General features: G+C 39.7%; 5 protein-coding genes, 4 long non-coding RNA genes, 61 other non-coding genes and 1 pseudogene across 73 annotated transcripts; 19 read left to right on the top strand and 52 right to left on the bottom strand.

Annotated features, from left to right (window-relative positions):
* The first annotated feature begins 6,522 nt into the window (after nt 1-6,522).
* Nucleotides 6,523-8,435, top strand: LOC144014604 (uncharacterized). The gene is made up of 2 exons (XR_013282512.1): nt 6,523-7,344; nt 7,775-8,435. It is a non-coding gene; the product is annotated as an uncharacterized LOC144014604 (long non-coding RNA).
* Nucleotides 8,436-49,821: 41,386 nt separating this feature from the next.
* On the bottom strand, nt 49,822-62,762 carry plk3 (polo-like kinase 3 (Drosophila)). The gene is made up of 15 exons (XM_077514726.1): nt 62,407-62,762; nt 61,234-61,341; nt 61,016-61,132; nt 60,731-60,860; nt 60,449-60,536; nt 58,495-58,590; nt 56,258-56,456; nt 56,017-56,143; nt 55,729-55,844; nt 54,967-55,087; nt 54,780-54,863; nt 54,330-54,492; nt 54,115-54,244; nt 53,927-54,037; nt 49,822-51,528 (listed from the first exon to the last, which is right to left on the bottom strand). The coding sequence occupies exons 1-15, from the start codon at nt 62,623-62,625 to the stop codon at nt 51,331-51,333; spliced, it is 2,007 nt and encodes a 668-aa protein (XP_077370852.1). The 5' UTR covers nt 62,626-62,762; the 3' UTR covers nt 49,822-51,330.
* Nucleotides 62,763-63,684: 922 nt separating this feature from the next.
* On the bottom strand, nt 63,685-69,180 carry cacybp (calcyclin binding protein). Of its 2 annotated transcripts, none has more exons than XM_077514711.1 (6): nt 69,009-69,180; nt 67,788-67,998; nt 67,602-67,698; nt 66,015-66,114; nt 64,438-64,532; nt 63,685-64,347 (listed from the first exon to the last, which is right to left on the bottom strand). In XM_077514711.1, exons 1-6 carry the CDS (start codon nt 69,024-69,026, stop codon nt 64,182-64,184), a joined length of 687 nt encoding a protein of 228 aa, XP_077370837.1. In that variant the 5' UTR covers nt 69,027-69,180; the 3' UTR covers nt 63,685-64,181. The 2 variants fall into 2 exon arrangements, with proteins under 2 accessions (XP_077370837.1, XP_077370829.1); XM_077514703.1 differs by lacking the exon at nt 69,009-69,180 and adding an exon at nt 68,243-68,368.
* A 732-nt stretch (nt 69,181-69,912) lies between these two features.
* Nucleotides 69,913-70,990, bottom strand: mrps14 (mitochondrial ribosomal protein S14). Its single transcript, XM_077514594.1, has 3 exons — nt 70,833-70,990; nt 70,370-70,534; nt 69,913-70,249 (listed from the first exon to the last, which is right to left on the bottom strand). Exons 1-3 carry the CDS (start codon nt 70,899-70,901, stop codon nt 70,067-70,069), a joined length of 417 nt encoding a protein of 138 aa, XP_077370720.1. The 5' UTR covers nt 70,902-70,990; the 3' UTR covers nt 69,913-70,066.
* A 1,011-nt stretch (nt 70,991-72,001) lies between these two features.
* On the bottom strand, nt 72,002-72,192 carry LOC144008007 (U2 spliceosomal RNA). Its single transcript, XR_013280524.1, has one exon. It is a non-coding gene; the product is annotated as a U2 spliceosomal RNA (small nuclear RNA).
* A 765-nt stretch (nt 72,193-72,957) lies between these two features.
* On the bottom strand, nt 72,958-73,122 carry LOC144007964 (U1 spliceosomal RNA). Its single transcript, XR_013280487.1, has one exon. It is a non-coding gene; the product is annotated as a U1 spliceosomal RNA (small nuclear RNA).
* A 2,864-nt stretch (nt 73,123-75,986) lies between these two features.
* LOC144008014 (U2 spliceosomal RNA) lies at nt 75,987-76,177 on the top strand. Its single transcript, XR_013280529.1, has one exon. It is a non-coding gene; the product is annotated as a U2 spliceosomal RNA (small nuclear RNA).
* Nucleotides 76,178-77,239: 1,062 nt separating this feature from the next.
* LOC144008019 (U2 spliceosomal RNA) lies at nt 77,240-77,430 on the bottom strand. The gene has a single exon (XR_013280531.1). It is a non-coding gene; the product is annotated as a U2 spliceosomal RNA (small nuclear RNA).
* A 3,188-nt stretch (nt 77,431-80,618) lies between these two features.
* LOC144008071 (U2 spliceosomal RNA) lies at nt 80,619-80,809 on the bottom strand. Its single transcript, XR_013280599.1, has one exon. It is a non-coding gene; the product is annotated as a U2 spliceosomal RNA (small nuclear RNA).
* A 2,407-nt stretch (nt 80,810-83,216) lies between these two features.
* Nucleotides 83,217-83,298, top strand: trnas-gcu (transfer RNA serine (anticodon GCU)). Its single transcript has one exon. It is a non-coding gene; the product is annotated as a tRNA-Ser (tRNA).
* A 443-nt stretch (nt 83,299-83,741) lies between these two features.
* Nucleotides 83,742-83,823, bottom strand: trnas-gcu (transfer RNA serine (anticodon GCU)). The gene has a single exon. It is a non-coding gene; the product is annotated as a tRNA-Ser (tRNA).
* Nucleotides 83,824-84,618: 795 nt separating this feature from the next.
* On the top strand, nt 84,619-84,700 carry trnas-gcu (transfer RNA serine (anticodon GCU)). Its single transcript has one exon. It is a non-coding gene; the product is annotated as a tRNA-Ser (tRNA).
* A 1,345-nt stretch (nt 84,701-86,045) lies between these two features.
* Nucleotides 86,046-86,127, bottom strand: trnas-gcu (transfer RNA serine (anticodon GCU)). Its single transcript has one exon. It is a non-coding gene; the product is annotated as a tRNA-Ser (tRNA).
* A 218-nt stretch (nt 86,128-86,345) lies between these two features.
* Nucleotides 86,346-86,427, bottom strand: trnas-gcu (transfer RNA serine (anticodon GCU)). Its single transcript has one exon. It is a non-coding gene; the product is annotated as a tRNA-Ser (tRNA).
* A 415-nt stretch (nt 86,428-86,842) lies between these two features.
* trnas-gcu (transfer RNA serine (anticodon GCU)) lies at nt 86,843-86,924 on the top strand. The gene has a single exon. It is a non-coding gene; the product is annotated as a tRNA-Ser (tRNA).
* Nucleotides 86,925-87,365: 441 nt separating this feature from the next.
* Nucleotides 87,366-87,447, bottom strand: trnas-gcu (transfer RNA serine (anticodon GCU)). The gene has a single exon. It is a non-coding gene; the product is annotated as a tRNA-Ser (tRNA).
* Nucleotides 87,448-87,971: 524 nt separating this feature from the next.
* Nucleotides 87,972-88,053, top strand: trnas-gcu (transfer RNA serine (anticodon GCU)). Its single transcript has one exon. It is a non-coding gene; the product is annotated as a tRNA-Ser (tRNA).
* Nucleotides 88,054-88,298: 245 nt separating this feature from the next.
* On the top strand, nt 88,299-88,380 carry trnas-gcu (transfer RNA serine (anticodon GCU)). The gene has a single exon. It is a non-coding gene; the product is annotated as a tRNA-Ser (tRNA).
* Nucleotides 88,381-88,783: 403 nt separating this feature from the next.
* LOC144008088 (U2 spliceosomal RNA) lies at nt 88,784-88,985 on the bottom strand (annotated as a pseudogene).
* A 328-nt stretch (nt 88,986-89,313) lies between these two features.
* On the bottom strand, nt 89,314-89,478 carry LOC144007952 (U1 spliceosomal RNA). The gene has a single exon (XR_013280476.1). It is a non-coding gene; the product is annotated as a U1 spliceosomal RNA (small nuclear RNA).
* An 825-nt stretch (nt 89,479-90,303) lies between these two features.
* LOC144008027 (U2 spliceosomal RNA) lies at nt 90,304-90,494 on the bottom strand. Its single transcript, XR_013280533.1, has one exon. It is a non-coding gene; the product is annotated as a U2 spliceosomal RNA (small nuclear RNA).
* An 846-nt stretch (nt 90,495-91,340) lies between these two features.
* LOC144008023 (U2 spliceosomal RNA) lies at nt 91,341-91,531 on the bottom strand. Its single transcript, XR_013280532.1, has one exon. It is a non-coding gene; the product is annotated as a U2 spliceosomal RNA (small nuclear RNA).
* Nucleotides 91,532-93,039: 1,508 nt separating this feature from the next.
* On the bottom strand, nt 93,040-93,230 carry LOC144008047 (U2 spliceosomal RNA). Its single transcript, XR_013280561.1, has one exon. It is a non-coding gene; the product is annotated as a U2 spliceosomal RNA (small nuclear RNA).
* Nucleotides 93,231-93,237: 7 nt separating this feature from the next.
* On the top strand, nt 93,238-94,092 carry LOC144014511 (uncharacterized). Its single transcript, XR_013282485.1, has 2 exons — nt 93,238-93,592; nt 93,820-94,092. It is a non-coding gene; the product is annotated as an uncharacterized LOC144014511 (long non-coding RNA).
* Nucleotides 94,093-95,944: 1,852 nt separating this feature from the next.
* LOC144007978 (U1 spliceosomal RNA) lies at nt 95,945-96,102 on the bottom strand. The gene has a single exon (XR_013280494.1). It is a non-coding gene; the product is annotated as a U1 spliceosomal RNA (small nuclear RNA).
* A 4,509-nt stretch (nt 96,103-100,611) lies between these two features.
* Nucleotides 100,612-100,802, bottom strand: LOC144007996 (U2 spliceosomal RNA). The gene has a single exon (XR_013280518.1). It is a non-coding gene; the product is annotated as a U2 spliceosomal RNA (small nuclear RNA).
* Nucleotides 100,803-101,961: 1,159 nt separating this feature from the next.
* On the bottom strand, nt 101,962-102,126 carry LOC144007936 (U1 spliceosomal RNA). Its single transcript, XR_013280466.1, has one exon. It is a non-coding gene; the product is annotated as a U1 spliceosomal RNA (small nuclear RNA).
* Nucleotides 102,127-104,319: 2,193 nt separating this feature from the next.
* Nucleotides 104,320-104,510, bottom strand: LOC144008002 (U2 spliceosomal RNA). The gene has a single exon (XR_013280522.1). It is a non-coding gene; the product is annotated as a U2 spliceosomal RNA (small nuclear RNA).
* Nucleotides 104,511-105,273: 763 nt separating this feature from the next.
* On the bottom strand, nt 105,274-105,438 carry LOC144007976 (U1 spliceosomal RNA). The gene has a single exon (XR_013280492.1). It is a non-coding gene; the product is annotated as a U1 spliceosomal RNA (small nuclear RNA).
* A 3,599-nt stretch (nt 105,439-109,037) lies between these two features.
* LOC144008033 (U2 spliceosomal RNA) lies at nt 109,038-109,228 on the bottom strand. The gene has a single exon (XR_013280541.1). It is a non-coding gene; the product is annotated as a U2 spliceosomal RNA (small nuclear RNA).
* A 1,908-nt stretch (nt 109,229-111,136) lies between these two features.
* On the bottom strand, nt 111,137-111,327 carry LOC144007999 (U2 spliceosomal RNA). Its single transcript, XR_013280521.1, has one exon. It is a non-coding gene; the product is annotated as a U2 spliceosomal RNA (small nuclear RNA).
* An 885-nt stretch (nt 111,328-112,212) lies between these two features.
* Nucleotides 112,213-112,370, bottom strand: LOC144007993 (U1 spliceosomal RNA). The gene has a single exon (XR_013280503.1). It is a non-coding gene; the product is annotated as a U1 spliceosomal RNA (small nuclear RNA).
* Nucleotides 112,371-112,690: 320 nt separating this feature from the next.
* LOC144008077 (U2 spliceosomal RNA) lies at nt 112,691-112,881 on the bottom strand. The gene has a single exon (XR_013280602.1). It is a non-coding gene; the product is annotated as a U2 spliceosomal RNA (small nuclear RNA).
* A 482-nt stretch (nt 112,882-113,363) lies between these two features.
* LOC144014607 (uncharacterized) lies at nt 113,364-116,964 on the bottom strand. The gene is made up of 3 exons (XR_013282507.1): nt 116,476-116,964; nt 115,530-115,773; nt 113,364-115,429 (listed from the first exon to the last, which is right to left on the bottom strand). It is a non-coding gene; the product is annotated as an uncharacterized LOC144014607 (long non-coding RNA).
* A 372-nt stretch (nt 116,965-117,336) lies between these two features.
* Nucleotides 117,337-117,501, bottom strand: LOC144007946 (U1 spliceosomal RNA). The gene has a single exon (XR_013280471.1). It is a non-coding gene; the product is annotated as a U1 spliceosomal RNA (small nuclear RNA).
* A 3,050-nt stretch (nt 117,502-120,551) lies between these two features.
* LOC144007968 (U1 spliceosomal RNA) lies at nt 120,552-120,716 on the bottom strand. The gene has a single exon (XR_013280488.1). It is a non-coding gene; the product is annotated as a U1 spliceosomal RNA (small nuclear RNA).
* A 2,513-nt stretch (nt 120,717-123,229) lies between these two features.
* On the bottom strand, nt 123,230-123,420 carry LOC144008064 (U2 spliceosomal RNA). The gene has a single exon (XR_013280598.1). It is a non-coding gene; the product is annotated as a U2 spliceosomal RNA (small nuclear RNA).
* A 761-nt stretch (nt 123,421-124,181) lies between these two features.
* Nucleotides 124,182-124,346, bottom strand: LOC144007940 (U1 spliceosomal RNA). Its single transcript, XR_013280467.1, has one exon. It is a non-coding gene; the product is annotated as a U1 spliceosomal RNA (small nuclear RNA).
* A 1,172-nt stretch (nt 124,347-125,518) lies between these two features.
* Nucleotides 125,519-125,709, bottom strand: LOC144008049 (U2 spliceosomal RNA). Its single transcript, XR_013280565.1, has one exon. It is a non-coding gene; the product is annotated as a U2 spliceosomal RNA (small nuclear RNA).
* Nucleotides 125,710-128,667: 2,958 nt separating this feature from the next.
* trnas-gcu (transfer RNA serine (anticodon GCU)) lies at nt 128,668-128,749 on the top strand. Its single transcript has one exon. It is a non-coding gene; the product is annotated as a tRNA-Ser (tRNA).
* A 368-nt stretch (nt 128,750-129,117) lies between these two features.
* Nucleotides 129,118-129,199, bottom strand: trnas-gcu (transfer RNA serine (anticodon GCU)). The gene has a single exon. It is a non-coding gene; the product is annotated as a tRNA-Ser (tRNA).
* Nucleotides 129,200-129,663: 464 nt separating this feature from the next.
* Nucleotides 129,664-129,745, top strand: trnas-gcu (transfer RNA serine (anticodon GCU)). Its single transcript has one exon. It is a non-coding gene; the product is annotated as a tRNA-Ser (tRNA).
* Nucleotides 129,746-131,036: 1,291 nt separating this feature from the next.
* Nucleotides 131,037-131,227, bottom strand: LOC144007994 (U2 spliceosomal RNA). The gene has a single exon (XR_013280505.1). It is a non-coding gene; the product is annotated as a U2 spliceosomal RNA (small nuclear RNA).
* Nucleotides 131,228-131,973: 746 nt separating this feature from the next.
* Nucleotides 131,974-132,137, bottom strand: LOC144007960 (U1 spliceosomal RNA). The gene has a single exon (XR_013280486.1). It is a non-coding gene; the product is annotated as a U1 spliceosomal RNA (small nuclear RNA).
* A 1,569-nt stretch (nt 132,138-133,706) lies between these two features.
* Nucleotides 133,707-133,897, bottom strand: LOC144008044 (U2 spliceosomal RNA). The gene has a single exon (XR_013280559.1). It is a non-coding gene; the product is annotated as a U2 spliceosomal RNA (small nuclear RNA).
* An 871-nt stretch (nt 133,898-134,768) lies between these two features.
* Nucleotides 134,769-134,926, bottom strand: LOC144007992 (U1 spliceosomal RNA). The gene has a single exon (XR_013280500.1). It is a non-coding gene; the product is annotated as a U1 spliceosomal RNA (small nuclear RNA).
* Nucleotides 134,927-135,246: 320 nt separating this feature from the next.
* On the bottom strand, nt 135,247-135,437 carry LOC144008056 (U2 spliceosomal RNA). Its single transcript, XR_013280594.1, has one exon. It is a non-coding gene; the product is annotated as a U2 spliceosomal RNA (small nuclear RNA).
* Nucleotides 135,438-136,183: 746 nt separating this feature from the next.
* LOC144007957 (U1 spliceosomal RNA) lies at nt 136,184-136,347 on the bottom strand. The gene has a single exon (XR_013280484.1). It is a non-coding gene; the product is annotated as a U1 spliceosomal RNA (small nuclear RNA).
* A 1,570-nt stretch (nt 136,348-137,917) lies between these two features.
* LOC144008082 (U2 spliceosomal RNA) lies at nt 137,918-138,108 on the bottom strand. Its single transcript, XR_013280607.1, has one exon. It is a non-coding gene; the product is annotated as a U2 spliceosomal RNA (small nuclear RNA).
* An 871-nt stretch (nt 138,109-138,979) lies between these two features.
* LOC144007984 (U1 spliceosomal RNA) lies at nt 138,980-139,137 on the bottom strand. The gene has a single exon (XR_013280499.1). It is a non-coding gene; the product is annotated as a U1 spliceosomal RNA (small nuclear RNA).
* A 320-nt stretch (nt 139,138-139,457) lies between these two features.
* Nucleotides 139,458-139,648, bottom strand: LOC144008054 (U2 spliceosomal RNA). Its single transcript, XR_013280578.1, has one exon. It is a non-coding gene; the product is annotated as a U2 spliceosomal RNA (small nuclear RNA).
* Nucleotides 139,649-140,225: 577 nt separating this feature from the next.
* LOC144007906 (U1 spliceosomal RNA) lies at nt 140,226-140,390 on the bottom strand. The gene has a single exon (XR_013280456.1). It is a non-coding gene; the product is annotated as a U1 spliceosomal RNA (small nuclear RNA).
* Nucleotides 140,391-142,290: 1,900 nt separating this feature from the next.
* On the bottom strand, nt 142,291-142,481 carry LOC144008051 (U2 spliceosomal RNA). Its single transcript, XR_013280567.1, has one exon. It is a non-coding gene; the product is annotated as a U2 spliceosomal RNA (small nuclear RNA).
* A 33-nt stretch (nt 142,482-142,514) lies between these two features.
* Nucleotides 142,515-144,397, top strand: LOC144014468 (uncharacterized). The gene is made up of 3 exons (XR_013282477.1): nt 142,515-143,178; nt 143,881-144,124; nt 144,225-144,397. It is a non-coding gene; the product is annotated as an uncharacterized LOC144014468 (long non-coding RNA).
* A 4,018-nt stretch (nt 144,398-148,415) lies between these two features.
* On the top strand, nt 148,416-148,580 carry LOC144008103 (U1 spliceosomal RNA). Its single transcript, XR_013280615.1, has one exon. It is a non-coding gene; the product is annotated as a U1 spliceosomal RNA (small nuclear RNA).
* Nucleotides 148,581-148,907: 327 nt separating this feature from the next.
* Nucleotides 148,908-149,098, top strand: LOC144008040 (U2 spliceosomal RNA). Its single transcript, XR_013280549.1, has one exon. It is a non-coding gene; the product is annotated as a U2 spliceosomal RNA (small nuclear RNA).
* A 1,065-nt stretch (nt 149,099-150,163) lies between these two features.
* LOC144008074 (U2 spliceosomal RNA) lies at nt 150,164-150,354 on the bottom strand. The gene has a single exon (XR_013280601.1). It is a non-coding gene; the product is annotated as a U2 spliceosomal RNA (small nuclear RNA).
* Nucleotides 150,355-152,769: 2,415 nt separating this feature from the next.
* trnas-gcu (transfer RNA serine (anticodon GCU)) lies at nt 152,770-152,851 on the top strand. Its single transcript has one exon. It is a non-coding gene; the product is annotated as a tRNA-Ser (tRNA).
* Nucleotides 152,852-153,287: 436 nt separating this feature from the next.
* On the bottom strand, nt 153,288-153,369 carry trnas-gcu (transfer RNA serine (anticodon GCU)). The gene has a single exon. It is a non-coding gene; the product is annotated as a tRNA-Ser (tRNA).
* A 797-nt stretch (nt 153,370-154,166) lies between these two features.
* trnas-gcu (transfer RNA serine (anticodon GCU)) lies at nt 154,167-154,248 on the top strand. Its single transcript has one exon. It is a non-coding gene; the product is annotated as a tRNA-Ser (tRNA).
* A 1,345-nt stretch (nt 154,249-155,593) lies between these two features.
* trnas-gcu (transfer RNA serine (anticodon GCU)) lies at nt 155,594-155,675 on the bottom strand. The gene has a single exon. It is a non-coding gene; the product is annotated as a tRNA-Ser (tRNA).
* Nucleotides 155,676-156,199: 524 nt separating this feature from the next.
* On the top strand, nt 156,200-156,281 carry trnas-gcu (transfer RNA serine (anticodon GCU)). Its single transcript has one exon. It is a non-coding gene; the product is annotated as a tRNA-Ser (tRNA).
* A 372-nt stretch (nt 156,282-156,653) lies between these two features.
* On the bottom strand, nt 156,654-156,735 carry trnas-gcu (transfer RNA serine (anticodon GCU)). The gene has a single exon. It is a non-coding gene; the product is annotated as a tRNA-Ser (tRNA).
* A 415-nt stretch (nt 156,736-157,150) lies between these two features.
* Nucleotides 157,151-157,232, top strand: trnas-gcu (transfer RNA serine (anticodon GCU)). The gene has a single exon. It is a non-coding gene; the product is annotated as a tRNA-Ser (tRNA).
* A 446-nt stretch (nt 157,233-157,678) lies between these two features.
* On the bottom strand, nt 157,679-157,760 carry trnas-gcu (transfer RNA serine (anticodon GCU)). The gene has a single exon. It is a non-coding gene; the product is annotated as a tRNA-Ser (tRNA).
* Nucleotides 157,761-158,673: 913 nt separating this feature from the next.
* On the top strand, nt 158,674-158,755 carry trnas-gcu (transfer RNA serine (anticodon GCU)). Its single transcript has one exon. It is a non-coding gene; the product is annotated as a tRNA-Ser (tRNA).
* Nucleotides 158,756-160,773: 2,018 nt separating this feature from the next.
* On the bottom strand, nt 160,774-160,855 carry trnas-gcu (transfer RNA serine (anticodon GCU)). The gene has a single exon. It is a non-coding gene; the product is annotated as a tRNA-Ser (tRNA).
* Nucleotides 160,856-161,329: 474 nt separating this feature from the next.
* trnas-gcu (transfer RNA serine (anticodon GCU)) lies at nt 161,330-161,411 on the bottom strand. Its single transcript has one exon. It is a non-coding gene; the product is annotated as a tRNA-Ser (tRNA).
* Nucleotides 161,412-161,875: 464 nt separating this feature from the next.
* trnas-gcu (transfer RNA serine (anticodon GCU)) lies at nt 161,876-161,957 on the bottom strand. Its single transcript has one exon. It is a non-coding gene; the product is annotated as a tRNA-Ser (tRNA).
* An 11,717-nt stretch (nt 161,958-173,674) lies between these two features.
* Nucleotides 173,675-231,459, top strand: tnn (tenascin N). 3 transcript variants are annotated; one of them, XM_077514783.1, is made up of 20 exons: nt 173,675-173,809; nt 191,127-191,315; nt 191,400-191,600; nt 193,200-193,574; nt 200,748-200,881; nt 201,223-201,352; nt 203,652-203,834; nt 203,906-203,995; nt 211,939-212,202; nt 213,211-213,474; nt 213,550-213,813; nt 215,056-215,319; nt 217,584-217,847; nt 221,017-221,147; nt 223,211-223,349; nt 223,432-223,583; nt 225,224-225,320; nt 225,415-225,579; nt 227,004-227,167; nt 229,964-231,459. In XM_077514783.1, exons 2-20 carry the CDS (start codon nt 191,129-191,131, stop codon nt 230,090-230,092), a joined length of 3,597 nt encoding a protein of 1,198 aa, XP_077370909.1. In that variant the 5' UTR covers nt 173,675-173,809; nt 191,127-191,128; the 3' UTR covers nt 230,093-231,459. The 3 variants fall into 3 exon arrangements, with proteins under 3 accessions (XP_077370909.1, XP_077370914.1, XP_077370922.1); XM_077514788.1 differs by lacking the exons at nt 200,748-200,881; nt 201,223-201,352; XM_077514796.1 differs by lacking the exons at nt 213,211-213,474; nt 213,550-213,813.
* Nucleotides 231,460-239,315: 7,856 nt separating this feature from the next.
* kiaa0040 (KIAA0040 ortholog) lies at nt 239,316-250,167 on the bottom strand. The gene is made up of 2 exons (XM_077514298.1): nt 250,021-250,167; nt 239,316-242,112 (listed from the first exon to the last, which is right to left on the bottom strand). The coding sequence occupies exon 2, from the start codon at nt 241,818-241,820 to the stop codon at nt 241,476-241,478; it is 345 nt and encodes a 114-aa protein (XP_077370424.1). The 5' UTR covers nt 241,821-242,112; nt 250,021-250,167; the 3' UTR covers nt 239,316-241,475.
* Between the last annotated feature and the right edge of the window lie 10,338 nt (nt 250,168-260,505).

Below are 260,505 nucleotides of genomic sequence, written 5' to 3'. Positions count from 1 at the left end.
CACCACTCCTCCCTCCGTCCGACTTCTGTCCACCTTTCTCCCAAGTGCTTACTTTCTAACCATCCATTCATCCGTTGCCACATTTCCAGTCCGGCGTTCCCAGTGACTATTCACGCCGTCACTGACTGGAAAACCGAAACCCACGCTGCAATCAGGCAAGTGAATTGCTGCCTCCAAAGTAAATCCAAACATGACTCTCTCAGTTTATTGCACGGTTGCGGTAACGGACGATCAGATGACGAGCAGGAACTTTCTCGTCTGTCTGGGGGGCCTCATGAGTCATGTGCTGATCTACAGTATACTTGGGAAACCTTCCCCATGACGGGAGGAACGTCGAATTGGACTTTGGCATAAAAACGGAGAGAGAGTTAGGAGCTGTAAAATAAGAAAAAATAATAATAATAGGCAACGTAACATTCAAAAACAACAGTTGAAAGGGCACAAAGCTGAATTTAGACTATTTATGGTTGATGATAAAACCTTTTGTGATTTCAGTGACTCATGTTGTATCCTGTCTGTGAGGGGGGTACATTTTTTGGCTCTGTCACTGCATATTAGAGTCATATGTCATATTTACTTAGCTATCCACTTCCCTCAACAAGCCCCTTTTAGCTTAGGGGGTGAGGGGGGGGGGGGCTTTTTACGCTTGTTACAAATTTAGATGTAAAATATACGGTCAGGATTGAATCATTGGGCCACATTGGAATTCTTTCCTGTTTTCTTCACGATATGACCTTGAAAACCTGTTGGTACATGTTCTTCCAGTTTCTTCCACTAGATGTCAGCACAACTCAATTATCGAGGGAACTATGACATGCCGCAGTTATTTCATATTTATGAAACGTTTTGGGCACCAAGAGAGAACATACAAAATAAAAGCGAGGCATTTGTGTATGTCTTCGCTTTTTATTCTACTACTACTGTCCTTCAGGACTCATATAAACAAAAAGTCATCATCGTCGCCAGCATCATTCCAAGTTATTTTGGGTGTTGTTCCGAGGAAGGCCTTAAACAGTAATAATAATACCGATGGTAAACGGATTCCATCTTACTCTACTCGTATTAAGTCTGACGCATATGAGTCACTTCACGTCACTCACTTTAAGATTATTTCTCCCGGTAACAGTAGAACTGATAATTACGAATGTACATTAAATGTCATTTTGCAAGATATATATTTTTAAAGTATTGTACTTTTGCTAACAATTTCCTGATAGCTCATGGCTCTCACAAATAATATATATATTATTGGTGCCGATTTTGTACCTGGGTCATTATCCAGCAGACGAGACCAGAACCAGCAGATGGCGCTGTGGTTTTAAAAATTTACAAACCACTTTCTTGGTGTTCATTTAGATAAGATATGATGACGTTTCTTCTGTCCTTGCCACCTTGTCCTTTCTATTCCGTCTTAGTCAGTGGGGTTCTATACGCCTATATTGTGGTGGATGTGAGGCATTTTTAAAAATTATTATTATTATTGTTGTTCTTTGGGGCAAGTCATAATAGCCGGCTAACAAGGGGCTGTATAAAGAATGTGTAGAAAAAAAGACGACTAATACATATAGTAAAACAGTAATACAAACCTTAAGTGCATATTTCACCAAGCTCAATTACTTTAGGGAGAGAGATTAACTGACGCGCACACATACGCACTGGAAAATGAACTTTCACCTTTTATGCTGAGTTTTGGCTGACTGGATTATTAGACAGGCCTTGAATTTACTCGGCAGCAGCGCTATTTATTCTATGTTCGCTTCGTCCAAATGCATTTTACAGCTTTTAATCTCAGTCGTTCCCACGTGTGATGTAATCACTGATGTGCCGAGGCCGCCTCCAGCTCTTACCATTGTGGATTTGTGTGTCAATTTTGCATCGTTTTCTCCTTTAATCTATTTCTATCCCGTGTCAGTGTTCTACTTGTGCAGCATTCTATTTTGGTAAGACGCGCAGCACACATACAGTACTTGCAAACGAAACAGTCCGTCCTTCACACTAATGTATGGATTATTGACAGGAGAATAAAGGACGCATATGTTTACATCTTGTTAGGATTATTAGCTTCACAAATGGATATAAAATGCTGATATGGGGCAGCACACATGTGCAGTGACAGTTTGGAAGCAAGTTAGCAGCCAACATGAATCCACCAATACATAACACAAAGTACTCACAGTACCGTACTCGATTTGATGAAAGACAGTAGGTTGTTAGCTGCTAACTGCTAACAATATTTGTTGTTTCTTGCAGAGGATAAAGAATATATGCTTACCACCTGTGGTTACATATTCTTGGTACATCTACATGGATGCTACTTTTGTAAGATTAAACTGCTTAGCATTGTATGATAGCATTAAGCTAGTGTACTTTTGTAAGACAAGTTTATTGCGGTTTGGTTAAAGTCATAATGTGATTCTCTTAGTTTTACAATTATTTTTACAGTAAACGTCTTTTTTTGAAGGATCGTTCAGTCAGCCAAACTGCTGGAGACTGCTCATATCATTTAAACAACTCATAAGTCGAGTCACTTGTAAGTCAAGGTACCACTGTATTATCCTCCTGACTACGAGGAAAAAAAATATTGTCCAATCATGTTTATTTTGATACTCCCCAATCTTTGTGAAGTAACTGGAATACTGCAAAAGAAAACAAATATATACAATATATATTTAAGCTGTGACGTGTCCACTACAGAGGACATTTTTTAAAACTTAAATGCTAGGCTCAAATACGGTTAAAATAATTCAAACAATACTTTTAATTAACAGTCTTGTAGAAAACATGCGAACAACATTTAAAGCCTAAATTTGTTCAATAAAAAGTGTTATACACTTACCTTTCCTCTTCCCTAAAAAGTGCTTGCACTGAGGGAAGCCATTTTCTTTTATGATGCAATCAAAAGTGGCAAAGCCCCACCCATACACATTTGGTATCATTGGAAAGCTCTGAATGTCCTCTATAGAGCACAGAAGGAGTTATTCAATCGTATGCACTGGGTGGGAGATATTCAGGTTTAAAAAAGGTCCACTACAGAGGACGCTCTTTTAGTTTAGGATTCACAATTTTGAAGTATTTCCAAACCGGTGAAGTTTTGGTGAAAAACACAGACACGCTTGTGGGTTCATTTCTGTCAAAACAGGAAGTGATCCTCATGATTTGCCATGGTGTTAAACTGCTGCAGGCTAGCGCCATCTACAGGCAAGGAGGACTCACTTAACGTTTTCCCCCTCTGCCATCGGTCGCTTGTACTCGTCGGCGTCACGAGTACTCGAGTACTTGAAAAAAGGCGGGTATTGGTACTAGTTATTATATAGGAACAATTTGTTAGTATATACATATGATATGGACTAGGTAAGTATGTGCACTTCTTCCTACTCCTTGAACATGTAAATTATGAAATTTATTTTTGACAAATTTTTCTTTCTTCCTTTAAATTTGTATTTAATTTAATTTTCTTTTTTTTGTTACACTTGCAATGTGTTTATGTTTGTATGTTCAAAACCAATAAACCAACCAACCAAACAATATTGTCCAACAAAAATTTAATTTGCGTGATATTTTCACACAGTTTGACTGCAAATCTGTGCATCAACAGGAAGCAGAAGCTGCTGTCACATTGACACTTCAGAAACAAACAAACAGGATGTGTTTGACTTTTATCAGGAACTATGAGCAAATTATACAGCGTTGTGGTTTTCTGCAGTGTTTCGTCTAGATTTCCAAATCATGTCTTTTGATCTTGAGTGTTCATTTCTTTCCACCGAAAGCTCTTGTCAGCATTACGGCATATTGTATGTAATTAAAGTGAGTCTTTTCACTATGTTGCATCTCAAGGTAACAGTGAATGAGGTGTTTTATCCTGTAGAAGTGCTACATTAAATGTCTGAACGCACACAATTTTCCATTTGTTGAGTACTGAAAGGTTCGGATCCCAAATGCAGAAACAAATAAGATTTTCTCCATTTATTCACATCGAGAGGCAGAATCTCAGAGACGCTGTACACAGGACAGTTGGACAATAAACCGGCAAACCACACAATTCTCAGCCTGCACCCACAGACGTAAAGGACTAAAGAACGACCTCACATAGGTCCCCGACATCACCTAAAGGATTAAAAGTTGACATCACGAACATCATATGTTGAAAACAGATACTAGGGGTGTCCAAACTACGGCCGGGGGCGATTTGCGGCCCGCCGTCCATTTTTTAGTGGCCCGCGACATATTGTAAAATTGGCATTTGACTCAGTTCAAATCAAATAAAAACAAAAATGTTTGGAGATGGTCAAAGTAAGAAGGGAAGGTGTCGAAAAACACAGGCGCTATTAAAGGTTATTTTAGTGAACGAAAACTAACGAAAAAACTGAAATTCAAAAGAACAATTTCGTTAACGAAATAGAACAAAAATGAAGATGCTTTTTTTAAAAAGAAAACTAACTGAAACTACATTTTAGGTTTACAAAACTAACTAAAATAAAACTATAATTATAGCAAAAATGTCCTTCGTTTTAGTCTTTGGTAATTAATTTAATGCATGAGCCTTTGGGGATGAATTTAAATGTGATTTTTAGTAGATTTATTTTGATATAAACCGGAATAATGACGTCGCGCCCATGGTGTTTTTTTTAAATGTTACGCACGAGTAATACACATTTAAAAAAAAATAAAACTAATACTGAAACTAATAAACTAAAACTAAGCATTTATTAAAGAATAAAACTAATTAAAAAAAAGTAACAGAACCATCCTGAAAATTAATCAAAACTAACTAAATAAAAAAAAACAAAAAAACTCAAAACAAAATAAAAACTAAAGTGAAAAATTCCAAAACTATAATAACCCGACTGCCATATTACAAATAAATTGGTTTATATACTGTAGCATTTTTCTAAATATGCAAAAGCACAAATAAATTATTTGTACAATTTTTAGGACTAAACACAATTTCTCTTCATAACATTTATGTGGCCCTTGCGTACTTCTGATTTTCTGTATGTGGCCCTCAAATGAAAAAGTTTGGACACCCCTGACCTAAACAGACACATAACAGGTCATGAACTCTGGCGCACGTGACCCAGGCCATGACGCCATTGTGCTCTCAAATGTAGCGTGAATGCTAAACGGTATAATGTTAGTGTTGCCCTGCGTTTGGCTGGCAACCAGTTCAGGGTGTACTCCGCCTACTGCCCAAATCCAGCTGGGATAGGGTCCAGCACCCCCCGCGACCCTTGTGAGGAGCAAGCGGTTCAGAAAATGGATGGATGTTAGTTAGTGTAACACATACATTACAATGGGCAAACATAACACAAATTTTTTATTTTATCAAAGCCAACAAGCAGTCGGCAGGCTCTAAATGTAAATAACAGAATATATTTGTTCCAAATCCAAGGTCGGATTACGTGTGCTTGCAATATATTTTTTTTTAGTGGATTAAGTCCGAGAGGTTGCGACGCTCTCATGCTTATCTTAGCCTGCATCCTCTTCATGTGGACTGCTCTTTCCTCTAAACGGTGATTATATAACACAGCACACTGTAATTTTGTCAGATGCTTGTGTACAATAGCATTAAAGAGCTTTTACAGTCCCCCGGAGGGGGGTGGGTTAAGGCTGCCAGTGTGTAAGAAGTGTGTCAGTTCAAAAGTACTGCCCTTACAATCCAACCATCTGCTGTCATTTTCGCTTTCTGAATACATTTGTTTGGGTAGATAGTACGAGGTCTGATATTGGAGCAGTGTGGTCGAAAATGTCGTGTTGTAAAGCTGAGGCACACACATTCAAATGATATCCCTCCGTCAACTGTACTGTACTGTACAGTAATATAATTCATTTATCCATATCACCAACACAAGAGCCGCACCTAAGATAAGACTTTTGATTGTCACACTCAGACATGTACATGTATTATTTAAACTGTTTATTTTTGTGTTTTGTTTTGTTTTTAGTTACAGTGCTGTATATATGTTGTGTGAAAAATATTTAGTGGTTGTATGAGTTTACTGTGGTCTGTAAGAACACAGAACAAATGATTTAAGCATTAACATTATGCAGCTAGCATGTACACAACAACGGACCCATGTTAGATAAATAACTGTATTCAATAGTTAAATTATTATTTACATAAACAAATCTGCTACATGAGGCTTATTAGATAGCAAACTACGCGAAATAACATGTCAGCACAAACTGACTTGACGTAAAAAAAAAAAGGGGGGGGGGGCAAACAAATATGCGCGCTAGCACTTTACACAAATGGTATAAGTCAATACATTCAACTTACAGCATATTTGCTCAGAATAATAAATCTTAAGCGGCAAAGTACAATTAGCTATTAGTATCTACGCTTGTACAGAAGCAAAAACAAATGTTAAAGGTGGGCTTAGGGTTGCCAACTGTCCTGTCCTGTATTAGCCGAGACGCCCCAAATTTTGGGCTAAATTGTTATGTCCCGCACGGGACCTCAAAAGTCCTGTAAAATAATTCTCAATTCTTACACGAGATGTAGCAAACAGCATCTTTGCCGTTTTTGGATCACAGCTGCTCCCATAGTTTGACAAGTGACAAGGAAGTTGCTCATAGCCAATCAAATGAGTCTCTGGGTGTGACGCTATGTGGAGATATTGCAAGGTAAGAGAGGCAACTAGAGCGAGCGAGCGAGACACACTTCCTGGTTTCGTCACAATGTCGCCTACACTCTAAACGTCGATCTTAACACGTCCCGATCAGCGGGAGCAATACAAGATGTATTCTCGCACTATTTATGAACAAATTCTGCGAGAATTTAGCTTGCTGGCAAGTTTCGCAATCAGTGCTTAACACAGCAAACCACACTCGACAGGTCCTAGATCAGCTGAAAACGGCAATGTCACGAAGCACGGCACCTGTCAGCCAATCACAGGCATCAGGCATCGTCACGTGCATTTGTTGTAGCGGTTTATACTGCATAAGTGGCTAGAAAATAATAAGGAAGAGAGAATTGATAAACCTGTAAGAAAGAAAAGAAAGAATAGCCTCCATGTAAAAATTAAATTTGGTGAGTCACGCTCCTCTTTTGCAATTCAATCTGCGTAACGACGTCGTGCGTGCTCGTCCCCAGCCGCGCATGCGCACGTCGAGTGTTTGTAGCATGTAGCTAGCTTCGTGCAGTGAGCGTCGGATTCGGCCATTCATCGTTGCAGAGCTCCACCGAGCTGACCGCGCACTTTGAAAATATCTGAGAGCCGCAAGAGGACATCCGGAGAAAGCAAGGTCGGCCTCAGAGACTGATGAAGATGATGATGATGAAGATGAGCTCGGACGTTAGCGACATTTGAGAGGCGTTTCCCCCCGGATGAAGCAGGAGAGCTGGTAGGATGGTCTTCCGCATGCGCAGTTTTTTTAAATGTGACAAGCAGATGTTTGGCTTCCACTTTTCGAGAACATCACTGAATCCACTTTTAAATTTCACTTTGCTCATGCACAAGGTTTATTCAAGAACAACAAATAACTTACGGTAGATGTGATGTAGCCATTTTCAGGACCGAGTATTGTTCGTGCTCTGCTCTAATTTCCTCAAATAGCATTCAAAGAGATGTGAAAATTAATTAACTTGTCTCCTTATCTGCTTTTAAAACCCTCATTAGCTGATTTTTACCTTTTGGAATGTGCTATTGTACATAATCATGCCATTTTATTATACATCTGCACAGTACTGCATGTTTACAGGCTCACTATGTGGTGGATTCTCTTTGTATTCCTCCTCTGTCAGCCTCTGATCTTTTGACATTTTACATTCCAGCCATCCGGATTTCTCATTTGGCTTGGAGCAGCATCCCATCACTTCGAACAGAGTGCTGAAATCCTCAAGTAACATGTATTTTGCAAGCCTTATCGATGAGCATATTCCACCCAAGTATGATGATATTAATGTATGTGTGCTCTGATTTTGAGGTAGCTTACCCACACTGTGGCAACGGAAGCAGGATGTTTAAAGGTCAAGTAGTGAGTCTCTTTGACGTGCGCGGTATCTCTCTCTAAGTCTGCTTGTGCTTTTTTTTGTATTTTTTTTTTAATTTACTTTTTTCTCAGAATTTCACTCTCCTTGTTGCAACAGATTTTTTTTTCCAGTCAAGATTAATATGTAGTGTCTGACTTGTTGTCATTCAAAAATCAAATTGGTAAAAGCCTTCAATTTTTTGAAAAGCTGACCATCCGCCTTATAATCGAGTGCGCCTTATATATGGATCAATATTGAGCCGCAACAGGTCTCGCTGTCAAGACGCTATCGGTGACCCTGCACGATCGGTGACGCGCATGCGCAGAAAATCCCGCCATCTTGGATCGCTAGCTAATACTAATACTTTACCTCAGAGAAAATAATAAAACAGCTGTTTATTCATTTTGGAGTTGTCAGAAAGCTGCTTTGTAATCTATTAATAAAGTTTGATTGACCTATGTGACTGTTTTGTTGACATTCCCTTTAGCGCAGCACCATCTAATGGATGCATAACGTAACCCCAGCCTCTACTGTAGCGCCTTATATATGGAAAAAGTTTGAAAATATGTCATTCATTGGAGGTGCGCCTTATAATGCGGCGCGCCTTATAATCGTGAAAATACGGTGTGTGTGTGTGTGTGTGTGTGTGTATATATATATATATGTACACCGTATTTCATCATTTCATAATCCAAATGAGACATTTAGATGTGCAGTTATAGATTTGCAAATGGTGACATGTCAGAATATGCCTATAAGTGTAATATGTGAATAGTAATTTGGTTGATTGTGTAAAATATCTTAAGTGGGGTACACACAAACCGTTTTTTTAATATTTTAACCTTTTTTTTTTTTTTTTTTTATGTGAGAGACCCCACACATTGCGCAACTTTCCAAGTGCGTTTTTTACTGTTCTTATAGTATGTGGTGTACTCAATATGACCCAGACAGCTTACCACACATAAAAATGTCACAACCGACAATCGCGAGTCTCCTCCCCCAAACCAGATACCGGATCTGTCACAACAGCATCGCAAGTCAAGTCATCCAGACTGAAAAAGAGCAGCAGTTTGAGTAGAAGTGTCGTACTTAAAGAAGAAGCAGAAGGAGCGAGGCTAACTGTTCACTTAGTCGTGCTTGGGATTAGCGGTGGGAACCTCAAGATACGATATGTGATACAAGGCTCATGATAACGATTATCTCATGATATGACGATACAGCGATTATCGATATATTGGTTAGGAAATAAGTCCACGATATTCTAAGATAAAATTAATCAAGACATAAACTGATGTTTTTTGTCCCATCACTGAAACACAATATTAAAACTGGTGTCTTCATCACAGTGGGTACTTTAGTGTATTTTATTTATTTATTTATTTTAACAAATACAGATGTCTTCTTAATAGACACAACTTTCTGTGAACACATTTGTGTCTTTCTTAAACACTATTGTCATGCAACATTTCATTTTATAAACTGGGACACAATTTTTTTTTGTAACAAAATAAATATATAAAATTACTGAAATATTAAATCCAATTAAATCAATCTTAATATTCATCAGAAATCCAAAAGTCGACACATAAAATGTTTTAAAACTTTAAAATTGAAGATATAATACACATTTTTCATAGAAACGTATGCAAAACCGACTCAGATGCTGGACAAGCAAACGGAAGCTGATGAGTCTTCTTCGCCTGAAGACTTCCGTACATTTCCCCGCCACTCTTATGAGACGCTCCCACTAGTGGTCCGCCAAGTAATTGCTCAATAAGTAATGGACAATGGAGCCGTTATAGTGGCTATATATGAACTACAAATATCAATACTTGGCATAGGCGTATGGATTTATCGAGATATCGTCACACTCCTACTTGGGAGTACTCTTGTTCAACGCTTTCTAAGTACATGGAAATAAATGCCGGCCTAAGCTCCGGAGTTGGTATCAGTGTAGGGCAGTGCTTCTCAAATAGTGGGGCGCGAGGGTCCATTAAGGGGGGCGCGTTTGACCTCGGGGAACATGCTTATTTATTTTATTTTGATTTTTTTTTACTGTCCTAGAATAACATGACAGAAAATATCCCGTTTTACTGTGGCCAGCTAACTTTTACGAGCTGCACCGTGACTGTTGCGGCAAATGTTTTCCACACGGGGCCTGTCACGTTTGGCCTTTAACATCTTCTCCCTCATTGGATTGGCAACAATACTTTCTTCTTCTTCCATACCCATGAAAGCTCTTCCACCCTCATATCCAAAAGATGTCGCTTTTTATACCCTTTTTGGTGAACTACAAAGATCTCTTCAAGCTCCATCTTGTGGGAGTATTTACACAAAGTGGCATTCAACAGCCACATGCACTGAAAACGAGGCGCTGAGTGATCACACAGTGGCTACACCAGACCACAGTCGTGGCACACGGGATGTACTATGAGTGTTATGAGTTGCCCGCTAAATTTGAAGCGCACCTGTTGCATTTTATTTATTTATTTATTTATTTTTTGAGAGAGAGATGTGTTCATTTTTTCGACATTTAATGTTATGAGGACGTCTTCAAAAATTGATATCCACTGCACACGCTCATCCTGCTTTTTCTAATCAATTCATTATTTGCACAATTTAAAATGGGGAAAAAATGACCTACGGCATATGTCAACATTTATTAAATGCGTTACTTTAATGCATGTAGTTATGTTTATTGCTCAAACTCCAACAGCTACCTTTTAATGTAACCATCCACTGTCAGCTAAAAAAGATCATCTGCGGTCAAAATTAATAGTGCGATTAATCTGTAATAATCTGTGATACAATGATTAATGCGATAATTTTTTGTGATTAATTAATTAGTTAATGCTTTAACTTTGACAGCACAATTTTTTTTTTTTGCCTCACCAATCTGCAATCGAATCAAAACGAATGACGCAGGAAGATGAGACCATGCCGCTCAAGCATACTGTATATTATGTATTGCAATAACCCCAAAGCCTCCGGCAGCGTTTTGCAAACCGCCCACAGCAACTCTCAAAAGCCTTTTTGTGCCTCTCGCTCTCTCTCTGCCTTTGGAGTCTTTCGTAAGGTATGTTTTTGGTGTAACATCAAATTACATCTTGTAAAATAGTGGCTCCCAATTAATGGATATCATATAAGTCATCAGTGTGCAAATAAATGTCTCCGCCTAAAAATAGAAGCCTCAACCTTTTCCACAAAAATAAATAAATGTGTACTACTAACTGTAATTTTTGAAGTCAGTCGCATTCATTTACATAACATTAACTTCTGAGTCCTTCTGTTGCTAACTAAAACAGCAGCACCAAAGCACCTCTCTCTCTCTCTCTTTCTCATTATGTATTTTTAATAGGGATGGGCGAGTACCAATACCAGGTATCGGTATCGGGCCGATACCAGCCTTTTTTCAAGTACTCGAGTACTCGTGACGCAGACGAGTACAAGCGAGCGATGGCAGAGGGGGAAGACGTTAAGTGAATCCTCCTTGCCTGTAAGTGGCGCTAGCTTGCAGCAGTTTTTCACCAAAACTTCACCGGTTTGGAAATACTTCAAAATTGTGAATCTTAAACTAAAAGAGCATTTTTGTGTTTTATTTTGAGCGTTAAGACTATTGAAGAGTGACTGTGCTGTTTTTTGTTTTTTTTTCAAAATTAAAGGAAATATATTTGTTTAAAAATATCTTTTAGTGATTTTTTTTTTTTTGTCAAAATGTACTACTGGTATCAGCAGTTGATATCGGTATCGGTGAGTACTGAGGGTCTGAGTATCGGTCTGAAAAAAAGTGGTATGGAACATCCCTAATTTTTAATAAGGAAAATAGCATTCTGTAATTTTGTGCTTTATAATAGCATACATACATGATATATGACAAATAAAATGTAAATTGTCATTGTACTCCTCATTCTGGTTTGACTGCCTTGGCTACCTGGGGACAGTAGATATACCGATGGCCGCAGTCATTCTTTGCAGAGGATAAATAATGCATGCTTGTGGTATTGTTACGTCTACATGTTTGTGTTCAAATCTATTGCTTAAAGTCATTAGCCATTCTATGATGTTTTGCATTGGTTGTTAGCATTAGGCTAAATTAATTCATCTAAAGCAAAGCTACCATTCCATGACATGCTCCAGTGGGTACCTCTAATAGTGTATGTTAGCTGTGATGGGTCAAATTCCATGTACAAATATTATATGTACATGGGAAAAAAAAAAAAGAGTACCCTCATCTTTATATTCGCTCCATAGATGAGCAACTTCTGTGTTTCAAAGATACTGGTGAATGCACATCACTTTTAGTGGGAAATGGGGGGGGGGAGAATGCAAAACCAGACAGGAATCATCAAGACTGAGTGGAGAAAACTGGTCTTTAGCCAACATCCGCAATTCTGTTGTCTTGTCTGTGTGTGGTGAAACGTATTCACGATTACTTCCTTAACAGGTCCGATTGTTATCCCACAACTGCGATTGCAATGTCATGATTATGCATGAAAAAAAAAAAAAGAGTCTTGCATCACACCTCTGCCTGCTGCCTGATGTGTAACTTGAAATAAGGGCCAGTTTTGTAGGTTACGCATTTGCTTCTGAACCTCTTTATTCTCCGATTACGTCTTTGCCCCCCCTTGGCAATAAACCATTTACATAACAATCTACCCTGTATGCCCTCCTTTGTTACTTTCTACCCATTGAGTGCTTTCTTGCCAGTGTCAAATTTGGTCTCCGTCTGACATAACGCACCCTATTTGTTTGCTTTTTATACAGCGTACAGTACGGTGTTCTTCAAATAGTTGCGGTAAAATCGTTCAAATTCATCTCTTAACCAGATTTCTGATTGAGGACACCATAGTAATGTTTAAGCCAGTGCTTCTCAATTATTTTCTGTCATGCCCCCCCTAGGAAGAAGGAAACCCCCAACCCCCCAAAACGACTATAAATATAAATAAATAAATATAATTATCTCCGTCTCGCTCCGCCTGTCTTCTCATCCCTGTTAATTTTTTTTTTTTATGGTGTCACTTGAGGCTCTGATGCACTTCGTGCCTACGCTTCATACAAAAAAAACAACCTATACCACCGAGCGAATGCTCCCTGCGCACACTCTGCCAATGAGAGCGCCACTGCCCCCTAATGTAGTGGAGGTGCAATTGCACTTTAATCTAAGACATTAAAAAAATAAAATAAAAACAAATAAAAATAAAAAAGCATGTTCCCCGAGGTCAAACGCGCCCCCCTTAACGAAGCCTCGTGCCCCCCTGGCGGGGGCCCGCTCCACTATTTGAGAAGCACTGGTTTAAGCGGACCAGCAGGTGTACTCAAATCTCTTTTCAGGCTCACAAAACGAGTATGAGATCATCCAAAACATGTTGCACCACTCGAACACAAAATAAAAAGCCATCCTGTGTCCCCGTATTAATGTTCATACTTTTAAGCCATCCAAGTGTTGTGAAAACTTCAAATAAGGCGTTTTTACTCCTGGAGTAGCCTCATGAATAATTGATTCACCCAAAACCAAAATAGTGCGGCTTTGAAACGCGAGCCACCTTAATTAACGTGATCAAAGCCACAGGATGCAAACTCACATTTTTTTTCACGACCACAAAAGCCTTGCACGTGTGCTATTAAGTAACCAGCGGAATAGGCAAATAAGCGAAATAAACATCAGGAAAACAAATGAGGCGGCCTTGCGAGTACACAGTAACAGTCGAGATTAGCCATGTGAAAAGAAGCTTTCCAACTCACACGCCGGCACACGGGCTTGACCTTTGAAAGAAGGTGACAGATGGGCCTTTCTGTGTCCAGGTCTCTGCTGACAGCTGTCCAGGATACGAGGGGGGGGGGGGTCTCATAAGCGACCTTGGGGTCAGACATCCCCGTTCTTAGAAAGAACAGAAGATTTGCATGAACGTATACAAAAGCACACGCGCGTTGGCAGGCAGGCGCCAAATCGGACAGTAGACGTCATTTACATATGCATCAAGTTTTCTGTCTGCCGCAGATTTTGTTGGTCCAGCTGGCGCCCCCCATTGACCCTTCATCTGTTGTCTGCATTCACTCTTCTTTTTTTCTTATGCCAAATGAAACCACCACACGTCAACGCTATTTCATGGCAACCCTAACTGCTACATCAAACTGAGTCTACACTGATGCCACTTTTGTACTTACATTTGAGTATTTGCCAGTATTTGCCAGTACCAAGTACATACTGACAGTATCGGCACTACAACGGCATCGGTGCATCCCTTTATGAAACCCGGTGTGCCCTTGCGTACCCGATACATTGAAATAAGGCTGGGGCATCGGCTCAATACTAAGGATGAGTTTTAAAAATCCAATAATCGATATCGAATCGATTTTCCTTGTCCAGCCCGATATTGATTTATGAAACCACAAATCGATTATTTAAAAAAAAATATATATATATTGTCCATTCATGTTTATTTTGATATTCCCCAATCTTTGTAAAGTAACTGAAATACTGCAAAATATATATATATAAAAAAAAAAAAGGTTTTATGATGTGTCCACTACAGAGGACATTTTTTTAAACTTAAATGCTAGGCTCAAATACAGTTAAAATAATTCAAACAACACTTTAATGTGTTCTTAAGAGTCTAAAAAAACATACTAACAACATTTAAAGCCTAAATTTGTTCAATAAAAAGTGTTATACATGTACTTTTCCTCTCCCCGAAAAAGTGCTTGCACTGAGGGAAGACATTTTTTTTTATGATGCAATCAAAGGTAGCAAAGCCCCACCCATACACATTTGGTATCATTGGAAAGCTCTGATTTTTTTTTTTAAATCTTAGTTTTCTTGAAATTTAAATTGTTAATTTGCGGAATAATTTTGGTACTGAGCTGAGAAGATGCAAGTCACTTGCTGAGTTTAAAAAAATGTTTAAAAGCAAAGTTCAAGACCATTATTTAAATCAGACATGAGTTAGTACAATTGTAGAAATGATTTTTTTTCCCCTTTGATGTACCAATATGAGTGTAATGAAAATTGTGTATGTGAGTATGCTGATGTATTATTATTGTGTATTTCTATTGATTTTATTCATACGCTGTCTGAGTAGGATTATACATTTTCTTTTCTTTTTTTTAAATTTAATTTAATAGTTACATACTGTTCACATGAAGTGAAATATTTTCTTATATTTATAAAAGACCTGACTTATTACACGTTTAGACAAAATAATTTTTTTCATTTATAATCACAATTATTCACTTAGAATTATGAGGATATTTTTATCTCATCCTTGCATATTTCAGTATTTCTACGCTTAAAGGCAGGGTTCCTCAATTCCGGTCCTCAAGGGCCGGAGTCCTGCAGGTTTTCCATTTTTCCACCGACCAGCACACCTAATTACTAAAGATTAGGATCGTTATCAGGCACGCTGATGAGCTCATTATATGAATCAGGTGTGCGGCCTTTGAGCACCCGAATCGCGGAACCCTGCTTAAAGGGATTCTTGACTCATTGTGCCATTTTCAGCAGTAAAAAGTTAATATTTTGTCTAGATTTAATGTGGTAATTTCATTATTTTTCATGTCCAATTAATTAAAAAGTCATTTTTCTACTTGCTGTCGACTGATGATGACATCACCAGTGCTGATGAAGTAGGTAACGACCAATCATGACTCAGTTTACTGAACAAATCCAGAAAACAGGTGAGCCATGATTGGTCATACGTACTTCCTCAGCACAGGTGATGTCATCAATGTTCAATGAGTCAAGTATCTCTTTAAGTGATTATAACACGTGTTAATATTTACTTTGGAATTTAATATTTGTGGAGTTTTTATGGACCCCTTCATGGCCTACGTCACAATGACGTCACGGTGTTTACTGGACAGCAAAAACAACCGCTGGAGGCAACCAAGTGCAGCTAGAAGTAAACAATGCTGGTTGGCTGTTTATTAGATTCTATTTTTATCAGTTTACTCACATATTAACTCAAATGGCCGTTTTCCACGTCCTTTCCGACGTGAACTTTCTGTGAAAATATGCTGACCGGTGTTAGAACCACTGAAGTGTTTTTGCCTCCAGCTAAGCCCCGCCCTTTGAATTGCGTCACATTGTTTACAAACTTTGAAGGGGTCTATAATGACCTTGCCATTTAAGAAGAATTGACATTCTATAATTAACTCATTTGCTCCCAATAACGTGTAAATACGTCTTTTTTTATGTTTTAAGTGTCCCAAAGACGTATTTATACGTTTTTGTTTGTTTGTTTTTCATGCTAAAGCATGCAGAAGGCTTTAATGCAGCCTCTCAACTGCAAGGAACGGTTGCAGAAATGGTAGTTATTATACAAACGGCCAGCAGGTGGCAGCAGAGCAAAGGAGATCAACCAGGGCCATGTAGAAAAAAAGCTAAATTACTTACATTTTAAATAGACTTGTGAGAACTGATGAAACTTAGCTCTCTTCTAATGCTAATTGCTGCAAAACGGAAACCGATAGAAACATACTTTTTTTTCCTGATGAAAGAAGAGACTTTAATCTTTCTTCTGGTAGGTTCCGTGTTTTTATGGCAATAGAACACAATATTCTGTGGGCCTTGCAAAATCAGTCCAAATCCAGTAAAACAGCAGTGAAAATGGCTGGGAGTGAATGAGTTAATCAATATCGGATTGAAGTGAAGTGAATCGAATCGGGATAAAAAAAACTAAATCGAATCAAACTGAACTCTTGTGAATCGAAATTTAATCGATACAAAGTCCTACTCAATACTGATACCTGCTACTGGCGTTTCGCCCATCCATACCAAATATCCAACCCGAAGTTTTCCTGAAACACCAAACCCTTACCTGTCCCTATCTTGCCCTATCTTGAACCTCCATTTTGTGGAAACCTTAACCCCTAAACCTTGAAACTAAATCCAAACACCGTCTTTTGTGTCAACCCTACAGTTTCGTTAACTCTTATTCTGTAGCAAATCCAAATCCTGCATCTTTGGATAAAACAAAAACACATCTGTGAAGCTTTTCTGTGTCAACCCCAACCCGAAAACAAAACCCTTTGCTGCAAACCATCCCTATCAGTCCTAAAACTGCATCTGGTGGAACCAAACACGTATGTTAGAAACTCTTCTAAAAGTGCCATTTGGCGGAAATCCTAACATTGAATCCTGATATCAAACCAAAACAAATATGTTAACCTTTGAGGTCTTGAACTAGGTCGCAAACGCAAGACCTAGAGGCAAAATACAGTTCCAAAAATAACACAGAGTTAGTTAAATGGAGCCAGTCAACAAAGGCAACTCTATCCAAAACGTGAGGCAAAAAAAAAAAGACAAGGTCACTAATCAAACTGGTTCAACGCCTTTGAGTCAGCTGGCACGTGACAACAAATAAACTTGTTATTGAGACAGAATAAGACAGGAGATGAAAAGGCATGAGGCAATCGGGGATGGAGACACAGGTGAGAAACAGGAGCATGTGAGCACAAGACAGGAAGGAGGGGCATAACAAGACAGTCAAGACAGTCATAACAAAACCAAAGTAAACCTCATCTCTAGCATCCGTGCCAAACCCATCCAAAAACCCTATCATGCCAAACCCTTAAACCAAACACAAACATGATTTTTTAATGTCAACACTAACAATTAGACCAAACCCTATCATGTCTGTATCTAACACTAGACCCGAAACCACCCAAAAGTCCTATCTTACGTCAATCCGAAATCCCCAAACATTCAACTGAACGATAACACATCTGTGAACCTTCTTTAAAAAAAAAAAAAAAAAAAAAAAAAAATCTTCCCTAACTCCTCTTTGACCCCGTTTTCTTAAGCCCCAACAGATGATGCGTCTCAGGCTATAAAGCCCCCATGAATGATGACAACATAACAGTAGGATAAGAGTTCCCTTTATATGTGGTGGTGGTGGGGGGGATTTCCTCCTCTCCAGTCTGGACATGTCAGAACACATTTCCAAGGAAGAAAGTGAAATCTAGACCGATCATGAAATGAGGAATGTTGCTCATGCGGAGTTTCCCACGTACCGTTTTAGTTTCGTCCCGTTTGTTTTTGGTGCAGTGCATTCGTATGTCGATTCACAGTTGACAATTGATAACGACTAAAATGGCAAGTCAGCCTTGACCAGGTTGACTGTCCCACTCGATTCTATAGTATAGATTGCAGAGGTGGCAAAACCAGGTCCAGAAAGTTAAAAAAAAACGTGCCACAGTTTGGCTTTAGCCGCAGTTGCTCCGGTGTCAGTTTAGTAGAAGTAACTGTGGCAGGGTTTTAATTTCTGGGTCTAGATTCACCACCTCTGATAGGTTGGGAGATATGGACAAAAAATTAAATCTCGATTACCCCACTCCCCCACCCGAGAACGTATCACGAGACGCTAAGCTAACTTGGGCTGTGGAGGTGCACAGAGGAACAGAAGTAATAATCCGACAAAAACACACCCTCCTCAGACAGGCTTATATAGACAGCAAATCGATCTGATTGGGTGTGGCTTGACATGTGGGTATCAGGACTGACATGGAATTATCTGATTGGCTGTTGACCAGAGAAAGAGATTAAAGATTATTGACATCACATCACATAGCTTCTGACATCACATAACGTACATAACACCCCCACCCCCACCTTATTCACGACAATTACGATTTTAATATAATAAACCCAACAAACATTTATTTAAAGGTTTGTAACTTCTCATTTAGGCATATATAGACAGTGAATCGATCCGATTGGCTGTGGCTAGACATGTGGGTAACAGGACTGACATGGAATTATCTGATTGGCTGTTGACCAGATAGAGATGAAAGATTCTTGACATCACATACCTCCTGACATCACATAGCTGAAGACCGGTTGAAACTAGATGCCGGTTACATCAGTTCAAGACTCTCACGGCCATGACCCAAACTTAACCCTGGCATGACCCAGTCATGACAGCTACTGTATGACATAATCCTGTATTGTTTATATTCATCGATAACATCAATTCTAACCCCAAAGCTTATTTTGCAGTCTCCCGTACCAATCGACAAACCCTATTTTGTGGCTCGGTCCTTCCCTTGTTAGTCTTTGCTCACATAACTCTGTGCTTTCATTTAACGGGCACTAAGTAGCCATTCGATTGCAGTCATGGCTCAATTAAATGAAGATAGTCCTCGATTCCTTTGTGTGACATGTTTCACTGCCGGGCAATAAATATGGATTGGCCTTGATCCTGTGCGAACACTTGGAGACTGGTCCCGACCCACCAATCAATATCGCTCCCTCCCAATGCAGTGATAGCGGAGAGGAGTGTCATTCACATTTTCTTTGAAGAATACGCTAATGTCAACAGGGAGAAAAAATGGAACGATCCCCTTGGAGGACTTTTTTTTTATTATTATTATTTACATAGGTGTGTTATCATCTGCTGTGAAGATAAAGCCACTTTAAAGTTTGATAAGTGGGATCAGAATTCACAAAAACAGTATCACATATACATGAGCGGACGCTAATGAGTGAAGCAACAGATGGACTTTAGATTATGAAGGAACAGAGGAATGTGATAATTCACATATTCACCATGTACAAAACAAATCGGCAGGTATCGGCAAAATGTGCTGACTAGGGGTGTGCTAAAAATATCGATACGGCAATATATCGTTGCGGGCCTCATTACAATCCACGTATCGATACGCAGGCGTCAGAATCGATATTGCTCGTTAACTTTAATTAGGCAGTTAACGTTTGCCTTTGCAGCTTGCATTGTACCTAAAAAATAAAAACCAGCAGTGTCTTTGAAGTTAATTGCTTTCAATTAATGCAAAAAGAGCTCACCAGTGATTGGACACTGTGTCTTGGCAAAGAAAAATTAAAGCAGAGGAGGAATATCAATATTTATTTACTTATAAACTTAACATGGCGCGTGTCTCAATGTACCAGTTTTCCTATATTTTGTTTAAAAAAAACGAAATAAAATGTGTTACATGAAAAAAATGCTGTTTTTATTTCCCCAAATATTTCAAATAAGCACATTTTAGAGTTGTAATTTTAGTACTTTGATATTTTTGCTCATATCGACTCATGCCTATTAATAAATATTCCCGGTGTGTCTGTGAAAACTGATCCTAAATTCTGCAGTGCGTACACATTTAGAGCAGGCATGCCGCTTGGTGGTGAACCAGAAGAGCTACTAACAAAAACATTTTTGTCTCCAGCATAATAAACATATCCTTTAGGTATACATATGACTGTTGTTATAAAATGCAAGTAAATTAATGTAAAATATCGGGATACGTATCGCCTTGAAGATCATATATTGGAATACATATGTATCGCGATACGTATCGTATCGTGGGTTGGCGGCAATACCCAGCCCGAGTGCTGACCATGCAGACAGCTTTCCACATTTTGCAGGTATACGTGGAATAACTGGAATATTAAATCCAACAAACTCCAAAATCTCATAAGTCACAATTTGGTCAAATTCACTATTGGTGAGTGTTCTGTTTACACATTTTTGACCAATCAAACGTGTTGAAAATGGCTTGCTTGCTTTGATGATGTTAATGGGTGAAGTTTAGTGTCACAGTGATTTACAAATTGTGTATTTAAAACAAATACACACATTTACATGAATGATATCTCAATGCTAACCCACAATGCAAAACAACAGGCTAACAAATAGCATCATAAGTCACTGTATTATTATTATTATAAGCCTTGAAGCAACAAATATTTGAGCGTAAATGGTCGAACAATACCTTTAAGACAGACTATATAACAGTATTCTTTGTTGTCATTCATTCCATGTGTATTTTACGCACGCGATACGTCACGATGATCACGTGACTGTCCGAAACTGGAATCGATCAATGTCATTTTCACGGATTAATGTCATTTTCATTCATTTCTTTGGGGAATGGACTATTTGACATATGATTTGACTTCTCTTACTCGTGGATGCTTTCACGTTGCACTTTAAGATGAGTTTGACAATGAAAATTCCCTTTCAGTGCATTTTTACGGTCATTTGCTAAAAAAAATAAAAAAATAACAAATAATTCTTGGAAGTTAATTAGTTAGTTAAACTAGTTCCTTTTTTTTTGTTTTTAAATAATAAATTTCCTTTTCATTGTAGCCTTCCATGGTTTGTTTTGAAAGCAAAAGAATTGTCGTGAATCGTGTGACCATTTGAAAAAAAATGTGGAAAGTGCTGCTCTTGGTGGAAAAGCACCAAATATCTGCGGTAACAGCTGGCTTGGTCGTGCATCACCGCATTCCTGTGCCCCCCTTCCCCCCCACCCCCGCCCATTCTTCCGCTTCTATCTTGTCTTCCTCTGAGGCGGGCGTGCTACAGGGACAGGTGCGGGCCCACCTCCTCCCCACCACACTTGGACAGCCGCGGCATGCGATTTTCAATCATGCCATTCTGTGGGGCTGAATAGGAACCAGCAGGGACCCCCCCCCCCCTCTCTGTTTTTGCGCCTCAGCTTGACAGACGAGCAGCCGCGTCTTTGTGCCGAGCAGAGGGGCCCCGATTCATTTAGCAGCGGCGGTGGAGGTTGGGGGTCTGTTGGGCTTGTGTGGGGGCCTTGTCCCAAGTCAAGTGTCAAGACAGGACTTGCTGCTTTTGCTGGATTTCTTCTGATCTAAATATACCGTACTTAGCATTTTCATACTTTTTTCTAGGGATGCACGATAATATCAGTGGCCGATAATTATCGGCAATTATCGACCTATTTGACGTCAAACAGATAAACCAGATAACAGAGAAATTTGCCGAAAATTATCGGCAATTATCAACCAATTTGATTTCATAGAGATAAATCAGATAATAAAAAAATTTGCTGAAAATTATCGGCAATTATCGACCTATTTGACGTCATACAGATAAACCAGATAGTAAAGAAATTTGCCGAAAAGTATCGACAATTTTCGACCGATTTGATTTCATACAGATAAACCAGATAATAAAGAAATTTGCCAAAGATTATCGGCAATTATCGACCTATTTGACGTCATACAGATAAACCAGAAAATAAAGAAATTTGCCGAAAATTATCGACAATTATCAACCGATTTGATTTCATACAGATAAACCAGATAATAAAGACATTTTCCGAAAATTATCGACAATTATCGACCGATTTGATTTTATACAGATAAACCAGATAGTAGAGAAATTTGACAAAAATTATTGACAATTTGACCGATTTGATTTCATACAGATAAACCAGATAATAAAGAAATTTGTCGAAAGTTATCGACAATTATCGACCGATTTGATTTCATACAGATAAACCAGATAATAAAGAAATTTGCCGAAAATTATCGACAATTTTCGACCGATTTGATTTCATACAGATAAACCAGATAATAACGAAATTTGCCGAAAATTATCGACAATTATCAACCGATTTCATTTCATACAGATAAACCAGATAATAACGAAATTTGCCGAAAATTATCGACAATTATCGACCGATTTGATTTTATACAGAAAAACCAGATAGTAGAGAAATTTGACAAAAATTATTGACAATTTGACCGATTTGATTTCATACAGATAAACCAGATAATAAAGAAATTTGTCGAAAGTTATCGGCAATTATCTACCGATTTGATTTCATACAGATAAACCAGATAAAGAAATCCGGCAATATTAATAGACATGCCACGTTGGTCCATTTGTTGTGGCTCATATCAATAAAATTCAGCTTCATGGCTGCTTTGTATACATATTGAAACATTGCGTAAAGTTTACACAATGTTTCAATGTATTTGTACATGTCCGACTTATAGTAGGACTCCAAAGTATATTTGTATCCATAGCGTTATCATTATTATTTGCATTCATAGAATTATCATGCATCCCTACTTTTTTCCATTTTTTTTTTCCCTCAAGTGTGTCTGTCAGTAGGGGGCTTGAGGGGTTGATCCCCCAATACAAGGCCTTTCACACTTTTCCACACTTCCCCCAACATTATGAACAGAACTCTAAACGGATTTCTAAAACCTTAACTGCAGGCGCTCATATGAATATCAAAGTGCGACTCGTGCAACGTCTGCTCTCGCTGCAGCATGTCCCACAATGCAAATCTTCCTCTAAAGTCTCCGTCAACAAATTTGAACAAGTTTTGCTCAAAGTCTGGTCAAGATGTAGGTATGAATTAGTGAAAAAGTGAGGCTCATAGTAATATAATTCTCTTATTTGAGATGTGCTGTAATTGAACGCGATTCAACAGGATGATTGCGTATTTAAAACGACCACACAATTTTGCTTAGCTTCATGCTAACACAAAGCAGCAATGCATATTTGAATGCAAAGGGTGTTGACAAACATGTTGACAAACAGTATAAAAACACTCACTCAGGCGTATATTCTTTATCCTCTGCGAAAAACAACTCAGTGCGGCGTATACTGTGTCACTTACGGTTAGGGATGTTCGATACCACTTTTTTTCAGACGGATACCGATACCGATACTCAGACCCTCAGTACTCACCGATACCGATACCAGTAGTACATTTTGACAAATAAAAACCCCCCACAAACAAATATATTTCCTTTAATTTTGACAACAACAAAAAACAGCACAGTCACTCTTCAATAGTCTTAACGCTCAAAATAAAACACAAAAATGCTCTTTTAGTTTAAGATTCACAATTTTGAAGTATTTCCAAACCGGTGAAGTTTTGGTGAAAAACTGCTGCACGCTAGCGCCACTTACAGGCAAGGAGGACTCACTCAACGTCTTCCCCCTCTGCCATCGCTCGCTTGTACTCGTCTGCGTCACGAGTACTCGAGTACTTGAAAAAAGGCTGGTATCGGGTCCGATACCGATACCTGGTATCCGTACTCGCCCATCCCTACTTACAGTAGTTGTGAAACTCTTCTTCATTTGTGTGCATGACCATGGCCAAATCATGCACAAAATGAATTAATTACAATGCAAAAAGTGGTTCAATCTTTCTGTTGTATTTAAATGGATACTTTACTTATTTAGCCGTTTTTGGCAGTCAAACATTGATATTTTGTCTATAATTAATTTGATACTTTCATTATTTTTCATGTACAATTAGTTCCTTTCAAAACACATTTTGCCATTTGCTGTCGACTGAAAAATGACATCACAGGGGCTCAGGTAACCAATCACAGCTCAGCTTGTGACACAGGTGAGCTGTGATTGGTTACCTGAGCCCTTGTGATGTCATTTTCAGTCGACAGCAAGTTGCAAAATATGTTTTTAAAGGTACTAATTGTATGTGAAAAATAATACAAGTATCAAATTAATTATAGACAAAATCTTAACTTTTTATTGCTATAATGGGCTAAATAAGTGAAGTATACCTTTAATTATGATTTTCCTACACACTTTTAAAAAGTACAGTATTAAAAAAATAATAATTTTTAAATAGATTTTCTTTATTAAAAATCACATGGGATTTTTTTATGGGGGCTGGAAGGAATCAATAGTATTTCCATTCATTTCAATGGGACGAGATGATTTGAGATGAGTGTTTGGTGTTACAAACGTAATCACGGACCAAATTAAAAATGGATTCAACTGAACAGAATATCTCCCTATTCATATACAGTCGACGAACATCATCTAATGTTAGAAATGATCACAGCAGCACAGTTTCTGGCTCGTGCCAGCTGCGAGAGTTCCTCCTCGTGAAATATTGAAATTCTTGCGAGCGCTCAGGGACGTTCGCAGAGGAGTGGAGAGTCAAGTCCATTTATCCTTGAATAACTCTTCTCCCTTCTGTTTTCAACCACATTACCGAGTGTGCGAATCCTCCCACAAAGATACCGTAGGACTGGGGTGTCCAAACCACGGCCCGGGGGCCATTTGCGGCCCGCCGTCCATTTTTCAGCGGCCCGCGACATGTGCTAAAAATGGCATTTGACTCAGTTCAAAGAAATAAAAAACAAAAATGTTTGTAAACGGTCAAAGTAAGAAGGGAGGGTGTCAAAAAACACAAGTGCGATTAAAGGTTATTTTAGTTAACTAAACTAACGAAAAAACTACACTTCAAAAAACAATTTCGTTAAAATAAAATAAAAACAAAGATGCCTTTTTAAAAAAAAAGAAAACTGAAACTACATTTTATGTTTACAAAACTAACTAAAATAAAACTAACTATAATTATAGCAAATATGTGCTTTGTTTTAGTCTTTGCTAATTAATTTAACGCATGAGCCTTTGGGGATGATTTTAAATGTGATTTTTAGTAGATTTATTTTGATATCAACCGGAATAATGACGTCACGCCCATGGTGTTTTTCTAAATATTGTGCACAAGTAATACACATAAAAAAACAAAACTAATACTGAAACTAAGTAAACTATTAAGCATTTATTAAAAAACTAAAACTAATACGAAAACTAACAGAACCACCCTGAAAACTAATTAAAACTAACTAAATTTCAAAAAAGAAAACTCAAAACAAAATAAAAACTAAAATGAAAAATTCCAAAACTATAATAACCCTACTGCCATATTACAAATAAATTGGTTTATATACTGTAGCATTTTTCTAAATATGCAAAAGCACAAATAAATCATTTGTACAATTTTTAGGACGAAACACAATTTCTCTTCATAACATTATGTGGCCCTTGCGTCCTTCTGATTTTCTGTATGTGGCCCTCAAATGAAAAAGTTTGGACAACCCTGATGTAGGATTTGGTAGAGAAAAAAAAATATGTAATTGTAATGATTAGAAAGCAAATCTAATTAACTTTAGTTTCTTTTAAATGCTGCTCTTTTCATTTTATAAACCAGTCTTTCGGTTTTATTACGCAAGCAGTGACTTACAGCTGTTCACGGTGTGAACGTCATATGCTACCGAGGTTTTCAATATATTTGTGTGATCTTGTCCTCACTATTTATTCAAATACAATTTTTTTTTATTTTTTTTTTTTGCATGGCTGTTTTCCTCACAAAAGGAGTCAGACTCATTTTCAGGATTTGTGTCCTCTGGCACACTCGGCTTATTGGAGACAGTGATAATCCTCTTTGCCATTGTTTATTGTTATTTACAAGCAGTGGCGTTTTTGGCAGCCATCTTAGTTTTAGACATTTGGACAAAATGCTTATACGCTTTAGTCACATTTTAGTATGTGTGATAAGTTTGAGTTCTGTTTTTGTCTAAATAGTATTAAAAAAAATACACAGAAAATTCTTTAGAGTAAATTTGGCTCCATTTAGAGTGGGACCAAATAGACTCAGTTTTAGAGTAATATTTACAAATTGGAAGAGAGTACAATAAAGAATTGAAAAAAAGAAAAAAGATAGGAACGAACTCACGACCTTCAGCTTGGGAGACAGCCGAGCTATCCCCTGAGCCGCGCAGCTCCTGCTTTCTGCTCGTATGTCAGCTGCAGCTGATTCCATGATTGCATGGAATCTTCCTAACTCCAACAGACCAAAAACGATCTATGGTCCAATGGGGAAAAGCAAACAGTAGGAGGGGCATCGCTCAGGCGCGAGTGTGGCAGTCTCCCAAGCTGAAGGTTGTGAGTTCCTTCCTCAACCCTTGAGTGAGTTTTATTTATTTTATTTTATTTTTTTATTTTTTTTTTAATTTCACTCTCTACATAGTATAAATCTTACATTACTCTAAAACTGAGTCTATTTGGTCCCTATCTAAATAACGTCAAATTTACACTACAGAATTTACTGTGTATTAGAGTTTAAGCAAATTATCATCGTTTTGAACAGTTTGACTTTTGCATAATTTTGATAAAATACTAGCAAGTTAAGGAAACACATTGGCCTAAATTATCAAACAAGCAAAACAAAAATACAGTTTGATAGTTTATATTAACGTCATGAATGCATCCATAGTTAGGATTGTTTGCGCTTTTGTGCGTAACACCACCCCCAATCAATCACCACCAATCAATAAATAAAGTTATTACACCAGAGATTGAATTAATAATAATAGTAAAAAAAAAATTAAAAAAAAATAAAAATTCAATCAATAAATAAATAAGGTTATTACACCAGAGATTAAATTAATAATAATAATAATAATAATAATAATAATAATAATAAAATGAAAAATAAAAATGTAATCAATCAATAAATAAGGTTATTACACCAGAGATTAAATTAATAATAATAATAATAATAATAATAATAATAATAATAATAATAATAATAATAATAATAATAATAAATAAAAATTCAATCAATCAATAAATAAGGTTATTACACCAGAGATTAAATTAATAATAATAATAATAATAATAATAAAATGAAAAATAAAAATGTAATCAATCAATAAATAAGGTTATTACACCGGAGATTGAATTAAATAAATTAAAGTACAGTAAGCTGCCATCTAGTGGTAAATTTTGATATTACAATGTAAAACTACAGCGGACCCCTGCATATAGTCATTCAGCACCCGTGGATTTACATATTTACTGATTTTTTTTCTGTATTTTTTAAGATATATTTTGGATATTATCAATTTTTCTGTTGTTTTTTTTTTTTCATTTCCGTTTCTGTCAGTTGCCGATCCCTCATTTAGTCTATTTAATCTGGAGGCTTGATATGCCCTGTGATTGTCTGGTGTCCAGTCCAGAGGGTGTCCCCTCCTCCTCTTGCCTCAAGTCATCTGAGACTACAAGGGGCGATATCGAAAATGGATTTATGGATGGCCGTGGCATAGCTTTGCCCTCGACTTCCCATTCTAGTCTCACACGCAATCTATTACTGTGTTGAATGTGTGACGCGGCACTTTGATAGCATTAAGCAAAAGTGAGGATGAAGGATCACGGACGAGTGGCGTAACCTCGTTTCGCCGGCCGGTCTGGTCTGAGCTGTGACGTCAGCGCACCCCCCCCTCCTGCTTGAGTGTCTTGTCTCCACATCTGCTTGGTATTCTGCACTCGAAGGCCCGTCCGTCTTGAGTCAGATTTAGAAGCACGGCGGGGAAGGTGAACCTGAAGGAGGGAGGAACAAAATGCAAGACAGGTGATGTAAGTGAGGCAGACGGTAAAAAAAAACGGGGACCCCTGGGGAGATGCCTGGCTGTCTGCAAGCACTGCTTCTGGGAAAGAAAGCTATTATACCCCCCCCCACCACCACCACCACCCCTTCCACGCATTTCCTCCATTTCTGCCACTTGTCTTCTTCCCACTAACTGCAAGAGCCGAGAGAGGCACGCTACTACCATCCCGTCCTCCTCCATCATTCATGCATTGCTCTCCGTCCGTCTCCGTGCGTCCCGGCAAGCGTGCAAACAGACTGCAAGCTCTTCGGATGAAAACTTTCATTTTCATTGAGATTTTATTAACCTCGGTCAGGCAGCATAATATTGCACATACCGGCTGCAGTGTGCATTTAACTCATTTGCTCCCAATAACGTGTAAATACGTTTTTTTTTATGTTGTAAGTGTCCCAAAGACGTATTTATACGTTTGTTTGTTTGTTTTTTATGCTAGAGCATACAGAAGGCTTTGATGCAGCCTCTCAACTGCAAAGAACGGTTGCAGAAATGCTAGTTATTACACAAACGGCCAGCAGGTGGCAGCAGAGCAAAGGAGATCAACCAGGGCCATCTAGAAAAAAAAGCTCAATTACTTACAATTTTAAATAGATTTGTGAAAACTGATTAAACTTAGCTCTCTTCTAATGCTAACTGCTGCAAAACGGAAACAGATAGAAACATACTTTTTTTCCTGATGAAAGAAGAGACTTTAATCTTTCTTTTGGTAGATTCCATGCTTTTATAGCAATCGAACACAATATTCTGTGGGCCTTGCAAAATCAGTCAAAATCCAGTCAACCAGCCGGGAGCGAACAGGATTGCGAAACATGAAAATGGCGGCGAGTGAATGAGTTAAGGACACAAATCATCTCAGAGCAAAGAATAAAGAAAAAAATAAAATGTTGTGACCTTCATACATCCTAATTTTCCTCCGCATTGATCTGCCGTGCCTGCGAGGCGCGTGACGTTCTTCTTCTTGAGCGCGTTATCGATTACACGTCCGCTAATCGGACAGAGCATCGATCCAAGCGCCTTGTTTGGCTGGATTGACGCACATTTAATGAAGATTTCATTTTGGGTGGTTAGTGGAAGAAGGTGATGAATGCAAAGATGATCAATGTGTCACACTCAAGACATCGAGGAATGCAAAATAGTTTTGGATAGAGGAAAATTGTTATGCCAAGCCAAACTATTGATGTAATGCAGTGAGTGTGGTTACCTCACACAAAACAATGGAGCCTCCCATATTTAGCATTTGCAAATGATCACTCAGCCAATCACAAACCTAACAGCAGCCCTTAGTCATAAATGCAACTCCATTGGATCAACCATATATCAGAATGTGAATGGTGCATTTTACGACCACATTAATAAAACATACGATGTCTTGCCAGCAGTGAGTGCTAGCGTCTTCATTTATTATTTAGATTTTAAATGCAGAGTACATAGACGATATTTTAGTGCTACTGTTCTTTATGTATCACTCACACTGCATTCTTTGCAAACAAGACACACCGGTGTTGGATCATTTTCCACGTCCATCATTTGACCAGACAACTGCAGCTGCTGTCACAGCTGGAGATCCACTCTCCTGCGTTCGGAGCCAGCTGAGGAAATTACTCCTGTTGCGTAAGGAGCCGAGCCAGATAAAACATCCCCCCCCAGTTTTTGCACCTCCAGTGTCACGTTTTTGCCAGAGTTCACACCGGTCTACCTTTCATAAATTTGTCGTTAGCACCGCATGAGGTCCCTGAGTCACGACTCACCAGAGAGGCGTCAATTCAAATACGTCTGAGAAAAGAAAATAAATAAATAAATCCTACCACCTACTGTGGTTATAAACCGGTATGGGGTGCGGTCCACTGAGAATCCAGTCTCCTAAAAGTGGAAAAAAGAAAATGGCATTGTTTATTTAGTACAGAGGTGTCCAAACTGCAGCTCAGGCGCTATGCACGGCCCACCTTTTATTTTTAGCGGCCCACAACATATACTCAAATTAACATTTGGCACGCCCTACATCATTTTTATTTCTTTCTTTTTTAAGTGTTTATTAAAAAATTTTTTAAGTGGGACATGAAAATGCAAGTGTTGAAAAAGTTGGGGGGAGGGGGGGGGGGGTTGCTATGCTAACAACATACAAAAACACAAAGGCGCTAACATCTACTGTTAATTACCGATAATTGAAAACTAAAATAGAAACAACATTTCTCTTCATTAAAAGCAGGGTCTGCCGTTTTCATTCAGGAAAATGCACTTTTTAAATACAGGATGTACACACTTTAACTTTTTCTCAGTCTACACATCTGGGCTTACTTTAATGTTTGGTGGTGATTTTTTCTAACCCTTTTACTGTTTTTAAAGGGGAAGTCAACCCCCATTTTTTGGGGGGGACAAAAATATGTTCTATGCAGCCCTACTAGTCAGTACTTTGGTTAATATTGTGTTAGTGGAATATGAGTTAAGCAGCAAAATCCTGCATTTTTTTACAATCAGTATCAGAAGGCGGCCATTTTGCCACTTGCTGTCGCGTGAAAATTACATCACGGTTGCTCAGGTCTCGGGTAACAACCAATCACAGCTCAGCTGCAGAAAACAGGTGAGCTCTGATTGGCCATTCCCTGAGCCCTGAGCAACTGTGATGTCATCATCCGTCGACAGCAAGTGACAAAATGGCCGCCCCCTGAGATGGATAAAAACCGCTGGATTTTGCTGAATAACATATCATATTCTACAAATGTAACAATCAGAATGTCATGTTTAGACATATAACATATTATTGTCAAGAAATATTCCAGGTTGACTTCCTCTTTAATAAATGAAATGGAAAGAATTCCCTTGCTTCATTCTATTCTTCTGTATGTGGACCAGCCCTGATTGAGTAAATACTGCTGATGAAACATTATGATTTCTGGATTTGTCAGTGGCGAGAGGCAAAAGGTTGGCATTATCGCTTTGTTTAAGCACGAAAGATTCATAACACATCACCTGCTCATTTAAATGGGTCAAATGCAGAAGGACGAGCACCTTTTGTGCACAGCGGGATCTCAACAGTTGCATGTATTTATTCACCCGAAATTACGCCAGCAAGCAACGCGCACTCGGCGGCTGACTCACACCGCCGTGCGATTAGCATTGCCACGGTAACATATCCTGTCATGTGCTGAGGGATCACGCTCGTGGGTGGAAGGCGACGGTCACGTCACACTTGAAATCAATTTCCAGAGTCATTTGGCCCTGACGCTCGGGCTGTAATGTGGGGGGGGGGATGTGAGTGCTACTCATTTGTGACAAGAAAGGGAAAACAGTCATCTATTGTCATCAGGCATGAAGGCTAATAAAGAAGCTGCAGAAGACAGGCCTTGTAATATCGCCAATAATTGAGCTATTGAGAACTAGAGTGGCTACACAATTTTTGCCAAGTACAGAAATGAATAGACAAAGAGCATATTTCAGATAAATACTGGTCTAGATCAACATTTCGTTCCAATTTTGTTCCATTAGTTCAATGCCCTCACCATTATCCAACCTTTTATGCTCTGTCCCAGCGGCTATTGAACACTGGCTGTGCCATTTACCTCGTTCCGGTCACGCATTGATTGTAACACTGGAAGTATAACACGATGATTAGTAGGACTACATTTATGGAATTAGAATCATGCCAAAACCCCGTAAACACATAAAACATGATCTACGTGCACGAAATCTGATCTACTTACACAAAACATGTGATTGACGTACACAAAACGTGATCTACACACACACAAAGAAGCACATCTTCAATTACAAAAAAAAAAAATCTTTCAAGTGCAAAAAAAATGTTTTGCGTACGTAAAAGGCAATTCTACAACTACGGAAAAAAGTCACGTGACTTTTGGCAGTGATATTCTGCCGGGCAGTTCTACGTGCCGAAAACTCGTGATCCACACGCGCAAAGCCAGTAAACTTTACAGCAGGGGGCGCTGTTGACTCAGAGCCGTATTGAGAGAGCGTTTGGCCAGCTCGTTTAAGAACTACTACGCTGTGATTGGTCAACTGCTGGTCACATGACATATGGACACCTCGTCATTACCGTGCTGCTGCGATGGTATGGTATGATTCTAACAATACTACATTTCCCATGATTCTTAGATGCAAAAGTATGAAGTTAAATGAGTGTCAAAAGTTTTACTTGTACTTGGGGAAAAAAATAAACCTTAAACCTGAAAATTGTTGTGTTGATCTTGAATTTTGCAAAATATAAAAATGCATTCAAAATCAAAAAAATAAGTGTGAGAAACATTTTGTCGTGTCGAAATTAATTTTGATTCACTTTGGTCATTCTTTTGAATAAATTATTTGTTTTCACGTTTAACTTCTATATATATTTTGACGTTTGAGTCTTATTTTTTCCAGTTGCGTCTTTTTGCTTTTAAGATTCAGATCTTATTTTTTACAGTTTCAAAACTTATTTTTTCAGTTTAATTTTTTTTTTTTTTTGTTTGTTTGTTTATGTGGTCAAAATAACATTTCACAAATTCCGCCAGGAAACGAGACCCAAGACAGGACCGTCCCAGCCAAAACGGGACGTCTGGTCGCCCAGCGTAATTACCGGCCAAATATCATTCAAAGGTGGCCGCGGCCATGAAACCCGGCGGCGAAAACATCCCATAAAGTAAGGTTGAAAGATTGATAGACGACTCATAAAGTGAGCAGCGCTTTACCTTGAGTGCCAGTGCATCTGCATGGTAGTATAAGTGATGTTATTTATTATCGTTGGTGAAATATTTACATAGATTTGACAGATGTTTGGGCGCTTCCACAAAACTTTTAGGAGCAGCCGTAACATTTTAAATCACTCTTCTGCAAGATAACAAAAAAATGAAAACAAATTCACTAGCCCTTAAATTGATTTTATGTTTTTATTTATAAGTCAGTTTGTGGGTTGTGCACAACTCGCCGTACAAGAATCGAAACCACACACTGCACTTTGCTTACTTATCCTCCATTTGGATTCCCAGTCACTTTGTTTGCATTTTAACGTGCTTCTCCCACTTCATTCTTGATTGGTTGTTAAGTTTGTTCATGAATAACCGACTTGAGGCTTCACACAATTGCAACCTAGTAAAAAACTGAAATGCTTTGGAATGTCTACTCTGCTGTAAAATAACATATTACATCCTCCCACTTTGGTCAATTCATCAACAACTCCATTTTATTCTCAAACACGCCCCTCCTGATAAGCATGCCGAGTCACGTGAAGGAAACAAGGATGTTGTGATGCTCTTCCTAACAACTTATCTACGCTTCCTTCACTTTGCACGCCTGATGAGTTTATGTCAACACGCATTTATGTAACATGCTGTTACCTGCTCACGTTGTATAAATGATTACAATGTGTGCGAGTGCCACACGTGACGCTCAGGTGGGTTCAGCTTTGTTGACGCTATCATAAACTACATCCAAGTGATGTTTAACCGCAGTGCTAGTTAGTTGGAAAAAATGATCATTTCATAACAATCTTTTGTCAAAGTTCAGCGCATTCACAAGTTGGGAGTGCTTTATTTTCATGAGGACCATTTTTGATTTTCTAAGAACCAAGTAATCGATCAACAAACGATGATAGTAATGGAAATATTTTGCTTAACTCATTCACGCCCAGCCATTTTCACTAAAGCAAACAACCCCCTTCGCTCCTGGCTGTTTTCCTGGATTTTGACAGATTTTGAAAGGCCCACAGAATATTGTGTTCTATTGATATAAAAACATGGAACCTATCGAAAAAAAAGATTATAGTCTCTTCTTTCATCAGCAAAAAAAAGTAGATTTCTATCAGTTTCTGTTCTGCGGCAATTAGCATTAGAATATAGCTAAGTTTCATCATTATTCACAAATCTGTTTAAAACAGTGGGGAAAAGAGCTTGTTGCAACATGGCCCTGGTTGATCTCTTATAATCTCCTGCCACCTACTGGCCGTTTTTGTAATAACTATCAATGCTTGAAGCATTCTCTTCAATTCAGAGGCTGCATCAAAGCCTTCTGTATGATCTAGCATAAAAAAACATAAAAAAAAAAACAGATAAATACGTCTTTGGAAGTATGATAATGTTTAAACTAGAATGTATTTATACGTTTTTGGGAGAAAATGATTTAAATAGGCTATATTAAAAGAAGTGTATGTAATATATGTAATGGTAATGATTGCATTTTTGAAACAGCTATAGTAACAACAACAGTGCAGCTTATTTACATAACCGAGATTCTCCACACATGACTCGGAAGCTACGCTAGGTCAAAACCCCGCCATTTTCAAGTGACAGCTGGACTGCGCTGTCAGAAGCACTATGAGCTTGAATTACATGACCGGTAACCAAAGTAAATCCTGCGTGGAGGCAGGTTTAACCTAGTGTTGGTAATTTTGCAGATGACAACTGCGGCGCTGTGGGAGTGGTCACGGCGACTTCAATAACGGCCAATCAAAGCGGCTGTTTTTGTTTCATTAGTATGCAGCGCAGAGGTCACGCGCTAGCCTCATGACATGACAGAAGAAAATCTGCGCCGTGAAGTGGGCACTAGTACACCATCCTTGGTGATGAAGTGCTGCTTCCAGGAGGGAAAATATGCAGTCTGTATGGGCGCTCGCTTTTACTTTTTCACCTTCAAAACTCTACTTTACTCTTTATGAGAATAAGTAGTAAGCTAGCAAGCTAACAGGAAGCTAGGCCTAAATTGCACAATATGTTTCAAATCTGGCCCAATTGTCAGTATGTGTGTGGAATTTGGGATGAAGATAGATTAGCCAGGGGATACACAACTTACCACAGATAGGTCCAAGTCAAGATTCAAACCAAGCACTTCTTGACTGTGAGGCAGAAATGCCACCCACTAGTTCAACATTCAGCCCTAAAGCTATTTTTTACCTCTTTAATCAAAATAAAAATCTACAAAAAAAAATAGCAAACACAATAGACATACCTTATTTAACAGAATGTACTGCGCACAATCCCGCGACAGGTGTGGCTGAATATTAACGACGTGACACAAAAAAACAAACAAGTTCAGCGTCAAATAAAAATTGTGTGGAATTTGTGCAGCTTGTCAAAGTGGGAGTGTTGAGGGGAACGCAATGAAGACATATTTGAGCGCTCGCCACAGACTGATACCAACAACTCCTTTTGCCTGAACTTTGTCCAGACTCAAGGTTGCTGTAAAATTCTTTTTGAAGGATGAAAAGCGCTATCTCCTTGCTTTTACAGCAGCAACAGCTCTTCACCAGAGGGGTAACCATGACACTCACGGTGCTCGCTCAACAAGGCACCTTATGTAATCTATTGTGTTGGTGTGCGTTCGACAGAAAACATTTCATTCCACGGAACCGCAGCTATGTACTGTATTTGTGGTACCCACGTTTTGTGGTTCAATCATTGTGTAAAGTGTAAATGATGACTAATTTGCATGTTTTTTTTTTTGTTTTGTTTTTTTTAGCACAAGGTGGAGCACCTGCATATACTGTTAACCTCACAGGTAAAATAATGAATTTGGTGTCTCTACAAAGCCACATACAGGAAAATCGAAGGGAGGGCCGTTAAAAACATTCAAAAATATATATTCACTTTTTTATCGTTTAAAAAAACGCTCGACACTTAAATTGTAGCTTGATATCTTGTACAAAAAAATAATTATAATTTTATATAATCATTTTTTCTTTAAAAATAAATAAATAATAATAATAATTAATTAAAACAGTGTGGAGTTTGCTCTCCCGGTACGCCGGTTTCCCCCTGCACACCAAAACATTGCATGTTGGGTTTACTGAAACCTCTAAATTGTCTTTCATGGAATCTCAAATGCCAGTCACATGTTGACAGAATGCTAGCTAACTAATTACTAGCTATATGCGAGCTTTCTCCTTGTTGGCTTAATTTTAGCCACTAAATAGCCACATTCTAGTTACTTGCTTATCAAATGTACATTAAGTTGTATGTTTGCCACATCCTAAGCAACTTTTAGCTATTTACTAGCCATGTGCTAGGCAAATGTTTGCCACTCTCGCTACTTAGGCCACATGCTAGCCTAACTTTTGGCATGTTTGCTTCTTGCTGGTCAATTACTAGCCATATGCTAGTTAGCCACATGCTTGCCAAATGTTAGCTACTTACTAGCCATATGAGAGTCCAAAGTCAATCATATTTTCCTCATGTTAGCCAACCATTTAACCTACTAGCTAATGTGCTTGTCAAAAGGTAGTCACATTTATGGTGGCTACTTACTTTAAAAAGGTTGTCACGTTTTCTTCTTATGTTAGCGTTTAGTAGCCACATTCTAGTCAAATGGTAAGTCACATTTTCTGTACCTTATGCTAGCCATTGCTAGTCATTTACAAGCCACATGCTAGCCATAGCTTAGCCACATGCTAGTCGCTTGTATGCTACACGCTAGCCACAATAATCACAAAAATCCAAATATATGATTATTTTTACAGTTTCCCCAGAAATATTTTCCTTGATATTTACGATTTCAACAACGTCACATCATAACAGCTAGGTACTGAGTCATTTCACATTGCATTTTTTTCCCCCTGCAACCAAAACAAAGTGATGTGAGGTTATAATCGCTTTGGACAATACAGCCAGTAGATTCAAAATATAATTGCACTAAAATGATAAGAGCTATATTAGCCACATGTATTCATAACACATAAATACTTACTGTGAATGCGTATCTTATCTGTGAGCCATCATAAATTAGAGTCTGACATTCACGTGAGTGGCACCTTCCTCACCTTTTTCGATTATAAATTAATTGCCTTCACACGGAAGTCTGGTTGTTGCCAACTTTCGTTCCAGATACAGTACTGCCCCTAAAACATTTGGACTATGTAGGACCCAGGCTGTCCTGTATTCACCACACAAATGTTATTCAAGAATTAACTAAGGACAACAGCAACAAAGTGGAGACCGCGGGCCCAGTATAAATCCGCAGCAACAGGCTAAGCTAACATTAGCTGTGTGTTTATTTTTGTCGCATGTCGTTTCACCGAGACAAAACACACCTCCGCATGTTTGAACTGCTCGTATTTACGGGCAGCAGATTACGAATGCACGTTTGTTTTTGTAATAAAGGCGGCATCTGTGTGCAGTTTATGGACTCCCATAAAAAGATATGAAAATAAGTGGAATGAAAATGAGACAAGAAATATTATAGCCCTCCTCCTCCTCACTTGATATGACACCTGGCTACCATAAAATAGAAAATTCCCTGCTGTCAGCTTTTGATTGCACTACAGGGAAACGTTTTACAGTATTTAAAAACAAAAACAAAAAAGCTATAAATAGATAACGCGTGATCCTTTGTTTCTTTTGTGTCTCCACCCACCTTTTGACTTATATGGGCCACATTCAATCTCACATGATGGCAGATCCTTTAATTATGGTTAAAACACACCCTGAGGCCCTGTCCGCACAGGAATCAAAATGTTTCTTCTCTTTTCTGTCAATTTGGCGTTAAACAGTTAAACAGTATTAGAAAATATATTTTTTCAACACAAAACCAACCACCCAACCTGATGTAGTTCATATGAAGCGCTGTTGTGATTCCACATAAATGACCAAAACAACATTTTAATCAGCAAAATAGCACTTTCTAGTATTGTACAAATTAAACAGTTTGTGCATCACAATTCATTCATTGTGACTTTGCCACCAGGAGGCAGTATAACGCAGTCAAGACACAAACAAAGAAGACTTTCACAACGAGTGTTTAAGTGACCCAGTAAAAGGTTGTCATATTAGATGTTTGTTTGCAGAGGATAAAATTGTCCGTCTGTACCGTTTGTGTTCAAAAATGTGTTGCTTAAACGGTTATAACATGACGATTATCGATACATTAATTCCCTGTACCGTTTATCCTCACAAGGGTCATAGGAGCTGTCAGGGTTACCTGTTTGACATCTATTAAACGCGACACAAAAAGGAGAGAAGACACTCAGTTCAGAGCTCGCGAGGAGAGGAACTGACTGATACAATTCACTCCTGCACTCTCTGAAGATTCCTCTCCTCACCCTCTCTTTTTATTTGGTTTTCCACGCCCCTAGTTACATGGGTGTTCCAACTTTAAAAATGCAAATACAAGGTATAGTTGGAACAAAGTGTACTTGTTTGTCTATGTGTTGTGCATGTAAGGAGAATATTACGGAGTACATGTGTGGTCAAGTTTGCATGTATAACTTATTATTTACAATTATTCCTACAGGAGCATACCACAAAAATATGCCTGAAATAAATAAATATGAGTTTTCATGTGACCATGGCCTTTGTCTACAACTGGGAATGTAGCAGAATGAGCCGAGTCACACTGGTGCCTTTTCCCTACATTCATTCTTAATTAGATTAAACTTGAAGGTGCTTTCCACAGATGCGTGACATCATTGTTGAGCCGTCACGTGAGCGACATCAAAAGGACAAATAGGCAAAACCAAAAACAACCTTCCATTTCTTTCAACTCAAACTGGATTTGGACCACATTTTGGATTTTAGCAGAAGCTTTTGTCATGAAATCCTTATTGTCATTTTCATATGAATGAACAGCTATAATTACTGCCGTTTAAAAAAAACTTTAAAAAAAACAAACATAAAAGGGAAAGTAATGAGTTTGACTCTCATGCTTGTGTCTTTTTTACTGAAACGTTTTTAGGCACCATGTGTGTGTGTGTGCGTGTGTGGGAATTCCCCTGTTATCAGATGCTCTGGAATCTGTCCCAGGCTCTCAAAGTCTGTTTTGTTTTGGGAGAGGAAAGAGGAAATGCAGTCTAAATATACAACAGCAACAAAAAAGTAAAATAATGTCTTAACAGTTCCTTTACATTAATTAATGTATCTTCCCTATGATGTTTGTCTATCTAGACTGAAATCACTATTAATCATAGTAATCCTTTTCTTCCTGCTATTCAACCATTTGGTGCCTGTAATTTGTAACTCAAAACACTTAGTCCACATAACCCACAAAAAAATGCAACAACAATATGTTCTGTAATAACAAAATAGCACTCCATATTGTTATACTTAATAGAAACATACACAGTCAAACCCTGCTGTAAGGAATCGGGGCTGGTATTGTAAAAAGCATAAATATGCGTGTAATTGACACCCAATGAAATACAGTGAAAACCAAAAATAATAAATAAAAATAATTCTTCAAAAACACTGATAGACTTTCATTATATGTTTGACTTTATGGCCACGACGGTTAACGCTACACATTAGCTTGTCTATGGCGTTTTGCATTGCGTGTTAGCATTAAGCTACTGAAGGGCAATGTGTGGTTGTTTAAAAAAAAAAAACGTGCCACTGTAGTTTGGATTCCTACATTAATTAGTTAATAATGATTATGAACATGTAAGGTAGGTTTCAACTGACCTTACCGTGGCACACCCCTCCCCGTTCGAGGAGCAGCTCCCTCCTACATTGTTCGGGCAAGATTAGCCAAACGGCATACGCTGTAATGGCAAAGTTGTCATATCGTCCTTGTGATTTCTCAGTCAGGTATTTTCAGGATGCCGATATTTCTCTTCGAAGCAAGCAAAATTTACATATTTTTTTTTTAGCAAAGAGTATTTTCCCTCCCTCACTATACAATTTTGCCCAAAAACAAAGGAAATACACGTTGCTGTCAGGTGCTGCAGAAGTCAAGACAAGAGTCGCCTCAGTCACTTCAACCGATTGTCGGCAAAACCAAAGTTTTTGGACATTTATTCCTGTCAAGCCGGGTAAGAATGAATTTATACGACCTCATAGTTTTAATGTTTTGTTGGCATTTATAGTAAATAATAAGTCAAAAAAAGCGTGGACGGTTAGCTACCCGGAGCTATCGTTAGCCTTTGGCTAAAAACAACAATGGAGAACATTAGCTTAGCGCAGACGTAGTGGTTTTTGCTCATTTTAGAGGGATTCAACTGGTCGTGTGTGCAAAGTTTGTTCTGTTGGCATTTATAGTAAATAGTAAGTCAACAAACGCATGGACGGTTAGCTACCCGGAGCTATCGTTAGCCTTTAGCTAAAAACAACAATGGAGAACATTATCTTAGCACAGACGTAGTAGTTTCTGGTCATTTTGGTGGGATTCGACTGGTCATATGTGTGGTCTCCCACAAAGTTTGATCCAGCAGAGACATTTTTCGTAGTTGTTTGAGTGTTTAGGGAAGGGAATAAACTCTTTTGTGTCTCTCTTACACAAGCCGTGACTACAGCAGGACGCTGGTTAGTCGATCGGGATAACGGCTATCACTCTTACACAAGCAGTGACTACAGGGTTTAACTATTTTATTGATTTTTTTTTTCTTGGCTTTGGATAACCACACAATGCACTCCCGGGAGTTGGATTGCTTTTGTTTGTCCGCAGCAAAACGCAATTTGCCGTCACAGACATGACGTTTTGCATCTTGATTGGTTCGCTAGGTCATGCGGGCGTGGTTTCCGGTAAGTTCGATTACTATCAAGTATTTCATTGCTTATTCGAAAGCTGGACCGAAATGTGACTTTGTGATCTCGTGAGTAAAAATGACGCCAGTTCATGCCCACAAATCCCGAAATTCCTCCAACTTTATGGACCTTCCTTTTAAAACACTTTCCCTTGTGACTGTAGCACATGATTGTGTTTGCAGGCAGCATTTTTGTCACGTGGAATTTTGAGACGGCGGGCGAAATCTGCACGGTGACGCGAAAGGTTTTGGATGAAGGCTCGTCATGGTGTGTCATGTGAGCGGAGGAGGAGGAGCGCTCCATGCTCAATGAGCTCATTCAGAGGAAATCACACAATCATGTGAGTGTTGCTTGGTCACACTGATGGTGATGATCAGTTGATGACCGAGGAAAAATCGAACACTCTGCAAGTGATACAACAGTTCAAGTTAGCGGCAGGCATATTTGGACAGTTGGACACAGTAGACTTTCATATTTAATTTGGTGCGGCGGCAGCTCGTCTGTTGGGCTTTTTCCCCTTGAGGGATTATATTGAATAATACATTCAAATGTGATTTATTTATTTATTTATTTTTAATTCAGAGATTTCACAAACGTTTACAAATTAGTATTAACAGATATTTTTGTGGTGCCTTAGACTAGTGCTGTCACTATTGAATATTTTTAGAATCGATTAATCTATCGATTATTCAATCGATTATTCGACTAATCGGGTTGATTGTACTTTTACATTAAAGTGTTTTACAAAAGCATGTTTTCTCTGATTACTGTTTATTAACCAATGATTGGTTTTGATTTTGTAATTCGTATAAGTGTAGTGATAAAAAAAAAAAAAAGGGGGGGTGGGGCTAGATGCCGTATTATGTTATCGGTTTGGTCATTGTTTTCCAAAGTAAAAAAAGATGTTTGCAAATGTCTTTTTTTTTTTTCCTTTCTTTCTTGAAGGATTACCAAAATCATTGAACAATTACATGTTGATATGCTGAAGTCAGAGAATTTCAGCATATAAATTAAAAATAGCTCCAAATGATTACTCGATTATTAAAATAGTTGTTGATTAATTTGATAACTGATTGTCGATGAATCAATTATCTGTGACATCTCTAATTGAGATTATTTTATTCATTTTTTTTGCTTTAAGTTGCAATCAAAGATTTTGAGCTGCGAATGACTTGGCACGTCTGTCTGGTTTAAAATTTCAAAACAAAAGGTTTTCCCTAATCTGTGCATCCAAGACATGAACACTGCAAGCTCGAACAGCAAGATACACTCACCAATTTGTTTCATAGATGCTGTTCATCCTATTTCGTAGGCACTCTCAGCAATGATAAATCTGAACCCCCCCCCCCAAATGTGCAGATCTTTAGCTGCGTTACGTCACGTTAATCCGAGGCGTCCCCGCATGGCTGTCTTTTGGCCATCTGTTCTTCAAGCTGTGCATTATTTTGTCTTGTCAGCAGAGTCCTCCCAGTGGCCGAGACATTAATGGATTAACAGGCCCCCACCCCGCACTCAAGGTGCTCCGGCATACATTCAAGGGTGTGTGGACATGTTTCGCCTACTTAATGCTACATGAAAAAAAAAAAAGAAGACTCATGGATCTTGTGGAAACATATGATCAGAAACAGTGCAGCGACGTTCGTATCAGAAATCATCTGTTGCCATTGAAATGAATGCAAATGGCTTTAATCCGTTCTAGTGCACCCTAAAAAAACAAGCATTTTTGTGACTTTTTGTTTTTTATTAAATACTGTAGTTTCTGCATCATGATCAGTCAATGGGCATTGTGCTGCTCCAAACCAGCTTCACGCCTTGGCCACCATGGATGTCTCAGAGAAAGTGGGCGTGCGTTTAGTCCGCAGAGTGCGGGGGTGTGTCCGCACCTTATGACATCATAAAGTGAGCACTGGCTCATTTTCTCAGGTTGGGAGGGGCTGGTGCTTGGAGAGCAGAATGACCTTGAATTTCTCATAGAGGGTCGAATGGAGGAAAACGCCACTTCCGTTATGTTTTCGGTGAGGAGTTAGCATTTTGACACGGCTAAAAGCTCCAAAAAGTTGATTTTTCATGTTGCTGTCCCTTTAAGACACGAAAGCAGTACAAAATGATAGAGCTGGTTGTTAATTCTAATTTTGTCAATTGATTCGATTTCGATTCACAAGAGTTCAGTTTGATTCGATTTTCATTTTTCCCACTTCGAGTCGATTCACTTCAGTTCAGTCCAATATCTATTAATTATGGAACATTAATTCTTCTTAAATATCAAGGACATGATTAAAAAAAAAAAACTCCACAAATGTTAATTTCCAAAGTAAATTTTGTGGAGGCAGTAACTGGTCAAATGATGTAATTTATTAATGAAAGTAACGCATGTTAAAATCCTAAGTGTTACATAAACACTAGCAAGGATGAGATGAAAATATTTTCCTAATTCTAATTGTAAATATAAACTTTAAAGATTCTGAATTCAGGTCTTTCATAAATGTAAGAAAAAAACTTACATTCGTGTGAACAGGAAATTTCAAGAACAGTAAGATACAAAAAAAAATAAGCCTTTAAAATTGTGTTTTCTGAAGAATTTATGGGAAAAAGGCGATATTTAAATAATCGATTCATGAGTTTATGAATCAATATTGGGCTCAAAAACGAAAATATCGCTAACGATTATTAAACCCAGCCCTACAAAACCTGTTTTGAAAATAAGCTATGAATAAGCATTTTGTTTTTATCTATATTGTGGCAACAATCGAATTTTCTCCCCCCATGTCATCTCTGGGGCTCCGTTCTTCTAAAATAAGTCATCCAAAATATTCTGACAACACTGCTTTTCAAATCTTATGACTTATGAAGCAATTCCATAGCAACGTAAAACGTTTTTGTTTTTTTTGTTTTTTTATATTGTGTGGGCACTGCAACTTCCTCTGCAGCTGCCAAAAAAAACAAAAAAAAAACACGAGTAACCTTTCTGTGTATCTCTTAATGTATGTATGTGTGTGCGCATGTTTCAGGATGTGTGATAATCTCCGACGATCTTTCTACAAAGTCGCTTTAGCCCACCCTATAAATAGTTGGTGTGTTTCCACGTGCAAACACTTTGGGTGTGTGGTTCACCCACACACTCGCAAATCAACAGCAGGACGTCCGCACTTTTGACTCGTCTGTTTTTCAAACTTAAAAATAAATAAATAAATACAAAATAAAAAAGGATAAAAATGTCCTGAAAGCCATCTGGATTTGTAGTCGCAAGCAGCATGTAGCACATGTCAAAAGCTTGAAAGTAGACGGATGGAGATAATAATTCCAAATATCGCTTCAAAAAGATGAAGTGAAAATGTACATTCAAGTTAGTCACTTTAAAAGTGTACTGATGCTGAAAAGAAATCCATCTAATACCTTCTCTAAACTATCCAGAAGACAGAAAAGACCAGACAAATATATGGAAAAAAAAGAAAAGAAATATATATATATATATATATATATATATATTAGGGGTGTGAATTGCCTAGCACCTGGCGATTCGATCCGTATCACGATTCATAGGTCACGATTCGATTCGATACCGATTAATCCCGATATGAATTTCCAAGTCGATTGTTGCGATTTTTTAAATCAAATTTAGAAAATACCATTCAGTAAACTTGTACAATGTACACTGTAAGATTTGTATGAAAATGTATTATTTATTGATCTGAAACTTCAGTTTTATAACTGAGCCACTGTATTTAACAAACAGGTTGTGACCTTTTTCATGTTAGAACAGCATTGAAATAAAATATTAAGGCTTAATGTTCCATTCATATAACATTCTTCCATGCTTAAGGTGTGAAAGTTAGACGTTTTGTTGAATATTTTTCCATCAAAAATGGATGTTAAAAAAAAATCTATTCGGCTGCCTATTGAATCGATTCGAGAATTGCGCGATGTAGTATCGCGATATATTGCCGAATCGAGTTTTTTAACACCCCTAATATATATATATATATATATATATATATATATATATATATATATATATATATATATATATATATATATATATATATATGTATATGTATGTATGTATAAAAGGATAAAATATAAATAAAAACAAAAAACATCTGTAATAATCCCCCGTAATAAACAGGGGTTCCCTGTAGAGGAAAATAACTTTCTTATTGATTTGATTTTTATTTTTATTTTTTTGGTCACCCAGACTCACACGCACGCACCCACAGAGTGATGGGAAGGGAACGAGAGCTGATGAAACACACAGCAATGAGTGGAAAAAAAAGGTCTGCTTCCTGAGAGGAAATTCATGAAAAGAAAGCGGCCGCACACGCTCATCGCACGCCCCGGCTTGCGGCCTGGCCTGGAATTTGCAGGAAGCAAGAAGCATGATGACAGCGGCCTTTCACACACGCACACACATATGAGCAGTCGCGTCTGGGAAGAAGAGGGAAAGCTGGACAGGAAACACAAGTTACTAATTAGCTAAAATTGCCCCCCTGCACTTAGATGTCTGCTTGAATTCTTCCCCTTCATCGTCGTCGTCTCACCGCTTCCAGATGTTCCACTTCCTGGTCCGCTCACTCTTTGCTTTCGGCTGTTTTCAAGTCTAGTACCAATTTCCAGTTCCAGTCATAACGTCGGGTCGTTACAGCGCATGAATGACAAGGCCACAAGGAAGCTAAAAATAGTCGATAGGAAGCTAAAAATACATGGGAATTAATCATTTAAAGGAATTAAAATGAGTCAATTGCTGAATGAAGGTGGCGTGGTATACTGGTGGTTCGCCAGTCTGATTATTTCTTTCCTTTAGCACATGACCGGATGAAGGTCACGGTCGGTTCAACAGGCACGCCGACACTAACAAGACGTCATTATGTTGTCGCTAGCAAGCTTAGCAGCGCAAACTATAGCTAGTAGGGGTGTGAATTGCTTCGTACCTGACGATTCGATTCCTATCACGATTCATAGGTCACGATTCAATTCGATACCGATTAATCCCGATACGAATTTGTTAGTCGATTGTTACGATTTTTTTTTTTTTTTTTACTCAAATTTAGAAAATACTAACCAGTAAACTTGTACATGTGCACTGTAAGATTTGTATGAAAATCCATCCATCCATTTTCTTGACCGCTTATTCCTCACAAGGGTCGCGGGGGCTGCTGGCGCCTATCTCAGCTGGCTCTGGGCAGTAGGCAGGGGGTCACCCTGGACTGGTTGCCAGCCAATCGCAGGGCACACAGAGACGAACAACCATCCACACTCACACGCACACCTAGGGACAATTCGGAGCGCCCAATTAACCTGCCATGCATGTCTTTGGAATGTGGGAGGAGACCGGAGTACCCGGAGAAGACCCACGCGGGCACGGGGAGAACATGCAAACTCCACCCAGGAGGGTCCGAGCCTGGACTCGAACCGGAGACCTCAGAACTGGGAAGCGGACGTGCTAACCACTCGACTACCGTGCCGCCCATTTGTATGAAAATGTATTATTTATTTATCTGAAACTTCAGTCTTATAACTGTGAGCCACTGTATTTAACAGTTTGTAATCTGTTTCATATTTGAACAGCTTTGAAATAAAATATTAAGGCTTAATGTTCCATTAATTAACATAACATTTTTCCATGATTAAGGTGTGAACCCTAACCCTAAGTAAGACATTTTGTTGAATATTTTCCATCAAAAATGGACGTTTAAAAATCGATTCGGCCGCCTATTGAATCGATTCGAGAATTGTGCGATGTAATATCGTGATATATTGCCGAATCGATTTTTTTTAACACCCCTAATAGCTAGCTAGCTACATTATGCTTATTAGGGCTGGGAATCTTTGACTGTCTCACAATTCGATTAGATTAGGATTTTTGGGTCTACGATTCGATTCAGAATCGATTCTCGATTCAAACGATTTTCGATTCAAAATGATTTGATTGACAAATGAATTCTGCTTCAATTTACAGATATGCACAACATTGTCATGATCTACTCCAGTCTTCTTTGCAAGACAAAATGACAGATAGAGACATTAAAGTGTCTTTTTTTTTTGTTGCTTTTTTTGTTTAAACATTTATTAATTTTGTATTGTAAGTGCCTTTTTCCACAAAAACAGCATGTGGGCGACAACTGCCCTTTTCCCCTACTTCTTCATTTCTAATTTAAATAAAATCGATTTTTGGATATTAACTCTTTGACTGCCAGCCATTTTCGGAAAAGGTCACCCCGTAGTGCCAGCTGATTTACAGAATTTTACCGATCTTTCAAGCTCCACAGAAAATGTTGTGTTAGAACTATGGAAACCCGGATATTACCAAATGAAAGATTGAACTCTCATCTTTCATCTAAAAAAAAAAAAAAAAAAAAAAAAAAAAAGTTTGTTTCTACCTTATTCAGATTTTAAGTAATCAACAATAGAAAACAGCTTCGTTTCACCCAAATTCTCTATTTTCTTCCAAAATACGGAGAAATCAAGCTTTTTGTTAAACGATGTTATTTCATGCACTCTAGTGAATTTGACACTTTTTTTTTTTTTTTGCATGAGTGATTCTACAAACACCTAAACTTCTATAAAACACTACCCCAACAATAAAACATAGTTAACGTCAATTGATGTTTTTGGCGGCATACCCTAGGTTTATACTAAACGTCATATGACGTTTTTGGCGGCCAAAGAGTTTTAATATCGATTCGATTCGATTAATAAGTGAGAATCTCGATTCTTTTATGAATCGATTTTTGGCACACCCCTAGTTTGTAGTATTTAGCCAACAAGGACGTTCAAACGTACTTGTATGTCCAAACATTTAAATTTAAATATGTTGTGTTGCGCTGCTGTACTTTGCCCAGTGACTTTACTTCAAGTTCCTTTTTGCTCTTTTACTGTACTTCACGCTATTCTACATTTTTTTTTTTTTACTTTATTTCATGTCAGTTGTGTGTTACTTTAGCTGAAAGTTCACATTATGTTACGTGTCTTTGCCTCGGTTCACTTCCAATTACATTCCATTGAATTGTTTAACTTTACTTCCAGCTACTGATACTTTACATTGTTTTGCTTCTGTTACGGAAAGGGTCGCTGCCCCTTTAAACAAAACAAAAAAGCGTTACGATAAAGAGGCCACAACGTTGTCAGATAGCAGATTGCTCGTAGGGCAAAAGGGAGTGAAAGTATTTTGGCTGCGCAGGCGTTTGTGACATGCTTCTTTGTTCCACTAATGGGACACAGGAGGAGATCGGTAAAAGGAAACACACGTTTCCTGGAGGGCGGTGGCGTGACGCGCGTGAAAGCGTTTCGTGATGCGCTCGCTGCAGCACTTGTGACATCAGCGCGGCGCTGCGGCCAACACAAACACACACGCAGAGGGGGTCGCAGAAGGAAGGACATCCCTTCCTTCCTCTTGACTAAACCCCCACTCGCTTCTGTGCTTTCTTGAGCTGGACGTGAATGCTTCCAACAGGCTTCTGCTGCTGCCGCTGGATTGTTTCCACTCAATGTCAACGTCACACTTGTACTCACATCAACTCTTCCCGAAACTACCGTCGTCTTTTAACATCTTCAAGGGGATTGTAAGGATGCAGATGACACAAGGTGCAATGCGTGATTGGTTTGGGCCGAATGCTTTACTTTCAGTTGCTATTAGTGCTGTCATGATCAAATATTTTTTCGATTGATTGTTTAATCAATTAATCGACTAATTGGATTCATTTTAATTTTGCATTAAAGTGTATTACAAAAGCATTTTTTCCTGTGATTACTGTTTATTGGTTATTTTGAATCATGTAGTGATTCAAAAAAAAAAGTGGCAGTGATGTCGTACTATATTACCGGTTCGGTCATTGTTTTCCAAAGTAAAAGCGGATGTTTGCAAATGTCTTATTTTGATTAAACACATAAGAATACTCGATTATTTAAATAGTTGTCCATTAATTTAGTAATTGTTTACTTGTCGATTAATCAATTAACTTTGACAGCTCTAATTGCTATAGGTCAAGGTACTCCACTTAACATTTTGCTTTGTTTAACTTCATTGGACTCTGATTCTTTTCTTCATTACAGTACTTCACATTGCATGACGATATGTTGTTTTACTTTGTTACTTTTCGTCAAATTTCAAAACTTAAAATTCGATTGCGTTGTACTAGATTGCTTTGTTTCGCTTTATTCCAAGTAACGTGACTATATTTTTACTTTGTCAAGTTACTTCATATCACCGCTTTATGTCAAGTTTCTTAATGTTACTTCTGTTTATGTTGTGTTTCTACACTTCCCGCTATTATGCTCAATAATATGCAAAAAAATATGTTCTATTACATCAACGTAGCCTACATTTATGTATATATATTGTTTTTAATACATAATCGCAGGCTAATTATATTACATTGGTCGCCCCGATCCTTACAGGAGGTTGCCATGTTTCGCCGCCATTTTCCTGCTACGGTGCCCAAAGGACAACTTCGCGAACGCACAAAAAAAATAAAAAAATAAAATAAAAAACTTCGCGAACGCACGGTAGTTAAACCTGGTGATCGACCGCCGCTTACCTTCCACAGCTGGGGCCTGCAGGTGGTCGTCGCTGAGTCCTGTGATTCGGTTGTCTCTCTCTGTTCTGCTCTCGCTATCATTTGCTAGCTTCTCCCGATAGCCACTCTTGTTAACTGCTCCAGCGAGTTCTTGCTAGCAGCCACTCTCCCTCGCCCCTCCCACTGCTTCTACTTTATTTTGCTTTATGCTGAGTTACTTTCTGTGACTTTACATTGTTTTGCATTACCTAGTTTAGTTCATCTTACGTCATTTTTTTTAAAGACATGTTTGTTTGTACCTTCCCCCGCCACCCTATTAGCTAATTTTGCGGATTTGGGATGCCATTTTGACGCACAAACAGTACTTCACAACACAAACGAGTGACCAAATGTGTATTATTTAGTATCACATCTAAAAAAAAAAAAAAAAAAAAAAATCCAGCAACATGAGCTTTCATAATCTGAAAATGTTCTATTAATACATAAACACTACTATATAATCAACTTTAAATGCTGGAGTTCACACGGGTAAAGAGAATGTGACAGGAGAGTATGCAGTGACGCGAGCACGTCATTTGGCAGCATTTGAAGGTGTCAAATCAGCACGTTAGTGCTACGTGCTCAAAGCAAAGCAGGTTGCAGAGCTCGTTGGCCCACTTTCAGGCCTCTCCTTGACTTCTGGTGACAAGTGGGTGCTGGCATTTACACAAGTAGTTATGAAACAAATTATATCTGCTTGTCTATTAGTGTTTTGGGAAAATATAATTAGGTTTTATACAAAAAGTTGAGACAGTGGAGCATGAACTATAAAAATGCTGCAAATGAGGTCAGCAAAAATTGAGACAAAGCAAATAAGTGGAATATTGTGCCCATGAGTCATTTATTTTTTTAATAAATGACTGACGCATAACATTTTCTTTTCAATAAACTTTATTTTTGTCCCATATACCCCCCCATACAATACATACAAAAGGTGAGTAGAATTGAACATTTCCTTGTGTCAAGACCATACATATACGCAATAAATTAAAAAAAATAATAAAGTAACCCAAATAAATAAAAAATAAATTAACAGGACATTATGTGCCAGAAAAAAAGAAAAGAAAAAAAAAATCAAAACTTCTCTGAATTGGCAGACTCGCTTTCACAATGTTTCTGAAAACACGACACTTTGAACGAGACACTTTTGCATTCCGGATCACAGCTTTGAGGTTACAAACTCTGGTGGAGAAAGCAAATGTAAACCGACGAGGGTCACAGTACGACGAGCACGTTTTTCTTCTTGCTGGGGGATTATACGTGGATGAGAGCGGGTTCATTTTCAAAGCTTATACCAGGTTAAGTGACAGTGTAGCGCCGTCGGACGCGCCTTCGAACGCAAAAGCGCGCGCAAACTATTGACAAAGCCGTCAGCTTGACATTCACAAAAAGAGGCTTGTTATTGCACTATACAGACATCCCTCAGAAAGGCACTTTTCACCCCCTCCCTTCCTCGTCTCCTCTCCTCCGTTTATTTCCCGGACCGGCCGTCTGTTTTGCCAGAACATGTGGGCAGACGCGTTCACCTCCGTGTCAATTTAAAACTCATTTCTAAAAATCTGACGTAAGAAAACAGGCATTTTGGTAATGAGTTAAAATCAAATAAAACTGGTGAGAGTAAAAAAAAAAAAACTAAAAAAAAAACTGTGCACTATGTCACTCCCATAAAGTACTCCGTGTCAGTGAACAAAAACGGGCAACAATGAGGCAGAAGCAGCAAAGGCTCGCTTTAAACCTCAGCGTCCAAATATGGCCAGGAATGTCAAGTGTGCGCGTGAGGTAAATAAAGATCATAGCGTGATCTGCTGCTGGCTCATATCTATTTTTTTTTTTTTTTTTTTTTTTTTTTTTTTGCAAAAAACTGAAACAAATGAGTGCACCAGTCGGTTTCCACAGGTCAAGAATCGGCAGAGAGAAGAAAGAAGAGGGTCCACCACCATGTGTTTAACCATTACGAGTTGCAATTTTAAGTGTTGCGTTTCCATGGAGACACCACACCCGGCACTAACTTCATCTATAAGAAAGCGGCAGGCTCCACTGGCACCATGCAACCAAGAAGGAGAATTGGTGGTTGGGTTATAGATATACGTATATAGATATAGATTTTTTTTTTTTTTAGGCATCTATCATGGAGTGTCCAATCATTCAACATCGCCAAAAATAAACTTTGGACAGGCACAAAACCTTGAGGCCAACGCGTCATCTGATCAAATGGGCAGGAATATTATATCATAGCTCATCAGCTGCCTCGGCACCAGTTCACGAGAGGCCCGTTACGGCGCTGCAAAAACTGTCAAGCAATCAAGCAGAAACCGGTCATTGAGCCTCCTCGAAAGTCACAGTTAGTCAGTCTGTTTTTTTGTTTTTGTTTTCCTTTTCCTCTCAGGCGTCGGCGTGGTGCTGCAGGAGATGAAGCACGTATCTGAGGCGGTGGCGCAGCTCGGCCGTGCAGCCCATCTCGCTCAGCACGCTGAGGGGGTACGCGTAGGAGACGCGCTCGCGGCTGATGTAGGTCAGCAGGTACGAGTCCGACGACGACTTGGACAGGATGATCTTGGTGTGGTCCGTGTAGAAGTTCACCTAAAAACGCAAAAGGAGAGAGGATGAAGAAAGGCATCTAGGATTCATACACAAAATGATATTCATTTTCAGAGCAAGTTTTATTATTTATTTAATGCTTCATTTTAACTTTTAGTATGTTTTAGTTTAAAGGGATAACTTGACTCATTGAGACATTTTCACCAGTGAAAAGTTTATATTTTGTCTATAATTAATGTGGTAACGTCATTTTTCATGTGCAATTAATACCTTTAAAAAGTCATTTTTCTACTTTCTGTCAACTGATGACGACATCACCTGTGCTGAGGAAGTAGGTAACGACCAATCATGGGTCAGTTTACTAACCAAACCCTGAAGACAGGTGGGCCATGATTGGCCGTTACCTACTTCCTCAGCACAGGTGATGTCATCATCAGTTGGCAGAAAGTAGAAAAAATACTTTTTAAAGAGGTATTAAATGTAATATGAAAAATAATGAAGTTATCAAATTTATTCTGGACAAAATATTAACTTTTCACTGCTGAAAATTGTTCAATGAGTCAAGTATTCCTTTACAATTTTTTTTTGAATTTCTTGTGTGCAAGATTTTAAATGTATAAATATATATTTTTTTCATATTTGAAGCAAAATAATTAAATTAAAAAAATTACAAAATTAAAAAAAAAAGGAGAACACTTGTTGCATAGTGTCACATTTCAGGAGCCATCCGAGCTATAACGAACACAAACATGGTAGTTAGTTGCCAAGCAGTGATGTCATCCGGTGGGGCTTTTTTTTATTGGCTGCCGCTAGATGATGTCACTACAAGGCGACAAAGTTAAAGGACAACAATTCCCAGATGACAGTTCGACCTTCATTCCTCCAGTTAACAGCCGTGCTGCTGTTAACGATTAAAAATAAAAATACATCTTTATAAAAATCAATCAATCTGAGACTCGCATTAAATTAGTTGGTAAACTAATATGTACTTTTTTTTTTTTTTAAGCATTTTTGTTTTTATTTCATTAACGAAAACAGTTGCTGATTCCAGGCTGCGCATTGATAGATTAATGACAAGAATTCCAACACATCCCCTTGTGGAATATTTCTACAAATACATGATTTTGCACTAAAAAAAAAAAATCATATTAATTTTAACTTTATCTTTTGTTTTAATATGAGGCTAAGAAAGTACTAAGAAAGTCTCCCTGATATTCTGAGACAAGATGGCTACTTTCTCTACTCATTGAGGTCCCAACCACAGTGGTACTAAAAACACTGTGGTGGAAGGTTCATAAATTTTTTTTTAAAATAAATTACAAAAAAAAACTGTGTTGAACTAAGTGGAAGATTGTGTTATGTCATGATGGAATGATGTCACTATTTATTTACATAATTGATGCCGCTGTCATTCTGTCCTCTGATGACAAGTCTAATTAAGGTTTACTTAACGTTACAAACTATACTGCTGTTATGGCAATTTGATTTTTCAATAGCTTGTATGCAAACAGTTGTGCCTCGGGACTGCCAGCACACCCAATCCAGGGAGAAATTCAAAATGGAAATCCTAAAGTAAATTTGCCTATTTTGCAAAATTTGGGTGAAATGAGCCAGTGGTGACTTGAAAAGTGACTTCCATTCGCAGGCTGTCACATTGGGGGTGGTGAACACCGACGGCTCTGCAGGGCGGCACAGCCACCACGAGTCTCCAATAGCACCACAAAAAAATAAAAATAAAAAAATTAAGTAGCTAAATTTAGCCACAGTCACCAAGTTGGCAACACTGAGTGTAGCTGCTCGTTTCATTCCGGTCGTCATAACGAAAGCCGTACTTAGCATTTGCATCAGACAGGACTGCCCCCTCCCCCAAAATGGAACGATTCCAACCAGAGTCTGACAAGTACATGGTGTGCATTTCGACTGAAGAAATAAATGTCAGACACCTTTAGTTGAAAACAGCTCTTCAATTGTGGGGAGGTGAAGAAGAAAAAAATTAATAAAAAAATAAATAATAATAATAATAATAATCAGAATAAAAATATAATTAAAAAAAATAAGTAAAAAAATATAATAAAAAAACAACAACAATAATAATAGCCATAATAATAATAATAATAATAGGCAGGTCTAAAGAAAAAAAATAAATGGGGAAAATAAATAAAAATAAATAATAATAATAATAATAATAATAATAATAATAAATAAAAATATAATTACAAAAAATAAAATAAGTAAAAAATAATATAATAAAAAAATAATAACAATAATAATAATAATAATAATAGCCATAATAATAATAGGCAGGTCTAAAGGAAAAAAATAAATGGGAAAAAATAAAAAATAAAAAAAATAAAAAAGGTCAGCCAAGCTATAATTTACTAGTTATTTTCCAGTTGCCATTTTCAAAGTGGTAAAGCAAACGTGCCAGTCTTGTACCAACCTGTAGCGTCCCGTTGTTGAAGAGCATGACGAGCGCGTGGTCCGTCTTCACCCACTGCAGCAGCAGAGGAGGAGGACCAGCAACTTGTTCATGACAGTGAATATCGCCACCCTGTTGGTCAACAAAATGCGTCAGAACCGACAAATATGCACTTGATTTTGCTTTATTTTATTCTCTCATCATCATACCTCCATGAGATTTTGTTCCATGTAGTTGGCCATGAGCTCCACAATTTGTTTCTGGCTCCGAAGCTGCTCGGGTAGCGAGCTGGCGGGGAAGCTAAAGTGCTTGTTGTTGGTCAAGCAGTAGTGGACCGTCCTGGGGGTGGAAGCGCAGCCACAAAAAACATCGACGTTTGTATTTGTTGACATTCAAGAGAGGTTGTCGAGGGCGTTGCACTCACTTGCGTTGGTCACAGAGGCTGAGGTGCGTCCCCTCGTTGAAGAGCACGCCGATGCTTTGGTCTGACAGCTGGTAGCCAAAACCGTATTTGTTGGAGTAGTCCACCCATTTGGTGACCCACAAGAAGGACTGCGGCCTGAACAGGCACGGGGGGTTTCGTGTGGCTGCACAAAAAAAAAAAAAAAAAAAAAAAGTCAAGACAAGCAGAAGGCAAGATGACCAAAAAAAAATAAAAAATCCACATCTGAGTTTTACACAAAAGCTACAAGGCATCAAGTCCCTTAAATCCACACAAGTCAGCAGAAAATGAAGCTTTAAAGCTCTTAGGCTAGCAAAAGGAATCCGTCTGATTAAAGTGTAACCGCTCCACTTCCTTCCATGTGACGCAACACCGAGTAAGACCCCCCCCCCTCCCCCAAGTGATTTACTGCACATGTGGAATGAAGCTTACCTGCAGGCATGACGGCCAAGCAGCCATTGAGAACCTTCATGGCGGATTCAGCCACGGCGGAGGGAGTGATGACATCCTCACACGCTAGAGACAAAAAAAAAAATAAAAAAAAAATAAAAAAATAAAAAAAAAAAAATAGTGTGTTACAACTCATTGGAGTGATTAAAAAAAATAAAAATGTTCCTACGTTCAGAGCTGCTGGCCATGGTGCCCTTGAAGGAGCGCGAGATCGACTTCCTGGATTCCTCCTCAGCGGGGGTCTGCTCGAGTGGCACCGAGCTGACCAGCTGACCGGTTGGTGTGGGCACCTGTGGCCGGGTTAGGAGAATTAAAGACCAAGTCAACCCAAAATAAATTCCAAGACAAAAAATATGTTCTTTGCATCCCCAGTCGCTTAATATGGTATTCTGGTTAATAATGGATTGTGAGTTAAGCAGCAAAATACAGCCATTTTTAATCCATCTCAGCGGCAGCCATTTTGCCACTTTGCTGTCGCGTGAAGATGACATCACAGTTGCTCAGGTAACAACCAATCACAGCTCGTCTGTTTTATCAACGCTGCACACGATGTTGCGATGCCCATTGAGAAAAACAAAACAAAACGTAATACACAAATTAACGTTTATGGCAGCATTCATTAGGATTTTAGAATACGTCATAAAACGTTTTTGGCGGTCAAAGAGTTAAATAGGGCCTTAACATCCTACATTTAGAGGCGTGTCCATTAAATAATTGCCAACGGAGGTCAACTAAATGTTATACAATATTTACATTTGTATTGTATAATACAAATTGTTCACTTCTGTGTCTCATCAAGTGTAAAAACAGCCATACTGAATGTGCATCAGATTAAAAAGTTGACAAAAATAGACAGTCAAAAATATCAGATGTGAAATGGTGAGGATAATAAATAAATAAATAAATAAATAAATAAATAAATAGGCCTCACCTCATTTGGGCCAACAGTTTTGTAGCTGATCTGGCGGTTGATGGAGCACTTGACGATGCCGGACACCAGCTTGGAAATATCTTTGTCCTCTTTCTCCTCACAAGGCGCCTTCTCCACTGCAACATGAGTCACACCCGTAAAATTAAAACTTGCAAATCAAAGCCGCGCAACTTGAGCAGAGTCCCTTTTGAAGCAAAAACGTTCCCACGAGACGGAACCGGCCTCTCAAGACGACAAGTGCCGTATAATTACCGGGCAGACAAGCAAATGCCGTCGACGCGTGCTTACCTTTGGCTTTTTTCTTGCTAAAGAGGCTCTTGGCCACTTTGGTGAAGAATTTCTTGGCCGGGGTGGGAGGATGGAGCTCGGGCACCATTACACAGCTGTTGGGGGGAAGCTTGTCTGGAGTGAAACCCTGCAGGGGGAAACGACAGACAATGACCGTTAAAACGACGCCGGCAGTTTAGAGTTGGGCTCCGTTCCCTTTCCCCACACGGGGGATCAATCAAGTTCTGTGAACGTGAATTACTTTGGTGAAGAATTCATGGTTGAGAATTTGATCCAGGGTGAGTCTGTCACTGGGGTTTTTCTGCAGGATGCTCGAGATGAGTTTCTGCGCGGCGGGCGACAGCCCAGAGGGCAGGTTGTACCGAACTTCCTTGATGCATTTGTACGTCTCTTTCAGGTCAAGAGTCTCAAAGGGGGGGTTGCCACACATCAGCGTGTACCTGAAAGCGAACGCCGCACACAAAAACCGGGTCATGACTCACCACAAACATGCTGAGTGATTAGACAGGGGCGGGGGCTGTCCAAATTACAGAAAAGTCTAAGGATGCAACTTGTTCAATTAGTTATTGTTTAATCAGCTTTTTGTTTTAAGACAAAAAAAAACAAACAAAAAAAAAAAAAACCCATTAAGGCAAATAACTTCAGATTTTTCTTAAATTTTTGGGTGGTCCACAGCCCTCGAGAATAGATCCACGCCTCAGCACTTGGTCGCAACCAATCTCTCCTAATTCAGAATCAAAATAAAAACTACCATCTGTAATAAGATGGCAATTTTAAAGGTGTTATTTGAGGATCAGTAAAGTGATACGTTCCATAAATTGCAACCTTGACAGAGCAGAAAATGGAGCAATTTTATTTTTATTTTTTTTGCTTCTGAACTGTTAGAAAGAGAAATGAGACTATTTTAGTTACAAATATAGTGGTGCCTTGACTTACGAGTTTGTGACCACACTTATTTCAAATCATGTTTCCCCATTAAAATGAATGGAAATGCCATTAATCTGTTCCAGTGTTGCCCCCACAAAACATTTAGTGTTTGTTTATTTAACTACTGTAAATGAAGCAATTTCTGGATAAATTGTGTGAATGCTAAAATGGGGAATGAAAAAAAAACACAAAAAAACAAACACAAATGAGGAATCACTGAATTCGGTAAATGGGGATGTTGGGGGGAAAAAAAAAAATTACGTTAAATGGTATTGAATGATTTGGCCTGATATTGAATGGTAGTGATGAAAAATGCATACAGTGAATGATGTGGAACCCTATTAAATGACAATTTTGTGGAAACAGGTGAAATGATACTGATGAAAATGTGCAAAATGAGAATTGAAAATCACTCAAGGTGAATTGAATGAGGAACATTTTGAATGTTGAAAGAGAAAGAATTGTTCAATGTGACTTGTCATTGGAAATGAATGGGGATTTTTCTTAAGGGGTGAAAAATGTTGAATTGTGGCAAACGTGTAAAAGTTAGGAATGAGAAAAATAACGGCCAGCGAAACATGAATTTTTGGAACATGTTGAATTTGGAAAGGTTTGAATCGGTTGAAAAATATACAAGTACTTGAAGGACAAAATACGGCGGAATAAAAAAAATATATATATAATAAGGGTCAAATAATAAGGAAACTAGACTAAGTGCAATTTCTGGAGAAATTGCATGAGAATGCTGAAAGCACATTGAGAGATAAATTATGAAATTATAACCTCCTGGTTACTGGACAATGCACTTTACCAACTGTGCCACTGAGCAGTATCAGACACCTGGTAATAAGATATATATATGGAAGTGGGCGTGGAAAGAGATACTTGGAAAAAGTTAGATGACTGTCCCATTGAAAATGAATGGGGAAAAGTTGTTATTAAATTGTAAATTGTGCAAATACTGTAAGTAATGTGGAATCAGACGATATATACCATGTGAATTTTTTAAGCTAGTTGAGATTTGAACAATGTAAATTGGAATTATGTGGGAGTTGTTGGGCGGCAAACAAAAGTGTGGAGAGTAAAAATCACAACATATGTGGGAATGCTTCAGCATTGTCTGCATATGCGCTGCTACCACTTGTGTTCAAGTTGTTTATAATTACTGCAAGTAATCAAAAATAGTTCATGGTGTTTTTGCATTGCGTATTAGCATTAAGCTAGCTGACTTTGATGAGACAAAAAGTGAACACGGTTTGGTTAAACGAGTGTAACTCTCTGTATTGAGTTTTAAAGTAAGGAATAGCAATAAGCAGTTTAGCCAAGTTCGATTATCTGCCCAAATACTGCTATCAAATTGGAAACAGACCGTATAAGACGTTTTGACATCACTGTATTCGGCACATTTTGTCCTCATTTCACAATTGACTGTCATTCATGTTCCGGCTTGCTCAAGACGACGCCAGTAGAACGACTTCAAGGCACACAAAGCTTCAAAAGGCCGACACAAAGGTGCGAGGTTACACATGACTGCCAAGTCTGTTGACTTACATGACGCATCCAAGCGACCAAACGTCAGACTCGGTGCCGTGGCCCTGCCGGTTGAGAACCTCGGGGGCCAAGTAGTTGGGCGTTCCGCAGATGGTTCTAAAGAGGGACGCACAGGAGAAGTCAATTAGACATCTTCAAACATTCAAAGCATGCCGACGCCATCTTGAAGGGGGCCACGCTAAAAACTATTTTGACTCTGGTATTCCACGGCAACGTGTCAAACCTGCACTGAAACTTGAGCTTTCAGCGCTACATTCAACCGCCGCCGTTTGGAAACCGGTTGAGGTGGGTGATCGAGAAAGGCTGCATGATTACACAAGCGCAGAAAAATTATGCCAAGTGTGCAATCACAGTTGGAAAACGGAACACCTTGAACTACAAATGCAAGGTTAATGCAATACATCCCAGTAGACAGGATTTTGCATTCATTCTGATCCACGTTATGACCAAAAAAAAAAAAAAAAAAACGCACTCGAGTGTTGTTTGGCCAACCTTGTGCTTCATCACCTTAGGCCAGGGGTCACCAACCGGGTGCCAAAAAGCACCCCAAGAAGAGTACAATCGTGAGTAGAGCCTGCAGGCCTATGTAAAAAATAGTTCAGAGAAGGGACATTGTGATTTCCTAGGACTCAAGAAGTGATCGTTTGACAATGAACACCAGGCAAAGATTGCTTGAAATACAGTATTGCAGTATTTTATGTTTCTAATCATTGTGATAAATAATAAACATTTACAATGTCTTCACATAAATTAACATTAGGGTCAATAATATAGGTTATTAAGTAGTCAAGCTAACACCGATAACCAGTTATTTGCAACTTTCACTAAAAGGGAAAATATTAAGGTCAAATTAAAAAAAAAAAAAAGAAAAAGAAAGAAAAAAGAAAAGAAAAAAAGAAAAGAAAAGAAAAAAAAGACACCAACTCTTAACTTTATTGATCATTTTTAAGCATGTTTATTGAACGCCTTTTCTGATTTTTGAATTATTCATTCATTTAAATCTTAGACATGAGATTTTTTTTTTTTTTTTATAAAATTCTAAAAGTTCTTGAAGCTTCCAGGTCATGAGCATATCTTTAAAAAAAAAAATAATAATTCTACATGAAAATTTTACAAAATTTGAAAATTCCTGAAACGTTAAATTTTTTACTTAGTTTTTACAAACAAAAACAATGTCTGAGATTTCCCAAGGTCATGAGCATCTTCTATAAAGTTAACTAAAAATTTGCAGTTACTGTAAGTTAACAGTTTTAAATTGATCTCATATTGGCCGTCAAATTTTTAAATAAAAGGCCAATAATGTCATCAAAATGCTCAATAATTAGCAATAATTACTCCATCCCAAAAAAACAAAAAAAAACAAAAGATATACAGGGTGTTCAAAAATGGTTGACCCCATCTCGTAGGCCAATAATTTTGACAGTTTTCATTGGAATGACCTCAGATTTTCACAGCGTGTATAGAAAAAGTTTCAAGTTTTTTGTGTGTAACGTTTGACATTTCGATCTTTTCAGGTTAAGAAATGCCGTTCACTTCAAAAGAAAAGGCATTTTGCGTGTTAGAGTATGCTCGGACTCAGTCACCGAAGACAGTGCAGCTTGCCTTCTTCACAAATTTTGCAAAGAAGGCACCAACTACAAAACAAATTAGGACTTGGCACCAAAACTTTCAAGAAAAGGGCCCTTTTTGGCACGAGCTTGAATACCGACTCGACGTGTGCAGAGTCACAGGCAGCGCTCATATTGAACATTAATGAAAATATGTCATAGAACCAACAAATATTTGTACTTTTCTTTGTAAATTTAACCAATAAAACTTACGACCTTCAAAAATGTGTATTTAGTTTCATTAAGATCCATCAAGTAGTTTCCGAGATATGAGCATTTAGAATGGGGTCAACCATTTTGGAACACCCTGTAAATCTGTGAGTTTGTAGCCCTGCAAAGAAACGTACTTTTTCCTCTGCTCGACCGTCTCCAGCTTGGCGGCGAGGCCAAAGTCTCCCAGTCGCAGTTCCATGTTTTCATTCACAAAGAAGTTGCCTGAAAAAAAAAAAAAAAAGAGACAAAAGCCTTTTTTTTCCTTTTCTATTTTTCACCCACCACCAAAGTCAGCATTCCGCAGCCTGGTCAAAGTCACAGCAGATACTTCGGATGCTTTCACGCTCGTTCGCAACATTCCCATCATAACAGAACATGCCACCCATCCCCCCCCCCCCCCCCTCCCACTGTCATACCTAGTTTAAGATCTCTGTGCAGGATGCCTCTGCTGTGGAGGTACTTGAGGCCCGATATGATCTGCCTGAGGTAATATCGCACTTCGGGCTCCGTCAGCGTGTGTCTCGCCTTCCAAATGTGCGCCAGTGACTGCATGTGGAGGGAAGGAAGAAGGGGAGAGGGCGCAATGAGCCAACCCCTGTAACCTTCAGCAAGACGTCAGCGGATGCACAAGGCTGCCATGGACTGACGTCAGCCGTCAGATTGCATTTGTTGCGCCCGTCGTGTTCCGGACAAGTCCTCACCTTGCGACTGCAGAGCTCCAGAAATATGTAAATGTTATCCTGGTCCTCGAAATGGTGCGAGAACTTCACCACGTGCTTGTGCGACAGAGTTTTGTGCAACTCGATCTCATTGGTGATCTGCGATAAGGAGACGGACATTTCATTTGTGATGGGGACACAAAAATAAAAATAAAAAATAAAAAAAATCACAACACTGTGTGCCGCAGTCATATGAATACCTTCTCCCTCTGGTGCGGTTTGGACACCCTGCTCTGTGGAATCACCTTGACGGCGAACATTTTGTTGTTCGACAGGTCTGTCATCTCGTAGCATCGCGCAAAACCACCCTTGGGGAGAAGAAGGGAAGTCAATAACCCGAGTAACTTTAATGCAAGGGTGGGGAATCCACACACAGATTCTCATTCACACAAATGACTCAAGACGCCACTAAGCACACTTTCTACAGTGGCAAAAACACTCTCTGAAACGGTTTTCATATCTTAAACAAGTCTATAAATATCAGCAGCTTGCAAGAGATGTCAAATTTTTATTTCATCATGAGAACATAATCGTCAATATCATCCACCGCCTAATATTTTGATTTAGGACTTTAACGGCCACCTCTAGCTCACATTAAGAGGCCATTTAAAACCACATTTTAATCAAGTCTCCTCCAAAAGCCCCCTTGGGAAGGAAAATGGAGTTGATCACATTTGAACTGGTCAAAATAGATTTCATAACTCGATTGCAGGGGTGGGGGAGAAAATCTACATTCGCAGGCCCATTTAACCTTTCATTTTCCATAGTACACATTGATTGGTGCACCACACGGGACCTTGAAATGGCCACCCTTGATTATATCAATTGAGTCCAAAACACATTCTTAATCTTAGAAAGCTGATAGTTTTTTTGTTTTTTTTCCCCAGTCTCGGTCGTTGTGCCTGAAACATCAATGGCGTCATTTGAATGAGTTTGATGCATTAAAAAAATAAATAAATAATAAATAAAAAAAAAAGGCTCGGATGGACGATAGCAGGCAGGCTGGGAGGGAGGCCGGGTTGCTGCATTCTCATTAACCGTGAAACTGATGTGGTCGGCGGCTCTGCGGCATCTCACAACTGCAGGCATGACTTGGCAGCAAGTGAGCGATGACGTGCAACATGTTGACCCAAACGATTGGCTGGCAATTTAGAAATAATAACACTACTAATAATAATAATTTAAAATAATAATATATCTTTATAGGCGCGGCGCGTCTTGTGACAAAAATAAGAAGCTTCGAGTCGTTTTCCGTCAAAAATTGACACACCTTGTACTGATTACACGCACACCTGCAACACCGCCGCGTGTAATTTTAGCCACACATGCAACATGCTAACGACACACGCACATGGAATCGCATCTTCAAGTACCTTTCCCAAAAGCTTCCCTTTACTGTACGAGCGTCCCGTCCTGGCGTCGACCACCACCTGCGCCAGCTCCGGTTTAGCCGACTCGGATTTCGAGCGGCCGGCTTTGGCCCCCGGAGCGCCGGCTTGTTGGGCTCCTTCGGCGGCAGGCTTCTTGGTTAAATCCGCATTCATGGCGTGGCACGACAGACGCTGCGCCGCCGTGAAACATCCGATATCCATTTGAAGGCGGCGGCGGCGTCACGCGAAACACACAAAAAGAATCTCGTTATATTCCTTTTTTTTTTTGGGAGGAGAAACGTCGTGTGTTTTTAGGGAGAACGTCCGTCTCAGTCCACTGAATCCATCTGGCATGTCCGGACAGAATGCCCCACGATGACTATATATAGGCGGTGGGACGTCACCAACTGGGCGTGGTTAGGCGGAGATGGTCCAGACATGCTCATCAAAATGGAAGAAAATGTGAATGAGTGGAAAGAAACACTTGATGCGGCCTTATGATGCGATTCCCCAAATGTGTCGCCTTGTAAGCTTTTATTGGGTATCTGGTGCCACACTCAGAACTCAAACCAGTCGGAACGTAAATCATCTTTTCGCAATGAAATGAATGGAAATGCTATTTATCGCCCCAACACAACCTACTGCAAGCAGTAGAACGCAAACGGCATCCGACGGTACCAGATGAAGAGCAAAGACTGTTGGGAATCAAATATACAGTAATTTATTTATCATTTAAATTATAACTGTATCAGCACTTCCGATTATGTTTAGGCCAGCAGACACAATGTTGTTGGCCTGTCAGCACACCACTGATATTTGTCGTATGCTGGATCAAATTTACATTATCTTACAACACTGATCTAGACTACGTCTCCCACAATGCCCCTCTCCTCTCACAATCTATTTCCAACGTTTACATACGTCCTCACGTGTGTGCGTCTTTAGCACTGATCGGTATGTTTAGACTGCCATCTGGTGGACAAAAGCTTCATAGCATGCATACGTTTTGAGGGTGCGAACCTTTTTGAGTTGACCACTACTTGTGGTCTTCATTTGTTTTATATTGATGGACAAGTGATTTTCGTACAAATAAATAGTTTTAACTTAGGTTAGTGAGACTACGATGTGTCCCGACGTACGTATTAGCAAATGCAGCGTAAACCGAGGACTCGTGTTTGTGCTCTGGAAACATGACTCAACAGTGCCACCTGTCGGTAGCATATTATGAGTGCATTCTGTTTGTTTGTCATCAAATAGAATCAAACTAAAACGAACAAAAAATGTGTTTTAGAATTGTATTTATGAGAACTGCACGAATAACTGGAATGGTGTGGGCTAACAATCCTTCAATTACATAAAAGCAACAAAAAAAGTGACTAAAAACAAAAAAGAATCACAAATGACATGGTGTATAAAAAAAAGCAACCTATTTTTGGAAACTTAACATCTCTGAGCTACCATTGTGTATTTATGGAATGTCAATTAAATAAAGGCTGATGGTGGTAAGCACTCATGTCAATATATATATTTTTTTAATATCAGGTCTAATTGCACGTTGCATATCTTGTACAGGACACAAATACAATTTTCTGAACGTGTAGATTTGCTCAAAGTTAAACCAGAACATCCTAGCAGTAGTGGGTTGTACACTCTTTTAAAACAACGCACATCATGACACAAGTCATCCAAGATTTCCACAAAGCGACGGAAGTAATCTCATTTGTGTATTGGTCACAGCTGGAAACAATCAACTCTCGTGTTAGTTCCTGCTACGGAGTTCAAAAATCCATCATGCCTTCTTCTCCTCTTATCTTCTTCTCCTGGGATTCCGACCAAGCTTTGTTGATGGTTCGCTTCATCTCGTCGTCGCCGTCCGTGTAGATTTTCTTCAACATGTTCATCAGGCCGTCGCTGGGGTCGGCGTTGTCATCCATGTTGGGCTTGCTGCGGGCAGGGAGAAACGGACGTAGGAGAAATGGGGATGAGATGGTTGCGTTCGAAAAATCATCCCAATCGAATGAGGCAACGTCTTACTCTTTCTCCTTGGACTGCTTTTCCAATGTGGTGAGGCACTCCCACTTCATGGCGGCCTGCTTCTTGCACATGATCACCACCATGTCTGTTTTTATCTGTGGGGAGCAGAACGGGGCTTTTAAAAAGACATTGCGAAACAAAATGGGAGCGAAGAAAGTGGATATGGAATAGAAATGTGCAAACGTGACATTTAATATTATTCTAATAAAGCGTTAATTTTGTAAATAATTGTAATTTACTGAATAGGAGCTTCTATGGCGCGAGTCCACTGTAAAAGTAAATGAAAATCCTGAGCAGGCATTTGAGGAAAAAAAATTATCATCACAATTATTTTGACTAATGTTGAGATCATGATTCACAAACTATTATTCATTGATTTTCAAATTTAGCATTCATTCAACTACCACAAATCAATTTTAAATATAACTTAAAAGAACCAGAAAATTATGAAGTAAAACGTTGAATAATCATGTATTTTAAAAAGCAGCAAAAACACACAAACTAATAAATAGATGTAAACATCAATGAAAAGTTACGCTTACTTTGGCCTCTCAGGGGCAGTGTGGTGCACACATGGAGATACACTTGCACGAAAACCAAAAGAATAGAAGAAGACAATGGTGGACTTTCTTAACTCATTCACTCCCAGCCATTTTCACATTTCGCAATCCCGTTCGCTCCCGGCTGTTTTACTGGATTTTGACTGATTTTGCAAGGCCCGCAGAATATTGTGTTCAATTGCTATAAAAGCATCAAAAGAACGATTAAAGTCTCTTCTTTCATCAGGAAAAAAAAAGTATGTTTCTATCTGTTTCCATTTTGCAGCAATTAGCATTAGAAGAGAGCTAAGTTTCATCAGTTTTCACAAATCTATTTAAAATTTTAAGTAATTGAAAAAGCTTTTTTTTCTACATGGCTCTGGTTGATCTCCTTTGCTCTGCTGCCACCTGCTGGCCGTTTGTGTAATAACTACCATTTCTGCAACCGCTCTTTGCAGTTGAGAGGCTGAATCAAAGCCTTCTATATGCTCTCGCATAAAAGAAACAAAAAAAAACAACGTATAAATACGTCTTTGGGACACTTAGAACATTAAAAAAAACGTATTTACACGTTATTGGGAGCAAATGAGTTAATGTAACTCATCACAGTTTAAAAAGATATGAGCTTGTGAGTATTTTTATATTACCTGACTGTAATATGTTCGTACAGTGTTTGTGTGTCACGTTTTCTTAGTTGAAGGTTAAAATTGAAGGTCTCTATTGATGTCTAATGCTAATTTTTGATGGCAGTTTTGCATTGAGTGCAAGCATTAAGCTGGCAAAGTAGCGAAAACAAACTATTTATTGTGTTTAGATAAACAATGTGTGTAATTATTTTTCTGCACAACCAATATGCTGCATTTAGAGCACTTGCAAACACACTGCGTCATTCGGCACATTTATCCTTTTTTCTTGAGTTACAATTTTTTTTTCTTTTTTTTGATCATGAGCATCCAAAATTGAAATCGCATCCCTACAAAATATGTCAACATGATTTGCTAAACAATTTGACGTTCGAGAGCTCAAAGTGTTTGTTACCTTGGTGCTGCTGTTCTGCACATCAATCGGATGCAACAGATTGAGAACGGTCATTTGGTGATTCTTCCCGTCGAGCTCCTTCACCAACACGGAAAATGACCTGCAGCAGTGGCAGGTACAACATCCACATGATTTGATGTCAAAGAATTATTTCCTAATGTGAGATTGTTCTCCCACTGTTGAAGGCAATTATTATTGAATTAAAGGATGGATCTTCCTCTTTTTTTTTTTTTTTTTTTTTACATTTTGAATGAATTTATTACAGCTAAAGTGCACATGTTAACCAAGTGTGCCAGTATGTCTGTAGTTTGCTGCTGCCTCTCCCTGCAACAAACTAAGGGACCAACTCCCCAGCTAGCTAGCGAGTTTAGCATGCGGCATCCACCACCACAAAGATTTACTATTTTACAACACCAAAAGGTGCAATAACCAACCAGGATTCCACCTTTGGCCACAATGTGATGTGTGTGGGATATTTTACTTATTTAGCCATTTTTGGCAGTCAAACATTAATATTTTGACTATAATAAATTTGATATTTTCAATATTTTTCTTGTACAATTAGTACATTTAAAAACACATTTTGCAACTTGCTGTCGACTGAAAATAACATCACAAGGGGTCGGGTAACCAATCACAGCGCAGCTTGTGAATGTCACATGACCAAACCTAGAAAGCAGGTGAGCTTTGATTGGTTACCTGAGCCCTTGTGATGTCATTTTCAGTCGACAGCGAGTTGCAAAATGTGTTTTTAAAGATACTAATTTGTATGTGAAAAATAATAAAAGTATCAAATTAATTACAGAGAAAATATGAACTTTTAGAGCTATAATGGGCAAAATAAGTGAAATACCTAGTTAAGGTAAGCCATTTTAAACTAAAAATAACTATTTTTCTTACAAGTGGAAGTTTCAAAACTAACCGGAACTTGTTCACTGTAGTCAACACAATTAGGGAATGGGGATTTTGGATTAGAGTCCGAGCTATAATTTTATTATGTACAAGTACCACCTGAGTATAAGTTGCAGGAACAGTGACTTAGAGTACAAAAATAAATAAATTGGTACAGTATATCTGAATTTATCACAATATGGTAGGGAAGTTGGCGGGGGAAAAAAAAGAAGAAAGAATTAGCTAATACAAAAAAAGAAAAACACACTATTATGATTTTGCACATTAAAGAAATGAAAATAGTATAAATATATATAAAAATATATAAATATAATACATATATTGAGGCACATAGTTGATAATGCAAGCACACATCGAGTTCCTCCACATATTGACTCGATTCACAAGCAAATTACGTTCCCCTTCATCTAACCATTAACGTGGATTTTAAACATAGAAGGGCCCAAACATGCCTTGTCAAAATTAAACTGCACTTAAAAAAGTAGCCACCAGAGGGTGCGAGAACTGCACAAATGGAAATCAACCTGACTCTTTGAACAGATGTGCTTCTTTTAATATCGTGACATGACGACAACGATATATTGCGGCAGTTTTAATATCGCAATATCACAACATTGCCAGGATCGTTACATCCCTACCCTGGACCAACTTGTGCTTTTCCCGAGTGCCACATACCTTTCTGAAAATTTGCATTCCACGTTCTCAGATGGAATCTTGTGCACATTTTTCAACGTGAGGTAAATTTTCACAAACTTCTCCGACTGGTCCCACGCTGTATTGGATTGAAACACGCATCGCACGCATATTGTATTAGATTGTAATCGACGGGAAATATCACAAGCATTGTGTTGCAGGCCCTACCATAATTGGTGATCTTGACCGTGTACACCGCCTTGGTGGACGCCACCGGGTCGGCCTGCCTCCGGGCTTGTTGCTCTTTCTGTTGACGCTTGGCGGCGAGCTCTTTCTCAACATTCTTCTGCTCTTGCTTGAGCAGCTCCTGCACCCTCTTCCTCTCCGCCTTCTCAATGAGCGAACGCAGCTCCTGCAAGTCTGCCTCCAACTGGTTGATCTGTTTTCAGGGAGAGTTCAAGTGTCTTTAAAGTTTTGTGAAAACTCAGAAATTCACATTTGAGCTCATTCTCATCTTTTAGTAAGGTTGGTGTTTACATTCAACTAGCAACCAACCAACTAAAGCAGAGTTTTCCCAACTTTATGTGAGAAGCTGCAGCTATTGAACATTTTTAGATTCTCATTAAATGTCAATCTAATCAAAGCTTTTACAACAAGTATCACCTAAAAAAAAAAATACTGACTGCTTCGAACGTAGACACCATCATGATCAACATCAAAACAGGAGTGTTGATGAAAATAATGTAAATTACAGTAGTAACGTTATAGACATCAGTAAGCTACCTGCTACTTGACATCATGGAAGAAAAATACGTAATATCTCCTTTAAAGGCAGTTTCGCAACTGATTGTTGTTCACGTGCTCAACCTAATGACGTCATGACTGATAGAAAACGGTTAGATGCATTAGGTTTATCAACGGTTTTAAATTCCGTCTTGATACATTTTGGTTTTCATGTCAAATGTCAAAATGATTAATGAAAATGTAAAAAAAACAAATTAATAATAAATAAATATATGCGTACAAGCTGCTCGTACTATGACGTCATTTCACATACATACAAGCTGTTCTCGAATGTTCTACAAGCAGAATGCCCCCGCCAAGTCCGAACAAGTTCGTTGGCAAAAAGTGGCTGCTTTTAGGTGACTACTTTAACTTTAGTCATCCTGTACAGCGTGAATATTCACCCAATCACTTGTATTGATTAAGTAGTCCAAACGACGAAGTACAAGCAAATAAAAGAACAGCACTGAAAAACAAATTCAAATAGAATATAAAGAAGAAAAATAGAAAGACATTTTATTATGATAAGTAATCTAGCTAGCTAGCATGTGTAGCATTACTTTCATTTTAACCGTAAAAAGCATGCTGGCCAAGTAAATAATTACAAATGCGTCTATGTAACCTCATACATAGATTAACTAAATAAGTTGAAAACATATTACGTACCTGCTCTGTTAGATCCATTTTGGGTTTGGATGCTGTAATTTTTTTGATTTACTTTAAAACGCAATCTTGTACCTAGCAGGTCCGCTAGTCATGTGCGTCCATTCAGTCGAACCACCTTCTTCCTCGCCGCCAAATTCAGCTGCCTCTCCACGAGACTGAGTGCGCTACCGCCACCCAGTGCTCAAAGATGGCATTACAGATAGGAGGGTAACTTCCTGGAAACGGTTCAATCATGTTGAACATTTACGTTATGTATATTCTACCTCTAAATTCGCACTAATTGCTCAACTTGGATAGATAATGTGACTATATTAGCACATTTACATTAAATTATTTTAGCGTCTTTTTAATTTATCTCACGTTTCAATGTATTGTGCACTCAAGTCTCAGACTACAAGTTGTATTAAAACCGATGTCACACACTGCACATATCAAACGAATTATAATTCATCATTCTGTTAAAACTGTAATTACATTTCCTACTGTACCATAGACGAGTCAACACATTACCTGTGGAAATGGCAGTTTTTTTTTCGTTTTTTTTTTGGGGGGGAATATAAAATTTAAGCCCAAGGTGAAACATTTCAAAACTTATCATAAATGTGACCTACAACTTATATAACTCAATTTAAAAAACAACAACAACAGCAACATATATTTTTAGATCAAGTAAAAATGAGCTAATGCGGTTACACAAGTGTGCCCAGTGCACCTTAACTGGGGATGTGACTTGGGTCGCAATTAACCAATCACATTCATGCTCATGTTAAACCATTTGAAATATCTCTTATTAACCCCAAATAATGTTCAGAAGTTGTAGGCTATATACAGTATATATTTGATATAGACAAAATGGCAATCACACATTATTTAAACATTTCTTGAAATAAACAATATAGAAACCTGAATGTACATTTGCATTTATTAACAAAATTATAGCGAGAATGTCAGTTTCTCCATTCAAACTTTAAATATGCAGTCATGTTCCCATAACTATAAGATGCCAAAAGGAGCTGCGCATCCACTGCCACTCAAAGCCACCGTCTGTCGCCAGCGGGTCACCACCTCGCTCTCAGGACGCCGGACAATTGGTTGTGGTCGGCCAGGTGCCGGAAGACGATCCGGCTGAGTCGCCACCTGCGCTTCAACCCCCGCGGCCGGGAGGTCATCACGCACCTGTTGCGTATCCGCACAGGACACGAGTCTCGTGGCAACGCTGCAATTTCTTTATCTGCCAACTCCTGGAATATGTTTAAAAAATATTTGAAGTATAAACTTTAAACAAAAAAAATTACAACTAGTTACGACTGTAGCGTTCTATTTTTATTTATTTTTTTATTAAATACTGCTGCATTGCGTACCTGGAGTTCTTTTGGCAAGATGGTGTTCTTCCTCAGCGAGTTGATCCGCAGCCGCTCGTCAGCGTAGTCAAAGGCCATCTGTCTTCTCTTGACATCTCTCAACATCTTCCAGTTAACATAGTAGGCCCTTGCTTGCTCCACAGCACTCCGGCAGACCCTCAGTGCCTGCACACATTGTTAAGCTGCTAATATCAACAACAACAAACAAATGGAGCGTAAAACAGATTCAAATCAATATTTCCTAATTGCATACAATAGGATAAATACCCTTAAAACATTTTAATCCAAAATATTCACGTTTTGTTTTCTTGTAGCATTATGACGTCATTCTTGAAAATAGCGTTAGAACGCCTGAATTTGTCATTCGTTTAACTCCTCCGTATCAGATCACGCTGGAAACATACCACAGTACAGCATAACGTTCAAACGTCAAAATCAAATGGTTACTTTTTTTGTACAATACCTGCTTGGGAGCGCACAAACTGTTATAAAGGACACCGATGCCCAGTCGTGCAACAACCGCCGCCGCCATGTTGAGTTAAATCGCTTGCTGCTACTGAAGCAGAGTCGAGACGGTTGAAGATCAATAGCGCCAACTATCGACCAGGAGGGCGAATGAACAACATTTTAATGTAAGTGTAACCGAATCGCAGATTGGTCAAGACTTTTGAGGCCGCGAGGCCGCCATATTGCTCCTCCCAAGAAACGTTTCTCGGCATATGATCCTATACAGTTACAGTATCGAAATTGGAGAACATTTGAGACAGTGCTTCGTTGAAGCAGCATGATTAATGGTGTTTTAAATTTGTTAAACATAAACAATTGGACTTCAGACATTTTACAACTTGCCTTAAATACATGTATAAATTATATGCTTAACGATGTTTAGAACCGAAGGAAACTTGTATGTTTTGTTTTTTTTATTTAAGAATGATAACTGTAATTCAACAAAAGATGCCTCTGCCAATGTAATATTGGGGTCTAAGGAACTGAGCGATAAAACAAAAGGTGGTCTTCAAAGCAGCGCATACATTCCACTTGATTTTTTTTTTACTTGTTCAAAAATAGTGACCACCCCGGCACAAACCCGCCTCCGGCCTTATACCAACTGCCTACGAGCTGTATATGTCTCATCTGCTCGCGAGGTGGGAGTAACAAGATGGCCGCCCTGTGACTTCAACGGCTTGCACTGGCGTGTATGGGTTATCGGCAATCCAGTCATATATACAGGTCAGTGGTTGGATGTTTAAAAAAAAAACTGTGCTGAATGTGCATCTAAAATGATACTGCCACCTAGTGATGGGCAGATGACGCTTTATGAAAAATTACAGAAAAACATTACAAACCGGTAATTTGAACTTGGCCTTTAGCCGTCTTATTATAATTTTTTTTATTTTTTCGCACATGTTACATGCGGAAAAAAAGTGCTGCCGTGTTGAAGCCATGTTTTATCAAAACCCGTCCCCCGAGGAATTTATTACGCTTATGAAAAAATGACGTAATGGGGATACCAATTATTGCAGATAAAGTGATGGGGAACGGGATTTATTGTTGTACTTAATACTAAGAAGTTAGAATAAAGACCTTATTGTAATAAATAATCCATAAATATTGTCTTACTTTGACCTTGTCAGGGGGTGCACCGTTCCTGGAAGTACTGCAATACCAGGTCGATGCGTGGAGTGGACGGAGCAAGCCCCTATTCCATCTCCATGTTCCAAAAATCAATTTAATATATGGTCCCCGGATAGGGAACGTATCAGATATTAAACTGATAAGAACAGATACTACACTTGATCTTAGCCAAAAGGCCGAGAAGCGATACCAACACAGTGAAAGGGGCCAGGTGTTAATTCCAGAGACTACAACTTTAAGTTACGGTTGCTCATATCGACTAATTATAATGTCACGTGTCCGAAATGTCAAACAATTATCCACCGTAACGCGCTGCGCCTTTAAGAGACTTCTCGGTTACATTCTTCCCGCACCAATTGACATGCGCATTCTGATCCCAGTGTTCAGTACGCGGAAGGAGCAGACAGAGTTAGACGACCGTATCAGACTTCCATGTTAACTCGCTTGTTGTGCGTAATTGACGCTGTAAGTATAATAACTAGTTCTTCATAGTTCTCTGTACCATTTGTCAATTCTAAGTCGAGCTAACCCATGTAGAACGCCCGAATTCTGCCTTTATTTACATTTGACCGTGGCCGCCATTATCCACGCTGTAGTTTGTAGTCTCTTATGTGGTCTTTGGCGCGCCCTTGTGGATATTTCGTGTAAACACACTGCACCACAAGCAATAGTGTTCTGCCTTATTTAAGTGTACATATAAGATTGTAAAATTCTTTGTGCCATTGATATATTTTGTTATTACTTGAAACAATTGATATTGTTTAGTGCGATGCCTCAATGGACCTCATTGTAATTGTTTACATTTATTTGTTTGTTATAGGAAACCACAACTCCATTGCAATTTATCACCATCACGACATCAAACTTTAATACCATCAACACTCTCATTGCAAGTGTCCGAAGTCCAGCACAAAAACAACCGCACTTTTGTATTTTTTTTTAAACAAGTTAATCAGGGGATAGCGCGAACGCAGTCCCCCACTACCACAAATTATGCAGTCGAGATTCCCACATTTGGGGAATTCGCAGGGGTCAGCACAACCGGAGTGCAATGGCTGAGCCTCACCCTGGGGGAACCACCTTCTTGATCATGATATCTCCCCCTGCCAGGTAAGTATGAGTTGGATACGACGCCAGCGCGATCGTCATTCACGCGCACACTATGTGAAGTGACGGTTTCCTAACACGTGAAATTGTGAACCATACAAGGACGTTTCTGAAGAATAAAGTAAGTCCTCATCACTGTCTGCTGGTCGTAACAATTTGCCCAGCTAACAGCAGAAAGTCCCATGTTATATTGTTTAATAATTACTCTACAATGCATGATGTGATTTTCCTGGCTGAGCGATGAAGCGGGTTTTTGGAGGGAACTTTATGCTTGAATTCACGCTAACGTAGGAGTTAAAAGATCATTCACTAATGGTTAATGGTTTCTTATGGGAAATAAATGTTCGGAAGAAGAACTTTTCGGCTTACACACACTCTCTGGGAACCAATTAAGTTCGTTAGCCGAGGTATCACTGTACCTGACTCTTTTGTCACCAGTTCTTCTACAAACCTTTACAGACAGACTTTCGGGGCGCAAGATAAGCAGGGAATCAGTGTGTTATCGTCACGTGACTATGCAACCAACTTGCGCATTTGTGTCTGTATTCACAATACAGGTGCTTGATTGGCTGCATAACTACGTGAGGAAGTGACACAGATTGGTGTTGGTTTACCCCCCACCCCCACCCCCCCTCCCCGAGTAGTTTGTTCCGATTAGGGAAAGGGGGAGGGGGGCGCGGTGCACTTTTGCTCCAACGAAGCAAACTACTAGGGAAAGGGGGAGGGGGGTGTGGTGCACTTTATGCGTCAATCGCAAATTTGGCAGAAGTTTATTCTTGGATATCTGGACATGTCATCAAAAAGGCATCAAGCAGGAAAAGAAAAAACAATGAGATGATGCTCGCGTGTCACTTGCAGGTATGACAATGACAATTTGTTTATTTTGTAGCAGCTACGTTTACATGACCACAGTTAGCAGAAAAGAGAAAAAAAAACACTCCAAACCGCCGCAGTGGAATGGTTGTGACCAGCACGTTCATTATACGGTATGTTAAATGGAATGTGACGAGACAATATTGTTTCATATGGAACGGCCAAGAGCGGCATGTACTGGTGAAAGTGTCATTTGAAAATAATAATAATAATCATCTTAAGGCTAAGTAGATTTCCTCATTTCATATTCATAGTTTTAACATTATGTCCAGAATTTTTACATAGTGCCCTATCAGTCCTTCTCTAAAAAGGTAGATTATTAAAATTTTCATGTACCTGTGTTTTAAATATAGGCCTGCACAATACCATAATCCTAATCAATTTAGAAAATGTTTGTACCATGGTTGGTTCAAAACCATATTTCATTGTAGAATCCCTGAATATTGTCTTGTATTTCTGAATACAGGATCAATGCTTCAATATGTTCAAGGAGCATTTCATACCCTAACATAAATGCGGAAATTGCACAAAATCTGTCATATGATGACCTGATAGCCGATTTTGCAGCCCAGAAATGGAGACATGTGCCTCTGTAGGGCCTCTACTAACTTGCTTGCACTTTGTTTATTTCTAGATGTTTATTTGTTAATAGTGGCATTGAATTTTATTTTAATTCATTTAGCTTTATTTATTTGAGTATTTGGTGTCATTGTTAGTTTTAGAAAGACTTATTATTTATCACTTATTTTTGTGAACATTTTTAAAACTTCAATATTGACACTTACAAGTAGGGCTGGGTATCTATTCAGATTTCCAGAATCGATTTAATTCGATTCACAAGGGCCCGATTCAATTCATGATTCACAAGGATTTTCGATTCAGTTGAGGAATTCATGCAGCACATATTTTAGACAGTCAAAAGTACCAATGCTGCAAAGAGTAGAAACTTCTTGCTCTAATTTAATGCATTATTAAGAATATGAATATTTACATTAGGAATTGAATCCATTGCAGTTGCATTAATCTGTTTCATTTAACATGGCCTGATAAAAAACAATAAATAATAATTTAAATAAATTACAACCACAGTACAGGCTGTGTAAATAAATTGACAAAAATGGGGGGGGTCGATATATTGATACATGGATTTATGTATCGATATTGGGATATGAAAAGGTGTATCGATATGATAGAGATATATCGATATTTCAAACCCAGCCCTACTTACAAGTTATTTTGTTTAATAAAGCAAAACTGACAAATACTCAGATCAGTTCACAGTTGAAAGTCCCCTTCAGTACTGGGAATCACAGAAATATACGCGTCCAATTCTATACAAACTTGCTATCTCATATCGATGCACCCCTGCTTCATCAGTACCATGTGAAAGAGTTTTTTTCCAAAGCAGGTGAAATTCTCTGCAAAAAAAAGAAACCGCCTGAGTCCAAAAACTTCGGAAAAAATAGTTTTTAAATAAGAATGAATAAGCACTTTATTTTACCTCCTTATTTCACATTTTCACTTGTTGCATAAGCACAAACATAGACAAAGTAACACAGAACAATTCATGTTAAAACACCCTTCAAATATATATTCTTTTGTATTTAGAGCATGATTTACACCCCACCATTTTATTGCATGCACCAAGCATGTTATAAATTTTTCTCCACATGATGGCGTAGTCGAGGAAATGAATCATCTGGAAGCCCCGACGTGTGTGTGAAGCATTTCACTGCAGGGCTTCACTGCTTTACGGGCCTTCATTTTGCCATCACTAGTTAACATGCAAGAAAATTTTTGACTTAACACCTTCAGAAATCACAATGTTCCAAAAGGTTCGATGCGCATGTTAAAAACAACGCAGTTGACGCATTATCATTCAAAACGGTGTATAGTTGTTGTTTGACGTTTCTGGCACGTGACATAATTAGTCGATATGAGCAACCGTAACTTAAAGTTGTAGTCTCTGGAATTAACACCTGGCCCCTTTCACTGTGTTGGTATCGCTTCTCGGCCTTTTGGCTAAGATCAAGTGTAGTATCTGTTCTTATCAGTTTAATATCTGATACGTCCCCTATTCGGGGACCATATATTAAATTGATTTTTGGAACATGGAGATGGAATCGGGGCTTGCTCCGTCCATTCCACGCATCGACCTGGTATTGCAGTATCTCCAGGAACGGTGCACCCCCTGACAAGGTCAAAGTAAAAACACAACAAAATGTGAATTTTATGTGTTGGCACATTTTATATTATTTTATTATTGGAATCTGTTAAAAACAGTACCGTAATTGCAGTGCATTACCTTCTGAGGTGAGATCTGCTCAAAGTGCTCCTAAACAAGGGAAAATCTCTTTCTTGTTGGTTCCATCGCAAAAATCGTCAAATCGAATGCCAAAAGCAAAAAAAGTAGCGCAATAAGGGACCCGAAAACACAAAAAGTGAAGGGGAATCCATAGCGTTTCTTTGCCGCTTTTACTTCGAACTACACTCAAACCTAGCGAATCATTTCCTGAATCAGTCACGTGGTACACCTGCTTCGTGGGGCTTCAAACGTCACCACCTACGTCATCAACACACGCATTGACACGCCGTTCATGAACCACTCATCTGCATTACTCGGCACACGCTTCAGGGATTCGACCCGAGAAGCACATCACTAATGTTAACCACCTCGACCCAATAAACGGTAATAAAGTGCCAGAAGTCCAGCACAAAAACTACCGCCATTAGCTTTAGTATTTTTTCTTTTAAACAAGTTTATCAGGGGATAGCGCGAACGCAGTCCCCCACCACCACAAATTATGCAGTCGAGATTCCCACATTTGGGGAATTCGCAGGGGTCAGCACAACAATAAAACAGACAAATTATCCGACTACATCAAAACAATAAACATAACTTTCTTGACCACGTATTCCACACAAGGGTCACGGGAGTGCTGGAGCCTATCTCAGCTGGCTGTGGGCAGTAGGCGGGGTAACACCCTGGACGAACAACCATGCACACTCACAAGCACACCTAGGGACAATTTGGAACGCCCAATTAACCTGCCATGCATGTCTTTAGAATGTGGGAGGAGACCGGAGTACCCGGAGAAGACCCACGCGGGCACGGAGAGAACATGCAAATTCCACCCAGGAAGGACATAGAAGTGGGCGCCGCATGCACAACATACATACAGACACTAAATTGACGGAGATACTTAGTGGTGTGGGTAATTTCTGTTGAACAAATGTTTTTACTTTCACCTGGTCAGTGGGTGCACCATTCCTGGAGATACTGCAATACCAGGTCGATGCGTGGAGTGGACGGAGCAAGCCCCTATTCCATCTCCATGTTCCAAAAATCAATTTAATATATGGTCCCCGGATAGGGGACGTATCAGATATTAAACTGATAAGAACAGATACTACACTTGATCTTAGCCAAAAGGCCGAGAAGCGATACCAACACACTGAAAGGGGCCAGGTGTTAATTCCAGAGACTACAACCTTAAGTTACGGTTGCACACATCGACTCATCATAATGGTCACATGCCAACACGCCAAACAACTATACTCAGATAATAATGAAGTTCCGTAAACTGTTTTTTTTCAACCTGCACATCAATCGAATGCTTTCAGATCTTCGTGTGTTGTATGTTTTGTGTCACGTGGTTCACGTGGGACCAATAGAATGCTGCGATAAACTTACCTCTTGATGTTGTACTTGATGCCTGAGGGAATTATTATTATTTTTTATTAACTATGAAAAAAATATCAATTTGCAATCGGTTGTTGGTTTAATGCTGTGGCCGACAGTAGAAGAGCTGTTTGATCAACATTTTCTCGAAAAGACAATCACGTGACCTGCCCACTGATCTATATATATGACTGGATAGCCGATAAGCCAAGAATTTTGAGGTCGCGAGGCCGAAGAAATGTTTCTCGGCATACGATACTATACATGTACAGTATCAAAATTGGAGAACATTTGAAACAGTACTAAGTAAGAAACAGCATGATTTATGGTGTGTTAAATGAATTAAACATAAAACAAGAGGACTTCAGACATTTTACAACTTGCCTTAATTACATGTATAAATTACATGATTAATCAAAGCAGCAGTACATACCTGTCCATTTTTTTTTTTTTTTTTTAACTTGTTATATATATTTTTTTTTAAACTTGTTAAAATATAGTGAGCACCCGGTACAAATCCCTCACCCCGCCTCCGGTCTCTACAAGCTGTATATATCTCATCTGTACGAATACCGTGTAGTTTACAGTTGTCTTCTCGCGAGATGGCAGTAACAAGATGGCCGCCCTGTGACTTCAACGGCTTGCATTGGCGTGGATGGGCTATCGGCTATCAAGTCATATATCCAGGTCAGTGGTGTAACTGTCTTGTATATAAGGCTGCAGAATATTTTATGGTTCTTTACCTGAGTGGGAAGAAATATACAAAAAATAAAAAATTAAAAAACAAAGGCTAATACCACGCTGTACTTGTATAGAGAATAAACATGTGGCTACACATTGGAATAAAATGAAAGATTCATTTTATTAAAATTGTAATCTCAAATATTAAAATGGACACTGTCAATGTAATGCCAAAATCGAATCCATCAAATAAGGCCTACAACGTGTCACTCATTATTTTAACTAAACTACTTGTCACGTCCATAGGGTGGCAGTATACACCTACCAAAATCAACATTGGCTTGGCTCCCCAAAAACATCTTGGGTAAACTTCAGAGCTCTAAAGTGTAATTGCTGCTTGGTGAGGGTGATGGAGTGCTGCCACCCGTGAAAATGCAATCAATGGCTCTACGGCGGAGGATATGGTTAACTTCAGTTTGCCAGTGCAAGCGCCACTCATTTGCAATCTGGACGTCGAGGTATGAATATGAGCACCTGCTGGGGAGGGAGCGTGAAAGTCTCCTGAAATTTCACTGAATTAAATAAACGCTAGGTTTTGAAAACGAACGGGTTTTTTTGTAGATTTTGTGACTCCGCCATACTTTGCCCACCTCAGCTGTAGACCATTTTAATTGAAAAAGAAGAAAAAGAAAAGGGAGTGACTAACTGTACCAAACACATATCTTTTATTAGTTGACTGAAAAATTTTAAACAACTTAAGGTCCTATTGAGCTTTCCATAATTATACTGGTGTTCTATGGTGGAAAAATAAATATTAACACATGACAAACAGCAGTTGGTGGCTTCCTCTTTAAACACTTATTAAATAACAAACCAAAAAAAAAAAAGAAACTTGAACTTCTCAAAACACACCCAAAAAATAAAACAAATAAATAAGACAAAGATAATTAATATTAATATTTAAACCGAATACATAACTTTCCCTTATAGGAACTGATAGCTTAAATAGCTTAATGCTAACACAATGAAAATCCCCTCGATGGGCTAATGAATAGCGTTGGTGCTGCGGTTACAACTACAACCCTTTAAGAAATGTCTATTTGAACACAAATAATGAAAATGAACACAACAGAACACGACTCAAAGGCATATTTTATTCATCCTCTATGAAAAAAAACAAGCTTACTGTGCAGCTGTGGCCATTTCCTTGGTGTACTGTATATCTGTTTGTATTATACTGCCCCCTGGTGGCCAGAACGCACACACCAGAAGGAGCCACACAATGAATTAATCGTAGTCTATCCAGTTCATACTGAAAAACATTACAAAATGTTTTTGTTGATGTTTTATGGGGGAGTGGAATGGATGAATTGGAAATTATATTAATCTGTTCAAGTCATCAAGTCAAATGATGATTTGTTTTGGTTTTTATATTCAATAAAATATGTTGTAAAAAGGCAAAAAACAAAAAGTTGACCTTGTTGGGTTCATCACTCCAGAAGGGACATGACAACTTCCATGGGTGCATTTCAACTTGTAACAACAAAGTAGTGACCCAGTGTTTTTTTTTTTCCTCATTATGTGCAACATGACCAGTGGATGAACATGTGGATCAAATAGAATGGTGACTTAAGTTGTAACATCAGCATTTATTCATATACTGGAGAAATGGTGCTTCCCTAAATGCAATCTGACCAAGGCCGAATACATCCAGGTGAGAAATATAAAGAAGAAAGAACCCGTTGAACAAATGATTTATTTCTGTTTCTATGGAGCCTTTGTGAGATGCACTCCAGATCCCGCTGAGAAGGAAAATGTGAACGGGAGACGTTTCCCGTATTTCTGTCACCAGGTAAAATAAATAGCTTTTTGCCCGCCTCGAGATCTTGTCGGCTGAACATTTGGAGCTGCACTTTTCAAGCCTTCAACTGGCTCTTTGTTCTCCACGACGGATGAATGTGACGGCACGGGCGAGGAAATAAGCACATTGCAGCATTTGGAAATAAATCATAGTCAAACCATTCATATTTGAATGAAAATGAAATGCTTAGAGGAGAAATAGTGTGCAATGACTGTAGGCAGGCACGGGGAGAACATGCAAACTCCACCCAGGAAGGCCATAGAGGTGCAAAACTTTCAATATTAGAGGTGCGCGTGCGCAAACGGGGACGACGTGCACATAAGATACTGAAACGACGGGGGTTCCACTTAGTGGAGTAGATACTACCTTTGAAAATAAAAATATATAAATGTTTTTACTTTTACCTTGTCAGGGCGTGTACCGAACCCGGAAGTACTGCAATACCAGGTCGATGCGTGGAGTGGACGAAGCAAGCCCCTATTCCACCTCCTTGTTCCAAAAATCAATTTAATATATGGTCCCCGGATAGGGGACGTATCAGATATTAAACTGATAAGAACAGATACTACACTTGATCTTAGCCAAAAGGCCGAGAAGCGATACCAGCATACTGAAAGGGGCAAGGTCTTAATTCGAGACACTACAACTTTAAGTTGCGGTTGCACACGTCGCTTCATCATATTGGCACGTGCCAACACGCCAAACAAGTATAGACAGATAATAATGAAGTTCCGTAAACGTTATTTTTCAACTTGCACATCAACCGAATGCTTTCAGATCTTCGTGTGTTTGTATATGTTTTGTGTCACGTGGTTCACGTGGGACCAATAGAATGCTGCGATAAATTTACCTCTTGATGTTGTACTTGATGGGCTTAGGGAATCGTTTTTTGTTTTTTGTTTTGTTTTTTTAAACTATGAAAAAAAATAGCAGTCGAAAAAACTGTTTGATCAACATTTTCTCGAAAAGACAATCACGTGACCTGCCCACTGATCTATATAAATGACTGGATAGCCGATAAGCCAAGACTTTTGAGGTCGCGAGGCCGCCATATTGCTCTTCCCAAGAAATGTTTCTCGGCATACGATCCTATACATGTACAGTATCGAAAGTGGAGAACATTTGAGACAGTTATTACACACCCGTCACCATGGGCGGGCCATAGGGGTCCGTGCCCGCCCACCAAGATGATTGTGCCCGCCCAGTTGAGGCATGGATCTCTAAAATGGTTCTCCTTTTATTATTATATTTTTCCATTCATTCGGTTTAGTACTCTTATATCCGAGTGTCAGTAAACGCAACACAGGTCTCGCGGTGTCGGAGGTATGTTACGTTTGTGTTAGCTGCTTCAGTTCATTGCTTCTAATGCTCGCCACTCGCCGAATTGTTCTTGTTTTTGGCGTCGGCTACGGCCAACGGTGGCCATTTGTACAAGTAACGTTTTCTGGCGGCATTCTTGCAAGATGTCACAATATGAAGAAATAGTGGTATGGTTTTGTTTGATTGATTTGTCTTATCTGTAACAGCCATCACAGTCTTACTGAAAATAATGCTAGGTATGCCTTACGCTGACTTATACGCATATGCGACAAATATGTCAATGTTGCGTTCAATGCAAGAGTCATGTACATTTTGTACAAGTGAAGCTGCATGTTTCTGAGGACGCTGGCGCACAAGACAAGTGAGGAGGGACATACTACAAACTTCTTTCGTGTCGGCAACTAAAGAGTCACTTGGAAAAAAAACAAACAAACTACGGGACCCACATATCGTTTTGGCATCTACAATGAGGTAGGATTTTGCTTTCCTTTTTTTCTTTTTAATTCTGCTGCAGACACCGTTCAAACAGGTGGCCCGTTCGAAGCAATATGTCAGCACATCCGCCCTATTAGATGTGGCAATTGTATTTGCCATTACATCGGCAAAAATAGTCAGATTGACTTTGAATGGGATAATATAATCAAAGGTAATAATAATAATTCCTTATTAATCCAATGAGCTGTGGCTTGATGATACATCTCCAAGGAGAAACAGAAGGGGGCATCTTTACAAATAGCTTCACTTTGCCTCATCCAATATGGCTGCAGCGTCAACGTACTCACGACGCCACTGCAGTCTACTTTATGTGTGTGTACTGTAAATGCGGTATATGATAATACTGTCAGCGGGCACCATTCAATGGATAGATGCACGACAGTGCGACATAAATTTATCCAAATATATTGAGCAAGTTAATGCTGTCAGTTTGGTATTCATAATAATTGGGCCCGCCCATGCATTTCATGTGCCCCCCTTAAGCCTGGGCTCTGGTGACGGGTCTGAGACAGTACTTGGTAGAAAGTTAGAAACAGCATGATTTATGGTGTTTTAAATGAATTAAACATAAACAAGAGGACTTCAGACATTTTACAACTTGCCTTAATTACAAGTATAATATGCTTAAGGATGTTTAGTACAGTAGGAAACTTGTTAAAAAAAACATATATATATATATATTAAGCTGATTTTCCTTTACTCATGTTTTGAATCAAAAATTGATATTCGTATATATTACCTGCATAATTAGTAGTAGTAATCCGATAGATTTGGATTTCTTGTGTTCAGAGTTCAGTTGTTTTTATGTTTTTTCCCCCCCGTCGCTTCCCATTGTGACAGTCCTCTCACGATTACACCTGATCTCACAAAACTGAACAGAAGAATGTCACAGTGTCACATCGTGGCATGGTTATGCAGACAATCGGATGCCTGTATTGTGAATACGGAACACCCGATAGACTGGGTATCACAAATCTGTGCATGCTTCAAGGTAACATTGCCAAACAAAATTACATTTTATACAGAATGGCTCATTACTTTGCAGCAAAAACAAGACCACGATGATAGCCAATTATCAATTTTTTTCATCAATGTCATCTGGCAGGTCAGATAAAATTGGCAGTTGGCCCGTAGCCTGCAGTCGAGGGTGTCAATATTAAGCCCAATGGACTCTCTTTGATAATAAAGAAACAGATGAGGTGACCGAGTGGTTAAGGTGATGGACTGCTAATCCATTGTGTTCTACACGCATGGGTTCGAATCCCATCCTCATCGTTGTTTTGCATCTTCGACACTCAGAACACTTTCAACCATGTCCCTCAGAGGATATGGATGGTGATTAAAAGTACAGCGTAACAGACTGTCTGTTCTTCTAATCACCACAGAAGAACTGGCTTCAATCAGCCATGAATCAGTGTCACATCGTCACATAGTCAATCAGCCAATCAAGTACCTTGATTGGGAATACAGACAGCCGATAGGCCGCATAACACAAATGTGCGAGTTGGTTGCATAGTCACGTGACAATGTGACACTGATTGCCTGCTGGATGAAGCCGCTTCTTCAGCGCCCAGAAAGTCTCCCTGTAAAGGTTAGTAGAAGAACTGGTGATAAAGGACAGTCCAGTACTTTGTATTTCTTGAGCGCCATCCACATCCTCTGAGGGGCGCAGTTGAAAGTGATCTCAGAGAAGCAGCAGTGTCGAAAATGCAATGCCACGATGAGGATGGGACTCGAACCCACGCGTGTAGAACACAATGTATTAGCAGTCCATCACCTTAACCACTCGGTCACCTCATCTTCTACTGTTGCGTCACAGGGAGTCCATTGGTCTTAAAATTAATTGGATCTAGCATCCAGCCCGTGGGCCAAAATTGGCGCATCAGCAATTATATCTGGCCTGTCAAATGGCAATGAAGAAAATCCTGATAGAGATCTCACAATAGTCGCGGTGTTTAAAGTTATATGCTATCATTGTGGTCTTGTTTTGCTGCGAAGTGATGAGCTGTTCTGCTTAAAATATAGTTTTGTTTGGCGTTGTCGCGTTGGGCACTGGTTCGCACGTCCGCCTCCCAGTTCTGAGGACTCGGGTTCGAGTCCGGGCTCCAGCCTTCCTGGGTGGAGTTTGCATGTTCTCCCCGTGCCCGCGTGGGTCTTCTCCGGGTACTCCGGTCTCCTCCCACATTCCAAAGACATGCATGGCAGGTTGATTGGGCGCTCTGAATTGTCCCTAGGTGTGCTTGTGAGTGTGGATGGTTGTTCGTCTCTGTGTGCCCTGCAGTTGGCTGGCAACCAGTTCAGGGTGTCCCCCGCCTACTGCCCAAAGCCAGCTGAGATAGGCTCCAGCACCCCCCAACCCTTGTGAGGGAGGAATAAGCGGTCAAGAAAATGGATGGATGGATGGATGAAGACCAAATTTCATGTGAGGACCAGCATAGAGTATCGTGAAATCTTTATCTCCTGGTAGCATGGAGTTGGATTGAAATACATTTCTGTTTGCAATAGCTGTGTGAAGAATGTACAGCAATGAGGTAATTTATCCGTTTTCTTGATTGTATTTTGCGCCAATTTACACTCAGCGGTCCAGCAGAAGCAGATGAGGTGACCGAGTGGTTAAGGTGATGGACTGCTAATCCATTGTGTTCTGCATGCATGGGTTAGAATCCCATCCTCATCGTTGCTTGGCATTTTTCAACACTGCTGCTACTGTGGCAACACTGAGAACTGCGTCCCTCAGAGGATGTGGATGGCGCTCAAGAAATACGAGGTACAGTGATACCTCGGCTGACGAACGCTTTAGCTCACGAACATTAAATTCGCGAGAATTTAGTCTCTGCTGACGAACTACTTTTCGGCGGACGAACCAAACCACGCGGTCGAACAGCACCACGGTGGCGGCCACGAGAAGCTAACGCACGCTCACGGCGTCCCAGTTCGTCACCCCCTTTCTTTTAGTGCGGACGCGGTTTGTGTTTGATCGACATTTTGGACCATATTGAGTGTACTTTTGCTATTATGGGACCGAAAAAGACCCCACCACAGGCTAGTGTTAAGCCTAATGCTTACCAGCGAGGGACGGCGATTCGGCGGCGCGTTTGCATTGTAGTCAATGGAGTTCGCGCCACTAAAAAAAGCGAAAGTGCCATCACGTACCTCAAAAAAGGAGAAAATCGTGCCACGGCTGTTTAGTCCCAGGAAAGAGGTGAAAGTAGTTGGCGGTGCTCACTTTTTGTTGACTCGCTAAAGTGCTCCACTTCCTTGTTCACCAAGGGACACGCCTCCTCCACTCCGGTGAGCACGAAAGTGCGAATGAGCGGCAACCGTTCCATAAACACTCTACGCGGTGAAACGCTCGCGAATGAAGTAAGTCTACCATTGCTACTATCCTTAAGAACTACCATCACAAAGTAAAATAAAACGACTTTATTATACAGTACAATTTATTTCTTTAATTACAATACAATAGCACATTTATTATACATAAAATAAGGTATATTTTTGTGTAGTTTTAAGGCTTATTTAGTAGAAAATTATGTTTTATAGGGACCTGGGAACGGATTATTCTCATTTTAATGGTTTCTTATAGGAAATAAATGTTCGGAAGAAGAACTTTTCGGCTTACACACACTCTCTGGGAACCAATTAAGTTCGTGAGCCGAGGTCTCACTGTACCTGACTCTTTTGTCACCAGTTCTTCTACAAACCTTTACAGACAGACTTTCGGGGCGCACGATAAGCAGTGAATCAGTGTGTTATCGTCACGTGACTATGCAACCAACTTGCGCATTTGTGTCTGTCATCACAATACAGGTGCTTGATTGGCTGCATAACTACGTGAGGAAGTGACACAGATTCATGGTTGAATGAAGCCAGTTCTTCTGTGCCGCAGCAATTCTGTCCGTATAGGTGATGAGAAGAACTGGTGAAGAAAGGACAGTCCATCAGGCTGTACTTCGGAAGCACCATCCACATCCTCTGAGGGACATGGTTGGAATGCTCTCAGTGTTGAAAATGCAAAGCAACGATGAGGATGGGATTCGAACCCATGCGTGTAGAACACAATGGATTAGCAGTCCATCACCTTAACCACTCGGTCACCTCACCTGCTTTTAGCACATCAAGGAGAGTCCATTGACCGGCAGCGCACAGGCCTCCAATTATATCTGATTATCGATGACATTGATAATTGGGCATGTCACAATAGTCACGGTATTGAACTGGTGAAAAAGGACAATCTGGTACACCATACTTCTAAAGGACCATGCACACCCGATGAGGGACATGGTTGAAATTGTTCCAGCAGTGTCAAAAATGCAAAGCAACAATGAGGTTGGGATTCGAACCCATGTGTGTAGAACACAATGGATTAGCAGTCCATCACCTTAACCACTCGGTCACCTCATCTGCTTCTCTCAGCGGTTAAGGTGATGGACTGGACTGTCAATCCGTTGTGTTTTACGGTTCGAATCCCATCATTGTAGATTGGTATTTTCGACTGTTGGGAAACTGAGAACACTTTCAATCATGTCCCACATATGAAGCTTTCAACCTTCAATTCATATTTTCATAACTCTGCTGTCGAAACATCGACTTACAGCTAGATTAATGGAACCTTCATCATGGCGTGATGGAGTTTGTATAATTTTTACTTGCACGAAGCAACTTAGAGGAGGATGGGAACACTGCCACACAAAAAAACTACAAAAGTTCAGACTGCGTTACGGCATATGTCACGTCCTTAATTTCCCCATTCGTTTCAGATGGGGTCAAATGTCTGCGCACAATTACTGTCATGGAGAAGCTGCAAAAACGACAAGTAGATGAGGTGACCGAGTGGTTAAGGTGAAGGACTGCTAATCCATTGTGTTCTACACGCATGGGTTTGAGTCCCATCCTCATCGTTGCTTTGCATTTTCGACACTCAGAAGATGTGGATGGTGCTTACGAAGTACAGCGCAACGGACTGTCCTTTCTTCACCAGTTCTTCTAATCACCAAAACGGACAGAATTTCTGCAGCACAGAAGAACTGGCTTCATTCAGCCATGAATCACTGCCACACCGTCACGTACTTATGCAGCCAATCAAGCACCTGTATTGTGAATACAGAGAGCCGATAGGCCACGTAACACAAATGTGCAAATTGGTTGCATACTCACGTGACAGTGATTGACTGCTGGATGAAGCCGCTTATTCTGGTCCCAGAAAGTCTGCCTGTAAAGGTTAATTGAAGAACTGGTGACAAAGGACAGTCCAGTAGCCCGTATTTCTTGAGGTCCATCCACATCCTCTGAGGGACGCAGTTTAAAGTGTTCTCAGAGGAGCAGCAGTGTCGAAAATGCAACGATGAGGATGGGATTCGAACCCATGCGTGTAGAACACAATGGATTAGCAGTCCTTCACCTTAACCACTCGGTCACCTCATCCACATGTTGCTTGTTAAGGAAAGTCCATTGGTCTTAAAATTGATTGGCGCTAGAACAGGACAGCAACATCTGGCCCGTGGGCCATAATTGTTGCACAGGCAATTATATCTGGCGTGCAAAATGATCATAAAAAATAAATAAATCCTGAATTAGGGACCTCGTAATAGTTGCGGTATTTCAAGTTATTTGCTAATATACTTTGAAAAGGCAGCATTCGCGGTCTGAAATTTTTGTAGTTTTTCTGTGTGGCAGTGTTCCCATCCTCAAAGTTGCTTCGTGCAAGTAAAAATGATACAAACTCCATCACGCCATGACCAAGGTTCCATTAATCTAGCTGTAAGTCGATGTTTCAACAGCAGTTATGAGAATATGAGTTGAAGGTTGAACGCTTCATATGTGGGACATGATAGAAACTGTTCTCAGTTTCCCAACAGTCGAAAATACCAATCTACGATGGGATTCAAACCGTAGAACACAATGTATTATAGCAGTCCAGTTCATCACCTTAACTACTGAGAGAAGAAGATGAGGTGACCGAGTGGTTAAGGTGATGGACTGCTAATCCATTGTGTTCTACACGCATGGGTTCGAATCCCATCCTCATCGTTGTTTGGTGTTTTAGACGCTCCTCAGAGGATGTGGATGGCGCTCAAGAATATGAGGTACCAAGCTGTCCTTTGTCACCAGTTCTTCTAGTAGCCTTTACAGGCAGAATTTCTATCCACGGAAGAGGCTCCATCTTCCAGCAGGTGCTCCGTGTCACATTGTGACTTTATACTATCCGTTGGCATCCAAAGCCGTAAGTGAAATCCTTCAAGACATTGGCAAACAACCTTGACGAACTCAAAGTGGATGAGGTGACCGTGTGGTTAAGGTGATGGACTGCTAATCCTTTGTGTTCTACACGCATGGGTTCGAGTCCCATCCTCATCGTTGCTTTGCATTTTCGACACTCAGAGGATGTGGATGGTGATTGAGAAGTACAGCAAAACGGACTGTCCTTTCTTCACCAGTTCTTCTAATCACCAAAACAGACAGAATTTCTGCGGCACAGAAGAACTGGCTTCATTCAGCCATTAATCAGTGTCACTTTGGCACGGAGTTATGCAGCCAATCAAGCACCTGTATTGTGAATACAGACAGCCAATAGGTCGTGTAACACAAATGTGCAAATTGGTTGCATACTCACGTGACAGTGATTGACTGCTGGATGAAGCCGCTTATTCTGGTCCCAGAAAGTCTGCCTGTAAAGGTTAGTTGAAGAACTGGTGACAAAGGACAGTCCAGTACCCCGTATTTCTTGAGCTCCATCCACATCCTCTGAGGGACGCAGTTTAAAGTGTTCTCAGAGGAGCAGCAGTGTCGAAAATGCAATGATGAGGATGGGACTCGAACCCATGGACGGAGCAAGCCCCTATTCCATCTCCATGTTCCAAAAATCAATTTAATATATGGTCCCCGGATAGGGAACGTATCAGATATTAAACTGATAAGAACAGATACTACACTTGATCTTAGCCAAAAGGCCGAGAAGCGATACCAACACAGTGAAAGGGGCGAGGTCTTAATTCAAGAGACTACAACCTTAAGTTACGGTTGCACACATCGACTAATTATGTCACGTGTCAGAAATGTCAAACAATTATCCGACTTTAATACCATCAACAATCAACAAATCAATGTTCTGCCATCATTGTGATTTATGAAGATGTTCAGTCAGATTGTTCTTGTATGTTTTGCGCACGTGATTCACGTCGACCCAATAGACGGTAATAACCTGAACTCACTCTCATTGAAAGTGCCAGAAGTCGAGCACAAAAACAACCGCTTAGCTTTGGTGTTTTTTTTTTTTTTAAACAAGTTTATCAGGGGATAGCGCGAACGCAGTCCCCCACTACCACAAATTATGCAGTCGAGATTCCCACATTTGGGGAATTCGCAGGGGTCAGCACAACCGGAGTGCAATGGCTGAGCCTCACCCTGGGGGAACCACCTTCTTGATCATGGTATCTCCCCCTGCCAGGTAAGTATGAGTTGGATACGACGCCAGCGCGATTGTCATTCACGCGCACACTATGTGAAGTGACGGTTTCCTAACACGTGAAATTGTGAACCATACAAGGACGTTTCTGAAGAATAAAGTAAGTCATCATCACTGTCTGCTGGTCGTAACAATTAGCCCAGCTAACAGCAGAAAGTCCCATGTTATATTGTCTAATAATTACTCTACAATGCATGATGTGATTTTCCTGGCTGAGCGATGAAGCGGGTTTTTGGAGGGAACTTTATGCTTGAATTCACGCTAACGTAGGAGTTAAAAGATCATTCACTTATGGTTGTCGTCAGTGGATGATGATTATTATCATCATCAACCTATGTAGGAAACGATGAGTAGCGAGAGTCTAAAAATCTTATAAAAGTCAATATGGATGTAATATTGGGAAGATGAAACATCTCAGTCAATGTGCATCATTTAAGACTAATTTAAACTGAGAGTAATGAACAGAAAGTGAAGATATTTACTGACAGAAATAACATTTCAAGTCTAATGATGACTTTAACTTTGACACAGTATTGTATTCCTTTTATATCTGTCCATCTGTGCATCTCCTTGGGTCTAAGCCTTGGGTCTAAATTGGAATAAAACAGACAAATTATCCGACTACATCAAAACAATGTATTCCACACAAGGGTCACGGAAGTGCTGGAGCCTATCTCAGCTGGCTATGGATATTGAGGTGCATCAAGTTTCAATTTTCGATGTGCGCGTGCACAAACGGGGCTGAAATGAAGGGGATCGTAATTGGTAGAATAGATAAGTAAGTAAATGATAAATACCTTTACTATCACCTTGTCATGGGGTGCACCGTTCCTGGAAGTACTGCAATACCAGGTCGATGCGTGGAGTGGACAGAGCAAGCCCTTATTCCATCTCCATGTTCCAAAAATCAATTTAATATATGGTCCCCGGATAGGGAACGTATCAGATATTAAACTGATAAGAACAGATACTACACTTGATCTTAGCCAAAAGGCCGAGAAGCGATACCAACCCACTGAAAGGGGCCAGGTGTTAATTCCGGAGACTACAACCTTAAGTTACGGTTGCTCATATCGACTAATTATAATGTCACGTGTCCGAAATGTCAAACAATAATGCGCCCTTTAAGAGACTTCTCGGTTACATTCTTCCCGCACCAATTGACATGCGCATTCTGATCCCAGTGTTCAGTACGCGGAAGGAGCAGCCAGAGTGAGACGACCGTATCAGACTTCCATGTTAACTCGCTTGTTGTGCGTAATTGACGCTGTAAGTATAATAACTAGTTCTTCATAGTTCTCTGTACCATTTGTCAATTTAAAGTAGAGCTAACCCATGTAGAACGCCCGAATTCTGCCTTTATTTACATTTGACCGTGGCCGCCATTATCCACGCTGTAGTTTGTAGTCTCTTATGTGGTCTTTGGCGCGCCCTTGTGGATATTTCGTGTAAACACACTGCACCACAAGCAATAGTCCATCCATCCATACATTTTCTTGACCGCTTATTCCTCACAAGGGTCGCGGGGGCTGCTGGCGCCTATCTCAGCTGGCTCTGGGCAGTAGGCGGGGGACACCCTGGACTGGTTGCCAACCAATCGCAGGGCACACAGAGACGAACAACCATCCACACTCACACGCACACCTAGGGACAATTCGGAGCGCCCAATTAACCTGCCATGCATGTCTTTGGAATGTGGGAGGAGACCGGAGTACCCGGAGAAGACCCACGCAGGCACGGGGAAGGCCATAGAAGTGGGCTCCGCGTGCACAACGTACATACAGACGCTAAAATGATGGAGATAAGACTGGTGGGTTAAACAAACGATAAATGTTCTTACTTTGACCTTGTCAGGGGGTGCACCGTTCCTGGAAGTACTGCAATACCAGGTCGATGCGTGGAGTGGACGGAGCAAGCCCCGATTCCATCTCCATGTTCCAAAAATCAATTTAATATATGGTCCCCGGATAGGGGACGTATCAGATATTAATCTGATAAGAACAGATACTACACTTGATCTTAGCCAAAAGGCCGAGAAGCGATACCAACACAGTCAAAGGGGCCAGGTGTTAATTCCAGAGACTACAACTTTAAGTTACGGTTGCTCATATCGACTAATTATAATGTCACGTGTCCGAAATGTCAAACAATGATCCACCGTAACGCGCTGCGCCTTTAAGAGACTTCTCGGTTACATTCTTCCCGCACCAATTGACATGCGCATTCTGATCCCAGTGTTCAGTACGCGGAAGGAGCAGCCAGAGTTAGACGACCGTATCAGACTTCCATCTCTTATGTGGTCTTTGGCGCGCCCTTGTGGATATTTCGTGTAAACACACTGCACCACAAGCAATAGTGTTCTGCCTTATTTAAGTGTACATATAAGATTGTAAAATTCTTTGTGCCATTGATATATTTTGTTATTACTTGAAACAATTGATATTGTTTAGTGCGATGCCTCATTGGACCTCATTGTAATTGTTTACATTTATTTGTTTGTTCTAGAAAACCACAACCACAACTTCATTACAATTTATCACCATCACGACATCAGACTTTAATACCATCAACCAGACACGGCGCTCCGCATACGCTTATCACGCACTGCGCGTAGGACACCAACTGCCTGGCACCAAAAAACAAATCAAGCCCGTAAAAATAATAATATTCGTAATTATAACCACAAAACATTCATGCTTAGGGCACCAAAATAGCTAGCGCCGGCCCTGCCATCAACAATCAACAAATCCATGTTCTGCCATCATTGTGGTGATTAAAGACACTCAACCCCATCTCTGGATTCGCTGCAATCTTTCTAACCGAAGATTTAGGCCAGACGAGTGTAGACCCAGCACACTTTCAATAATATTCCACAACCGTTGTTTTTAACATGCGCATCGAACGTTTTGGAGCATTGTGATTTATGAAGGTGTTCAAATTCACATTTTTCTGTTCACAGTTGAAAGTCCCCTTCAGTACTGGGAATCACAGAAATATACGCGTCCAATTCTATACAAACTTGCTATCTCATATCGATGCACCCCTGCTTCATCAGTACCATGTGAAAGAGTTTTTTTTCCAAAGCAGGTGAAATTCTCTGCAAAAAAAAGAAACCGCCTGAGTCCAAAAATATTGTTTTTAAATAAAAATGAATAAGCACTTTATTTTACCTCCTTATTTCACATTTTCACTTGTTGCATAAGCACAAACATAGACAAAGTAACACAGAACAATTCATGTTAAAACACCCTTCAAATATATATTCTTTTGTATTTAGAGCATGATTTACACCCCACCATTTTATTGCATGCACCAAGCATGTTATACATTTTTCTCCACATGATGGCGTAGTCGAGGAAATGAATCATCTTGAAGCCCCGACGTGTGTGTGAAGCATTTCACTGCAGGGCTTCACTGCTTTACGGGCCTTCATTTTGCCATCACTACTAAAATGCCAAAATGGCAAGCTACTGCCGAAATACTAAAATGACGGGGATCGTAATTGGTAGAATAAATAAGTAAATGATAAATACCTTTACTTTCACCTTGTCAGGGGGTGCACCATTCCTGGAGATACTGCAATACCAGGTCGATGCGTGGAGTGGACGGAGCAAGCCCCTCTTCCATCTCCTTGTTCCAAAAATCAATTTAATATATGGTCCCCGGATAGGGAACGTATCAGATATTAAACTGATAAGAACAGATACTACACTTGATCTTAGCCAAAAGGCCGAGAAGCGATACCAACACACTGACAGGGGCCAGGTGTTAATTCCAGAGACTACAACTTTAGGTTACGGTTGCTCATATCGACAATTATAATGTCACGTGTCCGAAATGTCAAACAATTATCCACCGTAACGCGCTGCGCCTTTAAGAGACTTCTCGGTTACATTCTTCCCGCACCAATTGACATGCGCATTCTGATCCCAGTGTTCAGTACGCGGAAGGAGCAGCCAGAGTTAGACGACCGTTGTTCTGACAAACCAGCATACCCGTCGAAGTAGCATACCTCACACATCTGCGCACGCGCTACGCATGCGCAGTAGGCAATTACATCATCACGCTGTCGAACTCGTCGGAGCAGCATACCTCGGCTGACAAGTAAGTAAAAGTATGCAATAACCGATTATTTAGAACTGCATTTTACTTCGTTTTGTATTTATTTTATATAGTGTAAGTATTTTATTCAGAGAGTAAGTTTTGTTCTGCAGTTAGCGTTGTGGATCACTGTGCGTTATTATTATGGCACAGTGGCAGTTAGATGCTTGTACTAATTCAAAAACAATTTTGGGGCTTCACTAATGTGTGTTTTTTCTTCTTATTTTAAGGTGCAATGTGAATTATGTCTGCGGTGGACACATGCTGAATGTGCAGAATAACGTTTTTAAGTGTAAAAAAAATGAAACTTAAATTGCTGACTTGCTACAACAGCCATCGTAGTTTGGAATCTTTTGAGACGTTGTGTAGTTTTTGTCACTTGATGTTTTTGTACTTTTAGCAAACTGGCAACGTGTATTGTAGTTTGTACATAAAATATGTTTCATAGTCCTCCTGCATCGGTTTTCATTTTGAATTCAACAATAAAGCTCTTTTTTTTTCGAGTCTTCTCAAATGTTTCTTTCAAAATTAAGCAATGGTGTTTCAACTGGCAAACTCTCTCACAGCCTGCAAAATCTGTTCAATTAAATCTAGACAATTTTCTGTCATGTAGACAACTATCATACATAATGGGTATCGCTGGAGCCAATATTTTGATGTTTGATTATAATGTTGCCTTTTACACTAATTAGAAATGACAATTGTGTCACCTAGTGGGCAGTTCGTGTGCAAGTCATTATAATGTGCATTCAGCCTCAGTTTGGTGAGGAAACTGTCATCCGCGCCTGCATATGGTTTTTGTTTGATTTATTGACAACAGTTTGTTTTGATATATAAAAATGTTTTCGTATGACGACCCTGTGCACATAAGCCTACACCTGAACGCAGCAGTCAGCAAAATGAACACAACGGAATGAGACGCGAAGACTTAAATCATCTAAAAATACAGAAATTCATGCAAATCGTTTGTGGGAGCGCGTTGGCATATTGTCCTCTGAAGTTTTAATGTGGCTCTATAGTTGGCCTTATTTTTTCTTGACTAGTAAACTAAGGCAACAATGTGCTGTGGGTGCCCATTTCAGCCATCAAAACAGCATACCGATGTTACAATCAGCCGTCAGAACAGCATGCTCGTGTTAAAACTAACTACATATGCTTCTTTGGTAGCTCTAGTGTTTTTAATATGCATCTGTGTTTAGCCTAATTGCAGTGTATTATTATCATTTATGGGATTGTCGTAACATAGGAATGCTATTCTGACTACGTATGCTAGCCCGATAGAGGCAGCTGTCAGATCAGCATATGGGTATGCTGATCCGACAGAACATCGTATCAGACTTCCATGTTAACTCGCTTGTTGTGCGTAATTGACGCTGTAAGTATAATAACTAGTTCTTCATAGTTCTCTGTACCATTTGTCAATTTAAAGTAGAGCTAACCCATGTAGAACGCCCGAATTCTGCCTTTATTTACATTTGACCGTGGCCGCCATTATCCACGCTGTCGTTTGTAGTCTCTTATGTGGTCTTTGGCGCGCCCTTGTGGATATTTCGTGTAAACAGACTGCACCGCAAGCAATAGTCCATCCATCCATCCATTTTCTTGACCGCTTATTCCTCACAAGGGTCGCGGGGGCTGCTGGCGCCTATCTCAGCTGGCTCTGGGCAGTAGGCGGGGGACACCCTGGACTGGTTGCCAACCAATCGCAGGGCACACAGAGACGAACAACCATCCACACCTAGGGACAATCCAGAGCGCTCAATTAACCTGCCATGCATGTCTTTGGAATGTGGGAGGAGACAGGAGTACCCGGAGAAGACCCACGCGGGCACGGGGAGAACATGCAAACTCCACCCAGGAAGGTCCGAGCCTGGACTCGAACCGGAGACCTCAGAACTGGGAAGCGGACGTGCTTAACTACTCGACTACCGTGCCGCCACAAGCAATAGTGTTCTGCCTTATTTAAGTGTACAAATAAGATTGTAAAATTTCTTTGTGCCATTGATATATTTTGTTATGACTTGAAACAATTGATATTGTTTAGTGCGATGCCTCATTGGACCTCATTGTAATTGTTTACATTTATTTGTTTGTTCTAGAAAACCACAACTCCACAACTTCATTACAATTTATCACCATCACGACATCAGACTTTAATACCATCAACAATCAACAAATCCATGTTCTGTCATCATTGTGATTTGTGAAGGTGTTCAGTCAGATTGTTCTTGTGTGTTTTGTGCACGTGGTTCACCTCGACCCAATAGACGGTAATAAACTGAACTCACTCTCATTGCAAGTGTCAGAAGTCCAGCACAAAAATTAGCTTTCCTATTTTTTTTTTAACAAGTTTATCAGGGGATAGCGCGAACGCAGTCCCCCACTACCACAAATTTTGCAGTCGAGATTCCCACATTTGAGGAATTCGCAGAAGTCAGCACAACCGGAGGCTGAGCCTCACCCTGGGGGAACCACCTTCTTGATCATGATATCTCCCCCTGCGAGGTAAGTATGAGTTGGATACGACGCCAGCGCGATTGTCATTCACGCGCACACTATGTGAAGTGACGGTTTCCTAACACGTGAAATTGTGAACCATACAAGGACGTTTCTGAAGAATAAAGTCCTCATCACTGTCTGCTGGTCGTAACAATTTGCCCAGCTAACAGCAGAAAGTCCCATGTTATATTGTTTAATAATTACTCTACAATGCATGATGTGATTTTCCTGGCTGGGCGATGAAGCGGGTTTTTGGAGGGAACTTTATGCTTCAATTCACGCTAACTGTACAAAAGGCTCCTAGAAATAGTGTATTATTGTTGAGTGTTTATTTACATGAATCAGAACTTTGTTTGTATTGTTGTGCCTCCCCATGGCATGTGACTACGCGATTACGTATGACGATGTGTCGGGCGTGCATGCGCAGTTCAGTTCAGTAGAGAGCAGGTGGCTACAGCGGTGCTGTAGCAGTCGGATTGATCACGTTGTACGTAGTTTCGTTTGACAGAGTTCATGACCACAAAGTAAGTCAGAAATGTTTATTGTTGCATTGTTTATGTGTATTTCCAACTTGTATGCTAGTTTCGATGGCTATATACGGAGTTTAGAAGTGAACCGCGGGACGCTACAGTTCTGTAACAGTCGCCATTACCAACTGGCTATTTTACTGTTCTTGGTGGCCACTAGAGGTCCCCATAGACCAGTAAAACATTTACGTGCATTCAAGTGAATTCTAAATGACTGTAGTAGGTCATTTTGAGCAGTATAAATATAATACCTATTGCGTGGGCAATGTTTTCTTTGTGCTTGTCCTTTATGGAGTTTCTAAGGCATATAAATACTTATTAGTCATGTCATTGTATAATTTGTGTGACATCTAAATATTGTGCATCCCCTTATTATTGTTATTCTGATATTTCAGACTCTGTTTCATCTGTTTCACCTGTTTCATCTACATCCATTTCACCTGTTGCTTCAACCCGCTTGTCTCGACCTCATTGTCTCCACCTGTACCCTCATCTCCTGAATAACCAGTAAAGAATCAACAAACCACCATAACGCATTCTCCTGTATTCTGATCGATACACCATCCTGTGTAGTGTATACACCTTCCATGAGCCAGCATAATAGCCTCCCCAATACTAACGTAGGAGTTAAAAGATCATTCACTTATGGTTGTCGTCAGTGGATGATGATAATATAATAAGCGAAGTGCGCATCTCGAATTCAAGGTGCATTATGGGTAGCGGCGTGGTGCATTGTGGGTAGGCTAAGCTACCAAACGGTCATTGAAAATGAATTGGATCCAATGGAATTGGCTCTGAAAGAAACGTTTCAACGGCTGGAAAGTTTCAGTTTTTTTATTAACACGCATAGCATGTGGTTTACTGACATCGGGGAAGTTGACTTGCAAGCTTAATAGTGTACAGTTAGGCAAAGATTGTCACCACTCTAATCTCCGCCATTCAAATTGATAGGGTAGTTGGTAGCCTCGTTTATTCCCTGGCGCATGCGCAAATTTAATGCGCACTTCGCTTATTGACATAATCATCCACCTGTGTAGGAAACAGCACGATGAGTAGCGAGAGCAAGTGTGGAGCGACACCTACTGGAGAAGTGAGTGTAAAAAAAAGATTTGTGAAGCAGACATTGACAGTCTAAAAATCTTATAAAACTCAATATGGATTTAAAGCTACTATATGGAGGGTTTCCCTAAAAAATATCTTAACAATAGCCTTTTTATTTGACCATTTATGACTACAACATATTCTAATTAGTAGATCAACATCTTCGCTGTTCACAATGGGTACTCCGACAAGCCTCTGGCCAATATTATTTCGGAAGCGTCCGGTCCGAATCCTTCGAATTTCCCGCCCTCTGTCTGCAGGATGTGACGTCATGCGCAGTCTCGTCAGTTGTTTCCTGTAGTCACGAAGACGGAACTAGTACAGATTTTCGCTGCCCCAGACACCCGCTGTTACTCCGCGGAAGGCTGCTTAAAAAAAGTGAAAACAATGTCAAGTGCCACGAAAAAAAATCTAAACTTGATAGTGACCGATGCCAGGCAAGAACGTGAGTGAACATCAGTTTGACTTTTCAGCGGTGGACAGAGTTGAGCTCGGACTTGGATTAGAAAAGTGATTCACAGCTGGCTTTCTTTCTACTCGAAAAGGTAAGAAGCGAGTATCTTGACATTTAGAAAAAAAAAGTGTTGTTCTCAAATAGCAGTAACCTCAAGCTAAATCACTTCTCGGTCGTAACGAGGGGTGAAAGTAAGTAGACGGCAACATTTAGCGTGAAAGGGGCGGCAAAGTTGAATGTAATAGAAAAGAATGACTTTATGAAGAACAGACGTTCCATTCCGCGGCGTTTCAATCAGGCTAAATGTCGCCTTATTTTCCTCCGTGACAACAACCTATTGTAGCTACATTATGCTAGCGGAGTGTGAACGGTACTACTGTATGATAATAACATTCACGGCCGTATCATACCAAGCAGTGAATGGGTCTATATTGTGTTTTTCACAATCGTCAATTTCCATAAATGACAGCCCACCTTTCGGCTCATGCACAATGACGCTAGCCTGGGGACGACATACACTAATAATGACTAGAATCAGGTAGACGTCCGTCGAGCGGGGTGACTACAATATGGAACTGCATATTGACGTTGGAATGAGGTCCAATTAATTAACGTAATTTGCACATCGTTTTGGAGTACAGTACAAAACTGGTCTTCGACCGACTAATGCAATATGATCTGCACGTCCCGTGGACATCAATTGTTTAGTGGGGAAAGAGAGTCTCATTCCGTGAAGTGGCCAGTTTTGTAAAACATTATAAAACTTCTTACCTCTGAAAACATAGTTTCATTGGATATGAAGAGCCCAGTCTTCAGTATTGAGGTCGTGCACGTACGAGTGCGCGCAGCGTGTACGGGCTTGTAGTTTGTTTTCGGCCACAGGTGGCAGTAGCCATTTGAAATTTTAAATCTTCCATATAGCTGCTTTAATATTAGGAAGATGAAACATCTCAGTCAATGCGCATCATTTAAGACTAATTTAAACTGAGAGTAATGAACAGAAAGTGAAGATATTTACTGACAGAAATAACATTTCAAGTCTAATGATGACTTGAACTTTTACACAGTATTGTATTCCTTTTATATCTGTCCATCTGTGCATCTCCTTGGGGTTAAGCTCCACCCCCTTTCCATGAAACCTAGAGATGCCTCTAACTGTTCGCCGCAGACTGGGATCGGAACGCCCACGGAACGGAACGCCCCTAAGCCCTATCCTTGCCGTAAAGCGCTATTCTGCCCTTTTGTCCTTTAAGACTACTGTAGCCTGGCGGGGGAGGAAGGTTCCGCTTAGGGGGCGGAGTGTTCCGTTGCCGGGGGAGGAGTGTCCCGTTCTGTGGTCTGCAATCAGATACAATTGCGCATTTTTTTTTTTTTTTAGAAAAAAAAAAAAAAAAAAAAGATACAATTGCGCAAAGACACTAACACATGAATTTCTATTTAAGTATTTTAAGTTTGAGTCGACAGTCAATTGTGTTCCCATAATGCATAGCGGCACTGACACATTACGGCATTTCGAGAGATAATAATTAACATAACAATAAACTGCACCCATTCGCACGGTAAAACATGCAACATTTCAAATTGGAATAAAACAGACAGATTACCCGACTATATCAAAACAATAAACATAACTTTCATAAATACATAAAAAAACATAAATACATGTATAAATTATATGCTTAATGATGTTTAGAACCGAAGGAAACTTGTATGTTTTGTTTTTTTATTAAAGAATGATAACTGTAATTCAACAAAAGATGCCTCTGCCAAATGTAATATTGGGGTCTAAGGAACTGAGCGATAAAACAAAAGGTGGTCTTCAAAGCAGCGCATACATTCCACTTGAATTTTTTTTTTTTACTTGTTCAAAAATAGTGACCACCCCGGCACAAACCCGCCTCCGGCCTTATACCAACTGCCTACGAGCTGTATATGTCTCATCTGCTCGCGAGGTGGGAGTAACAAGATGGCCGCCCTGTGACTTCAACGGCTTGCACTGGCGTGTATGGGTTATCGGCAATCCAGTCATATATACAGGTCAGTGGTTGGATGTTTAAAAAAAAAAAAAAAAAACTGTGCTGAATGTGCATCTAAAATGATACTGCCACCTAGTGATGGGCAGACACTTTATGAAAAATTACAAAAAACATTACAAACCGGTAATTTGAACTTGGCCTTTAGCCGTCTTATTATTATTTTTTTATTTTTTTCGCACGTTACATGCGGAAAAAAGAGGCTGCCGTGTTGAAGCCATGTTTTATCAAAACCCGTCCCCCGAGGAATTTATTACGCTTATGAAAAAATGACGTAATGGGGATACCAATTATTGCAGATAAAGTGATGGGGAACGGGATTTATTGTTGTACTTAATACTAAGAAGTTAGAATAAAGACCTTGTTGTAATAAATAATCCATAAATATTGTCTTACTTTTACCTCGTCAGGGGGTGCACCGTTCCTGGAAATACTGCAATACCAGGTCGATGCGTGGAGTGGACGGAGCAAGCCCCTATTCCATCTCCATGTTCCAAAAATCAATTTAATATATGGTCCCCGGATAGGGGACGTATCAGATATTAAACTGATAAGAACAGATACTACACTTGATCTTAGCCAAAAGGCCGAGAAGCGATACCAACACAGTGAAAGGGGCCAGGTCTTGATTCCAGAGACTACAACTTTAGGTTACGGTTGCACACATCGACTAATTATGTCACGTGTCAGAAATGTCAAACAATTATCCGACTTTAATACCATCAACAATCAACAAATCCATGTTCTGCCATCATTGTGATTTATGAAGATGTTCAGTCAGATTGTTCTTGTATGTTTTGCGCACGTGATTCACGTCGACCAAATAGTAAACTAAGGCAACAATGTGCTGTGGGTGCCCATTTCAGCCATCAAAACAGCATACCGATGTTACAATCAGCCGTCAGAACAGCATGCTCGTGTTAAAACTAACTACATATGCTTCTTTGGTAGCTCTAGTGTTTTTAATATGCATCTGTGTTTAGCCTAAATGCAGTGTATTATTATCATTTATGGGATTGTCGTAACGTAGGAATGCTATTCTGACTACGTATACTAGCCCGATAGAGTCAGATCAGCATATGGGTATGCTGATCGGACGAGGTATGCTGATCCGACAGAACACCGTATCAGACTTCCATGTTAACTTGCTTGTTGTGCGTAATTGACACTGTAAGTATAATAACTAGTTCTTCATAGTTCTCTGGACCATTTGTCAATTTAAAGTAGAGCGAACCCATGTAGAACGCCCGAATTCTGCCTTTATTTACATTTGACCGTGGCCGCCATTATCCACGCTGTAGTTTGTAGTCTCTTATGTGGTCTTTGGCGCGCCCTTGTGGATATTTCGTGTAAACAGACTGCACCACAAGGAATAGTGTTGTGCTTTATTTAAGTGTACAAATAAGATTGTAAAATTCTTTTGTGCCATTGATAGATTTTGTTATTACTTGAAACAATTGATATTGTTTAGTGCGATGCCTCAATGGACCTCATTGTAATTGTTTACATTTATTTGTTTGTTATAGAAAACCACAACTCCACAACTTCATTACAATTTATCACCATCACGACATCAGACTTTAATACCATCAACAATCAACAAATCCATGTTCTGCCATCATTGTGATTTATGAAGGTGTTCAATCAGATTGTTCTTGTATGTTTTGTGCACGTGGTTCACTCTCAGTGCAAGTGCCAAAAGTCCAGCACAAAAACAACCGCACTTACTTTCCTATTTTTTTTTTTAAACAAGTGTATAAGGGGATAGCGCGAACGCAGTCCCCCACTACCACAAATTATGCAGTCGAGATTCCCACATTTGGGGAATTCGCAGGGGTCAGCACAACCAGAGTGCAATGGCTGAGCCTCACCCTGGGGGAACCACCTTCTTGATCATGGTATCTCCCCCTGCCAGGTAAGTATGAGTTGGATACGACGCCAGCGCGATTGTCATTCACGCGCACACTATGTGAAGTGACGGTTTCCTAACACGTGAAATTGTGAACCATACAAGGACGTTTCTGAAATATAAAGTAAGTCCTCATCACTGTCTGCTGGTCGTAACAATTAGCCCAGCTAACAGCAGAAAGTCCCATGTTATATTGTCTAATAATTACTCTACAATGCATGATGTGATTTTCCTGGCTGAGCGATGAAGCGGGTTTTTGGAGGGAACTTTATGCTTGAATTCACGCTAACGTAGGAGTTAAAAGATCATTCACTTGTGGTTGTCGTCAGTGGATGATGATAATAATATAATTGACATAATCATCCACCTATGTAGGAAACGATGAGTAGCGAGAGCAAGTGTGCAGCGACACCTACTGGAGACGTGAGTGTAAAAAAAAAAAAAAAAAAAAAAATTGTGAAGCAGACATTGACAGTCTAAAAATCTTATAAAAGTCAATATGGATTTAATATTAGGAAGATGAAACATCTCAGTCATTGTGCATCATTTAAGACTAGTTTAAATTGAGAGTAATGAACAGAAAGTGGAGATATTTACAGGAAAATAAATTGAAGGCAGGCAGCTCCAACGCGTCGTCATCCATCCATCCATCCATTTTCTTGACCGCTTATTCCTCACAAGGGTCGCGGAGGGGGGGGGGGGGGGGGGGGGGTGGCGCCTATCTCAGCTGGCTCTGGGCAGTAGGCGGGGGACACCCTGGACTGGTTGCCAACCAATCGCAGGGCACACAGAGACGAACAACCATCCACACCTAGGGACAATCCAGAGCGCTCAATTAACCTGCCATGCATGTCTTTGGAATGTGGGAGGAGACTGGAGTACCCGGAGAAGACCCACGCGGGCACGGGGAGAACATGCAAACTCCACCCAGGAAGGTCCGAGCCTGGACTCGAACCGGACGCGTCGTCATACACAAGCAATTTTGGTCTGCTTTAGTACAATATTTTAAAGCAAAAACACACTCAAAAGAACTAAAGACACATGCAAAGTACGGAAATAAAAGTTTGAATTTTAGAGATTACTAAAGTTAGTAAATAAAACTCGGAGTGTAAGAAAAAATAATTTGGGGTTAAAAACTCAGAAAGATCTCAATAGGCATGGTAAAAACTTAAAGCATCAAATATTAAATTGATTTAGAAGTCACTGAGTAATATTTTCTTTCAACCAAGCTAGTCAAATGCACCAAAATGTAGGATGTGACTTCAGAAGTATTTGGGAGCAAACAGTGGTTTGAGCCAAATGCATGTAATTTGCCGAATAATTAATTCAATGTATCTTAATTGAAAATGACTCACTTTATGATAACACAGTTACCTTTTTTTTCCCATACAGTTTTATGTACAATGTAGACAATTACATAATCATATATATATATATATATATATATATATATATATATATATATATATATAACCATATTAAAATACTGACAGAAACTTTTACACAGTATTGTATTCCTTTTATATCTGTCCATCTGTACACCCCCCCCCCCTTACCATGAAACCTCGTGACGCCCCTGAGTGTATGCAAATTCACTAACTAACACATGAATTTCTATTTGAGTATTTTAAGTTTGAGTCGACAGTCAATTGCTTCCCATAATGCATAGCGGCATCGACACATTACGGCATTTCGAGAGATAATAATTAACATAACAATAAACTGCGCCCATTCACACGGTAAAACATGCAACGTTTCAAATTGGAATAAAACAGACAGATTACCCGACTATATCAAAACAATAAACATAACTTTCTTGACCGCGTATTCCTCACAAGGGTCACGGGAGTGCTGGAGCCTATCCCAGGTGGCTTCGAGCATTCGACGGGTTAGAGACACTGGGACTGATTGCCAGCCAATTGCAGAGACGAACAACCATCCACACTCACAAGCACACCTTCGGGACAATTCGGAGCGCCCAATTAACCTGCCATGCATGTCTTTGGAATGTGTAAGGAGACCGGAGTACCCAGAGAAGACCCACGCAGGCACGGGGAGAACATGCAAACTCCACCCAGGAAAGCCATAGAAGTGGGCGCCGCGTGCACAAACGGGGACTACGTACATACAGACACTAAAATGACGGAGATAATACTTGGTGGAATAGATACTTTGTGCTAAACAAATGTTTTTATTTTCACCTTGTCAGGGGGTGCACCGTTCCTGGAGATACTGCAATACCAGGTCGATGCGTGGAGTGGACGAAGCAAGCTCCTATTCCATCTCCATGTTCCAAAAATCAATTTAATATATGGTCCCCGGATAGGGGACGTATCAGATATTAAACTGATAAGAACAGATACTACACTTGATCTTAGCCAAAAGGCCGAGAAGCGATACCAACACAGTGAAAGGGGCCAGGTGTTAATTCCAGAGACTACAACCTTAAGTTACGGTTGCTCATATCGACTAATTATAATGTCACGTGTCCGAAATGTCAAACAATTATCCACCGTAACGCGCTGCGCCTTTAAGAGACTTCTCGGTTACATTCTTCCCGCACCAATTGACATGCGCATTCTGATCCCAGTGTTCAGTACGCGGAAGGAGCAGCCAGAGTTAGACGACCGTATCAGACTTCCATGTTAACTCGCTTGTTGTGCGTAATTGACGCGGTAAGTATAATAACTAGTTCTTCATAGTTCTCTGTACCATTTGTCAATTCTAAGTCGAGCTAACTAGAACGCCCGAATTCTGCCTTTATTTACATTTGACCGTGGCCGCCATTATCCACGCTGTCGTTTGTAGTCTCTTATGTGGTCTTTGGCGCGCCCTTGTGGATATTTCGTGTAAACACACTGCACCACAAGCAATAGTGTTCTGCCTTATTTAAGTGTACAAATAAGATTGTAAAATTCTTTGTGCCATAGATATATTTTGTTATTACTTGAAACAATTGATATTGTTTAGTGCGATGCCTCAATGGACCTCATTGTAATTGTTTACATTTATTTGTTTGTCATAGGAAACCACAACTCCACAACTTGATTACAATTTATTACCATCACGACATCAAACTTTAATACCATCAACACTCTCATTGCAAGTGACAGAAGTCCAGCACAAAAATTAGCTTCGTTTTTTTTTTAAAACAAGTTAATCAGGGGATAGCGCGAACGCAATCCCCCACTACCACAAATTATGCAGTCGAGATTCCCACATTTGGGGAATTCGCAGGGGTCAGCACAACTGGAGTGCAATGGCTGAGCCTCACCCTGGGGGAACCACCTTCTTGATCATGGTATCTCCCCCTGCCAGGTAAGTATGAGCTGGATACGACGCCAGCGCGATTGTCATTCACGCGCACACTATGTGAAGTGACGGTTTCTTAACACGTGAAATTGTGAACCATACAAGGACGTTTCTGAAGAATAAAGTAAGTCCTCATCACTGTCTGCTGGTCGTAACAATTAGCCCAGCTAACAGCAGAAAGTCCCATGTTATATTGTCTAATAATTACTCTACAATGCATGATGTGATTTTCCTGGCTGGGCGATGAAGCGGGTTTTTGGAGGGAACTTTATGCTTGAATTCACGCTAACGTATCTGTTAAAAGATCATTCACTTATGGTTGTCGTCAGTGGATGATGATAATATAATAAGCGAAGTGCGCATCTCGAATTCAAGGTGCATTATGGGTAGCGGCGTGGTGCATTGTGGGTAGGCTAAGCTACCAAACGGTCATTGAAAATGAATTGGATCCAATGGAATTGGCTCTGAAAGAAACGTTTCAACGGCTGGAAAGTTGCAGTTTTTTTATTAACATGTATAGCATGTGGTTTACTGATATGGGGGAAGTTGACTTGCAAGCTTAATAGTGTACAGTTAGGCAAAGATTGTCACCACTCTAATCTCCGCCATTCAAATTGATAGGGTAGTTGGTAGCCTCGTTTATTCCCTGGCGCATGCGCAAATTTAATGCGCACTTCGCTTATTGACATAATCATCCACCTATGTAGGAAACAGCGCGATGAGAAGCAAGAGCAAGTGTGGAGCGACACCTACTGGAGACATGAGTGTAAAAAAAAAAATTGTGAAGCAGACATTGACAGTCTAAAAATCTTATAAAACTCAATATGGATTTAAAGCTACTATATGGAGGGTTTCCCTAAAAAATATCTTAACAATAGCCTTTTTATTTGACCATTTATGACTACAACATATTCTAATTAGTAGATCAACATCTTAGCTGTTCACAATGGGTACTCCGACAAGCCTCTGGCCAATATTATTTCGGAAGCGTCCGGTCCGAATCCTTCGAATTTCCCGCCCTCTGTCTGCAGGATGTGACGTCATGCGCAGTCTCGTCAGTTGTTTCCTGTAGTCACGAAGACGGAACTAGTACAGATTTTCGCTGCCCCAGACACCCGCTGTTACTCCGCGGAAGGCTGCTTAAAAAAAGTGAAAACAATGTCAAGTGCCACGAAAAAAAAATCTAAACTTGATAGTGACCGATGCCAGGCAAGAACGTGAGTGAACATCAGTTTGACTTTTCAGCGGTGGACAGAGTTGAGCTCGGACTTGGATTAGAAAAGTGATTCACAGCTGGCTTTCTTTCTACTCGAAAAGGTAAGAAGCGAGTATCTTGACATTTAGAAAAAAAAAGTGTTGTTCTCAAATAGCAGTAACCTCAAGCTAAATCACTTCTCGGTCGTAACGAGGGGTGAAAGTAAGTAGACGGCAACATTTAGCGTGAAAGGGGCGGCAAAGTTGAATGTAATAGAAAAGAATGACTTTATGAAGAACAGACGTTCCATTCCGCGGCGTTTCAATCAGGCTAAATGTCGCCTTATTTTCCTCCGTGACAACAACCTATTGTAGCTACATTATGCTAGCGGAGTGTGAACGGTACTACTGTATGATAATAACATTCACGGCCGTATCATACCAAGCAGTGAATGGGTCTATATTGTGTTTTTCACAATCGTCAATTTCCATAAATGACAGCCCACCTTTCGGCTCATGCACAATGACGCTAGCCTGGGGACGACATACACTAATAATGACTAGAATCAGGTAGACGTCCGTCGAGCGGGGTGACTACAATATGGAACTGCATATTGACGTTGGAATGAGGTCCAATTAATTAACGTAATTTGCACATCGTTTTGGAGTACAGTACAAAACTGGTCTTCGACCGACTAATGCAATATGATCTGCACGTCCCGTGGACATAAATTTTTTTTGTGGGGAAAGAGAGTCTAATTCCGTGAAGTGGCCAGTTTTGTAAAACATTATAAAACTTCTTACCTCTGAAAACATAGTTTCATTGGATATGAAGAGCCCAGTCTTCAGTATTGAGGTCGTGCACGTACGAGTGCGTGCAGCGTGTACGAGCTTGTAGTTTGTTTTCGGCCACAGGTGGCAGTAGCCATTTGAAATTTTAAATCTTACATATAGCTGCTTTAATATTAGGAAGATGAAACATCTCAGTCAATGCGCATCATTTAAGACTAATTTAAACTGAGAGTAATGAACAGAAAGTGAAGATATTTACTGACAGAAATAACATTTCAAGTCTAATGATGACTTTAACTTTTACACAGTATTGTATTCCTTTTATATCTGTCCATCTGTGCATCTCCTTGGGGCTAAGCTCCACCCCCTTTCCATGAAACCTAGAGATGCCTCTAACTGTTCGCCGCAGACTGGGATCGGAACGCCCACGGAACGGAACGCCCCTAAGCCCTATCCTTGCCGTAAAGCGCTATTCTGCCCTTTTGTCCTTTAAGACTACTGTAGCCTGGCGGGGGAGGAAGGTTCCGCTTAGGGGGCGGAGTGTTCCGTTGCCGGGGGAGGAGTGTCCCGTTCTGTGGTCTGCAATCAGATACAATTGCGCAAAGACACTAACACATGAATTTCTATTTAAGTATTTTAAGTTTGAGTCGACAGTCAATTGTGTTCCCATAATGCATAGCGGCACCGACACATTACGGCATTTCGAGAGATAATAATTAACGTAACAATAAACTGCGCCCATTCGCACGGTAAAACATGCAACATTTCAAATTGGAATAAAACTGACAAATTATCCGACTATATCAAAACAATAAACATAACTTTCATAAATACATAAAAAACATAAATACATGTATAAATTATATGCTTAATGATGTTTAGAACCGAAGGAAACTTGTATGTTTTTTTTTTATTTATTAAAGAATGATAACTGTAATTCAACAAAAGATGCCTCTGCCAAATGTAATATTGGGGTCTAAGGAACTGAGCGATAAAACAAAAGGTGGTCTTCAAAGCAGCGCATACATTCCACTTGAATTTTTTTTTTACTTGTTCAAAAATAGTGACCACCCCGGCACAAACCCGTCTCCGGCCTTATACCAACTGCCTACGAGCTGTATATGTCTCATCTGCTCGCGAGGTGGGAGTAACAAGATGGCCGCCCTGTGACTTCAACGGCTTGCACTGGCGTGTATGGGTTATCGGCAATCCAGTCATATATACAGGTCAGTGGTTGGATGTTTAAAAAAAAAAACTGTGCTGAATGTGCATCTAAAATGATACTGCCACCTAGTGATGGGCAGATGACGCTTTATGAAAAATTACAAAAAACATTACAAACCGGTAATTTGAACTTGGCCTTTAGTCGTCTTATTATTTATTTATTTTTTTTTCGCACATGTTACATGCGGAAAAAAAGGGCTGCCGTGTTGAAGCCATGTTTTATCAAAACCCGTCCCCCGAGGAATTTATTACGCTTATGAAAAAAATACGTAATGGGGATACCAATTATTGCAGATAAAGTGATGGGAAACGGGATTTATTGTTGTACTTAATACTAAGAAGTTAGAATAAAGACCTAGTTGTAATAAATAATCCATAAATAGTGTCTTACTTTTACCTCGTCAGGGGGTGCACCGTTCCTGGAAGTACTGCAATACCAGGTCGATGCGTGGAGTGGACGGAGCAAGCCCCTATTCCATCTCCATGTTCCAAAAATCTATTTAATATATAGTCCCCGGATAGGGGATGTATCAGATATTAAACTGATAAGAACAGATACTACACTTGATCTTAGCCAAAAGGCCGAGAAGCGATACCAACACAGTGAAAGGGGCCAGGTCTTGATTCCAGAGACTACAACTTTAGGTTACGGTTGCACACATCGACTAATTATGTCACGTGTCAGAAATGTCAAACAATTATCCGACTTTAATACCATCAACAATCAACAAATCCATGTTCTGCCATCATTGTGATTTATGAAGATGTTCAGTTCCTAGGCGCTTTCACACCGCAGGAACTTATGATGGAACTTCCATATGTTCCGGGGGAGTTTGTCCAAAGTTTGCGTTCGATAACACAGCGCCCACACCCATGTCTGAGGCGTCCACCTCAACAATGAATTGCCGGGTGGGATCGGGGTGGACCAGGATGGGAGCCGAAACAAAACGCTTCTTCAGTTCTTTGAAGGCCATGTCAGCATCGCTGGACCACCGGAAGGACTTTAGGGAGGATGTGAGGGCCGTGAGAGGGGCGGCCACACGGCTGTAGTTCCTTATGAATCTACGATAAAAGTTTGCAAAGCCAAGAAAACGCTGCAACTGCTTACGGGAGCAGGGTGTGGGCCAATTGGCTACTGCGGTCACCTTGGCTGGGTCCATTTGAAGCTCCCCCTTGGCTATGACGTACCCCAGAAAGGTTGTCTTGGGGACGTGAAACTCACACTTCTCAGGTTTGACATATAGTTTGTTCTCAAGAAGCCTCTGAAGAACTCGTCGCACATGTTGCTCATGTTCAGCCCGGGAACTGGAAAATACAAGAATGTCATCTAGATACACGAACACAAACACACCTATCATGTCCCTCAGGACATCATTAACAAATGCCTGGAAGACTGCAGGGGCATTTGTGAGACCAAACGGCATGACTAGATACTCATAGTGGCCGCGATGGGTGTTGAAGGCGGTCTTCCACTCGTCCCCCTCCTTGATGCGGACCAGGTGGTAGGCTTGGCGAAGGTCCAGCTTAGTGAAGAAAGTAGCACCATGGAGTGGAGTAAAAGCAGAGTCAATAAGGGGTAACGGATATCGGTTCTTTATTGTAATACTGTTAAGTCCTCTGTAGTCCACACAGGGACGCAGTGTCTTGTCCTTCTTGTCTACAAAAAAGAAGCCTGCTCCAACAGGCGAAGAAGATGGTCGGATGATTCCTGCAGCCAATGATTCAGATATGTAGTCCTCCATAACTTGTCGTTCCTGCCGAGAGATATTGAACAGTCGACCACTGGGGAGTGGTGCACCGGGCTTGAGGTTAATGGTGCAATCATATGGTCTGTGTGGGGGCAAAGAAGTGGCACGATGTTTACTGAACACAGGCGCTAGGTCATGATAACAAGTAGGAACGCGAGTTAGGTCTGATTGCACTTGTTGATTTGGGCTACTGGAGGTTCCAGCAGCTGACCCCAAACAGTTCTGGTGGCAGAAATCACTCCAGGAAGTGATCTTGCCTCTTGGCCAATCAATGTCGGGCTTGAGGTTAATGGTGCAATCATATGGTCTGTGTGGGGGCAAAGTGGTTGTGGAGCTTTAGCCAAGGCATACCAAGCACTAAGGGAACTTGTAAATTATCAAATACATAAAAACTGGTGACCTCGAGGTGGTTACCTGACAGTGTGAGGGAGACTGGAACTGTCTCTTGGTTTATGTTAAAGAGTAGCTGTCCGTTGAGGGCCCGGGCTTTGATGGGGGCCGATAGTGGCAGGAGGTCGATGCCAAAAATACTAAAATGACAAGCTACTGCCGTGCCAAAATACTACAATGGCAAGCTACTGCCGAAATACTAAAATGACGGGGATCGTAATTGGTAGAATAAAAAAGTAAATGATAAATACCTTTACTTTCACCTTGTCAGGGGGTGCACCGTTCCTGGAGATACTGCAATACCAGGTCGATGCGTTGGTAGAATAAAAAAGTAAATGATAAACACCTTTACTTTCACCTTGTCAGGGGGTGCACCGTTCCTAGAGATACTGCAATACCAGGTCGATGCGTGGAGAGGACGGAGCAAGCCCCTATTCCATCTCCCTGTTCCAAAAATCAATTTAATATATGGTCCCCGGATAGGGGACGTATCAGATATTAAACTGATAAGAACAGATACTACACTTGATCTTAGCCAAAAGGCCGAGAAGCGATACCAACACAGTGAAAGGGGCCAGGTGTTAATTCAAGAGACTACAACTTTAGGTTATGGTTGCTCATATCGACTAATTATAATGTCACGTGTCCGAAATGTCAAACAATAATGCGCCCTTTAAGAGACTTCTCGATTACATTATTCCTCCACCAATTGACATGCGCATTCTGATCCCAGTGTTCAGTACGCGGAAGGAGCAGCCAGAGTTAGACGACCGTATCAGACTTCCATGTTAACTCGCTTGTTGTGCGTAATTGACGCTGTAAGTATAATAACTAGTTCTTCATAGTTCTCTGTACCATTTGTCAATTCTAAGTCGAGCTAACCCATGTAGAACGCCCGAATTCTGCCTTTATTTACATTTGACCGTGGCCGCCATTATCCACACTGTAGTTTGTAGTCTCTTATGTGGTCTTTGGCGCGCCCTTGTGGATATTTCGTGTAAACACACTGCACCACAAGCAATAGTGTTCTGCCTTATTTAAGTGTACATATAAGATTGTAAAATTCTTTGTGCCATTGATATATTTTGTTATTACTTGAAACAATTGATATTGTTTAGTGCGATGCCTCAATGGACCTCATTGTAATTGTTTACATTTATTTGTTTGTCATAGGAAACCACAACTCCACAACTTCATTGCAATTTATCACCATCACGACATCAGACTTTAATACCATCATGCGCATCGAACGTTTTGGAACATTGTGATTTATGAAGGTGTTCAGTCAGATTGTTCTTGTATGTTTTGTGCACGTGGTTCACCTCGACCCAATAGACGGTAATAACCTGAACTCACTCTCATTGCAAGTGCCAGGAGTCGAGCACAAAAACAACCGCTTAGCTTTCGTATTTTTATATATTTTTTTAAAGACAAGTTAATCAGGGGATAGCGCGAACGCAGTCCCCCACTACCACAAATTATGCAGTCGAGATTCCCACATTTGGGGAATTCGCAGGGGTCAGCACAACCGGAGTGCTATTGGTCTACATTACTCATATTAGCAAGTTACTAACAGCCACACATTAGCAGTTAGCTATCAGCTACTGATAACAAAATGCAAACATTCGCCAAAAAACGAACACATAAATGACATTTACACTCATACTTTCTTACTAAACACTAATAAGAATGTATCAGCACAAATTAGAATTGGAACGAATCAGAACGGACGCTCACGTCGTCATTTACTACTGCACGCTGCGATCTGAAAGACGCAGGGAGGACGGAAAACAGGAAGCGGAAATCGAGCGCGGCCTTTCAAATTAAAAGCATGAATTTCAAAATAAGACAATCATAAACAAAGCAGACAGAAAATCTTTAAGAATTCTTAACAAAATGTTTCTACTTCCACCTTGTCAGGGGGTGCACCATTCCTGAAGATACTGCAATACCAGGTCGATGCTTGGAGTGGACGGATCAAGCCCCTATTCCATCTCCATGTTCCAAAAATCAATTTAATATATGGTCCCCGGATAGGGGACGTATCAGATATTAAACTGATAAGAACAGATACTACACTTGATCTTAGCCAAAAGGCCGAGAAGCGATACCAACACAGTGAAAGGGGCCAGGTGTTAATTCCGGAGACTACAACCTTAAGTTACGGTTGCTCATATCGACTAATTATAATGTCACGTGTCCGAAATGTCAAACAATAATGCGCCCTTTAAGAGACTTCTCGATTACATTCTTCCCGCACCAATTGACATGCGCATTCTGATCCCAGTGTTCAGTACGCGGAAGGAGCAGCCAGAGTGAGACGACCGTATCAGACTTCCATGTTAACTCGCTTGTTGTGCGTAATTGACGCTGTAAGTATAATAACTAGTTCTTCATAGTTCTCTGCACCATTTGTCAATTCTAAGTCGAGCTAACCCATGTAGAACGCCCGAATTCTGCCTTTATTTACATTTGACCGTGGCCGCCATTATCCACGCTGTAGTTTGTAGTCTCTTATGTGGTCTTTGGCGCGCCCTTGTGGATATTTCGTGTAAACACACTGCACCACAAGCAATAGTGTTCTGCCTTATTTAAAGCCCCAGTGTGTAGCTCACGACCGCCATCTATCGGTCAAACAAGATAATGCAATGATTTTAAGCACACGAACTACGGCGTCCCAGAGAGACCCTACTTCAACAGCCTACCACCAATTTCACCGGAACAGAACGCAAACAACTTCTGGTATTCCCTCGAGTGATGACGTAAGTGAATTGCATTTGTTAGACATACTGTACAGATCCCTAATAATTGTGATTTAGTCATTTAATTTCAGAATTAATATTTTTGTCGGCATTGTTTGGAAATACTGTACGTCAGCTAATGATAATGGCTATCTATGTTCATATTTGTTAGTGTAACTAAACCATGCAACAGAGAACACACAGTTATGTTATACGTTTTATAGACATGTGGACCATCTCAAAGGGGGCGAGAGAGACGACGAGGAAGAGAACGCGGTGCCTCGTAACGTACAATTATGTCATCATGGAAAAATAATTCCATTCGAGCATGCATGTGAATGGCTCAAAACATACCTTTGCTTGGAATATGTGGTATTTAGATTACATAGTTTGCTGATATGTTTAGTATATCGTGCAAAAATAATGGTGTTAACTGAACGACACATCTGCAACTCAGACTCGTAACCCCCCCGTGTCTTGTTGCTACTAACCACTCAGAAAAGTGCTGCTTACAAAAACATTTGAAACCCTTTACTCAGATATCGATTTGTCACCATGTTGAACAATTTTACCTAATAAATATCACTAAGCAACTTAATTAGTTTTGATTGAAGATACAACAGCTTCCTTGTACTTCGATGTGCAGGAATTTACATGGCTTTCACAAATAGTCTTGCTCATGTAATAATGTACTTCATTGGCTCAGTGACTTTCAGTTCATTGTTTGGTACCTCATCTGACATACAATTGTTACCTTCTTGCAGAGACTCGTACAGGAAATGACCATGGAGGAACATGAAGATATCCAAGTCCAGCTGATAGACTGACACCAAGAAATACTTTTTGACACATCAGCACCACCATGATTTCCTGTACCTGGATCCCACATCAGCACCACCATGATTTCCTGTACCTGGATCCCACATCAGCACCACCATGATTTCCTGTACCTGGATCCCAGACTGCAGCACCTTGGTGGACTTGTAGCAAATAAGTGACACTTTCCCAGATCCTTGAGGACAATACAAAGGTTTTTTACCTGGCATATAATTAGTCCATGTCTGACACTTGTTGTTGTAGTTTGTATAACTTGTATATTGTTGTTGTGTGTTAATTTGTACATTTTGAATAACTAAAAAAATACTATTTCCTTTGGCGTCAACATGCAGTGTTCATTCGACACCTAACCTAACACTATTTTACATGACCAGAAATGTAAAACATCAAAAGCCTGGAGAATTATTATAAATGCTTGCAATGACAAGGAATTCTTCATTGGCCAATGAATGTAAGGTACAGTACATGAAAATGAATGAATAAAATAAAGTAAAATAAAAGTCTACATGAAATGAACATATTAACTAAAAAAAAAAAAAAATGCTGTTAGAATATAATGAGCTACATGAATTGCAGTTGTTCCAGAATTTTACCAATACGCTGTGCATTTCAAAATATGGAAAATAGACATACAGGTTTGGGCCAAAAGTAGTGTTACAGAGCAGGTATGTGTTGTACACAGCTAAAATATCTGATTAACTCAATACCATGATGGTTTTTTGTGTGTGTGTGTGTGTGTGTGTGTGTGCTGACATTGCCCCCCATTAACATTGCAACATTCCTCAAACTCTCCCGAACACAGTATGATCTGTAACACTACTTTTCGCCTACTCTATGATGTTATTGGGGCAAAATTAAGGAAGGCTTGTCCATTGATTGTGTGAACAGACTGCAGTAAAAATGAAGTCACTTCAATGTTTGCTGGTTTTATTAAGTTTGACATGCTCCTTGACTGCACAAGTACATGTTATGGAGTGAGGGCATGTTCCCACCAACGATGATATCATATTCTTCAAAGGCTTGCTGAGGAAAGTGAGGGAGGAGTCACTCCATGGCTTCAGACACCTGGTCAGCAGGTCCTGTGTAAAACAAGTGGTGCTTGTACATGTGACCATTCCGTATTGCTTCACACAAAAAGTTCATGTAGTGTGCAATGCCGTCCATATGTAAATGACATACCAAGACGTCGGCTGACTTCAGTTTGTTGCAGCTCAGATATGGTAGGTGGAGATACTGGTGGTACAACACCGAAGCCTTCTGGGGTCCTCCATTCAAGTGTCCTCATTCGGGGCATTCCAATATGGCTGCTGACTCTCCCCTTGATATTTTTTTTTCTTGCAGGTCGGTGATGTATTTAAACGGTGCATGAATGCTTGTATACATCAGAATATGGTTCTGGAACCCCTCAAGTTTGGCTGTTGATCTAGTGTGACACAAACAAAAACACAATTATAAAATAAAATAGAATAATTGATGATACTACTATATGTCACCAACTTTCCAACAAAGCCCCCAAAATAGAGGTAAGATCTTTAGTTTTTGGGCCCAAAACATTGTATTAGCTAGATAAAAGTAACTTGACTGCATACTGCATAGAATATGCAAAGGCTGCTTGCTTGTCGAATTTCCGTGGAAAACGTGGCAGCCTGTAAATTCTTGTGCACCCAATTACACAATGGACCAGTACACACTTGAGTGAGAGAGTTCAGACTCTAGCAGTGCTTACGGTACAGCCAGCATTTAAGTCCAGAAAGTTATTCCCTGCCGAAAATTAATTTCGAGAACCCTATTTTCACCAACCACAACGAAAATAATTTTCAACTCCTCCACTAATACAGTATGCTTTAGATTCTCTATTGAAGTTATGGGCAAATATACCTCCGAAATCACAGTTACATTACATTACACAATAACTTGCGCATTTACTCTAAATATAACGTGCCAGCGGGAATCTTTTTTTTTTTCAAAGCAAGTAGCTACATAACGAAATCGTTCGAGTGGTGCGGAGTTGCTAATCAACAGATACAGTGATCGTAAAACAAAGGTACGAACATCGTATTAATTAGTACGGAGTATACTTTTTCTCTCGCTCTCAAAACGTAAACACAAATGTACTCTTACTTACCGGTCAAGTAGAAAGCAGTCGAAGGCACCGGCACGTCCCAAACCTAGTCTGTTCCTCATTTCTCTCCATCTGGCAAATGCGGCTACAATATAAACTCTTGTTTTGTCGCGCTGAAATAAAATAAATTCCCAAAGTAAGTGTGATGCTTGATAATGCTCTCTTCGGGGACCGGAAACTCTTCTTCTTCGTGGACATGCGGTCGCCATACAAACCGGAAGTGCGTTCCAAAAACGCGTTAAGAAATGGAGCGCTGAAATTTGTCTTTGACGGCACCCGTAGCAGAAAGATGGCGGCGAAACATGGCAGACACTAGCAGGCGAGGCGCGGACATGTAAGATAATTTGCGATTTCTAGACTAACCGTTATATTTTAAAAAAGTACGTTTATGCGATACAACATATCTTTTTACATACTACTAACACAAACAATTGTTTTTTTTTTCCGAATGATTTATTATTTCACCACTAGATGCCACTGTATAATACTGAGTGTACCTTTAAGTGTACATATAAGATTGTAAAATTCTTTGTGCCATTGATATATTTTGTTATTACTTGAAACAATTGATATTGTTTAGTGCGATGCCTCATTGGACCTCATTGTAATTGTTTACATTTATTTGTTTGTTCTAGAAAACCACAACTCCACAACTTCATTACAATTTATCACCATCACGACATCAGACTTTAATACCATCAACAAATCCATGTTCTGCCATCATTGTGATTTATGAAGGTGTTCAATCAGATTGTTCTTATATGTTTTGTGCACGTGGTTCACTCTCAGTGCAAGTGCCAAAAGTCCAGCACAAAAACAACAGCACTTACTTTCCTATTTTTTATTTTTTTTAAACAAGTTAATCAGGGGATAGCGCGAACGCAGTCCCCCACTACCACAAATTATGCAGTCGAGATTCCCACATTTGGGGAATTCGCAGGGGTCAGCACAACCGGAGTGCAATGGCTGAGCCTCACCCTGGGGGAACCACCTTCTTGATCATGGTATCTCCCCCTGCCAGGTAAGTATGAGTTGGATATGACGCCAGCGCGATTGTCATTCACGCGCACACTATGTGAAGTGACGGTTTCCTAACACGTGAAATTGTGAACCATACAAGGACGTTTCTGAAGAATAAAGTAAGTCCTCATCACTGTCTGCTGGTCGTAACAATTAGCCCAGCTAACAGCAGAAAGTCCCATGTTATATTGTTTAATAATTATTCTACAATGCATGATGTGATTTTCCTGACTGACAGATGAAGCGGGTTTTTGGAGGGAACTTTATGCTTGAATTCACGCTAACGTAGGAGTTAAAAGATCATTCACTAATGGTTAATGGTTTCTTATGGGAAATAAATGTTCGGAAGAAGAACTTTTCGGCTTACACACACTCTCTGGGAACCAATTAAGTTCGTGAGCCGAGGTATCACTGTACCTGACTCTTTTGTCACCAGTTCTTCTACAAACCTTTACAGACAGACTTTCGGGGCGCAAGATAAGCAGGGAATCAGTGTGTTATCGTCACGTGACTATGCAACCAACTTGCCAATTTGTGTCTGTATTCACAATACAGGTGCTTGATTGGCTGCATAACTACGTGAGGAAGTGACACAGATTGGTGTTGGTTGCCCCCCCACCCCCACCCCCCTCCCCTAGTAGTTTGTTCCGATTAGGGAAAGGGGGAGGGGGGTGTGGTGCACTTTATGCGTCAATCGCAAATTTGGCAGAAGTTTATTCTTGGATATCTGGACATGTCATCAAAAAGGCATCAAGCAGGAAAAGAAAAAACAATGAGATGATGCTCGCGTGTCACTTGCAGGTATGACAATGACAATTTGTTTATTTTGTAGTAGCTACGTTTACATGACCACAGTTAGCAAAAAAAAAACAAAAAAACACTCCAAACCGCCGCAGTGGAATGGTTGTGACCAGCACGTTCATTATACGGTATGTTAAATGGAATGTGACGAGACAATATTGTTTCATATGGAACGGCCAAGAGCGGCATGTACTGGTGAAAGTGTCATTTGAAAATAATAATAATAATCATCTTAAGGCTAAGTAGATTTCCTCATTTCATATTCATAGTTTTAACATTATGTCCAGAATTTTTACATAGTGCCCTATCAGTCCTTCTCTAAAAAGGTAGATTATTAAAATTTTCATGTACCTGTGTTTTAAATATAGGCCTGCACAATACCATAATCCTAATCAATTTAGAAAATGTTTGTACCATGGTTGGTTCAAAACCATATTTCATTGTAGAATCCCTGAATATTGTCTTGTATTTCTGAATACAGGATCAATGCTTCAATATGTTCAAGGAGCATTTCATACCCTAACATAAATGCGGAAATTGCACAAAATCTGTCATATGATGACCTGATAGCCGATTTTGCAGCCCAGAAATGGAGACATGTGCCTCTGTAGGGCCTCTACTAACTTGCTTGCACTTTGTTTATTTCTAGATGTTTATTTGTTAATAGTGGCATTGAATTTTATTTTAATTCATTTAGCTTTATTTATTTGAGTATTTGGTGTCATTGTTAGTTTTAGAAAGACTTATTATTTATCACTTATTTTTGTGAACATTTTTAAAACTTCAATATTGACACTTACAAGTAGGGCTGGGTATCTATTCAGATTTCCAGAATCGATTTAATTCGATTCACAAGGGCCCGATTCAGTTCATGATTCACAACGATTTTCGATTCAGTTGAGGAATTCATGCAGCACATATTTTAGACAGTCAAAAGTACCAATGCTGCAAAGAGTAGAAACTTCTTGCTCTAATTTAATGCATTATTAAGAATATGAATATTTACATTAGGAATTTAATCCATTGCAGTTCCATTAATATGTTTCATTTAACATGGCCTGATAAAAACAATAAATAATAATTTTAATAAATTACAACCACAGCACAGGCTGTGTAAATAAATTGACAAAAATGGGGGGGGGGGGGGGGGTCGATATATTGATACATGGATTTATGTATCGATATTGGGATATGAAAAGGTGTATCGATATGATAGAGATATATCGATATTTCAAACCCAGCCCTACTTACAAGTTATTTTGTTTAATAAAGCAAAACTGACAAATACTCAGATCAGTTCATTTCTACCAGCGGAGGGGTGATGGGGTGTGCGGACGGAGTGTTTTTATCCACAAAACATTTATGCTTAGGGCACCAAAATAGCTAGCCTGCCATCAACAATCAACAAATCCATGTTCTGCCATCATTGTGGTGATTAAAGACACTCAACCCCATCTCTGGATTCGCTGCAATCTTTCTAACCGAAGATTTAGGCCAGACGAGTGTAGACCCAGCACACTTTCAATAATATTCCACAACCGTTGTTTTTAACATGCGCATCGAACGTTTTGGAGCATTGTGATTTATGAAGGTGTTCAAATTCACATTTTTCTGTTCACAGTTGAAAGTCCCCTTCAGTACTGGGAATCACAGAAATATACGCGTCCAATTCTATACAAACTTGCTATCTCATATCGATGCACCCCTGCTTCATCAGTACCATGTGAAAGAGTTTTTTTCCAAAGCAGGTGAAATTCTCTGCAAAAAAAAGAAACCGCCTGAGTCCAAAAACTTTGGAAAAAATATTGTTTTTAAATAAAAATGAATAAGCACTTTATTTTACCTCATTTCACATTTTCACTTGTTGCATAAGCACAAACATAGACAAAGTAACACAGAACAATTCATGTTAAAACACCCTTCAAATATATATTCTTTTGTATTTAGAGCATGATTTACACCCCACCATTTTATTGCATGCACCAAGCATGTTATACATTTGTCTCCACATGATGGCGTAGTCGAGGAAATGAATCATCTGGAAGCCCCGACGTGTGTGTGAAGCATTTCACTGCAGGGCTTCACTGCTTTACGGGCCTTCATTTTGCCATCACTAGTCAGATTGTTCTTGTATGTTTTGTGCACGTGGTTCACCTCGACCCAATAGACGGTAATAAACTGAACTCACTCTCATTGCAAGTGTCAGAAGTCCAGCACAAAAATTAGCTTTAGTATTTTTTCTTTTTAAACAAGTTTATCAGGGGATAGCGCGAACGCAGTCCCCCACTACCACAAATTATGCAGTTGAGATTCCCACATTTGGGGAATTCGCAGGGGTCAGCACAACCGGAGTGCAATGGCTGAGCCTCACCCTGGGGGAACCACCTTCTTGATCATGGTATCTCCCCCTGCCAGGTAAGTATGAGTTGGATACGACGCCAGCGCGATCGTCATTCACGCGCACACTATGTGAAGTGACGGTTTCCTAACACGTGAAATTGTGAACCATACAAGGACGTTTCTGAAGAATAAAGTAAGTCCTCATCATCACTGTCTGCTGGTCGTAACAATTAGCCCAGCTAACAGCAGAAAGTCCCATGTTATATTGTTTAATAATTACTCTACAATGCATGATGTGATTTTCCTGGCTGGGCGATGAAGCGGGTTTTTGGAGGGAACTTTATACTTCAATTCACGCTAACGTAGGAGTTAAAAGATCATTCACTTGTGGTTGTCGTCAGTGGATGATGATAATAACATAATAAGCGAAGTGTGCATCTCGAATTCAAGGTGCATTATGGGTAGCGGCGTGGTGCATTGTGGGTAGGCTAAACTACCAAACGGTCATTGAAAATAAATTGGATCCGATGGAATTGGCTCTGAAAGAAACGTTTCAACGGCTGGAAAGTTGCAGTTTTTTTTATTAACATGCATAGCATGTGGTTTACTGACATCAGGGAAGTTGACTTGCAAGCTTAATAGTGTACAGTTAGGCAAAGATTGTCACCACTCTAATCTCCGCCATTCAAATTGATAGGGTAGTTGGTAGCCTCGTTTATTCCCTGGCGCATGCGCAAATTTAATGCGCACTTCGCTTATTGACATAATCATCCACCTATGTAGGAAACGATGAGTAGCGAGAGCAAGTGTGCAACGACACCTACTGGAGACGTGAGTGTAAAAAAAATAAAATAAAATTTTTGTGATGCAGACATTGACAGTCTAAAAATCTTATAAAAGTCAATATGGATTTAATATTAGGAAGATGAAACATCTCAGTCAATGTGCATCATTTAAGACTAGTTTAAATTGAGAGTAATAAACAGAAAGTGGAGATATTTACAAGAAAACAAATTGAAGGCAGGCAGCTCCAACGCGTCGTCATCCATCCATCCATTTTCTTGACCGCTTATTCCTCACAAGGGTCGCGGGGGGGTGGGGGGGTGCTGGCGCCTATCTCAGCTGGCTCTGGGCAGTAGGCGGGGGACACCCTGGACTGGTTGCCAACCAATCGCAGGGCACACAGAGACGAACAACCATCCACACCTTGGGACAATCCAGAGCGCTCAATTAACCTGCCATGCATGTCTTTGGAATGTGGGAGGAGACCGGAGTACCCGGAGAAGACCCACGCGGGCACGGGGAGAACATGCAAACTCCACCCAGGAAGGTCCGAGCCTGGACTCGAACCGGACGCGTCGTCATACACAAGCAATTTTGGTCTGCTTTAGTACAATATTTTAAAGCAAAAACACTCTCAAAAGAACTAAAGACACATGCAAAGTACGGAAATAAAAGTTTGAATTTTAGAGATTACTAAAGTTAGTAAATAAAACTCGGAGTGTAAGAAAAAATAATTTGGGGTTAAAAACTTAGAAAGATCTCAATAGGCATGGTAAAAACTTAAAGCATCAAATATTAAATTGATTTAGAAGTCACTGAGTAATATTTTCTTTCAACCAAGCTAGTCAAATGCACCAAAATGTAAGATGTGACTTCAGAAGTATTTGGGAGCAAACAGTGGTTTGAGCCAAATGCATGTAATTTGCCGAATAATTAATTCAATGTATCTAAATTGAAAATGACTCACTTTATGATAACACAGTTACCTTTTTTTTTGCATACAGTTTTATGTACACTGTAGACAATTACATAATTATATATATATATATATATATATATATATATATATATATATATATATATATAACCATATTAAAATGCTGACAGAAACTTTTACACAGTATTGTATTCCTTTTATATCTGTCCATCTGTATACCCCCCCTTACCATGAAACCTCGTGACGCCCCTGAGTGTATGCAAATTCACTAACTAACACATGAATTTCTATTTGAGTATTTTAAGTTTGAGTCGACAGTCAATTGCTTCCCATAATGCATAGCGGCACCGACACATTACGGCATTTCAAGAGATAATAATTCACATAACATTAAACTGCGCCCATTCGCACGGTAAAACATGCAACGTTTCAAATTGGAATAAAACAGACAGATTATCCGACAATATCAAAACAATAAACATAACTTTCTTGACTGCGTATTCCATACAAGGGTCACGGGAGTGCTGGAGCCTATCTCAGCTGGCTTTGGGCAGTAGGGGGGTAACACCCTGGACGAACAACCATCCACACTCACAAGCACACCTTGGGACAATTGGGAACGCCCAATGAACCTGCCATGCATGTCTTTGGAATGTGGAAGGAGACTGGAGTACCCAGAGAAGACCCACGCAGGCACGGGGAGAGCATGCAAACTCCACCCACCCAGGAAGGCCATAGAAGTGGGCGCCTCGTGCACAAATGAGGACAACTGTATGTGCACAAATGAGGACAACTGATATACAGACAGTAAAACGACGGAGCTAATACTTGGTGGAGTAGGTACTTCTGATTAAATGTTTTTACTTTCACCTTGTCAGGGGGTGCACCATTCCTGGAGATACTGCAATACCAGGTCGATGCGTGGAGTGGACGGAGCAAGCCCCTATTCCATCTCCATGTTCCAAAAATCAATTTAACATATGGTGCCCGAATAGGGGACGTATCAGATATTAAACTGATAAGAACAGATACTACACTTGATCTTAGCCAAAAGGCCGAGAAGCGATACCAACACAGTGAAAGGGGCGAGGTCTTAATTCCAGAGACTACAGCTTTAAGTTACGGTTGCTCATATCGACTAATTATAATGTCACGTGTCCGAAATGTCAAACAATTATCCACCGTAACGCGCTGCGCCTTTAAGAGACTTCTCGATTACATTCTTCCCGCACCAATTGACATGCGCATTCTGATCCCAGTGTTCAGTACGCGGAAGGAGCAGCCAGAGTTAGACGACCGTATCAGACTTCCATGTTAACTCGCTTGTTGTGCGTAATTGACGCTGTAAGTATAATAACTAGTTCTTCATAGTTCTCTGTACCATTTGTCAATTCTAAGTCGAGCTAACCCATGTAGAACGCCCGAATTCTGCCTTTATTTACATTTGACCGTGGCCGCCATTATCCACGCTGTAGTTTGTAGTCTCTTATGTGGTCTTTGGCGCGCCCTTGTGGATATTTCGTGTAAACACACTGCACCACAAGCAATAGTGTTCTGCCTTATTTAAGTGTACATATAAGATTGTAAAATTCTTTGTGCCATTGATATATTTTGTTATTACTTGAAACAATTGATATTGTTTAGTGCGATGCCTCATTGGACCTCATTGTAATTGTTTACATGTATTTGTTTGTTATAGGAAACCACAACTCCATTACAATTTATCACCATCACGACATCAAACTTTAATACCATCAACACTCTCATTGCAAGTGACAGAAGTCCAGCACAAAAATTAGCTTCGTTTTTTTTTTTTAAACAAGTTTATCAGGGGATAGCGCGAACGCAGTCCCCCACTACCACAAATTATGCAGTCGAGATTCCCACATTTGGGGAATTCGCAGGGGTCAGCACAACCGGAGTGCAATGGCTGAGCCTCACCCTGGGGGAACCACCTTCTTGATCATGGTATCTCCCCCTGCCAGGTAAGTATGAGTTGGATACGACGCCAGCGCGATTGTCATTCACGCGCACACTATGTGAAGTGACGGTTTCCTAACACGTGAAATTGTGAACCATACAAGGACGTTTCTGAAGAATAAAGTAAGTCCTCATCACTGTCTGCTGGTCGTAACAATTAGCCCAGCTAACAGCAGAAAGTCCCATGTTATATTGTCTAATAATTACTCTAAAATGCATGATGTGATTTTCCTGGCTGAGCGATGAAGCGGGTTTTTGGAGGGAACTTTATACTTCAATTCACGCTAACGTATGAGTTAAAAGATCATTCACTTATGGTTGTCGTCAGTGGATGATGATAATAATCATCATCCACCTATGTAGGAAGCGATGAGTCGCGAGAGCCAGTGTGGAGCGACACCTACTGGAGACGTGAGTGTAAAAAAAATCAATTTGTGAAGCAGACATTGACAGTTCAAAAATCTTATAAAACTCAATATGGATTTAATATTGGGAAGATGAAACATCTCAGTCAATGTGCATCATTTAAGACTAATTTAAATTGAGAGTAGTGAACAGAAAGTGGAGATATTTACAGGAAAATAAATTGAAGGCAGGCAGCTACAACGCGTCGTCATACACAAGCAATTTGATAATTAACATAACATTAAACTGCGCCCATTCACACGGTAAAACATGCAACGTTTCGAATTGGAATAAAACAGACAAATTACCCGACTACATCAAAACAATAAACATAACTTCCCCTCCCCCTCCCCCACTGATGTGGAGCTGTCTGTCAGCTGGGCAAAAGCTTGACACCGCGGCGCTTCCTGAAACCACATTTTTGTAATGCGGCACTTTACATTATCAGTAACGCTAACGGCGTTGTAACGATAGGAACAGTAATTAATTTGATTGCTCCGTTAGTGAAAAAGCAACGCAGTTTCTAAAGCCGTTATATTTAAACTTCGTTATTCCCAACACTGCTCACAAGCACGCTTAGGGACAATTGGGAGCGCCCAATTAACCTGCCGTGCATGTCTTTGGAATGTGGGAGGAGACCGGAGTACCCGGAGAAGACCCACGCAGGCACGGGGAAGGCCATAGAAGTGGGCCCCGCGTGAATAACGTACATACAGACGCTAAAATGACGTGAAGTAGATATTTTCGGTTAAACAAACAAGTTTTTACTTTGACCTTGTCAGGGGGTGCACCATTCCTGGAGATACTGCAATACCAGGTCGATGCGTGGAATGGACGGAGCAAGCCCCTATTCCATCTCCATGTTCCAAAAATCAATTTAATATATGGTCCCCGGATAGGGAACGTATCAGATATTAAACTGATAAGAACAGATACTACACTTGATCTTAGCCAAAAGGCCGAGAAGCGATACCAGCATACTGAAAGGGGCAAGGTCTTAATTCGAGACACTACAACTTTAAGTTGCGGTTGCACACGTCGCTTCATCATATTGGCACGTGCCAACACGCCAAACAAGTATACACGGATAATAATGAAGTTCCGTAAACGTTATTTTTCAACTTGCACATCAACCGAATGCTTTCAGATCTTCGTGTGTTTGTATATGTTTTGTGTCACGTGGTTCACGTGGGACCAATAGAATGCTGCGATAAATTTACCTCTTGATGTTGTACTTGATGGGCTTAGGGAATCGTTTTTTTGTTTTTGTTTTGTTTTTTTAAACTATGAAAAAAATTAGCAGTCGAAAAAGCTGTTTGATCAACATTTTCTCGAAAAGACAATCACGTGACCTGCCCACTGATCTATATAAATGACTGGATAGCCGATAAGCCAAGACTTTTGAGGTCGCGAGGCCGCCATATTGCTCTTCCCAAGAAATGTTTCTCGGCATACGATCCTATACATGTACAGTATCGAAAGTGGAGAACATTTGAGACAGTTATTACACACCCGTCACCATGGGCGGGCCATAGGGGTCCGTGCCCGCCCACCAAGATGATTGTGCCCGCCCAGTTGAGGCATGGATCTCTAAAATGGTTCTCCTTTTATTATTATATTTTTCCGTTCATTCGGTTTAGTACTCTTATATCCGAGTGTCAGTAAACGCAACACAGGTCTCGCGGTGTCGGAGGTATGTTACGTTTGTGTTAGCTGCTTCAGTTCATTGCTTCTAATGCTCGCCACTCGCCGAATTGTTCTTGTTTTTGGCGTCGGCTACGGCCAACGGTGGCCATTTGTACAAGTAACGTTTTCTGGCGGCATTCTTGCAAGATGTCACAATATGAAGAAATAGTGGTATGGTTTTGTTTGATTGATTTGTCTTATCTGTAACAGCCATCACAGTCTTACTGAAAATAATGCTAGGTATGCCTTACGCTGACTTATACGCATATGCGACAAATATGTCAATGTTGCGTTCAATGCAAGAGTCATGTACATTTTGTACAAGTGAAGCTGCATGTTTCTGAGGACGCTGGCGCACAAGACAAGTGAGGAGGGACATACTACAAACTTCTTTCGTGTCGGCAACTAAAGAGTCACTTGAAAAAAAAACAAAAAAACTACGGGACCCACATATCGTTTTGGCATCTACAATGAGGTAGGATTTTGCTTTCCTTTTTTTCTTTTTAATTCTGCTGCAGACACCGTTCAAACAGGTGGCCCGTTCGAAGCAATATGTCAGCACATCCGCCCTATTAGATGTGGCAATTGTATTTGCCATTACATCGGCAAAAATAGTCAGATTGACTTTGAATGGGATAATATAATCAAAGGTAATAATAATTCCTTATTAATCCAATGAGCTGTGGCTTGATGATACATCTCCAAGGAGAAACAGAAGGGGGCATCTTTACAAATAGCTTCACTTTGCCTCATCCAATATGGCTGCAGCGTCAACGCACTCACGACGCCACTGCAGTCTACTTTATGTGTGTGTACTGTAAATGCGGTATATGATAATACTGTCAGCGGGCACCATTCAATGGATAGATGCACGACAGTGCGACATAAATTTATCCAAATATATTGAGCAAGTTAATGCTGTCAGTTTGGTATTCATAATAATTGGGCCCGCCCATGCATTTCATGTGCCCCCCTTAAGCCTGGGCTCTGGTGACGGGTCTGAGACAGTACTTGGTAGAAAGTTAGAAACAGCATGATTTATGGTGTTTTAAATGAATTAAACATAAACAAGAGGACTTCCGACATTTTACAACTTGCCTTAATTACAAGTATAATATGCTTAAGGATGTTTAGTACAGTAGGAAACTTGTTAAAAAAAACAAACATATATATATATATATATATTAAGCTGATTTTCCTTTACTCATGTTTTGAATCAAAAATTGATATTCGTATATATTACCTGCATAATTAGTAGTAGTAATCCGATAGATTTGGATTTCTTGTGTTCAGAGTTCAGTTGTTTTTATGTTTTTTCCCCCCGTCGCTTCCCATTGTGACAGTCCTCTCACGATTACACCTGATCTCACAAAACTGAACAGAAGAATGTCACAGAGTCACATCGTGGCATGGTTATGCAGACAATCGGATGCCTGTATTGTGAATACGGAACACCCGATAGACTGGGTATCACAAATCTGTGCATGCTTCAAGGTAACATTGCCAAACAAAATTACATTTTATACAGAATGGCTCATTACTTTGCAGCAAAAACAAGACCACGATGATAGCCAATTATCAATTTTTTTCATCAATGTCATCTGGCAGGTCAGATAAAATTGGCAGTTGGCCCGTAGCCTGCAGTCGAGGGTGTCAATATTAAGCCCAATGGACTCTCTTTGATGATAAAGAAACAGATGAGGTGGCCGGCCACCTCATCCACATTTAGCTCATCAAGGAGAGTCCTTTGGTCTTAAAATTGATTGGAGCTAGAAGGGGTCAGCAACATCTGGCCCGTGGGCCAAAATTGCCGCACTGGCAATTATATCTGGCGTGCAAAATGACAATGAAAAAAAAAAATCCTGAATTAGGGACTTCATAATAGTTGCGGTATTTCAAGTTATTTGCTAATATACTTTGCAAAGGCAGCATTCACAGTCTGAAATTTTGTAGTTTTTCTGTGTGGCAGTGTTCCCATCCTCAAAGTTGCTTCGTGCAAGTAAAAATGATACAAACTCCATCACGTCATGACCAAGGTTCCATTAATCTAGCTGTAAGTCGATGTTTCAACAGCAGAGTTATGAAAATATGAATTGAAGGTTGAACGCTTCATATGTGGGACATGATTGAAAGTGTTCTCAGTTTCCCAACAGTCGAAAATACCAATCTACGATGGGATTCAAACCGTAGAACACAATGTATTATAGCAGTCCAGTTCATCACCTTAACTACTGAGAGAAAAAGATGAGGTGACCGAGTGGTTAAGGTGATGGACTGCTAATCCATTGTGTTCTACATGCATGGGTTCGAATCCCATCCTCATCGTCGTTTGGTGTTTTAGACGCTCCTCAGAGGATGTGGATGGCGCTCAAGAATATGAGGTACCAAGCTGTCCTTCGTCACCAGTTCTTCTCGTAGCCTTTACAGGCAGAATTTCTAGCCACGGAAGAGGCTCCATCTTCCAGCAGTTGCTCCGTGTCATATTGTGATTTGATGCAATCCGTTGGCAGCATCAAAATCTGTAAGTGAGCCCCAAGATGATTCGGGATGATTTAAATTCCTTGCTATGACTGTGGTCTTGTTTTGCTGCAAAAATAATGGGTGTTCTGCTTAAAAGTTTGTTTGTCAATATCACCTTGAAGCACTTTACTTTGACATTTGTGTGATGCGGCAAAGCCGAAAATGCAAAGTAACGATGAGGATGGGATTCGAACCCACGCGTGTAGAACACAATGGATTAGCAGTCCATCACCTTAACCACTCGGTCACCTCATCTGCTTCTGCTGGACCGCTGAGTGTAAATTGGCGCAAAATACAATCATCTGCTTCGCTCAGCGGTTAAGGTGATGGACTGGACTGCCAATCCGTTGTGTTTTACGGTTCGAATCCCATCATTGTAGATTGGTATTTTCGACTGTTGGGAAACTGAGAACACTTTCAATCATGTCCCACATATGAAGCTTTCAACCTTCAATTCATATTTTCATAACTCTGCTGTTGAAACATCGACTTACAGCTAGATTAATGGAACCTTCATCATGGCGTGATGGAGTTTGTATCATTTTTACTTGCACGAAGCAACTTAGAGGAGGGTGGGAACACTGCCACACAATAAAACTACAAAAGTTCAGACTGCGTTACGGCATATGTCACGTCCTTAATTTCCCCATTCGTTTCAAAGATTTGTCAAATGTCTGCGCACAATTACTGTCATGGAGAAGCAGCAAAAACGACAAGTAGATGAGGTGACCGAGTGGTTAAGGTGATGGACTGCTAATCCATTGTGTTCTACACGCATGGGTTGGAATCCCATCCTCATTGTTGCTTTGCATTTTCGACACTCAGAAGATGTGGATGGTGCTTACGAAGTACAGCGCAACGGACTGTCCTTTCTTCACCAGTTCTTCTAATCACCAAAACGGACAGAATTTCTGCAGCACAGAAGAACTGGCTTCATTCAGCCATGAATCACTGCCACACCGTCACGTACTTATGCAGCCAATCAAGCACCTATATTGTGAATACAGAGAGCCGATAGGCCACGTAACACACGGTTGAAGATCAATAGCGCCAACTATCGACCAGGAGGGCGAATGAACAACATTTTAATGTAAGTGTAACCGAATCGCAGATTGGTCAAGACTTTTGAGGCCGCAAGGCCGCCATATTGCTCCTCCCAAGAAACGTTTCTCGGCATATGATCCTATACAGTTACAGTATCGAAATTGGAGAACATTTGAGACAGTGCTTCGTCGAAGCAGCATGATTAATGGTGTTTTAAATTTGTTAAACATAAACAAGAGGACTTCAGACATTTTACAACTTGCCTTAAATACATGTATAAATTATATGCTTAACGATGTTTAGAACCGAAGGAAACTTGTATGTTTTGTTTTTTTTGTTAAAGAATGATAACTGTAATTCAACAAAAGATGCCTCTGCCAAATGTAATATTGGGGTCTAAGGAACTGAGCGATAAAACAAAAGGTGGTCTTCAAAGCAGCGCATACATTCCACTTGATTTTTTTTTTACTTGTTCAAAAATAGTGACCACCCCGGCACAAACCCGCCTCCGGCCTTATACCAACTGCCTACGAGCTGTATATGTCTCATCTGCTCGCGAGGTGGGAGTAACAAGATGGCCGCCCTGTGACTTCAACGGCTTGCACTGGCGTGTATGGGTTATCGGCAATCCAGTCATATATGCAGGTCAGTGGTTGGATGTTTTAAAAAAAAAACTGTGCTGAATGTGCATCTAAAATGATACTGCCACCTAGTGATGGGCAGATGACGCTTTCTGAAAAATTACAAAAAACATTACAAACCGGTAATTTGAACTTGGCCTTTAGCCGTCTTATTATTATTTTTTTTTATTTTTTCGCACATGTTACATGCGGAAAAAAAGGGCTGCCGTGTTGAAGCCATGTTTTATCAAAACCCGTCCCCCGAGGAATTTATTACGCTTATGAAAAAATGACGTAATGGGGATACCAATTATTGCAGATAAAGTGATGGGGAACAGGATTTATTGTTGTACTTAATACTAAGAAGTTAGAATAAAGACCTTATTGTAATAAATAATCCATAAATATTGTCTTACTTTTACCTCGTCAGGGGGTGCACCGTTCCTGGAAGTACTGCAATACCAGGTCGATGCGTGGAGTGGACGGAGCAAGCCCCTATTCCATCTCCATGTTCCAAAAATCAATTTAATATATGGTCCCCAGATAGGGGACGTATCAGATATTAAACTGATAAGAACAGATACTACACTTGATCTTAGCCAAAAGGCCGAGAAGCGATACCAACACAGTGAAAGGGGCGAGGTCTTAATTCCAGAGACTACAACCTTAAGTTACGGTTGCTCATATCGACTAATTATAATGTCACGTGTCCGAAATGTCAAACAATAATGCGCCCTTTAAGAGACTTCTCGATTACATTATTCCTCCACCAATTGATATGCGCATTCTGATCCCAGTGTTCAGTACGCGGAAGGAGCAGCCAGAGTTAGACGACCGTATCAGACTTCCATGTTAACTCGCTTGTTGTGCGTAATTGACGCTGTAAGTATAATAACTAGTTCTTCATAGTTCTCTGTACCATTTGTCAATTCTAAGTCGACCTAACCCATGTAGAACGCCCGAATTCTGCCTTTATTTACATTTGACCGTGGCCGCCATTATCCACGCTGTCGTTTGTAGTCTCTTATGTGGTCTTTGGCGCGCCCTTTTGGATATTTCGTGTAAACACACTGCACCACAAGCAATAGTGTTCTGCCTTATTTAAGTGTACATATAAGATTGTAAAATTCTTTGTGCCATTGATATATTTTGTTATTACTTGAAACAATTGATATTGTTTAGTGCGATGCCTCATTGGACCTCATTGTAATTGTTTACATTTATTTGTTTGTTATAGGAAACCACAACTCCATTGCAATTTATCACCATCACGGCATCAAACTTCAATACCATCAACACTCTCATTGCAAGTGACAGAAGTCCAGCACAAAAATTAGCTTCGGTTTTTTTTTTAAACAAGTTTATCAGGGGATAGCGCGAACGCAGTCCCCCACTACCACAAATTATGCAGTCGAGATTCCCACATTTGGGGAATTCGCAGGGGTCAGCACAACCGGAGTGCAATGGCTGAACCTCACCCTGGGGGAACCACCTTCTTGATCATGGATCTCCCCCTGCCAGGTAAGTATGAGTTGGATACGACGCCAGCGCGATTGTCATTCACGCGCACACTATGTGAAGTGACGGTTTCCTAACACGTGAAATTGTGAACCACAACACACACGCATCGGAATACAAGGACGTTTCTGAAGAATAAAGTAAGTCCTCATCACTGTCTGTCTGTTGGTCGTAACAATTAGCAGAAAGTCCCATGTTATATTGTCCAATAATTACTCTGCAATGCATGATGTGATTTTCCTGACTGACAGATGAAGCGGGTTTTTGGAGGGAACTTTATGCTTGAATTCACGCTAACGTAGGAGTTAAAAGATCATTCACTTATGGATGTCGTCAGTGGATGATGATAATAACATAATAAGCGAAGTGTGCATCTCGAATTCAAGGTGCATTATGGGTAGCGGCGTAGTGCATTGTGGGTAGGCTAAACTACCAAACGGTCATTGAAAATAAATTGGATCCGATGGAATTGGCTCTGAAAGAAACGTTTCAACGGCTGGAAAGTTGCAGTTTTTTTATTAACATGTATAGCATGTGGTTTACTGATATCGGGGAAGTTGACTTGCAAGCTTAATAGTGTACAGTTAGGCAAAGATTGTCACCACTCTAATCTCCGCCATTCAAATTGATAGGGTAGTTGGTAGCCTCGTTTATTCCCTGGCGCATGCGCAAATTTAATGCGCACTTCGCTTATTGACATAATCATCCACCTATGTAGGAAACAGCGCGATGAGAAGCGAGAGCAAGTGTGGAGCGACACCTACTGGAGAAATGAATGTAAAAAAAATCATTTGTGAAGCAGACGTTGACAGTCAAAAGTCAATATGGATTTAATATTGGGAAGATGAAACATCTCAGTCAATGTGCATCATTTAAGACTCATTTAAACTGAGAGTAATGAACAGAAAGTGAAGATATTTACTGACAGAAATAACATTTCAAGTCTAATGATGACTTTAACTTTGACACAGTCTTGTATTCCTTTTATATCTGTCCATCTCCTAGGGGCTAAGCTCCACCCCCTTTCCATGAAACCTAGTGATGCCCCTGACTGAATGCAAATTCACTAACACATGAATTTCTATTTGACTATTTTAAGTTTGAGTCGACAGTCAATTGCTTCCCATAATGCATAACGGCACCGACACATTACGGCATTCGTTTCAAATTGGAATAAAACAGACAGATTATCCGACTATATCAAAACAATAAACATAACTTTCTTGACTGCGTATTCCATACAAGGGTCACGGGAGTGCTGGAGCCTATCTCAGCTGGCTTTGGGCAGTAGGGGGGTAACACCCTGGACGAACAACCATCCACACTCACAATCACACCTTGGGACAATTGGGAACGCCCAATGAACCTGCCATGCATGTCTTTGGAATGTGGAAGGAGACCGGAGTACCCAGAGAAGACCCACGCAGGCACGGGGAGAGCATGCAAACTCCACCCAGGAAGGCCATAGAAGTGGCGCCGCGTGCACAAATGGGGACAACTGATATACAGACAATAAAACGACGGAGTTAATACTTGTAAAGTAGGGACTTCCGATTAAATGTTTTTACTTTCACCTTGTCAGGGGGTGCACCATTCCTGGAGATACTGCAATACCAGGTTGATGCGTGGAGTGGACAGAGCAAGCCCCTATTCCATCTCCCTGTTCCAAAAAACAATTTAATATATGGTCCCCGGATAGGGGACGTATCAGATATTAAACTGATAAGAACAGATACTACACTTGATCTTAGCCAAAAGGCCGAGAAGCGATACCAACACAGTGAAAGGGGCCAGGTGATAATTCCAGAGACTACAACCTTAAGTTACGGTTGCTCATATCGACTAATTATAATGTCACGTGTCCGAAATGTCAAACAATAATGCGCCCTTTAAGAGACTTCTCGGTTACATTATTCCTCCACCAATTGACATGCGCATTCTGATCCCAGTGTTCAGTACGCGGAAGGAGCAGCCAGAGTCAGACTTCCATGTTAACTCGCTTGTTGTGCGTAATTGACGCTGTAAGTATAATAACTAGTTCTTCATAGTTCTCTGTACCATTTGTCAATTCTAAGTCGAGCTAACCCATGTAGAACGCCCGAATTCTGCCTTTATTTACATTTGACCGTGGCCGCCATTATCCACGCTGTAGTTTGTAGTCTCTTATGTGGTCTTTGGCGCGCCCTTGTGGATATTTCGTGTAAACAGACTGCACCACAAGCAATAGTGTTCTGCCTTATTTAAGTGTACATATAAGATTGTAAAATTCTTTGTGCCATTGATATATTTTGTTATTACTTGAAACAATTGATATTGTTTAGTGCGATGCCTCGTTGGACCTCATTGTAATTGTTTACATTTATTTGTTTGTCATAGGAAACCACAACTCCACAACTTCATTGCAATTTATCACCATCACGACATCAGACTTTAATACCATCATGCGCATCGAACGTTTTGGAACATTGTGATTTATGAAGGTGTTCAGTCAGATTTTTCTTGTATGTTTTGTGCACGTGGTTCACCTCGACCCTATAGACGGTAATAACCTGAACTCACTCTCATTGCAAGTGCCAGGAGTCGAGCACAAAAACAACCGCTTAGCTTTCGTATTTTTATATTTTTTTTAAAGACAAGTTAATCAGGGGATAGCGCGAACGCAGTCCCCCACTACCACAAATTATGCAGTCGAGATTCCCACATTTGGGGAATTCGCAGGGGTCAGCACAACCGGAGTGCTATTGGTCTACATTACTCATATTAGCAAGTTACTAACAGCCACACATTAGCAGTTAGCTATCAGCTACTGATAACAAAATGCAAACATTCGCCAAAAAACGAACACATAAATGACATTTACACTCATACTTTCTTACTAAACACTAATAAGAATGTATCAGCACAAATTAGAATTGGAACGAATCAGAACGGACGCTCACGTCGTCATTTACTACTGCACGCTGCGATCTGAAAGACGCAGGGAGGACGGAAAACAGGAAGCGGAAATCGAGCGCGGGCTTTCAAATTAAAAGCATGAATTTCAAAATAAGACAATCACAAACAAAGCAGACAGAAAAACTTTAAGAATTCTTAACAAAATGTTTCGACTTCCACCTTGTCAGGGGGTGCACCATTCCTGAAGATTCTGCAATACCAGGTCGATGCGTGGAGTGGACGGAGCAAGCCCCTATTCCATCTCCCTGTTCCAAAAATCAATTTAATATATGGTCCCCGGATAGGGGACGTATCAGATATTAAACTGATAAGAACAGATACTACACTTGATCTTAGCCAAAAGGCCGAGAAGCGATACCAACACAGTGAAAGGGGCGAGGTCTTAATTCCAGAGACTACAACCTTAAGTTACGGTTGCTCATATCGACTAATTATAATGTCACGTGTCCGAAATGTCAAACAATAATGCGCCCTTTAAGAGACTTCTCGATTACATTATTCCTCCACCAATTGATATGCGCATTCTGATCCCAGTGTTCAGTACGCGGAAGGAGCAGCCAGAGTTAGACGACCGTATCAGACTTCCATGTTAACTCGCTTGTTGTGCGTAATTGACGCTGTAAGTATAATAACTAGTTCTTCATAGTTCTCTGTACCATTTGTCAATTCTAAGTCGACCTAACCCATGTAGAACGCCCGAATTCTGCCTTTATTTACATTTGACCGTGGCCGCCATTATCCACGCTGTCGTTTGTAGTCTCTTATGTGGTCTTTGGCGCGCCCTTTTGGATATTTCGTGTAAACACACTGCACCACAAGCAATAGTGTTCTGCCTTATTTAAGTGTACATATAAGATTGTAAAATTCTTTGTGCCATTGATATATTTTGTTATTACTTGAAACAATTGATATTGTTTAGTGCGATGCCTCATTGGACCTCATTGTAATTGTTTACATTTATTTGTTTGTTATAGGAAACCACAACTCCATTGCAATTTATCACCATCACGGCATCAAACTTCAATACCATCAACACTCTCATTGCAAGTGACAGAAGTCCAGCACAAAAATTAGCTTCGGTTTTTTTTTTAAACAAGTTTATCAGGGGATAGCGCGAACGCAGTCCCCCACTACCACAAATTATGCAGTCGAGATTCCCACATTTGGGGAATTCGCAGGGGTCAGCACAACCGGAGTGCAATGGCTGAACCTCACCCTGGGGGAACCACCTTCTTGATCATGGATCTCCCCCTGCCAGGTAAGTATGAGTTGGATACGACGCCAGCGCGATTGTCATTCACGCGCACACTATGTGAAGTGACGGTTTCCTAACACGTGAAATTGTGAACCACAACACACACGCATCGGAATACAAGGACGTTTCTGAAGAATAAAGTAAGTCCTCATCACTGTCTGTCTGTTGGTCGTAACAATTAGCAGAAAGTCCCATGTTATATTGTCCAATAATTACTCTGCAATGCATGATGTGATTTTCCTGACTGACAGATGAAGCGGGTTTTTGGAGGGAACTTTATGCTTGAATTCACGCTAACGTAGGAGTTAAAAGATCATTCACTTATGGATGTCGTCAGTGGATGATGATAATAACATAATAAGCGAAGTGTGCATCTCGAATTCAAGGTGCATTATGGGTAGCGGCGTAGTGCATTGTGGGTAGGCTAAACTACCAAACGGTCATTGAAAATAAATTGGATCCGATGGAATTGGCTCTGAAAGAAACGTTTCAACGGCTGGAAAGTTGCAGTTTTTTTATTAACATGTATAGCATGTGGTTTACTGATATCGGGGAAGTTGACTTGCAAGCTTAATAGTGTACAGTTAGGCAAAGATTGTCACCACTCTAATCTCCGCCATTCAAATTGATAGGGTAGTTGGTAGCCTCGTTTATTCCCTGGCGCATGCGCAAATTTAATGCGCACTTCGCTTATTGACATAATCATCCACCTATGTAGGAAACAGCGCGATGAGAAGCGAGAGCAAGTGTGGAGCGACACCTACTGGAGAAATGAATGTAAAAAAAATCATTTGTGAAGCAGACGTTGACAGTCAAAAGTCAATATGGATTTAATATTGGGAAGATGAAACATCTCAGTCAATGTGCATCATTTAAGACTCATTTAAACTGAGAGTAATGAACAGAAAGTGAAGATATTTACTGACAGAAATAACATTTCAAGTCTAATGATGACTTTAACTTTGACACAGTCTTGTATTCCTTTTATATCTGTCCATCTCCTAGGGGCTAAGCTCCACCCCCTTTCCATGAAACCTAGTGATGCCCCTGACTGAATGCAAATTCACTAACACATGAATTTCTATTTGACTATTTTAAGTTTGAGTCGACAGTCAATTGCTTCCCATAATGCATAACGGCACCGACACATTACGGCATTCGTTTCAAATTGGAATAAAACAGACAGATTATCCGACTATATCAAAACAATAAACATAACTTTCTTGACTGCGTATTCCATACAAGGGTCACGGGAGTGCTGGAGCCTATCTCAGCTGGCTTTGGGCAGTAGGGGGGTAACACCCTGGACGAACAACCATCCACACTCACAATCACACCTTGGGACAATTGGGAACGCCCAATGAACCTGCCATGCATGTCTTTGGAATGTGGAAGGAGACCGGAGTACCCAGAGAAGACCCACGCAGGCACGGGGAGAGCATGCAAACTCCACCCAGGAAGGCCATAGAAGTGGGCGCCGCGTGCACAAATGGGGACAACTGATATACAGACAATAAAACGACGGAGTTAATACTTGTAAAGTAGGGACTTCCGATTAAATGTTTTTACTTTCACCTTGTCAGGGGGTGCACCATTCCTGGAGATACTGCAATACCAGGTTGATGCGTGGAGTGGACAGAGCAAGCCCCTATTCCATCTCCCTGTTCCAAAAAACAATTTAATATATGGTATATATATAGGGGACGTATCAGATATTAAACTGATAAGAACAGATACTACACTTGATCTTAGCCAAAAGGCCGAGAAGCGATACCAACACAGTGAAAGGGGCCAGGTGATAATTCCAGAGACTACAACCTTAAGTTACGGTTGCTCATATCGACTAATTATAATGTCACGTGTCCGAAATGTCAAACAATAATGCGCCCTTTAAGAGACTTCTCGGTTACATTATTCCTCCACCAATTGACATGCGCATTCTGATCCCAGTGTTCAGTACGCGGAAGGAGCAGCCAGAGTCAGACTTCCATGTTAACTCGCTTGTTGTGCGTAATTGACGCTGTAAGTATAATAACTAGTTCTTCATAGTTCTCTGTACCATTTGTCAATTCTAAGTCGAGCTAACCCATGTAGAACGCCCGAATTCTGCCTTTATTTACATTTGACCGTGGCCGCCATTATCCACGCTGTAGTTTGTAGTCTCTTATGTGGTCTTTGGCGCGCCCTTGTGGATATTTCGTGTAAACAGACTGCACCACAAGCAATAGTGTTCTGCCTTATTTAAGTGTACATATAAGATTGTAAAATTCTTTGTGCCATTGATATATTTTGTTATTACTTGAAACAATTGATATTGTTTAGTGCGATGCCTCGTTGGACCTCATTGTAATTGTTTACATTTATTTGTTTGTCATAGGAAACCACAACTCCACAACTTCATTGCAATTTATCACCATCACGACATCAGACTTTAATACCATCATGCGCATCGAACGTTTTGGAACATTGTGATTTATGAAGGTGTTCAGTCAGATTTTTCTTGTATGTTTTGTGCACGTGGTTCACCTCGACCCAATAGACGGTAATAACCTGAACTCACTCTCATTGCAAGTGCCAGGAGTCGAGCACAAAAACAACCGCTTAGCTTTCGTATTTTTATATTTTTTTTAAAGACAAGTTAATCAGGGGATAGCGCGAACGCAGTCCCCCACTACCACAAATTATGCAGTCGAGATTCCCACATTTGGGGAATTCGCAGGGGTCAGCACAACCGGAGTGCTATTGGTCTACATTACTCATATTAGCAAGTTACTAACAGCCACACATTAGCAGTTAGCTATCAGCTACTGATAACAAAATGCAAACATTCGCCAAAAAACGAACACATAAATGACATTTACACTCATACTTTCTTACTAAACACTAATAAGAATGTATCAGCACAAATTAGAATTGGAACGAATCAGAACGGACGCTCACGTCGTCATTTACTACTGCACGCTGCGATCTGAAAGACGCAGGGAGGACGGAAAACAGGAAGCGGAAATCGAGCGCGGGCTTTCAAATTAAAAGCATGAATTTCAAAATAAGACAATCACAAACAAAGCAGACAGAAAAACTTTAAGAATTCTTAACAAAATGTTTCGACTTCCACCTTGTCAGGGGGTGCACCATTCCTGAAGATTCTGCAATACCAGGTCGATGCGTGGAGTGGACGGAGCAAGCCCCTATTCCATCTCCCTGTTCCAAAAATCAATTTAATATATGGTCCCCGGATAGGGGACGTATCAGATATTAAACTGATAAGAACAGATACTACACTTGATCTTAGCCAAAAGGCCGAGAAGCGATACCAACACAGTGAAAGGGGCGAGGTCTTAATTCCAGAGACTACAACCTTAAGTTACGGTTGCTCATATCGACTAATTATAATGTCACGTGTCCGAAATGTCAAACAATTATCCACCGTAACGCGCTGCGCCTTTAAGAGACTTCTCGATTACATTATTCCTCCACCAATTGACATGCGCATTCTGATCCCAGTGTTCAGTACGCGGAAGGAGCAGCCAGAGTGAGACGACCGTATCAGACTTACATGTTAACTCGCTTGTTGTGCGTAATTGACGCTTAATTCCAGAGACTACAACCTTAAGTTACGGTTGCTCACATCGACTAATTATGTCACGTGCCAGAAACGTCAAACAACAACTATACACCGTTTTGAATGATAATGCGTCAACTGCGTTGTTTTTAACATGCGCATCGAACGTTTTGGAACATTGTGATTTCTGAAGGTGTTAAGTCAAAATTTTTCTTGTATGTTTTGTGCACGTGGTTCACCTCGACCCAATAAACGGTAATAAAGTGCCAGAAGTCCAGCACAAAAACAACCGCGATTAGCTGTAGTATTATTTTTTAACAAGTTTATGAGGGGATAGCGCGAACGCAGTCCCCCACTACCACAAATTATGCAGTCGAGATTCCCACATTTGGGGAATTCGCAGGGGTCAGCACAACCGGAGTGCAATGGCTGAGCCTCACCCTGGGGGAACCACCTTCTTGATCATGGTATCTCCCCCTGCCAGGTAAGTATGAGTTGGATACGACGCCAGCGCGATCGTCATTCACGCGCACACTATGTGAAGTGACGGTTTCCTAACACGTGAAATTGTGAACCATACAAGGACGTTTCTGAAGAATAAAGTAAGTCCTCATCACTGTCTGCTGGTCGTAACAATTAGCCCAGCTAACAGCAGAAAGTCCCATGTTATATTGTCTAATAATTATTCTACAATGCATGATGTGATTTTCCTGACTGACAGATGAAGCGGGTTTTTGGAGGGAACTTTATGCTTGAATTCACGCTAACGTAGGAGTTAAAAGATCATTCACTTGTGGTTGTCGTCAGTGGATGATGATAATAATATAATTGACATAATCATCCACCTATGTAGGAAAGCGAGAGCCAGTGTGGAGCGACACCTACTGGAGACGTGAGTGTAAAAAAAAAAAAAAATTTGTGAAGCAGACGTTGACAGTTTAAAAATCTTATGAAACTCAATATGGATTTAATATTAGGAAGATGAAACATCTCAGTCAATGCGCATCATTTAAGACTAATTTAAATTGAGAGTAATGAACAGAAAGTGGAGATATTTACAGGAAAACAAATTGAAGGCAGGCAGCTACAACACGTCGTCATACACAAGCAATTTTGGTCTGCTTTAGTACAATATTTTAAAGCAAAATCACTCTCAAAAGAACTAAAGACACGTGCAAAGTACGGAAATAAAAGTTTGAATTTTAGAGATTACTAAAGTTAGTAAATAAAACTTGGAGTGTAATAAAAAATAATTTGGGGTTAAAAACTTAGAAAGATCTCAAACATATGCATAATGAAAACTTAAAGCATCAAATATTAAATTGATTTAGAAGTCATTGAGTAATATTTTCTTTCAACCAAGCTAGTCAAATGCACCATAAGGTAATATGTGACTTCAGAAGTTTTGGGGAGCAAACAGGTACTGTGGTTTGAGCCAAATGCATGTAATTTGCCGAATAATTAATTCAATGTATCTTAATTAAAAATGACTCACTTTATACTTTTTTTTTGCATACAGTTTTATGTACACTGTAGACAATTACATAATCATATATATATATATATATATATATATATATATATATATATATATATATATATATATATTACCATATTAAAATACTGATGGGAAACTTTTTTTGTATTGTATTGTATTCCTTTTATATCTGTCCATCTGTGCATCTCCTCGGGGCTAAGCTCCACCCCTTTCCATGAAACCTCGTGACGCCCCTGACTGTACGCAAATTCACTAACTAACACATGAATTTCTATTTGAGTATTTTAAGTTTGAGTCGACAGTCAATTGCTTCCCATAATGCATAGCGGCACCGACACATTACGGCATTTCGAGAGATAATACTTCACATAACATTAAACTGCGCCCATTCACACGGTAAAACATGCAACGTTTCAAATTGGAATAAAACAGACAGATTATCCGACAATATCAAAACAATAAACATAACTTTCTTGACTGCGTATTCCATACAAGGGTCACGGGAGTGCTGGAGCCTATCTCAGCTGGCTTTGGGCAGTAGGGGGGTAACACCCTGGACGAACAACCATCCACACTCACAATCACACCTTGGGACAATTGGGAGCGCCCAATTAACCTGCCATGCATGTCTTTAGATTGTGGGAGGAGACCGGAGTACCCAGAGAAGACCCACGCAGGGACGGGGAGAGCATGCAAACTCCACCCACCCAGGAAGGCCATAGAAGTGGGCGCCGCGTGCACAAATGGGGACAACTGATATACAGACAGTAAAACGACAGAGCTAATACTTGGTGGAGTAGGTACTTGCGATTAAATGTTTATACTTTCACCTTGTCAGGGGGTGCACCATTCCTGGAGATACTGCAATACCAGGTCAATGCGTGGAGTGGACGGAGCAAGTGCACCGTCCCTGGAAGTACTGCAATACCAGGTCGATGCGTGGAGTGGACGGAGCAAGCCCCTATTCCATCTCCATATTTCAAAAATCAATTTAATATATGGTCCCCAAAAAGAGGACGTATCAGATATTAAACTGATAAGAACAGATACTACACTTGATCTTAGCCAAAAGGCCGAGAAGCGATACCAATACAGTGAAAGGGGCGAGGTCTTAATTCCAGAGACTACAACCTTAAGTTACGGTTGCTCACATCGACTAATTATGTCACGTGCCAGAAACGTCAAACAACAACTATACACCGTTTTGAATGATAATGCGTCAACTGCGTTGTTTTTAACATGCGCATCGAACCTTTTGGAACATTGTGATTTCTGAAGGTGTTAAAGGTACACTCAGTATTATACAGTGGCATCTAGTGGTGAAACAATAAATCATTCGGAAAAAAAACCCAATTGTTTGTGTTAGTAGTATGTAAAAAGATATGTTGTATCGCATAAACGTACTTTTTTTTAAATATAACGGTTAGTCTAGAAATCGCAAATTATCTTACATGTCCGAGCCGCGGCTTCTAGTGTCCGCCATGTTTCGCCGCCATCTTTCTGCTACGGGTGCCGTCAAACACAAATTTCAGCGCTCCATTTCTTAACGCGTTTTTGGAACGCACTTCCGGTTTGTATGGCGACCGCATTTCCACGAAGAAGAAGAGTTTCCGGTCCCCGAAGAGAGCATTATCAAGCATCACACTTACTTTGGGAATTTATTTTATTTCAGCGCGACAAAACAAGAGTTTATATTGTAGCCGCATTTGCCAGATGGAGAGAAATGAGGAACAGACTAGGTTTGGGACGTGCCGGTGCCTTCGACTGCTTTCTACTTGACCGGTAAGTAAGAGTACATTTGTGTTTACGTTTTGAGAGCGAGAGAAAAAGTATACACTGTACTAATTAATACGATGTTCGTACCTTTGTTTTACGATCACTGTAGCTGTTGATTAGCAACTCCGCACCACTCGAACGATTTCGTTATGTAGCTACTTGCTTTGAAAAAAAAAAAGATTCCCGCTGGCACGTTATATTTAGAGTAAATGCGCAAGTTATTGTGTAATGTAATGTAACTGTGATTTCGGAGGTATATTTGCCCATAACTTCAATGGAGAATCTAAAGCATACTGTATTAGTGGAGGAGTTGAAAATTATTTTCGTTGTGGTTGGTGAAAATAGTGTTCTCGAAATTAATTTTCGGCAGGGAATAACTTTCTGGACTTAAATGCTGGTTGTACCGTAAGCACTGCTAGAGTCTGAACTCTCTCACTCAAGTGTGTACTGGTCCATTGTGTAATTGGGTGCACAAGAATTTACAGGCTGCCACGTTTTCCACGGAAATTCGACAAGCAAGCAGCCTTTGCATATTCTATGCAGTATGCAGTCAAGTTACTTTTATCTAGCTAATACAATGTTTTGGGCCCAAAAACTAAAGATCTTACCTCTATTTTGGGGGCTTTGTTGGAAAGTTGGTGACATATAGTAGTATCATCAATTATTCTATTTTATTTTATAATTGTGTTTTTGTTTGTGTCACACTAGATCAACAGCCAAACTTGAGGGGTTCCAGAACCATATTCTGATGTATACAAGCATTCATGCACCGTTTAAATACATCACCGACCTGCAAGAAAAAAAAATATCAAGGGGAGAGTCAGCAGCCATATTGGAATGCCCCGAATGAGGACACTTGAATGGAGGACCCCAGAAGGCTTCGGTGTTGTACCACCAGTATCTCCACCTACCATATCTGAGCTGCAACAAACTGAAGTCAGCCGACGTCTTGGTATGTCATTTACATATGGACGGCATTGCACACTACATGAACTTTTTGTGTGAAGCAATACGGAATGGTCACATGTACAAGCACCACTTGTTTTACACAGGACCTGCTGACCAGGTGTCTGAAGCCATGGAGTGACTCCTCCCTCACTTTCCTCAGCAAGCCTTTGAAGAATATGATATCATCGTTGGTGGGAACATGCCCTCACTCCATAACATGTACTTGTGCAGTCAAGGAGCATGTCAAACTTAATAAAACCAGCAAACATTGAAGTGACTTCATTTTTACTGCAGTCTGTTCACACAATCAATGGACAAGCCTTCCTTGATTTTGCCCCAATAACATCATAGAGTAGGCGAAAAGTAGTGTTACAGATCATACTGTGTGTTCGGGAGAGTTTGAGGAATGTTGCAATGTTAATGGGGGGCAATTTCAGCACACACACACAAAAATAAAAAAACATCATGGTATTGAGTTAATCAGATATTTTAGCTGTGTACAACACATACCTCCTCTGTAACACTACTTTTGGCCAAAACCTGTATGTCTATTTTCCATATTTTGAAATGCACAGCTTATTGGTAAAATTCTGGATCAACTGCAATTCATGTCGCTCATTATATTATAACAGCATTTTTTTTTTTTTTTTAGTTAATATGTTCATTTCATGTAGACTTTTATTTTACTTTATTTTATTTATTCATTTTCATGTACTGTACCTTACATTCATTGGCCAATGAAGAATTCCTTGTCATTGCAAGCATTTATAATAATTCTCCAGGCTTTTGATGTTTTACATTTCTAGTCATGTAAAATAGTGTTAGGTTAGGTGTCGAATGAACACTGCATGTTGACGCCAAAGGAAATAGTATTTTTTAGTTATTCAAAATGTACAAATTAACACACAACAACAATATACAAGTTATACAAACTACAACAAGTGTCAGACATGGACTAATTATATGCCAGGTAAAAAACCTTTGTATTGTCCTCGAGGATCTGGGAAAGTGTCACTTATTTGCCACAAGTCACCAAGGTGCTGCAGTCTGGGATCCAGGTACAGGAAAATCATGGTGGTGCTGATGTGTCAGCAATGTGTCAAAAAGTATTTCTTGGTGTCAGTCTATCAGCTGGACTTGGATATCTTCATGTTCCTCCATGGTCATTTCCTGTACGAGTCTCTGCAAGAAGGTAACAATTGTATGTCAGATGAGGTACCAAACAATGAACTGAAAGTCACTGAGCCAATGAAGTACATTATTATATGAGCAAGACTATTTGTGAAAGCCATGTAAATTCCTGCACATCGAAGTACAAGGAAGCTGTTGTATCTTCAATCAAAACTAATTAAGTTGCTTAGTGATATTTATTAGGTAAAATTGTTCAACATGGTGACAAATCGATATCTGAGTAAAGGGTTTCAAATGTTTTTGTAAGCAGCACTTTTCTGAGTGGTTAGTAGCAACAAGACACGGGGGGGTTACGAGTCTGAGTTGCAGGTGTGTAGTTCAGTTAACACCATTATTTTTGTACGATATACTAAACATATCAGCAAACGATGTAATCTAAATACCACATATTCCAAGCAAAGGTATGTTTTGAGCCATTCACATGCATGCTCGAATGGAATTATTTTTCCATGATGACATAATTGTACGTTACGAGACACCGCGTTCACTTCCGCGTTCTCTTCCTCGTCTCCCTCGCCCTCTTTGAGATGGTCCACATGTCTATAAAACATATAACATAACTGTGTGTTCTCTGTTGCATAGTTTAGTTGCACTAACAAATATGAACATAGATAGCCATTATCATTAGCTGACGTACAGTATTTCCTAACAATGCCGACAAAAATATTAATTCTGAAATTAAATGACTAAATCACAAATATTAGGGGTCTGTACAGTATGTCTAACAAATGCAATTCACTTACGTCATCACTCGAGGGATACCAGAAGTTGTTTGCGTTCTGTTCCGGTGAAATTGGTGGTAGGCTGTTGAAGTAGGGTCTCTCTGGGACGCCGTAGTTCGTGTGCTTAAAATCATTGCATTATCTTGTTTGACCGATAGATGGCGGTCGTGAGCTACACACTGGGGCTTTAAGTCAAAAATTTTCTTGTATGTTAACTAGTGATGGCAAAATGAAGGCCCGTAAAGCAGTGAAGCCCTGCAGTGAAATGCTTCACACACACGAAGGGGCTTCAAGATGATTCATTTCCTCGACTACGCCATCATGTGGACAGAAAAATGTATAACATGCTTGGTGCATGCAATAAAATGGTGGGGTGTAAATCATGCTCTAAATACAAAAGAATATATATTTGAAGGGTGTTTTAACATGAATTGTTCTGTGTTACTTTGTCTATGTTTGTGCTTATGCAACAAGTGAAAATGTGAAATAAGGAGGTAAAATAAAGTGCTTATTCATTTTTATTTAAAAACTATTTTTTTCCGAAGTTTTTGGACTCAGGCGGTTTCTTTTTTTTGCAGAGAATTTCACCTGCTTTGGAAAAAAACTCTTTCACATGGTACTGATGAAGCAGGGGTGCATCGATATGAGATAGCAAGTTTGTATAGAATTGGACGCGTATATTTCTGTGATTCCCAGTACTGAAGGGGACTTTCAACTGTGAACAGAAAAATGTGAATTTGAACACCTTCATAAATCACAATGCTCCAAAACGTTCGATGCGCATGTTAAAAACAACGGTTGTGGAATATTATTGAAAGTGTGCTGGGTCTACACTCGTCTGGCCTAAATCTTCGGTTAGAAAGATTGCAGCGAATCCAGAGATGGGGTTGAGTGTCTTTAATCACCACAATGATGGCAGAACATGGATTTGTTGATTGTTGATGGCAGGGCCGGCGCTAGCTATTTTGGTGCCCTAAGCATAAATGTTTTGTGGATAAAAACACTCCGTCCGCACACCCCATCACCCCTCCGCTGGTAGAAATGAACTGATCTGAGTATTTGTCAGTTTTGCTTTATTAAACAAAATAACTTGTAAGTAGGGCTGGGTTTGAAATATCGATATATCTCTATCATATCGATACACCTTTTCATATCCCAATATCGATACATAAATCCATGTATCAATATATCGACCCCCCCATTTTTGTCAATTTATTTACACAGCCTGTGCTGTGGTTGTAATTTATTTAAATTATTATTTATTGTTTTTATCAGGCCATGTTAAATGAAACAGATTAATGTATGTCCATTAATGACTGTCTAAAATATGTGCTGCATGAATTCCTCAACTGAATCGAAAATCGTTGTGAATCATGAATTGAATCGGGCCCTTGTGAATCGAATTAAATCGATTCTGGAAATCTGAATAGATACCCAGCCCTACTTGTAAGTGTCAATATTGAAGTTTTAAAAATATTCACAAAAATAAGTGATAAATAATAAGTCTTTCTAAAACTAACAATGACACCAAATACTCAAATAAATAAAGCTAAATGAATTGAAATAAAATTCAATGCCACTATTAACAAATAAACATCTAGAAATAAACAAAGTGCAAGCAAGTTAGTAGAGGCCCTACAGAGGCACATGTCTCCATTTCTGGGCTGCAAAATCGGCTATCAGGTCATCATATGACAGATTTTGTGCAATTTCCGCATTTATGTTAGGGTATGAAATGCTCCTTGAACATATTGAAGCATTGATCCTGTATTCAGAAATACCAACCAACACCAATCTGTGTCACTTCCTCACGTAGTTATGCAGCCAATCAAGCACCTGTATTGTGAATACAGACACAAATGCGCAAGTTGGTTGCATAGTCACGTGACGATAACACACTGATTCCCTGCTTATCTTGCGCCCCGAAAGTCTGTCTGTAAAGGTTTGTAGAAGAACTGGTGACAAAAGAGTCAGGTACAGTGATACCTCGGCTCACGAACTTAATTGGTTCCCAGAGAGTGTGTGTAAGCCGAAAAGTTCTTCTTCCGAACATTTATTTCCCATAAGAAACCATTAACCATTAGTGAATGATCTTTTAACTCCTACGTTAGCGTGAATTGAAGTATAAAGTTCCCTCCAAAAACCCGCTTCATCGCTCAGCCAGGAAAATCACATCATGCATTGTAGAGTAATTATTAAACAATATAACATGGGACTTTCTGCTGTTAGCTGGGCTAATTGTTACGACCAGCAGACAGTGATGAGGACTTACTTTATTCTTCAGAAACGTCCTTGTATGGTTCACAATTTCACGTGTTAGGAAACCGTCACTTCACATAGTGTGCGCGTGAATGACGATCGCGCTGGCGTCGTATCCAACTCATACTTACCTGGCAGGGGGAGATACCATGATCAAGAAGGTGGTTCCCCCAGGGTGAGGCTCAGCCATTGCACTCCGGTTGTGCTGACCCCTGCGAATTCCCCAAATGTGGGAATCTCGACTGCATAATTTGTGGTAGTGGGGGACTGCGTTCGCGCTATCCCCTCATAAACTTGTTAAAAAATAATACTACAGCTAATCGCGGTTGTTTTTGTGCTGGACTTCTGGCACTTTATTACCGTTTATTGGGTCGAGGTGAACCACGTGCACAAAACATACAAGAAAAATTTTGACTTAACACCTTCAGAAATCACAATGTTCCAAAACGTTCGATGCGCATGTTAAAAACAACGCAGTTGACGCATTATCATTCAAAACGGTGTATAGTTGTTGTTTGACGTTTCTGGCACGTGACATAATTAGTCGATGTGAGCAACCGTAACTTAAGGTTGTAGTCTCTGGAATTAACACCTGGCCCCTTTCACTGTGTTGGTATCGCTTCTCGGCCTTTTGGCTAAGATCAAGTGTAGTATCTGTTCTTATCAGTTTAATATCTGATACGTCCCCTATTCGGGGACCATATATTAAATTGATTTTTGGAACATGGAGATGGAATAGGGGCTTGCTCGGTCCACTCCACGCATCGACCTGGTATTGCAGTACTTCCAGGAACGGTGCACCCCATGACAAGGTCAAAGTAAAAACACAACAAAATGTGAATTTTATGTGTTGCCACATTTTATTTTATTATTGGAATCTGTTAAAAACAGTACCGTAATTGCAGTGCATTACGTTCTGAGGTGAGATCTGCTCAAAGTGCTCCTAAACAAGGGAAAATCTCTTTCTTGTTGGTTCCATCGCAAAAAGAGGCTCGTCAAATCGAATGCCAAAAGCAAAAAAAGTAGCGCAATAAGGGACCCGAAAACACAAAAAGTGAAGGGGAATCCATAGCGTTTCTTTGCCGCTTTTATTTCGAACTACACTCAAACCTAGCGAATCATTTCCTGAATCAGTCACGTGGTACACCTGCTTCGTGGGGCTTCAAACGTCACCACCTACGTCATCAACACACGCATTGACACGCCGTTCATGAACCACTCATCTGCATTACTCGGCACACGCTTCAGGGATTCGACCCGAGAAGCACATCACTAATGTTAACCACCTCGACCCAATAAACGGTAATAAAGTGCCAGAAGTCCAGCACAAAAACAACCGCCATTAGCTTTAGTATTTTTTTGTATTTTTAAACAAGTTTATCAGGGGATAGCGCGAACGCAGTCCCCCACTACCACAAATTATGCAGTCGAGATTCCCACATTTGGGGAATTCGCAGGGGTCAGCACAACAATAAAACAGACAAATTATCCGACTACATCAAAACAATAAACATAACTTTCTTGACCGCGTATTCCACACAAGGGTCACGGGAGTGCTGGAGCCTATCTCAGCTGGCTGTGGGCAGTAGGCGGGGTAACACCCTGGACGAACAACGGTGCACACTCACAAGCACACCAATTAATTTGGAACGCCCAATTAACCTGCCATGCATGTCTTAGGAATGTGGGAGGAGACCGGAGTACCCGGAGAAGACCCACGCGGGCACGGAGAGAACATGCAAATTCCACCCAGGAAGGCCATAGAAGTGGCGCCGCGTGCACAACGTACATACAGACACTAAATTGACGGAGATAATACTTAGTGGTGTGGGTAATTTCTGTTGAACAAATGCTCTTACTTTCACCTTGTCAGGGGGTGCACCGTTCCTGGAAGTACTGCAATACCAGGTCGATACATGGAGTGGACAGAGCAAGCCCCTATTCCATCTCCCTGTTGCAAAAATCAATTTAATATATGGTCCCCGGATAGCGGACGTATCAGATATTAAACTGATAAGAACAGATACTACACTTGATCTTAGCCAAAAGGCCGAGAAGGGATACCTGCATACTGAAAGGGGCAAGGTCTTAATTCGAGACACTACAACTTTAAGTTGCGGTTGCACACGTCGCTTCATCATATTGGCACGTGCCAACACGCCAAACAAGTATACACAGATAATAATGAAGTTCCGTAAACGTTATTTTTCAACTTGCACATCAACCGAATGCTTTCAGATCTTCGTGTGTTTGTATATGTTTTGTGTCACGTGGTTCACGTGGGACCAATAGAATGCTGCGATAAATTTACCTCTTGATGTTGTACTTGATGGGCTTAGGGAATCGTTTTTTTTGTTTTTGTTTTGTTTTTTTAAACTATGAAAAAAAAAAATAGCAGTCGAAAAAGCTGTTTGATCAACATTTTCTCGAAAAGACAATCACGTGACCTGCCCACCGTTCTATATAAATGACTGGATAGCCGATAAGCCAAGACTTTTGAGGTCGCGAGGCCGCCATATTGCTCTTCCCAAGAAATGTTTCTCGGCATACGATCCTATACATGTACAGTATCGAAAGTGGAGAACATTTGAGACAGTTATTACACACCCGTCACCATGGGCGGGCCATAGGGGTCCGTGCCCGCCCACCAAGATGATTGTGCCCGCCCAGTTGAGGCATGGATCTCTAAAATGGTTCTCCTTTTATTATTATATTTTTCCATTCATTCGGTTTAGTACTCTTATATCCGAGTGTCAGTAAACGCAACACAGGTCTCACGGTGTCGGAGGTATGTTACGTTTGTGTTAGCTGCTTCAGTTCATTGCTTCTAATGCTCGCCACTCGCCGAATTGTTCTTGTTTTTGGCGTCGGCTACGGCCAACGGCGGCCATTTGTACAAGTAACGTTTTCTGGCGGCATTCTTGCAAGATGTCACAATATGAAGAAATAGTGGTATGGTTTTGTCTGATTGATTTGTCTTATCTGTAACAGCCATCACAGTCTTACTGAAAATAATGCTAGGTATGCCTTACGCTGACTTATACGCATATGCGACAAATATGTCAATGTTGCCTTCAATGCAAGAGTCATGTACATTTTGTACAAGTGAAGCTGCATGTTTCTGAGGACGCTGGCGCACAAGACAAGTGAGGAGGGACATACTACAAACTTCTTTCGTGTCGGCAACTAAAGAGTCACTTGGAAAAAAAAAAAAAAAACTACGGGACCCACATATCGTTTTGGCATCTACAATGAGGTAGGATTTTGCTTTCCTTTTTTTCTTTTTAATTCTGCTGCAGACACCGTTCAAACAGGTGGCCCGTTCGAAGCAATATGTCAGCACATCCGCCCTATTAGATGTGGCAATTGTATTTGCCATTACATCGGCAAAAATAGTCAGATTGACTTTGAATGGGATAATATAATCAAAGGTAATAATAATTCCTTATTAATCCAATGAGCTGTGGCTTGATGATACATCTCCAAGGAGAAACAGAAGGGGGCATCTTTACAAATAGCTTCACTTTGCCTCATCCAATATGGCTGCAGCGTCAACGTACTCACGACGCCACTGCAGTCTACTTTATGTGTGTGTACTGTAAATGCGGTATATGATAATACTGTCAGCGGGCACCATTCAATGGATAGATGCACGACAGTGTGACATAAATTTATCCAAATATATTGAGCAAGTTAATGCTGTCAGTTTGGTATTCATAATAATTGGGCCCGCCCATGCATTTCATGTGCCCCCCTTAAGCCTGGGCTCTGGTGACGGGTCTGAGACAGTACTTGGTAGAAAGTTAGAAACAGCATGATTTATGGTGTTTTAAATGAATTCAACATAAACAAGAGGACTTCCGACATTTTACAACTTGCCTTAATTACAAGTATAATATGCTTAAGGATGTTTAGTACAGTAGGAAACTTGTTAAAAAAAACCATATATATATATATATATATATTAAGCTGATTTTCCTTTACTCGTGTTTTGAATCAAAAATTGATATTCGTATATATTACCTGCATAATTAGTAGTAGTAATCCGATAGATTTGGATTTCTTGTGTTCAGAGTTCAGTTGTTTTTATGTTTTTTCCCCCCCGTCGCTTCTCATTGTGACAGTCCTCTCACGATTACACCTGATCTCACAAAACTGAACAGAAGAATGTCACAGTGTCACATCGTGGCATGGTTATGCAGACAATCGGATGCCTGTATTGTGAATACGGAACACCCGATAGACTGGGTATCACAAATCTGTGCATGCTTCAAGGTAACATTGCCAAACAAAATTACATTTTATACAGAATGGCTCATTACTTTGCAGCAAAAACAAGACCACGATGATAGCCAATTATCAATTTTTTTCATCAATGTCATCTGGCAGGTCAGATAAAATTGGCAGTTGGCCCGTAGCCTGCAGTCGAGGGTGTCAATATTAAGCCCAATGGACTCTCTTTGATAATAAAGAAACAGATGAGGTGACCGAGTGGTTAAGGTGATGGACTGCTAATCTATTGTGTTCTACACGCATGGGTTCGAATCCCATCCTCATCGTTGCTTGGTGTTTTAGACGCTCCTTCAGAGGATGTGGATGGCGCTCAAGAATATGAGGGTAACAGACTGTCTGTTCTTCTAATCACCAAAACAGACGGCACAGAAGAACTGGCTTCAATCATCCATGAATCAGTGTCACATCATCACATAGTCATGCAGCCAATCAAGTACCTTTATTGGGAATACAGACAGCCGATAGGCCGCATAACACAAATGTGCAAGTTGGTTGCATAGTCACGTGACAATGTGACACTGATTGCCTGCTGGATGAAGCCGCTTCTTCAGCGCCCAGAAAGTCTGCCTGTAAAGGTTAGTTGAAGAACTGGTGATAAAGGACAGTCCAGTACTTTGTATTTCTTGAGCGCCATCCACATCCTCTGAGGGGCGCAGTTGAAAGTGATCTCAGAGAAGCAGCAGTGTCGAAAATGCAATGCCACGATGAGGATGGGATTCGAACCCACGCGTGTAGAACACAATGGATTAGCAGTCCATCACCTTAACCACTCGGTCACCTCATCTTCTACTGTTGTGTCACAGGGAGTCCATTGGTCTTAAAATTAATTGGATCTAGCATCCAGCCCGTGGGCCAAAATTGGCGCATCAGCAATTATATCTGGCCTGTCAAATGGCAATGAAGAAAATCCTGATAGAGATCTCACAATAGTCGCGGTGTTTAAAGTTATATGCTATCATTGTGGTCTTGTTTTGCTGCAAAGTGATGAGCTGTTCTGCTTAAAATATCGTTTTGTTTGGCGTTGTCGCGTTGGGCACTGGTTCGCACGTCCGCCTCCCAGTTCTGAGGACTCGGGTTCGAGTCCGGGCTCCAGCCTTCCTGGGTGGAGTTTGCATGTTCTCCCCGTGCCCGCGTGGGTCTTCTCCGGGTACTCCGGTCTCCTCCCACATTCCAAAGACATGCATGGCAGGTTGATTGGGCGCTCTGAATTGTCCCTAGGTGTGCTTGTGAGTGTGGATGGTTGTTCGTCTCTGTGTGCCCTGCAGTTGGCTGGCAACCAGTTCAGGGTGTCCCCCGCCTACTGCCCAAAGCCAGCTGAGATAGGCTCCAGCACCCCCCAACCCTTGTGAGGGAGGAATAAGCGGTCAAGAAAATGGATGGATGGATGGATGAAGACCAAATTTCATGTGAGGACCAGCATAGAGTATCGTGAAATCTTTATCTCCTGGTAGCATGGAGTTGGATTGAAATACATTTCTGTTTGCAATAGCTGTGTGAAGAATGTACAGCAATGAGGTAATTTATCCGAGTTTTCTTGATTGTATTTTGCGCCAATTTACACTCAGCGGTCCAGCAGAAGCAGATGAGGTGACCGAGTGGTTAAGGTGATGGACTGCTAATCCATTGTGTTCTGCATGCATGGGTTCGAATCCCATCCTCATCGTTGCTTGGCATTTTTCAACACTGCTGCTACTGTGGCAACACTGAGAACTGCGTCCCTCAGAGGATGTGGATGGCGCTCAAGAAATACGAGGTACAGTGATACCTCGGCTGACGAATGCTTTAGCTCACGAACATTAAATTCGCGAGAATTTAGTCTCTGCTGACGAACTGCTTTTCGGTGGACGAACCAAACCACGCGGTCGAACAGCACCACGGTGGCGGCCACGAGAAGCTGACGCACGCTCACGGCGTCCCAGTTCGTCACCCCCTTTCTTTTAGTGCGGACGCGGTTTGTGTTTGATAGACATTCTGAGTGTACTTTTGCTATTATGGGACCGAAAAAGACCCCACCACAGGCTAGTGTTAAGCCTAATGCTGCGTTCTCACCAAAAGCGAGGGACGGCGATTCGGCGGCGCGTTTGCAATGTAGTCAATGGAGTTCGCGCCACTAAAAAAAGCGAAAGTGCCATCACGTACCTCAAAAAAGGAGAAAATCGTGCCACGGCTGTTTAGTCCCAGGAAAGAGGTGAAAGTAGTTGGCGGTGCTCACTTTTTGTTGACTCGCTAAAGTGCTCCACTTCCTTGTTCACCAAGGGACACGCCTCCTCCGCTCCGGTGAGCACGAAAGCGCGAATGAGCGGCAACCGTTCCATAAACACTCTACGCGGTGAAACGCTCGCGAATGAAGTAAGTCTACCATTGCTACTATCCTTAAGAACTACCATCACAAAGTAAAATAAAACGACTTTATTATACAGTACAATTTATTTCGTTAATTACAATACAATAGCACATTTATTATACATAAAATAAGGTATATTTTTGTGTAGTTTTAAGGCTTATTTAGTAGAAAATTATGTTTTATAGGGACCTGGGAACGGATTATTCTCATTTTAATGGTTTCTTATGGGAAATAAATGTTCGGAAGAAGAACTTTTCGGCTTACACACACTCTCTGGGAACCAATTAAGTTCGTGAGCCGAGGTATCACTGTACCTGACTCTTTTGTCACCAGTTCTTCTACAAACCTTTACAGACAGACTTTCGGGGCGCAAGATAAGCAGTGAATCAGTGTGTTATCGTCACGTGACTATGCAACCAACTTGCGCATTTGTGTCTGTCATCACAATACAGGTGCTTGATTGGCTGCATAACTACGTGAGGAAGTGACACAGATTCATGGCTGAATGAAGCCAGTTCTTCTGTGCCGCAGCAATTCTGTCCGTATAGGTGATGAGAAGAACTGGTGAAGAAAGGACAGTCCATCAGGCTGTACTTCGGAAGCACCATCCACATCCTCTGAGGGACATGGTTGGAATGTTCTCAGTGTTGAAAATGTAAAGCAACGATGAGGATGGGATTCGAACCCATGCGTGTAGAACACAATGGATTAGCAGTCCATCACCTTAACCACTCGGTCACCTCATCCACATTTAGCTCATCAAGGAGAGTCCTTTGGTCTTAAAATTGATTGGAGCTAGAAGGGGTCAGCAACATCTGGCCCGTGGGCCAAAATTGCCGCACTGGCAATTATATCTGGCGTGCAAAATGACAATGAAAAAAAAAAATCCTGAATTAGGGACTTCATAATAGTTGCGGTATTTCAAGTTATTTGCTAATATACTTTGCAAAGGCAGCATTCACAGTCTGAAATTTTTTTAGTTTTTCTGTGTGGCAGTGTTCCCATCCTCAAAGTTGCTTCGTGCAAGTAAAAATGATACAAACTCCATCACGTCATGACCAAGGTTCCATTAATCTAGCTGTAAGTCGATGTTTCAACAGCAGAGTTATGAAAATATGAATTGAAGGTTGAACGCTTCATATGTGGGACATGATTGAAAGTGTTCTCAGTTTCCCAACAGTCGAAAATACCAATCTACGATGGGATTCAAACCGTAGAACACAATGTATTATAGCAGTCCAGTTCATCACCTTAACTACTGAGAGAAAAAGATGAGGTGACCGAGTGGTTAAGGTGATGGACTGCTAATCCATTGTGTTCTACACACATGGGTTCGAATCCCATCCTCATCGTTGCTTGGTGTTTTAGACGCTCCTTCAGAGGATGTGGATGGCGCTCAAGAATATGAGGTACCAAGCTGTCCTTCGTCACCAGTTCTTCTAGTAGCCTTTACAGGCAGAATTTCTAGCCACGGAAGAGGCTCCATCTTCCAGCAGGTCCTCCGTGTCATATTGTGATTTCGTGATGCAATCCGTTGGCAGCATCAAAATCCGTAAGTGAGCCCCAAGATGATTCGGGATGATTTAAATTCCTTGCTATGACTGTGGTCTTGTTTTGCTGCAAAAATAATGGGTGTTGTGCTTAAAAGTTTGTTTGTCAATATCGCCTTGAAGCACTTTACTTTGACATTTGTGTGATGCGGCAAAGTCGAAAATGCACAGTAACGATGAGGATGGGATTCGAACCCATGCGTGTAGAACACAATGGATTAGCAGTCCATCACCTTAACCACTCGGTCACCTCATCTGCTTCGCTCAGCGGTTAAGGTGATGGACTGGACTGTCAATCCGTTGTGTTTTACGGTTCGAATCCCATCATTGTAGATTGGTATTTTCGACTGTTGGGAAACTGAGAACACTTTCAATCATGTCCCACATATGAAGCTTTCAACCTTCAATTCATATTTTCATAACTCTGCTGTTGAAACATCGACTTACAGCTAGATTAATGGAAGCTTCATCATGGCGTGATGGAGTTTGTATCATTTTTACTTGCACGAAGCAACTTAGAGGATGATGGGAACACTGCCACACAAAAAAACTACAAAAGTTCAGACTGCGTTACGGCATATGTCACGTCCTTAATTTCCCCGTTTCAAAGATGGGTTGTCAAATGTCTGCGCACAATTACTGTCATGGAGAAGCTGCAAAAACGACAAGTAGATGAGGTGACCGAGTGTTTAAGGTGATGGAGTGCTAATCCATTGTGTTCTATACGCATGGGTTCGAGTCCCATCCTCATCGTTGCTTTGCATTTTCGACACTCAGAAGATGTGGATGGTGCTTACGAAGTACAGCGCAACGGACTGTCCTTTCTTCACCAGTTCTTCTAATCACCAAAACGGACAGAATTTCTGCAGCACAGAAGAACTGGCTTCATTCAGCCATGAATCACTGCCACACCGACACGTACTTATGCAGCCAATCAAGCACCTGTATTGTGAATACAGAGAGCCGATAGGCCACGTAACACAAATGTGCAAATTGGTTGCATACTCACGTGACAGTGATTGACTGCTGGATGAAGCCGCTTATTCTGGTCCCAGAAAGTCTGCCTGTAAAGGTTAATTGAAGAACTGGTGACAAAGGACAGTCCAGTACCCCGTATTTCTTGAGCTCCATCCACATCCTCTGAGGGAAGCAGTTGAAAGTGATCTCAGAAGAGCAGCAGTGTCGAAAATGCAACGCAACGATGAGGATGGGACTCGAACCCATGCGTGTAGAACACAAAGGATTAGCAGTCCATCACCTTAACCACTCGGTCACCTCATCCACATTTACCTTGTTAAGGAGAGTCCATTGGTCTTAAAATTGATTGGAGCTAGAACGGATCAGCAACATCTGGCCCGTGGGCCAAAATTGCCACACAGGCAATTATATCTGGCCTGCAAAATGACAATGAAACAAAAATAATCCTGAATTAGGGACCTCATAATAGTTGCGGTATTTCAAGTTATTTGCGAATATACTTTGCAAAGGCAGCGTTGGTTGGAAATACAGGAAACAAAGGAGTGGTGTTAATTTCAGCAAGTATTCGAGCTGTGCAAAGAGACCATAGTTGCGATATTTAAAGTTATTAGAACTGGTGACAAAGGAGAGTCTGCTACCTCATACTTCTTGAGAAACATTCACATCCTCTGAGGGACACGGTTTAAGGGTTCTCAGAGTCGCAGTGTCGAAAACAACAAGTTACATTAAGGATTGCATTCGAACCTGTGCATGTAGAATGCAATGGATGACCAATCAATCACTTCAACCACTCAGTCACCTCATCTGCAGGCTTTGTCACCAGTTCTTGTAAAAGCCTTTACAGGCAGAATATCTGGTCGCAGAGGGGGCGCCATCATCCAGCAGGTGCTACGTATCACATTGCCACTTCGTGATGCAACCGAGCCGATACAACCGATAGGCCGCGTCACACAAATATGGAACTAAAGTGCTTCAACGCGACATTGCCAAAGAAAATTATATTTTAAGCAGAACAGCTCATCACTTTGCAGCAAAACAAGACCGCGATGATAGCAAATAAACTTTAAATACTGCAACTATTGTGAGATCCCTAATTAGGATTTTTGAAATTGTCATTTGGCAGGCCATTTATAATTGCCGGTGCACCACGTTGCTGGCTCGTTCTTGCTCCAATCAGTTTTAAGATCACTGGACACTCTTTGATGAGCTGAAATCAGATGAGGTGACCGAGTGGTTAAGGTGATGGACTGCTAATCCATTGTGTTCTACATGCATGGGTTCGAATCCCATCCTCATCGAAGATTGGTGTTTTCAACACTGCCTTGGGCGCTGAGAATACTTTCAACCATGTACCACATGAAGTTTTCAACCTTCAGTTCCTATTTTCATTATGCTGCTTTTGAAACAACGACTAACAGTTAGATTAATGGAACCTTTGTCATGGCCTGATGGGGTCATTTTTACTTGCACTAAGCAACTTTGAGGACGATGGTGGGAACACTGCCACACAAAAAAACTACAAACGTTCAGACTGATTTACGGCCCTCCATTTCCACATTCCTTCAAAAGCCCCGTGACTTCAACGGCTTGCACTGGCGTGGATGGGCTATCGGCTATCAAGTCATATATACAGGTCAGTGGTGTAACTGTCTTGTTTAAAATTCGTTAACAAGGCTGCAGAATATTTTATGGTTCTTTACCATACCGCAACTATTATGAGGTCCCTAATCAGGATTTCTCATTGTCATTTTGCAGGCCAGATATAATTGCCAGTGCGGCAAAAAAAGTGGTCAAGAAAATGGATATATATATATATATATATATACATCCATTTTCTTGACCGCTTATTCCTCACAAGGGTGCTGGCGCCTATCTCAGCTGGCTCTGGGCAGTAGGCGGGGGACACCCTGGACTGGTTGCCAGCCAATCGCAGGGCACACAGAGACGAACAACCATCCACGCACACAAGCACACCTAGGGACAATTCGGAGCGACCAATTAACCTGCCATGCATGTCTTTGGAATGTGGGAGGAGACCGGAGTACCCGGAGAAGACCCACGCGGGCACGGGGAGAACATGCAAAGTCCACCCAGGAAGGCCGGAGCCTGGACTCGAACCGGAGTTCTCAGAACTGGGAGGCGGACGTGCTAACCACTCAACCACCTATATACCCGCCTCTCTCTCTCTCTCTCTCTCTCTCTCTCTCTCTCTCTCTCTCTCTCTCTCTCTCTCTCTCTCTCTCTCTCTCTCTCTCTCTCTCTCTCTCTCTCTCTCTCTCTCTCTCTATATATATATATATATATATATCCATCCATTTTCTTGAGCGCTTATTCCTCACAAGGGTCGCGGGGGCTGCTGGCGCCTATCTCAGCTGGCTCTGGGCAGTTACGGGGGACACCCTGGACTGGTTGCCAACCAATCGCAGGGCACTATATATATATATATATATATATATATATATATATATATATATATATATATATATATATATATATATATATATATATATATATATATATATATATATATGGGGTGTGAATTGCCGCACCTGACGATTCGTACCGACAATTCGATTCGCGTCACGATTCATAGGTCACGATTCGATTCAATTCCGATTAATCCCTATCCATAATTATAAAACGTAATTATAAATTGTTGCTATTATTTAAATTAAAATCAAATTTAGAAAACACCAATCACTAAACTTGTACATGTGCTGTAAGATTTGTATGAAAATGTATTATTCATTTATCTGAAACTTCAGTCTTATAACTGTGAGCCACTGTATTTAACAGTTTGTAATCTGATTCACGTTTGAACAGCGTTGAAATAAAATATTAAGGCTTAATGTTCCATTACTATAACATTCTTCCATGCTTAAGATTTGAACTCTAACCATAAGTAAGACATTTTGTTGCATATTTTTCCATAAAAAAATTAATGTTTAAAAATCGATTCGGCCGCCTTTTGAATCGATGAGAGAATTGCGCGCTATAATATCGCGATACAAGGGGACTGCATTGAATATATATGTGGTAGCGTGACTACCGTGTTCAATAAAAAATCTCTGCTGAGACTTGTAGCCGGCTATTATTGCCTTAGGAAGCTATTTTAGCCAAACAGAAGGAGCGAGAAACCAGTCCACCAATCAGGAGCGGGGGTTCGCACAGCCAAATTTGCATATACAGACAAGACATAAAGGCCATTAGAAGAGCTGATGACAAGAACTGTACTTCATGAGCGCCATCCAAATCCTCTGAGGGACGCAGTTGAAAGTGTTCTCAGAGGAGCAGCATTGTCGAAAATGCCACTCTACGATGAGGATGGGATTCGAACCCATGCGTGTAGAACACAATGGATTAGCAGTCCATCACCTTAACCACTCGGTCACCTCATCAGATTCTCTCTGATTGAGCCTAAACTTGTCTTTGGATCAATGGGTTGCCAACGTCCGGGCTGTCGGCCAAAATTAGCCCGCCGGCAATTTTATCTGGCCTGTTAGTTGTTGTTGATGAAAATAAGACAATTGGCTATCATCGTGGTTTTGCTTTGCCACAAATATAATGAGCGGTTCTTCATAAAATGTCATTTTGTTTGGCAATGTCGCCTTGAAGCACATCATTACCAGATTTGTATTAACAGACTTCCGGCTGTCTGTATTCACGATACTGGAATCTGATGTGTTTGTGACGATGTGATACGGAGTACCTGCTAGTTGATGGAGCCTGTTCTGCGCACAGAAAATATGTATTAAAACTGATGACACAGAAGAGTCTGGAACCCCGTACTTCTTGAGCGCCATACACATCCTCTGAGTAACATGGTTGAAAGTGGTCTCAGAGTAGCAGCAGTGTCACAAACACTAAAAACACGACGAGGATGGGATTCGAACCCATGCATGCAGAACACAATGGATTAGCAGTCCATCACCTTAACCACTCGGTCACCTCATCTGATTCTCTGTGATTGAGAGGCCATTGAGCCTAAAATTGCCTTTGGATCAATGGGTTGCCAACATCCGGGCTGTCGGCCAAAATCAGCCCGCCGGCAATTTTATCTGGCCTGTTCGTTGTTGATGAAAATAAGACAATTGGCTATCATCGTGGTTTTGTTTTGCCACAAAAATAATGAGCGGTTCTTCATAAAATGTCATTTTGTTTGGCAATGTCGCCTTGAAGCACATCACGGACTACCGGCTGTGTGTATTCACCATACTGGAATCTGATGTGTTTGTGACGATGTGATACGGAGTACCTGCTAGTTGATGGAGCCTGTTCTGCGCACAGAAAATATGTATTAAAACTGTTGACACAGAAGAGTCTGGAACCCCGTACTTCTTGAGCGCCATACACATCCTCTGAGTAACATGGTTGAAAGTGGTCTCAGAGTAGCAGCAGTGTCACAAACACTAAAAACACGACGAGGATGGGATTCGAACCCATGCATGCAGAACACAAAGGATTAGCAGTCCATCACCTTAACCACTCGGTCACCTCATCTGCTTCTCTGTGGCTCATAAGAGACCAAATTGACTGGATCAAACAGGTTGGCAACGCCCTGTCCATACCACACTGTGCAGCAATATGACAAGAGTCTCTCCATAGTGGTCTTGTAGAACTTCACCAGCAGTTTCCTGAGGATGTAAAGTCTCTGATAGGCTTTTCCCATCTAATGGCCGATGATGCACTGACCATGTAAGATTAGCTGTTATATACTCCCAGTCCCAGGTATGTGAAACAGTCCACCCTTTGCACCTTCTAACAATAGTCACGGTATTTCAAGTCCTTGCTATCATCGTGGTTTTATTTTGCTGCAAAATGTTGAGCCTTAACGTGTAATTTTGTTTGGCATTGTCGCATTGAAGCACTTCACTTACGGAGTTGGATGTGGTCTGTCAGGTAGCACGTGACGATGTGACACGGGTACCTACTTGATGATGGAGTCTATTCTGAATCCAGAAATTCTGCCTTTAAATATTATTAGATAAACTGCATTGTGACCAAAGACAGTCCAGTACCCCATAATCCTTGGGCACCATCCACATCCTCTGAGGAACATGGTTTAAAGTGCTACCACAGCAGCAACAGTGTCAAATATATCAATCTTCAATGAGGTTGGGATTTGAACCCATACATGCAGAACACGAAGGATTCGCAGTGTATTACCTTAACCACTCGGTCACCACATCGGATCACTGCTAGAAGTGTGTTTAGAGTAGCAGCAGTGTCAAAAAAGCTCACCAGCCATTCAAAACTATCCGTATAGAAGAGAAATGATTATCAGGCCTTTACAGAAACATGTTATTTACGGCCATTTCCATGTTCCTTCTCCTAAAATTACCCAGAAATCACGAAACCACTTGTTGGCTGGTGTAATGTTATTTTTAAAAATTTTTTTTTTTAAGTTATGGTCAGACGTGTGATGTATTTGTTCAACAAGTGGTCGCAAATCCAGATAACCTTGCTCTCGCAAGATGAATTCTAATGGTATTTGTGAGTTCACAAACTCGGGAGAATGCATCTTGTACCGCTCCCGAAGATAACCGCCGTGGTTCGGACCAATCACAGAGCGACATTGTGTTTGGAACTGTGACGAAACCAGGAAGCCAGCGCCGACGCAGGGGCTAACAAACAAACCTACCATGGACGAAGGGATGCAACAATTCTGTTCTTGCAGAATTTCTCACCGTTTCCTTGTTGAATGTTGAACAGCGAGAGGTGCTTCGTACATTTCTAGCTGGTAAGATGTTCGTGGTTCCACTTCAACAAGAACGAAGACGACATTTTCATCCGTCGCCGTGATTGCTTAAAGCAAAAGTGTCGTGCCGTATCGTCCAATCAGCTCGAATTATTATACAGAATGACCCGCCCTTCCCGAGCAAACGACCGTAGACCGGTACCAGGTGGATATTGCGGAGAACTCCCTTGAGTGAAGCGCAATATCAATCTGGCTATGGCCAGGTTAAAATCCAGATCCAGCAAAGGAAAACCCTGCCACAGTTTGGTTTTAGCCACAGGTTCTTCCACTCAACTGGCAGATAAACGAGCTAGCTTTGAAGCGAAGCCAAACTGTTCCAGGGTTTTTACTGGCTGGACCTGGATTTGCCACCGCTGTACACTCAGCATGCTAACTGAGTCATGTTACAAAGTGCTAAATGCTAATGTTAGCTATTAATGTCCACCGTGTCAACAAACTCACATCAGTGGGGGCGGGACAGATGGAAAAAAGAAAAAAATTAGAATGGGCAGCCAGATCACTTGGGCCAGTCAAAACATTACAACAAATCGAAAAATGCTTAAAATACCTTAAAAGAATAACAGCGTTGTCTCCATCACTGTTTCAAATGTTCTGCAGCCACCTGGCATGCACACATTCTGTACACACAGACGCCGAGTCAGCAGCAATACCCTCCGTCGGTGTCACACATGCGGTTCATTATTAGCGACTCCACTGACTCGGTTTCCACACCTCAGGAATGTCTCAAATACAGACTTTGGACTTTCGCTGAAAGAAACTTCTCGCACAGTCAAAAGGTCCGCTGCAGAAAAAGACATCAAATGAAATCATGACACCGACTGGAAGACTAACAGTGACCTCCTCGTTTTCTAGCAGCAATTAGCAGGGTGCTGTCCATGGACAGTAAACCCATGCCATTCACAAACTTACCTGCTCAATAATTTTTCCACAGAACTTAACTAAAACTATTTGTTGGCGCTGGAAAAAGTAAGATGAATAAACTTCTCAAGACGATGCAGAGAAAGACTGGATTGCTAACACTTGATCAGATGCTAACTGCTAGCTGTAGAGTACCTGGTGACATATGAGGTGTATCAGAAAAGTTCTAGAATACGCCACAAAAATTAGCTCCAATCCATCCATCCATCCATCCATCTGTCCGTCCATCCATCCATCCGTCCGTCCATCCATTCATTAATCCATCATCCGTCCATCTGTCCGTCCATCCATCCATTATCCGCCCGTCCGTCCGTCCATCCATCCATCCATCCATCCATCCATCCATCCCCCATCCATCCATCCGTCCATCCATTAATTAATCCATCATCCGTCCGTCCGTCCATCCATCATCCGTCTGTCGATCCATCCATCATCCCCATCCATCCATCCATCCGTCCATCCATCCGTCCGTCCATCCATTCATTAATCCATCCATCCATCCGTCTGTCCGTCCATCCATCCATCATCCGTCCGTCCGTCCATCCATCCATCCATCCATCATCCGTCCGTCCGTCCTTTAAATTACATCTTTAATATTTTCTTTCCAATGTTTGACGTCAACTGGATCATTTCCAGCCAATCCTGTAGCAGGACGTGTTTGTTAGGCGACCCCGATACGATCTGGCAGCCCAATCACATCTTACACCGACACCGGATTTTGCTGCTTAACTCATATTCCACTAACACAATATTAACCATCCATCCATCCATCCATCCATCCATCCATCCATCCATCCATCCATCCATTTTCTTGACCGCTTATTCCTCACAAGTGTTGCGGGGGGTGCTGGAGCCTATCACAGGGCAGTAGGTGGAGGACACCCTGGACTGGTTGCCAGCCAGTCGCAGGTATATTCATTGTATTGAGTACGTTTGCATTTAAATACGATGATCGTGGTGCCAATTCAAATTTAAAAGCGTCTAATAAGGATCCATTGCTCAGAAGACTCTAATGGAACTTTTAAATCTCGTTTTCATCATCCGGTTGCTTCCAATTTCAAAGGTTCCTGGTTTAGGACGGATATACTTTTATGTGTATATTTTACGCGTTATGTATTTTTATACACATGATAGTTTCCAATATCTATAAAGTGGTGTATGCTGAATACTGCAGGGACTGTTTCATCACACTCTTGTAGAGAGCGAGACAGATATATCACCAACTTGGTCTGTCTGTGTTTCGACACTTGCAGCAGAGTCTTTTGGGTCCAGTGAAGTGGATTTCTCTTATGTGCTGCCAAAGGCAACATTTCTGGAAAAGCAGAAACTCCACTCCGCAGATTTATGTGATGCGGTAAAAATTTCTGTGAATTAGATATACTCTTTCATTCAAGCATGTGCCAAGTGAAATGTCAAAGGAATGGGTTTGGGTTATTTTTTCCCATTGCGAGGTCATTGAATAATAATGGCGCAAGCAAGGCTAGTAATGGTAAAAATAATAATAATAAAAGAAGATATTGTGCGAGGGGAAGGAATCACATCTGCGATTATACTTTGCCAAGGGGACCACCGACACTCTACAATGTATGGCGGTCCTCAGGTTTTATGAACACAACCTTCTGCATCGGAAAGCGTATTTCCAGGTGTTGCGTCCACAATGCTGAAATCGCTTTCATGACGTCAACTGTCAGTCCCACTAAAGTCAAAAATTTTCGAGACATGTACTATAAACATTCAAGTGTTTTCGTAGCATTTAGTTTGGCTCTTGTGTTTAAATCAATGCACCAGAATTGCAATTGTAGTTGTAGTGTTTATTCTCTTTTATTTTATACAATAGATCTCGGTGAGTTTTATTGAGCTAAATGTGGGACACCGGATGCTAAATTTGGTGCCGGTTTGTGTGTAAATGTGTACTGAAATACTTCAACACACCCGATTGTTCCTGTATTTCTGCCTGGCAACAGTTCGAGCATCAGTTCATTGATGCTTTGACTCGACTAAAATAAAATAAAAAAAAAGATAGAGAGAAATTATTATTTTACATTTGTATGTTTTAGATAAAATATTCTTAATGTCAAGAACAAGGTAGTGGAACAGGGGTCACAATTTTACAAGTGTACTGGCCTAACCATGACGATGAGTATCCACTGAGTGAGCAAGAGTAGATGACTAGACTGGAAGTCGGTCAATTGCAAGATACACACAACAACTCCACACAGATGTGTTTGCAGACACCTGACAAAATATATACTATTGATTTGATGCTGATGATAGATTGTGTGTGCGTGTGTTCATGAAAAGACGGCTGAGCACACAGAAGGAACAATTCTGTAAACTCAAATGGCCTTGACTCGTTTGTCCTTAAATTGACTTGATCTTGTCTCCGTCCCCTGACGTGACGACAGTCAAACCTCGTTTTTCGAACGCTTCTCTTCTCAACCAAATCGGTTTTCAACCAGAAAATTCCAGAATTTTACGTCTCAGAACTCGTCCAAAAATCCGGCTTTCAGCCAAACTGAAAAAAGCCGAGCGTACCTGAACACGACTCACTCTGGAGCTGAGCTAACTTGAATGGCCAGGATGCACATTCGTGTTCAAAGTTCGTTTGGAGCAGACCTGTTCATTGTTATTTACTCAAATCTTTTTTTTTTTTTAGTTTTGCATCGTGTATTAGCACCTAATCATGGGTCCAAAGAAAGCAAGTGCAAGTGGGAAAGCTGGTGAAGAAAAGAGGAAAGAACTATTGAATTTAAAAAAGAAATGTTTGCATTTTGTTTTATTTTTCATAATTTTAGATAGGATATCTAAATAAAACAGTGTCTATTTCTACCATTTTCTATTTATGGTAAACAGTATACAGTGCAGTTTATGGTGTAAAATAGTAAAAAAACAAACAAAACAAAAAAAAACAAAAAAAAATTTGGAAACGACTTGGAACGGATTAAAATGATTTACATTAATTATAATGGGAAAAATTGTTTCGGATTTCGAACAAATCACTTTTAGAACAGCCTTCTGGAACGGATTATGTTCGAAAACCGATATTTAACTGTATTTCGAAGATTTTTTTAATTATTATTATTATTTTTTTATTAAAGCCTCCGAGGCACTCAGCAAAAGTAAACACATGAAATCTTTTCCTGCGCTTCCCCTAAATCTAATCATGTCGTTTCCACGTAAACATGCCGCAAACTCTTTTTTTTTTTTTTTCATGCTTACAAACAGATGGAAATAAGTTGATATTGTAATGATGTCAAGTGGCCAAGTCTGAGTTTGTTAGCGGAACAACCTGCAGACAAGCCATACACGAGGCTTTCAAACGCCTCTTTTTATGTGGGGGCGCTATTTGCAGTCGTCTGTCGCGTCTCATTTGCCGTCAAGTGAGCTTGGACAGCAATTGGGCTTCACAGTGAAAAAAAAAAAAGAAACTTTTTCCAGATACACAAGGAAACGTGCAATCAGTGGCACTGCTGCCCCGCGGTGCCACGGCTGTTTGATTTAAGGTTCGCTCTCACATACATAATTGTCCTGCGTTTAAATTCCGTATATTTCAACGCTGCCTTTCAAGCACGTGCATAGGAAAATGCTTTCTTACAACTTGGGGAAACACACAAGCCGGATTGCATGGACAAAAGTATTGAGACACACCTCTAATTTATCCCTCATGGCTAAGCTTACTTAGGTTTTCATTTCATTTCTAGCATTTATTGCATTCATTTATAAAAGAAAAAAAAAAGACAATATATTATAAAACAATATTCTTTGATGTAGAATGGAAAGGAGCAGATAAGTTATTTTCTCTGCCCCGTTTCTCCCTAGAGCGCAGCTACAAATGGAAATTAAAAACAACATAAACGAAAATAAATAAATAAATTTTTGGTCACAAAGACTTTTTTTTTCTTAATTTACAATTCAGTTGCAACAAAGATGACAATGGCATAATGTTCCCATCTGATTAAGCAATTTCATATTTCTTTAACAAGCTGGATTTCGTTATTCTTTTAAAATGTAATTTTTTACTTTGATTCTTTGGTTTCTTTTAGTCAGATTGTTCCATATGCTGGTTCCTTTTATGGAAACGCAATGTTCATCAATCTGGTCCTGCAACATTTTTTTTTTAACTTATACTTGCTTTCTCTTTTTTCAAATCAGTTTTGAATATTCAATGTCAAAGTTTTGTTGTGAACCCCCAGCAAATTTGCAGAATACTATACAGGTCAGGACTGTCTCAGAAAATTAGAATATTGTGATAAAGTCCTTTATTTTCTGTAATTCAAAAAAAAAAATGCCATAAAATATTAGAATATCGTCAAAAGTATACCAGTAGGCTATTCAACTAATCACTTGAATCGTTCAATTAACTCGAAACACCCGCAAGTGTTTCCAAGTGAATCCAGAATGTATGACATTTTTGTTTTTTTAATTGCATTACAGAAAATAAAGGACTTTATCACAATATTCAAATTTTCTGAGATAGTCCTGCAATCTACTAATTCATAATATTTCAACAATTTTAACTGAAGAAATAATGGATTTGTTGGATGTCTAAATGACTTTCTAGTGAAGATTCTGATGGCTCTTTTTTTGCAATAAAAATATTGACTTGAGTATATGTTTTGCAGGCATACCCCCGCCCACCCATATAAAATTAACAGTGCTTTATTATCCATTTTTCACCCTGAATCTTAATTGTAGCCATCCAACCGAATGGTTAATAGAAGGTAAGGTTTTCCTTTATTGAAATCTAGAGGGCACATTTAAATGTTGCTGCATTGCTTTACCCAGCAGGAAAAAGCTGTTATATAGAAAGTGCATTTTAAGCTGCAGACCAGAAATAAACCTACAATATCTGAAATGTGTCGATTTAAGAATGCTTAAACGAATCTGGTGAGGATGAAACCTATCAAACACCTTTAAGATAAAGTACAACTCCAAATTTTCTTCTGTTTTCACTTTATGTCGCACTAATAGTCCTTTTGTCCACATCCTAACTGGTAACATGACAGGTGATGCCAAGACACCTGCATGGCTGCGCAATATTGAGATGCTCCGAGCAAACAAAACAGTAATAAACATTGACGTTAAATCAGACTTTTGGCAGGAGCGGTGATTTGTCCCGTTAATTACGGCGCAAGGCCCGAGACGGCGAAATTCCTTTGGTAAACAACAGCTGGGTGTTCTCGCGTTCGGCGGTCGTCAAGAGGAATAAGCCAGCGCGATGCGGCAGTGGAGCGATTTATCTTGACTGGATGGGAATGAAGGTGAAGATCTGCAGCAGGTGTGCAGGAGCGCTCAACCAATTGCTTCCTCCAGTGAGCAAAAGGTGTAATCTGACAGCGATCTTTACGACGTCATCTATCATTCATTGATACTGTGATTAACGATATTACATGTATTCGACTCGTTTATGAGATTAATGGGCAACTATGAACAAGAATGTTCATGTTGTTTATAGTGCTGAACACGGCATTAGACATGATGGTCCAGCAATAAAGCCCATTTTCTAAACAAGATAAATACTAAAAATAAATAAAAGATTTTAATTATCTATCTATCTATCTGTCTGTCTGTCTGTCTGTCTGTCCGTCTACTATCTATCTATCTATCTATCTATCTATCTATCTATCTATCTATCTATCTATCCGTCTGTCTATCTACTATCCGTCTGTCTGTCTGTCTGTCTGTCCGTCTACTATCTATCTATCTATCCATCCATCCATCCATCTATCTATCTATCTATCTATCTATCTGTCTGTCTGTCTGTCTATCTATCTATCTATCTATCTATCTATCTATCTATCTAGATAGCTAGCTTACCTATTGTAGATTAAGTACACAATGGATAGCGAGCTAGCTAAAAATTACACAATGGATAGCTAGCTGCTAGCTAGCTATAGCTAGCCATTGACAAATAGCTAATCTTTCTCTCTCTAATTAAGAGCTTGGTGGGGGTAAAATCAAAACAAATATTGTTGCTATGTTTTACCAAGAGGACTTAGATTTTTGACTGCTAAATTATGACCTTGGCAGTGAAGTGAACTGTGTGAAATAAGAGAGAATATGGCATAGTTATTCTTTGAAGACGTTCAAACAAACAGCCATTTAAAAGAATCATCACCCACTGTGACAAGAGTCTGTTGTCTAACAGGAAACAAAGATATTTCCGTGAAAGTATAAGTTCATGGATGGAATACTTCTCATTCCCAGTAAAGAACTGTTATCATCATCATCAGATGCTCGTACGAATACAAACTCGATAATGACATTCGTTTCCCCCCTATTTCTCTGATCGACAACAGGAGATGGCAAGTGTTCAGATTTGGAAGTTAAGTCAAAATAGCTTCAGTCAGATGAGATTGATTGTTGCCAAAATGACTCCAATGGCTCCTTGTGGAATCAGGTGAGACGTTCTCCGAACGCAGCACGGTATCGCGTACAAATGTTGTGACGAGTTTGCAGTTTGACAAATTCTTGGTGTATTCCTTAGTGGGAATCAGCTTACTTCATCTTCAATCCAAACGGGGGATAACTGTGGGATAGAAAACTTCATCAAGGGAAACTAAACGAGCTGCTTCCAGTGTTATATTTAACTTTGGAAGGAAGTGTAAATTCTTGATAATGATTGTGTCATTATGGAGCATCCGGTTGTCTCTCTTGCCTGGACTTCAGAGCGCTCCTTTCTAAACATACAGTTTCAAAGCTTGTCGGCCTTTCAGTGGCATTCTCGTCGCTTTAATTATTATGCGCCATACATGTAATGAGACATGTTGACAATTAATAGTACATGTTTTGTCCATCTCAGGATTTTTCCACCTTGCTTTGACTTCGTCCCACTGTTTACACCAGCGTCATGTCAGCTATTACCAGCTAATTGTTATGCGATAAACCTCCATATGCTTCCTGTCAAGAGGCGCTTGACACTACACAACCAGCTGGGGTACAGTTTTTTTTTCGTTTTTTTTTTTTTTTTTTTTTTTTTTTTATAAAGTAGCTGCTCTCAATATCACCCGCATGTGGAGATATTGCGGTTCCTTTTTTAAAAATGTGCCTTGGAATATGAGCGAGCCGAGTTTTTTGATTTTTTTTTTTTTTTTTTTTTATCATTCGGATGATATATTTTATTTTATTTTTTTTATTTTGATGTGAAACTAAAAATGTGATATTACGAGTGCTGTATGGTGGAACTCAACTCAGCTCACTTCACAACAACAAATGAAAGTTCGGTAGATCGTGAACAATTCTTCAAAAAAAGAGGCTTCAAGCTGTTTATTGCCACTTCCTGTTGAAAATTGTGAATTTAACCACCACATAACTTTGTTTTAGATAGTTCTGTTCAGCTTAATGCTAACAAACAACACAAAATGTCAAGGACCGATATGATTGTTATAACCCTTTAGGCAACAGATATTTGAAGACAGTAAACAGACAGTTGATACAACAAAACGCATAGGCATATTTTTTTTTTTTATCATTTGAAAATAAGGACTAATATGTATTGCTGCAGCTTACTGAGGAGTTCTGACCGGCTGCATGTACACTATATTGAAAAGTCTGCATTATACTGCCCTCAGGTGGCCAAAGTTGTGCGCGCACACCAGAAAGAGCAGCACAAGCTGGCAAAAAAAAAAACCTGACAAATTATTTTCATTCTATTTAATGATGTCATTACTGTATGTTTTTATAAAGTGCAATATTATAGAGTGGTATTTTTCATGTTAAAAATGCATTACTCTTTTTTATTTTATTTTTTTGGCGCGGGGGGGAGGGGGGCTTGTTGGTGGCTGTAATGGATGATTGTCATTTCCATTCATTTGAATGGGATAAAAGACGATGAGCAACATGTAGGGCTGGGTATCAATTCAGACTTCCAGAATTGATTCGATTCGATTCACAAGGACCCGATTCGATTCGATTCACGATTCACCACAATTTTCGATTCAGTTGAGGAATTCACGCAGTAGCTATTTTAGACGGTCAAAATTACCACTGCTGCAAATAGTAGAAACTTCTTACTCTAATTTAACGCATTAGTAAAAATATGAATATTTACATTAAGAATTGAATCCATTGCAGTTACACTTATAATCTGTTTTATTTAACATGGCCTTATAAAAACAATAATTCAAATCAATTACAACCACAGTACAGGCTGTACACTAACGACATTCACGTTGTTGTGACATCCATCCATCCATCCATCCATCCATCCATCCATCCATCCATCCATTTTCTTAACCGCTTTTCCTCACAAGGGTCACAGGGGGTGCTGGAGCCTATCCCATTTGGCTTTCGGGGGGAGGATATTGATATATCGATACATGGTTTTATGTATCGATATTGGGATATGAAAAGGCGTATCGATACGATATCGATATATCGATATTTTGAACCCAGTCCTAGCAATATGCGTATTTTGAGTTCCAAGTGTGGTCACAAAATGAAATCTGAGCCTGTTTAATTGAACGCATTATGTTGTGTGAGTTGATTCACAAGGGAATTACGCCTTCTTGTCATCTTGTGAAAGTTTATTTACCGTATTTTCCGCACTATAAGGCGCACCTAAAAGCCTTTAATGTTTTCAAAAGCTGACCATGCGCCTTATAATCCAGTGCGCCTTATATGTGGATCAATATTGAGCCGCAACAGGTCGCTAATACTGATACTTTACCTCAGAGAAAATAATAAAACAGCTGTTTATTCATTTTGGGAGTGAATGGAGTTGTCAGAAATGTGGTTTGTAATCTATTAATAAAGTTTGACTGACCTATCTGACTGTTTTGTTGACATTCCCTTTAGCGCAGCACCATCTAATGGATGCGTAACGTAACCCCAGCCTCTACTGTAGCGCCTTATATATGGAAAAAGTTTGGAAATATGTCATTCATTGAAGGTGCGCCTTATAATGCGGTGCGCCTTATAGTGCGGAAAATACGGTAATTGTTCTGCTATCTTGAATATGAATAAATAAACAAATACTTTTTTTTTTTTTAACTTTACATTTACATTGAGGAAAAGATGCAGGAAAATAAAATACATGACGCTTTAGTGATACATATCACTCTACAATTTATGTTTATGAAAATATTTGTCACTCTAAAACTACATCTAAATCTAAACACCCCACCTCATAGGTGTGTGAATGCCTAAAATATATTAACAGGCATTCTTGCCGGTCAAGTATCGTCAACGTTGACATTAGGAGGTCTAACAGTGACAGTTATGAAACTTATTTTGAAATCCATCCTGCTCCCTGTTGACTCTTAATCCTAAATGAAGCTTTCCTTGGCTTTTCCTCCTCGAAACAAGCTCCCCCCCCCCCTTCCTCTGCCACCATAACCAAAACCTTACACAAGACTAATATTATTCAAGGTACAAAAAGTATTGCGCCGATGGAAAAGTGAGCAGTGTGAGGAGAAGTTGCGCACCGAAGAAAAATCAAATCAAAACATTAAAAGTGGCTCGAAAGTGCTCTCCTCCTTCACTTCCTCCTTTTTTGAATCCCACAAGGAGAGGAGACACTCCCAAATTGCTGCCCATTGGCCTGCGGGCAATTGGGAAGAGTGTTTAACAACTCAAGCGGGAGAGAGAGAGAGAAAGAGAGAAAAAAAATCCCCAGTTGGTGAGGAGGTCTTTGATTCGTCAACAGGTGCCGCAAGAAGGAATCCAACAATCAACGGTGAGGAGTTTGTTTTATTATCATTGCATCTAATCGTTCAATTGCATGCACTTATTGTTGGTCTTTGAAATGTTGCCACCATGAATGAATGTCTCATCATCTTAAAACGTGAGTGAATGTTGAGCAGCTACTGTGTTTTTATAGGTGCTTATTTGTGGCATAATCATTTCAATTGCCAAAAAAATAAATAAATACATTGACTAAACTCTTCAATAGATACTGCCCAATATAAGCTTTAATATTACATCTCCATAGTAAGGTAGTATTAATTGAACCATTTATAACTTGTGATGTTTATTTATTTATTTTTTCAATTGAAATCATTTTTGAGCGTTTTTTTTTTTTGGTGTGTGTTTTTGGACAGTGTGGACTAGGTATCCCTAATATTTTGACACTCAACACTCAAGCAACAATAACACTACAACAAGATGCTAAATTGAACAAAAGTATTTTAGCAAAAGATTATCTGCTTCAGGGGTTAAAAAGTCAATTCTTTTTAAAGACATTTTTAACGCCTCCTAAATCAAATTGATGACCTCTCCTTCACTAAAATTGACCAGTGTGAAATAGGCTCAATCTACTACACATATAGTTAAAGCAATTTCATATTTTTGACATGCTGTATGAAACAAGTATGAAACTTTTTTTTTTTTTTTTAAACAGTTTTTAGCTTCAGTTATTTGTTATGCCTGCCACTATATGCCACTGGCATAAACTTAATAATACTACTACTACTACTACTACTATTACTACTACTACTAATAATAATAATAATTAGCTGTGAATATACACTTTCATTTTTAACTCCATGGCAATTAGATTATTATTATTATTATTTTTAAGTCACTGCATACCGAACTGAACCGAAAACCGTCAGCACAAAACCGAAAACCGAACCGTGGAGTATATATATGTATATATATATATATATATATATATATATATATATATATATATATATATATATATATATATATATATATATATATATATATATATATATGTATATATATATGTATATATTAGGGATGTTCGATACCACTTTTTTTCAGACCGATACCGATACCTAGACCCTCAGTACTCACCGATACCGATACAAACTGCCGATACCAGTAGTACATTTTGACAAATAAAAAAACTCACTAAAAGATATTTTTAAACAAATATATTTCCTTTAATTTTGACCCCCAAAAAACCCCAGCATAAATATATATATATATATATATATATATATATATATATATATATATATATATATATATATATATATATATATATATATGTTAGGGATGTACGATACTGGAAAATCATGCGATGTAATTACCTCTCGATAATGTTCAACTATTGGATGGTGGTGTACATTTTAGTTAGCGACTGACTGGTCAAATTCAAATAAAAGCATAAAATTCCATATGAAACTTATTGCATGTCTTTGCGATATGAATATTGCATGGACCAAGATTGTGATATTCAGATTTTTTCGATATATTGTACAACCCCAACATACAAATATATAATTTTTTATATAATTTTTTTCTCAAAAAAATGTGTATTATTCACAGAATTTTTCCAGCACTAAAGGTAAGTCAAAATAATATTTCCATAAAACTACATTTCTGATGTTGTTCCCACTGGAGCACCTGTAAAGAAGTTGAGTTCCTCCAAAAAGAGAGCTGCCATCCAGTTAATAGCCCCGTCGTGTGAGATAATCCTTTATTACCCGTCAACCCTCATTTCCCTTAAGATGCTAACACGTTCAAGGGTAGATATTCAAAATAACGAGTCGCAGATTGGATTGCTTTTGGGTAGCTGCCGATCGCGTAGATTTACATTTAATGCTACCGTGCGTGGCCCAGGGGACCTCCACAAGCCCTGGAAATGAGTTCCAGATGTCGGCCCTCAGCCATGCACGACGCTGTAGAGCCGGGGAGACAGAGAGGACCACATCCCTGAGTGAGTGGGCCGCTTATAAAAAAAAAAGAAAAAGGCCTTCAGGTTGCATAATGCGGCGGCTTTCATGGAAGCTGCGGCTCATCGGCTTCGCTTCTCACCTTAGCGGCCCCACAGACAAAAAAGCTCTGCCCTTGAACGATAAACACTCGCTTTCCTTTTCCTGGTCTGCACATGCCAGGGTTGCATCTGGGGATCAGTGACCCCGTGCAAAGACGCCATATTGGGCTGCGTCATTTGGGTTTTTACACTTTTTACAGCAGCCCTGCTGACCGCGAGAATGGAAGTAGGGAGGAAAAGTAACCACATTCAAAAGTTTGAAGATATTCATGAGGTGTCGCTTTGTGAAACCCGCATTCATTCATATCCAAAAATTAGACCGTATGTCAACATCTTTCCTTCCTTCAGATCAAAATCAGCAATGATTCTCCAGTGTCTCTGAAAGATTTTCTCCCCGGAAGATTTTCCAGAGTGATTACTTTCTGGTGCGGGCTGTTTTTAAAGTACCGTATTTTCCGCACTATAAGGCGCACCTAAAAGCCTTCAATTTTTTTAAAAGCTTGACCATGCGCCTTATAATCCAGTGCGCCTTATATATGGATCAATATTGAGCCGCGACAGGTCTCGCTGTCAAGACGCTATCGGTGACCCTGCACGATCGGTGACGCGCATGCGCAGAAGATCCCGCCATCTTGGATCGCTAGCTAACACTACTACTTTACCTCAGAGAAAATAATAAAACAGATGTTTATTCATTTTGGGAGTGAATGTTGTCAGAAAGCTGCTTTGTAATCTATTAATAAAGTTTGACTGACCTATCTGACTGTTTTGTTGACATTCCCTTTAGCGCAGCACCATCTAATGGATGCATAACGTAACCCCAGCCTCTACTGTAGCGCCTTATATATGGAAAAAGTTTTAAAATATGTCATTCATTGAAGGTGCGCCTTATAGTGCAGAAAATACGGTAATAATTTTAAATTGCCGCCTTACGATCAGAGTTAACAAAAACCAGACTGTCGAATGTTTAAGACAGGGGTGTCCAAACTACGGCCCGCGGGCGATTTGCGCCCCGCCGTCCATTTTTTTAGTGGCCCGCGACATATGCTAAAAATGGCATTTGACTCAGTTCAAATCAAATAAAAACAAAAATGTTTGGAGATGGTCAAAGTAAGACGGGAGGGTGTCGAAAAACACGGGTGCTATTCAAGGTTATTTTAGTTCACTAAAACTAACGAAATAACTACAACTAAAATTCCAAAAACTATTTCGTGAATGAAATAAAATAAAAAACGCAAATGCTTTTAAAAAAAATGAAAACTAACTGAAATGACATTTTATGGTTATAAAACTAACTAAAACTAAAATAATTACTACTAATACTTTGGTGTGCTGTCCCGTAGTCGTTAGTAAGGTATCACGTAACTCGCTGAATTCTTAACGGATTTACAAGCGGATTGGCTTGTTACAAGAAAGGTGGCATGGCTCAGTGGTAGAGTGGTCGTGTCCCATCTGTGAAGTTCTGGGTTCAATTCTCACCCCGTGATTGTGTCAAATTGTCCTTGAGGAAGACACTGAACCCTGATTTGCTCCCAGTGGACCTGATAGTTCCCTGCATGGCAGCAACCGAACACCTAATAATGAGTATAATCACACAATTATAAACATTAGGGGTGTTAAAAAAATCGATTCGGCAATATATCGCGATATTAAATCGCGCAATTCTTGAATCGATTCAATAGGCAGCCGAATCGATTTTTAAATATCCATTTTTGATGGAAAAATATTCACCAAAATGTCTTAGGGTTCACACCTTACGCATGGAAGAATGTTATATTAATGGAACATTAAGCCTTAAAATTATATTTTAATGCTGTTCAAACATGAAACAGATTACAACCCTTATAAGACTGAAGTTTCAGATAAATAAATACATTTTCATACAAATCTAACACTGTACAAATTTACTGATTAGGATTTTCTAAATTAAAAAAAATATATATATTGCAACAATCGACATTTAAATTTGTATCGGGATTAATCGGTATCGAATCGAATCGTGACCTATGAATCGTGATACGAATCGAATCGTCAGGTACTCGGCAATTCACACCCCTAATAAACATACATGCACACACAAATGTATTTACATTTATACCGGATTTACATATTTTTCTATCATGATCTTTTTAAACCTTTTTAAATACAGTAATTGATTCACATTTTTTCAGGTCAATTTCATAATTGTTACACAAATTAACCCGTTTAACAGAAACACACTGACAAGGCGGGGTCAGGTAGGACTCAGACGCAGGCGTAAGGTAGGCCACCAAGGCAGCAGGTTTATTTCCGGCCAACAGTGGTCTCCTCTCAAACTGAGAGGAGAACAGGGAGGGGAAAAAACGGAGAACAAAAGGCGCTCCACTAGGGAGGAAAAAACAGGCAAAGGGTACTGGGGACAACAGAAAGCGCTCCGCTAGGGAGGAAAAAGGGCACAAGGCAAAAGGGGTAACTAAAGGCGCTCCAAAAGGGAGGAAAAGGCACAAAAACAAGGCAACAACGCTAGGCAACAGGAACAAGGACATGAGGACTGTGGACGCTTCCATGCACTGACGGTGACACTTCGGCAACGGAGGGGAGAATGCAGGTGGCTTTTATTGTGTGGGTTGATTGGTGGCAGGTGGTGATAATCATGGGCGGGGACCGGTAATGATTGAGCGGCAGGAAGGGCAAGTGACCTGGGGTGAGAGGAGAGTTAGATTTTCAGGATAAGACAGGAAACATGGATACCAAAATAAAAGCATGGCCGTCACACCGGTGGCGGCGTGACAGTACCCCCCCCTCAACGGCCGGCTCTTGACGGCCCAGGAATGTCAGGGTGCTCAGCGTAAAAGTCGTCAATGAGGGAGGGATCAACGATGAACCGGGAGGGGACCCATTGTCTTTCCTCCGGGCCGTACCCCTCCCAGTCGACAAGGTATTGCCTCCCGCGGCCCCGATTACGAACATCTAAAAGTTTTCTGACCTTGTAAACGGGGCCGCCTTCAATCATCTCTGGGGGGGGCGGGTTGGGTTCGGAGGGCACCAGTGGGCTTTCGTGGACAGGCTTGACTTGGCTGACGTGGAATGTAGGATGGACTCGGAGGGATCGTGGCAGACGGAGTCGAACGGCGGCAGGCCCTATGGACTTGGTTACTGGGAAAGGCCCCACAAATCGCGGGGCCAGCTTCGGACATGGTACCTTGAGTCTGAGGTGTTTTGCTGATAGCCAAACTCGCTGGCCTGGGCGGTATTCAGGTGCCGGTCTCCTTTTCCGGTCGGCGGCCCTCTTCACCCGGTCTCCCTGGCGTTGAAGCGCCGTCCGGGCCGCCGACCAGACCTTGTGGCACCGACGGATCATGGCTTTGACCGAGGGGACCGTTACCTCCTCTTCCAGTTCGGCGAAGAATGGGGGATCGTAGCCATGGACACACTTGAACGGGGTGAGACCTGTGGCAGAAGTGGGTAAAGAGTTATGTGCGAGCTCAACCCAAACCAGGTAAGTGCTCCAGGTAGTCGGGTTCTGGGAGACGAGGCATCGGAGGCCCGTTTCGAGTTGCTGGTTTAATCTTTCCGCCTGTCCATTGGCCTCCGGGTGGTAACCTGACGTCAGGTTGGCCTTGGCTCCTAGGGCTTTGCAGAATTGCGTCCAGAAACGGGAGATGAACTGTGGTCCACGGTCGGAGACGATGTGTAGCGGGAATCCATAAAACCGGAATATGTGGTGGATCATGATGTCTGCGGTAGTTTTGGCGGATGGGAGCTTGGATAGTGGAATGAAGCGAACCATCTTGGAGAATCTGTCAACAACTGTGAGGATTGTGGTTTTACCATGGGATGGGGGCAGTCCAGTCACAAAGTCCAATGATATTTCTGCCCATGGTCTGGATGGGATCGGTAACGGTTGGAGAAGGCCCATCCGAGACTGATTTGAAGTTTTATTGCGGGCACAAGTCGGACAGGCAGTGACGTATTCCTTTATCGTGGTCTCCATTGCCGGCCACCAGAATCTCCGGGCAACAGCATACATGGTCCTGCGGACACCAGGATGACAAAATAGCCGTGATGTGTGAGCCCAGTGTATTACCTGGGACCTTAGCTCTTCCGGCACGAAGAGTCGACGTGGTGGACATGACGTGGGGGGAGTGATGTTACGCAGCGCCTCTTTGACATCGTCCTCGATTTGCCATCTCATGGCCCCGACTATGCAGTCCCGGGGCAGAATGGTCTCAGGCTCGGCTTCCAATGGCTCGGACTCGTGAACTCTTGACAAGGCGTCAGCCTTAACGTTTTTGCTGCCTGGTCTGTACGTAAGAGAGAATACGAAGCGGTTAAAAAACAGAGACCATCTGGCCTGTCGAGGGTTGAGTCTTTTAGCTTGACGTAAGTATTCTAGGTTTCGGTGGTCGGTCCAGATCACGAAAGGAAGTTCGGCGCCCTCCAACCAGTGTCTCCACTCTTCAAGAGCTACTTTTACCGCGAGAAGCTCCCGATCTCCTACCGAGTAATTGCGTTCTGCCTTGGATAGTTTCCGTGAGAGGAATGCGCAGGGATGTGTTTTTCCGTCCTCCTGGCAGCGCTGGGACAATACTGCCCCAATCCCTATGCTCGAGGCGTCCACCTCGACCACGAACTGGCGTTTGGGGTCAGGAACTTTGAGGATTGGGGCGTTGGTGAAGCGAAGTTTCAAGTCTTTGAATGCCTTTTCGGCTTCCGGGGTCCAAAAGAAACGAACTTGTGGGGAGGTCAAGGCGTGTAGGGGAGCGGCAATGGTGCTGAAGTTTCTAATGAATCGACGGTAAAAATTGGCGAATCCGAGGAATTGCTGGACCTTTTTCCGTGAATCCGGCGTGGGCCAATCTCGCACGGCGCTGACCTTGTCTGCCTCCATCTCTACTTTTCCCGGTGACACGACGAATCCCAGGAAGGAGATAGTGTTGACGTGAAACAGGCTTTTTTCCGCTTTCACGTACAATTGATGATCCAGGAGGCGCTGCAGAACTCGGCTTACATGGTCTCGATGGCTCGTTAGGTCAGGAGAGTATATTAGTATGTCGTCCAAGTAAACGTATACGAAGTGATCAATAAAGTCCTTTAGTACCTCATTAATCATGGCCTGAAAAACTGCTGGGGCATTGGTGAGTCCGAAAGGCATGACGAGGTACTCGTAATGTCCCCGGGGCGTGTTAAAACCAGTCTTCCATTCATCTCCCTCGCGGATCCGGATGAGGTGATAGGCGTTGCGGAGATCGAGCTTTGTGAAGATTCTAGCTTGTTGCAACTGGTCAAACACAGAGGACATCAATGGCAATGGGTACCGGTTCTTGACCGTGATGTCATTCAAGGGGCTGTAGTCAATGCATGGGCGTAGGGATCCATCCTTCTTGCTCACAAAGAAGAAGCCTGCTCCTGCAGGCGAGGAAGACGGTCGGATGAGGCCGGCTTTCAAGGATTCGTCAATGTAACTGTTCATGGCTTGGCGTTCGGGTCCAGAGACCGAGTACAGTCTCCCCTTGGGAATGGTTGAGCCGGGAATCAGATCGATCGGGCAATCATATGGGCGGTGTGGAGGGAGAGTCATGGCTTTGGTCTTGCTGAAGACCTCCCGCAGAGGGTGGTAGCAGGAGGGAACAGTGTGCAAGTTCGGGTACTCTTCTTGAGCCGGTGGGACGAGAGTCACCTGGTGAACCTGGGCTGTGGAGTTTCGGGGTGCGGGTTGTTCCAACCTGTGAGAGCTGCAGTCTTTTCCCCACTCCAGCACAACTCCAGTGTTCCAGTCGATTCTGGGACCATGTAGACACAGCCAAGGGTGTCCCAGAACCAAAGTGGGGGAAGCGGCGTGGAAAACATGGAAACGGAGAGTCTCGAAGTGAGGTCCGATTCGGACTTCCAGAGGTTCAGTGATGTGGGTGATTTGGAAGAGCTCCTTGCCATTCAGCGCTCGAGCCTGGATGGTCAAAGAAAGGGGTTCGGTGGCGGCTCGTATATGCTTTACGAGCTCCCAGTCCATGAGACTTTCGTCTGATCCGGAGTCGATGAGGGCTGGCAGATCTAGGGAGACATTGTGGTGGGTTATCTGGATTTGCGTAAGTCTGTGACTCTTGGCGGGTCGGGGTGCCGGAGGACTCACCGGGGAGTGGCCCTTTGTGGAGCAGGATTCCACCAAGTGTCCAAGACCTCCACAATAGTAGCAGCGGCCCTCTCGGCGTCGGCGCTGCCTCTCCTCCGGCGAAAGCCGAGCCCTTCCCAGTTGCATGGGTTCGTCGCTAGCGAGGTCCACCTCTCCCGGTTCCGGTCGGGAAGGAGCGATGAATCGCGGCCTTCCGGCCTCCGGTGTCCGCGTCCAGGGGGTGGGTTCCTCCCTCCTTCGCGGTCCGCCGATCTTGGCCAGCTCCTGGCGACGATGATCGGTCCGGATAGCGAGGGAAATCAAGGCGTCCAAGTCCGCGGGGAGATCGACGGGAACCAGAAGCTCTTGAATAGCTGGTGAGAGTCCTTTCAAAAAATGGTCGTGGAGTGCGATGGCATTCCAGCCACTGTCCGTTGCCAACGTTCGAAAACGAATTGCATAGTCGCTGACAGATTCCTTGCCTTGCTGCAGTCGACTCAGTGCTCGTGCCTTCTCTCGGTCATGGTTTTCTGGATCAAAAACTCGGCGCAAAGCAATTTGAAAGTCCTGTACGCTTTGGCAGACCGAGGAACCCCTGGCCCATTCCGCGGTCGCCCAGGTTTTGGCCCGACCCGTCAGGTGAGATACCATGAAGGCCACTCGGGATCGGGCTGTGGGAAATGCCTGTGGTAGCTGTTCAAAATGTATGTCGCATTCTGTGAGAAAAGTCTGACAACGTCCGGGTTCACCGGAGTATCGTTCCGGGGAGGCCAGTCTCAATCCTACCCCGGTGAAAGGCGTGGTCGGTACAGAGAACTCAGGGGGAGGAATTTGTCCGGTGGAAGCTGGCGCTCGACGCCGTGAAAGGCTTACCAGCTCGTGGACCTGGCTGGTCATTTCCTCCATCCGGGACAGCATGGTCTGTTGGATCTGGCCCTGGGTGTTGAGCCGGGCCTCCTGGCTCTGCAGTGCGGCCTCGATCCTGCCTGCTGGGTCCATGCTGGCCGAAGTGTACTGACAAGGCGGGGTCAGGTAGGACTCAGACGCAGGCGTAAGGTAGGCCACCAAGGCAGCAGGTTTATTTCTGGCCAACAGTGGTCTCCTCTCAAACTGAGAGGAGAACAGGGAGGGGAAAAAATGGAGAACAAAAGGCGCTCCACTAGGGAGGAAAAAACAGGCAAAGGGTACTGGGGACAACAGAAAGCGCTCCGCTAGGGAGGAAAAAGGGCACAAGGCAAAAGGGGTAACTAAAGGCGCTCCAAAAGGGAGGAAAAGGCACAAAAACAAGGCAACAACGCTAGGCAACAGGAACAAGGACATGAGGACTGTGGACGCTTCCATGCACTGACGGTGACACTTCGGCAACGGAGGGGAGAATGCAGGTGGCTTTTATTGTGTGGGTTGATTGGTGGCAGGTGGTGATAATCATGGGCGGGGACCGGTAATGATTGAGCGGCAGGAAGGGCAAGTGACCTGGGGTGAGAGGAGAGTTAGATTTTCAGGATAAGACAGGAAACATGGATACCAAAATAAAAGCATGGCCGTCACACCGGTGGCGGCGTGACACACACATTTGCTTTGTTTGTTCTTATTGTTTTTTTTTAAGTCACTTCTAGCCCCTTAACCCATAGCAACAGCCCTCTTTGATTTCAAATAACTTCTGAATACTGTGGCAAAGGTGCACAACCCACCAGAAATACACAACCACAGGTGAACAAACATGACGATGCGGCAACGAACCACTATCCCGAATGTTTCAGAATACGGAATTTTGACCTTCACCCGAATATTGACTGCATGCAAACATGCTCATTGAACGTCGGTACGTGTGAATCGACTTCTGGGGTCAATGACTTGTGCGGAACAGCCGGCGAGACATTCATTCTTTTGTTTTGACGCTTAATAGCTCTCCCCTTTCCCGCTGTGTGTTTTGTCGGAAGTGTTGTTGTCTGACTGTGTTTGCCTCACACGCTTGCCTTGCTGTCAGGTCAATGTTTGTGCGTTCGCAGCTTCCAAAACAAACACGGCAGCATCTGTCACCATCGCTGGTCAGGAAACGTGTCCGTGGGTGTGGGACCAGGTGGGCGATACTCGGCACGTGCGCTGTAAATACTCACGGAGGGTCTTTTAGTCTTTTAGGCATATAAAACAGGACAATTGAAACAGATCCACTGAGTTATTGTCAGGAATGTGTAACTGCGTTATAAAGGGGAAGTCAACACCCATCAAAAAAAAATTGACAATAATATGTTCTAAATATGGTATTCTGGTTAATATTGTGTTAGGAGAATATATATGAGTTAAGCAGCAAAATCCAGCCGTTTTTATCCATCTCAGGGGGCGGCCATTTTGCCAGTTGCTGTCGACTGAAGATGACATCACAGTTGCTCAGGGCTCAGGCAATGACCAATCAGAGCACACCTGTTTTTTTGTTTTTTGTTTTTTTACGCTGAACTGTGATTGGTTGTTACCTGAGACCTGAGCAACTGTGATGTCATCTTCAGTGGCAAAATGGCCGCCTTCTGATATTGATTAAAAACTGCTGGATTTTGCTGTTGAACACATATTCCACTAGCGCAATATTAACCAAAATACTGTATTAAGACTAGTGGAGCTGCATAAAACATATTATTGTCAATATTTTGGGGGGTTGACTTCCCTTTAAAATCCATCCATTTTCTGAACCGCTTACTCCTCACAAGGGTCGCTGGTGGAGCTGGAGCCTATCCCAGCTGGCTATGGGCAGTAGGCGGGTTACACCGTGAACTGGTTGCCAGCCAATCGCAGGGCACACAGAGACGCACAACCATCCACACTCACAAGTACACCTAGGGACAATTCGGAGCGCCCGATTAACCTGCCATGCATGTCTTTGGAATGTGGGAGGAGACCGGAGTACCCGGAGAAGACCCACACAAGGATGGGGGGAAAATGCAAACTCCACCCAGGAAGGTCGGAAACTGGACTCGAACTAGTGTCATTCCAATTAGTGTTGTTCCGATACCGATACTGGTATTGGCAGAGGCTACGATACTGCATTAAAACAGTGGTATCGGTATCGGTGAGTACTTACAAGTAACATGCCGATACCATTAATTCCAAAGCTAATATAGGATTTTGGATGCAGCATGTTGTGTCTTGCTCGTGCACGACATTCACTGATGTGTGACATGTTCACTGCATGTCGATCTAAGATATCCTATTGGCCCTTGAATGCTCTGAACCAATGTTGAGGAAAAAAAACCTTAAGTATCGGTATGGTATCGGCCGATACTGCAAAGCTGGGTATCGGTATCGGGAGCCAAAAAACGGTATCGGAACAACGCTAATCCCAATACCGTTTTTAGGTCCCCGATGCCGATTCCGATACCCAGCTTTGCAGTATATCGGCCGATACCGATACCATACCGATACTTAAGGGTTTTTTTCCTCAACATGAAAAAGCTGTCCTGCCATTGGTTCAGAGCATTCAAGGGCCAATAAGATATTTTAGATCGGCATGCAGTGATCATGTCACATATCAGTGAACGTTATCCTATATTAGCGTTGGAATTAATAGTATCGGCATGTTACTTGTGAATACTCACCGATACTGATACCACTGTTTTAATGCAGTATCGGTATCAGAACAACACTAACTCGAACTCGAGTCTTCAGTACAGGGAGGTGGACTTGCTAACCACTCATCCACCGTTTAACATTTCCAAAATAATTTTCCAAACAAAAAAAAATCACAGGATAATCACACAGGATAATAAGGACAATCAGGCTCTTGCTAACTTTGATCGGAAAGAAAGTGGGGCTGTTGAAATGCAACCTACTTATCGGCATGTGTGTGCCCGATTTCCCTTGTACTCAGTCTTTCTCACACTCGTTGCCTCACTTCCTGTTTCTCCTCATTCGTAAAACCTCACCAAACACACCCACTTATAAGTCGACCCGCCGACCGCCACACATGGTCGGCTAAACAGTGATGTCATGACTTTTTGGGTTTCTCACAAGGCCGCCGGTCGCCTAACCTCAAACCTACTTTGACCAGTAGCAATTACACCGGTGGCTTGAACTTAACTACGTGATGTTTGAACAGCTTCAGCCATGTTTCCGCCAAGTGGTAGTTGACAACTGTGATGGTTTTGGAGCAACCAGCCCTGATCTGGTGTTTCGTTTCCACCGTGGTGCGATGGGCAGATGGCGATAATTTTGCCAGCTATGTAAATAGCAGCGTGACATTATACAGTGAATGGAACAATGGAGGATGTATTGTACAGTGCATATGGAACATATACTTCACTATTTCCATATTTCATCACGTTACAGCCTTATTCCAGCCTGATTGTTCTCCCTCAGAAATTCCATACAACACCCCATGATGGACATTTTGAGATGTTTGCCAATTTATTAAAATTACTGTTTTATTGCCTGTCTACATGTGTTGCTGCGTGTTTGTGTTCAATCTGTTGCCGAAACAGTTTAGCATCATAACATTGACGCTCTTGAGTTGGCACAACTTTTTTGGGGTTAATCTTTTAAATGACCAGTTTACGTATGAATTTTGCTTGGTTTCTGAATCGCTCAAACTTTTTTTGTGTATTTGAATGAAGAGAAGGACCGAGTCACTCGACGAGGTCTCCATTTTCCACACTGACTTGTTTAAAAAAAAAAGATCCTTTCACAGTACTCAGGGGTCACGTCGTCTCAAGCTGAGAATTGCTGTTAATCTGATAATGTTTTCGTTATAGCGCCAGGGGGAAAATCAGCACGTTTACCGACCACTTGATGACATTTCAGTACACCAGGCCAAAGCTCACGTTGCGCCCCGTGGGATTATTTGGAAGGGATTTACTTGGAAAGAAATTCTTCACCGTCTGTTTTTGCACTTTCTGCTCGATACGGCGACAGAAGGATATCTGTAAATATTCTCGTCTTGTTTTTATATTTCATGCTTGCCTTTGTGAAGTTCAGATGAAGCGCGAGGATGATGAATGAAGAAGGAAATTGGGGTTTTATTGTCATATAATTCTCATCAAATGTGCGTTTTCCTGCACCTGCCTTTTTGGTTTCTTTCATAAGTGCATGCGTGGCACAGTTGGGCAGAATTTAAAATGTATCTAAGACAAAATAATTTTACCTATGCTACTTTTGTATTTTATTACTTGAGTTATTATTGTCTCTCGGTGTGATGCAGACAGGTAGAGGCTCCTTGTGTCAAAGTTAAACAAATCTCAAACACTTTAACTCTTTGACCGCCAAAAACGTTTAATAACGATTCGTAAAATCACGATATATGCCGCCATAAACGTTAATGACGTCAACTACTTTTTTTTTTTTTTTTTTAAATCAATGGGCAGTGCAACATCTAAGTCAGCGCTGCCTGGTCAATAGGTTGTGGAATCAAAAACACTCACTAACTATGGCCAGCAGATGGCAGCATTGTATCTTTTACAATGGACTGCCGGTGTATGAAATTACAATAAAACATGACAAAATCTGATGAAATAGAACTTTTTCAAGGATGATGCGAATAATCAAAGCCTTTGTCATATTAAAGTTTTTTTTTGTTTTTTTTGATACTGTGTGGCAGTAAAAGAGTTACATGAATCAATGACATGCATGGATAAATTAAGGGTTAAAGTCTATTTATTTAATTTCAACAGATAAGTTATTTATCTGTGTTTATACAATTCATAACCTATATTTCTTTCTTCTGCTTCTTTTATTTTGTCTTGAATTTATCTACTATTGTTATGTGCTGAAGGTTGGATCCCAAAGCGCAGACACGAATAAGATTTTAACTATTTATTCACATCGAGAGGCATGGAACAAACTTGACTAGACGAGAAACAAAGAGAGTTGCACAGGTGAACAGAAGGCAATAATCCGGCAAACAAAAACACTTTTCAGAACGCTACTCCAGACAGTGAATCGATCTGATTGGTTGTCACTAAGTAAAGGATTAAAGATTGACAGGACACAGGTCCTGACATCACATAACATCACATAGCGTTTTTCCAGTTGAAACCAGATGATGGTTACATCCATTCAAAACAGACATATGACCTCACGGTCAGGAACCCAAACTTAACAGGTCATGAACTCAAACTTAACCCTGGCGTGACTCCAGAGATGACAACTATTTCATGATCAATTTATTAATTTGTGTATTTATTCATTATAGTTTTTAATAATTTGGTATGATTATTTTTACTTTAATTAATCCATTTATTTCATAGCTGCACAGGACTTGAAAACATAAATACTAGACATTAAAAATAAATACAGTTAAAGCATTGCTACAAAAACATAAAATCAGCAAAATATAAGCATTACAGGTGTAATGATTAATCGACAATTAATTGATTAGCACATACATAGAAAGCTATTTTGATATTTGGTTAATCATTTAGAAAACGTATTAACTAAAAGAATGTCCAAAACCTCAGAATGTCAACCTCTCAAGAGCAAATATTCTCTAGTTTCTGTCATCAAAGCAAATATGACATTTGCAAACATCTGTTTTTACTTTGGGAAAACAAGGATCAATAGCTTTGCCAGTTTTACTTGTAAAAAAACAAAAAACAAAACCTGTATTCGCACTTCAAAATGTTTGCTTTGTTCTTGTTTACTGCAAAACTGATGTTTATGTACACCACTTTGTATACAGCAACGCCTGTTCTTAAAGCGCTATATAAATTAAGTTGAGTTGAGAAGTTACAGACCAGACCAATAAATCATAACATCCTGTATATAAATGAAGGTATAGAAATTAAATGTTTTATACAAGTCATTGAGTAATCTTAAAAAAAATAATTGATAACCATCCGCAGTTGCAGCCCACCTAAAAAGATTTTTCAAACATGAAAGACACCACAAAATTTTAATAAATGGTGGAATATTAACTAACGAGACAAAATTTAGCTAAACTAAATAGCAGCAGAATAGCCTCGATGTTCGATTTTGGATGATGATCACGTTTATCAGAAAAACGTTTCATAACTAAACGAAGTGCAATTTCTGGAGAAATTGCGTGGGAATGCTGAAAGCGGAATGCTAAGATTTGAATGCATGTGGAATGTTTATGAAGTATATTGAGAGATAAATTATGAAATGATGACCTCCTGGTTACTGGACAATGCACTCTACCAACTGTGCCAACGGGCAGTATCAAGTGGGCGTGGAAAACGACACTTAGAAATAGTTAAATGTCTATCCCATTGAAAATGAATGGGGAAAAGTTGATATTTAACATTAAATTGTACTGTAAGTAATGTGGAATCAGACGATATATATACACGGGGAGGCGTGAATTTTTGAAGCAAGTTGAAATTTGAACAATGTAAATCGGAAGAATTATGTTGGAGTTGTTACATGGCAAAACAGTGTGGAGAATAAACATGTGGAAATGCTTCATTCCACAATTATGCACAAAAAAAATCCACAGAAAACTTCCATTGAACTGCAAATCACTCAATCATCACAGCTCGTCTCATTCGTAACTCAAATTTCAGTCATCATTGTGAAAGTTTCCCTCATGTCTTTGCAACACAAAGTTAAATCCAGATCTAAGAGGGAAAAAAAAAAAAAAAAAAAAAGATCTTGTGAAAGATGAAGTGACACTGCTTTTTTTTTTCAGCGTTTGTAATTTGCCCTCTTGAGGGAAGCCGCAGCAGCCATTTGGGGTTCACATGACATCAGTTTGGCTAAACGCAATGACATCATGGTGGAGGACAAGGTTCTGCGCAGCAGAAAGTGGAGCTCACTGGGCGACATTAATAGCGCTTGCTGGTTTGGTTACAAGGCGTCCGTTTCCTTCCAGAAAGTCGACATCACACAACACCGAAACCGCACGGCGTGACTTGAAAGCTTTACTTCCATTCGGATAAATAAACGGCAACACTGCTAAATACAGAACAAGTAATTGTCAACAGCATTTCTGTTCTCAGTTGTCTGCAAACGATTGGCAAGGATATTTAAATGTGACCCCCATTTCAGCCTGGCAACTGTGCCGTCGGTCCAGTCAGCTGTGACGCCAAACATCTGCAGTTATACGAAGTTCATGCCAAAGTTGGAAAAGGATAATAACAGTAACAAACAGATGGGTCCGTGTACTTTTCGGCCATTCGTTTTTCCTTCTGAAGCAAGGACACGGAAATAGGGAAACAAACCGATTTCCGTTTTTTTTTTTTTGTCGTCTCCCGTTTTTGTTGAAATAAAAATGAAAAACGGGAAACGAGCCTTATCCGATGTTCTATTATGTGTTTATTTAGCACAAATCGGGAAATGAAATGTGGCCATTTTTCGCAAGCTGGTTTCTCCTTGACCGGAAGCCGTTCATCTTTTGCGACACGTCACAAGCTGCTGCTGCCGTGGAAGCTTGCTGCCCCCTAGTGTCTATTACGAGGCCTATGACAGACTGAACTGAGAGCCATCTTCGGACATTTCTCTCCGAAAGTCCTCTTATAGGGCCAAATTGGCTACACGGATGTGTAGCGATTTCACTAGACGTCATGCCGTTATTTTTCATTTCCACTATCAAGTTGTGATAGCCATCTAAAGCCATGTTTGGAGGCCCCGAAAAAAAGGCGCAAACAGGGACCTCGAAATAGACACTAGGGGGCAGCAAGCTTCCACTGCAGCAGCAGCAGTGACGCGCCGCAAAAGATGAACGGCTTCCGGGTCAAGGAGAAACCAGCTTGCGAAAAACGGCCACATTTCATTTCCCGATTTGTGCTAAATAAACACATAATAGAACATCGGATAAAGCTCGTTTCCCGTTTTTCATTTTAATTTTTATTTCAACAAAAACGGGAGACGACTCGTTTCCCGTTATTTGTTCATATACATCAAAACAAAAAACGGAAATCGGTTTGTTTCCCGTTTTCCGTGTCCTTGCTTCAGAAGGAAAAACGAATGGCAGAAAAGTACACGGACCCAGATGGAGTATTATCCAAATCTTTTCTAGAGTGCGTTCTGTTTTAATGTAGCTCAGCAAGGGTGCATGATTAGGATTTGATCACACTTCATGCCAAATTGCCGATTTAGTCCTTTTAATTATACAGCCGACGAGCACTGCAATCGTTCATTGATGGTGACCGGCTTCAAAATGAAGCAATAATTTTGGCTTGGAAATGAACTCACGTGGTTACGCTTCAGTAGATAACTTCTTGATCCCTGAGGAAATTCTGGATTTGTTTCTAAATTTCTCTCATCTTCTCCTTCAAGCCATGACCAGGAAATCCCAGTGGGGGGTCCTGCTGGCCCTCCTGTGCACCGTGTCGCACTGCGGCTTTGCGACCAAAGTGGATTCCGCGGCCCCTGAGCAAGCGTTTACTTTCAGCCACGTGTACAACATCGACGTTCCGGGCGGGTACGGTTGCAAACTGGAGCCTTTGTCAAGCCAGGATCAAAAAGGTCGTAAGAATCATTTAACTCGTAGAAAAAAAAATGACAAGCATGCGATATGAAGTGGTGTTTTTTTTTTCCCATATGTTGTAGGTCTGCAGATGGAGACCACAAAGAGCGGAGAGAACGACATCATCTTCAGGCACAACATCAGGTTGCAGTCGCCCAAATGTGACTGTGGGGAGTCTGAGATCTTCAAGTCTCTCCTATACCGAGTGAATGGCTTAGAAGAGGAAGTCAACTATCTGAAGAGTCACTGTGCTCAGGGATGCTGCGGCAATGGAGGTGTAGCAGGTCGGCTCCACAACGGACAGAATTTCATAGAAAGGATGGCCTCAAGAACATATTTGATCATCAATGGACTAACCTACAGGGCTCAGCAACCTTTACTGTCAAAACAACCATTTTAGGCCAAATGAATTACTAAAAATCTGTCTGGAACCGCAAAACATATAAAGATTGTGATGAAGGAAACAGAAGGCCACCAGTTCAGGGTGTGCCCCGCCTACTGGTATAGGCTCCAGCACCCCCGCGACCCTTGTGAGGAGTATGCAGTTAGGAAAAGATGGATGGAAACAGTGTGTTAGTGTTGGTCTATTGTACTAAGGTCCCAAGAGCTAATTATAGGTGCAGCATAACTGAAAAATATGCAGCATTCATTCTTTCATTCATTCATTCATTCTTCTTTAGTCTTCCATTTTTTTTTAAATTGTTTTGTTGTTGTAATTTTTCATACTTTGTTTTTATACATTTTTTAAAAATACTTTGCTGCGGTTGCCTGTATGTCAAATTTCTGACATATTTGGCAATTTTATGGACATGGTAATTTTCTGCCTTTTTTCATCCTTTTTTTTTTCTTTTTTAAATTTTGTGGAAATATTTTTGACATTTTTTTCCTGCCTTTTTTTCTATCGATTTTCTGACATTTTTTGGCAATTTTGTGGTAATTTTATGATAATTTTTGGGATTTCTCATTTTGTTTCTGGAGATTTTATAGTTACTTTTTAGATATTTTATTTTCGGCCTTTTGAAAATACATTTTCAAGATATTTTATGGTAATGTTTTTTGCCTTCTTTCGTGTTTGGACATTTTATGGTTACTTTTTGAATGTTTTATTTTCTGACCTGTTTTTTAAATAACACTTTCTGACTTTTTGGCAATTTCATGGACATTTTATGTTCAATTTCTGTTTTTCCTCTTACTTTTTGGACATTTTATGGTCACTTTTTTTTGACATTTTTAGTTAATTTTTAAGATATTTCCATGCTGCGTGGACGGCAAATGCGAGTGCTTCCCGCACTACACTGGCGACGACTGCAGCATCCGCATTTCATCTCTCTTTTTCAAACAATTAAAAAATTTGGACTATTATATTTTTTATATTCGATTTATTTTATTATATTTTTATGATTTTATATTATTTTAATACTTTAAAATATATTTATTTATTATATTTTTATAGTATACTGTTATAGTTTTAAATATTTAATTAGTAATTTTTAACTCAATAATTAATAATCAAAATAATTCATTTCAATAATATCCATCCATCCATTTTCTTGACCTCTTATTCCTCACAAGGGTCGCGGGGGATGCTGGAGCCTATCTCAGGAAGCGGGGTGCACCCTGGACTGGTTGCCAGCCAATTTCAGTCATTTCAATAATATTTTATCTAAAAAATAAATATGTAAAAAAAAATATTAATTTCTCCTAACTTTTTTTAGAGATCCACAGGGAGCCAAAAGAGAGGGACTAAAGAGCGACCCCTAGACTAAGCTAATAGTAATACAGTAACCCCCGTTATTCACTGAGTATAGTCGTGCTGCTAATAGTGAAAAACTGAGTTACTAATAGTCAGAATGTTCACTATGCACTTGATATTGGCTGCACAGGTGTGGACACAAGCTGCAGCGGCCATGGCGCCTACCAGCAGGACACGTGCCGCTGCTTCTGTTACCCAGGATGGGAAGGCCCGGACTGCTCCGTGTCGTCCTGCCCGGACGAGTGCAACGACAACGGCCGCTGCGTGGACCGCAAGTGCGTCTGCCATCAGGGCTACACGGGCGAAGACTGCGGCGAGCCGATGTGCCCCGACAACTGCAACGACAAGGGCCACTGCGTGGACGGCAAATGCGAGTGCTTCCCGCACTTCACTGGCGACGACTGCAGCGTCCGCAAGTGTCCCGACGACTGCAACCGCAACGGCCTTTGTTTTGACGGCCAGTGCGTTTGTGACCTGGGCTTTTACGGGGAGGACTGCTCCTTAGGTAAGATATAGTTTCTTGGCTTTGGCCATAATAAATATATTTGGAAATAAATAAATTGGTATAATAAACATATTTGCAAGTGGTCTAGCTCGACTTACTTTCGATTGTAACCATTTTTATTGGTTGTTTGGCTAACCAATAAAATTGATATGCCAATAATAACCACCCGTAGAATTATTATTTTTTTTAACCAGTCTATTTTAACTCATTCACTCCCAGCCATTTTCATAGAAGCAGTTCCGTTCGCTCCCGGCTGTTTTACTGGATTTTGACTGATTTTATGTTTCTATCTGTTTCCGTTTTGCAGCAATTAGCATTAGAAGAGAGCTAAGTTTCATCAGTTTTCACAAATCTATTTAAAATTGTAAGTAATTGAGCTTTTTTTCTACATGGCCCTGGTTGATCTCCTTTGCTCTGCTGCCACCTGCTGGCCGTTTGTGTAATAAATACCATTTCTGCAACCGTTCTTTGCAGTTGAGAGGCTGCATCAAAGCCTTCTGTATGCTCTAGCATAAAAAAACAAACAAACCCCCCCCGTATAAATACGTCTTTGGGACACTTAGAACATTAAAAAACGTATTTATATGTTATTGGGAGTAAATGAGTTGAGAGTATAGGACTCACCATGTCTTTGACATGCACAAATGCAGACGTTGCATTGCTCATTTAGAATGAAATAGTCCAGTTCAATCACAATATTGTGTTTTCCTATTGGGGGGACTCCCAACAACTCTCATTTCAAGGTATTCTTGGAACGGTAATGTGTTCAATTTGCTTCCAGACTTTTTGTGCTTACCCTACTAAAAAGAGACCACCTTCGGTTTTCACTCCGTGTTGATACTGTAACGATGAGAACCACGCCTTAACCTTGACCAAGTGGGAGGTTCTTGTTGGAGATGATGGTGTGGGCGTAACTAAAATTGTCCTTGTCTGTACGTTGAGGGACAATCACAACTTGAAATTGTGTAAGTGTCATGATATTTAACTCATTCACTCCCAGCCATTTTCATGTTTCGCAATCCCGTTCGCTCCCGGCTGTTTTACTGGATTTTGACTGATTTTGCAAGGCCCACAGGATATTGTGTTTTATGGCTATAAAAGCATGGAACCTATCAAAAGAAAGATTAAAGTCTCTTCTTTCATCAGGAAAAAAAGGATGTTTCTATCTGTTTCCGTTTTGCAGCAGTTAGCATTAGAAGAGAGCTAAGTTTAATCAGTTTTCACAAATCTATTTAAAATTGTAAGTAATTGAGCTTTTTTTCTAGATGGCTCTGGTTGATCTCCTTTGCTCTGCTGCCACCTGCTGGCCGTTTGTGTAATAACTACCATTTCTGCAACCGTTCTTTGCAGTTGAGAGGCTGCATCAAAGCCTTCTGTATGCTCTAGCATTAAAAAAAACCAAAACAAAAACGTATAAATACGTCTTTGGGACACTTAGAACATTTAAAAAAAACGTATTCATACGTTATTGGGAGCAAATGAGTTAAAGTCAATGTCTGTAGTTTTACCACCAACTGTGTGACAGTGGCCTTTAAAATTGACCACTTCTTTGGTATTCAAAGCATGTAGCCAATATTTATTTTATATAGCAGCTGATGGATGGGACGTCAGCATTGACTGCATACAATTTGACCTTCAAATGTCTCAAGGCATTAGGTCACAGGAAACGAGGAAGAAAGAAAAAAGGCAACCTCAATTGAACAACACCTTAGCTGCTAAATGTGTGGTTCCCCAAATTCCTATCGCCTCAGGATTGGAGTGGAAATTGCATACTGTTGCAATTTAAGTTTGACGCGAGCAGAGCGAGAACCAGCTGCTCGTCGGTACACCGCACACGGAGAGTTGAATTCGTAATTTCAGCTTGGTTTCAGTTTCTAAAAAGATCTCCAAGATAAGGATGCGGTACGGTGGCAGGTAATTTCCCTCCAAATTCAAATGTGTTCTTTTCTGCGGTGTGGGGGGGAGAAAAACATTATTTAAAGTAATTTGCAAACTGTGTAGGCATTCCGTGGCACTTTTTGCGCTACATTTATTCCTTACCTTTATCCACAAATGATTTCTTGCCTGCGGAGCATGACTCCTTCACTCTTAACAGTAGCATGAGTGTCAGCTATATCAATTGTGGTACTGGCTGTCACAGCTCACCTGTTTTTTGGGTTTGGTCATGTGACGTTCGCAAACTGAGCCCTTAGGCTATGTGATGTCATTTTCAGTTGAAAACCTCGTGTCCTTGTTCCACATTGTTGTCATATTTATGAATGAAATAGATGACATCGACCACACATGTCCGTAAGAGTGCCCAACAAATCCACCAAAACCGCATTACACCACCTGCGCCACTAAACAGACCTGGCTTTTGCGAGTCAAAAATGTACTTTTTTGTCACCAAATTGCCAGATTCACCAGGGCCATGACAGCTATGGTCATCTACCAAATCCACAAACACACTAAACTAGACTTGCCCTGGCACAAAAATGAAGTCGTGCCCGTTTTTATGCCTCAGTGCACAGGTGCCAGTCTACCAAAATAGAACCCTAAGGGGCATATTCACTAAAGGTTTGCACCGCCTTTGCACGGCGCTAAACGGTAAAAATGGAGCAATCCGGGAGCGCCGAATTCACTAAACAATGTGCAGATGGGGAAATCCGTCACTAAATGCGCTGCCAACCAGATTGCGTTCCGGTGCCCGGTGTTATTTGCACGTATGTAAAATTGGTAATTTGCATACATTTGAGGCAAAATATGTCCACCCCAGTGCGAATGAGAAAGAGAGAGAGAGAGAGAGTTTTTTTTCCATGTTGGTTTCGGACACATAACGTAACCCGGGCTGATCGTTAATGGCGGGGAGGCATTTTACGATAATTTTTACGTGCCAGATGCATACTGTACACCCACGCCAACCTCTGAAAATATATTTTCAAAAAACGATCGCACCAATAATTTGTACTTTATGAATGAATGATGTCGCTGTCGTCCTCTCTGCTCTGTACAGCTTAATGGCGCTCTAAACGCTTCCACTCGGTCCAACCTCGCTTTCTGATAATGTCATCTTTCGCGCAACTGTTACTATGACAACCATGTTCTTGGCGTAAATCCGTTGCCATGTGTGGTAAATCAGGCGCAAATTTGCTCCCAGCTGTCAGAATTTGTGGACGTGTTTGCACCGCTATATGATTAGAGCAATATCCTTAGTGAATAGATGGGTAACTGGGCGCAATTGTGGTGCAATATTTCGCGCTATTAACGGACGCAGCGCATTCTTAGTGAATATGCCCCTAAGTGTCAAAATGGCCGCCCTATGAGATTCATAAAAAGAGTTGGATTTTGCTGCGTAATTCACATTCCACAAATGCAAATTTGACTTGACCTCCTCTGTAAGAGAACAGTCTAAAAAGACAATTATAACAGAAATGAGATGTACTTCATACAAAGGACATAAAGATACGAGTCCTTTTTTTTTTTTTTTTGTGCTTCGCGACAGTAGATTGACCATGATTTTTTTTTTCATTTCATAATTTACGTTTAGAAAAATTGTTCCAGTTTAATTTAATGTATTTTTTTTGCCAAGTTGTTGAGAAATGTTATTTGAGGACAAAGAGCAGCGAGTAACGATTAGCTGCGAAAGGACGAAAACTGCTGAAAACTGTGTGGTACTGTAAAATTCCTGTCTTATGTCAACTATACAACACAGATACTTTCCTTTTGCATAAAAAAAAAAAAAGGATCAGGTTTCTGCGTGCAAAGCATTATTTATTTAAATCTAAATATTCATCGACTGACGACTATTAATCCACCGCAGAGGTTGCCTCATCCGTGGAAAGCCTAACGGCATCTTTGCTGCGACTGGCCGTCTGCCGTGTCTTGGCCGCTGTGTTGTTACGGTACACCGCCGTAGTTGCATACCTTCTTATTCACCCTCTTGACATCACTTGTTCCATCACCTCCGATGAAGAGCGTTGCATTCGCGTAGCGTGGCAGCCGCACAGTGTCCTCTCCACCTCCAGATCAGTGCGGAGAGATGTTGAGAAAATGTCATGATCATTTTATAGTGATAGACCGATATGGTTTTTTCAAGGCCGATACCGATACAGATTATTTGTCGTCAAGTCGGCCGATAACCGATATTTCAAGCCGATATTCGTTTGCAGTAAAATGGGGGGGAATTCTTTCAAACTATATATAATTTCTCACTGAGTAACAAATTCATGTGAATGTAGCTCATTTGGGGTTTTTGTTAGGGTTCGTAAAAACGTTTCAAAAAGATTTTCGCGGTGAAAAATTGTGTGAATATGTTCCAAATGTATATTCGACAAATGAAAACTGACTGCGAACATCTTACAAATCCTGATGAAAACCCCAAATTCGCTACGTTCTCAAGTATTCCCTGCTCAGTGAGCTTTATCGGCCTTCAGATTCAAAAAATGGCCGATGCCGATATTTGTCAAAATGCCAAATATCGGCGCCGATAATCGGCCCGGCCAATTATCGGTCTATCCCTATTTATGACATATGAATTTGTAAATAGTATAAGATGCATCCATTTTCTATAGACACTTCCAGGTGACGTCACTACTTAGCTCCCGCAGCGCCTCCCAGGGGGCAAACATCCCATAACAAATGAATGTAGAGAGCTTGATTTTCGGCGAGCGTTTTCATTAAATGGTGGGAAATATGTCAAGTGTCACAAAAAACGTCCCGAGTAGGACACTACATTACTGTGAATCATTGAAACCAGTCGTTTGTTAGCCTCTAGCTACAAAAAAATGGAGTTTGTTGGAGGGCAAAGTGGAAGTGGAAGCCTAAGGTATGTTGTTTTTGGTTGAAACAATACGTCGATCACTACTTTCATGGTGTAAATCAGAGGTGTCCAAACTACGGCCCGGGGGCCATTTGCGGCCCGCCGTCCATTTTTTAGTGGCACGCGACATATGCTAAAAATGGCATTTGACTCAGTTCAAATAAAATAAAAAAAATGTTTGGAGTTGGTCAAAGTAAGAAGGGAGGGTATCGAAAAACAGGTGCCATTAAAGGTTATTTTAGTTAATTAAATCTAACGAAAATACTGAAAATAAAATTAAAAAAATGTTAACGAAATAAAATAAAAACAAACTTGCTTTTAAAAAAAAAAAGAAAACTAACTGAAACTACATTTTATGTTTACAAAACTAACTAAAATAAAACTAGCTATAATTATTGCAAAAATGTCCTTTGTTTTTGTCTTTGGTAATTATTTTAATGCACCAGCCTTTGGAGATGATCTTAAATGTGATTTTTAGTAGATTGATTTTGATATAACCTGGAATAATGACGTCGCGCCCATGGTGTTTTTTTAAATATTGCGCACAAGTAATACACATTAAAAAAAAAAAAAAAAAAAAAAAAACCTAATACCGAAACTAACTAAACTAAAACTAAGCATTTATTAAAGAACAAAAACTAATGAAAACTAACAGACCCACCCTGAAAACTAATTAAAACTAAATAAATTTAAAAACAAAACAAAACTCAAAACGATATAAAAACTAAAATGAAAATTCCAAAACTATAATACCCTATTGCCATATTACAAATAAATTGGTTTAATTACTGTCGGACACTACATTACTGCGAATCCTTGAAACCAGTCGTTTGTTAGCCGCTAGCTACAAAAAAAACATGGAGTTTTTTGGAGGGCAAAGTAGAAGTGGAAGCCTAAGGTATGTTGTTTTTGGTTGAAACAGTACTACTTTCACGGTATTAATTGGCATTCATGAAATCGTTTGTCTCCGTTTGTGTCGTCTTGCTGTATATCGAAGTCTTCGAGCTATCTTAGCTTGCTAGCTGCTAACAAACAGACCGCACGTCATTTACTACACATTCCTCAGCAGAAATCAAGCCCGACTTAAAGTGTTAATTGTAATAATCGTGTTAAATCGTTAACTTTTTGTTCAAAATGACTTGAATACTTCTGAAAAAAAAAAAGCATGATTGTTTCACTAAAGATAATATGGCTCATTCATCACGTCTGCCTCGAATTTACATTCAGAGGTTAATGTTATGACCAGCTGTATATGAAAACGAGAAAAACTACCTGATTTGAAATGATCTGAGCAGTTGCGTCGTAGTCGCGCTAGCCATCGTGCTCGTCTTTCACTCCTCACTATCTTCGGTCTGGTTTAGAATCGCTGCCGGCAGCCGAAAAAATGATCTCATCTCTGTTTGCGCTATTAGAGCATCCGTCGGCCGCGCACAAGTTCACCATGGTATTGGTCGCTGATTGATCAAATGTTTGACCGATTTTCTAGCTCACACTGATTGTTTTCCAATTCACTCGCATTGACGCCCTGCCCTCCGCCACAAGGGGCGCACTTCAACGTGACGTCACACTGGAAGGGTCTGTATAGCGCTTGTCCTCGTTAGCGTCCCGTGAGTTACAGCCTATCCCAACTGACCTCATCCTAAAAATAAAAATCAAAACAAAACAAAAAAAGGCAAAACATAAACGGTAACATTTCTACATCTACAGTATGTGTTCATGTAGCTCAGCAAGGAAAAACTGAGTCACTAAAACGGCTAATGAATTAGTTTCATTGGCACTGAAGTAAGACAAAAACAAAACAGACATATAGCATTAGCTCTGTTAGCATTTGTTAGCATCTGTTAGCATCTGTTAGCTACAGCATCAATTATGAAGCATACTTACTGCTAAAGTTACCCCAGACAGCAGAAAAAGCTCAATACTAAACACACTCTTTCAAAATAGTCGCTTTTTAGTCACTAAGTACCTTGAAAAATAAATGTCACATCACAGTGCTTACATCTTGACACCATGACTACTCTCCTTTCACCTGTCTGTCCACAAATGTGCCTGATAAAATAACCCCCAAACAAAGTACATAAATACAAATGATAGAGAAGAAAAAATAAATAAAATGATAAAAAAAAGATTCACAAAATATGTTACCACAAATATTATGGACAGCACAGGACATATTCTTTTTTTTCCAGACAGTTGGATGACATCTAAAAACAAAATGGTGGATAGTGGCTTGTCGCTAATGCTAACTTATTTTATACCCAACAAAACATGTCAGGACATGGTCAAGTGAAATGTCCTTCGGGTTTCTTCTTTAAAAATACCTAATAAGCGTTATATAAAGAATAAAATAATGTCCATATTTCTACATTTTTCAGTTCTTAGTCCTCAAGGTCTGAGGTTGGTCCAGGCAACTGACGTCTCCCTCCTGGTGCAGTGGTCCCCAGTTTCTGGAGCTGACTATTATGTTTTAACCTATCATCCTCGAGGTCAGCGGAGCGCCTTGAAGCAGGTAACATTTTCACTGAGATTTAGATTTATCGCAAATATTTATTTTCTTCTTCTTCTTTTTGTATTTTTGGACAAAAGTGTATTTCACAGTTTAATGTATTTTGATAGTGTCAAGGTCACAATGATGAGTTATATTTGAAAACTATTTGATTTTTTTTTATCCACATTAGAAAGAGCCATGATTCCAATTGGAAGATATTCGATTTCATACATTTGTGCCACTTGTGTCATTTGAACTAAAGTGTGTAAATTGAGCCTAATGAAAAAACAAAACAAAACAGAATGTAGACGGCATCTACATTCATTTGACGCTCATTTTTGTCTCACCAATTTACCTCCAAGGTTCGTGTTCCCAGCGAGGAAACCTCCTATCTCATCACAGGCCTGACTTCTGGACTTACCTACTTTGTGGAAGTCCACGCTGTGATCAGAGACATCCAAAGTGTAGCAGAAGAGATCGAAGCTACCACAGGTGAGGCTGCGACCTATCCGGAAACAACCTAGATCCATTCTGAAGATGGCCAGTGATCTGATCTGATCTTTGTTCTAGTATACCACGAAACACCAATAGGTTTTGGATTAGTAGAATATAAAACATCCATACTGATAAGAAGCCTACGAACAGAGCTGGACGGCTTTATATGGTGATTACAATAGAAGATGTGTCTGCATGGAAAGTCAGTACCTCTTAAGCTTATGTCCTTTATTTCGGTGCTAATGCCTGAAAGTGTTTCATCAAGATCTGGTTTGTTAACCATTGCATTTTAAAGGTAATTGCTCGGAAATGGCTGCACGGATGTGTTTAATGTGAATTGGACTGATGTGGCAGGAGACGGATGTGTGCAGAAGGAGATTGTGCGAGCCTAACGTGTGGTTACTCTTTGTCATGGAAAACTCAAGGCTGAGCACGGTGTTCCCCGTAACATACCATCGTCTGGCTTCTGACTGCGCAAGAACTGGTAGCCAGCTGGAATTCAGACAATGACGTAGGTCAGACATTGTTTAAGGCAGAGGTGTTAAACATGTTTTCATCAGTAGCCATATTGTTGTTATGTATGGCTGGTCATAACCTCTTGAATTTATAAGGGCGTAACAGTTCCCCCAAAGTCAAATTTCAGTGTGTAACTGGGTTGTTATTGTAAGTTCACGCGGGTGCTCACTCTATGACGTCATCAGGTGCGGACCCACCCCCCGCACTGCCCATGCGGACTAAACACACACCCACTGTCTCTGAGACTTTCATGCACGTAGAATAGTGATAAAAGTAGCCTTTATCAATAAACATTCTGTCCAAATGAATTCAAAGCAGTCAATTTTCCTTCACAATTGCAATGCCAAAGTGCAATTGCAATTGGCCGTCTTAAATTATCAGTTTCCGGTAGCTGACGTGTAAACTACAAGTAAAATTTCTGCGCTGTTGAATCCAACTGAGCGAATGGTGTCGTGGTTAACTTGCTTACCCTGTAACCAGAAGGTTCAGGGTTTGTGTCCCACTAAGGTTTTTTTTTTTCTTTCCTCCACTACGATTTCTTGTGGCAAGTGTCATGTTTGGGATCACGCCAGGGTTAAGTTGAGTTCATGACCTGTTAAGTTTGGGTTCACGACCGTGAGGTCGTGTCTGTTATGTACTGATGTAACAAGTATCTGTTTTGAACTGATGTAACCATCATCTGGTTTCAACTGGAAAAACGCTATGTGATGTTTCAACTGGTTTTATGCTATGTGATGCCATGAGCTTTGTGATGTCAATCTTTAATCCTTTACTTAGTCACAACCAATCAGATCGATTCACTGTCTGTAGTAGCGTTCTGAGAAGTGTTTGTGTTTGTCGGATTATTACTTCTGTTACCACTGTCCTCTGTGCAACTCTCTTTGTTTCTCGTCTAGTCAAGTTTGTTCCACGCCTCTCGATGTGAATAAATAAAAATCTTATTTGTGTCTGTGCTTTGGGATCCAACTTCCAGCTCATGACAGCAAGGAGCCGTTTTGTTTGAAATTTTTGAAAAGAATTGAACAGCCATCCAATTTCCACATTGAAAGAAGACAGAGTTGTACTGCAAAGACTTATTGGGCAACATAGGAGTGCTCGAACGCAGCGCTCCAGAGTTTTGTGGGCGGTGTGTGCAGCAAAATTCCGCCAAAATTACTTTCTGTTGTCAGTCTCCAACTGGAGTCACTGATATGCTATACAGCATGTCACACGCAGACAGTTTGTTATAATCTCTGGATCAGTAACTCATTTGCTCCCAATAACGTGTAAATACGTTTTTTTAAATGTTCTAAGTGTCCCAAAGACGTATTTATACGTTTTATTATTATATTTTTTTTATGCTAGAGCATACAGAAGGCTTTGATGCAGCCTCTCAACTGCAAAGAACGGTTGCAGAAATGGTAGTTATTACACAAACGGCCAGCAGGTGGCAGCAGAGCAAAGGAGATCAACCAGGGCCATGTAGAAAAAAAAGCTCAATTACTTACAATTTTAAATAGATTTGTGAAAACTGATGAAACTTAGCTCTCTTCTAATGCTAATTGCTGCAAAACGGAAACAGATAGAAACATGCTTTTTTTTCCTGATGAAAGAAGAGACTTTTATCTTTCTTTTGATAGGTTCCATGCTTTTATAGCAATCGAACACAATATTCTGTGGGCCTTGCAAAATCAGTCAAAATCCAGTAAAACAGCCGGGAACGAACGGGATTGCTTCTGTGAAAATGGCGGCGAGTGAATGAGGTAACGTCTACCTTCAATTCACCTTTGTTGCTTTCCAGGTGTCTCATCAATCAACGATATCCGAGTCCTTGACCGGACAGACGTCTCAATCCAGGTGGACTGGAGCAACCCGCAAGCGGAGGTGGATCACTTCAGACTCACGCATACTGACCCATCAGGACAGGAGGAGGAGCTGAATGTACAGAGAAGCCAAGAGGCGCGAACCAAACACACCATCGTGGGTGAGCGTCCACAGATATTATTGAGCCAAATTTGATGTGAAAGTGTGCTGATGAGAAGATTTGTCCAGCAGGTCTGTATCCGGGAACAGAGTACTTGATCGCAGTGCAGGCCATCAGAGGACCGATGGAGGGGAACTCTTCCTCAGTCACGGGTTCCACAGGTCAGTGTCAACCTGCATTTTTTTTTGTTCATGGCCAACTGAAATTGATAAAGATGGTGAACCGCTCGTGATGATATCAGCTTTTAAATGGGCTGCTACCAACCTTGTAAAAGCTAACAGCCCCGAAATGAATAGGAAAACCCAAATCTTGTTGCACACGGTGACATACGATACAACCCTCCATGCGTGGCCAATGATAACAGAACAATTACGGAATACAGTCCTGCCAGTGAGCGCTACAATTATGGGTTAATGACGTATAAGGCTGGAATTTACAACCTCATCATGCTAATGGTGAGTGCGGTCATGGAGGGGGAAATGCGATATGATTGGTGTAACGACTACAAGATGCTTGTTGATTGTTAAGGGGGCCTGTCCAGCAGTGCATCCATCTGGGGATTGAGCTACGCGATTGGTTTGGACTGCTTTTAGATATTTTGTATTTAATATAATGGATATTTATATGTATTAGTCATAGACCAGTTTTTGTCAAGATTATTAGTAGTCAAGGAAACAATAACCGATATTTCAAACCTATATTCATTTATAGTCCATCCATCCATTTTATTGATGGCTTATTCCTCACAAGGGTCGCGGGGGTGCTGGAGCCTATCTCAGCTGGCTTTGGGCAGTAGGCGGGGGACGCCCTGGACTGGTTGCCAGCCAATCGCAGGGCACACAGAGACGAACAATCATCCACACTCACAAGCACACCTAGGGACAATTTGGAGCGCCCAATTAACCTGCCATGCATGTCTTTGGAATGTGGGAGGAGACCGGAGTACCCGGAGAAGACCCACGCAGGCACGGGGAGAACATGCAAACTCCACCCAGGAAGGTCGGAGCCTGGACTCGAACCCGAGTCCTCAGAACTGGGAGGCGGATGTGCTAACCACTTAACCACCCATCATTTAGTAAAACTGAAAATATTAAAATATTAGCGTCAAAAAAAAAAAAAAAAGATATTTTATATATATATATATTAGGGGTGTGAATTGCCTAGTACCTGACGATTCGATTCGTATCACGATTCACAGGTCACGATTCGATTCGATACCGATTAATCCCGATACGAATTTATAAGTCGATTGTTGCGATTTTTTTCATTCAAATTTAGAAAATACTAATCAGTAAGCTTGTAGAGTGATTTATATGAAAATGTATTATTTATTTATCTGAAATTTCAGTCTTATAGAGGTTGTAATCTGTTTCATGTTTGAACAACAATAAAATAAAATATTAAGGCTTAATGTTCCGTTCATATAACATTCTTCCATGCTCAAGGTGTGAATCCTAAAAAAAAATAAAATAAAAAAATAAAATAAAAATAAAAATCGATTCTGCCGATTATTGAATCGATTCGAGAATCGCGCGATGTAGTATCGCGATATATCGCCGAATCGATTTCTTTAACACCCCTAATATATATATATGTGTGTGTATGTGTGTGTGTGTGTGTGTATATATATATATATATATATATATATATATATATATATATATTTATTTATTTATTTATTTTTTTTATTTTAAACAAAGTTTAAAAATTCCAGGGAGCTTCCAGGGTCATCAGCCATCAGCATGTCTTAAGCTAAATTAAAAACCCCACTGTGTTTGACCTTGTTTGGCCAAATAATATTTTTTTTTCCTCTCCCTGAGTTCTGCTTCCTCATTTCTTCAAACTACCGCAACTTCTTTACCTCTTGTCTTAGTCCCAGTCACTCATCAGTTCAGATTTAGTCATGCGGTTGATGGCTCTGTCCTCTAAATCCCGAGCCAGCCAATGAAACGGTTTTTCGTTATCACCTCTCTCCTTTTGAAACGCCGTGCTAATTTTTCCTCTCATCACCTGCTCATGTGATGATTATGAATATGCTTGGAAAATCGCTAATCTACACCAGGCAGACGGCAGCTCTCGTTAGTCCTTTATTTGAGGTGCTGCGTGAAAGGGCTTTTGGCCATAATTGAAGAAAATCGGCTCTGCTTGCCTTTGGAGATGTTCATTGGTACATCACAGACATGCACCTTTTTTCTGCTCATGCTTGTTGTAGGGAGGCCAGATTGACTGATTTCGGTGGCGAAAATTCACGACCAAAAGGAAGGAAATGTAGAATATAACCAGCAATGAGAACAACACGCAATCATAATTATACTCTGGCAATTTTTTTTTTTAATCTGCTTGTTAGGTATCTCTTAGCTGGAAATGACTCACGGTGTTGAAAATGTTGTGTTGAGAATTTAAGAAGTGAAATGAAGACCAGAGTGATGGAGCATACAGACACTTTCCAACTTCAAGGCCTTGGAGATTTAGACGTAAGAGTGGTTGGTCATTAGCTCTGTGGAAACATGAAAAAAAAATGCATCAGGTTTAAAAAAAAAAAATCCTAAAACTTGACCCTATAAAGCCATATATATATCTTATTAAATACAAGACATTCTGAGCCCTTTATTTCATGAGTATAATATTTTTTCCCCATTAAAACCCCGACGCATGACATCTGGCACATGCATTCCACGGATAATCCATTAGAGGGCAGTATCACCCAGCTGATGGCTTTTACAGCAACCGTGAAAGATCGCCCCAAGGTGAGACACCTAATACTTATTAATCGTGGGAAACTTTCTTTCTGATTTTTGGAAATACAAATATGTTTTATTTATCTGTTTATGATCATATTTTTGATAGTTGTAAATGTACGAATTTAAAGCATTGTGACCGGATGCATCAAATATGGCACAAATCGAAAGTCATATGTGGAAATTGATTTTTTTAAATAACAGTTTTTGTTCGAAAGGTCCATTGAACACTAGTTACAAAGATTCTGAATTTTTGTCTCATATATTTCATGGTTCAGGCTTTATAGGGTTAAAAAAATGCTTTCCATATGGAATGTATTGGGACATACACCTATATTAAGAATTTTTATCAATCAATTCCCCTAGAATCAATTTTTTTTGTTTGTATTAAACCAAGATGTTCTGCACAATCTTTCCAAGAATCTTAAATTTCTGTATCTGGTCAACAGCCAATCAGATAAATTCAGTCCTGTTAACCACATGTCTAGCCACAACCAATCAGATCGATTCGCCGTCTATATAAGCCTGTCTGAGAAGCGTGTTTTATGTCGGATTATTACCTCCGTTCCTCTGTGCACCTCCACAGCCCAAGTTAGCTTAGCGTCTCGTGATTCTCGATACATTCTCGTTGTTTCTCGTCTAGTCGAGTTTGTTCTCCGCCTCTCGACGTTATGCGAATGAAGAGTTAATCTCTTATTTGTGTCTGCGTTTTTGGGATCCAACCTCAGAACATAAACTTAAACAGCGGTTACAACGGAACCGCTCGGCCTGAAAAAGTCCTATGGAGACGCTAACATCCAGCGACAAAAAAAATGTGGCTTTGTTGTGGGACCGGTCCGGTGGAAAAGCGCCATCTTCTGTTTGGAATTTGCTACTGTGTCAAATATGTCAAAAGTAGAAAACTGTGCTAAATGAGCCCCACAAAGCAATCACTGGATAATTGAGAAAAAATGTCTGAATCAGCAACTGTTGCAGAACAAAATTGTGGCCGTTAGAGAGGTGTGTGTGTATGAAACATCATCTCAGGCTTGGCAATTTTTTTAGGATAACAGTGCTAGAAAATAGAACAAGGCTTAGCGCTGCAGCTGCTCCTTATTCACATTCAATGAATTCACCAGGCCCGTGTAACCAGAAGCAGATGGACTTGGTAAAGGAAGCAAAACATGTTGTCTTGGTATTATGGGGGTGAGGGGGGCACCTTATATGGTCCCATGAGGTGTAATCTGTCCGTGAGGCTTATCAGTCAGAGGTTGTATTATGTGGTGGCCCTCTGCAGGAAAAATCACAAGCCAAAATGTACAAGGGCGGGTTGAAGAATAACACGCACCGAATCGACATGTCTGCTCCGCATTATTTGCATTTGGTTTGCTTTGGATGGAATATAAATGTGGGTTTGTTCTATTTGTAGAAATAATCGTGCCTTCTGCTGCTAAAACCTTTTATGCACTACTTGCTTTTCCCCCCAAATATACGGTAAAATTGGAGGCAAAAAAATCTCGACCCCTAGTTCAACTCTTCAAATGCGGTTCTGGAGCTAATGGCTCGCTGTGGGTTTCCCAAAAAATAAAATTATAGAAAAAAAAATAATAATAATAAAAAAAAAAATAAAAAAAAATAAAAAAAAAATAATATATATATATATATATATATATATATATATATATATATATATATATATATATATATTTATTTATTTATTTTTTAGATAAAATATTCTTTAAATGAATTAATTATTTATATTTTAAAAAAAATATTATTAAATATTCAAAAATGGTCAGATTTCAAATTTTGGAGTTGTCAGAAAAAGAGATGAAAGGTAGATTAAAAAGTTTAAATAAATAAATAAATAAATAAATAATGTCCAAAAAGTGACCATAAATTGTCCAAAAAGGAAGAGAAAAAGCAGAAAATTACCATAAAATGTACATGAAATTGCCACAAATGTCACATTAAAAAAAAAAGAAAAACGGCAGAAATAAATGTGAAAAGTAGCTATAAAATGTCCAAAAAACAAAAGAAAAAAAATCCCAAAAATGAGTATAAAATGCAGACAAAATTGCCAAAAAAAAGGTCAGAAAATTTCTTTCTTTAAAAAGCAGAAAAGAAAATATTTAAAAAGCTACTATAAAATGTCAAAAAACAAACGAAGAAATCCTAAAAATTACCATAAAATATGCACAAATGGCCAAAAAAAGTCAGAAAATTGATCTATGAAAAGGCAGAAAGAATGTACCAAAAATTAGCCATTAAATGTCTAATAATGGAGAAAGGCAGGAAATTATTACGTACATAATATTGCCAAAAATGTCAGAAATTTGGCTGAAAGGTAGAAAAGTTTAAAAGTGTATGTTAACGAAGTATCAAAAATTACAAAAACAAACAACAACAAAAAAAAAAACGAAAGGTAGAAAAAAATGAATCTCTACTTATTGGATGCTCCATATTTTTGTGTTATAGTTCAGCTCTAATTGGCCCTCAGTACATTCGACTAACACAAACACAAAATGTCTCCTTTGACAGTAAAGGTTACTAACCCCTGTCTTACAGTATGTTTACCACTATTGATTTGTATTTACCATAATGGCGCTGAAGTAAACTCAACTTTACCACTTGAGGGGGATTCTTGCAGCAAATTAAACGTTTCACATAGCGCAAAGATTAGATTAAAAATAGCTTCAGGCTGTGATGTGTGTTTCAGACCATCAAGCGGCAAGTAGAAAGAAGGAAATGGAGTCGAGTTTAGCAGATTTCTTTCTTCTCCTTGCACGTATCATCCATCAGTCTTTAATCAAACCGACCACACCGTGACACCAGACTACACTTCAACTGCACCACAAACGAACGAGCCCTAATGATGATTGCTTTTTACATTTCCCTTCGTCTCAACCCGTCCGTCGCTCACGGGTGCTTGTACTGCACCCTTCCCTTCTACACTCCTCCGTCATTCATTTTCCCCCCAACACGCGCTGACGCTTGTCATCACGCATGGCTCGCATGTGATACCACGCCGCCGCAGATGTTGCGCACAGAGACGCCCTCTGTGCAAGAACACCGATCGGGGTTTGGTTTTCCATAAATGTCATCAGCAGTGACTCAGTTGGTGTTCTTGTTCAATGTAAACCAGGTTTTTTTTTTTCACCACTTTAAGTGGAAAGCCTTCCTCTGACCCTGCTTCTTTTCATCTGTGGTTTGGAAAGAGTTTTTTTTTTTTTTTTTGCGCTTGCAACTCCTGCTGGTGGATAGAAAAATGTTCCCTTTATATCGCACTGCTCATCCATTTTGATGATATCATTTTTGGTCAATGAATTTGAAATTGACATGTCGTCCATTGGTGGTCCACGGCCGTTGAGCGGCTGAGGTGGTTTTAGCACGTCTGCCTCCCAGTATTGAGGACTTGGGTTCGAGTCCGCGCTCCACTTCCTGGGTGGAGTTTGCATGTTCTCCCCGTGCCTGAGTGGGTCTTCTCCGGGTACTCCGGTCTGCTCCCACATTCCAAAGACATGCATGGCAGGTTAATCGGGCGCTCCGAATTGTCCCTTGGTGTGCTTGTGAGTGTGGATGGTTGTTCGTCTCTCTGTGTGCCTTGCGATTGGCTGGCAACCAGTTCAGAGTGTACCCTGCCTGAAGCCAGCTGGGATAGGCTCCAGCACCCCTTCTGAGGAATAAGCGTTTTTTTTTTTTTTTAGCATGCTTATCTTGTTCAGAGTCAATGGGAGATAACTTCAGGATGAAAGCTGGACTTGTCGCCTGTCAATCACAGGCCACATCCAAACATTTTGTACTCATATTCACAGCGTCACTGATTAGGAATTAGGAATGTACGATAATGTGGGTGGCCGATACTTATCGGTAATTATCGACCAATTTGACGTCATACAGATAAACCAGTTAATAAAGAAATCCGCCAATAGTAGACTTGCCGCGTTGATGCATCTGTTGTGGTTGTGGCTCAAGTTGTGCCCAACTCCTCGACCCCTCCCCCTTCCTATGGTCGTGTCGCATATTTGTGACGTCATAAGGTGCGCGACTTCGTGTTCACAGAAGATGCATCATTGCGACATGGCGGTCTCCAGTGTAGGCTTTCTTTACTCTGTCTCCCCAAAAATGTTTTTGTTTTATTACTTTTTAAAACATGACTGTTTTGTTTTGGCAAACTCAAAATGAGTTACTGGTTGTCTTTGAAACAGAGATGTCAATAAAATTCTGCTTCATGGTGCTGTACACAATGTTGCAATGCATTTGTACATGTTAGACTTATAAGTCGGACTCGAAAGTATATTTGTATTAAGTGCAAACAATTATCGGCTTACTTACATTGGCGCTTTCTAAATGATTGGTTTATCAGTATCGGTTGAAAAAAGCATTATCGTGCATGGTGCATCCGTATTAGGAATCGAATCAACGATAAAATTGGAGTGGGCATAATATGCGCCAAATGTATGCAAATTACCTAATTTACATACGCGCAAATACTGCCGGCGCACTGTGGCGCAATCTGGTTGGCAGAGCACTTAGTGACGGATTTCCCCGTGTTTAGGGAATTAGGCGCTCCCGGATTGCTCCATTTTTACCGGTTAGCGCCGCGCAAAGGCTACGCAAACCTTTAGTGAATTTACCCCTGAGTGCTGGCAACTGAGACAGCACTGGCATCAACTCAGCTCGAAAGTTGTATCGGAATAATTAATTGAAACCTACTGAAATTAACCTTCCCTCGTTTTAGCATCGTGACAATTTGCCAAAGATTTAGTTTGAAAAGAAAACACTGTGTAGTTTTGTATCTTGCATAATGACCGCGATGCATTTATCTAAGTTGGCCGAGTTCCGACTTGCTGCTTGAAAGCGATTCCACTTGTCAAAATGTGATTTATGACCCCTGCCAAATATCGAAGGACTGATTGATCTATGGCACCCCTGATAAAATGATAAAGGAATATACTGTACATGATGCTTTGATTCCGTCCTGATGTCAAAAAGTCAAAGTGTAGAAAGATTAATGACCCCTCATAAAGGAAAGTTCTGAATTTTATGACCACGAAAGATCAAAAGATGACTGAAATTAATAAATACAAGACCTTTTAACAATCAAAATGCATCCACCTAATACTGAATTAGGGGCAATTAATCATTTATTTGGAGAGAAATTACTGATCGTTTGCACGATTTGACCACCTTTGTTCTTTGACAGTGTTCTGGTTTTATTGGGGGTTGTCGTAAATTCATTAGGGGCCATAAATCACTTTAAAACAGTTTCTGAAACTCTATTTCTCTTAAGTGTGGTACATCGCCACTTTGTCGGTTTGTTTCTTCAAAAAAACATTTCATTTTTACGTGAACTGCATAATTCCTCTAATCTCTTTCCTCCTCAGACATCGACGCGCCAACAAACCTGATCGCCACTCAGGTGACGGAAGACACTGTAACCGTTTCTTGGGACCCGGTCCAGGCCCAAATCGAAGGCTATATGCTGACGTACACGTCGGACGCGGGCTCCAGCGGCGAGATCCCGATTGGCCGCGACATGACTTCATACAGGCTGGTCGGCCTGAAGCCTGGCGTGGTCTACACCATTGACGTCTGGGCCTACAGGGGTGATCAGCTCAGCGGGAAGCGATTCACGATGGCCGAGACGGGTACTTGTCAAACCATCCCAACGACTCCAAATGAGATAGGAGAGAGAAGGACTCGGCCCGTGAATGGCAGAATTTGATTTAATGCTGTCACTATCAAATATTTTTAGAACCGATTAAACTCCCTCTTTCTTAGAATCGATTAAACTCCCATTATTTCGTAATTTGTATTTGTATAGTGATTAAAAAAAAGAAAAAAGGGCGAGGATTGATGTTGTACTATGCTACTAGTTCAGTCATTGTTTTCCAAAGTAAAACAGATGTTTGCAAACGTCTTATTTTTATTAACTAATTTGCTCCCCAAAACGTATAAATACTTTCTATTATAAACATAATGTGTCCCAAAGACGTATTTATACATTTTTTGTTTTTGTTTGTTTGTTTGTTTGTTTTTTTTAAAGCTTGAGCATACATAAGGCTTCGATGCAGCCTCTCAACTGCACAGAAACTATGAAGCAATGGTAGTAATTACAAAAACTGTCAGCAGGTGGCAGCAGAGTATAAGAGATCAACAAGAGTCATGTTGAAAACAAGCTTATTTCCCCACAATTCTAAACAGTTTTGTGAATGATGAAACCTAGCTATATTATAATGCTAATTGCTGCAAATGGAAACAGATGAAAGATTAAAGAAGACACTCTAATCTTTATTTCGGTAGGTTCCATGTTTTTATAGTAATAGAAGACAATATTCTGTGGGCCTTGCAAAAACTGTCAAAATCCAGTAAAACATCCGGGAGCGAAGGGGGTTACTTCAGTGAAAATGGCTGCGAGTCAATGAGTTAATTTTGGTTAACCCCTTATCCTTGCGGTCGTAAAATTGTTGTCGATCAATTTGATAATCGATTACTTGCCGATTAATCGATTAATTTTAACTGCTCTCATGACACAGTACCCCAAATGACAATTTAGCACAATTGGACTGGTTCCTTTCTGGAGGGCAGTCTCATAATCTTACATTTGAGAGGTTCAACCTTACGCTTACTAATCTGAACCACCCCCGTCTCTGTAGAGATGGATGCTCCCACGAACCTCTTGGCCCAAGAAGAAACAGAGGGCAGCTTGAGGGCATCATGGGAGAGCGTCCAGGCAGAAATCGACGGCTACAAGCTGACGTACCGTTCTCCTGACGGCTTGAGTGACGAAATCCCAGTTGGGCCCGACAGTAGTTCTTACACAATTACGGGCTTGAGGCCTGGGCTCGACTATACAGTCCACATCTGGGCTGTCAAGGGAAACAAAGCCAGCAGAAAGGTTTCAACACAAGCCGAGACAGGTCTTCAATTTGACTTACCTCGTCTCCACTACTTATGTATGAGTACGCTTATCTTCTTCTGACGTTCTCTTCTAGGACTGGACGCTCCTGCTAACGTCTTAGCCCATGATGAGACTGAAAGCAGCTTCCGGGTGTCGTGGGAGGGCGTCCATGCAGAAATTGACGGCTACGCGCTAAAGTACCGTTCTGCTGACGGCGCGGGCGACGAGATCCCGCTTGGGCCTCATAGTAGCACTTACACGATAAGTGGCTTGAAGCCTGGAGTCGTCTATACGGTCCACATTTGGGCTGTCAAGGGAAACAAAGTTAGCAGAAAGATCTCAACGCAAGCAGAGACAGGTATTTAATATGAGTGAATTCTTAAAGGGGAAGTCAAAAATTTTTTTGACAATAATATGTTCTTTGTGACCTTATTAGCCTTAACATGACATTCTGATTAACTCATTCACTCCCAGACATTTTCACTGAAGTTGTTTGTTGTGAAGTTGTTTTCATCATGGCCCTGGTTGATCTCTTATACTCTTCTGCCACCTGCTGGCCGTTTTTGTAATTAATACCATTTTTCTTACCCATAATTTACAGGTGAGAGGCTGCATCAAAGGATTCTGTATGCTCTAGCATTAAAAAAACAAAACATAAAAACGTATAAACACGTCTTTGGGACACTTAATACATTTAAAATGGAACGTATTTATACGTTATTGGGAGCGAATGAGTTAATATTACATTTGTGGAATGGGAATTATGAAGCAAAATCTAGCTTGTATTTAATAATCTATTTATTTTTTATCTCAGAGGGTGGCCATTTCAACACTTGCTGTCGACTGAAGATGACATCACAGCTGCTCAGGGCTCAGGCAATGACCAATCACAGCTAATGTGTTTTCTGAAGCTGAGCTGTGATTGGTTGTTACCCGAGACCTGAGCAACTGTGATGTCATTTTCACTCGACTGCAAGTGGCAAAACGGCCGCCTTCTGATATTGATAAAAATTGCTGGATTTGGCTCATATTCCATGAACACAATATTAACGAAAATATAGGGATGCACAATAATGCTATTTTCAACCGATACATTTAAATCAATAATTTAGAGGTGCCGATATCGATAACCGATAAGTAAGCCGATAATTGTTTGCAAAATTAACTTGAATACAAATATGCTTTCGAGTCCTACTATAAGTCTAACAAATACATTGAAACATTGTATAAACTTTGCACAATGTTTCAATGTATGTAAAGCACCATGAAGCTGAATTTTATTGATATGAGCCACAACCACAACAGATGGACCAACGTGGCATGTCTATAATTATTATTGCTGGATTTCTTTATTATTGGTCTATCTGTATGAACTCAAATTGCCGATAATTATCGGCAGATTTCTCTATTATCTGGTTTATCGGTTTGACGTCAAATTGGTCGATAATTGCCGATAATTATCTGCCACCGATATTATCGTGCATCCCTACCAAAATACCATATTTAGAGTAGTAGAGCTACATAGAATATATTTTTGTCAATAATTTTTTTTGGGGTTGACTTACACTTTAAGATCTCTACTGTCGACATTCTCCTCTAGAACTGGATGTTCCTGCTAACCTCTTTGCCCACGATGAGAGTGAAAGCAGCTTCAGGGTGTCGTGGGATGGCGTCCAGGCAGAAATCGACGGTTACGTCCTCAACTACGTCTCCTCTGAGGGCCCCAGCGAGGAAATCTCTCTGGCAGCGGACATCAATTCTTACAGCCTGACGGGCTTGCGGCCCGGTGTGGCGTACACTGTCTACATCTGGGCCATCAAAGGAAGCAAAGCCAGCAGGAAGATCTCGACGCAAGCGGAAACAGGTGTTAAAAGCGGATTCTCCGACACCCCTTTTATAGTTCCAACATGTTTTTATTTTTTGTTTAGGGTAAAATACATCTGTTATGTTCTGGGGTTGGATCCCAAACACGCAGACACAAATAAGATTTTAACTCTTTATTCGCATAACATCGAGAGGCGTAGAACAAACTTGACTAGACGAGAAACAACGAGAATGTATCGAGAATCACGAGACGCTAAGCTAACATGGGCCGTGGAGTTGCACAGAGGAACAGAGGTAATAATCCGACAAAAACACACACTTCCCAGACAGGCTTATATAGACATGTGGGAAACAGGACTGACATGGAATTATCTGATTGGCTGTTGACCAGATAAAGAGATGAAAGATTCTTGACATCACATAACTCCTGACATCACATAGCATCTTACCAGTTGAAACTAGATGCTGGTTACATCAGTTCAGAACAGACACTTGGCCACACGGTCATGACCCAAACATAACCCTTGCATGACCCAAACATAACCCTGTCATGCCCTTGCATGACCCGAACATAACCCTGGCACGACCCAGTCATGACAACATCTAATCATCATTTGAAAGCCCGTTTTCTATTGGATGGGATCATCTCAGCTCGACTAGCAACTCCCTCGATTTGATTCATTTCAATTCACATCAGTTCTTCTTAAATGTCAAGGACATGATAAAAACTCCACAAACATTAAATTCCAAATTAAATTTTGCGGCGGCAGTAACTGGCTTAATTATTTAATTTATTCATGAAAGTAACGCGTTATGATCACGTAATTGTTACTCAAACATTGACCTCTCAGCAAGGGTGAGATGAAAATATTGTCATAATTTTAATTAAATAATTGTAACTTTAAATGAAAATGATTTTCAATTGTCTTAAAGTGTAAAATAAGTCATTTTTTTCGTAAATGTAACAAAATTACTTTTAAATTTCAAGAAAACAGCAAGATACGGAAAAAAAAATGTCCTTTAAAATTCTATTTCTTATGAATTTACTGGAAAAATTAAATATTAAAGGACCACAAGACTTATGGAAAAACTAACCAGCTATTCTGTTTAATGGTTAATTTCAACTCTTCCCTGAAAAAAATGGCCAATTTATGTTGCGCAATTATGATTTTATAGCACTTTTTATGAATATTTTTGCGTGAAGTACCGTATCGGGCATTTCGGACAGTCACGTGATCATCGTGATGCATCGCGTGCGTAAAATACACATTCAATGAGATGGAATGAATGACAAACTGGCAGATCCAGCCGCCGGCGAGTCGAGGTGGACGGTAAACATCCGGCTGGCTTTCACTCTGCTGGGCTAAACTACATGCTAAGCACGCTTTAGCCCACATTAGGAATTTGTACATCTACGTTAGCAAGCCAGATGGATGAACTCGACCAAGTTTAACCAGCTTCTAGCTTATTTCTGCTCATGTGCAAAGGTACATAGAAGATCCTTTTCCCGTTATCTTACTCTAAAACACTTGAGCAGTCACACACAGGCTCAGACACGTAACGACTTCTTTCTTGTAACCTCAACTTTACCCAAATGATCTCTCCTGACAACACTGGGACACACTTCTGATGTTTCTTGAGACAATACTACTTGCAGTGCATCAGTACAATTAACTCATTCACTCGCCGCCATTTTCACAGAAGCAATCCCGTTCGCTCCCGGCTGTTTTACTGGATTTTGGCTGATTTTGCAAGGCCCACAGAATATTGTGTTCGATTGCAATCAAGGCATGGAACCTGTCAAAAGAAAGGTTAAAGTCTCGTCTTTCACCAGGAAAGAAAAGCATGTTTCTATCTGTTTCCGTTTTGCAGCAATTAGCATTAGAAGAGAGCTAAGTTTCATCAGTTTTCACAAATCTATTTAAAACTGTAAGTAATTCAGCTTTTTTTCTAGATGGCCCTGGTTGATCTTCTTTGCTCTGCTGCCACCTGCTGGTCGTTTGTGTAATAACTACAATTTCTGCAACCGTTCTTTGCAGTTGAGAGGCTGCATCAAAGCCTTATGTTTGCTCTAGCATAAAAAATACAAAAAATAACACGTATAAATACGTCTTTGGGACACTTAGAACATTAAAAAAACGTATTTATACGTTATTGGGAGTAAATGAGTTGAGAGTATAGGACTCACCATGTCTTTGACATGCACAAATGCAGACGTTGCATTGTTAAAAAACAAAACAAAAACGTATTTACACGTTATTGGGAGCAAATGAGTTAACTGCATCTACTAACATCTTCCTCCAGAGCTGGACGATCCTGCCAATCCGTTAGCCCGGGACCAAACCGAGAGCAGCTTCCGGGTGTCCTGGGACGGCGTCCAGGCAGAAATCGACGGCTACGTCCTCAGCCACAGTTCCTCGGAGGGCTCGAGTGGGGAAATCCGCGTTGGCCCCGAGAGTGATTCTCACAGTCTGACTGGCCTGAGGCCCGGCGTGGTCTACACTGTCTACATCTGGGCTGTCAAAGGAGGCAGAAGCAGCAGGAAGGTCGAAGTACAAGCAGAGACAGGTTGATACAACACAATTTTACTTCTACTTCACCAAATGTAGGGGTTGTTTTGGTATTTCAAAGCAAATTCCGTCTTATTGGAATGAAAACCGTCACGAGGCTGCAGAGATTGCAGAAGTCCAAAGTCAAATTGACCACCTCGAACAGTTACTCGAACACAGGGGTGTCCAAACTTTTTCATCTGAGGGCCACAAACAGAAAATCAGAAGGACACGAGGGCCACATAATGCTATGAAGAGAAATTGTGTTTAGTCCTAAAAATTGTACAAATAATTGATTTGTGCTTTTGCATATTTAGACAAATACTACAGTATATAAACTAATTTATTTGTAATATGGCAGTAAGGTTATTATATGTAGTTTTGGAATTTTTTGTTTTCGTTAGTTTTTATTAGTTTTCAGAGTGGGTAGTTTGTTAGTTTTTATTAGTTTAGTTCTTTAATAAATGCTTAGTTTTAGTTTAGTTTGTTAGTTTCTGTATTATTATTATTATTATTATTTATTTATTTATTTTTTTAATGTGTATTACTTGTGCGCAATATTTAAAAAACAGCATGGCCACAACGTCATCGTTTGGTGCTTTTCTATTGGCTGCTGCTAGATGGCGTCACTTCTGTGTGACATACTTTCAAAAGTCATTATTCCGGTTGATATCAAAATAAATGTACTAAAAATCACATTTAAAATCATCCCCAAAGGCTCATGCATTAAATTAATTAGCAAAGACGAAAACGAAGGACATGTTTGCTATAATTATAGTTAGTTTTAGTTAATTTTGTAAACATAAAATGTAGTTTCAGTTAGTCTTCGTTTTGTTAAAAAGTATTTTCGTTTTTATTTTATTTTGATAGCAATATTGTTTTTTGAATTTTAGTTTTAGTTTTTTCATTAGTTTTAGTGAACTAAAATAACCTTTAATGGCACCTGTTTTTCGATACCCTCCCTTCATACTTTGACCATCTCCAAACATTTTTGTTTTGTTTGAACTGAGTCAAATGACATTTTTAGCACATGTCGCGGGCCACTGAAAAATGGACGGCGGGCTGCAAATGGCCCCTGGGCCGTAGTTTGGACACCGCTGCTCTAACACAAAGAAAGGTGTCTACAGCACATTTTATGGATGGCTGAAAACCACTTTTCACACGTCAAACATTCCACATGGACTTGAAAACACTTCTTTCACGTTTAACATTTGACACGTGAAATCCTCAGGAAGTAGCACAATCCTTTATTTTGGCAAGGGCGGGCTTCCCAGAGTTTCGATACTGTACGTTCGGTGTGGGTCAGCAGCAGTGGCTTAGAACAAACGGATCTTTGTGCGAAACATGCGTGTCAAGTGGAAAGTTCAGACTACCGGTTGGCCTTTTTTTTTGTTAGCTAGGCAATGTGTGGTCTCAGCTTTGGTCTATAAACACGTCTCATTTCAATCCACAAGCCATCATTGGTCACGCGAGAAAATAATCATTCATTTGAGGTGTTTTTGGACAAATGCCTCAAGCAAAGTGCCCTCATACTTCCTGCACCCTTCACATCAGGGTTGATATAGTTTTGGAATTTTCATTTTAGCTTCTTTTTATTTCGTTTTTGAGTTGTTGTTTTTTTTTAATTTAGTTAGTTTTAATTAGTTTTCAGGGCGGTTCTGTTAGTTTTTATTAGTTATTTTAATAAAAGTTTCAGTATTAGTTTTAGTTTAAAAATGTGTATTACTTGCCATATTTAAAAAAACACCATGACAGACGTGTGATTAATAAATTCAATTGTGAAACATGTTTTCCTTTGCCAGCCAATTTGGAAAAAGCGTGGCATCAAAATGTGATCATCTTTTTGTAAATTTGACATGAAAAATGTGGTAGTCAAGGAGGCCTGTTCATAATTTTAATTGTATATTTTCTTTCCCTTTGCTGGAAAGTGTCCTTGAGTGTTCTGAAAAGCACTTGTAAACTACTGTTGTTGTTGTTGTTGTTGTTGTTGTTATTGCTATTATTATTATTATTATTATTATTATTATTATTATTATTATTTAGGGATGTTCGATACCACTTTTTTTCAGACCGATACCGATACTCAGACCCTCAGTACTCACAGATACCAACTGCCGATACCAGAAGTACATTTTGACAAATAAAAAAAATCACTAAAAGATATTTTTAAACAAATATGTTTCCTTTAATTTTGACAAAAAAACAGCATAGTCACTGTTCAATATTAAACACAAAAATGCTCTTTTAGTGTAAGATTCACAATTTTGATGTATTTCCAAACTGGTGAAGTTTTGGTAAAAAACTGCTGCAAGCTAGCGCCACTTACAGGCAAGGAGGACTCACTTAACGTCTTCCCCCTCTGCCATCGCTCGCTTGTACTCGTCTGCGTCACGAGTACTCGAGTACTTGAAAAAAGGCTGGTATCGGCCCGATACCGATACCTCGCCCGTCCCTATTCTTCTTCTTCTTCTTCTTCTTCTTCTTCTTATTATTATTATTATTATTATTATTATTATTATTATTATTATCACCATCATCACCACCCAGGATTTATTATTATTATTATTATTATTATTATTATTATCACCACCACCCATGATTTATTATTATTATTATTATTATTATTATTATTAGTGTTATTTGGGATATACAACATTTAGTAAATTGTCCAACTTAAAGTTTTATCCCATTTTTTTGCCATGACATTTTGAGTTCATTTCAACTTTTTTTTTTTTTTTTTTTTTTTTAAACCTGCCGCTCACCCAAAGTCAGCAGGCTTCATCTGACCCGAAAGACGGCAAGCACTATAGAAAATCCAGATGGATGTACAATGTTCAATGACGCTCACACGACCCAAACTATGATGACTTGACCCGGTGTGCACGTGTCAAACAAATTAGCTCAATGTTTATTTTCCAACAGGACAGGCTAATTGCTGCTTTATCTGCACAAAGCAAATGAAAACCAAGCATGCAGATAATTGTCAGCTTTGCTTCTGAGCGTCAAGTAGAGAAAGACAGAAAAAAATAAATAAATAATGCTGTCGACTCAACTTGCACACCAGAGGGATGATCGTCATTTGCAATTTCAAGCTTTACAGCCTCCAAAATCCAAACTAATTAACTCGGGTTATTCCCGACCGGCATGAATGAGCATTCACTTGTCGTCTGCTGTGATCCAACCGACAGACATTGACGCTCCGAAGGACTTGCAGGCGCTGGGTGTCACCACCGAGTCAGCTACGTTGACCTGGGCCGCCCCTTCGGCCGACATTGAGGGCTACATTCTAACCTATAGGGACGAGGACGGCAACATGGAGGTGAGCTCAACATGCACATGCAGACACACAAGAATTTTCTCTGAGGCAACGTGACCATCCTAAAATGTAACTGCATGAATGCACATTTATTTTTATTGTTAAATATTGCAAATAATGCGGCAGCATGGGTTTTCAATTTTATTTATTTAAATATTTATTTATTTATGTATTTATTATTATTATTATTATTATTATTTAAATAATTAATTTCTTCTTATTATTGTTATTATTATTATTATTATTATTATTAATAATAATAATAATAAAATTATTATTATTTTTTTAAATGGGAATGCCTCAATATACATCATTTTTAGATTCAAGGTCTGTGCAAGGCTGCCCTCTTGTGGTCATAAAGCCTTGTGGGCTCCAGATAAATGTATCATTCAACTGGCTATTGACACGTTTTCCTGCCTTTAATAATAAAGGCGACATATTATGCATTTTGTTCACAACCTATTGAATTTCCCGGGTGACCTGTGATCTGCTTTTTTTTGTCAAATTACCCCAAGGATCAATAATTATGCCCCACATATTGCTGAGGTACTGACGAGTCAGCAGTTGACTGTGAAGCATAGACACAACAGCAACCACAAATACTGGACTCCAGCCATTGCTTGAAAGTGGCTCTGGATCTTCCTTCATCCAGCCTATAGCTAATCATGTCATGGGAAGAGGAAATCTCCAGTTACCAAAAAATATTTAATATATGATTTGATTGTTTTTAAAATTGTAAAACCGCTTACAGGACTGTCTCAGAAAATTTGAATATTGTGATAAAGTTCTTTATTTTCTGTAATGCAATTGAAATATTGCAGGCCTTTTATGATTTTTAATATTGCTGATTATGGATTACAGTTTAAGAAAACTCAAATATCCTATCTCAAAATATTAGAATGTTTCCTCAGACAAGTAAAAAAAAAAAAAAATGCCATAATCAGAAATATTAAAACAATAAAAGGCTTGCAATATTTCAGTTGATTTGTAATGAATCCATTTGAATCCAATTTGTAATTAATTTAATTGCATTACAGAAAATAATGGACTTTATCACAATATTCTAATTTTCTGAGTCCTGTATAGTGCAAAGATGGCCACAGTTGTATTTTATGTATTTACCAAAATATATGTTTATAAAATCCCTCATCTGTTAATTTTAGTCTTTTGCCTGAGATGGGCAAGTACACATTTTGAGTAATTCAATCTGTGTATTATCAGAGTTACAGTTTTGGAAAGACATTACTTTAAGTTTATTTTAACTCATTCACTCGCCGCCATTTTCACATTTCGCAATCCCGTTTGCTCCCGGCTGTTTTACTGGATTTTGACTGATTTTGCAAGACCCACAGAATATTGTGTTCAATTGCTATAAAAGCATGGAACCTGCCAAAAGAAAGATTAAAGTCTCTTCTTTCATCAGGAAAAAAGTATGTTCCTATCTGTTTCCGTTTTGCAGCAATTAGCATTAGAAGAGAAGTTTAATCAGTTTTCACAAATCTATTCAAAATTGTAAGTAATTTAGCTTTTTTTCTAGATGGCCCTGGTTGATCTCCTTTGCTCTTCTTCCACCTGCTGGTCATTTGTGTAATAACTATCATTTCTGCAACCGTTCTTTACAGTTGAGAGGCTGCATCAAAGCCTTCTGTATGCTCTAGCCCAAAAAAAAAAAAACAAAAAAAACGTATAAATCCGTCTTTGGGAAACTTACATTAAAAAAAAACGTATTCACACGTTATTGGGAGCAAATGAGTTAAGAGAGTTACAATGCACAACAAAGATCCATAAAGGCTTGATTGGATAAGTTTCCCAGAACCCTGACCTAAACCCCATTAATCACCTTTGGAATCATGTGTTTTTTTGTTTGTTTGTTTTTCTGGAGAAAGGTCTATGACATTTTTCCGGTCACTCCCATTACCCCAAAGTCACGCAAGACCGATTCATTTGCTGCCAGATCCGGATATTGGCCCCCCAATGCTACACGGTGGCTGCCCACCACTCACGTTGGACGGATTCACGTCAAGTGTCAAAGTGAAACATGTCCTTGTTGTTGTGTTACATGTCAGACTGTCGAGAAGCAGCTTGGAACCAGCGAGACCAGCTTCGCCGTCTCCAGCCTCCAGATGGCGAAGCGCTACATGGTTAGCGTCATCGCTTACAGAGGAAACAAGAGGAGCAAAGTGGTGGAAACCGTCTTCCAAACAGGTCGGCAATACGTCAAAATGCTAGCTTGGCTTATGCTGAATCTTAAAAAATGTTATTTGATTTGTGTTTATCAATTCCACAGTTGGCCTGCTGTACCCCTTCCCCATGGACTGTCTGCAGATCATGAAAAATGGCATCAAGGAGAGCGGAGTCTACACCGTATACATCAACAATGACAGCTCCAAACCAACAGAAATATACTGCGACATGGATACTGATGGAGGAGGCTGGCTGGTATATTATCCCCATTTTTATTTTATTTTTTTTTCATTCCGTAACGGTGTATCCAAAATTGGCATTATTTAAATCTAGTGTCTGGCCTTCCTGTATGGTACACAGTAAATTATGTGGCGTACATTTGACTCTATTTACAGTGGAACCAAATAGACTCACTTTTAGAGTAATATTTACACTTGGAAAAGAGTCAAATCAAGAACTGGGGGTGAAAAAAAGGTCACTCAAGGGTTGAGGAATGAACTCAGGTCGGGAGACAGTCGATCTACCCCCTGAGTCACGCAGCTCCTGCTGCTGTCTTAGTGTATTGATGGTGTCAGCAGGAATTAGTGTTAATTTTAGCCGCCATTTTTACGTTTAGTCTCAGTTTTAGTCCAATTTCAATCACGCTTGTCAGTTTTTATCATAGTTATTCAACCTCACCCCGTTTTTATTTACTCAATTTTTAGTCAACTATAATTCTCGCATTTTAAGTCTTTATTTCAGTCCAAGAAAATTTTATTCGTCTAGATTTGGTCAACAAATAGTGTCAACATTTTAGTCTTGTTTTAGTCAGGACAATCATTTAACCCCTATTTTTATTATTATTTTTTTTCGTCAACAGATTATTTTGAACTTTTCGGATCTAAAAACTATTTCACATAATACCTTTCTCCCATTTTTTGATGAAACTTGACACACAATTACAGTACAGTACATTAACAAGTGGCTACTATAGCGCCATGCTATGAGCTAGTAAATTAGCTAGCATTAGCTAGTGGTCAGATTGATGTTATTGTTGGAACATTGTAGCTGCTAGATTAATGTTGCATTATAACTATAATTTACTTTTCTTTTTTGTTTTGACCTTTCACTGTGAATCCACCTCCTGTCTGTCATATGTGTTTGTGCATGTTGCACTCACTCGCTGCAGATTTGAAAGGGGGCGTGTCACAAGACAGTGTCATAGTGACACATTAGCAGACAAGATTTTACAAAATCAGATATTTTTTAGTCCCGTTTTTATTAAGTGAAGTACATTTTCGTCTCGTCTTCATGAGTTGATGAAAATGCATACTCAGTTATTGTTTATTAATGAGGGTTTTAGTCTAGTCTAGTCTAATTTTAGTCCGGTGGAAAAATGTGTGTTGACGAAATTATTTTTGTGTAGTTTTCGTTGACGAAATTAACACATAGCTGGAAACAATGTTTTTGGTCTTTGATTTAAGCAAACAGCAGGAGTGGCATAGCTCAGGTAGTGTGGCAGTCTCCCACGCTGAAGGTCATGAGTTTGTTCCTCAATCCTTGAGTGACTTTTATTTAAAAAAAAAAATCTATTTTTTTTTTTTTTTACTTTCTTCCAAGTGTAAATATTACTCTCAAACTGCATCTATTTGGTCCCACTCTAAATTGAGTCAAATTTACTGTAAATAGAATCAAATTTACTCAACAGAATTACTGTGTATGGACTGACCAATGATATAGATTTTTTGGGGGAAAATAAATAAATAAATAAACTAAAAAATTAATCTGAAAAAATAAATCTGTTTCTCCCTTGACAATTGTGCCATGTTGTTTGTGGTACAACAAAAAATATAATAAAACCAAACTAATATTATGGTGGGTGACATACTGTATATCTCCTATGTGGCGTTTTAAAGGTCCTGCAGCGTCGCACCACTGGCAAACTGGACTTCATGAAACGCTGGAGGCCGTACGTGTCCGGTTTCGGCAACACGACGGACGAGTTTTGGATCGGTGACAGCTCCAGTTTTTTAACGCACGTCTCGCCAACGACAGCAAGTCAGGCAAACTAGAGCTCTTTTGGTTTTGCTTTGCGTGCTCATTTCAGGGCTGGATAAGATAAACCAGATCACCAACACGGCCATCCAGTACGAGGTCCGGTTCGATTTGGGCCTCGGCCCCGAGAAGGCCTACGCCGTCTACGATAACTTCAGGATCGGCAACGCCCGGCAGAAGTTTGCGCTCACCATCGGCCGCTACAGCGGGACAGCAGGTGCATTTGATATGTAGAACTCATAAAAAAAAAAAAAAAAAAAAAGCAGTTTGAAAAATCAACAGCATCCGGGTCACGGCACCAACTGAAAAGTTCTGAGGGAACTTTCCTTTTGTTTTTATTGCTGGTAATGTTGTGCTAACAGTAACTACCAGAAGGCTGCATATTCTCAGTTGAACTATTTAATGGATGCCAGAAAGGTCGAACCTGTGGAGCATTTTTCTGCTCGATGCGGAAGAAGGTCTAATCTGTCCAAAATGGTTCCTAATCTTTTTCTGTCATGAAGGCTGCACTGTATGACTTCATGGCTTTAAATGATTTCAACTCGTAAGTGTGCAAACCTACAGATAGTTAGGAAGATGCAGAGCCAGGAAAAAGGTCATATTAGTGATGTCATGTGCTGGGGTTGGATCCCAAAGGCGCAGACACAAATAAGATTTTAACTCTTTATTCACACATTCAACGAGAATGCATCGAGAATCACGAGACGCCAAGCCCCCTTTGGGCTGCGGAGATGCACAGAGTAACAGAGGTAATAATCCGACAAACACAAACTTCTCAGTTTGGCTTAAATAGACAGTGAATCGATCTCATTGGTTGTGGCTAGACATGTGGGTAACAGGACTGACATGGAATTATCTGATTGGCTGTTGACCCAAGATTCTTGAGATCACATAGTTCCTGACATCACATAGCCTGAAACCAGTTGAAACTAGATGCCGGTTACACTCGTTACATCAGTATAACACAGACGCTTGACCTCTCGGTCATGACCCCAAACTTAACCCTGGCGTGACCCAAACATGACCCCTGCATGACCCTAGTCATGACAAGTGACACAACACAAGTATGTCGAGTAAGTCTAATCTAACAAGCATTTGTTGTGTTTAAGGCTTTTGTTTGATAATAAGAAAGTAATTGTTACAAATATCTACAGTTGTTTACAGAATGATTCATACCGTGGTCACACTTTTAATGAAACAGATTTTTTTTTTTCTCTCTTTTGTTGGATGGGTAGAATGTGGAAAAAAAGACTTTAAGATGTTGTTGCCATTTTTATTGTTTCATTTATATGGAAAATGATTCAACTCTTGATCTTATTGGAGAATTTTAATGCAACAATGTTTTGCACGAAAGGATCCTGCTACTTTATTACTGTGGCCAGGTTATAAATAAATGCGGGCTCGAATCAATACTCGGAATCAAAATCGGCTTTTTCTCCGAGGGAAATCCTGTCAGGTTCTCGTCACGATTAGAAGTCGGGCGTTTATCGGCTTATTTTGTCACGCCGCAAGGTCCGAAAGGCAACGCCGCAGCGCCGATGTCAATATTCATCCAGCGGGGCGGGCAAAACGCGATGACTTGGGAAGTATTTTACTGGCGCTCGATCAATCAATGGCGTCCGCCGTTTTGTCGCTCCCCAGGCGACGCCATGACCTACCACCAAGGTCGGCCCTGGACGACCGTCGACTCGGATAACGACATCGCCCTGGGCAACTGCGCCCTCACGCACCGCGGGGCCTGGTGGTACAAGAACTGTCACCTGGCCAACCTCAACGGCAAATGGGGAGACGACAGGCACAGTCTGGTGAGTCGTCACAGATGCGCTTCATTAGCTCGCTCATCCGTCGAGTAGTTGTTTACTGTCGCCAGCATTTACGCTTGGATCACCTAACGTTCAAGTCGTTTTTTTTGCCTAAATCATCTCCTCATGATGCAAATAGTTCTTTTTTTGTTTTCTAAAAAAAACTGAAAAAAAAAAAGACTGCTTTTATGACGTCAACATGTTGAATTGCTGATTCAGTAAGAAAAACAAAACCTTTAATACTTCACAAAAGCAAATGAATGTGATTACATCATCTTCCCAAACTCGTTTTCAAAGGTCTTCGAGTCATGAGTGTTGCAATAAATAAAATGATGGGCTGACTACACACTTTTATCCATTTTGAACAAAACAGGACTACTCAAATGTATCATTCTAATAAGAAAAATAATAGTAATAATAAAAACATTTCTTACTAGGGGTGTGAATTGCCTCGTACCTGACGATTCGATTCGTATCACGATTCACAGGTCACGATTCGATTCGATACCGATTAATCCCGATACGAATTTATAAGTCGATTGTTGCGATTTTTTTTCATTCAAATTTAGAAAATACTAATCAGTAAGCTTGTAGAGTGTAAGATTTATATGAAAATGTATTATTTATTTATCTGAAATTTCAGTCTTATAGAGGTTGTAATCTGTTTCATGTTTAAACAGCATTAAAATAAAATATTAAGGCTTAATGTTCCGTTCATATAACATTCTTCCATGCTTAAGGTGTGAATCCTAAAAAAAAAAAAAAAAAAAAAAAAAAAAAAAAAAAAATCGATTTTGCCTATTATTGAATCGATTCGAGAATCGCGCGATGTAGTATCGCGATATATCGCCGAATCGATTTTTTTTTTAACACCCCTATTTCTTACATATTTGAACTTGTTTACCACATCTACTATAAGGATTTGCACATCCTTACTGAGCTAAAAAAAACAAAAAAAAACACCTGACCTAAAAAATATATATAAAAAAAAAATAATAATAAAATAATAATTATTATTGTTATTGTTTTATTTTATTTTTTTTTACCTGGAAAAATCAAATCTTCCACATTAAAAATAAATACTAAAAAATCAAAACAAAATTTTGCACCTCCCTACTGAGATAAAAAAAAAAAATCAGACCTAAAAAATTCTAGAATAATAATAATAATTATTTATTTATTTATGTATTCATTCATTCATTCATTTATTTTACCTTTAAAAAATTGCTTGTATCATTCTCACTTGTTATTGTCTAAAAAGATCCAGACTCTCAATCTTGAGGGGACATAATGATGCACGTCTCGCACAGCGAGGGAAGTTTATAACATTTGTCATCACATCGCTTTGTGAAAAAGATATATAGAATTGACTTTATTTGGACATATGTGGTTTGAGAAATTAATTACACATTCTTTCCCCCCCCCCCCCCCCTTCTTATTTTCTTACATATTTGAACTTTTCCCCCCAAAACTACTCTAAATGATTTTGCCCATCTGCCATATTAAAAATAATGATAATCATTTTCTTACATATTTGAACTTGTTTACCACATCTACTGTCATGATTTTGCCCATCAAATAAATAATAATAATAATAATAATAATAATAATAATAATAATAATAATAATAATAAAAACAAAATTTTCTTACATATTTGAACTTCTTTACTACATCTACTGTCATGATTTGATCCATCTGCCACAATACAAAAAAAATAATAATTCTTACATATTTGAACTTGTTTACCACATCTACTCTAATGATTTTGCCCCTCTGCCACATTAAAAAATAATAAATAATAATAAATAAAACACAATTTTCTTGCATATTTGAACTTGTTTACGTCTACTTTAATGATTTGATCCACCTGCCACAATAAAAATAAATAATAATAATAAAAAAACAACAACATTTTCTTACATATTTGAACTCATTTACCACATCTACTCTTAATGATTTTGCCAATCTGCCACATTAAAAATAAATAACTAATAAAAACACAATTTTCTTTCATATTTGAACTTGTTTAGTGTTTACCACATCTACTTTTAATGGTTTGATCCATCTGCTACAATACAAATAAATAATAAGAAAAAAAAAAGAAAAAACATTCTTACATATTTGAAGTTGTTTACCACATCTACTCGAAAGATTTTACAAATCTTCCACATTAAAAATAAATTTAAAAAAAGAAACCAAATTTTCATACATATTTGAACTTGTTTACCACATAGCCTCTAATGATTGTCAATCTGCCACGTTAAAAATAAATAATAATTAAAAAAAAAACATTTTCTTACATATTTGAACTTGTTTCCCACATCTACTATAAAGATTTTACAAATCTGCCACATTAAAAATAAATAATAATAAAAAAGTTTAAAAAAAAAAGTGCACCTCCCTACTGAGCTACAAAAAAAGCAGACCTTTATTATTATTATTATTATTATTATAATTATTATTATTGTATTTTATTTTTTTTACCTTGAAAAATCTAATCTTCCACATTAAAATAAAAACATTAAAATAAAAACACAATTTTGCACCTCCCTAATGAGCTAAAAAACAGACCTAAAATGATATAATAATAATAATAATTATAATAATAATAATAATAATAATAATTTGTATTTATTTATTCATTCATTCATTCATTTTCTTGACCGCTTATTCCTCACAGGGGTCACGGGGGGTTCATTTATTCATTTATTTTTTACCTTGAAAAATAGAGCTCCCACTATTGATTTTGTGGCTCCCTTGCCTTGTGTTGACATCAATTTTTCTCTTGCCACTACTAGGGGGTCAACTGGGAGCCGTGGAAAGGCCACCTGGTGTCCCTGGACTTCACCGAGATGAAGATCCGGCCGGCGGGCGCGTACTCCAGCAGGAAAAGGCGATCGTTAATGGCCAGAAAGAAGAGCCAATAGAACGCCGTCCACCAATCAGCACAAGTCGGGGAGTGTCCAAGGAGATGGACTGAATATCAAACTCAACTTTGACATCTTCAGAGTGAGCGTGTTGTCATGAGAATTTAGTAGGATTTGGTGCAAAATCATCGCTAGGGAAGTTCATCCATTTTCTTCCATGCATGTCCTCAGGGTGATTTGGTGAAACAACAATTCATACTCGCATTCATTCACACCAAAGGACAATTTAGAGCATTGGTGTCAAACTCAAGGCCCGGGGGCCAGATCTGGCACGCCACATCATTTTAGGTGGCTCGCAAAAGCAACCAAAATTTTTAAATGATCTCATGTACTGAATAGTGTTGATGTATTGCCAGCATTTTCTTCTTACAGTAACTTCAACAATAGTTGAACAAACTTTTAGTAATGACTTCTGATTCCAAAATTCACCAATTTCTTCTTTGGTTTAAATCCTACCTTTGATACACGCTTCTCGAAAGTCTGTCAAAGTAACATATGGTGTGCCTCAAGGTTCAATTTTAGGTCACTTATTGTTTAATTTATATATTGCTGGCGTTGGGCCGAAATTTCAAAAATCTATACGAGGTCAATCCATGTGTGTGGCTGTTATGTTTTTACAAATTATCGACCAATCTAATGGTGTTGAAAATGGCTTTTGATGATGCAATGTTAATGGGTGATCAAACGTGTCGTTTTGGGTTTCTACTGAAAAGTGAGATTTTCAGAGGTACGAGGTTTTGGCCCGACGCCAACGAAGAAGTAATTAAACCACTGCCTAATATTGGAAAATATTTTGCAAATTTGTTTGGATAGCACGATAAAGAGTAAATCGATTTTGCAGTACTAACCCAATGTGGGGCTTATTTTTTTTTTGTACGATATCCTACTAAATTCTCACCTGTCTCCATTTGGAATTCACTCATGAATTTGCGTAGATGGTCAGAGACTTTTTTGGTGCAAAAATTGCAGACCAAAACAAAACAAAAAAGGCTGAATCAGTTGTGGTTGAATAACAAAGTAGCAACCAAGGCTAATTTGTGTTTTTGTTATAACCACAATTGAGCAAAGGTACATAATTGATATTTGAAAAATCGGATGACACTCTACCAAACTAAAATGTCACCCAAAAAAAAAGATACAGTATTGAAATCATGATGATGTCATCCCAATTTACCGAGTGAGAAAACTTGGACCAGGTTAGTCGAACGCATTCTTCTTGTGTGAATGGCATCAGTTTGCTAAATTCTGCCATCTTGCGGACGAGATTTCATTATTTGTGCTTGTCACTGTAGGTCAGTGGCAAAGAGAGCTGAACAAGATTTGTAGAAATTAAATATAATTATTGAGTAAAATTAGATATTTCCTGCAGCACAACAAAATTCAAAAGCTGTGTACCAGATTTGTGTTATCCATTTGTATCTTTAATTTGTTTATGAGATTGCATATTTTCCCTAACGTTAAGAAGTCTTGTCATATTAATTGAAATAAAATCAAATTAAAAGAAGACTTCAATTGTCTTGAATGTGTTCTTGAAGATCAGATTTTGTATTTATTTTATTTTATTTTTTTAAATAAGCCAGTGCTGACTTGGACTTGCCGTCACGTCAGCTTGCCCGACAAGAAGCGCTAACGGCTGTCGTCACGGCCGCCATTTTACATTCCAGCGACGACGACAGCGCTGATCAATCAATGCAACGGGCCTCAATCTAACATCAATTAGACGTCGTTCCAACTGGCTCATTTTCCGTATCCGCATCACTTCATGACCCGAAGCCCATTTTCATCCGCTAAGCTGACAAATGTTATTAATAACGACTTTCGCTTGATTACTTCAGTACATTTCTTTTGCTATTCATCCGCCGACTCTGTTGTTGAGGACGGGAAGTGTCGGATGATGTTTCAGTTCTGCTGCCTAACTGATTTATTTTTAGTGTCTTCCTCTCGTTCAGTGTCACAGTGGACCCTAACTCGAATGTCTTTAGGGGGTGGGGGAGTGCTGCTGCTTTGATACCCTGACCCTCGTTTGAAACCCTAATTTGAAACCATAACCCAAGTCGAAAACCCTACTTTGAAACCCTAACTTGAAACCCTACTGTGAAAACGTAACTTTGAAACGCCAAGTGTCATTTAAAACCCTACTCGACACCCCATCCTTAGCTAAAAATCAAAATTTGAAACCCCAACCCTACTTTAAAACCTAATTTTCAAACCCTAAACTTAGCTTGAAATCCTACTTTGAAACCCCAACCCTAGTTTAAAACCTAACTTTCAAACCCTAAATTTAGCTTGAAATCCTACTTTGAAACCCTAATTTGAAACCTTAGCCGTACTTTGAAACCCCAACCCTAGTTTAAAACCTAACTTTCAAAACCTAAACCCATCTTGAAACCCTACTTAGAAATCATCACTCCTTGATTAAAACCCCACTTTGAAACCCTAACCCTAATTTTAAAACCCCAATTTGAAACCACAATCCAAATCCTAATCCTAGTTCCAAAGCCCATTTTGAAACCCTCACCCTGGTTTAAAATCACACCTTATAAAACACTAATTTGAAACCCTAACCCTTAGCTAATTTGAATAGCCTAACCTAACCCTAATTTTTAAGCCGATTATCGGCCGGGTCGATTATATCGGTGCCGATATTTGTCATTTTGTCATTTTCATTGGGCTTTTTTTACGAATCTGAAGGCCGATAAAGCTGGTATCTCATTGAGCGGCGAATGCTTGCGAACGTAATGAATGCTGGGTTTTCATCAGGATTTGTAAAATCGTCACAGTCGACAGTTTTTGCTTGTCACAAAATCATTTCGAACTTATTCAGATCATTTTTTACTATCTCCGAAGATCTTTTAAACCTTTTAAGAACCTCGATAATAACCCCAAATTAGCTACATTTGCTTGCATTTGTCGCTCAGTGAGACACAGGAAACTTTTCATTTATGAATTTACATAAATTTTCACTTTGTAAAACAAAATGATGCTTTTCATTTTAAAAAAAAATAAATAAAGAAATACATTATGTTGGAATTTTGACAAACTTTATCTCCAGTAGAAATTTACTAGCTTAGCATTTAATTTAGCGTAACACACGTCGACTCTGGAAGCTCCCTGCAATTTTTGTTAGAATTTTTAAACAAAGCCGTCACTTATTTGTTCAAGATTAAAAGAAAATGTACATTTTTAAAACATTTTACACTAATATTTTCTCTTTTGCTGCAAATGAATATCATCTTGAAATATCGGTTATCTGTCTCCTTGATTATTAATAATCATATCGGCCTTGAAAAAACCCCCATATTGATCTATCACTAAGTAATAGTAGTAGAAGTGTAGTAAATAATACAAGTACTATTATTACAAGCAGTATTATGCCTATTATTACTACTACTACTATCGTTACCACTACTGCTATTACTACTCCAAGTACTACTCTACTATTGCTTTTAGAATTTACAAGTTCTACTACTACAACTGGCAACACTTATTCTAGTACTACAAAAAAAAAAATACTACTTTGGTGCTGTTACTACTACTACTAGCACTACCATACTATTACTAGGCTACTCCATGTTCTGCAACTACTACTGCTATCACGAGTGATGGGACTTTTGGCTCTTTCAGGGGAGGAGCCGTTCATTTGGGAGCCGTTCACGTAAAAGAGCCGTTCAAAAGTGGCTCTATTTATTTATTTATTTATTTTTTAAATGGCAATGTAAAAACAAATGACATTCAATTAAGTTTTGTTCTCTTAGAACATAAGAAAATCGGGGGGGCAGTGGTGGTTGTAGGGGGATGAACGGCTCTCACGTTGAAGAGCTGTTCAAAAGACTCGATTCGTTCGTGACCGACACATCACCAACTATCACGACTACTACTACAACCAAGCACAACTAATTCTGATACTGCTACTACGACTACATACAAGAAGAAAAAGAAGAAGTGTGACTAACGACAAAAACAAGACGAGACTCCCGCCACTGATGACTGACGTTTCCTCAAAACAAAGTTAAGCAACTTTACAGGAACTGTTCGCATTCTGGTCTTTCAAAAATAGTTTCCCAAATTTCCCCACATTTGAAAATAGCTTGCAGTCGCTGTCTGGACTCGAGCTATTTTGATGACAGGATCACGACAAGCACGGATTTTTTATTTTTTTTTTAAACACTTCCCTTTGAACATTTTGAAATGAGAGCGACTCTGAAGTCAAACGGTGTCACTGATTATGTTCCACTTTGATGAATAAAGTTTCATTGTGGAGTCATCAAAGTCGGAGTTCCAGCTGACATTCGCAAGAAAGCGCTTCTTGAAAATGAAATTGTCTTTCCGCCCACACTCACTTACTTACAAACGACTTGAGGAGATTGGATCCTGCCACCGCTCGGTGTAACTTTGGAGCCAGAGTCAACACAAAAGAGGAGAAAGAAGAAAAGTTGGACTTCTTAAAAATAACGACCCAAGCCGACACCCTCACGCACGCGCGTGCACTTTGTCCTTTCAATGTAAATAATGTGGAGAGTGAGTACTCTACAGTGTGGTTGAGTCAGGCAGGTTGACACATACGCGTGGGCTCAGCGTGAGCTATTTCTTTCCATGACAGCGTCCGGGCCTCTAATAAGGGAGACTTTGTTTTAACTGCTGGAGCACTCGACGCAAAGAGCAAACCAGGCTGGGAGCACTTTGGCAAATAGTGAAACATTCTTCCAAAAAAAAAAAAAAAAAAAAAAAAGAGGCATCGAGCCCGTTTATTTGACACTCACAGTTGAAGTTTACTGTCAAGCTCAATATACAACAAAGAGAATTACACATCTTGTGTATTTAAAATAGCCACATAGCATAGCCTTTTTAGTCTGCTAGCTTAATGCTGACTGATTCAGTCTGCTATCTTAATGCTAACTGAAAGATAGATAATTACAACTCTTGTGTATTTAAAATAACCACATAGCATAGCCTTTTTAGTCTGCTAGCTTAATGCTAACTGATTCGGTCTGCTAGCTTAATGCTAACAGATAGATAGATAGATAGATAGATAGATAGATAGATAGATAGATAGATAGATAATTATAACTTGTGTATTTAAAATAACCACATAGCACAGCCTTTTTTAGTCTGATAGCTTAATGCTAACTGATTCAGTCTGCTAGCTTAATGCTAACTGATAGATAGATAGATAGATAGATAGATAGATAGATAGATAGATAGATAGATAGATAGATAGATGCGGCTGAAACATTGCCTAAAACCTTCCTGCAACTTTATTTCCATATTTTCTAATTCAGTCTAATAAATCCGATTCATTACAATATAGATATATTTTTTTTTTTTACCCTAACATGCGACATATACATTTGCCTATACGATCATACATAGAATTTCAATCATACCCGAAGCATTCAATCAATACCAGAAGCATCAACATCAACTTCATTATGTACAGAAAAAACAAATGTAAAAATTGATAATGATCCATATTTTCCAAATATTTCATTCTTGAACTTAGTTCTGAAATGGCCAACAGTTTTGCAACCTTTAAGATCCACCCATAAACGATTCTATATGTTGTCAATCGGTAAACTGCACCTCCTTTTCAATGTGGTATGAAATCTAAGAGGCTGAAAATGAAATTTGCTCTGTCGTCAAACTTTTTTTTTTTTTAAATAAATATTTCTTGGAAGTAAATTGTGCCTCTTTTAAGACAGAAAATAGCACTCAGTCATATACAGTATTCTTTATCCTCTGCAAAGAATGGCTATGAATAGTGCTGCACTAATGAGAGGAGAGGAGTTGAACAATGAATAGTATGTTATCAAAAATGAATAGGCAACTTTTTCATGCCGAAGGCATTCAGGGGTACATGTGAGAGGGGGCTTGGCAAAGACACCTCCCCTGATGATCAACACAAAATTTGTTGTTGTGTTTTTACTTCTCTCAAGTAAGAGTGAAAATGTCACTTTTTAGAAATACTAAAACAAAACAAAAAAACAACCCACAAAAAACATGTTTTTGTGCACTCTGATATTGTAGTTATGCTCATGGAGCTCACTCAGGTTAACAGAGAACACGTAAAAAAAAAAAAAAAAAAAAAAAAAAAAAAAAGACAAAAAAAAGTCTGGCCCTCAGGCTACAAATACATTCGGTTCTATTTTTGTAGACAGGCAAACGTGTGTGCGGTGGAAAAAACGATCATCATCATCATCATTAGTGTATTTTTAAAAACACACCACTGGAATATGGCACAGCTATGTCGGGTTCACGTTCATTTTAAACAAAATGAGAGGAGCCACTTTGATTGGCCGTGTTCACTCTCACAAAAATTTGAGTGTGGTCCGGATACGTTGATGGTTGATTTGATTGATTGATTTGATTCTTACAGTGAATGCAGTTGCCAAGCTGAAAGTATGAAATGTAAACGTTTTTCTGTTTGCAGTCCGCACATTTGCAGAGAAAATACCTGTCATGTTTTTATGGCTGTATATCTGCATGGTTGTTAAAAGTCACGATTCAGTTCCGACAGAAAAAGAACACAAAACAGTGAAAGGTAAAAAAAAACTTTATTTGCTTGCGATGTCGTCCTGCTGAAACACACGTGGTGACAAAGAAAAATAAGAACAATATTTTTTCCCATTTGATGTTAAGTAGATTGAAATTCTTTGTCTTTTTGACACCGGAAAACTGATTTTAATAATAATTATTATAATTAGGTCTATCCAAATTACTGTTTAATTTTGAGTTCATTTAAAGATCCTTTCACACCACTATTTTTTATTATTATTATTTTAATGCGCGATTAATGACCACCCTTACTTGTAAAGTCTGTACTGGGGGAATTGCAGTCGCAACACAGCATCCACGTCAAAATTTAGTAGTGATAAATTTAATAATAATGCAAATATTTGTGGAGACTGTGGTCAAATTGTATTTTAAAATTTAAAAAATGTGCAGAATTTCACAAGTTACTTCATGTTAAAGATTAGATAGCTCTTAATATGAAAAGAAAAATACACTCAGCTGTCACCAACATCTTACAAATGCAATTATGCCATCTAGTGGCAGAAAATGACCTAAACACAAATCAATATCACATTCTTTTTTTTTTTTTTTTTTTACAGTACAGCATATTTTTTTTTTTCATTTTAACGAATGAAATGAAATTACTGTATCAATGACTAAAAGATGCAGCCATATTTTTGTTAATTCAACATTTTTGTCCACTTTTATGTTGAGTATGAAAACATAGAAAATACACATTTTATTGTACATTTTATTGTACATTTAGAACAGACGTAAAAATTGCGATTTAGTTAACCATTGAAGTCATGTGATTAATTACAATTGCAAATTTTCATTGCCTAAATTATCAGAATAAAAAGTGTAATATTGACCCTTTTTAAGCAGCTGGAGTGTCTCGATAAAGTCCACACACAACGAATTTCCACACAGCCATGCGCATGCCAGCGCCGTAATGAAACGATCGGGGCCTCGTTCTTTTGTTTGTCCCAGCAGCGCTCGTGCGCCCGACGCCAAGCGTATGCTCACGCTCGCTTAATTGCGCTTGGAGACGGCACGAATACAAGCCCTGTGGCGCAGCTCGTTGCCAGCCAAACGCGTCTGGCTTGCTCTTTTGTTTACGTTTTGAAACATATGTAAGAAAACAATAGCATGCTGGTTTTTATTTTTATTTTTTGACTGCAGCGGCCTCTCATCCAACGGAGTCACTTAAGAGCTTCATGACATCATATCGTGGGACTTATTCTTCAGCAGTGAACGGAAGGCAGGCTTGTATTCATTTTAATTGGGCTCACTTTAAATTATTTAGTTAGCATAATATGAGTTCATTATGCGCACAGCTACTGTAGACTTAAACATTATGGAAAGCTGCTTTTCATGGCTGAAGTCATTTAAGGGGTGGACTGACCCCCCCCCCAACAACATTACTAATATAATGTGCTTCATTAGTCAGCAGAATTGGCTCACTGTTAATTAGCTAAACGCTAGCATAGCTAAACGCTAACATAGCTAAACGTTGACTCGTTGGTCGTCGAAGAAATTAAAGAATGTGTTCAGTCCACTTTGTTACCATTTAAAGTGATTAAAAGTGCACCAGTGGCTGTGGCTATATTCCCTCCATCCAAACCACCTGAGGAGGAATTACATTTTGTTCTTATTAGCGGTGGTAGGCTAAATTAACTCATTCACTCCCAGCCATTTTCACATTTCACAATCCCGTTCGCTCCCGGCTGTTTTACTGGATTTTGACTGATTTTGCAAGGCCCACAGAATATTATGTTGTATTGCTATAAAAGGAACCTTTCAAAAGAACCATTGAACCTTTCAAAAGAAAGATTAAAGTCTCTTCTTTCATCCGGAAAAAAAAAGTGTTTCTATCTGTTTCGGTTTTGCAGCAATTAGCATTGGAAGAGAGCTAAGTTTCATCAGTTTTCACAAATCTATTTAACATTCTAAGTAATTGAGCTTTTTTTCTAGATGGCTCTGGTTGATCTCCTTTGCTCTGCTGCCACCTGCTGGCTGTTTGTGTAATAACTACCATTTCTCCAACCGTTTGCAATTGAGAGGCTGCATCAAAGCCTTCTGTATGCTCTAGCATAAAAAAAAACAACAACAACAAAAAACGTATAAATACGTCTTTGGGACACTTAGAACATTAAAAAAAACGTATTTACACGTTATTGGGAGCAAATGAGTTAAAGGCACATGGACATACTGTAAACAGGCGCCACAACCCATGCAGTATTCTGTGTTCTTGCAAAATCAGTCAAAATCCAGTCAAACAGCCGGGAGCGAACGGGACTGCTTCTGTGAAAATGGCTGGGAGTGAATGAGTTAAGCAGAGCTGCATTGAGTTTTCGATGCACAGAATAACATACTCAGTGATGTCATGGAAATGGAGGTCAAAATGGTTTGTCTTTATGGGTTCTTTTTTTTTCCCCCACTTTGGGTTTGGCCTGAGTTCATCATGTTAAACTAAAGTGGTGTTTCGGGCGTGGCACAAAGTTGCTCACTTGCATGACGCTGAGTAAAAGTGGCTAATGTGAGTGAAATATGACTCTTTTGAAGTCTGTCACGTATTGCTCCGAAACGCCCCGTGAGACTTCACTGAACTGCAAAGCAGTCCGAGACCCAAACTGGCAACGGCAGTCGCAAAAGCGTGACTTGAATTTATCAGCACAAAATCAAGAGCGAGAGGTATGATTTTTTTTTTTTCTTCTTCTTTTTTTTTTTTTTTTTTTTTTTTTTACTTGAAAAGTGAGCCATCGTTTGTGACAAGTCGGCAGGCTTACAAGCGGCCTTGAAAACTGCAGCGCCCTCATGAATACAGACAAAACACATTTCACATGGGAGCTTGAAGAACTTAGACACACGTACACAAGTGCTTTCACTATTAACCATTTTTAGAATCGATTAATCGATCTATTTAATCGATTAATCCACTAATCCGGCTCATTTAAACACAGTGTATTAAAAAAAAATAAATGTGATTATTGTTTATGAACCAGTGATTGGTGTTTATTTCATACTTCACATTCATATTGTGATTGGAGCTGTCAAACGATTAATTTCATCCATCACGATTTCTATCAACACTTTTTGCCCGCCAAATATAAAGAGCACCTGTTAAGTGTTCTTTTGTTTTTAATTTAATGTTATGAGAACGTCTTCAAAGAATTTGATCCACTGCACACGTTCATCCTCCTCTTTTTTTTAATTAGTTAATTACTTGCGTATTTTAAAATGGGGGAAAAAAAATGACCCCAGTTGTTTGACATGAACAAATATTCTGAATGTCATACGCCAACGTTTATTAAATGTTTTACTTTAATGTGCTATCTTTAACGTAACCACCCACTGCCAAGCTAAAGGATCGTCTGTGGTCAAAATTAATAGTGTGATTAATCTGTGTTAATACATGATTAATACGATCATTTTTTGTGATTAATTAATTAGTTAGTTAACACTTTAACTTTCACAGCATTAATAGTGATTACCAAAAAAAAAGGGGGGGGGGGGGGTTGATGTTGTACTACTGAATGTTGCTAAACAGATTAATTTTATAACGACTACTTGTCAATTAATCGATGAATTTTGACAGCTCTAACATACACACACATTTGCAGCTGTCGAATGTACAGTGAACCGAGCACTGCTGCAAATAGAGAAAATTGGTGAGTACAGTTGTACCTCTACTTACGAACGTCTCTTCATACGAAATTTTTCGAGTTACGAAACGCCTCAACGGGAAAATATTTGCCTCTTGTTACGAAAGAAATTTCAAGATACGAAAGGTAAAAATACATTACCGAACGCAACAACATACTTTCCGCTATGGCTATTTGCTACCATCGGTACCTATGAGCGTAAATACTAGATCGGTGTCTATACAGCGTCCTCATCATTCATCCCGCGGCCCATGAGGTGTTCCGATAGTTCATATGTTTACGAAAAACTAACGGCCAACGAATTTGTGCAAAAATTCAAACAATTGGTGATTGATGAAGGCACAGTAAGTTTTTAATTGCGACGAGACGGGCCTTTTTTTTTTTTTTTTTTTAAAGATGCCTCGCCATACCGGAAGTTTCCATGAAGTTTCAGAATTAGTTTAAAAGAATCGCCCAGAAAAAGTGTTCACCAGTCGGGCGTTTGCTCACTAAGATGATGTTTGCCCTGGACATTTCCGAAGGATTGTTTAAAAAAAAAAAAAAAAAAAAAAAAACATCCTTGGATCAGTTCTTTACAAAACACCAGGCAGAGAGAAAAACAAAAACACTTCTGAGAGAGGAGAACATGAACCAGAGGGCAAAAAACGATGAGGACAACAGTTAAAAAGGTAAATGACCATCATTTTTATTCTTTACTCTATTCTTTGTTTTTTCCATTACGCACAACTCTCATTTATTGTGCAATAATCTAATTGTAACATGTATTTGTTACATGTTTTGATGCATTTCTATGCTTTATAAAACATTTATGTCTGAATTTTGGGAGGCTCGGAACGGATTAGGGCATTCACATGGAAAATGCGTCTCTACTTAAGAACTTTCTTCCAGAACCAATTCATTTCGTAAGTAGAGGTACCACTGTAATTGACTTTACAATCCCCTAGAAAGATTGATTGCTGCTCCAAGATGGCGGTGAAGCACGACATTGAAGCTCCTCAACTCACTTCTTCTTTTGTTGCTTAGGCCTGAGCACAAAAACAGGGAAAGTTTTTCAGCAAATGCCGAACCGAGACTGGTCGGAAGTCTGTCGAACGACATCAATGTCAGTACCGCTAATATCGTAAACACAAAACTCCACATACGGTTAAAAAAATAATAAAAAATCCCACTGCCAATGAAAAAAGTTCCCAAACAATAAGAAGGACTTCCTATTCCATCGGCAGGGCGACCACATCAGGCATCATCTGCCCGGTCTTGACCGAAATCCACAAGTCTTCGTTATTAGCCGAGTTTTTCTTCTTCTTCTTCTTTGATTCCGATTTGCCGGCTCCGCCTCCTCCTACGCAGCAGCAGCAGCAGCAGCTGCGGCCGTTGTCATGGCGACAGCAGCAGCAGTGGCAACACGCGGCCAGCGCGGCGACGAGGACGACCAGGGGCAGAGCGAGGAGGACCACGAGGCACGCGGTGTTGTAGGCGCCTTGGTGGTGTTTGTCCGTCACGAAGGCCCAGACGGAGCCGAAGAAGTTGCGGATGCCGTCCGACGTCCCGTCCATCACGTCAGCATGCAAAAAAGGTCTTCAGACGAGTTGATACTTTCAGTTGGCTTGGAGGAGGCTCAATTGACGTACTTCACTTCATAGTTTCGACTTCATTGGGCGGCCATTGCAGCAGATTGAACTCGTCTTCGGACTTTCATTTCCTTCAAGTGAACGCATCAGACAGTTCAAGCCCAAAATGAAATTGAAGGTGAAACTGTGATGATGGTAATCTTGCAGAAGTTGTATGCTTGGTGATTTCACTTTGTATTTTCAACTTGACTTGAATACTGAAAGATGTTCCTTTTTACTGTGGAGCAAAAACAAAACATGCAAAAATTAGCATCGCTTAAAAACAACAACAACAAAAAAATTATACATTCCCAAATATCAATGTGCCATTGAAGAGGCAAAAGAAAGATTAGTCTCTTCTTTCATCAGAAAAAAAGTATGTTTCTATCTGTTTCCGTTTTGCAGCAATTAGCATTAGAAGAGAGCTAAGTTTCATCAGTTTTCACAAATCTATTTAAAATTGTAAGTAATTGAGCTTTTTTTCTAGATGGCCCTGGTTGATCTCCTTTGCACTGCTGCCACCTGCTGGCCGTTTGTGTAATAACCGTTCTTTGCAGTTGAGAGGCTGCATCAAAGCCTTCTGTATGCTCTAGCATAAAAAACAAACAAAAAAACGTATAAATACGTCTTTGGGACACTTAGAACATTAAAAAAAACGTATTTACACGTTATTGGGAACAACTGCGTTAAAGGCACATGGACATACTGTAAACAGGCGCCACAACCCATGCAGTATTTTCTATACATGTTTAAAAAGTGGGTTTTAATAAGATTACATGTATTTAATGTGTATAAATAAATTAATAAATTGATTTATAATTTATTAGAATTAATTGAATTAATTTTATCTAAATTATTTAATTAATTAATTAAATTAATTCATTAATATGGTCTCCGCAATTTACCGTGATTAATACGCAATTAAAAAAAAAAAGATCCCCATATTGTGTGTTGATAAAAATGACAGAAACGTTTGCCAGTAAGTAAGTTTGTTAGCAATCAAAAAATATTCAAAAATAATCATGAAAAAAAATAAAAAATACTAGAGTAGACAAACAATGTTGGGTCAAAATAGAACCATTTAGGGACAGTCTGGAGCCCTGGGCATCTTCATTCATATCATGCATTTCACATTTGCTCTGATAATAAAGTATACAGCAAATTGGGGGACTGTTTCATACAAAAGTAAAAAAAATAAAAAATAAAAAATCTTTTTAAGAGTTGGGAGTAAGTATTATATCAACGAGGCATATTAACTCATTTGCTCCCAAAAACGAATAAATATATTTTATTTTAAAGATATTAACTGTCCCAAAGACGTATTTATACGTTTTTTGTTTTTTTTCTATGCTAGAGCCTCTCAACTGCAGAGAATGGGTGAAAAAAAAGGTAGTAATTACAAAAACGGCCAGCAGGTGGCAGCAGAGTATAATACATCAACCAGGGCCATGTTGCAACAAGCTCTTTTCTCCACTATTTTAAACAGATTTGTAAACAATGATGAAACTTAGCTATATTCTAATGCTAATTGCTGCTAAACGGAAACAGATAGAAATATACTTTTTTTCCCTGATGAAAGAAGAGACTCTAATCTTTCTTTTGGTAGGTTCCACGGTTTTATAACAATAGAACACAATATTCTGTGGGCCTTGCAAAATCAGTCCAAATCCAGTAAAACCAGGAGTGAAAATGGCTGCGAGTGAATTCATCATGGGAAATTTACGGACTTATTTGCAAATTTTCTCCTATTGTGAGCCTTGAATATATCCAACATAACCAACGTGGGCTCGCCGTACTCGTCGGCATTCGTTCGATTCCCAGCATTCCTCTCATAAATACTGCAAAAGGAATCATGGGAGGATTCCGAACAGATCTCGGTCAGAGGACGACCGGAGGCCAGAAAGAAAGACAGATTGGGTGAGATGGCATCTGAACGAGAGATTTGGTGAAACAATCTGTTTGGGAATCAATCCCACTGACGGAGAGAGCCTGACAAAGCAACGCGAGAGGTGGATCGAGTTGGAGCAGCAACATCTGGATGGTGGAGTTGTTTAGAATTTTAATAATAATAATAATAAAAAAAAAAAAAAGTCATCATTTCAAAGAAGAGCTCGCCCGGAGAAGTCAAAATAATGGAAGGTGGAGAATAATTTAGAAATCAAAGCTCTTAAAGGAGCCATTATTATGCAAAATGGACTTTTTAATGTCTTGTCTGCAATTTGTTTGCTCTTGTTTGCCATCACGCGTGAAATTAAACAACCAAAGTACGTCTTTTATTTGCCGATTTCTGCAAATGTGTTTGTCAGCGAGCCTTGCTTGCACTTCCCACCTCACTGTCACATGACAGTATAGAGCGAATTGACAAAACCAACAACACGTTGCGGGTCTGATATGAACAACTAGGCTGCTGCTGGTTGTCCAATTTTTTTTACACCAAGCGCCAATTCTCAAAATGCTTGACTTTCCAAGTACAGTAACACCATCATCACAAACAGTAAAATACACTTGCATCATGTATATGCTCAAATACTTCCTAAAAATTGGCAAAATACTCTTAAAATCTATTAAATATCCTGAAAAGTTATATAAATACTCTTAAATCTACTTAAACAGCCCGGACTAAGCATTACCTAAATACTCTTCAAATCGAATGAAATACTCCCGAAAAGTTACCTAAATACTATGAAATTAACTACTCCCTAGAAATTACATCAATACACTTAAAATTATTTAAATACTCTCTAAAAGTTACATGAATCCACTTAAATACTCTCTAAAAGTTGTTTAAATACTCTTAAATCTACTTAAGTACTCCCTAAAAGTTACCTAAATACTATTGAAATTATTTAAATACTCTCTAAAAGTTACATGAATCCACTTAAATCCACTTAAATACTCTCTAAAAGTTGTTTAAATACTTTTAAAGCTATACTCCCTAAAAGTTACCTAAATACTATTAAAATTATTTAAATACTCCCGAAAACTTACATGAATCCACTTAAATCCACTTAAATACTCTCTAAAAGTGGTTTAAATACTCTTAAATCTACTTAACTACTCACTAAAAGTTGTGTAAATACTTTTGAAGCTGTACTCCCTAAAAGTTACCTAAATACTATTGAAATTATTTAAATACTCTCTAAGTTACATGAATCCACTTAAATCCAGTGAAATACTCTCTAAAAGTTGTTTAAATACTCTTAAATCTATTTAAATACTCACTAAATGTGTAAATACCTTTCAAGCTACTGAAATACTCCCTAAAAGTTACCTAAATATTATTAATATTATTTAAATACTCTCTAAAAGTTATATAAATACTCTTAAATCTACTTAAACAGCCCGGACTAAGCATTACCTAAATACTCTTCAAATCTGCTGAAATACTACCGAAAAGTTACCTGAATACTATTAAATTAACTGCTCCCTAAAAATTACATAAATACACTTAAAATTATTTAAATACTCTCTAAAAGTTACATGAATCCACTTAAATCCACTTAAATACTCTCTAAAAGTGGTTTAAATACTCTTAAATCTACTTAACTACTCACTAAAAGTTGTGTAAATACTTTTGAAGCTGTACTCCCTAAAAGTTACCTAAATACTATTAAAATTATTTAAATACTCCCGAAAAGTTACATGAATCTACTTAAATCCACTGAAATACTCTCTAAAAGTTGTTTAAATACTCTTAAATCTTTTTAAATACTCACTAAATGTTGTGTAAATACCTTTCAAGCTACTGAAATACTCCCTAAAAGTTACCTTAAATATTATTAAAATGATTTAAATACTCTCTAAAAGTTATATAAATACTCGTAAATCTACTTAACAGCCCGGACTAGACATGACCTAAATACTCTTCAAATGCTACCTAAAAGTTACCTAAATACTATTAAATTAACTGCTCCCTAAAAATTACATACTCTTAAATTATTTAAATACTCTCTAAAAGTTACATTAATCTGCTTAAATCCACTTAAATACTTTCTAAAAGTTGTTTAAATACTCTTACATCTACTTAAATGCTCACTAAAAGTTGTGTAAATACTTTTAAAGCTGTACTCTCTCAAATACTATTAAATACTATTAATATTATTTAAATACTCTCTAAAAGTTACATGAATCCACTTAAATCCACTGAAATACTCTCTAAAAGTTGTTTAAATACTCTTAAATCTATTTAAATACTCACTAAATGTTGTGTAAATACCTTTCAAGCTACTGAAATAAAGTTACCTTAAATATTATGAAAATGATTTAAATACTCTCTAAAAGTTGTATAAATACTCGTAAAACAGCCCGAACTAGACATTACCTAAATACTCTTCAAATCTACTGAAATACTCCCGAAAAGTTACCTAAATACTATTAAATTAACGTTATTAAATAATCTTTGCTGAAATACTTGCTGGTGATTTCTTCATGTACCACTAGAGGGAGCTTGTGTACCACCAGTGGTCCTCGTACTGCACTTTATGAATGACTCGACCCGCAACTTCAATTGTTACAATTTGGCGGCAAATCTGCTTATCAGAGGTGGTTTATCTCGTCCATAAATTGCTGGAAATATTTTGTATTTTATTTTATTACCGGTATGTATAAGCTCCAAAAGCAGACTTTTGGTCTATCTTGGGGTCTTGTGCAACTCACACCTCCTTCTAATGATCTCAGATAGGAAGAAAAAAAACTTCTCATCTCACATTTGCTGGCAGAGAGCGAGTGACGACGCACCTGCGCCAGGACCGCTAATAAAGATATCTCATACGTGCGACTGCTTTACCCACAGACAAGCTAACATAACACCCCGATCTGCTTTCACAGTTCACACCCTCGTCATTTTCTCAAAAGGGAAATGAAGCTCTTATAGATAAGTGACATCACAAGCAACACTGATATGTGGAAAAATAGAAATACGCATTTCCATTTGTTTTCTAATTATACGCTTTCTGTGGGTGGGTTCATTTCAGTGTTAGGGAGAAGTGATCGTTTACCGTAAGAAGCCAGACAGGAATGATGACGTCACTGTAAAGCGTACAGTATGCCCATATAAGGAACGAGACGTCTCAAGTATTTTGCAAGACTTCTGTAGCGTATTCACACGAATGCATTTAAACTGGCCTTGGATTCAACAAGTTGACGGTGTTCAAACTTGATCCCATCGTGACTCATGTTAGCATTGCTAGGAGTGGAGCCCAACAACCCCCCCCCCCAAAAAATGTATTTACCACTTGACTGCCCGTTACTCATATATTTTTGATGTTTTTGTTTCAGTTCTAACTTGTGAAGGAAGAATGTTTTTGTCCCAACATGCAATTGGAAGTCAGTAAATATCACAGATGCTAACTCAGGTGTGTCCAAACTACGGTCCCAGGGGGCCATTTGTGGCCCGCCATCCATTTTTCAGTGGCCCGCGACATATGCTAAAAATGACATTTGACTCAGTTCAAATAAAATAAACAAAAGAAAAATGTTTGGAGATGGTCAAATTAAGGAGGGAGGGTATCGAAAAACAGCGGCCATTAAAGGTTATTTTAGTGAACTAAAACTAATGAAAAAACTCAAACTAAAATTCAAAAAACAATATTGTTACCAAAATAAAATAAAAACGAAAATGCTTTTAAAAAAATGAAAACTAACTGAAACTACATTTTATGTTTACAAAACTAACTAAAACTAACTATAATAATAGCAAAAACGTCTTTCATTTTGAAAGTATGTCACACAGGAGTGACGTCATCTAGCAGCAGCCAATAGAAAAGCACCTTCAAAGGACGTCGTTCCCATTGTGTTTTTTAAATATTGCGCACAAGTAATACACATTTAAAAAATAAATAAATAAATAAATAATGTTAATACTGAAACTAACAAACTAAACTTAGCATTTTTAAAGAACTAAACTAATACAAACTAACATAACCACCCTGAAAACTAAAATGAAAAATTCCAAAACTTTAATAACCCTACTACCATATTACAAATAAATTGGTTTATATACTGAAGCATTTTTCTTAATATGCACATGTACATTAGTGTCTGTTTCCGTTTTGCAGAAATTAGCATTAGAATAAAACTAATTTTCATCACTATTCACAAATCTGTTTTTAAAAGAGTGGAGAAAGTCGCCTTTTGCAACATGGCCCTGGTTGGTCTCTTATACTCTGCTGCCACCTGCTGGCCATTTTTCTAATAACTGCCATTGCTTCAAGCATTCTCTTCAGTTCAGAGGCTTCATCTAAGCCTTCCGCATGCTCTAGCGTTAAAAAACAAACAAACATAAAAAACGTAAAAATACGTCTTTGGGACAATACATTTAAAATAGAACGTATTTATATGTTTTTGAGAGTATTTTCATCCAAGAGAGGGAGAAGACCGAGTTAAAATGCAAGAGCCGATCTCTTGGTGCCAGTCCAGCCCTGGGATAATTTGTCACATTCACATTGTTTTTTTAAATTTTTGGAGGGGGTAAGGGGGGGGGGGGGGGGCATAGTATGCCCCTTTTAAAAGTAAATTACATTGCATAATTATGGGGAGCTCAAGGGCAAAATCGAAAACAAATATTTATTACTGCTACTTTAATATCGCAAATGAAAAAGAGGAAAAATACAAATGGGAAAAACAACACGCGGTGTTGCTGAGAAAATATGCGAAAATATGCCAACGGCGATGATGACTTTCCAAGTGTCCGCTTGACTTTCTCATGACATTGTGCTCCGGTGGAGGATTCTTAAGTCCAGGAAAAGAAAAGCCAATTGATGGGGCCCACAAAAGCAGGAAGGGGCTGAGAAAAATGTTATGATTGCAATGAAGGAGGGGGGGGTAGTGGGGGCTGCTTTTTATGGAGCGCGCGACCTAAAAGAGCAGAAGTGGCGACAGAAGGCATGACAGGAATCTTTCATGACTTGCCTGCAGCACACAACTACACAACTCTACAACTGATATGGCTTTTCAATTGTCGGTTGTTTTTGTTTGGGGATTTTTGCAAAAAGCTCAAATGTGGGTCAAGATGCCGCCAGCCAATCACAGGGTTAGGACAGTTTGTTTTTGCATTTATTTCATTTGACTTCTGTTTTTTGAATTTAGTTAGTATTAATTTAGTTTTCAGAATGGCTTTGTTAGTTTTGTTCATCTTAGTTTTTTTCTTGAAAATGCTTGATTTGAATTGAGTTTTTATTAGTTTTTGTGTATTTCCTGGGTGCAAGATTTCAAACGTATTGTGTAGTAAAAACAAAACGATGGACGGACGGATGGATGGATGGATAGATAGACAAACGGACGGACGTGTTGATGGACGGACAGACAGACAGATAGACAGATAGATAGATAGATAGATACATACATACATACATACATGGATAGATGGATGGATGGATGGACAGAGACAGACAGACGGATGGATGGACGGACGGGCGGATAGACAGACGGACGGACGGGCGGACAGACAGATGCTGTATATAGAACTTTGAAGTCGATATGCGAGCCGCTGGATAGCTTCAAGTACAGTTTTAACGCTAATGAGTGATCTGTTCAAATCAAAGGCAGCAGTGTAGAATCGAACAGAACAGATCAGATGATTTTTTTTTTTTTTTTTTGCTAGCCAGAATTTAAAGGGCTCTGTCGGAACAGCCACAGGAAGAAAATTCCCAATGTACCTCGAGACAAACAGCTGACAAGTGTTATTTCATAAAACAAAAACTAAACAGGACTATGCGCAGATCTATCTGCCTCTGATTGAATTGGGGCCCCAAGCAAAATGTCGTTTGCGGATTTGCCGCATTTGTGATTGGCTGACCACAAGACCACGAGATCTTTTTGTTTACATGCCAGTTTCTGAAAATACGCATTTGACACACATAACAACCACCCCCAGACAATTCTTCAGCCCATGACTTGTCATGGAGGCTGGGTGAAGATCCCAGACCACTTTCAAGCAAGCAAATTATCATCAGGCAGGTGAGCTGCAATTTTGACATGCATCCATTTTCGACCATGATAATCCTCATTAGGGTCAAAAGGTCATCTGGGCAGTTTCCATTCAACTTGTTAACATTAATTGTCATGCTTGTTTATAAACAAGCCTCCAAATACAAACTTCCACACTCTCAAACTTCCAGCACACAAAACATCTCCATCAAGTCATTACCTGAGCTCGCGCACGCGCACACACATTTCAAGCGTCGGGTCAGGTGAGGCTCATCAAACGTGTCGCGTCTCCGCCGGGCATCGGCTCGTCTGCTTCTTTTTTTGTCACGCCTCACAAAAACACATCATGACCGGGCTTCACTTTCTGTTCCTGTTTGCTCTTGTAAGCCCCGCCCCCCACAACCACCAACAATCTCCTCCTCCTCCTGGCTCCAAGTGTGTGTCTGTGTGCTATGGTGGCAACGTCACAGCCCACTTTTTTTTTTTTTTTTTGTAAGAATGGGCCTTCTGTCTGAGCCTGCTTGTCTGTTTCCTGCATGGATTCTTGCGGCGGCTTTTTACTGTACCCGATGACGTCGCAGAGAGAAAGCATGAACGTAACGGAACGCGTGAAAACGCTTGTTGGAGTTGCTCCTTTCAGCGGCAAAAAAAAAAAAGAAGCTTCCTGGCTGTTAACAAACATCTCCACCCCGCATCTAAAAGGGGAACAAACGCGGGAAATGAAAGCTGCGAAAGTATACGAGCGCTCGACCAGGTGAAAGACGCCCGTGGCATCATCGCGGTTAATTCTCTTTCTGGCTCAGTCGAGCAAAAGAGGCTTTTTCATTCAGCGTTTTGAAAAGAAGAGAGGCAGAAAGTGGGCCGGGAAGTGGAGCAGAGGCCCAAACAAAAGTGAGCGTGATCGTGCGAAACAACCGACGGCGCACAACAACATCAATTGAGCTTTTCCAAGTGGTGACATTGTGAACTGGAAACACATTATAATAAACATTTTTATCACATTTTTTACAGCCTAGCTGCAAACATTTGTTCCATGTCATTGTATTAATTTGGTCTCAAATGGCTTATTTTCTTTATTTTGTAGCATTTCTTTTTTGCTACACTATTTCCAGTACATGTAGGCCTATGTGAAAGAATTTTTGTTTCAATATTTAACTATATAGGATCAAAAGTGCCAAAATTAAATAAATGAATACACCGTTAAATAATTAAATAAAATTGTCATTAAGTGTGTCATTTATTCATTAAATATGGAATTAAATAAACCAATAATTAAATAAATGTGTCATTCATTAATTAAATTACCTATATATATATATATATATATATATATATATATATATATATATATAAATATTTAATTATTTCTCTATTTATTTATTTCATGGTCCTGTGTTGCAGCGTTTCATGAATTTATTTTATCTGTTAAACACGCCCGTCAGAGGTAGTGGGCGGGGCTAAAGCCTGATTCACTCAAATCTTGTCTAATACATAAATGACTAAAAGTGAAAATAAAAATGGATATAAAAAATATAGAATTCGAAAATTATATTAAAAAAAAATATGTATATGTATATATATATATATATATATATATATATATATATATATATATATATATATATATATATATATATATATATACACCCCCCCCCCCCCCCCCCACACACACACGAATAAATATATTAATATTTTTTATATCAGTTATTTTCACCTTTAGTCATTATTTATTTATTTATTTAGTCATTTATTTATTTTTAATTTTGGCAGTTTTGGACTGCACTGCCAAGTTGAAATGTTATTCAAATGAGGGGGCAGTCCTAAAAATGAATAAATGACTAAATAAATGACTAAATAAATAAATAAATAAATAAATGACTAAAAGTGAAAATAAAAACGGAAATAAAACAAATGTATTTCAGAAATTAAATACAAATGTATTTATTTATGTACATATTTTGTGCTCTTTTTTTTATTACCATTTATATTTACATTTTTGGATATAATTTTCAAATTATGTTTTTTTTTATATCCATTTTTGTTTTTACTCTTAGTCATTTATTTATTTATTTACTCATTTATTTATTTTGAATTCTGGCAGTTTTGGTCCTCCATAGAGTCCACTAAAATAGCAAATTGACAGCCTGCCACTGGTATATTTTTGTGCAGGTTTAGGACAGGAAAGTCTCGGTAGCTCATTCAAGTCCACAAGATGGGAAGCGCGAAGCTCACAACTGTGAGGCAGACGTGCTAACATAACAACTTGCCCACCACCGTGTTGCGTGAAAATACAAGAATCCCAGTTATGATTGCCTCATGTTTCGGCGTGTATCAGCCAAGGCAGGCTGACAGGAATATTCATGCTGTATGCTATGTATAAAAAAATTTTTTTTTTTTTAAAAATCCCCTGCAGCTGAATATGCAATCAGACGCCGCGAAATGAATACACAGTGTGGTGATTTTCATCTAAACTACTGTAAATAAGGATTTCCATCATGGCGCCGGATGGTTCGTCAGCGTTTGCTGGAGATGACCGGACGCTGACGAGCGCAGACACCAGCTGGGATATTGCTCATCTGCGCGCGCTCGGCGTGTTGGCGTGTGCGTGCGTGCGCGTGTGCGAGTTGGCCAAGATAGCTGCGACTCTTCTGTCGACATGATGAGGCGCGTATCGTCAATTTTCACCAAGTCGCGTTGCCTCCGAGCCACAAACAAGCACACGAAAATGTCAGTCGAGGGTAAACGTGTTTTTTTTTTTTTTTAAATCGGTGTGGGTCGTCTATTTGATACCTGCAACTTCTGACTCATTTACTGTAATCCAACTCTTAATTATTGTCAAATCACGATTTAACCATCAATGCGCAATAAAAACAAAACAAAACGTGTTTTGTTAGTTGAACTTGGCCGTCCTGCCTGCAACAAATTTTGTTATACTTGATATCATCAAGGTTCATTAGTTGGCCCTGTGAGGATGCATTTGAAATCTGATTGGTTAAAGGCAGCAATGTGGCTGTTTAGTCCCCCGACTGTGACTCCCTGTGGATAAAAAAAAAAAAAAAAAAAAAAAAAAAAAAAGTGGCAATTTTTTTTAATTTTTTTTTACATATTTATTTATTTTTTAGATTAAACATTCTTTAAATTAATTAATGATTCAGATGATTAATTACTATTGCCCTGTGATTGGCTGGCAACCAGTTCAGGGTGGACCGCGCCTACTGCCTGAAGCTAGCTGGGATAGGCTCCAGCGCCCCCGTGACCCTTGTGAGGAACAAGCAGTTAAGAAAATGGATGGATGGATTACTATTATTTAGATCAAAAGAACAATTAAAAATATTTTTTTAAATTGCCACAGTACAAATTTTGTAGAAAAAGAAAGTCGATAGGTAGATGAAAGTCCTTCAAATTACCTAAATATGTCCAAAAAGTGTCTATAAAATTTTCATAAAGGATGGGGAAACGCAGAAATTTACCATAAAATAACCAAAAGAGGCAGGATTTTTTTTTTTCAAAAACTAACCATAAAATGTCTAATAACAAAAGAAAGAAAATTTTCCAACAAAATGTTTGGAAAATTTACAAAAAAAATTAAAATAAATAAATAAATAAATAAATTTAAAAAAAAAAATTCAATTAAAAACGTCCAGAAACCAAAGAAGAAATCCCCAAAATTACTATAAAATGACAACAAAATTGGTAATAACGCGAGAAAACTGCTAGCAAAAAAGACAGGAAAAAAAAGTCATAATAATAACCGAGAAAGGTAAAAAAAAAAAAAAAAAATTGCCGTAATATGTCCATAAAATTGCCAAAAATGTCAGTAGTTTGGCACAAAGGCAGACAAGACTAAAAAAAAGTATGAAGTCTGAAAAATTACCACCCCCGCAAAAAAAAAAAAAAAAAAAAAAAAAAAACATGATTTCCTTCAACACAATGTTCAAATGATTTGCGGCTCCAGACACGTTATTTTTTTTATGTATTTGCCTTGACTTGACTTGGCATGTCTCTTTCGACAGTAAAGGTTGCTGACCGCTGGGTTAAGGAGAAAGACCCATTGCTAATGCAGTTGAGTAAGTTATTGAAATTATTTTGTGGACCCCCAATGGCCCGCAGGTCCCAATTTGAGAAGCGCTGCACTCAGTGTGCATGTAATGCTGTGTCCCAATCTCTCGTGTACCTGACGCACACACTTTTCCATCCGTTAGCAGGCTGTCAAGTGATAATGGAGACAGACTCAATTCATTAGGGCTGCATCTGGACACGCTCGAACCGCTAATGGCGCGCAAGTGCACGAGCCGAGCGCAGACATGAGCGTGTCACATCTCATTTGTCATCTACGGACGCGTCGTCCGGCGCAAATTCAACTCAAAATGCACTTTTTTTTTTTTTTTTTTTTTTTTTTAAATTGATGTGTTTGCTAACGCTATGTTAGTGGACCCAATTTACCATTTTTGATCACATTTATTCGACTTGATTCGGTAGCTAATGCAAATACGAACGCGGATCTTTGTTGCGAGTCCGAGCACTAGTGACGACGTTTTTATGTGTTACGCTACTTCCTCATTCACTCACTGAAATAAAGTTTTAAACCACTAAGTAACTCGTGGGTTACTGCGCAACTCATTATCACACACTATTTGAAGCATGAATGCACAAAATTATTAGCAACATGTTCTCTGCCCGTCTTATTAAATGGGATATATTATGGAAAATCGACCCTTTTTAATTGCTTGTATACAAACAGTCGGAACTCTTGTGTGCCTGCCCACCCGTCAAGTGTGAAATTAAACAACCAAGTAAATCTTTTCCTATCTGCATATTTGTGGACATTTGTCAGTGAGCGAGCCAATTTCCGTTCGTCTAATTTGCATAATGGCTTCACACACAATGAGTTACTCCGCCCATGATTTGATCAGCTCGGCTTGGCGAAGATCAACGGCCACTTTCAGGCCGATATGTGTGTCGGTGGATGCGCAGATTAGCGTTAGCTTCTGATTAGCAGCAGTGATGAAATGCTGAATGTAGCTTTTTGTTTGGAGCTCTAACTCTTGGACCAGCCAGGGCACCACTTCTCCATGTGTTAGCAATAGCATCAGTGCTAACACTACTACTACTACTACTACTACTACTACTACTACTTTTAAAACAACTACTACTACTACTACTACTATTAAAACAACTACTACTACTACTATTACAACTACTACTACTACTACTATTACAACTACTACTACTACTACTACTACTACTACTACTATTAAAACAACAACTACTACTACTACTATTATTACAACAACTACTACTACTACTACTACTACTACTACTACTATTAAAACAACAACTACTACTACTACTATTAAAACAACAACTACTACTACTATTAACACTACTACTACTACTACTATTACAACTACTACTACTACTACTTTTAAAACAACAACTACTACTACTACTACTATTACAACTACTACTACTACTTTTAAAACAACTACTACTACTACTATTACAACAACAACTACTACTACTACTACTACTACTACTACTATTAAAACAACAACTACTACTACTACTATTACAACTACTACTACTACTACTACTATTATTAAAACAACAACTACTACTACTATTAACACTACTACTATTACAACTACTACTACTACTTTTAAAACAACTACTACTACTACTACTATTACAACTACTACTACTACTACTACTATTAAAACAACAACAACTACTACTACTACTACTACTACTACTACTACTACTACTACTACTACTATTAAAACAACTACTACTACTACTACTACTATTACAATAACTACTACTACTACTATTACAACAACTATTACTACTACTATTAAAACTACTACTACTACTACTACTACTACTACTATTACAACAACAACTACTACTACTACTACTACTATTAAAATAACAACTACTACTACTATTAAAACTACTACTACTACTACTACTACTACAGTTCCCTGGTTTAGCATGTAGGCTACATTAGTTTTATATTCCAAACACGTTTTATATAGAAGAATAAGAGGATCTCTTTGACTTAGTAGATGGAGATACTACGGTATTCTAAATCAAGGTTTAGTTCCAAATTTAACATGTAGAGGAAGTCCATTATTTTACTCAACATTGTTCCTGATTCATCAGTGCGATGACTGGGACAACTCCCATTCCAAGAAAGATTACCATCTTTCATGATTTTTTTCTCTTGTTCTGAGTGCTTAGGATTGTTCATTCGGCTCTTTTTTTTTTTTTTTTTTTTTAATGTGCGTATATGCGCGTGTGTGAATTTGTGGTCATTAGTCCAACTGAAACCTAATAAAAATCCCAATACCCTTCATCTTAACCGAATTACTTCGGAGTCTTGCCGGAGTCGTGAAGTTCAGAAGGTCAGGAGACCAGAGGAAAGGTCAAAGGAAAGCAAGATGAGTCAAAGTGAAATCCAACACCAACTAAGCTGCCACCACCCACATGGTTACTGTCATGACTGTGTTTTTTTTTTTTTTTTTGTGGCTAGTGTCTGATTTGAGCAATCAGCATGTAACCAGCAGCTAGTTTCAACTGGTCAGAAGCCATGTGATGTCTGAAGCTATGTGATGTCAGGAATCTTTAATCTCTTTATCTGGTCAGAAGCCAATCAGTTTTACTCGCATGTCAGTCAGCAGCGAATCAGATAAAGCCATTTCAGTCCTGTTTCAGCGACCTATCAGGGTTACCCACATGTCTGGCCGCAGCCAATCAGATCCATTCGCTTACTATATAAGTCTGACAGAGAAGTTTCTGCCGAATTATTCATCTGTCCATCTGGCCACCTGCTCAACTGTTCCTCTCCACAGCCCAAGCGAGTTCCATGCCTCTGGTTCCAAGATGACTTCTCGTTGTTTCTGGTCTAGTCAAGTTAGTTCCACGCTTCTGGATGTCATGCGAATAAAGTGTTAAACTTTTTTTTTGTGTCTGCATTTTTGCGATCCAACCTCAGAACATAACAGTTACAAAACCAGAATCTTACACCGACCACGGAAACCTCTAAATTCCAACAGATTCGGGAGATCTCAAGAGACCAGAGGAACAACTAAAGGGAGGAAGGATGGAAGGATCGATGAAACAGAGTGAGATCCACAAACACCAGCCTCCACTGATTCAGCGAGCAGAAATATTAATTGATAGACGGATTTTTGGAATAAAGTAAAATTTGCAACAACAAAAAAAATCACCCAGATTTTATTGTTGTTATAAAATTTAAATTCCTACTTTTGAAGACGCTACAAACTAGTCATTTTTATTGAAGTCACATCAAACATTCAAATGTCAGAAACGAACATTACTGTGAGAGAGATGAGTTGAAACAGGAAGTAAGGGTGGTTTTTTTTGTCATTATCTTGAAGAAACACCATTTGCTCGGCGTTTCCTGCATCGAGAAACATGTCGAGAAGACAAACCACAGGCAGCGGTCGCCAACACGCACGACGCTACACGTGTGCGCGCGTCTATTCTATTAGTTGTTTCAAGCAAACAACAGAAGAAAGTTAACACCAGTCGCATGAAGTGCAAAAGTTCCTCAGCGGCTGAAGCTTTTGCTGGCAGTTATTTTGTCGCGGTTTTAGTAGCTCGTCGCTCTGCGTAGGCTGACACATCATTAAAGCGGCTCCACAAAGAAGAAGTCCCCGAGGAGGCTCGTTGGCAACGACGGCCACAATCCTTCCGCTCGTTCAAAACAAACATTTCTTTCTTAGCAGCGACGGTCGATTACATGCAGCTTTAACATTGGGCTTGTATTAATCATTGTTTTTATGTTTAGCATTATTTGCTTCCGTTCCCAAAAATACGGGTTCAATTTCAAGGGGGACATACGATGGGAAATTGGATTTTTTATTGTTTGTTCACAAGTAGCTGAGTCGGTCGAATGCCTTCCCACTCACTAGTTCCCTGTGGTGACGGACGTTTTGACTCATCTTTCAAGACTCGAAGAATATTGTGCTCAGTCACGATATAAGCAACAAATCTCCGGAAAAAAAAATAAAAAATAAGTGTAGACTGTTCTTTCACCAGAACAAAAAAAAGTTTGTTTCTATCATTTTCCACTTTTTTAGTAATCAGCAGAACAACACAGCTTGGTTTCACAGGAAATATTTGTTTTCGGAAAAAAAAAGAAAAGAAAAAAAAAAAAAACAGTTACAAGAGCTGTATGAAGCAACTTTGACATTTTTTTTTCTGCTTTTGTGATACCTCAAACTATAAAACAACAAAACAAACTGACAAAGGACTATGTGATAAGCATGCGTGACTGTTCTTTCACCGGAACAAAAGTTTGTTTCTATCATTTTCTGCTTTTTAGTAATCAAGACAGCTTGGCTTCACAGAAAATATTTGTTTTCTGACAAAAAAAGAAAAGAAAAAAACAGTACAAGAGCTGTATGAAGCAACACTAATATATATATATATATATATATATATATATATATATATATATAAATATATATATATATATATTTATTTTTTTTTAAATATAATTTTCGAATTATATATTTTTTTATATCCATTTTTATTTTCACTTTTAGTCATTTATGTATTAGACAAGATTTGAGTGAATCAGGCGTTAGCCCCGCCCACTACCTTTGACGGGCGTGTTTAACAGATAAAATAAATTCATGAAACGCTGCAACACAGGGTGTTAAAAAAAAAAATGGACACCATCCCAATTGCACTACATCAAAGCCAAAAGACAAGCAGAGCTGCCCCGAGATTTGTAAGATGCACTTACGTCATTGTTCAGTGAAGTCCTCGATGTGTCGGCAGTGGGACATATACAATATTTCTGAAAAAAGAAAAACAAAAACTTTTTTTTTTTAGATTTTTTTTTTTTTTGCAGCATGGTCTGTGGTCATTTTAAAAGTATTTCAAGGTAAAGGCAAAACAGAGACACAAGACTACACTTTGAAATGTTGAAATTCACAAGCTGCCAAGCATTCGTTTTAAAATGTATAATTCTCAATTAAAGATCTGCGCAAAAAACTATGTTATTTTACATTGTTTTGTATCATGTGCTGGTGTTGTTCTTGTTTTTCTACCCTTGACTATTAACAAGGTAAAAGGTAAAGTCCAAGTAATCACACTGGAGTCCAATAATTAGTCCTGCAGGCTGCATTACTGTAGCTTGTAAAGCACCTCGAGGGACCAAAATAGACTCCCATTGTAGACCTGTTGGTAACATTGTGTTGTGTGTTTCCAGTCATTGTTTGGAAGCAGCATGCTCGTGATGGGAACTGCTACACTCTCACGAACAACAGACATCCAAAGCACATTGAAGAAGAAAAGCATCCTCACAGAATGACATGACAAAAAAAATAAAATAAAATAAAATAAAAAATCAATTTTGGTCTCGTCTGACCACACTGGAATTGACCATATTTGACTACTATTGAGAATCCGATTTTATTCTATTTCCTATTTTCTTTTTATGTTATTTTATTTTCTGTAGCACTTTGAGATCATGCTGATGAAAAGTGCATTACAAATTGAATTCATTATTATTATTATTATTATTATTATTATTATTACTAGCGGATCTCTGCAGCTCCTCCAAATTCACCACAGAGATTTTGGATGCTTCTACGATCAACTATCTACAATGGTGACTTGAGACACGAGCTAAATTTGTTCCGTGACCACGCTCGTAACTCAAACGTTCTTACCTAAAGTCATCTTTCCCCATTGAAATGAATGGGAATGCCATTAATGTGTTCCGGCCTCCTAAAAAACATGAACTCTTTGGCTGCCAAACGTTATCCAAAAAACCCCAACGGTGCCAGCCGATTTGGAGCATTTTCACTCATCTTTCAAAGCAAACAGAATATTGTGCGGTATGAGGACATAAATATGGTGGATACCATATGAAAGATTGGATTCCATTCTTTCATGAGGGAAAAAAAAGTATGTTTCTAACTTATTCCATTCTTTAGTAATCACCATTTGATATGAGGTCATTTGAGTGACATAAGCGAAAATACAAAGATATTAAGAGAAAAACAAGCTTTTTGTGAAAAGAATTTTTTTGCACAACAGTGACTTTGGCACTAATATTTTTTTAGTGACAAGGTAGCGCTACACAAGACAAGACATTGTGCTGCCCATTGAGAAAACCTCCCCCCGGAAATTAACGTTTTTGGCGGCATTCATTAGTATTTCAGAATACGTTATTAAACGTTTTTGGCAGTCAAAGAGTTAACAAACATTTATTTATTTATTTTTTGCTTTTTGGACAGCTCAGATCTCGAAAACGCAGAAGTTATGTTGCATTCGAGGATGGTCGGAAGTCGCACTTTTCCAAGTTGAAACCAGGAAGTGTGTACGGGAAAGCCCCCTTGAACTCGGAAATTCCACTTGAAATTATACGGCGAACTACTGAACTGTATGGAACGCTTATGAAATAAGATAAAAACAATAAATGAAGCAAAATTACAAGAAGATAAGTTTGCTGGAGGTCAAAAATGAGTTGGTAGATTATGGTAGGATAACTAATGAAGAGGTGTTGAACGGTAAACAGCAGCGACTGATACGGTCAAAGAAATACGCAAGTACACATGTCCGAGATAGGAATCCTTGTGGCAATGAGATGGAGCCCTGTGGGTCGCCAAAAGAAGACCAAGCGATCAACCGTCAAATATCTACAAAGTTAAATTGGAACCGC

Source organism: Festucalex cinctus, chromosome 1 (assembly GCF_051991245.1).
Source record: "Festucalex cinctus isolate MCC-2025b chromosome 1, RoL_Fcin_1.0, whole genome shotgun sequence".
Lineage (NCBI taxonomy): Eukaryota > Metazoa > Chordata > Actinopteri > Syngnathiformes > Syngnathidae > Festucalex > Festucalex cinctus.
The sequence above is the reverse complement of the archived record's forward strand: the minus strand, read 5'-3'. Positions and strand labels throughout refer to the sequence as shown.

Excerpts from the sequence above, each read along its gene's own strand:
- plk3 (XM_077514726.1), bottom strand. The coding sequence starts at position 62,625 with ATGGATATCGGATGTTTCACGGCGGCGCAGCGTCTGTCGTGCCACGCC. Across the intron at positions 56,457-58,494 it reads TGGTCGCTTGGATGCGTCAT|GTACACGCTGATGTGTGGCA; the intron begins GTAAGTCAACAG and ends GTTCGCTTTCAG. Across the intron at positions 56,144-56,257 it reads ACCATGAATTCTTCACCAAA|GGTTTCACTCCAGACAAGCT; the intron begins GTAATTCACGTT and ends TTCCCCCTGCAG.
- cacybp (XM_077514703.1), bottom strand. The coding sequence starts at position 68,275 with ATGTTGATCATGATGGTGTCTACGTTCGAAGCA. Across the intron at positions 67,999-68,242 it reads TGGTGTCTACGTTCGAAGCA|ATCAACCAGTTGGAGGCAGA; the intron begins GTCAGTATTTTT and ends CCCTGAAAACAG. Across the intron at positions 64,533-66,014 it reads TGCAGAACAGCAGCACCAAG|ATAAAAACAGACATGGTGGT; the intron begins GTAACAAACACT and ends TGCTCCCCACAG.
- kiaa0040 (XM_077514298.1), bottom strand. The coding sequence starts at position 241,820 with ATGGACGGGACGTCGGACGGCATCCGCAACTTCTTCGGCTCCGTCTGG.
- mrps14 (XM_077514594.1), bottom strand. The coding sequence starts at position 70,901 with ATGGCGGCGGCGGTTGTTGCACGACTGGGCATCGGTGTCCTTTATAAC. Across the intron at positions 70,535-70,832 it reads GTTTGTGCGCTCCCAAGCAG|GCACTGAGGGTCTGCCGGAG; the intron begins GTATTGTACAAA and ends CAATGTGTGCAG. Across the intron at positions 70,250-70,369 it reads TCTTGCCAAAAGAACTCCAG|GAGTTGGCAGATAAAGAAAT; the intron begins GTACGCAATGCA and ends AACATATTCCAG.
- tnn (XM_077514783.1), top strand. The coding sequence starts at position 191,129 with ATGACCAGGAAATCCCAGTGGGGGGTCCTGCTGGCCCTCCTGTGCACC. Across the intron at positions 215,320-217,583 it reads CTCGACGCAAGCGGAAACAG|AGCTGGACGATCCTGCCAAT; the intron begins GTGTTAAAAGCG and ends ATCTTCCTCCAG. Across the intron at positions 223,584-225,223 it reads CTGATGGAGGAGGCTGGCTG|GTCCTGCAGCGTCGCACCAC; the intron begins GTATATTATCCC and ends GGCGTTTTAAAG.